This window comes from Peromyscus eremicus, chromosome 19 (genome assembly GCF_949786415.1).
Source record: "Peromyscus eremicus chromosome 19, PerEre_H2_v1, whole genome shotgun sequence".
Taxonomy (NCBI): Eukaryota; Metazoa; Chordata; class Mammalia; order Rodentia; family Cricetidae; genus Peromyscus; species Peromyscus eremicus.
This window is the reverse complement of record NC_081435.1, coordinates 45397957-45686314: the sequence shown is the minus strand read 5'-3', so window position 1 is coordinate 45686314 and position 288358 is coordinate 45397957. Positions and strand designations below refer to the sequence as shown.

General features: G+C 41.6%; 1 protein-coding gene and 2 long non-coding RNA genes across 3 annotated transcripts; 2 read left to right on the top strand and 1 right to left on the bottom strand.

Annotated features, from left to right (window-relative positions):
- Nucleotides 1-79199: 79199 nt before the first annotated feature.
- Ccdc192 (coiled-coil domain containing 192) lies at nt 79200-281945 on the bottom strand. Its single transcript, XM_059246205.1, has 7 exons — nt 281786-281945; nt 277632-277716; nt 254977-255087; nt 225409-225540; nt 223465-223521; nt 150053-150185; nt 79200-79525 (listed from the first exon to the last, which is right to left on the bottom strand). The coding sequence occupies exons 1-7, from the start codon at nt 281902-281904 to the stop codon at nt 79239-79241; spliced, it is 924 nt and encodes a 307-aa protein (XP_059102188.1). The 5' UTR covers nt 281905-281945; the 3' UTR covers nt 79200-79238.
- On the top strand, nt 245803-259896 carry LOC131895712 (uncharacterized). The gene is made up of 3 exons (XR_009375245.1): nt 245803-245876; nt 255019-255077; nt 259749-259896. It is a non-coding gene; the product is annotated as an uncharacterized LOC131895712 (long non-coding RNA).
- Nucleotides 260008-276063, top strand: LOC131895714 (uncharacterized). The gene is made up of 3 exons (XR_009375246.1): nt 260008-260077; nt 260821-260943; nt 275302-276063. It is a non-coding gene; the product is annotated as an uncharacterized LOC131895714 (long non-coding RNA).
- Nucleotides 281946-288358: the final 6413 nt, after the last annotated feature.

Sequence of the window (288358 nt, the reverse complement as noted above, 5' to 3'; positions counted from 1 at the left end):
CAGGTGTGTCGGTACCGTGAACCTTACACACTCTCCTGAAGACTGTACACCTGTGACTGTGCCCAGGTGTATTAGTACAGTGGACCTTACAGACTCTCCTGAAGACTGTACACCTGTGGCTGTGCCCAGGTGTGTCGGTACAGTGGACCTTACACACTCTCCTGAAGATTGTATACCTGTGGTTGTGCCCAGGTGTGTTGCCCAGGTGTGTTTCCAGGTATGTCAGTACAGTGAACCTTACAGACTCTCCTGAAGACTGTACACCTGTGGCTGTGCCCAGGTGTGTTGCCCAGGTGTGTGCCCAGGTGTGTCAGTACAGTGGACCTTACAGGCTCTCCTGAAGACTGTACACCTGTGGCTGTGCCCAGGTGTGTCAGTACAGTGGACCTTACAGACTCTCCTGAAGACTGTACACCTGTGGCTGTGCCCAGGTGTGTCAGTACTGTAAACCTTACAGACTCTCCTGAAGACTGTACACCTGTGGCTGTGCCCAGGTGTGTTGCCCAGGTGTGTGCCCAGGTGTGTCAGTACAGTGGACCTTACACACTCTCCTGAAGACCGTAGAACCTGTGGCTGTGCCCAGGTGTGTCAGTACCGTGAACCTTACACACTCTCCTGAAGACTGTACACCTGTGGCTGTGCCCAGGTGTGTTGCCCAGGTGTGTCAGTACAGTGAACCTTACAGACTCTCCTGAAGACTGTACACCTGTGGCTGTGCCCAGGTGTGTTTCCAGGTGTATTAGTACAGTGGACCTTACAGACTCTCCTGAAGACCGTAGAACCTGTGGCTGTGCCCAGGTGTGTTAGTATAGTAGACCTTACACACTCTCCCGAAGACTGTACACCTGTGGCTGTGCCCAGGTGTGCTGTCCAGTTGTGTCGGTACAGTGGACCTTACACACTCTCCTGAAGACCAAGCTGACTGACAATAACTTACTTATGCAAGGAAAAGACTGCAAATCAAGTGAATACATACCATTTAAGCCATACTAAACATATACTCTATTCAGTTTCTCCTTAATTGGAGCTTAAAATACCCCACTTAGGCAGTTGGGAGTGGGGAGAGATAGCAGTCTTAACTAGTGGCTGTTAAAGATCTCTCATAATGCTCTGCACATTTTTCAGAAATAATATTCTGAACACATCAATATTCCAGGGTCTTGAAGCTGCTTGGGGAATCCTAAACTTAAACCAATTTTATTAGGTTTACAGAGAGCCTAACTCTGACACAATGTCTGTTCTGTGTTTCTTTTAGTCTTTGGAAAGAATACCTTTTTGATGTCAGGGGTTCCAGCATAGGGTGAACACTGCTTGAGGCCCCACGACAAGGTGCCGATGGCAGCGTCCGGTTCCTGGTGCCCATCATCCGAACAGACCTCCCCCTTTCTCCTCTCTGTGTTTCTCTCTATTCCCAGTTTCTCAGTGCTGGGCACTGGGCATGGTCCATGGTCCTTGGTGAAGCATGGGGACGCCTTTTTCACAATACAGATCCCACTCTGCCACTGACTTTTAGAGAAGTCTTTACTGTTGGGAGGCTTAGTGATAACTAGAGTTTATACAACATGCCTAGAGAGACTTCTATGAGGATCAGAGGCAATTACATGTAAATTAGTAAATTTTTATGAGCCTTGGCTTCCTTATAAAGTGAAATTAATAACGCATCTTAAGTGGTGGTTGGCAGATTTGAGATAACATATACGTGAAGTTGTGCTGTGCTTGAGGTGTAAAAGCCAGAGCTGCTTTTGGGAAAGGCACATGAGACGCAGTCACATTTTACTATGCTCTTGCTCACTGCCAGCCTGTCTGCAGTCAAGTTAGAGTTACAAAACTAGCTCTGCCCAATGATACATGAGTAAAAAGATGTATTTCTGGGCCAAAATAGTTAAACGCCAGAGTACTCCTAAACGTCTTCTTAATCTCTGCAGCTGGCTTAGCTGCCTTGTCCAAGGATTGTGGATGCCTGAGTCACCATCAAAGGAGAACATGTCAGGAGAGTTTCGGGACCATGTTGGAATTTGTATGAACATGAATAAGATTTGTATTGTGCGACTGCGATTCTATTTATTAACTGCAGTTCACCCAGTCATCATTATTGTGGAGTTTTTTTTGGTTCTTATTATTACTATGGAATGGGTTAGATTACTCATAAACTTCAGTATTTGAAGTGATACATGGCACTACAGTGTTGGCTCCTACCTTCCCTAATGAGGAGAGAAAAATATTTCTTTTACAAATAAAATATTTAGTTTTTCCGCAAACACAGATTCGGAAAAATGTTAAACAAAAAGGCGAGTGTTACAATTTTGTGCTGGATAGTTTCATGACAACTTGACACAAGCTAGAGTCATCAGAGAGGAGGAAGCCCCACGTGAGAAAAAAATGCCTCTCTAAGATGGGGCTGTAGGCAAGCCTGGAGGGCATTTTCATTATTAGTGATTGACTGTGGAGGGCCCGGTCTGATGTGAGCAGTGCCACCCCTGGTCCTGGGTTCTATAAGAAAGTAGTCTGAGCAAGACACGGGGAGCAGCACTCCTCCACGGCCTCTGCACCAGCTTCTGCCTCCAGGTTCCTGCTCTGTTTAAGTTCCTGTCCTGACTTCCTTCGATGATGAATAGCGAATATGGAAGCATAAGCCCAATAAATGCTTTTCCTCCCAAACTTGCTTTTGGCCCTGCTGTTTTACCGCAGCAATAGCAACCCTAACTACAACAGAAATTGGTGTTAGGCTAGTGGGCTATTGCTGTGACAGACCCAACCATGATGTTTTGGGGAAGATAGTGGAAGGACTTTGGAACTTTTTTTAATGAGAAAAGCCATTGAGTGTCCAAAGCTTGGTGAGTTGTTCTGTGGGAACTTGGAAGAAAAGAGTGTTGGGGGGAAAGGCAGACAAGGGGGCCTGTTTTGTAAAATTGCAGAGAGAAGTTTGGGGGTTACTTAAAGACTATCAGCGCTGTTGTGAATTTGTTATTTTGAATTAGGATTCTGTGGTTCCAGTTAGCGGGGGGGGGGGGGGGGGGGGGCTGAAGAGTCATGATTAACAAGAGACCAGCACCATTGACGTGAAACCTTTGCTTTACTGGGACAACTGATGATGGTCAGCTGGAGCTTAGAAATTAGTGGTGACTAAGAAGAGACTAGCATCATTGAGGTGAAGTCTTCTGGAAAGCGTTTCCTCAGAGTCAACACACACAAGCTGTGTTCCAGGGGTGGCCGAGGTATTACCTTGTGCTGGCAGCTGAACTTGGTAGATGTGTAAGAGTCACCCAGGTGGTATTGGTTTTGAATGCATGAGGGGTCATGGAGAGCAACTGAGTCTTGGCTCTGTGAGAAGCCAGAAGAGGCCACTGGTGAAGGTGCAGCTGCAGTTGGAGGCCCAAGATTGAAGAGGTCATGAAGAGAAGTTGAAGCTTGGCACCATGAAGAGAGCCCAGGAGATACTATTGGTGAAAGTGCCAGTGCCGCCCAGTTGCGGCAGAGACCCTAGCATTTTGGAGATGCCAGTACCATGGGCTGACCACCAAGAACAGCAGAAGCAGTGGAGTGGAGCCTGGCCAAACTTAGAAGACAAGCTGTGTGTGCTGCATGGGGCAGAGCTGGAGAAGTGACCAAGCCCTTTGGAGGAGTCCAGAAGATTGTTAGTGAATCCCAGACATTAGACATTGAATTATTTACACACTGAATTTGGTTTTGTTTTTATCTGATTGTGATTGTGTCCTGGTTCGTCCCTCTATATATGAAGAAACTATATAACTTATTTCTCATTTGACATGAACTCACAGTTGAAAGACTTTGAACTTTTAAAAATGACTGGATAAAGAGGTTGAATTTTAAAGTGTTTGGATTTGTAAAAACAGTGGAACTTTTAAAGTTTTTAAAATGTTTTATAGTGTGAAGTTTATATTAATGTGTGATCTTAGGGATGAACAAGAAAAGAAAGATCGTGGTTTAACAATGTGTCTGTGTGTCAAATTGACAAGGGGTCAGTTGTGCTGGCTAGTTTTATGTCAACTTGACATAAACTAAAGTCATCAGAGAGAAGGGAGCCTCAATAGAGAAAATGCCTCTATCAATGCCTACAGAGCATTTTCTTAATCAGTGGCTGATGGGGGAGAGCCCAGCCCATTGTGGGTGGGGCCACCACTGGACTAGTCCTGGGTTCTAGAAGAAAGCAGACTGAGCAAGCCATGGGGAGCAAGCCAGTAAGTGGCACCCCTCCATGGCCTCTGCATCAGCTCCTGCCTCCAAGATCCTGCCCTGTCTGAGTTCCTGCCCGGAATTCCTTGGTGATGAACTATGATGTGGAAGTGTAAGCCGAATAAACCCTTTCCTTCTCAAGTTGTTTTCCTTATGGTGTTCATAGCAGCACTAGCAACCCTAACTAAGACAAGCTTGGATATGGAGTTGCAGCTCTAAATATTCAGATGCTGAAATCTGGATCCCCATCTGGTAGACTGAGTCATTGGGAAGAGATTTGATCGTGGAGGGTGAATTATGTGATAACATTATTGGGAGGTGGGTGGAGGAAGAGGGTTACATGAGAACATCTTTTTTTTTAAAAATTTATTTTATTTTTATGTGCATTTGTGTTTTTGCCATGGGTATCAGGGTCCCCTTGAAACTGGAGTTACAGACAGGTGTGAGCTGACATGTGGGTGCTGGGAATTGAACTCAGGTCCTCTGGTAGAAAAGTCAGTGCTCTTAACTTCTGAGCCATCTCTCCAGCTCATGAGAACATCTTTGAAGGCTGTGTTCTGTATTTGCCCCTATCCTCTCTGCTTCCCGGCTGCCTGGAGGCAGCTTCTGCCCCATGCTTCTACTATCGTATTCTAGGTTGCCTTAGGTCCAGAGCAATGGATCGAGGACTAAAACCTCTGGAAACATGAACCAAATAAGGTATTTCTGACCTACACAGAAAGCACAGTGGGTGCTGTTTTCCACCGGCATAACCGAGCCCTCTTTATTCAGATATTTTATTTCTTTGAGATTCTAAAAGTCAATGTATATTTTCATGATAAAACTATCTCCTCCTATCAAATTTTAGAAATTACAGGTTTTCTTCTTCAAATTTAGTTTGATAACGCTCCAAGCCTAAAAATGCAGACTCTCACTGGAGTATTGTAAACTGTATTCCCTGTTAGGGATAAATTTCATAATCATTGATTCTTCCATGACTGGCTGGTGGGTTGTATTCAGAGTTTAGGCATCCTCGAGTGCCAACATGACATGAATGTGCGCATTATTTGCTTTGTAGGAAGCATTGCTTAAACTATATGGAAAATCTCTATGAAAGTAATCGCGCAAATCAATTTGTTAAATGATTTGGGGGCATGGTATTTCTTGTTTGTTGTCTGCTTTTTTGTTTTTGAGACAGGAACTTAACTAATAGTCCAGGCTGACCTGGAATTCTCTATACAGTCCATGCTGGCTGTGAACTTACAGTAATTCTCCTATCTTAGTCTCCCAGATGCTGGGACTTCAAATGGGAGACACCAGTCCTGGTTCATGTTATACACTTTTAAATGTGGTTTCACTTGCCAGTCTTTCTTTGGGAAGAGTGGTAGAAATGCTGTTCATTGGATCTGTGTGTTGGATCCTGCACAATTGTTATCTGCAGCTGCCAGAGGGAAATATAATTCAAAAGACCCGGGCAAATTACAGCACGAGGTCATTAACAAATAAAAGAATATCAGTGTCAAGTTGGAAACTAGTGTGAGCCTTCAGAGAACGTGGCTGAGCAGGTTGGGAAGTGATAAAGGACCCAGGTGGTTTGGAAAGTAGATCCCGGATGAAGAAAGAATGCTGGACCTTGTCCCTTCTGAATGCTGGCTGTCCATGTGGGTTGGCAACAGGCGGGCAGCAGGCAGCAGGCAGCAGGCAGAAGGGCTTACGGGCATAGAATTGACGACAGAAAAGTGATAATGGTTCCACACACAGGGGAAAAATATCTTAATACTCATCAAGTCTCATGTTATTACAAAATGGACAAAGAGTTCTACTATCAGCTTTGTATTGTTCCAAAGTAGGCACGGTAGAAAGAAGAGTGAAGATTCTAGAAGGATTTCTAGGAGGGAGAGCAAACAAATCTAAGAACTGGATCATTTCATTGCAGAAGACTGGGTCCTGTTACTAGGTAGGCCTATCTTGAAATGTCATCCTGCAAGTGCAAGACAGGACTGTACATTCAGAAAGTTATCTGGACATGGATATCGGAAGTAAGCTGCAGATATGTCCCTGAGAAGACACTCGGAGGAGGAGGGTGGGCATCGGACACTCTGACATCAGTGAAGGTCAATGCTGTCACCTAAGCACAATGACATCCCAGGTTCCTCTGAAGCTGGCAACAGACAGGCACTTACCTGGAGTCAAATATGAAACCTGCTTCTCTGTGTTTCAGGGTGTTCCTATACAAGAGATCTGCCTGTGGTTTCTCCTGGGCAGTGTGGTCTGACTAACCACCCATAGAGCTGCTTACTGCTCCTTACTATTGCTTCCCTGTAGGGAGGCTTTCAAGGTTTAGCCGGCAGCAGGATCACTTGGTTGGGATTGAAGTCCCCTCCTAGAATTTCTGGTGTCTAGGTCTGTGAATTTCTAGTGTGTGAGGAACTGTTGCTGCTGGCCTGGAGAGTGCCTCTGCAGAAAGACTGATTTAGTACACACAGCAAAGGCATTTTCTACAGTCACACACTAATGGGAGCGGTCTTGTGCTGTGGTCCAGGAGGATGCTCACTCACCCCTGTGAGGGCTAGATGCCAAGTGTCTCAATTTTTCTAAAGATCTGTGAACCAGTCACAGGATGTCAAAGCTGGCCATCACCTCATGTGGCTACGTCTTCTAATGTTATTCCTTTCTGTACATCTTGATGGGGTTTTAAATGACCTTTTGTCCTCCAACTCAGTACTTTTAAAATTTTATGATATTGTCTTTCTCCACAGAAAACTATGCATCAATAGCAGACTGCTCACCTTGATTTTCTTCTTCCCAAGTAAATATGGTGGCCTGCAGAATACTTTAATACAAAATACTGCAAATGGACAGGATGCTGTTAAGATCAGTTCTACTTACAGGCATCTCCCTATCCAGAAGGATCACTACTCATTGCTGGTGACTTTCTGTTCTAGTTTTTGATAATCACTTTCTGTCACGGGGGCTGTTTCCAGTTTCTGTTTATTTTTGTGTTCTAAAATTGTGGTAGCATGTACAGAACACAGAGTCTGCCTTTGTAATCTCTCTAAATAGTACAATTAGATGGCTTTACAATGTGCTCTCCAGTTCCAAAACAAATCAATCACAAGAGAATTTCCTTACCCGTTTGTTGTGGAATAGAGTATTTGTTTAACTATGTAAAAATATGTTGCTGTTTACCTTGCCTGCCTAAGGTACCTGATTGGTCATAAAAAGCTGACTGGCCAGTAGCTAGGCAGAAGAAGGATAAGTGGGACTGGCAGGGGGAGGGATAGAGACAAAGGTAGCCAGTCAGCCCACCAGGGACCAGCCAGCCAGACATGGAGGAAGTAGGAAAGTAGGATGATAGTACATAAAATGAGGTAAACAAGCCTCAGGGCAGCATATAGATGAATAGAAATGGGCTAATTTAAGAGTAAAAAAAAAAACAGCTAGAAACAAGCTTAAGCTAAGGCCGAGCATTCATAATTAATAATAAGTCTCCATGTCATGATTTGGGGGCTGGTCGTCCAAGAAAGCCTGCTACACCCATTAAGAACAACTTCCTGCTTTTTTCTTTCATCCACTGATGACTTCTCTTCTCAACTAACATCCTGTGAATTTGTCCTTTCTAGGCACTTCACACAAGTAGGATCATAAAACAATTGTCTTTTTTTGTATCAAGACAGTTGTTTGAGAAAGTATCTCAGTATGTGGCCCCTGAGCTGGCCTTGAATTTGGGATCCTCCTGCCTCAGTCTCCTAAGTACTGACATTAGAGGCACACAACACAGGGCCTGGCTGGCTTTCTTCTACACCTGTTCAATCACACCTGTATTCTCTCAAGAGTCCTCTTCCTAAAGGAGAATCCCTTTTATTTCATTACTTCTGCCTCCTTTTTTTCCCTATCCTCTTTCTCTTCCTTTCTTTCTTCTGCTTCTACCTTCTATTCCTCTTCCTCCCCTTCTTCTGCATCTCCTCCTCTTCCTCCCTTTTCTCTTCCTCTGCTTCCTCTTCCTCCTTCCCTTTCTCCTCTTTATGCAGTCCACTATTTTTTTTTCTTTTTGTCTTTCACCAGCTTCTGAATAGACTTCCGTACTGATCCTTCTTCCTTCTGTGACTCACGCTCAGGGTGTCACCCATCTCTGCTGTCAACTTGTCCCCTAACCAGTCACAGCAAGTAGAGTTTTCCCAAACATTATAGTCGTTTCAGAAATTCCCCAAGAGCTCTCTCCAGATCCTTCTGAAAGGCATCTTTGAAAACTGAGCGATGGATTGCCAGATCGTTGCTGGGCAGTCGTGGGGAAGATTATCTTTAGAAGCTGCATCCCCTGAACCTTATCGGCTAAGCAAATTGTGTCTTTAGCACTTCCATGTACAAGGCTATTGGTTGTTTTTTTTTTCCCTCAGTAGAAGTAAATAAATGCTGCAATCTTGAGGCTATTTAAAAACCAGAAATCTTTAAAATTACCCTTAATTATACTTTGTTTCCCAAGCCAGTGCCTCATCTGATAAGGGCAACAGAGCATAAATCTCTGCCAAAGGAGAAAAAAAAAAAGCTAACAGTATCTTTTCTAGATATGGTTGGAACACAGTGAGAGCATGGCTTCTGATTATCTCTGAGCCTGTGCTGCTTATCAGTTTAGTAACATTGTGGTTAAGGTTATCTTCAAATAAAGGGAGCTGCAGGGCCAAGCACTAGAGCCAAAGAAAGCCAATGACAACAGACTCCTTCCTCAACACGAAGACACACTAACTTCCACGGTACTCAAAGGCTTGTGTTCGACTACTGCCCAGCATTCAGCAGGACAGTATCAAGGATCTGGCTAATTTTGTTCATGATAGTCTAATTGCATACACTATGTATACACAGTTTGAAAAAGTCTGGAGAGCAACTAATTCTTTTTTTTTTTTTTTAGTTGCTTATTAGTAACCAGCAATTAGTGAATAATGCTTTTAAAAAAATTAGTATTTGTAAAAAAAAGATATAGTGTTTTATATCTTGGGGATAACCAACAGCTGTCTAATTAGACTTAAAGCCCATTCAACAGGAGGGAAATCATACGTAGGACCACTATAAACCTACTATAAACCTACTATAAACCTAGCTAACTGCCCATGGCCAGTGAGGTCTTAGATGATAGAGGACAGCCTATTATTGACACCTTCCTAAACTGGAATAATTCCCAACTGCATTCTAAACACTCACCCTTGTACACCCTCATGTACCCCTCCCCCATGCCTCCCTCCCCCCACCATAGAAGTTTCTTTCTGCAGCAGACCGAGACTGGTCAAAATGCAGAGAACAACTGACCATGGGGCCCCAGCCCAGCCCAGCCCCAGCCCAGCCCCAGCTGGTATATCCAACACTACATAACCTAAGGCTCAAAGGAACATGGTGGCAGAGAGAGCAGGAAGATACAAAGGACCAGCACATTAGCTGTGAGACAGCATCTTCTATGTATGACAAAGAAGCTGCTCTCACAAAAATCTCAAAACTATGGTCACCCAAACAAGACCTGAGCAAGCAATGTGCAAATGAGAATGGGGAAAAATCTCACAGACCCATCCCTGAGATGAAAAGCTACAGGCCATTAAAGAGTGCTGAGGAAAGGAAAATCAGTCTTCTCCAGGGACAAGTCCCCAAGTGGTTATCCAGTCCCAAGCAGGCATCCCTGAAATCTTATACATAAAAGTGACACTAAATTGATTCAGTAGGTGCATTTATATACGTATTTGTTTATACAGGTAACAATAACAACTAAAGAGGCTGTGAATTTGAGAGGGATTGAGGGAAGGATATGGGAGGAGTTGGAGGTAAAAGAAAGAAGGGGGGGATGATCTAATTATATTTTAATTATTTTTTTTTTAAAGAAAACACTAGGCATATTATGAGAAATCCAGAGTCTGCTTAAAGGGTAAAGGAATTTATTAAGAAGGAAGACTCACTATAGAACAGGAGATTTATCATAGGGTCCTGGAAGGCCGAGGTACAGTCCCATGCTGTTCTTCTGCCTGAGTCTGTCCCAGCATCCAATCCCACAAGGAAAAGAGAAAAGAGAGATATAGGTGTATCTCAGGTCTTAAGGGGTAGCCCTAAGGCCATGCCCCAGGGGCAAGTACTTCAAGGTCATAGGTAGGCAGGACAGTTACCTGCTGCATCTCTAGGGGTGGTGCTTCAAGGTCATAGATAGAACAGATATCCACTACATCTCCCCCTTTTGTCTAAATAAGAAAGTTCTAACCTAATACAAAACTATATACAATAGGAATGATTATCAAGTGTTGTCCAGGAGAGGGGAGAGGTAATAACATAAACAAAAGTAGAAATACAACCAGCAAGAACAACATCAAACAAGAAACATATACTAAAATACAGAAATGTCCACATCATAGATAATGACATGTTAGAGAAATTACTCCAATAGCTGTCCTATCCTAAAGAATCTAACTTTATTATTTGAAAAGTTCTTAGCTAAGATATGAGAGCTTATAACCATAACTATCTAGTCTCCAACCCCATCAAAGACCTGAGAAGGAAAATAATATTACTTGAGAAAACAGGAAGTACAAGCAAGCAATTTCCAAAAAATTTTGAGAATAGACAGAGACAGCTGGTAGCCTGGACAGTCACCTAAAGATTCTCAGCACTGTTGAGCGATCCATTTTGGCTATAGGCCTAGAATATCTGACAAACCATTCAGAAGCAGGAATTTTGAAAGACCATCTTACCCAGTCTTGACAAGGTTCACTAGTTGCTTTTCCTTATGTCCTGCTTGTCCAGAAAGGACAGTGTTCATACTGTTAGCAGTCAAAGCAAGGACAGTTCTTTGCCCAGCAGGCCATTTGATGCCAAGAAGACAAACTTCCAAATGGAGTGTCTTAGAAGCCCAACATTGATGCTGCCAGGAGCAAATGTGTCTCATGTCAACAGAATTCTAAGTTATCAAACATTTAAATGCCATATTCTCTAGGTCTATTAAGTGTTTGAAGATTACCTTTCCATCTGACATACGTTTCTGTAAATCTGGAAAACCTAACTAATATCACTATAAATACGACAATCATAGGTGACAATTAATCTGTAAGTTTTATCTATCTAAATAATGTAAAGGCTAAGGCCTCACATATCAAGGTAAACAGTCTGTAAACAGATGTACAGTATAAAGACAATGGCCTCAAAATTGTGATAATATACAAAATATCTTAAACAGAGGTAGAAATGTATAGTGCAATATTATAACAATATCCTTAATATGTATCAATATACAAAATATCCTTAACAGAGGTAGAACATATATACAATATGATGAATAAAATTTTACATTTGTATCAATATACAAAATATTTCAAATAGGAGTAGGAACATGTATACAATATGATGATTATAGTTTTGAGTTTGTATAAATATACAAATTATCTTAAATAGGAGTAGAAAAACAGTTTACATTTGTATCAATATATAAGAATTCATATCAGTGTAAATTATCTAAGGCTGATAGTTTGCTAAATTAGTTTACTAGTAGATATAATAGTCTACCTTAATATACCATACCTATCTATTCCCTTTTTTTCTTTTCCATGAAAGAATCCTGAGTCTAAATTTTATTGTTCCACCCCTAACTCTATAGCAACTTATTCATTAACCCTGAGAAAGTGAAAACTTTTGGGAGAGGGGGCGTCATTTTCTCAATATTGCTTCCTGATATTTAGGGGACAATGGTATGTCTGTGGGATCCTGTAAGAAAGCTAAATGGTTAAGTCTCAATAGGACTAGCTGTAACGTATATAGCCAGTCTCAGAGTAATGAGTAAAGTTATCTGAGGTTCTGACTAGAAGTGTAATATGATGGACCATCTCATCTTGGAACTGTCCTGAAGAGTTTGCAGTCCAAAGCTGATTAAGTGGTGTTTTTAGGTTCAATGACATCATTATGGACCTGGAAGAGTAATTTTTGTGGGGCCTCATCTTCCTTCTGGAGACTTCAGAGATCGCTATTGGAAAGACATATTTTACTGTGGAAAACTTGAATATTATTAATATCAAAATGGAAAGTTTGGATTTAGGATGATGTGAGGAAGGATTCCCAGAAATCAAGGATAAGCACGGAAAGAAATAGAATCTTGACAACAACAGTCCCATGATTATTGGTTTTCTTCTGTCCCAGTTGGCTCTTCTGATATGAGGTTTTCTTTCAGCAACATGCTTGGGTTTAGAGAAGGAGAGAGTCACATTCCAACTCCAAAGCCAGCTTGATTTATAATTGAATCAGGACCACAACTCAGTTGGTAGAGCATGGGACTCTTAATCCCAGGGTCATGGGTTCATGCCCCACATTGGGCGCCAGATATTATGAGAAATCCATGGAGTCTGCTTAAAGGGTAAAGGAATTTATTAAGAAGGAAGACTCACTACAGAATAGGAGAGTTATCATAGGATCCTGGAAGGCTGAGGTACAGTCCCACGCCTTTCTTCTGCCTGAGTCTGTCCCAACATCCAAGCCCACAAGAAAGAGAGAAGAGAGAGGCACACATGTGTCTCAGGTCTTAAGGGTAGCCCCAAGGCCACGCCCTAAGGACAGGTACTTCAAGGCCATAAGTAGATAAGACAGTTACCTGCTACATCTCTAGGGGTGGTGCTTCAAGGTCATAGATAGAACAGACATCCACTACACTAGACATACTTAAAAATGGTATTGTTTTCTTTCCTTTTGTATGTAACATTCTAGGTACTCAGAGAACAGAGGCTAAGAGATGCTTCTACTGGATTTACAATTAAACAGGCAAACTAAGCTTGGTCTTATTTCCAGGGTTAAAATTACTTAAGCAAAATGGGAAAAAATAAACAACATTGTATATACCTGCCATAAGTAAGCAAATCAGAAAATATATTTACAGTCTTATCAACCTCACACATTGTTTATTTTTCCTTAATCCTTTATATCCTAGCCTCTACCCATCATTGTACATTCAGAAAGTTGTACAAAAAACAGCTCACACTACATGATCAAAGAATAAAGGGGTGAATGTAAGCTAGGCCTTTAGCCCTTTGGTTTTCTTGAAGTTCTGCTCCAGTTAAGAACTTGAGCTGAGCATAGTAGCTTGTGCCTGTAACCCCAGCACCATGGAGAAAAAAATGCCATTAGAAGAACCAAGTCTAGTGCCATCTGCCTATAATCTGATGCTGAGAAAAGAGAGGCAGGAGAAGCTAAAGTTTGCGGTGAACCTGGGCTCTGTAGTGGGATTTTGTCTCAAAAACAACAACAAGCTGGGGAGATAGCTCAGCTGGATAGGTGTGAGGCTTGAGTTCAGTCTCCAGAATCCACACAAATAAGCCAGATGTGCAGCTGTAGGGAGGTGGAGATAGCGGGATGCTTGCACTTGCTGGCCAGCCAGTTGACTCTCATCAGGGAGCTCCAGGCCAATGAGAGACCCTGTCTACAAAAAACAAGCTGTACAACTCCTGAAGAAGAACATCTTAGGTTGGCACCTGTCCTACCCACCCCACCCACACACATGCAAATGTATGTAAACATACACACACCAAAGTCAAACCCAAAACAAAGCAGTAACCCTTGAAGTAGTCAACCTGTATTGTCGCTAAATTTTTTTTTAAATGGAAGTTTTAACATTTGAATTACATTTTAATGATTTGTGTGCATTCATGTGGGGTTAACACATGGCACAGCACACAACGCGAGCAGAGGTTAGAAGGCAGCTGTCAGGAACTCATTTTCTCCTTCTGCCATGTGAGTCCTAAGGATTGAACTCAAGTTGTCAGGTTTTGGTAGCAAGCACCTTTACCTGCTGAGCCATCTTGCTGGCCCCCAAAAGGGAGTTTTTAGAAAATATCAAAAAGCAAGATTACATTTCTTTTTTTATCAATTAAATTTATTCATTTATTTTACCTCCTCCCCTCAACCCACCCCCTCCTCTGTTCCTGTTCAGAAAAGGACAGGCCTCCCATGGGTGTCAACAAAATATGGCATATCAAGTTGAGGTAGGACTAACAAAGATTATATTTCTAATTATTTATTATCCAATACATTGAGAACTACAGATACTCTTGACCAAACATAATTAAACAAATATTTCAAGGAAACTTAGTAAAGTCTTATGTGGTGGTTTGAGTGAGAATGGCCCCATAGGTGCATATATTAGAGTATTTGGTCCTCATTTGGTGAAACTCTTTGGGAAGGATTAGGGGATGTGGCTTTGTTGGAGGAAATGTGTCTGAAGTTTGAAAAGACTCGTGTGGCTCCCAGTGCACTTGCTCTCTCTCTCTCTCTCTCTCTCTCTCTCTCTCTCTCTCTCTCTCTCTCTCTCTCTCCAGTGTGGTTGTGGATCAAGATGTAAGCTCTCAGCTGTTGCTTGGCTCAGTCGTCATGAACTCTAACCCTCTGAAACGATACGCCAAATTGAAATGCTTTGTTTTATAAGTTGCCTCGGACATGGTGTTTTGTCACAGCCAAAGAAGAGTGACTACGCCACCTTGCTTCCTATTCAAAGCTTCGTAGAGGAATCTCTTACAAAGTGCTGAGAAGTTGGCAGGAATAGGAGGCAAGTCAAGTGACTATACAAATATCATTCAAGCAAAATGGAGAGGGTAAATGACAACGGATGGCGCATAACATCATGAAGGGGAATGATGGCAGGTATTGTGGGAGAAGTAAGAAATAGCTTTAGGCTATACCCTTTGGAATCCATCTCAGTTTTCAGTGTTTAGTGTGAATCAGACTTACATGGAAGAGCTGGCTACAGTGATGTAGGCTTATCATCCTAGCACATGAGAAGCTGAGGCAGCAGGATTGCTGCAATTTTTAAGGAAAGTATTTATTGCCTTTTTACACGAATAAGTATTTTGCCTGTATGTGTGTCTGTGCACTACACATGTGACAAGTGCCTGCAGAGACCAAAAAAGGGTGTTGGTTAATCTGGAACTAGAGCTACAGACAGTTACGAGCTGCCATTTGGGTGCTGAAGCATGGTCCTCCCTAAGAGTAGCAAATGCTCTTAACGTAGGAGCCAACTCTCAGCCCTGTGTGTCCATAATTTTAAAACCAGCCAGGGTGGTCAGCATGTTCAAGGCAAGCCTGGCCTATATAATGCAACTTTATATAGAAAGGAAGGGAGGAAGGAAGGAAGGAAGGAAGGAAGGAAGGAAGGAAGGAAGGAAGGAAGAAAAGAAGGAAGAAAATAAAATAACAAATAAAGGAAAGAAGAATGACATGAATTTGCTAGTCCTGTACTCTATTCTTTATCAGTGGGTCTAGGATAGGTCTTTAAATCTGTATTAAAACAAATTCCCAGTTGTGGTACATTCTCTCTCTCCCACACACACGTGTGTGTGTGTGTGTGTGTGTGTGTGTGTGTGTGTGTGTGTGTGTATGTGTGTTCTATATATGTGTCCCTCAGGGTATGTGCACATGTGTGCATGAAGACCAGAAGTCATTGTTGGATGTCCCCTATTACTCTCCAACTTAGTTTTTGAGACAGGATGTGTCACTGAACCTGGATCTGTCTAGACTGGCTGGCCATGGGCTCTAAGGGGGTCCGCTTGTCTCTACCCCACAGTGATGGGGTTACAGATGTGGTACCCAGATGTTTACGTTGGTTCTGGGGATCAGAACATAGGTCCTCACATTACACAACAGTTACTTTGCCCTTCGAGCTGTCTTCCTGGTCTCCCTTCTCTAGCCACAGGTCGTTTTGATACTGTCATCTCAAAAATGGCACAACACCACTGAAGAGCAATTGAAAAGGAGCCAAGCGTTCAGCCCAGGAAGGGAGAATAAACAAACACGAGGGTCAACAAAATGAAGAGCATTTTAAATAACAGTAACTCACTTTTTGAGTTGTTTCAACTTTGCTAATGAGATTAAGTCTCAAAGGGTTTAAAGAATCGGCTGAAAGTCACAGAGCTAACCTGTCAGGGGCAAGGTTGATGCCCCTGGGCTCTGGAAACTTCCATTAACTGCCGTGGTTTCCCGTAGGAAGCAGTACATCTTGTGTGGCAAAGGCATTTTGTTAGGCAGTCCTGGGAGTTAAGGCCGAAGATGCAAGCTGCAGTTATTTTTGTGGAGGCCTCAGATGCTGTGGCAAGGAGTGTGGTACTTGGTGTGTCAATAGAGATGTGCTGACATTTGTGAGCAAGGTTGTTCATTGAGTAATATATTATCAAGGTTGGAAGAAGGGATAGAATGGAAACCTATTTGGAAGCCCAAGCAAAAGGAAACAAGGGAAAATAACAAAGACATTTGAGCCAGAGTGATTTTGTGGCTGAACAAAAATGGTGCCTCCCAATCTTCCCACCAGCTGGGATTCTATGACTCAAAAGATTTGACTTACAAGTCAAAGACTTAACTAAACAAAGGTAAATGTCAGAGATTGTTCTTTTTTTCCATTGTGACACAAATGCAGGACAGAACTAACAGCGATGATCATCAAGGCTGCAAAAACTACAATATTGTTTTGGCTGTGGGAAGGGTAATCACCAACAGTGGGAGTGAGCAGTTATTTGAAATGATCTTACTGTTTTTGGTAACAGATCTTTGTCACTACGCACACATCTGTAGTCACTCATATGACAAACATGTTTCATCTATTCTGGAGCCATCAGAGTCTGGGGGATACTGGTGGTACAGCTCAGGGCTTGTCTAAAATGACAGAGACCTGGTTTCCATTCCCCAGCACCACTGGGGGTATGTGTGGGTAAAAACCAGTGGAATGTTTTGGTAACCTGAGACGATAAGTGTTGTACCATACTGATGCAAAAGAATTTCAGACAAGAGGAAAAAAAATCCATGAGGTTTTATGGGTAAATCTGTAATTTCCACTAGATATCTACAAAAAAATTAAACATATCTTTCTTTCCTGTCTCTATGGTTCTGAAAATACAAAAATTTGCCACAGAATAATGTGTATGTGGCTAGTGACGAGTCAAAGACTGTGTAGGTTGAGGAGAAGTGTTTAGGAGGAAAGTATTGACAAGAAAGTCAAAAACGATGCCACATGGAAGGGTTGGAACTGAAAGTGTAGTGGAGCAAAGCAGGCATGTTGGATCATCAGTCTTGACATGTTGGATCACCAGTCTCGACACCAATTAGCTTTTACAAAAACAAGACAGAGCGTTGGCAAGATGGCTCAGGAGGTCAAGTTGCTTGCCACCAAGCCTGAGCAACGCCATGAAAAGAGACAACTTGAGTCCCCCAAGTTGCTTTCTGACCTTCACAGTCATGCATGCTTATAGCCCCCCTCCACAAATAAATAAATTAACAAATACAAATTAAAAGTATTAAAAGCAAAAACTCCTTAAAGCTGGGCCTGGTTGTGTATTCCTCTGATCTTGGCACTCAGGAGGCTCAGGAATTCAAAGCCAGCCTGAGCTCTACAGAGAGTTTGAAGCCAGACTGGGCAACATAAGATCTTTTTTAAAAAAATAAACAACAAAATAACTAAGCAAAAAAAAAAAAAACCTAAACAATAAACAAACAAAAAACAAATGGAAACCTAAACAGAAGTAAGAGGTGTGGAAAACTCCTTTGGAGCATAGAAAAACCTCACTGAGATCTCTAGTGGGAAATACTTTTACCACACAAACATTTAGAACGTTGTTTTCAGATAGTTGTTTTTATTTTTTCTAATAGTATTCTAAATATTACAAGTATACTTTTTGTCACTGATCATACTTTTATAGAGTAGAATAACGATGAGAAAATACAGAAGATTGCTGTTGTTTGTTTTGGGCTCTTTTAGGGGGGCCTGCCACCCAGCTCCCAAATAAATCACGCACAGAGGCTTATTCTTAATTATGAATGCCTGGCCTTAGCTTGGCTTGCTTCTTGCCAGCTTTCCTTAACTTAAATTATCCCATCTACCTTTTGCCTCTGGGCTTTTCCCTTTTCTTATTTCTGTATATCTTACTTTCACTCTTACTCCGTGGCTGGCTATGTGGCAGTGTGGCTGGCCCCTAGCATCCTCCTCTCCTTGTTCTCTTGCTCTTTCTTCCTTCTTCTCAGATCTCTCCTTCTATTTATTCTCTCTGCCTGCCAACCCTGCTTATCCTTTTTCCTGCCTCACTATTGGCCGTTCAGTTCTTTATTAGACCATCGGGTGTTATTTATTAGACAGGCAAAGTAACACAGCCTCACAGAGTTAAACGAACGCATCATAAAAGAATGAAGCACATCTTTGCGTCATTAAATACATGTTTCACAGTGTAAACAAGTATAACACATCTTAAAATAATATTCTACAACAGAAGATCATGATTCCTTTTAGACCTACTGGTGATCACCCTCAGTTCTGTGGTCAGGAAAGAGTTAAGCATCAGACATTGTGACAGCAGCAAGGGGATCCAATTCTTCGCAGTGTGATAGGGTCTGATCTTGTGTTGTGCTGTTGCCCTTTTTGTCCCCCTCCCTCTACCCCCATCCCCGAAATAGGGTTTCTCCATTTAACAATCCTGGCTGTCCTGGAACTGCCTTTGTAGACAAGGCTGGTCTTGAACTCACAGAGATCTGCCTGCCTCTGCCTCCCAAGTGCTGGGATTAAAGGCATGAGTCATCACATTGGCCAAAGTCTTATTTCTTTTCCATGGTAGCGTTGAGCCTGGAAACCATTTGTTCTTACAACATCAAAAGTCAGAGTTCTAGAAAGGGAGCATCAGCAAGCGTTTGGAGAAGACATGGCAAAGAAGTCTCTCCCTGATTCCACGGTAAAGGACAGATGACACCCAGAGCCACAAACACTATTCATCACATGCATTTGGAAATTAAATTTCGAGCAGTCACCACCAAAACAACACGAAGCCTTGCTAAAGGAAGCGGCAGAGGGGACCTGTGCTATGGTAGGAAGAGGAATTACAGAAGAAGAGAGGAACATCAGCTGATAGCATGTAAACAGGATGGTGGAATAGGAGGACTTGCGGAGGACCACTGTGGCTATATTATTCTGAGTCAATGTAACTGAATGAATCACCACTTTTAATGAGGAAAAATTAGAAGGGATGCCGAAATAGAGATCTCCAAACTGCATGTCACTTAACAGCGGCTATATGAATGTATGCATATATTTGCTTAATTTAGCTAGAGACTCTAATTTATTCCTGAGTGTGGGCTAAGTCGTCAACAGTTAGACTTTTTTATTTTGTGCAGAGAACATAATCTCTGCACTGTCGTTACCCAGAGCAATTATAGCTAAGGTCTTCGTACCCTGAGTGGAGAGACTAAGGAAGATATCTCTGTGTAGAGGTGGCCTCAGGACATTTGAGGAGATGTGCTATAACCCTGCACAGTGGCCTCGGGAATGAATGAGTGAATGGGTCAAGGCTAACCAGGAGCATGCAGTTGAGCACTGTGAGCTACTCTAAGCTGTAGTGAAAGGGTTTCCCCAAGAGGTGCCTGGCACAGTCACTGAGTGGTGCATGAGATAACATGTAGCATCCTGCGCTTGCTGCACAATTATCAAAACCATCGCACGCCCTCATCACCTTAACTCATCACCAGGCAGTCAAGACAAAGTGAAAAGTAAAGGGAGATGCTTTTAACAGTAATTTGTAGCAAAGCTGTTTGGAAGAAGAGCACATTGCTTGTTACCACTGGCTTTTCTGTGTTAATCACCTAATTGCAAACTGGCTTTGCTTAATGGCTGGATACCATGGAAATAATCCTATACTTTCTCTGCACCTTATATCCTGTTATTTGAATTTGTATAGAACATGCCTGCACATCAAGTTGGTTTTTCGTTTTTTGTTTTTTTCTTTAATTTTCTGGAGGCAGTAAATCAGGCATTAAATTGCTTGTTTGGGGCCAGGGAAATCAGGCCAGGGAACCATGAAGTTGCAGCCTGTACCCTTGGCTCATAGACAGGATATAGTGGGAAAAGAAAGAGAGAGAGACAGGCGGACAATGCAAGGGAGTGGGGCATACTTACTTCAGAAGGCCGAGGGAAGAAGGTCAGGAATTGGAGGCCAGCATGCACCATATAACAAGAACTTTCCTCAGAACTGAACAAAAGTAGAAAGCAAATAAAAAAAACAAGGAAGTGTTGTGAGAAAAGCAAGAAAAGCATTCTTTCTTCACAGAAGAACCTACACCAGACTCAGCGTGATGATATTGTTGCCTTTGAATCCATTTGTCCGTTTTATGTCCCTTCTGATATTAGCTCTTTAAATAGTCAACCTTCTTTTGGGTGCTGGTGTGAGACAGTCTTATTCTGTAGCCGCTAGTCTGGAATCTGGCAATCCTCCGGCCTCTGCCTCCCAAGAGCTGAGACTGCAGGGATGCACTGCCTACTGGTCTAAGAGTCAAGCTTGTAGACACACTTTGCTCTCTGTAAAAGTGACTGCTGGACCTGGAGTGATAGCTTAGTGGTTAAGAGCACTCGCTACTCTTAGAAAGAACTGGAGTTCTGAGCACGTGGTGTTGGGTGTCTCACAACCATCTGCCACTCGAATTCTAGAGGATTTGACACCCTCTCTGCCCTCTATGGGTACACTTACTCAGACACACACTCAGACATATAAACTGAAAACAAAACATTTTTTCTGCATTCATTTATTTATTCGTTTTTGATTGAGACAAGGTAGCTCTGGTTGTGCTGGAACTCACTATGTAGACCAAACAGACCTTGAACTCACAGAAATCCACCTGCCTCTGCCACCCAAGTGCTGGGATTAATGGTGTATACCGCCACATCTGGACATTTTTTAAGAAAAGGAAAAGATGACGACCATTGTACACTGTGGTGACAGACACTTTTAATCTCAGCACAGGAGAAGCAGAGGTAGGAGGACTGCTGTGAGTTTGAGGCCAGATCATCTACAGAGCAAGTTCCAGGACAGCCAAGATTATATAGAGAGAGCCTGTCTCAAACAAACAAACAAACAAACACGAAGATACAAAGAAATTTTTAAAAAGGATAGAAAGAAAATGTCAAGCAGTCAGTAGGTATCTATGGAATCTGTTAATGCAAAAGTCTGACATGGCAGTCTACATGGTCATCCCTAGTCCCTATTTATATGGTGCTCAAGATACTCAGACATATAATAAATAGACCTGAATAAGTAGGGCCTAAGAAAACTAGTTTGAAGTAAGCTATTTGGTGAAATGTGTAAAGGGGAGGACAAATGCATGTGTAGGATTGGGTAGGTGTCCTCATCAATGTGGTGATTCTATTTGTGCTGAAATGTGGTGATATTTTATTTGTATGTTAATAAATAAAGTTTGCCTGGAGATCAGAAGACATATCCAGGACATGCTCTTAACCTGATCACACGGCAAGCAGAGTCTCTGTGTGTTCAAGGACACACTAGGGAACAGCTAAGCATGGTGACACACGCCTTTAATCCCAGTACCAACCATAGAGACCTGGAGGTCTGTACAGACAGGCAGTGACAAGGAAGTGAGGTAGCTGGGCTAAGAGCTAATGAGAAGGCAGAACAGCAAGGCAGTAAAGGCGCAGGTTAGACAGGAAGAAGCTGGTTCTCTTGGGAAGCTATGGCAGCGTGGTGAGCTAAGGCTAGCAGACGGCTCTCACTATTTCTCTGGTCTCTACGGCTCTCACCCCTGTATTTGGCTCTGTGTTCCTTATTTAATACGACTGTTGAGACATTCGTCTACACATCCTCTCCTTTCTTCTCCCCTCCTTCTCCTCTTCCTCCTTTGTCCTTCTTCTCCACCTTTCTCCCACCCTGCACCTTTTAAACTCTTCTCTAACATATGATCAATTGGTTATAGACATTCATGCAATTCTTTATGTAAGGCACAAGGAAGAAATAGCCCCTTAATCCTGAAATAAATGATGTAGAGGCTTTTAAATTCTCCTCATTCTGTTTTCAAGATTGTTATTTCTGAGGCTGCTTTGCTATCAGTGAAGGGACCTATTTTAAAAAAGAAAAAAGAAAAAAAATATTTCCAGCGTCACATCCCTCTTATCTGTCTGAACTGTCTAAAGAAGTAGAGCAAGTTAATATTTCAGTTTTTATTAGTTATTTTATTCTCTCTCGGTGTCTCTGTCTCTGTCTCTCTGTCTCTGTCTCTCTCTCTCTCTGTCTCTGTCTCTCTCTCTGTCTCTCTCTCTCTCTCTCTCTCTCTCTCTCTCTCATTTCTCTGTGTAGCCCTGGCTGTTCTGGAACTTGCTTTGTAGACCAGGCTGGCCTCGAACTCACAGACACCTGCCTGCCTCTTCCTCCCTGATGCCCGGCCCTATCACTTATTTTTTTCTGAGGGTTAATGCATTCAGTCTTTCTAAAGCCTGGTTTTCCAGCTTGCACAGCCTTTTCTTCACACCAGGATTATCTTCAGTGCAGAGCCCTCTTACGCCTCTAGCAATGTCTTAAAAACATGAAGGCGTGTGTCCACCTAGAGGACCAAGTCCGCTGCCGCCTCACAGTTCATGTAAATCACTCTAGTAGTCTGACGAGCGAAGACATGCACCTGTGTCCCAGCTTGCCGGCAGAGCTTTGGAGCTGAGCGGGTCAGGCTGTTCACCCTGTCCAGCGTTTCCGTTTTCTCCCGGGGTGTTGAAATATTGCTCTTGCAACTGCAAAGGGATAAAAAAAAAAAAAATCTATAAAATAAACAGCTCCCATGTGTCCTGTTTCAGATCCATGTTAGTATGTGCCTCTAGAGCCAGTCCAGGGTTCATCTGGAGCAGGTTCCCCTGTGTCATGGTTCAGGCAAGCTGGATATGCAGAAGTGCCTCATCTCGCACCGGGCCAATCATGCTACACCATAAGGAGTTAAAGTTTTCTCCCCCACACAGGGAAGCAGTACTCCAGCAAGCTAGGCTCCAATTGCTTCTCTAGAACTGGCTGGGGGATCAGTAGGTAGATGTGATGACCTCATAGTTTTTTTCCATGGCTATCACATGAGAGTTATTGGTAGTTCTTAGAATCTAAATTTTCCAGATCCTGGCAATTGCCATGATTTGGGTTGAATTAACCTTTTAAGTCATTTTGTTTCTTAGATCCTTTGAAGCCGCTGCACAATACCAAGCTGCTAACCTTCATCTGTTTTGCAAAGGCACATGGCTGGCGATCACTGCAAAGTCTTTTCCAGACTTCGCTAAACTCTGCTGGGGTACACGGATTAGCCAACTTGATCGCAGCATTCCAGTGAGGGAGTGGTTGTATTAAGCCTCTCCATTTGACTGGAGCCACACTATTCTTTACAACAGAGCCGATGTAGGAAAGTCTGGTTCCTATTCAGAGGGATATCAAAGTTACTTCTACCAATTTACTCTGAACGAAATTATAATTCATTTACCACATTTTTTCCAAAAACTCTTATCATAAAGAAACTTTCCAGATTGTAGTTGCAGAAGACATTTCTGTCGACATTGGATGCTAAGCAATTATTATTTACATTCCAGATGAGAAAGGAAATTCTGTCTTCATGCAGGAAGTGAAAAAGACAATGAATGAGTATTTCTGGAGGCTTGACTCTAACTTTCTGTATTTTCTTACCTCAATGGTGTGTTTCTCATCATTCTGCCCTTTGGCATGAGGTGGGATCCCTCTTCTGAGCTTAGGAGAATCAGTTTCCCAGCAAATGATTTGAAAATCATCCTACTTCAAAGAGAATTTACTTAGCTCTTGTATATAGTGCTCCAAGAACTACCCAGAATGCTAGCAAAAGGGATGCACATTCGGAAGTGTCCCTACAGAGGACCCTTTGTCCCGTGGGTACCACTCATTCCTGCCATTTTTTTAAAGATTTATTTATTTATTATGTATACAGTGTTCTGTTTGCATGTATCCCTGCAGGCTAGAAGAGGGAGCCAGATCTCATTACAGATGTTTGTAAGCCACCATGTGGGAGCTGGGAATTGAACTCAGGACATCTGAAAGAACAGCCAAGTGTTCTTAACCTCTGAGCCATCTCTCCAGCCCATTTTTTTTCACTCCTGCCATTTTGACTTAAAGAGAAACAGACAACATCACTTGGTTGTTATAAATGCCTTGACACAGGCAATTTATATCCATCTACTACAATTTAATAAGCACCTGCTGAATTCCTACTTTGAGCCAGGCTTAGCAGGTACACTGAAAAACACAGGTGTAAGATAGTTATTAGAAGCATGGATTTGGGGTGTTGACAGCACGAGTGAGGCAGACAAATTGTACAGTGTTGAGCAAGCAGCTGGACCTCTCTGTACCTTGGTTTCTTCAGCTTTCAAGTGAGGATAGTAAGCTCTCCTACAGGGATGGGATACTGATTAAATGAGTTACCTCCTTCACCACATTTAGAATAGTGCCTGGTACATGGTTATGCTATATGTTTTAGTTATTCATGGTGCTGAGAACACTTCTCAGTGATAGAGCCTTAACCTAGTGTGGGTTAGGCCCTGGATTCTAGACCCATCACTTACATCATTTCCAATAAGTAAATAAAATAAACAAGCATAGCATCGATAGACTATTTCCATTTCAAACTCTCACTGTGAAATCTGCACAGCTTTTTTCACTGTTATTTCTTATTAGGTTTTAAGTACATTCTCATGAGAGCTTGAAGAATTGTGGTGCTTTACAGTTAGAGACTAATGTATAGGTAGAAATTAGACTATATGCATAGCAGGCTTTCTTTTTTGGGACACCAACTAGCTCCCAAATCATGACACAGAGACTTACTATTAGTTTTGAATGCATGGCCCAGCTTAGGCTCACTTCTGGCTAGCTCTTTCAAATGAACCTGTTTCTCTTTATCTACCTTTTGCCTCAGGGCTCTTTACTTTTCTCCATTCTGTGTATCTTACTTTCTGCTGTCAGTGTGTCTGGCTGGCGGTGGCTGCCTGGCAGCGGCCTGACTTCTGGCCCCTGGCATGTGTCCCTCTTTCTCATTGTTCTCTTCTTCTTTTCTCTTCTCCTTTATCTCTCAAGCCTAGACTCCTCCTACTACTTATTCTCTCTGCCTGCCAGCCCCGCCTATCCTTTCTCTGCCCAGCTATTGGCCATCCAGCTCTTTATTAGACCAATCAGGTGCCTTAGGCAGGCAAGGTGAAACAAATGCAACACATCTTTGCATAATTAAGCACACATCCTTACATTGTTAAAGAAATGCAGCATAAACAAGTGTAACACACCTTTACACATTTAAAGTAGTATTCTGCAGCATAAACAAATGCCACACATCTTTGCCTAGTTAAAATAATATTTCACAACATATATGAGTGGTTTAAAATAAAACATGTGGTTGGTTGGCTATAGTGATCATTTTTTAAACCTTCTCTGTATGATATCGGTGATTACTTTTTCCCTCTGGTATCATCCAGAAGGCTTCCAGCATCATGAATGCTAGTCAGTAGGGGTGATGCTTCTAGTTGGGCACCAGCTAGATTTCTCCATGTTCCATGACATAAATGAGTGGTGTCTTCAGCAATAAGGCCTTACTGTTAGATTGTGAAGTGTAACACAAATTTCTAAAGGTCTTACCATAAAAAACCCATAGCCTGATACTGGGATGAAAGCTGAAACATCAAAGAAGGAGAGCAAACCACAGACACCACCTCTTACCTCACCAACTCCTCAGCCTGAAAGAGCTTCTACCTGAAAGGGTTGCTTTCTGCCAAAAATCCCTTAGTTCCTGTCTCATCATGCCTTATATACCTTTCTCCACCCAGCCATCACTTCCTGGGATTAAAGGCATGTGTGCTTCCCAGCACTGGTATTAAAGGTGTGTGCCACCACTGCTTGGCATGTATGTTTAATCTAGTAGCTTGTTCTGTTCTCTAACCTTTGAGCAAATTTTATTAGGGTACGCAATATATCACCACAGTGAAGGGTAGCCAATAGCCTTGACAATCACCTGTGGTGTTTGGGGATTTGGTATGGGACCCTTTTGCCAATGACTTAATAAGATGTAACTCATTCCTGGTACTGGAGGTTTTACTTGGTGGCTTTAGATGACATTGTCTCCCTCATCATATCACCAAGCTACATGTGGCCTACAACCTGGTACAATGGGAGTAACCAAACAGTTTTTGATTGGATTTAAGGCCCACTGCATGAGAGGGAACCCATACCTGACATTGCTAAGTGGCCAAGAACCTGAAACTAGGGTCATGGGCCCTAGGGGAAAACCTACCACTATTATTCTACTAAAGGAATATGGTAATAAAATGACTCTTAATGACATATTGCTACACCAATAGATCAGTGCATCACCCAGCCCTCATTAGAGAAGCTCCCTCTTGCAGTGAACGGTAATTAACAGGGAGACCCACAACTGGACAGTGTGCAGAGAATGAGAGACTTTGGGTCATTCAAACCCAGGAAGTCTTTAGCAAATCCCTTCCCTCAAGGCTCAAGCATCTATGTAAGATCTATGGAGATGTAAAGATTTTAAGAGTCAAGGGAGAGGGCATCAAGGAAACAGAATCATCTAGACACAATAGGACTTAATGCACACGTGAACTTGCTGGAACATGAGAGCATGCACAGGAACAGCACACGTTCAAGTCAGACAAAAATCTTAGCCTTGAGAAGGGAAGGGGACTCAAAGTCCACACCTTAGCCTGCCAGGAAAGGGAAAATTCACTTTCTCCAATGGAGCGACACTGGATACATACTCCAGCACAAAATGGACTCTATGTGTTTTTTTGTGTGTGCTTTGGTTTTGTTTTAGTATGCTTAACTGGTTTTATTTATCTATCTATTTATTATTTTTTGTTAGTTCATTTGTTTTGATTTTTTGGGTTTTGTATCTCTTTGAGAGAGAGAAAAAGAAAAACATACATTTAGGTAGGGAGGAAGGTGGAAAGGATCTAGGAGCAGTTGAGGGAAAGAATGTGATAAAATACATCATATGATTTTTTTTTTCGAGACAGGGTTTCTCTGTGTAGGTTTCGCACGTTTCCTGGAACTCACTCTGTAGCCCAGGCTGGCCTCGAACTCACAAAGAGCCACCTGCCTCTGTCTCCCGAGTGCTGGGATTAAAGGCGTGTGCCACCACTGCCAGGCTCATATGAATTTTTAAAACATCAACAACAACAAAACCTTTACTGTGGCTTAAGGTATGTCGTTACCTGGGTCTTTCAAACTTAGGCATGAAAATCTCAGGCTCGTTGTCCAGTTACCCTGTCCCTTGCACAAATCATCAACCATCCCCTTACCACCAAGGCCACAGGTTGTAGACCTGAATCTCCTTTAGGAGAGAGTTCTTCTCTCACTCCCAGCTCCAAGCACTCTTGCAGAAAGCATTAGGGCAGGCAGAACCTAACCCAAATGGGCGTCACACGAACAAGGCTTATTAGGACTGAAAGAGACATGTTGGCTACATTCTCCCAGATCAGCTTTCTCCACCTGATAGGGATGTTACCACAGCATTAGCATGTTCAGATGATAGGTCACAGCAGGTCTGGCTTAGACAGTGAAGGGTGAAGCATTATGATTGACCCAGGCCGAGTTACATGTTAGTCTCTGGGACTGTGGATGGAAATGGTGTTTATATTGAGTAGAAGAAGAGAATGGATGGAGAGGCCCAAACCCATTTTCTGTCTAGCTTCCCCTAGACAAGTGACTCATGTGACATACATAATGTGTAAACTCTACATCTCAAATTCATTAGCTTGTAAGTAAGATTGAATACATGCTCCAGTGAATATCCTATTTTGTGTTTTATAGCCCACATCCAAGAGTCTGAGACTTTTGCTCCTTTTTTGAGGGTTCTTTGATATTTGTGGGCCATAAAGCAAACAGGAGAGTTAGAATTTCACACCATTCCCTGCTATGGCAAGCTGTCCTCTGACACCTGTCAGTCTAAGATTTTTAAGAGCCCAACAGAAGTCTGCAACTGACCCAGGATTTGTCATTGCTTGTAATTTTATAAGAGCTTCTTCTGTTAGCACATACATGGGGGCGGTGCTTATCTGCCACCTCATAGGTGAAGAAACCAAGGGTCTAACCTGCACTGGGTTATATATTTCATCAGTAATAGAACATACATGGTTTTGGTTTGGTTTGGTTTGGTCTCTGATCTCCTTGTCAAAGATTGTTTCCACACGTTCAGCTGAACGGAGGCAGACCAGGGTATTTGTTTTTCAGTTTAGAGACAAAAGGGCATTGAACAGAGTTTGAGAGGGTCAGTGTGTGCCTCCACACATATTTGCTGGATCCCTTGTCCTTGCTCCCAGCACCAAGTGAAGGCTCATCAAGGTGGAGGACCAAAAGACTAAGCATCCAAGAGCCCTCCCACCCAGGTTGCCTTGACCGCATCCACCCCAGCTGGCACTGTTCTCAGCACTGACTGGGGAAGCTTTTCCTTGTTTTCTTTCCTGATTCAGATTGCCAGATCCTTGTGTTTGATTTTAAATTGATATGACAGCACGTCCTGTTTACTTGGATTAGCTCACAATTATTCTTTTTGTCTGCTATTCTACAACACAAGGGTTACTTTTTCATACCTGACCGGATGCTGAGCATGTCCTTTATGTGTTCGAGTTTGTTTAGTTTTCTCGCAAATACATTTCGTAACTGTATTGAACAACCCAGTCAGTTTGTAGGATTGGGGGTTAGGACATGGTGAGTAGCTCTTTTGCCTCTTAACGAAACAATTCACTCTGTGTTAAGTAGTTCTGAGGACTATGTAAGGCTCAGAGTCATTAATTAGATCAGTTATAACGTTCCCAGAGGCAGTGTTTGATTCCCCAATCATAACCCAGCACATTGAATATGGACCGGAGAAAACAATTTTGCAGAAATCCTACTTCTGTTTCAAAACTGAGAAACCATTGACCAAAGCCCTGAGAAATGAGAGCATAAACCTCATGCTCCGAAGGTATCGGTGAAACCAGTTTTTAAAATGACACCTTACTTCCAAACAGGCAGCTGTAGAAGTTATTCAGAATTGGCCAGTTCTTTTGAACTGGAATGAAAGATGAGATTCATTCTGCAGTCTTCCCTTCGAAATCCTAAGCTCTTTGTAAAGGAACGAATTTATATTTCATAAAAGTGAAAGGCTGGCTTCGTGGATAAGCAGTGGAAAATTTCCATGTGCCACTGTGGGACTGTTAAAAATCAATTAACAAAGGAGTTAATCTGCGGTTGCCTGTGTGAGTGACTCAGTAAGCCACCTCACGTGTTACACAACTCTACATGCAAACACTGGGCTGTCCAGGTGCTGGCCTCCTTCGAAAAAGAAAAAGGAAGGTTCATTCTACATTTAATCTTATTTTTAGATTCCCACTCATTGTATTCTTCCAGTGTGAACACATTCACATCTCTTGGTGGTCTGTGGTTGGGAGCACATTCCCCTTAAAATTTCATAGTCTCAAAGCATGTCGAAGTGCCATGTTTGACATAGGTCCCAGTTTTACTCTTAAAAAAAAAAAACAAAAACATGTTCTGAGTCTCCTTTGCCTTTTTTTCTCCTTTGCCTCCATCACGTCTCCAACATCACTAAGGCTTTTCAGAGATAAGGGAGAATGGGAGAGTTAAAAGCTTAGGTTTCTCATTCAAGTAAAGAAAGAAACAAGTGCCCAGGGCTTATTGCCTGTGGTAGCTGTCCCAGGATGCCACTGCTGTGTTTGTTCACTGTGTCTGTCCATCACTGTGATATGCCTAGGGTTCTAGACTAACTTATTCCCTGTCTTGGTCAAAGAGGAAACCTAGCGCTCTCAGTACTGACCTCTCCCTCCCAGTACCGAGCTCTCTTTGTCCTTTCCACTTCTCAGAGCCTTTCCCCGGCATTGCTGTGTCTACCCCAGCTACAGCCTGTCACTCACAGACTCAGGGCGTCCTGCTCTCTCCCCTTTAGGGGCCATCGAGTTCAGTGTCCTTCATACTGGGTAAGTTATTCAATTTTTAACTTCAAAGGCTACTGCCCTCAGTTGCTAAAAGGTCGTTTATCTTTCCAAACGGTTTCAGAGTGGTCCCCAAAATGACAATAGCTTTTCTTTTGTGTGTGGGAGAACATCGCTGTGCACATATCTTTCTTGGTGCAAAGATGATTTTATGGATCTCCTCTGGATGCCTATGCTGTCTGTTCAGTTTTTCTCCTGAAATAGGACACCAGTGATAATCATACCAGGACTCCAGGCATAAGCAAAGTGAAGTGTCATCCTCAGGCACTGTAAACTTCTTTCATTAGAGAGAAAAAAAAGGAAAGACAAATTTAATCTGTGGTAAGTTTCCTGCTATAATGGACAACAGTCTGCAAATTTTTAGGCCTCATGGGAAAATTAAAGTTTGTCTTCAAGCACAGGTGGGATATTACATTAATCACACCAAATGTCCTAACTGAATTTCCTTGATTTTCACAGTCAATATTGGTGAAACATGAACTACGCGCCTGAGCATACCAAGCCAAGGCGAACACACAAGCGGACAGGCACATTCCACTCTGTTCTTCTGAATACAGACATTCCATCTTCTACGTTTGCTGTTTCTACATGGCTAGTGCTCCTCATGTTAGAAGATGCTAAAGCTGAAATGTTTTGATGTTATAGAAATAGGATTTGTAAGTTCCTTTTGTTACTATTTCAATGCTCCTTTGTACAAATAACAAGCAAATTAGATGGCTTTGACTGAGGATCTGCCAATATTTTATTCCCTTTAAAACTGAAGAATGAAGTGATTAAAAAAATAGTACCATCTTAGCTTAACATCAGTCATTGTTTTCATAGCTTCAGTCAATGTGAATCTTAATTTAAATCCAGATCTAAGAGACAAAAATGCTGTGGTATATTTGATATGGGGAGCAAGAAACTTACACTGTGCCTTAGGCTAGGTCATAATATTTGTGGGCAAATAGCTGTTTCCCTGGCACAGATAGATTCAACAGAGTATTAAAATGTCTGGATTCATCACAATAACTTTTGGGAACATGACTAAATGGCAAAGGCCATTTTGTTCACATTCCACAAAGGATGATCTTTTTGTAAAGCTTGCAGTGGGGAGGAGAGTTTTGGGCCCCTTCCAAGATGACTCAGTTCTTGCCTGGCTTTTTTTGAATTGGTTACCTGGAAAATAATGTAAGTAGCTATGGCAGTGTTACCAGTCAGTAGGGGCAACTAGCATGTACAATACTGAACATGGAATAAAGCCTAGCCAACTGAGCACTTCGGGCAACCAGTGATACCATGCAGGCAGAGGTGATGGGATCACTAACATGTGTTTACATCAGCATGCCATGCTTGTTGGGCACACATCTCAGCTCTGTCAGGGACCTAGAGAGAGTAGAAAGAAAAAGTAGCTTGAGTTTGTTATGGTCCATGAAAAAAATTTCAAAATGTCCCAAACTCTGTAATATATCACCTACTATACAGTGAGTTGTATGCTGCCTTGTGTTTTTCTTGATCTCTTTCACATAGGATAGGCTTAGCTCTCTAGTCTCTTAGAATATATGGGCCTGTCTTAAAAAAGCAAACAACAACAAGATAACAAGAGTGAGGGGGGAGGAGGGGAAGGAGGGGGAGGAGGGGGAGGGAAAGGAGGGGGAGAAAGAGGAGGGGGAGGTAGAGGAGGGGGAGGGAGAGGTGGGGGAGAAGAAGTGGTCCTCTGAGGCATAGCTTCAGACAAAGCTTGCCAGTAGGAAGAGCTGGTGTTGGATGTCCTCCTGAATCCCCTCTTCTAGCATCCTCTGCTCCCTTTTCAGCTCTGAGAACTTTCTGAATCTCCTTTTCTCTAGTAGGAAGCTAAGCTCCAGGCCTATCTACCCTGTGTACCTCTTCCAAGTTGTCATATTGGCTTGGATCCCAGCTTCTTTAGTATGTAACCTATGGCAAGCTCCTGGTCACCAGTAGCCTCATCTATGTGGAAGTGAACATATGGTGTGCTTAAGAGGCTTAAACGGAGGAAGCTATTGAACAGGTTCTACAGTGGCTGCTACATGTTAGCAGTGTAATAAATGCTACTGTATTTTGTTTCTCCTTCTCCACAGCTCTCCTCACTGGGGCTTTCATTTGGCTGGCGCATATAGATTGCATCCACCAATGAGAAGTATGTCTTGTTCGAGTAGAAAGGGATTTAGAAGAGACTGTGAGTGGAATTTTTAAGGGAATGTTCTACACAGCCTCAGATTCCCCTGAGGCATCCTGAGACCCATGGCCTCCTCTGACCAAAGAAATTCTACTACTATCAAGTTTGCATAATGGAATTTTTTTTTGGTAAGATTTTATTTTGGAAATGTAAAACTGATATCCCCAGATTCCTCCTACCACCACTTTCAAAAGGTTTGAAATGATGCTGTGGCCAATTCTTCATCTTACTGATGAGGAAAATGAGACCCAGAGAGATTAGAGATTGAAGCCTTTGCCTTGTGCCTTCTACCCACTAAGTTCCTGGACTATTGCCCTGCCTCAAGCATGTCCTTCCAACCTCTTTAAGGACATTTGGCTGGACTCTGTGTGGCTTTATTCAGTAAGAATTCACTAAGTTTAAGTACCCCCTTCACAACTGTTTAGCACTGAAGCCTCCTAGGAATGTTGACTTAATTCTTACTACGGTATTGGTGTTTGCAAAAGATTCTGTTTCATCAGTCAGTGGATTCAGATCCCCAAAAGCAAACAAATTAAAGAATATAAATTTTAAGAGAATTACTCAAGTTGTACATAAACATGTGTTATTAAACATTCAAACAATACAGAGAGAACTGTGGAAAGTCAACCCCAGAAGTATTTCTCTACCTCTTTACTCATACCCTGAGTGAGGCCAACTCAGTTCCTACTTACCTGTTGAACCCATTAACTACTAAAACTTCAACACACAAACTTCCAGGTATTACTTTATGTATCTCAAAACATTCATATATTGTTTTAGTTTTCCTTATGTAGATAAAACCAAACTCCAATTATAATTTGTAATAGGATTTCTTTTCTTCTAAAATGTACACAGTATTTACTTAATGTTTCTCAATGTGAATGCCACTAAAAACAGGCAAATAGTTCCTTCCCTGTTTTTTGCTGTTGTAAATAGGTCTGCAACATTTTTTCTTGCACATATTTGTATGTAACACATTTGAAAGTGTATCACTTGCTGGCTATGGTTGTGTACAACTACAATACCAGCCACCATGCAATACTAGCTTATGTGAGACTGAGGCAGGGGGATCATGCATCCAAGGCTACCAGAAAGATGAATAAAAAATGTGTGTGTGTGTGTGTGTGTGTGTGTGTGTGTGTGTGTGTGTGTGTATGTATGTTTTGCTTCTGAGTAAATGTCGGAGGTATTATGATTTGGATCTGAAATGTTCACAAAGGCTCATGTGGCAAACGCTTGGTTGCCAGACATTTTTTTTCCATTAGGGAAATGATTGGCTCACAAGGACTGTGATCTAGCTATGAATTCATCCATTGATAAAGTTATATTTTGATGGCGTATTGGGAAGTGGTAGAAGTGAGTAGGTGTCTTTGAAGGGTCCACTTTGTCGTCCCCCCCCCGTCCCTGCTTCCTGGTCATGGTGAAGTGACCAGCTTTGCCCCCCACCCCCCAACTCCCTGCCATGATTTTCTGCCTCAGCATAGCAATGGAGTCCATGGGCAGACTGCTGGAACTGACCCAATGGTGGCGCATGCCCTTAATCCCAGAACTCGGGAGGCAGAGGCAGGTGGAGCTCTGAGTATGAGCACAGCTTGGTCTACGGAGCAAGTTCGAGGACAGCCAGGGTTACACAGAGAAATCCTGTGTTGAAAAACCAAAACCAAAACCAGAAAGAAAGAATGAAAGAAAGAAAGAAAGAAAGAAAGAAAGAAAGAAAGAAAGAAAGAAGGAAAGAAAGGCATTTTTACCCATGTTCCATGTTTATCTAAGGGATTTTGTTTCAATGATGAAATATTAATCCACCTGTAAATTCTATAGCAAATTAAAACCTGGCACATATAGACAGATTGCCTTTCAACTTTTGTATAATAGATGTTCCTGCTGGTGCTCTTGTATTTTTTTCACTTTCACCGAATTAAAATTGCTTTGATCTTTAATTTTTCCAATCAGGAACTATACAGCATGATTTATTATTGTGTATGTCTTTGTTTATTGACAATATTGACTATTTTGTAAATGTTATTTCCATATGCATGTTGTATATATGCTGTATATGTGTTCTGTACATGGTCTGTGTCTTACTTAGGATTACTATTGCTATGATAAAACACCATGATCAAAAGCAAGTTGGGGAGGAAATAGTTTATTTGGCTTACACTTCCAAATCACTGTTTATCATTGGAGGAAATCAGGGCAGGAACTCAAACAGGGTAGGAACTCAAACAGGGCAAGAACCTGGAGGCAGGAGCTGATGGATGCATAGGCCCTGGAGAAGTGTTGCTTACTGGCTTACTCCTTATGGCTTGTTCTTAGAGAACCCAGGACCACCAGCTCAGGGGTGGCACCACCCTCCCCTATCGATCACCAATTAAGAAAATGCTCCACAGGCTTGCCTACAACCCTATCTTATAGAGGCATTTTCTCAGTTGAGGCTCTGATGACTCTAGCTTGTGTCAAGTTGACATAAAACTAGTTAGCACAGTATGTTCATGTTATTACATATTTTATATTGAATTAGCTTTGCTTATTGATTTATGGATTCTCTATTATTTTATTTTTTAGTACTGGAATTGAACCCAGGACCTTGTACATGCTAAGTATGTACTCTAACACTGAGCTAGACCACAGATCCTTTATTATTTTAAATATAAATCACTTTTATATATAGTTTAAATCTACTTGCTTTGGAACACATAAAACCTTCCATCTAGTTATCACTCCATTCAACCACCTACCCAGACCCTTGTTCTGTGGACCTTATGGCTATCATTTTAAAAATGTGCTTATTGCCATTTATAGGGTTCAAGAGAGTGTAAAAATAAATATATGTGGTTAATTGTGGCTTGGTAATCTAAATTCACCTCTAAACCAAAATGTTTTTGAGTGTAAAAGAAATTATTATATTGAAAAATATAAGCAGGGAATGCATCATCATACAACTAATCAATTAACCACAGAAATTACTTTGCTTAAATTACAAAAGCTTTTTGACACTTTAACATGTGGTTTTATGTTTTATATTTCCATTTTATTGTAAGAATATTCTCTATTCTAATATGTCTATTTTTCCCTAATTAAGTTTGTATTAATGGTATTACTTTCATATATCTCTTTGTTAGGCCATGTCTTGGTATGAGTTACATTTGTTACAGAACCAATACTGTTCAGAAATATGATGTATATAGGATTGGCACATTATTGACAATACTGACATTATTAAGATATAAGAATATAAATATATATTCCATTTGAAAATATCTTTAAAATATTAAAATTTTTTCTTTATATGGGTCCTGCATAGTTTTCTGGCCTTTTGAAAAGAGCTTTATACTGTTTTATACTGATGTAAATGGAATCACTTTCTTTATTTTCTTACCCATAATTGTTGTTATGTGGGACAGTTTTTAATCTATGTGTTTATTTCATAATTAGAGCCCTGTGTCAGACTTTTTTCTTTCATGTTTTTTATAGTTAATCTCAGTTGTAAACTTGGCACAAACTTAGATGTACCTGGGAAGAGGGAATCTCTCTATTGAGGAATTGTCTCTATTAGATTGATCTACGGCCATGTCTGTGGGGTATTTTCTTTCCTTATTCTTTCTTTTATTTTGAGATTATAATATAATTACATCATTTCTCCCTTCCCTTTCTTCCCTCCAAACCCTTCCATATACCTTTTCTTGTTCTCTTTCAAATTCATGACCTCATTATTCATTAATCACTGTTACATGAATACATCTATATCTATATATCTATATATACATCTATCTATCTATCTATAGAGAGACATACACACACATATTTCCATATTACTAAATATAACCTGCTCAGTCTATATAATGTTACTTGTATGTATGTTTCTGGAGCTGACAATCTAATATTGGATAACCAATTTGTGTGCTCATCCCTGGGGAAGACAATAATTCCCACTTTCAGTGGGAAATAGTGCTTTTAGTTATTTGTGTAGGGTTTCTCTGTCTACTTTAGTAAGTCTCTTGTTATTCTTTTTCAGTTCATGTTAGGCAGCCATAATGAGACAGAAAATGGAAAGATCTCCCATGCTCTTGGATAGGTAGGATTAATATAATAAAAATAGCAATCTTACCAAAAACAATCTACAGATTCAGTGCAATCCCCATAAAAACCCCAACACAATTCTTCACAGACCTTGAAAGAACAATACTCAACTTCATATGGAGAAACAAAAAACCCAGGATAGCTTAAACAATCCTGTACAATAAAGGAACTTCTGGAGGCATCATCATCCCTGACTTCAAGCTCTACTATAGATCTATAGTAATAAAAACAGCATGGTACTGGCTGTTTTTATAGATCTATGTAATAAAAACAGACATGTGGATCAATGGAATCAAATAGAAGACCCTGACATAAATCCACACACCTATGAACACCTGATTTTTGACAAAGAAGACAAAATTGTACAATGGAAAAAAGAAAGCATCTTCAACAAATGGTGCTGGCATAACTGGATGCTGACACTTAGAATAATGCAAATAGATCCCTATCTATTGCCTTTCACAAAACTCAAGTCCACGTGGATCAAAGACCCCAACATAAAACCAATTACACTGAATCTGATAGAAGAGAAAGTGGGAAGTAGTCTTGAATGCACTGGCACAGGAGACTACTTCCTGACTATAACACCAGTAGCACAGATGCTGAGATCAACAATTAATAAATGGGACCTCCTGAAACTTGAAAAGCTTCTGTGAGGCAAAGGGCATGATAAAGAAGACAAAACAGCAGCCTACAGAATGGGAAAAGATCTTCACCAACCCCACATCTGACAGACAGCTGATCTCTAAAATATATAAATCACTCAAGAAGCTAGACATCAAAATACCAAATAGCCCAATTAAAAATGGGGTACAGATGTAAACAGAGAATTCTCAACAGGAGAATTTCAAATGGCCAAAAGACACTTAAGGAATTGTTCAACATCCTTAGTCATCAGAGAAATGCAAAAAAAATGACTCTAAGATACCATGTTACACCTGTCAGAATGACTAAGATCAAAAACACTGATGACAGCTTATGTTGGAGAAGATGTGGAGTAAGGGGAACACTTCTCCACTCTTGGTGGGAATACAAACTTGTGCAGCCACTATGGAAATCAGTGTGGCATTTTCTCAGATGATTGGCAATGAATCTACCTCAAGACCCAATGATACCACTCTTGGGTATACTCAAAAGATGCTCAATCATACCACAAGGACATTTGCTCAACTATATTTATAGCAGCATTATTCATAATAGCCAGAACCTGGAAACAACCTAGATGCCTCTCAACTGAAGAATGGATAAAGAAAATGTGGTACATTTACACAATAGAATATTACTCAGCAGTAAAAAAACAATGACATCATGAAATTTGCAGGCAAATGGATGAAAATAGGGAAAAAAATCAACCTGATTGAGGTAATCCAGACCCAGAATGACAAACACAGTATATACTCACTCATAAGTGGATAGTAGATGTAAAGCAAAGGATAACCAGGCTACAATCCACAGCCCCAGAGAAGCTAGGTAACAAGGAGGACCCTAAGAGGGATGAATGGATTGCCTTGGGAAGGAGAAATAGATGAGATCTCCTGGGTAAACTGGGGGCAAAGGGAGTAGGTAGAGAGGAGGGTCTAGGGATGTGAACATGAGTGATCTGAATAGCCAAGTTGGGGTGGGATGGAGAGGGAAAGCAATGAAAGAGATACCTTGATAGAGGGGGCCATTATGGTGTTAGGGAGAAACCTGATACCAAGGAAACTCCCAGGAATCCACAAGGATGACTCCAGTTAAGACTCTTAGCAATAGTGGAGAGGGTGCCTGAACTGGCCTTCTGTTATCAGATTGATGACTACCTTAATTATCATCATAGAAACTTCATCCAGTAACTGATGGAAGCAGATGCAGAGATCCACAACCAAGCACTGGGCAGAGCTCCGGGAGTCCAGTTGAAGAGAGAGAGAAGGGATTATATGAGCTGGGGAAGGGGGTCAAGATAGTGATGGGGAAACCCTCAGAGACAGTGGACCTGAGTTTGTGAGAGCTCATGGACTCTAGACTGACAGCTAGGGAGCCTGCATGGGACCAACCTAGGCTCTCTGCATGTGGGTGATAATTGTATAGCTTGATCTGTTTGTGAGGCTCCTAACAGTGCAGTGGGACCAGGATCTGTCCCTGGCACATGAGCTGGCTTTTTGGAACGTATTCCCTGTGGTGGAATGTCTTGCTCAGCCTTGATGCAGTGGGGAGGAGCTTAATCCTGCCTCAACTTGATATGCCATGCATTGTTGACTCCCATGGGAGGCCTTACCCTTTCTGACGAGTGAATGGAGGTGGAGAGGGTCAAAAGGAGGTAGGTGTGTGTGTGTGTGTGTGTGTGTGTGTGTGTGTGTGTGTGTGTGTGTGTGTAGGGGGGAGAAATATAAAATAGATTCTGGGAGTGTACTTTAGTTGGCAGAGTGCTTGTCTTCTATGCACAAAGCTGAGTTTGGTTCCCAGTGCTGCATAAAACCAGGTGTGGTGGGGCATGCCTGTAGTTTCAGCAGTCTCGAGATGGAAGCAAGATCTTCAGAAGTTCAAGGTTATACTCAGCTAAATAGGGAGTTCAAGACTAGCCTGGGATAGATGAGACCCTGCCTCAAACAAACAAACAAACACATAAAATGATCATTTATAAAAAAGAAAGAAAGAAAACAAGAGTTATTGACGAGAAGCAAAGGAGAAGAGTGAATCTTAAGGAAGTGTGGAGATCTGTGTAGCTCTGGGATTGTTATAAATACTTCTTCTATGACCAAACAGAAGCAACCATTACCTTTATGTCTGGAACATATGCTGTATCTCCAACCCATGGGAAGAGCTCTCTCTGTTTTTGATAAACGACTAAAATTTCTTCTAAGGACAACAAAGTCAGTGTGGCTCCTTTCAGAGCTGAGGAGACACAGACATCTCAGGTGCATTGAAGCAAAACCTGACATTGTGTCAGAGATTCTTGATGACCTTTGTTGAAGGTTTTTTTTCACTCTACCAAAAATAATGAAAACCATGTGGAGACCTCATTACTGTGGTACTTCAAGGCAAACAAAGACAACAGCTAAAAGTGGCTTAAATCTCCAACATGAGATGCCAAAGCAGTCTGTGACGGATCAAGCCCAGTTGACCTGTTTCCACGCAAACCAAGAAAATCAGCTAGGTATAGACAATGCCTGGTTTCAGAAGACAACTGAAAGACAGGAGTTTGGGCTTGGTTTCAGTGGTTCCATTCTGCTTTTCTCCCCCACCCCCCCAAAAAAAATCTAAGAAAATAAAGTGTTACTACAGATAATATAAAGACTTATACTTTCTGAATTTCATGCTTCAGTTTTATGTTTCATGAAAGTTTTATGAAAGTTTTCTCTGGACCATCCAGGCCCCTGCAGTCCTGTGTCCCACTTATAAAATAATCACTCAGAAGCTTATATTAATTATAACTGCTTGGCCATTAGCTCAGGCTTATTACTGACTAGCTCTTACACTTAAATTAACCCATAATTCTTATCTCTGTTTAGCCATGTGGCTTGGTACCGTTTCTCAGTTCTGCCTTGTCATCTTGCTTCCTCTGTGTCTGACTGGTGACTCCTGACTCAGCCTTCCTCTTCCCAGAATTCTCCTCGTCTGCTTGCCCCATCTATACTTCCTGTCTGGCTACTGGCCAATCAGTGTTTTATTTATCAACCAATCAGAGCAACACATATTCACAGTGTACAGAAAGACATCCCACAGCAAATCTCTGCTCACCCTCCTTTTTTTTTTTTGTCTGTTAATTCTGCTCCACCTCTAGCAAGCTGAGCATCCCCTTTAGCTGTCTGTCTTGTTCTTTCTCTCTCTCCCTTTTTCCTTATTGCTTCCTCCCAGTTGCTTCTCCCCTCTCCTCTTACACACACTCCACCACCCTCTATAGTTCACACTTACTTTTGGATCTCAGAAAACCTGACAGATACAACACTGGTTTTAAACCAAGAAATTTAGACATGTACTCACCAAATAAAAGAAACACACCAGTCAGTTCAAATGATCCCTCAAAGCCCCTTGTATGAGAGTCTTGTAGACTTCCTTCAGCCCTGACCCAAGCATCTTCTACCCCTTTTCAGGAGCCAGCCCACAGACTCAGGAAAATATCAGAAGCTCCTGATTCCATCTAGGATTCTTGAGGAAGTGAGGAGGCTACCATTGCCTTATTCTGTTAGGTTAAGGAAGACCCCATGAACGGAAATACCAAATAATTACTAATTCATACCTGGGATTTTTTTTATTGGTGGTTATGTTCATGTGATGGTTAATTTTGTGAACTTGACTAAGAAACACCTAAGAGAACTGGGTGTGGTGGTGCACATCTATAATCACAGTGATTTGGATGTTGAGACAGATGAGTGAAAAGTTTCAGACCAGCCTGGGCTGGTTATATAAGGCATCTGAGGTTGTCTAGAACTACATAGCCAGGCTCTCTCTCTCAAATGATATGAGAGGATGCCCCTAGGGCATTAGTAAAGCATGCCAAGGCTATGCCTGAAAGGATGCTTCCAGACATGACTAGTTCCTGAGGGCTGCAATCTAATGTGGAGTTTAATCCCTTGTTAGATTCAAAATTTGGATAAACTAATGGGGGAAAGAGGAACTACAAAAAGGAGGAGGTTGGAAGAAGGAAGTCACTGGAGATGTGTCCTTGGAGGCTATATCTCCCTTTGACCCCTTCATTACTTCTCTCTGCTTCCTGCTTCCCATGAGGTGAACGACTGATTCCATCTACATGTTCCTGCCACTGTGATGTTTATAAACCAGGAGTATGGAGCCAAATAAACACCAGTAGAACCCTCTGTAACTGTGAGCAAAACAAACTCCTCCCCTTTAAGTCGTTTCTATTAGGTATGTTGCTATAGTGACAAATAGGTAGGACAGTGTCTCCTGGAGGATTCTTTGTGCCCTTCCTCATTTCATTATTTAGGTATCATTGATTTCTAGGAAGGCATTTAAACCTACTTGACTATTGTACAAAAAACCATAGCTACAAACCAGAGATAAAGTTCAGGGCTAGAAAGCTTGCATGGTGTTTGTATGGAGGTGTGGGGGTAGAGGGTTGCTCCTCAGCACTATGAAGTAAAACAAAACCAAAACCCAGACTTGTTCACTGTCCCTGAACTGAATAGACCAATACATAAATATTTAAGTTTTGAGCTACTAAAAGGTTTTGATTTTCTGTTTTCTTTCTTTCTTTTTTCTAATTCCAATGGACAGATTTTAGGGTTTTTTTATTTTTATTTATCTTTTTTCATTTTTCTTTATTAAGAAATTTTCTACTCACTCCACATGCTATCTAAAGACCCCCCCTCCCTCCTCCTACCCGCCAGTCCTCTTTCCCAAGCCACTCCACATCCCCACATCCCCCAAATTGAGGTCTCCCATGGAGTCAGCAAAGCCCAGCACACTGAGCCTAGGCAGGTCCGAGCCCCTTCCCACTGCACCAAAGCTGTGCAAGGTGTCACACCACAGGCATTGGATTCCAGAAGCCTACCTATAGACCAGGGACAGATCCTGATCCCCCTGCCTGGGTGCCCCCCAAACAGTTCAAGCCAAACAAACATCTTCCGTATCCAGAGGGCCTAGTCCAGTCCCATGGGGGCTCCACAGTCACCAGTCCACAGTTCATGGGCTTCCACTAATGTGGCCGGTCATCTCTGCACGTCCTCCTATCATGATCTCGACATCCCTCACTTGCAGTATCTCTCCTCTCTCTCATCAGTTGTATTCCCGGAGCTCAGCCTGGTGTTTTGCCATGGATCTCTGTATCTGCCTCCATCAGTCACTGGACAAAGGCTCTATGATGACAGCTAGGTTATTTGCTAGGCTGGTCACTAGAGTAGACCGGTCCAGGCACCCTCTGGACCACTGCCAGCAGACCAAGGTGGGGTCAACCTTGTGGATTTCTGAGAGCCTCCCCAGCACCCTGCCTATTCCTATTTCCATGATGTCCTCATCTATCATAGTATCTTCCTCCCTGCCCTCCCACTCTCTCCCTGTTCCAACTTGACCCTCCCATTTCCCTATGTTCTCATCCCCCACTCCTTGCCCTTTGCGATCCCCCTCCCCCAGTCCACTCATGTAGATCTCATCCACTTCTCCTTTACAGGATTATCCATGTGTCCCTCCTAGGGTCTTTTCCTGTTAGCTAGCCTCTCTGGAGTTGTGGGTTGCAGCCAATGGACAGATTTTAAATGAAACAGGAAGTCAAAAGTGTACTTCCCAAAAATTGAATAAAACTTAGGACTTTGAAAAAGCATTATTTTATCTATTCTTTGAGATTTCATACATGTATAAACATATTTGATAATATTGACTTCCTCCCCAACTTCTCCCAGATGCCCCCCTCAATTTCACATCCTCTTTTTTTTTCTCCCGTCTTTATAACCCACTGAGTTCAGTTAGAGCTGCCCCTGTGTGCCTCAGTGTAGGGCCATCAGGGCAGCACGAGCAACCTAGAAGAAGTCACAGCCTCGAAGACAACCGACCTCTTTCCCCAAGCAGCCACCCATCACGAGTAGCCTCAGCTCCATGACCCTTCCCCTATCCATACTGAATATTGCCAGGCTTGACCTAGCGAATGTCCTGTGCAGGCAGCTACAGCCACCGTGAGCTCTGAGTGTAACTGCTCTGTCGTGTCCAGAAGACACTGTTTTCTTTCACTCTTCCTGTGGACCTCTAACTCTCACAATCTCTCTGTCTCTTCCTCTGTGATGTTCCCTCAGCCTTGGAGGGAAAGGTTGATAGAAGATGTTCGATTTGGAGGCTGAGCACCTCACAGACACTTATTATCAGCACTGTGACCGAAATGACAAGTTTTTAAACTCTGTTTGGAAGGAAGAATTTGGGATTCAGGCTGGCAGGTGCCTTACCCTTCAATGCTGGGTAGGTTTTCTGGTGTCTTGGTAGTTGTGGCTCACTTATTGCTATTCTTGTCTTCTTCCTTCACTTTGGGAAGGTGACTTTGAAATTTGGGCTAAATTCTGTGCTCTGCTGATGCTATCCATACTAACACTGATGGCTGGCGGGTCTACAAAGTCCTTGGATCATCAGGAAACCATCTGGGAGTCAAACCATCGCTCTGTGATTTCCTGTTAGTTCCTGCAGCTAACGAAGAAAGCCATTGCTGTGAAGGCTTCCAGAACTTTCTAGAAAGAAAAGCCTCAAACAATGGAAAGGCACTGAGGACAAGCTCTATCTCTTAAGCTTAGCTATTTAAAATAATTACTCTAACACAGGCACTTTCCTTTCTCCCAGGATCCTTTGTCTATAGTAGATGATAATAAGCCTCTGGACCACTTTGTGTGCTTAAATACTCAGGCAAACAAGGCTCTCAATTTAGGCTGATATTCAATTAGAGTTCGGATAAATGATAGCCAGGCAGCTCACATTAGAGTCTTCCAGTTTCAACTAAGTGCAGTATATTACTCTGGACACTTCAGGGAACAACTGGTCACAGCCCCAACCACAGATCCGTGTACCGAAGGACCTCCTGTTGCCACCTATATTGATTTCAATTTGTGGGAGAAGAAGGATTTTCAAAACTAACATTTGCTGAATGTTTGCTATGTGTCCATATTACAGTAAGCAATGTATATATTAAAGTAATTAATTTTTTTATACAAATCCTTGGGAGGAAATAGAGGAAATGGAAAATGTTTTTCATTTCCTGTGGATTTGTGAGGCCTGACCTGTTTTGTTTACTGTTGTATTCTTTGACTCTAGGAGGAGTATTTGGCACATAGTAGGCATTCAGTAAATCCCTGTGAGATGACTGATGCTCACATCAACAAACGAATTCTAAAGTGGCATAAACAAGTAGAACCCTGTGTTTAACCAAGATAGTTCAGGGACTAGGCCTGCCCATTGGTGTCATTCTGCTGAGAAGCAAAAGCCACAGTTACCTTCCCAGTATGCCAGCCTTTGTGAAACTACTGACCACAGCAAATTTAGGTTTGTATTGCTGCTCTTGTGGTTTCAATATGATGATTTAAGAGGAAGTAACATAGGCTACTGGGATCTGATAGTCTTAATTGCTCAGTTAACTCCATGATGCTCCAGTTCCATGGTTTGGGACTAGAAACAGTATGAAGAGTATAAATGTTGCATAGGAAAATGTATTACAGATAAAACATGTAGTAGGCATGATGCCACATGCCTGTAATCCCAGCACTGGGAGGCTGAGGTGAGGGTTCAAGGCCAGCCTGGCTTACATAACAAGGCCCATTGAAGACAAACAAACAACACCTACCTAGGGCTGATGTCTTCCAGGTGTTAAGCACTCACACTTTACCTTTTCCTGTCTTGTGGAATGGGAAGCTCTGCCACTCTCTTTGGAAAAGCCCAATTCTTTTCTTTCTTTTTGCGGGGAGGGGAGCAAGGCAGAGTAGGGAAGTCAGAGAGAGGACATTCACCCTGGGGAATAGAGAATGAAAATGTGCCCAAGTCCCCATGGATCCCCTGCAGGTACAATGTTCCTTTGCAGAGAGTTCAGCATGTGTGTTAATACTCTAAGATAATTCTGGCGTTGGTGGGTATGGAAAAATCAGCCAGGCTGATGGAGGGCTGTGTGTGCTGGAACAGAGCCTGATTAAATAGGTTATGAAATGTGGTCTGTAACGTGCAGCTGTTTTTGAGGTTAAGGAAAGCAGCCCTTTTGGAATTTTTATTAAGGGGAAGGATTAGAATTAAATATCACCAAGGAGTCAGTTTTTAAGGAAAACCTGGAATTTTAAAAATGCAGACATGTGGCTGAAAATATCCTTACAGAAAAAGGGAGTGGGTCCTTAAAATGCAGTCTACGCTTGACCTGTTTTCTTGAACATAACATCCATGCTTTGGTGAACAGAGAAGGGAGACTTTTTCTACTCTTGCTGATCACCCCACCTTTTCCTCCCCTCTCTCTTCCCTCTTCCTTTGAAATAGGGCCTTGATAGCCTTTTTAGCCAAAGTGGGGGGCCTGAAACTTACTACCCTGCCTGTTGGGATTGTATGCCTGCTTCACCATACCTGGTCTTGTGTTTTTTGTTATTGTTGTTGTTCGTTTTGTTTGTTTGTTTGTTTTTGCTTTTTGGTCTACATGCTATGTCTTGTTCATTTATCTCACAAATGTTGTCAGCACTATTGGGGGCATTAGAAACACAGGAACAGAGGCACCTGGCCAGGTCATCTTGGAGCTTAGCATCTGTTTCACCTTTTGTCTTGAGGCAGGGTACATCTCCCTTTGTAAGTCTTATGGCTGTCCTTAATCTCGAGACCCTTCTGCTTTGCCAGCTCAGGCTGCATAGTGAGACATCATCTCAGAAAGGGAAAATGTATTAAGCAGTGGCCTTCACAGACAAGGGTCTCGAGAGCCCTGAACCTAGGTTTACAGTGTATTGTGCTGAGCTCACAGTGTATTAAAAGTTGATGTACAAAAAAAATTAAAAAAAAAAAAAAGTTGATGTACATTAGTTGTCTTAGTGCTCCAGCTAAGACTTCAAGTACTGTATTGAGTAGATATGGAGAGAGCAGACATTGCTGATCTTCTTTCTGATTTTAGTGGAAATGTTTTGAGTTTCTTTTCATTTAAGATGATGCTGGCTGAGGGCTTGCTGTAAACTGCCTTTATTATGTTGGGGGTATGTCCCTTGTATCCTCCGTCTCTCTGGGACTTTCATAGTGAAGAAATGTTGAATTTTGTCAAAGACCTTTTTCTGCACCTAATGAGATGATCATGTGGTTTTTATCTTTTGGTCTGTTTATGTGGTGAATTATATTTACAAATTTCCACATGTTAAGCCATCCCTACCACATTGGGATGATGCCCACTTGATGACCATGGTGAGTGTTTTTTTTTTTTTTTTTATATGTTCTTGGATTCATGTTCCAAGTGTTTTATTGAGAATTTTTACATCTACGTTCATAATGGAAATTGGTCTGTAATTTTCTTTATTTATTGTGTCTTTGTGTGGTTTAGGTATAAGGGTAATTATGACATTGTAAAAAGAATTAGGCAATGTTCCTTCTGTTGCTAGTTTATGAGGTTCATATCTATATTCATATAAAGAAGCTTAATTGGAACACTCTATTTTAGCAGTATTGATTTTAGTTCTTGAAGATTTGGTAGAATTCTGTACTGAGTTGATCTGGCCCTGGGTTTTATTTGGCTGGGAGACTTTTGATTATTGCTTCTACTTTTCTAGGGGTTATATGGCTGTTTAAGTTGCTTATCTGATCCTGATTTAACTTAGATTGGTCATATATATTAAGACATTTATCCATTTCTCTTAGTTTCTCCAGAGTACAAATTTTTATAGTATGTTCTTATGATTCTCTAGATATCCTTGGTGTCTGTTGTGATGTTCCTGTTTTGTCTCTAATTTTATTAATTTGGATCTTTCTCTGTCTGTAACTGGAGCCTTTTCTCTGTCCTGCTTGGTCCTGCAGCAGCTTATAAAATAATCATTCAGGGGCTTAATATTAATTATAAACTGTTTGGCCTATGGCTCAGGCTTATTACTTGCTAGCTCTTACATCTTAAATTAACCCATTTCTATTAATCGATGTATTGCCACGTGGCGATTGGCTTACTGGTACTTTCACATCTTGCTTCTTGGGAGGCTTACTGGCATCTCTCTGACTCCGCCCTCTTCTCCCTGTATCTCTGCTTGGATTTCCCACGTGGCTATATCCTGCCTGGCTATAAGCCAAAGCAGCTTCTTTATTAACCAATGGTAATAAAACATATTCACAGCATACAGAAAGACATTCCACAGCATCTGTCTTTGAGTTAATTTGACTAAGAATTTATAAATCTTATTGATTTTCTTAAAGAATAAACTATTTTTTGCTGATTCTTTGTATTTTTGCTTGTTTCTATTTTATTGATTTCATCTCTAAGTTTGACTAGTTCTTAGTACCTTCTCCTTTTGGGTGTTAGTTTTTTATTTTTTGCTATAGATCTTTCAAGAGTGCTGTTAAATTGTTAATATACAATATCTCCATTTTTTTTTAAAAATGTGGTCACTTTGTTCCATGAACTTACCTCTTAGAGCCACATTCATATTGTTGCATAGGTTTGGGTGTGCCGTGTTTTCATTTTCACTCAATTCAAAGAAGTCTTTAATATTCATATTAACTTTAGTCTTGACCCATTTTTCATTCAGCAGAGGGAGTTTTTTAGTTTCCATGAGTCTGCAAATTTTCTGTTGTTTCTGTTGTTGTTGATACCCAGCTTTAATTCATGGTGGTCAGAGAGGAAGCATGGTGTTATTTCAATTTTCTTGTATCTGTTGAGACTTGGTTTGTAACCAAGTAGGTTGTTAATTTTGGAGAAAGTTCCATGAGCTGCTGAGAAGAAGGTATAATCTGTTTTGTTTGAGTGAAATGTTCTGTAAATATCCACTAGATACATTTGATTTATGGTATTATTTAAGTCCATCATTTCTCTGTTTAGTTTTTGTCTGGATTACCTATCTGTTGGTGAAAGTGGGGTATTGGAGTCACCACTCTCCTGGTGTGAGGGTCAATATGTGATTTTAGCTGTAGTAGTGTGTCTTTTATGAACCCGAGTATGCTTATGTTTGGTGTATAAATGTTTAGAATTGTGATGTCTTCTTGGTGAATTTTTCCTTTGATGTGTGTGTAGTAGTCTTCCCTATTTCTTCTGATAAATTGTTGTAAAACTATGTATTTATACAAAGCCGCATTTTCAGCATTAATGTAGTAAAATCAAAATATCTATCAGGTGTGAAAAATATTTAAGAAGCTCTCTAAGGTAAAGTATCAAATTCATTTCTTTATGTTGGAATAAACTCAAGTTCATTTCACTAATACGAAAATTTGCTTTGATTTTCATCAAATGATAATATATATACCAAATTATTAAATTATTATTTGAAAACTAACCTTTTCTCCCTACTTAAGCCTCCCTACCCCCGTTTCCCCTTGTTAGGGGTGGAGTGAGATAACTAACACTAAGGAGGTTTGAAAAAGCAATACAGAAACCTACTATTTTATGAGTATATATATATATATATATATATATATATATATATAGTCATATATATATATATTATATATATATATATAGTCTTATAAAAGAGCTTAATTGGAACTAGCTTATACAAGCTCCCTGCCAAATGCCATAGGTTGTGATACAAAAAGTCCAGTTCCAGGTAAAGAATATCTCTCCTTGAATTATAGGTTATGGGGGTCCTGGAGATCTCACAGACAATATAGGCTATTGCCATTGCTCTTGGCTTCTCACCATAACTTGTTAGTAAGACCCCATTGCTGGAAACACTACACACTTTTGGTGGCAGCATATGGAGAAATGAAGTTGATAGTGATCAGGAAGTCCATCCACTCCCTGATGACTATCTTTTATAGTGCTAGGAAGTGATACTAGGCTCCTTAGAGGGAAATGTCATCAATAGTCTTCCCCATCTGTGAACCTGTAAACTACAATACAAAATATGCCCATGTGTGCAATAGTGGTATGGATGTCATTGGGGGTAACTAGTCATTTTCTGGTTAGATTTAAGCCTGCTCCACAAGCATGGTGCTATGAATCTGACTAAGAGTATAAGTAGAGGTGATAGGTCCCAGAGGGTGAACCTACTATTATTATTCTGGTAAATGGACATAATGTCAAACTGACCTCTGAATTCATATCTGGATAGCCGTAGACCAGTGCAGCTTTTAGTCCTCATCAGAGAAGCTTCTTTGTACAGCGGACAGCAGTCAACATGGCAGAAACACAACTGGTAAAAAAATGTAGAGAATAAAAGCCAATGGAAACCTCAGACACAAATGGAACACCTACATCACCTGTTCCACAAGGCTCAGAGGCCATTTTGGAAGAAGAGGCAGGAAGACTGTACAATCCAGAGGTTTGAGAGGACTGGAGCAAAACAGTGTTATTTGGACATGACAGGACCTCTGTACGCATGAGCTCACAGCAGCTGGGATTGCTTGTACAAGGCCTGCATAAGATGAAACTGATAGGAATTCCAAGCATGCCCCCATGGTCACGTATGCCTGGCGGGACACTTAGTCATTTCTGCCTAGTCCTTTCTGGGTCATACATGCTACGTAACCCATGCCCCATGGCTGCATGATCATGTAATCATGCAGAGTGACCACGTGATCTATGCACATGTGTGGAGTAGCCACATGGGCCTGTGTGCACAGATGTGAGCTGGCCCTTAAAAAGGCAGGCCCCATGTTCCCCTGCCCCTTTTCTCACACATGTGTCCTTCCGCAGGCCTGGTCACATCTATCTCTTTCTCCTTGTTTTAATAAAACTCTTGTTAGTGGATTCTGTTGTGTTTCATGACTTTTCCTCACAGGATGAGAACACCACTAAAAACCATCAGAAGCTAGTCAATATTCTAACATGCAGAGGGGAGGACTTATTGAACTCCCCCCTAATTGAGGACCTACTGAGGAGGTCTTCCAGAGGAGGGAGAGTCAATTTATTTAAGCATGTGAAACAGGTAGATTAAGCACAGTCCAGTGGATGGTCCCATACCTAGGGGTATATATGGTCAGCACAAATTGGACTTTGGGAGGTGAAGCTGGAGTTTTTGTGTTTTTTTGTTTGTTTTTACTATCTACTTTTATCAACATTTTTAGAAGCAAAATGTAGCTGGAGTTTTCTCCAGTCCCACTCAGGCCTGCAGCTGCTCAGACCCAATTAAACACACAGAGACTTATATTATTTATAAATTGTATGGCCATGGCAGGCTTCTTGCTATCTAGTTTTTAATATCTTAAATTAACCCATTTCTACAAATCTATACCTTGCAACGTGGCTTGTGGCTTACCAGTATCTTTGCATTTTGCTTCTCATGGCTGCAGCGGCTGGCAGCATCTTCTGACTCAGCCTTCCACTTGCCAGAATTCTCCTCTCTCCTTATCCCGCCTATACATACTTCCTGCCTGGCTACTAGCCAATCATCATTTTATTTATCAATCAATCAGAGCAACACATTCACAGCATACAGAAAGACATCCCCAGCAGTAAAATTTTGTACATATTCACATGTACATAATCTATTTACTTAGGAGTCATTCTGCAGTGTTTTGAAAGAATTAAAATAAAGCTTAAGCACATGGAAAAAATGTGACTGGGTCAAGAAGTTGAGAAGGGGTGGGGAAATAGAACTGGAATCTGGGAGTTGCTAGGGGGAGGAGGAGTAGGTGAATATAATCAACATATATTTTATGAAATTCTCAAATAATCAAAAATAATATATTAATATACCTTTATTAGTTACTATCAATAAATGTTTGATTCACATACCTGTTTTATAAATCTATATACTTTGTATCATATAAAATTGCTTGGGCACAAATGAATTATGAATGGTCATTTAAGGACCTTTATTCTAGGCTGGAAAGGGACACATCCTAGTCTTGCTGCTTTCTTGAGTCTGGGTCACACAACAGTTAAGCACCATTGACTAATTTCTGTAAAATGTCTTGGAGATTTCAACAATGACAGATGACCTTGAGTGGAATGTTTTCTCCTTGAAATAAGAGACTGTACAGGCAGACTTAGAAATGAGAGTTAAAGATAAAGCAAACATGAAGTCCCATTTTTCTTCTTTTTGTCTCCCACAGTGCTACATTAAGAAACCAACAGAGGAGGAATGAGGTTATGTTTGTATCTCATATCCATGACAGCTTCTTTTTGCCTGTTTTCCTCTGCTGTTCTTCTTGTCTTTTTTCCTATTCCTGCTATTTTAATTCTTGTTCTGTGGAATTCTGCTCCTGTCTTCTCTCCTCTTTTCTTTTCCAAGCTTCTTTTCATTTTGGTAAGACTCTCTGAGACTAGCAGAGTTGATGGTATGTCCTCCCTGCCTTCTTCAAGCATTAAATGCAAGGCACTTTTGACAGCTAAATTGCTATTTCCATGACAACTTTTCTTAAAAACTAGAATGTTGTGGCAAAAAAATGATATATATTATTTGGGTGTAGCAAAATGAGAGTTGTGCATGTCCGAACTGGGGATCTAGACCTCAGGCAAGATAAGATAAATTTATCCTTTGCAAGAGCCAGAATACCTTTAAAGAAAAGTGTTGTATAATGTGTAGGTGATTCAATGTGTTTTCTGTGATGATAGATGAACCACATTATCAATGTTGTACCTCCATTTTCAAGCTAAATAGAAAGCCTAGGGCTTGGTGATAGATCACATTAAGACCTTGGGTTTGTTCCACAGAACCACCAAAAGCAAACAAGCAAAACAAACAAACAAACAAACAAACATTCTGTAAAGATCTCCCCAAACCAACTTCAAGTCACTCACACACTCAGTTGAACAAAAGCATTAGCACACTCCTGGGTCCTTGCTCTCCTCCTCTGTCAGCTTCAGGGAGGAGCAGTGATGGGAAATACACAATCTACTTCTAATATTAATTATTTCATTAGCTTAGTAGTTCGGGACGTTATAGTATTTTCACTTTTCCCCAATCCATGGTTTGCTGGGCATTAGAAACAGAGTGGGCAGGACCACACAGATCATTCATGAGTTTAATTCTACTCCTTCTGTTGTTCCTTCCTCCTGCTTATCCCCACCCCACCCACCTTGTCACAGTCTCCTTATGGATCCTAGGCTCGTTATCCTTCTGTCTTTGCTTCTGCCTTCTGAGTGCTGGGATCCAGCTGTGTGCAGTTGTGTACTACTATCTAGCCCTACTCATGTTTTTCTTCTTTTTTTCCTTTTTTAAGTGCTTCATTCTTATCAATCTCCTAGTGAATATAAAAGAGAAAGTCTCATTCCTCGACTTAAATATTGATGATTTCAAACATAGCAATGCTAGGCTCTTGAATATAATGAATCTTACTTGAAAAATTTGGCTTTATAAACATATTCCTTGAAATCCTTGTAAAGTGCCTACAGGGTATTAAGTCAACAGCTATAAGGTATTCTATAAGTAATGACTGGAGAGATGGCTTAGGTGCTCAGGGGCTTAGGGGTTAACCTGTTTGCTGTTCTTACAAAGGACTGGAAGTTGCTTCTTAACACCCATGCTGTGTGGCTTACAATTGTCTATAACTCCAGCCTCAGGAGGATCCACGCCTTCTTCTCGTCTCTGAGCACATCTGCACATAAACGCACACATACACACAGATACACACACACACACACACACACACACAAAACTAGAGTGACAACAGCAACAACAACTTCCCCTCACAAACCTTCCAATATTCTGCAAGTAACATCCAGATACAATCTTTGTGGAGTATTCATATGAGACACTCATTTTTGCTTTTTTTAAAAACTATTTTTGAGGTTGCCTTTAAGATTGTTTTTAAGTAAATATAATACTTTTCATGCAACAAAATGGACAGATGTTTTGCTCTGAGCATAATTGATTTCGATAAAAGAGAAAGTCTCATTCCTCAACTTAAATATTGATGATTTCAAACATAACGATACTAGGCTCTTGAATATAATGAATCTTACTTGAAACATTTGGCCTAATAAACATATTCCTTGAGATCAACCATTATCCATCTTGTAAAGATAGCTATGCCATCTGGACTCCCAAGTATATTGCTATCACACCAGAAGTTTCCTTTCTCCTCTCCAATGATGTAACTTCTTCCTTCAGTTCCAGCCCATTATACTCTCTGACCATAGTGGGGTCCCTCTCATTAGATGTCATATACATGGAATTAGATGGCATGAACTTTTTGGTGTTTGCTATTATGTATACCAATAGCTTATTTCTTTTGAATTCTCAGTAGCATCCATTGTATCACTGGCATAATATCATTGCCACAATACCATATGGCAAATGTCGTTCCCATAATGTTTTTCTTTTAATTGAAGACAGTGCTTTGCTGTATATCACAGATTGGTCTTAAACTTGTGATCCTCTGGCCTTGGCCTCCTGAGAGCTGTAACACCATGTGCAACTGTTCAGTTATTAATAAATATTTCTGTTGTTTCTATTTGTAGCCATTACAATAAAACTTCTGTAAATATCTTACTGTGGAATTCCTGCCTCTTCTAATTTCTTTTGGATAAAGACCAAGAGCGGTGTTTCTGGATTATAAATAGTGTCTTTGTTACTTTTCTGCCATTTTGATAAAACATCTGAACAGATACTACTTAAGGGAGAAAGGATTCACTTTAGCTCACAGTTCCTGGGAACTGTCTTTCATGGAGAGGAGGTCAAGGCACCAGGAGTTTTTGAGAACTAATCACATTGTCCACAGGTGGGAAGCAAAGGACGGCAAATACTTTACTTAGCTCACGTTCTCATTTTTCTACAGTCTGAGCCCAGAAAGCAGTGATATCCACAGTAGGTAGATCATCTCACCTCGCCTAACCTAATAAAGACAATCCTTCTTAGGCATGCCTGGAGGCTTGTCTTTTGGGTGATTCTAGATCACATCAAATTGATAATTGAGACTAGCCATTGAAGATAAGTTTCTGTTTAACTTTATAGGAAACTGTCAAATAATTCTCCAAAAACAGTTTTATTGTTTTATATTCCCATCAGCAACAGATGAGGTTTCTAGTAGATCCACATTCCTGCCCATATTTCAAATCCAGGTGTGGACTTTCCTGGTTCTAAGTGGCACAGCGCCCCAGTACAGTTTCAGTTTGCATTTCCTGATGACTGTTTTGAACACCTTTTATGTTATTATTGGTTATTTTTGTATTTGTGCGTATGTGTGTGTGTGTGTGTGCGCGCACACGCGTGCGCGCGTTCGTTCGTGCGTGTGCATGTGTGCGTGTGTGTGTGTGTGTGTGCGTGTGTGTGTGTGTGTGTGTGTGTGTGTGTAGTGGCTGACTGCATTTAAAACATATTTTTCCTAGCTTCCATTTTATGCACACTTTATGGCCCTTCTAAGAGCCTCTTGTGTGTGGGAAAAAAAGGAATCTATTGAAGGGAGTTCCTGGGGATAGAGGAGCAGCAAAAACTACCACACACTCCTTTGGAGTTGCCCTCTTTCTGAGAGACTCAGCACCGGAAGTCATAGAGATAAGCAACCTGTTGGTCTCAGCTAGAGAAAGCTTCCTTTTATTTTTGACTAGCCCTATTCAAACCAGGCCAGTGCCTGGTGTATTCAGGGCTTCCCAAAGCTCTGCCTCCATTCTCACTGTAGGCTGATCTCTATTCATGATCTTTGTTGTTGATGGCCACCGAATAAAAGGAATGGGATCTCCTGTTGGCTGGGCCGGGATGGGTAGGACTGTGAAGGGGAAGCCTCTCAGTTTCCAAACTGGCTGCTATTCCAGGCTGCACAGTGCCTCTTGCTTCTCTAGCCCCCAGTTTCTTCTAGCTTAAGGTCCCAAGAAAATGTTAGTATCTCTCTGTGATATCTGTGATATCTCACATAGCGAGAATGTGATTCATTTTTGTAATCTTGTGGGACTGAATCTTGGGGATTTAAAATACTCTCCTATAGAGCAATTCAATACTCCTACACCTAAGGTAGTAAACTGTATGTGTTCTTTTCTTTGTTAAAAACTAAACAAACGTATATATTAAAATAAATGAGGGCTGGAGGGATGGCTTAGTGGTTAAGAACACCCACATGGAAGCTCACAACCACCTAAAACTCCAGTTCTAGGGGATCCAACTTCCTCCTTTGGCTTCCATGGGTACTGTACTCATGTGATGCACATAGACTCAGGGGAAACATCCAGCCATATAAAATAACATAAAATAATAAAAAGTAAATAAATAAAATACTATGTTATAAAAACAAAGCTAGTATGTTATATCTAACTATCATACACACAGTCATGTTATTTTCACATATCTGTCTCTGAGATTTCTGAGCTGTCTGGATTCCACAGATAATCTAGTCTAGCTGTTTTACAAAAAAAAAAAAAAGTTAAGGTTAAGACCTAACAGCCAACATGCTGACCAAGAAACTGTCCCAGAGTAAAACTGAGGGGTTTCTAAGCCCCATACCCAGGAGTCTATGGGCAGCACAAATTAGAGTGCTTTTAAAAAGGAAGTGGCCGGGTGGTGGTGGCACACGCCTTTAATCCCAGCACTTGGGAGGTAGAGGCAGGTGGATCTCTGTGAGTTCAAGGCCACTGTGTGAGCAAAGCTACACAGAGAAACCCTGTCTCAAAAAACCAAAAAAAAAAAAAAAGGAGGTAATGGTAGATGTGAGAGGAATTAGGGGAAGGAGTGGCATAGAATATGATAAAAAATTGCATTAAATTCTCAAAAAATGAATATATATTCATTTAGTGATATGCATATATAATTAATTAAATATATAATTACTAATTATATATTTTTATATATAAATGTGTATTTATATAATTACTAAAAATAGGAAATTCCATGCCAATGAGGATAAGTTGTTCACCCCAACAAGCAGTTAGTTAATTCAGGGTTTCACAGCAATTATTGATACACTGTATGCTGAAAACCCATGTGGTCTTCTGGAACAATGCCTTTCCCATGCTGTCATAACATAGCTTTCTAGATGTTTGCTCCCACATCTTATTCAGGCCATCTTAACTCTACAAACTCAGCATCAGCAATACACATTTAATGTAATTTAAATTTAATAAAGGTAGGCTATTTCTGTCTATTGGATGGGGGTGGGAGTCAATAAAGTGTACTAAGGGTAGCGAAGTGTTTGTTCAGGAAACTAGTTCAGGGCCAAAGTGATTGGCTCTGAAATGTATAGGGCCTAGATTAAAGGTAAAGGACAATAGAGAAGAACTTATAGGAATGTAAGTGGGACTGGTGGTGTAGCACAATGGTAGCGTTTGCCTAGCATGCATCAGACCGTGGGTTCTGTTTCTGGCACCAAAACATGTTGGGACATTAATCCCAACCACTTTATTAACACTTCTCCCACTTTGATCTCCTGTGGGTGTAGCTGGAACCGTGAAGTGAATTGATATTTGCAGCTTTCCAGCCACCTTTTACTTTATATGCACAACCCAGGTTACTTGAGGTGACTGGTGGTAACAGTAACATGCTTAAAACCCAAGCTAGTAAAGCTTGCTGAACCCAGACAGGCTAACCTGGGTAGTAGACTGATGGCCAACAATCCAGAGTCATCTACGATGAGAAGCCTCAGTATAGGAACTACCTAGATCAGGATGGTCTATGGTGATGTCTAGGAGGGTGGTCTTGATGATTATTGATATAGGAGGGTCCATATGTATATATAAAAAAAAAAGGCTACAGAGACTTGTGACAGAGAGCGAGCAAGAGAGTAAACCAGCAAGCAATGTTACTCCATCGGTTTTTTTTTTTTTCAATTCAAGATGCTGCCTTGAGATCCTGCCCTGATTTCTCCCAATGGTAGATTATGACCTGGGATTATAAGACAAATAACTACACCATCCCTAAGTTGGAGTGTTTAATCACAGCATCAAAAAGAAAACTAGAACACTGGTGCCCCCTTCTTGAATAATGTTGATTTGATGGCTTCACTTAACTGCTGATTTTCTTCTTATACCACATGATGTTGGGAACAAACCTCATTTCATCACGATTTAAAGCTTTCCTGTAGCAGGGTCAGCCAGTATACTGCATGCCTGCCACTATGCTTTCACCCATGCCCTCGATGGACACCGTCGGCTTGTCTCCATCTTCTTTCCTACTAAACCTTGACTCGGCCTCACAGTACTTCAGGGTAATGCTTCTTGGTGATTGCACTGGTACCAAGACAGAAGTCTACTTTGGAACCAATAGTCATTTTGGGACCCAAATTAATCTTAATTCATGTATTCAACCTAGACTCCCTCCACAATGCCCATGTGAAGGTCCAAACTAGCTCGTGTGCTTGCAGATGACTTAATGGTGCCTCTAACATCTCTAATCACGCATCCTCATCTAGAGCTTCTGACTCTGCTCCTCCTCAGCTGCTTACTTTCACTATCCAGGTGGCCACCAAAGCCTGTGCTTTGTCATTTCTAAAGATCTCCAGAATCTTTTGCCTGCTTTGCGTCTCTGCTGTCACTGTTTTCTCTGGGCTCTTGCAAAGCCTGTTTGCTGGGATCTCCAACTACATTCCACTGTCCTTCACCCACATCACTGCAAGGATAGTTCTGTGATCCATACATATAAGCACACCATTCCTCTCCACACAGGTTCTGAACAGCCTTTCCTCTCCATAGGTTTCAATGTAGAATTTAAGCCTTGTAATCCAGCTCATCACAGTTTGTTTTTAATCTATGTCTGCCTTTCTATAAATGCTTCTTCCTCATTTCTATATTTGATAAGAGGCTCTGATTGTCCTTCAAAATGACCACATTAGTTTCTGATATTGTTCAAATCTTTCCCTGCAGTTCTGTATCTTATCATTATCTTCTTTGATTCCCAATTTCTTTGATTTCATTTTCATTTATTAAGTCTCCTAATTCAAGTACTTGGTTAACTTACTTTAAACTTTTTGTTTTTTGTTTTTCAAGACAGGGTTTCTCAGTGTAGTTTTCTTTGGCGCCTGTCCTGGATCTCACTTTGTAGCCCAGGCTGGTCTCAAACTCACAAAAATCCACCTGGCTCTGCCCCCTGAGTGTTGGGATTAAAGGCATGCACCACCACTGCCCAGCTTATTTTAAACTTTAATATTCTCTTACAAGTGTTTTTTAATTCTGGATTTCCTGGCACATATTATCCTGATCACATTCTGCAAGTCTCATTCTACTCTTTAAACACATTCAGTTTTAATTTGATTCTATTTCAAATTTGTTTTTGATTTCATATGGGATTTGCTATAGATATAATATATATAATTATTTATACTATTATTTGAGATAATTTGCCAGTGAATGGAATAGTGCTTTGCTCTTTTTGTGCCATCAATGTATTACGCATTAGAGTTAGAAAAATAAAGTTGTAATAATTTCTGCACTTTGAAATTTATTGAGAATGTATATTATAATGTATATTATATTTATAAACATGTGGCCAGTTTTTCTAACTATTCCATGGAACTTAATAATTTATACTCAGGTATACTACTCTTTCAACATGTTAAATGAAGCACATTAACTCAGGGTTTATATATTTTTAGAGAAATTTCTTAATGGTACATTTTCTGAGTAAGGTATACATTTGATATAATATACACACACTCTATCAAAGACCGGTGCATGTTCTTATATGGCAATGAGTAAGGATGCACATTTGATATAATGCGCACATTCTATCAAAGATGGATGCATGTTCTTATACGGTAGTGAGATCTTGCTTGGGCTTATAAGTCTAGGTCCCAAATGCCTGCTCCTCAGAGCTATGATGATGCTGTGTCTTTGCTATCTAGCAACAATTTTTGCAGCTAAGAAGTCGATGTTAATCTGATCATTTCCTAATGGTACACTCCTGGTCCCCCTCAAGTGTTTTTGGATAGTTCAATATTTGGGTCCTGGCAGTCATCAAGATGAAGCTAAGGGACTTTGTCTTTGTTTTGAGTGTGAGACTTTTTTCATCTGAAAATCTGATAAGAACATTTTAATCTCTTACTGTGTTTATTATTTCTTCTATAATGTCCCCTCTCTTCTGCTTTTTTTGGAACTCGTACTAAGTTAATATTTATCCTTCAGGCTCTTCCTCATACTCTTGAAGTTTTCCCTCACATCTTCCATCTGTGTTCTGGGCTTTATGGTTGGAGAAGCACCCTCTTCTCTTATTGACTCTTCAGCTCTGCATATTTTGCTGTTTTGTTCCCAGGCCATCAGTAGATCAAACTTTTCACTGCAGAGATCTTTACTGGTGCGTTCCTTACTGAGCTTCCATCATAGAACCCCTTCAAAGCAATTGAAAGAAGCCTTCCATTTCGGATTTTTTTTTATTTTAATTGCTTATATTATTCTGCATTTTTGTTTGCTCTGATTCTGTCTTTTCCCAATTCTATTTACTGAGTTGAGAACTTAATTGTGGCGATTGTTTGGTTACTTCTTTGCAGTTGGTTTTCCTCAGTGTTACAATTCTGCTTGTCTGTTTCTAGCTACAGACGTAGCTCCTAGCTCAGATGAACATCGATATTCCTGTAATATCGTAGCAGGTTCTCATTACAGAATTCCCCACAGCATGTGTGGGGAATGTGTGAGGGAACGCAGTGCCAAGAATCCTGGTCCTCCTTGGTGTCCACAAGCTTCTCTGTGGACTTTCCAGCTTCAGCTTTTCATTTTCCCATACTCCAATTGCCACTTAGAGAGCTGCCCTCATGCCTCCAATCTGGACACGGACCAGGAGTCTGTAGCCATAAGAACTAACCGCTCCCTTCATGACAACAGAGCCGTGGGCGGGCACTGATGTAAATGTTTTGATTGACATCCTCCAATTCATCACCTCACCCACTGTCTCCATCCTGCTCCTCCCCTCTGGTTCCCACTGCTTCCGCTGTTTGGCTTATTCTGGGGTCGTTGGGAAAGCAAGGTCTGTTTGACCTTCTGTTGCTCTGGTATCAATTGTGACTTCCTCAGCTCTCCTAGGTTTTACTTTCAAATTGTATCTGAGCTCCTATGTGACTTCTAGAAGCTAGACATTTGACTGGTGACATCAGTTTCAAATTGACCACTTTGGTAAGATACATCCACTTCTATAAGGTTTTCCGAAATTTCAAAGTTACCCCTTCCCCAGAACATAAATTCAACTTGCCTGGAAATCCAACCAATTGCTTAGTAATTAATAAGTTACCGGGTCTTTCTTCTTCTTCTTCTTCCTTCTTCTTCTTCTTCTTCTTCTTCTTCTTCTTCTTCTTCTTCTTCTTCTTCTTCTTCTTCTTCTTCTTCTTCTTCTTTTGGTTGAAGAATGTATAACCAATATCAAGCCACGTCTGAGATGTGCCACACAGTGCTATTTCTTGCCTCGTGATTACTCAGAGTCTAACTAATGCCCATGTTAGATATCTCCTACTGTAGGACTGAGAATTTGGGGGCCACCTTTATTTCACCTCTTAGAAAACATTTGAACAGATTTCTTAAGAGCCATACAAATTTAACTTGGGAAGCTTGGGACCTTTAGACCAGGGATCCTGCTTCTCGGATTAGGTCTTGTAACAGCACTCAAGTTTGTGTAATTTTTTTCTTCCTTTTTCCTTTACTCAGACTTACCCACTGACTTTCACTTAAGCTCCTTGGTAGTTTCCTTTGTGGCTTAAAATATAATCTTTGTTTGGCACACGAGGAACATGCTTCAGGCAGGTTATTTGCCAAATCACACAAATTAAAAACTAGAGAAGGACTAGTTCTTAAGCCCTAACATTCTCCCTATTTTTGTAGGCTAGTTTTCCCTATTTTTTGGATGGTCCCATGACCTATTCTGTTGAACAAGCTCTTGTCCCACATTAAGCTTAGTGGCTCTTGCTTCCAGCTCTACCAGACAGACAGTGGGTCAGGCTTAACTGAGCTCAGCTGGATTCACTTACCTCTGAGCTCTGTTCATGTGTCTGGTGACTGACTGGTTGGCTGCTGGCTGGGGCAATGTCTGTCGTCCCATAGGCCAACGCAGGCCTACTCATGTGGTGGCACTAGGCTTCTAACACCATCCATGGAAGCTCCTAAGGCCTCTGTAACGCTGAGGTTGGAATTGTTAGTTCCTGTGTACTTTTTTTTCAGTCAAAATAGTTCATAAAACCATTCCAGATACAAAGGACGGAGGGAGAGTTTGTAAAGTCATATCGAAAGTGACAGGTACCAAGAAGAAAGTCCTGGCTATCACCTTCACAACCATCTACCACACTTGGCGTCTGGACTTGTGCCTCAGTGGCTCTGAGTTTTGGCTTCTAACAGGTCACAGATGTCTCTGGATATGGACAATATCAAGTCTCTCCAAAATTCATATGTAGGAATTTTTTTACCTTATGCGTCTGGATACAGGGCCTTTAGGGGACAATTGGGGTTAAATGAAGTCATAAAGGTTAAGCTCTGAGTCAACAGGAGAGAGATGAGGGAGAGAGGTTTTTGTTGTTTTGTTTTGTTTTTACATTTCTTGTTCAGCTGGTAAAGACACAGTGGAAAGACATTCACCTATAAGACAGGCAACGGGCCTCCATCACCACCCTTGCTGGCCTAGAACACCATCTTCCAGAATGAGAAACTAATTTCTGTTATATAAACCACATGCTTCATGTTCTTTGTTATGGAATCCCGAGATGACTAATGTGCTTCCTATTTGGGGCGTTTAATTGCTGCAGCTAAAGGGGGACTGTCTGACCTTAGAGGGTATGACTGTAGTTTATGTGCAGGGAGGGGATACAGCCTGTGACAAACTGGTATGGATATAGGGAGATGAAAGGCTGGTCCTCTTAACTCAAAAGCCAACAGCTCCTTGCTATTATTAAAGCTCAAGTCTCCCTCTAGGTCCCCGTGAGAGAGGAAGACCTAGTAGAATTGTCTGAGACCACAACCTCTGCCCTCTTCCGGTCTTCCTCTGCTCCCCCTTTGCAGGGTCTTCCTGAAGGACACCACCTCGAAAACTCACAGCATCCTGTCTCGGAGTCATCCCTTGCTTCTAGTATCCCTACCAAGATGGCTGCTACAGGCTGACCCTTGCCGCCAGTGCATATTCATAAGCATAGGTGCGTATTTTAGCTGGCTTATAGGCGCTGTATAAACTCTAAAAATGCGGCTTTACACTCTGGTAAAAATAGCAATGATGAATGTTTTCTAAGCGCTGGATAAATCCTATGCTGAGTGTGTAGCATATCTGTGATCTAATCTAGTCCTCATCATGACCATTTGAGATGGCTACCGTTATGTGGGATTTTAACTTGAAGTGTTTTCTAAATCACTCCCTATCTGGGGTTTTGATCTACTGTCCTTTGCTCTAGCAACAAAAGACTTCTGAGCCAGCATTAAAATAGCCTTTGACACATGGCTCTCAGGAAACACCTGATAAGTGTCCCAGACAAGACAATGTAACCTTGCTTCAACTGAGAAGGTCAGGCCTCTCTGGGTTCATTGACTGGGCAATCTTGATAAGGGAATGTAATGTTCAAGAAATCAGTCCTACTTGAGACAGGCATCTCTCACTCCGTGTTACAAAGTGCTTTGCTGAGTAATATATTTGGGGCCCAGGCACACTTCTCATGTTAAAAGAAAAATCCGTTTTCTCCTGTTTTCATTCGGTAGGGCTCACTCATTTGTACAGCAGACTTTGCTGTTTTCATCACCACCTGTTAGGTACTTCTGTAAGAACTGTGTGGGCACTGCTGGAAGGTGAGCAGCGGGTCAGTAGCAACTCCCACTCCGTGCATCCCTGATTTCACTAGCTGGGGCAGGAAAGAGGAAATCTTATGAAGGGAGGGTCCAGGAGCAACCTCGGTTCTTTGTTAGTTGCTTGAAAATGCTTTGTCCTTTTCAGTTTGGGTGGAAATGACCTCTGACTCCAAGGGAAACCCCAGGAAGACCAGTTAAAGCTGTGTTTGTGTGGCAGGACGCCTGAACGCAAGGCTTGGAAAGGTAAGAGAAAGGCCGGAGGTCGCACGGCTAGGGGGTGGTGCACTCTGGATTGGAGCAGGGTGCTTCCCTGTCTGCTGAGACAGCAGGAAATGAGTGAGAACCACTGCGATGTGCGGCTTCCCAGACAGCGGCTTGTGTGCTGAAGGTTTTTCCACAGTGAAGGCAGATAAAACCCCAACAGGTGGCATTCCCTGTACCTTCCACGATCCCACCGGCACGCTGAACTCCAAAGAGTTTATATTCAGGGGATTCTGACTGGGCTTATAAAAACCAATTCATTAGGTACCCAGAATCAGGGGAGACAGGGGAAGAGAATGATGGGGCAGGGGAGGTGGTGTGAGAGACAGACAGATCAGTGAAGGAGTGTGTTTGTGAGTTTGGCTGGTTTGAGATCTATGTTCAAATTGATGAGAAACTGCTAAGAGGTTTGAATGTTGGAGCTTCTAGTATCACAGTTTTTTGTTTTTTGTTTTTTTTTTGCTTTGTTTTGTTTTGTTTGGAAAGTGAATAATTAAGACGCAATTATTTTAGTGAAAAAAACACAGCCCAATTCACCAGAAGAGTGATTACCTTGTTTATTAGTAGCTGGAAATTGAAGGCTGCCCCTGGCACTCTATGAACACCTATGGGGGTGGAAGCTCACTGGCATGGAGCCCACAATTAGCCCAACTGTTTGCACATGAAGGATTCACAGATACAGTACAAGTTCCCAAAGACTTTTTTTTTTTAATCTAAGAAACAAAACAAAAACACCAAACCAGATGTAGTGGCCTCATATCTGCAATCCTAACATCTGGGAGGCTGAGGCAGAAAGAGTATTTGTAGTTTAAAGGCAGCCTGGGCTACACAGTAGATCATGGAATAGCCTGGGAGAGAGAGAAGGAGAAAGAGAGAGGGAGAGAGAGGGGGGAGACTCCAGGGTCCCAAAATGAACTGTTTAGTCTATTTTCTGTGGATTTCCATGCAATTCTATGCCTTAAAGGCAACACATGACTTGTACTTTGGCCAGAGTTGGTTTTCTCTGTTTCAAGCAGGAGGCCAAGGCACACAGGTTGCCTCTGTCACTTACCAAGCAGGGAGGTGTATTACAGAGAGAGATGAGAGAAAGAGAAAGCTTAAAGGAAAGCAATTGGACTAGATAAAAAACGGAAGAACCAAGGCCTGGTGAGCCAACCTTGGCAGGGTGCCCAGAGCAACTTCAGGAGAGGGTCGGAGCCCAGTCAGAGCATTTCCTGCTTTGGGTTAAAAAAATAAATCCAACTACCCTCTAAGAGGTGGTCTATTCTTCCTGTGCAGCATTAGGTCATTAATTTGAAAATTGCAGGTAGTAATAAAAACAGCAGTCATTCGATTACCATGGAGCTGAACAGGCATCTCCCTGCTACACCCACTGCACACCTGGGTGATACTAATGCTGCTTGTGCGGGGCCAATTTCCAGAGAACTTCAGTCTGGGCCAAGGCTCGAAGCCTGTTGTCGGTTCTCCTGGATTTCCTATTAATTCTGTTTATTTCCGCTCAAAATCTTGGACATGACATAAAGGGCAATCAGCCTATAGGCTAGGGAGCTCTCTCTCTCTCTCTCTCTCTCTCTCTCTCTCTCTCTCTGTCTCTGTGTGTGTGTGTATACATATGTATGTGTGTGCGTGTGCGTGTGCGTGTGTGTGTGTGTGTGTGTGTGTGCACGCGTGTGTGTATTCATTATCTCTGGAATTAGAAAAGTTCTGTCAGGCTTCATGTATTCCTTGCCTTTGGGAGGTCATTGGTTCCCTTCCCCCACAGCACTTTTTAGCAGGTTTCAGTGTTCTGCAGCTCAGCCCTGTCAGTCTAGCTGGGCTTCTTCCAGGCAACAGATCAGTGTAACTTTCCGTCTTATTTTGAGAGCTCAGACAACCTGGGTCTGGGGGTGGGGGCTTTGCCTTCGATTTCCAGGCTTGTGACCACGTAAAATTTTCCTGATGCTTGCACAGCCTGTAATAGAACCGCTCTGCTTTGAACTCCAGCAGGTGTATGGTTTTACAGCGCAATATTTTCAGATAGAATTTGTCTTAATCTTCCAGTTAAGCCTCTTTATATGAACAGGGCTGCCAAGATGACAAATGTAATTCACTTGCGAGTTGTTTGTCTAGTTAACAGTAAGTACGCAAATCAGTTTCCTGTTCACACAAAGGGTTTTCTTGTGTTGAGAATCTTTGACCAAGGCTACCTTGGCTTGGATTTTTATAAGGGAATTCACAACATTAATTATCTCTAGTACCCTGTGCACCAGGATGTGAGGTGACTTACTAAGCAGCCGGCTAGAACCAAACAAGTATATGACCTGTGTTGCTGAAAAGGACCTTTGTGTTTATACTAGGGGACATTACAAAGGAGCCACAAGCAATCAGATCCCGGGCTGTGAGTGATATTAGGAAGTCGGATGACAGCACAGTCGAGGGGAAACAGAAAGATTTGTTGTGCAGATAAAACTGAGATAAAGGGTGAGAAATGGTTCATGCTCCCTCAGAGTTTCTGTTCAGAATTTACTTTCTGCTTCTTTCTTTCTTGAGTGTGCTTCCTTCTTTTTTTTTTTTTTTCCTTAAGCAACATGAAAACACTCATGAGTATTTTTTTTTTTTAAGAAAATATCTTTTATTTTTACTTTGGCAGCTTCATACACATATACAATATATTTTGACCCTATCTAGTCAGCTCCCTGACGCAACCCTCTCCCGCCTTCATGTCCTCTCATTTTTGTTGTTATTGGTAACAAGGCTGAGTCCAGTTAGTGCTGCCTGCTGGAATGTTCTCTGGTCTTGTTGACTTGATCTTGTGCAGGTAAACGTAGCTGCAGGAAGTTCCGAGTGTGATGGCCATGGCATGCTCAGCAGACAGAGTTTCACAATGTTCCCCTACATCCCTCAGCTCTTACGTTCTTCTGTTCTCTTCTATGCTGTTCTCTGAGCTTTTTTGGGGTGTGTGTGTGTGTGTGTGTGTGTGTGTGTGTGTGTGTATGCGCGTGCGTGCGCGCACATGCGTGTGTTATGATATAGATGTCTCATTTAGGACTGTGTAGCAATCTGTCCTTCTCAGCCCTTTGAACAGTCTCTGCATTAACTCGCATCTGCTGCAGAAATCGGGTTCTGTGCCTGAGATTGAGAATAGCACTAGTCTACGGGCATGAACTCAAATTCTGTAATTTGACAGTGTGTTCACTTAGTAAAACACAAAACGAAACAAAAACAAACAAGCAAAAAAAAAAAAAAAACCTCCAGGAGGCTCCCACCCCCAACTCCAAGACCTGTGACTTCCAGAACTGTGGCCTTCTGACCAGGTTCTCCATCAGAAAGGGGTCAGTTACCAGCATTCCTGTCATGCCCTTATGGCCCCAGTGGGCACCAGTGGCCATCTTCCCTGGCAAGTCAGTATCATAGCATTCAGAGTTCAGTGTTAGGATATCATTGTAAAATACAAACCTTTAAAGATACTTTTCTGTTGTGTTGGTGGCAGCTCTGAGCATCAACACAGGGACCCAACCTACAGCCCCTGAATATGGCAGGCAAGCATTCTGTCAGTGAACTATACTCTCAGCCCTTAGTATTTTTAAGTGTGCTGAATTGCTGTGGAATAATCCTTCTGTATACTATGAATATGTATTACTCTCATTGGTTAATAAAGAAGCGGATTTGCCTATAGCAAGGCAGGATGAAGTTGGTGGGACCATCAAACCAAGGATACAGGGATGAAGAAGGGTGGAGTGAAAGAGCTGCTGACAGATGCAGAGAGAGCAAGATGGGCATGCTGTACTGAGAAAAGGTATTAAGTCACTTGGCAAAGCATAGATAAGAAATATGGGTTAAATGTAAGGGTTATGTAGTAACAAGCCTGAGCTACTGACCAATCATTTATAATTTATATTAAGCCTCCAAGTCAGTTATTTGGGAAGTGGCTGCTGGTTATACTTGGGAACAGGTGGTTGGGACAGGAAACATCCACCTGTGCCTTGGGAAACAGCTTGGTGGTAGAGTTGTTGCCTGGCAAGCTCAGGTACCTGGGTTCAAGCTCCACAAAACAAATCTAGATACCATAGACAATGATATCATACCCAGAGTAGCTTGGTGATTGTAGGGCTCTGTTTTCTCCATAACTTACATTGTTCCTATTATTTGAAAGAGTTCTTTTTCATTATTGTTATTACTTATTATTATTATTATTATTATTATTATTATTATTATTATTGGTATCTGGGTGAGAGCAGGGTCTCCTGTGGAGTACCTTACTTTCTATCAGACTCACTAGTGTCACTGGCAATGGGTTACAGGTATAGGCCACCACACCAGGCTTCAAGGAGATTCTTGCATCTTAGGGACAAGCAGGTTTGTGCTAATGTGGACTTCAAGCTATAGGCAGCATGGTCAGGGGAAGCCCTGTGTGGTCAAAGCACTGTGTGTTGGGGGAGGAAGGGTGTCACTGAAGCATTTCCCTATGCATCCTTCCTAAGACACAGGAAACGGAATAGCAGGCCTACCCCATCCCTCAGGTACTAATGTCAGCAGCTTGTCTTGCTTTGCAGGCTCTTTGGATCCTCACTTGCTCATCCCAAGAGATGGCCTTCAGCAGGATAACTTAGGTGTAAGAGTTGTGCATTGCCCTGAGTGAGCAGTGGAGTCAGAATCACAAGACAGCGGAAACAGGATCTGAAGTTCAAAACTTTCAGTTCAGCCGGGAGCATCCCAGTAGAAGCCACGTGGAAAGCAGACTGAAACTCGCAAGGGAGGGTTGGAGCACAGGACGGAAGTCTTCAGGAATGGCTTCTTTCCAGAGGCATCCTGATGTAGAAGGCTGCAGATACGGAAGAGAACCAGAGGCCCGGTAGAGCAAAACAGCAGAGACCTAGAGAGAGTGTTCTCAGTTTCCCAAGAATGCCAGTTTGTGTGCAGAGTCATGCAGGTTCTGTGAGCCTCCAGGACAAGCCATTGATGTGAGCTGAGGCAAGTCTCTGAGACACTCACTTATGGACAAAGCAAGAGGGAGGGATTATATCCTAGAGAGAGTGTTAGGGCTACCTGTTAACAAGTGGATGTCAGAGTGCTATGTGAGAGCAAGGCCAAGATCTGGATTCTCTATGGGAGCCACAGGGGGAAAAAACATTGTATTTGTTCTCTCTGTTCAGTATCAGACTGGATAACACACACCTGGAGCAGTAGACTGGTGTGAACCTGACATGGGAATGGATACCTGTTGCCAATTGCTATCAGACTCATTAGCATCATCAACTGTAGGCTAAGGATAGAAAGAAACAGTTGCTTGTGGAGGTGAGAAGATGAGGAGGAGGAGGAAGAAAAGAAGGAAGAGGAACATTAGCAGAGGGAGAATGAGAAGGAAGAAGGGGAGAGGAGGGAGAGGAAGGGGGAGGAGGAAGAGGATGATGATAAAAGAAGTTGAGTTTTTTATTTATTGAACTTGGTGTTTTAGATAAGTGTAGACTCACATTTAGTTCTAAGAGATACCATAACATTTCAATATTGCAGTTATGAGAGATCCTATGTGCTCTTTACTAAGTTTTCTCCAATGATAACAGATTAGAAAAGTATAGTCTAATATCACAAGCAGGGTACCACCAGGAAGCTGAATGCTCCCATCACAAGGAACTTCATGCCATTTATAGCCACACCCTGAATCTTCTGTAGCCCTTGTACTACACAGTCACTAATCTGTCCTATTGCTATGGTTCTGCTTTTCTGGGGAAAAAAAGTATTTCTTTCTTTTTCTTGAGACAGGATTTCATGTAGCCAAGACTAACCTTGAAGTCACTATGTAGCAAAGGCTGGCCTTGAACTCTTCACCCTCCTGCCTGCGCTATCCAAGTTCTGACACTACAGGCAATAGCTACCATGCGACACTGCTCAGCTTACAAGTTGTTACTCCTCATTCACGTTTGAAAATTGGCTTTGCTGAGAGAGAATTCTAGATTGGTAGTTCCTTTTAATTCAATAATGTAGGAATTTCTCTTGCCCATTTCTTTGAATTGTTTCTGATGATAAGTACAATGTAATTTGTGTCTTTGTTCCTCTATAGATAATGGTGTTTTATCTTTTGTCTTTACTCAAGAATTTCTTTTTGTATCTATTTCTTTTCAGATTGACTATAATATGAATAACTATGTGAGAATATTTTGCATTCATTTTGGTCTTATTCTTTGCAAATCTGTAATTTGGTGCTCACCACTTACTTTGGAAATTTCTTGGCTACTTTTAATTTAAATATTTCCAAGTTACCTTGTATTCTAGTTAATATTCCTTTTCACATCAATTTAGGGTGGTGATTTAAATGTATCATAATCATTTTTTTTCTGGAATTTGATCAGAATAATGCTGAGCCTGTGCATTAGTTTGGGAGAATAATTTTTTCATGTTGAATTTTCTGACCCCTCACACACAGTATGTCCATCCCTTCATTAACTATTCCCTTTTTTATTTGCACTCTTGGATTTTCAGCATTAAGGTTCTGCACGTATTTTATTAGATTCACACCCAATAATGTTTCATTAAAACCACGATTGTAATGATCTATACCTTTTCTTCATTACAGACTCATTGCTACTCTACGTAATTCAGTTTTGTGTTGTTTTTAATCTTAGATTCCGAGAACTTGCTGAATTCACTTAGAACTCCTAGGGAGTTTTTTGGCAAACGGTCAGATAGGGAGAATTTTGTTTCTCCCTCCCTAATCTTTACGCTTCACTTCCTCTGGTTGCCTCGTTGCTCTAGCTGTGGCTTCCAGCACTTCGCTGAAGAAGACTGTTGAAACCGCACAGCCTCGCTTGGTTCCCAATCGCAGTGAGAAAACACTCAGTCTGTCCTCATGGAGTGTGTGACAAGTAAGTCCTGCTAAGTAAGTTCTTTTTTCTCCTTTTGACAGCTCCAGGGATCAAGCAGAGGTTCTGTGAATGATAGGCAAGTGCTCCACTACCAAACTACAACCCCAGCCTGAGAATAAGTTCTCAATAAGAAGTAAGTTAGATTTGACTTAATTAGTTTTTAATTGTGCCGGGGGGGGGGGGATTTAGAGTTTTGCCATATTCATTTTCTCTGAACTCCATGATAAGGCTATTTGATTTTTCATCTTTAGTTTGTTATGGTGATGTACTGCATTGATTGATTTTTTTTTCAGGGTGGGAGGGTAGGAAAAGGATCTCACTATGAAGCTCAGGTTGGCCTTGAACTTGCTATCTAGTGCAGCCTGGCCTCTGATTCCAGATCTTCTGTCATAGCCTCCAAAATGCTGAGATTACATGTCTGTACCACCATGCCCAGCTTCTTTATCTGTTTTAGATGTTGAAGCAACATTAGAGGTATAAAATGAATTGAAAGAATTCTATTTCTTGTGATAGTTTTATATTAAGCCATGTCAACATGACTAGACCATGATACCCAGATACTAGGCCAAATATTATTTTGAATGTTTCTTTGAAAGTATTTTCTACATGAGAATAAGAAATCAAGAACTGAAGATCTTAGGGTGGTCCCATAAATAATTTGAATCAACAGTGTGATTTTTTCACCCTATTTTAGTTATTCTCAAACATTTGATAAAATTTTGTTAATACAATCAACTCAGTTGGCTATGCTTTGGGAAGTTACAAAAGAAGACTGTGTTACAGCGTGAGTCCACAGAGATGGACAGGAAGGTGTGTAGCCATAGCATGGCCGGGTTCAAAGTGAGAATGGCCAGCTGAGGTCTTGACTCACCAATATGATGGGTTTGTGAAATAAAGCATGATGTCTCACTGGGTTTCCAGAAACTTCTTGTGAAGCAGAACTTAATGGAAGGATGGAGTCTACAAAAATGTTTAGATAAAGGTGTGGTGTCCGTTCAAGCTGCATTTTGAATAGAAGTGTTAACAGTACAGCTCATGTAGACTTCAGTGAGAAAAAGTCAAACCTGTGTGGATTCCTTTTGACCTTAAAAGGATCCTATTGATCCTGAGCTTAGTCCTACCATGGGGGCAGGAACTTCAATAAGTCATCCAGGGTCTTCCACTGCCTGGCCTCATACCAGGGTTCTGAATACCTTCTCTGTCACATAATGATACTCAATCCTCTGCCCTCCTAGGCATTGTGGTCCTGTAAGATCTGCTGCTGGCCACATCCAAGCCACACCAGGGTATGCAACTTCAGCAGGGGCTATGTCCAGGGCCTTAGAATCTGCCCCATATGGTATCCCATGGAGCCAGCCCCTCTCAGCTCCTTTCGTGTCCTATAGCCATGACAAGGTGCAGGAATGGCTAGAGGAAACGAACCCCTGTCTCCTCATGCTCCTCTCAGAGGTATGTTTTCAGTCTTCCTTTTTCCTAACTGACTTGGGCTTTAGAATAAGGACCTGGAGTAGAGTCTCTGGATTAGCGTCTCATTTCCCTCTGCCACAGAGTTCTGCGCATAGGAGGCCAAGGCAAACCACCTCTTAATGTAGGAATAGAATGGAACACAGACAGAGAGAAGGAAGTATCAATAATCCAGAAGGAAAGATTTTTGATACAGAATAGTAAAAGATGGCTAAGCTTATTTTTTAATATTTATTTACTTATTTTAACCAAAGTTCAGTGAGATGTGGGACTCTTGGTCATATATTTTTCTTATGATGTTTGTTGAGAATAAATATGAATAGAAAGGTTTGTATTCTGAATATAAAGTATACCCATCCTGTAATAAAAAAGTAAGCCTCAGCCCTGCTTCTGAACACACTGTCCATTTAACTGAACAATTCATCTCATTGCTCTAGGCCACGGGTCAGCAAGCTTTTTCTGTCAGATAGCAAGTAATTTAGATTTGCTTATTGTCTAATCAAATGAGAATTACTGTATTCCAATAACATGATTCATAAACAGTAAGTGTTGAATTTCATGTAACTTGGTGTCACAAACTCTGCTCTGTTTAGAATAAGATCATTTAAAACATGCAGGCCGGGCAGTGGTGGCGCACGCCTTTAATCCCAGCACTTGGGAGGCAGAGCCAGGCGGATCTCTGTGAGTTCGAGGTCAGCCTGGGCTACCAAGTGAGTTCCAGGAAAAGGCGCAAAGCTACACAGAGAAACCCTGTCTCGAAACCCCTTCCCCCAAAAACAAACAAAAAAACATGCAGAACATTCAAAACTCTCAGGCCTTGCAAAATCCAGTAGCACCCAGATTTGGCCCATGGCTGTAGTTTGTCAGTTTTCTTGTCTGTATTGGGAAATACATTAACTCACAGTCATCAGAACCAGTGGAGGCAAAATGTATTACTCCTTCGCTTTCTGATATGCTGCATGAAGACGCCGTCCCTCCTTCCATTTCCATCCAGGTTGAAGGTAAGTATCGCCCCTCGATTATGCTTGTGTAAGTGAGAATGGAGGTCTGTAGGTGAGGGAGGCTTCTTCCTGCCTTCAGAAAATACCGGGCCTGGTGATGTTCACTCACCTACTTACCTGTGTCTGTCGTGTGGGGCAAATAGCATTCACAGGTAGAATTGCACTCCGTGAGCACAAGCATTCAGGAAGACTCAGTTGCTGTCGTGTGTGGATGAGGAAGACGTAATATCCCTGGACTCTCGGTCAGGGATATTCTTCTATGTCTGTTCTTTCCCTGTCATAAGTTTGGGATGTGCATTAACCTTGAGTCTGACACATAATTTACTCATTTTGAATATATATTGAGTTTATATGTATATAACTCAATCATGAGCCAAAAGCTCAAGACACTGAAATTTATGACAGTACCAATTTACAACACACTATACAACTGGATTTCATCAGGGGTGACAGAACCATTTACTTACAGGGCCAGGCAGGTAAGACAACTGTCTTAAGCAGGCATGGCTAAGACAATAGAGGGTGGTGGGACCCTGTGTAAACTGTAGAGTGCTGCATTTACTCTTCATAGGAATATTTATTTTAGAACAAAACAAAGCCCAATGAATAAACCGAAGCCAATCCTTCTCTCCCTCCCTCCCTCCCTCCCTCCCTCCCTCCCTCCCTCCCTCCCTCCTTTCCATTCTCCTTTCTTGTGTTAGGATCCACTGAGTCTAGGGTCTTCATACATCCTAGGCAAGCACTCTACCTCTTAGCTAAACTCTGCAACCCCCAAACATTTTCGTCAGTGAACCAAACAAGTTGATTAACTAATCGTGAGCAGCTTTTTGTCTTTAAACTATTGTTGTGGATCAAGTTTGATAAAGAAGGTACCTGTGGAAACTTCTTTTCCTAAAAGTGGAATAGAGATTGACTTGAGAGAGAAGAAAGACAAGGAAGATCTCTGTGATAGAACTACGCAGGGGTGGCGTGTGGGTGGGGGTGGGATGAGTGATGAAAGGTGTAATTGCCCAGGGCTGTGTGTCTTGGTCCTGTGTGGCATTTTCTAGTAATAAGTTTAGGATTTGTTATCTCACCAAAACCGTTTTTGTAAGAATAAATGTGTAAGAACAAAACAATTCAATTTGAAAATATTGCCATTCATTGTAAAGTACTGTGAAAATATCAATTACACTTTTACAGTCAGTTCATTGTTCTCAATGCAGGTCTCTGACAAGGCCATGAGCTTCTGCTGATGTCACTTTTTATTTATTTATTGTTTTCAGCAGCAACTAGGCATGGGGCATCCTTTTTACAAAGCATACCACTAGAAGGCTGAGGTAGCATCAGCGTTTGGATGGGAGCTGCAGCTTGCTAGCCTAACCCACACAGAGCAAACAGCTGGTGGTAGGTTGTTCTTTTCCTCACTGGGCTCCCATCATTGTTGGGATAGCTCCATTCTATGAAAAAAACTGACACCGGATAACAAATCTGTAACCCAACAGTGGAGAGGCTGAGACAAGAGAATCGTAAATTGGAGTCCAGCCTGAGCTACATAGTAACTCTCTATATACATAAAAAATATGTTATCGGAACATGTTATGTGGTTTTCTATTCAAGAACAGGACTCGATATTATTGGCACTGAATGTGCTGAATGTTAAGGGTCAGTCTTTGCTAAGTAAACAAACAAACAGCAACCAAACAAAAACCATATGTACATGCTCAAAATGGAGCTAGTCAGACAACTCAGGCCCTCCCACCAAAGGCTCAGGCTATGAGATGTGTGTTGAGTATCTGGCTTTGGAGATGTGTTCCCTGGGGATCTGAAAACCAGCACAGTTTTTGTTTTGTTCTGTTTCGTTTTACCCTAAAACCATAATTTCATTAGGTGTGGGAAACTCTGTGACTCGTCCTGTTTTCTGCTGTGAACTTTGTCCTAGCACACGCATCCTTTTATTTTAGAAAGATCATTTCCTACTTGAACTCAGTTCTCCTCTATTAACGGGAATGCTCTCCTGTGTCTGGGAAATCTTAACCAAAATTTTTGTTGTAAGAATTATTTATTCTTTGTAGTTTTGACTAGTTTTCTTTCCCTCCCTCCCTCCCTCCCTCCCTCCCTCCCTCCCTCCCTCCCTCCCTCTCTCCCTTTTCCTCCCCTCCCTTCTTCCCTCTCCCCTCCCTCTCTCCATTCCTCCCTCTCTCCCTTCCTATTAGAATTTGAACTCAAGGACTCACGCATGCTAAGTCTACACTTTTATCATTGGGCTTTGCTCCAGTTCTTTTTTCAAATTCCAAGTCAGTATGATCAGACCTTTTGAATTGTAAACATTGGTTTTCTAAGTCTTCGAAAAAGCAATTTAAGGACTGGAGAGATGCATCAATGTTTAAGAATGCACTCTGCTCTTTTAGAGGACCCCAGCTCTGTTCTAGCACCCACATTAGGCAGCTTACAGCCTCCTGTAACTCTAGGTCCAGGGGACCGGATATCTTCCTTTGGAGTCTGAGATACCTTCAGGCATATACCCACACACAGACCACACACATATGCATATAATTCAAGATAAAAATAAATCTTCATTTTATTTTTTTTAAGTACTTGGTGTGGGCACTGGAGAAATAGCTCAGTGGTTAAGAGAACTGGTTGCTCTTCCAGAGGACCCGAGTTTGATTCCCAGCACCTACCTGGTGGTTCACATCCGTCTGTAACTCCAGTTCCAGGGGATCTGATGCCCTCTTCTGGCTTCTGTGGACAGTGGGCACACATGGTACACAGCCACACATGCAGACAAAATATCCACATTCATGGAATAAAAACAAAATAATAAAATTGCTAGGACCTGCATGGCGTTGAGATTGACCTTTTTCTGAGATGACAGGGAATGAAGATGTGGGGGTTGGGTGGGCCATGTGCTCTGATGGCTATGCAGCAGCAGCCAGGACCAGATCTCTCAGCACACTATTCACAGCTGAGGTAGGAGGCAGGTGAGCTCATCTCAGTAGGGGTGTCTGTGGGGGAGCAGTCTCAGGCTGCAGTCAACCTGGAGGAAGAAGCTTTTGTTGATACTTCCCATGCAGTGCTTGGACCAGGGACCAGGGTAAGGTTTTGCTCTCTTCTGAGCCTGTCTTGGGGAAGGCCTTGCCATTCCCATGGATCAGAGCCACTGGGGTCCTCGACATGGCTGTGCTTATGTCAACAATATCCATTCACTCAGCGCTTCATCTGCTCCCCACATAAATAAAAGAAAATATTTGGGGGATGGTTTCATCCTTGCCATCCTTACACTTGATTGCATTTTGCTACTGTTGTTGTTGTTTGGTTGGTTGGTTGGTTGTTCAAGACAGAGTTTCTCTGTGTAACAGCTCTGACTGTGCTGGAACTCTCTTTCTAGACCAGGCTGGTCTTGAACTCACAGAGATCTGCCTGCCTCTGCCTCCCAAGTGCTGCGATTAAAGGCTTGTGCCACCCACTGCCCAACTGTCCTTACACTTGTTAATTGCCAAGTAAATAGTATTTTGACTTAGGCTCACAGAATTTGCCAACATTTCTCTATTCATTTTGCTAAAGGAAGAATTCTTTATATTATCATAATGTAGAAGAAAATGGATTGGGGAAAAAAGCACAGTGTAGCAGATAATTATAATTTGGTTGAATTTCTTCTTTCCCAGAAATGCATTTAGACAGACTTTTAAAAATAGTGGCTTCTTTGCAGTTATCAAAATGAATCCTCATTTGTATTTTTGGGCCAATGACTTGATTTCTGCTCATTGTTAAAGTCTAGTACTTTAAAGCAATTTTGTCTTGCAATGAATGTGTTTGGGAGCATTTGACTACAATAATAAAATGAAATGATTGTTAATTCCAACGTTTACCTAAATTGACTATATATCTCCTTATTCAATTTAATTTTCTGGGGGGAGGGAGGAAGCTCCTGATTAATGAAAAGATTAATTAATACTGCATATTTCTAGAAATGTTTTTAGAGTATTAGAAAATGTCTCTAATTATTCATGAAATATTTTATTCTCTGAATTTTGTTATGTTGATGGTTACTTTGTATGTGTGTGTATATATAAAGTGTGTATGATGTGTTTGTAATCCTCTGTGTGAGTGTGGGCAGGGGTATGCCATAACATGCCTGTAGAGGTCACAGGACACCCTTGGGTATTGGTCTCAGCTTTCTACCTTTTCTTGTGGCAACATCTCTTTGTTTGTTTGTTTGTTGTTGTTGCTTATTTTTCCTACTGCTTTAAAAACCAGGATAGCTAGCCCCTGAGCTTCCAGGGATTCAGCTGGGAATGTGAATTTTTCTCTTAGAAACTGCTCAGAGGCCAGTGTCTCCCCTGCTCCATATGTCCCGGGTATTGAAAGAATTCTTGTTACCAAAATGTCACATCAGCACAGATTAGCCTATTTATGTTTAGGCCAAATGCCCTCCCACCTTCAGATTTGAAGGTGACCCAGACCTGAATCAAGATCAACTTCTTATAAAGATGGCTTTTCAGACTAACGTGACCCTTGATGCTAAACTCGAAGGGCTGGCGTGTGTGGATCTGTAGAGGTGACGGGCTCAATTAATCATTAATTGCAGGTCTGCAGTTCCTGTTACTTATCTCCATGGTGCGGCTGCTTTCATGTGGGGGCTTGTCTGACCACTAACCAGGAAGTTGATGTAGAAGTTAGCACAGGCCCATGTGGGTTGTGGTGGGATTTTCTTCCTGTCTTGTTCTCTCTTCCTTCCTTATCCCCCTCAGTGTCCCAGGGGCTCAAGGCAATCTTTCATAAAATAGAGAGGGGAGAACCTTGGTTATCGCGTTAGTATATCAAAATGAGAAGTTGATGGCTTGTCTTGGGGAACACTCCACTCTTTTCAGAAGGTAAAGATCTGGAGCTTTCTCTCATAAACACACAGTGAGGAGATGCCAACCATCAGCACCACTGTTGTGTCAGGGCCAATGGGCACAACCTTATGGCCACAGCTGGCATATTTAGCTGGTGTTAAAGATCAGGAAGCCAAACCAAGGCGATCGTGCTGCATAGGGTGATGAGAAGGTTCCAGAGAGAAGGGATGTCTGAAGCCGATTCTGTAGGGCTGATGTAGGCACCTCAGAAAAGGTAGAGAAGTTCTTTGTGTGGTGATATACTGTGTACCCTAATAAACTTGCCTGAGGATCAGAGCCAGCCACTAGATTAGACATAGAGGTCAGGCAGTGGTGGCACACACCTTTCATCCCAGCCCTTGAGATCTCATGCCTTTGCTTGGGAAGTGCACATGCCTTTAATCCGAGGAAATAATATGGTAGGGCAGAGAAAGGTATATAAGGCGTGAGGAAACAGGAACTCTCTCTCTCTCTTTAGGCTGAGGATTTCGTAGAGGTAAGAACTAGTGGCTGGCTGTTCTGCTTCTCTGATCTTTCAACTTTCACCCTGATATCCGGCTTTGTGTTTTTTATTAAAAGACCATCTAAGACTCGAACAACAGCTTTGAGCTGCTTTTTGAGATCTGTACTCATGACCAGTAAGTTTTGAGTTGGTCTCATCTCTGACATTAAACACAGGCGCAGACCACAGATACAGACACACTACAGACACACACACACACACACACACACACACACACACACACACACACTGACTTACAGACACAGGCACAAACACACACACACACACACACACACACACACACACACACACACACACGTAGCCATTATATATGAAGCTGAGGTTATGTTCAAATACAGGGGGATTATAGCTCAGCGTGAAAACCTAAATTACTGGTGGGACAGTTTTTTAAAAACTTATTTTGTATTTTTCTTTTGATGACTATCTGGAATCTCAAAGCCGTCATATGCCTGTACAAAGCTCCATGAGCTCCTTCATAGATAAAGGAAAAGAGAAAGGAAGGGAAAGAGGAAAGGGGTAAGGAAAAGGAAAAGGGAAAGGCAGGGCAGGCACTCTGGTTTAGAAATTGTCTTGTAGGTGGTCGGGACATACAATCAGATCTTGCGCTCTTTTAATAGCACTGGTCCCATCTCAGCTTGCAAGGAGCGTTTGTCCATGAATCAGGGAGTGAAAGTATAAAATCAGAGTTTGAAGCCTGCCTAATGTTGTCTACCTGGACTATACTCACCAGGAAATCTATGACTTATTAAAATGTGTCTATCAGGTCCAACACTGGAGGCCAGGCCTATGCAGTCATGCCAACCACTCATCAAATGTGAGGCCCTCTTTTCCAGCAAGCAGGCAGCCTCCCTGTCCCCGGACTCCCTCATGTCCTCTCTGCCCTTCCATCTATAAAATCACCACAGTTAAGGAGACCCTTCTGTGTCTATGAGCACCTTGCTTATCCAAGCTGATTCTTAGGTTTGCCCTGTTTCTGACGTCTAGTGCTGTGCTCAGCGGACAGGATTCTGATGCCTAGTTGTTAAACTGGATGCATTGGATTAACTTGTAGCAATACAGCCACACTCAGAAGTCCGCCAATACTGCTTATCATGAGGTTCACTAGGAGAGTTAAGTTCTGAAATCTCCTCATTAGCGCCCTTTGGGTAGGACATGGATCATTTGAGTGGGAAGGGGACATAACAGGACTCCTTGTAGTCCATTAATTACAGGGTGCCCCCCTGTGCCAATGATGCTGTTTTCTCTGCCATTATTTTACAGTGCTCACAGCAATGTGGTTGTCCTAACAGAAGTGTGTATTTTTCTTTTCTCCTGGGGGGGGGATAAAAAATCAGTGTTGTGTCTTTTCCCAGGGAGATACTGCCCAGAACCTTTTCCCAAAGGACTACAGCTCTGATTCATTTTTGAAAATTGCTTCAGCATTATTTTGTTTCTACCTTTGCTAATGCTCATAAAATTCAGGCCATAAAGAAATAAACTTGAGAGGACATGAAAGGACAGACCTCATGGCTATTTACTTGCTGGGCAATGATTTCACTCTTCCCTGCTCTAACCTTCCCCAACGTGAAGCAGGCCCTCCAACCCAGCTTCTGCTGCACCAAGGGACACCTAGCATCCTTCCTTCCAAGTGTGGCAAACTTCTCGTGAGAGGATGGTAGCAAGCTGCCTGGTTTTGTGTTCTTCCCTCACCCACTGTTAACCAGGAGTGTCTAAAGACACAGCCTTCTACTGCTGTGTAGCTCGGTGGCCACTGCTGAGTGGCAGACACTTTCCGGGTCTGCTTCTGAATGCCCCCCTTTCTACAGATTTCTCCCGGCACGAACACTGTAGGTGATACTCAAACTTGTAAACTCGAATTTGACTGGCTGTTTAGATTTTGGACTCCACCTTGATGACACTAAACTTTAATTATTATCATATAGGAAATCTACAACTCCTTCTTCGAGGCCACTGGAACACTCCTATCGACACATACAGTGGGGACTTCTTGTAAATCTTCTGTAAGGTTCGCTTCCGCTTGGAACAGTTGGCTACTGCGCGTGGCTGCCAGCTCCTCAATCTTCCGTTCCTTTTCTGCTAAAACTTCCTCGAGCTGAGTGATCTTCTCAGTTTGTAGGGAAAGCTGGGTGGATAGCTCCATAATGAGGCTAATCTTTCTGTCGCCCTCTTCCACAGGGGGGAGACCTCCATAGGGCACTTCCACGGAGTTCGACGCTAAAGCAGGCAAAGAACAAACACAAGAGGAGAGTCATTTTCCTCGGAGTTCCCAGAGCTCAGAGAGAGGGAAGATGAAAAGCGCTTCATTTCTCACGTTCGCCAGAGGCGGCCCAGATGTTACATCATCCGGTTAGACACACTGAGAACAGAATTTAGATCCCGTGAGGAGAAGGGTTCAGGGTGCTCGTGAAAGAAGAACTTGGAAGTCTCTGGAGAGGGACCAGAGTCAGTCCTTGCCAACTTCTAATTTTATTATTTTTTTTATATGCGTTTAACTTTCAATTAACTGTGGGAATGAGCCGACCTTGAAAGACAAATCCCAACAACAACCATGCCAGGCTTCATCTTTTCCTTTCCCCAAAGAATCATTCACAAGAGGAATGACTGGGATAAAGGAAAACACGCTTCAAATTTGATGTTTATGTGTCTGAAAAACAAGAACACATTTTGCCCTTGCTCCTTTTGGGGGAGATGGTAATATAATGTAGAAAGACTAACTTCCTAGTCTAAGCATCGGAGTTGCTAGGAGTAGAATTTGAGCCCAGGCAGGGAATTGCTTGCATGGGATCCATCACAGAGGTTCAGTTCTTTTAGGCATTTTAAAATCAAATTAAGCATCCTCTAGGACATCAAAATTTCTTCAGTATCATGACCCTTGGTGAATCTCTGAGCTAAGGATGAAGAACAGAAGAAGGGTAAGGAGGAACCAACAAGGAGATGGAGGATGCATCACTGGCCCCAATAGTCCTGGAAAATGAATCTCACTACCCATAAAAAATGTGGCGTCTGTAAAGTAAACATCATCTTATTAGACCTCAGAAGTACCATGTGGGAGCCCATAGAGGCTATCTAGTGGGAACTTTCTCAGGGTCAGAGAATCTGAGCTTGCTTTACCCAGCAGGCCTGCATAAGGGGATGATTTGACCACGGGCGTGGTTGCCAGGTGTTTGGAAAGGTCTACACTTGTGGTGTGTTTTGATCTAGCAAGGAGGAGGTCTTTTGCCCCGCCCCTTGGCGTTGTTATAAAAAGCCCTTTTGAATAAATGGAAAAGGCCATTGGGTAGTGATCCAGGCCCTCCTGAAGCTATCCTGTGTTTCTGTCTTTCTTCTCGTCAACTAGGTCTCTCTATCTAATATTTTCTTAGCCCTCTCTCCTCCTCATAAGAACCCCAGAAAAGGTGGGAAAGATAGGAGCTGGACTCCCACAGTGCCATCCTATTTACTTAAAATTTTCATCATCAAATTTCTCTGAGCTATGGAAAAGCCAGACATATTAGATATAAATAGTAAGAGATGTCACGGGCTTGGACATCAGTCTAGGGGTAATGGAGCCAATAGCATCCCAGTATGTGGCTTCGATGGTTGATCTAATATAACTGAAAGCCCATTGTTTTCTCCAACCCCAGTGAAGAAAAGCCCAAGGACCGCATCTGATACACTATTGCCAGCTATGGATAAACAGGCTTTCTATACATGCCTGTGTGAGGGCTCATGCCTTTATTTCTAGAACTCAGGGGGATAAGGTAGGAGCATTGCCATGAGTTCTAGACCACTTAGGGATATAGAGTGAGACTCTTAACACACACACACACACACACACACACACACACACACACACACACACCCCTACTACTGCTGTAGACCCATACCTGCTCTTCTCTCTCTCTCTTTCTCTGTGTGTGTGCATGTGTGTATGTGTGTATGTGTGTATGTGTGTATATGTGTGTAACCGTGTTCAAGTAAAGAATCACCCGAATTCATTAGTGAGTAAAATGTGGTGGCCATTAGCACTTCCCTGAAGGGTCTCCGGCAGAAGCTTGAGCACCTAAGGCACAATGTATAGCATCTTTGTGGGTCACAAAAGTGACAAGAAGATGCCAAGCCATTTTCTAATCTTAGAAATTATTATTGGCAAATTACTAAATTTTTAAAACTGTCTGGGAAACTTTGGTTCTCATTATTTGGAATCCTAATGTTAGTATTGAAGGGTGTGATGACTTGTTCATCTCTCTTAGGTTATAGAGAAACAAAAGGAGCTGGAGAGACACTCAGTGGTCCAGAGCACACACTGCTCATCTGCATCCCTGTCTGGAGGCTAAAAACCTCCTGCATCTCCAGTTCCTAGGGGATCTGATACCCTCTTCCAGCCTCCACAGGCACTGGAACACACACAAGATAGATTTACACAGACAGACACACAGAGACAAAAAAATTAATGTATGTTTTTCAAAGAATAGTTTAAAAGTATTACAGTTTAAAGAATTACTTGGTTCATTGTCTCTGTGGAGGTCATATGCCCTCCAGCCCAGTAGAAGCTGCCTATACAGCAGGGGCTTTTCCTAGCTGCTGACATTCAGGGCCCTACCTTTTATATCTGGCCAGAGCTGTTCTGGTAACTACCGTAACTACACACGACCAATAAGCAACTGGATGTGGCTATTCTGAGTTGAGATATGCTATCATTGTGACACAGTCATTTTGGAACACTTAGCTTGGAAAAATGTGAACTGTCTCAATTTTTGTTGATTATTATTGAAGTAGCAATATTTTGGCTATCTTGCAACAGAAAAAAAAAACATGCTATTGAAATTTATTGCATTCACGTGTTCTAACTTTAAAAGTGTAGCTACTAAGAAGTTTGAATTGCATGGCTTGAGTCTGTGAACCTCTTATGTTTCTGTTGAGTAGTGCTGGGCAGGCATCTCCTGCGGTGAGATCCAGGTGGCGGCCTAACTTGTAGACTGTATTTATCTACTTAGTTCTCACAGGCGTTATTTGGGAGGGAGGATTGGTCACTCTCGATGGATCATTTTTCTATGTCCTCTGGGGGTGGATGCATGGAAATGCAGATTTGGAATGGGTTCTTATGGGCTGAAGTAAGGTTCAACAGTTGTTGATAGAATGAGATGAAAATCTGCAGCAGGGTAGCAGTGGCACAGGCCTTTAATCCCAGCGCTCAGGAGGCAGAGGCAGGCAGATCTATGTGAGTTCAAGGCCAGCCTCATCTACAGAGCAAGATCCAGGACAGGTACCAAAAACTACACAGAGAAACCCTGTCTCAAAAAAAAAAAAAAAAAAAAAGAAAGAAAGAAAAAGAAAAGGAAAAGAAAATCCACAGCAAGGTGAGGGGAGTGGGTACAGGCTACCGGCAGGGTGGAGCAGCCAAGCTTGGCAGCCTGGGTGGAGAAGGTGTCTCCGGAGCTCTTACCTTGGATGTGTTTGGCTGCTACCACTTTCCACTTTGACCCCTCTATCAAATTTTTCTATCCCCACCTTGTCTTTAAACTGACATGTGAAATGAAAACCAGAGTGCAGTACCGCTCCAGAAGGCACATGGGTCTCTCTCATTCTTTTCTTTCCTCCTTCTCCCCCACCGCCTTCTTTCTGTCTAACATAAGTGAAAGGAGAGACAGTGAAAGGTTTAGACAGTCTGAAGAGAACTGGAGTATGCAGCATTATAGATGAATACCTTGGTCGCCTGCTTCTAACGACAAAGGGACAAACTACTGCAATGGGAGGCCTTCCCTAGGTGACATTAGATAGCACATCTGTATTCTTGCTCTGAAAGAGGACAGCAGAGAGAGAAGGTGGGAGAGAAAGAGAGATGGAAAGATACAGTGGACCTCAGATGCTTTAACGAATTATCACACACTGGGTGTCTCAGGCAATGGCCATTGTTTCTCATAGTTCCAGAGGTGGGATATTCTAGGTCATGATGGTTGGGCTCTAGTAAAACCTTCTTGGATTGTAGATGGCCTCCTTCTATGTCTCTATGGTGGGGTGAGAGACTGTAAGTTCAATAGAATCTCTTCTCCTTTGTCTTTGACACAGGGTCTTAGATAGCTCAGGCTGAACTAAAACACATGATCCTCCTGCCTCAGCCTCCAAAATTCTGGGATTACAGGTATGTGCATTCATACCCAAAAAACATTTTTATTTTTAAATTTTATGTATAGTGGTGTTTTACCTGCATGTGTGTCTGTGTACCATGTGCATGCAGTCCCTGCAGAGGCAAGAAGAGGGTGTCACGTCCCCTGGGACTACAGTTGCAAGTCATTGTGAGCTGCCATGTAGGTGGTGGGAATTGAACCCTGGTCTTCTGGAAAAGCCATCCATTCTCTCAACTGCTGTTCCATCTCTCCAGCTACCGGTGTCTGTTGTCAAGGGCGATAATATCTATCACAAGGGCCCTATTCTCATAACCTCATCCAAGCCCAATTCCCATCATGCTCACTTCACATAATCGTCGTGCTGGAAGGCAGGCCTTCAACATAGAGTTTGGGGAAAGGCATAATTCAATCTGTGGCCCAGGAAGTTGACACTTAGAAAAGGACTAGACAAGGACTAGAAAGATGAGAAAAGGGGAGCAGACGAAACACTTTAAGATCTGCTCTGCGTTGTTTCTCTGAATGAAACGAAGATGCTGATAAGGAGACAAGCTAATGAGTACGTATGCCAAAAGGGAAATTTCTTATACAAGTCAGTTCATTGTTAAGCAGTTTCTTTAGACACATAACACAAAAATATCTGTTCCGTTTCTTGGGGTGGGGGGATATGCATGTGCCATGGGGTACATGGGAAGGTCGGGGGACACCCTCAGCTCTTGTTGCTTGCCTTCTACTGTGTTTGAGACAGGGTCTCGGGGTGTGCCATTCTGCTGTGTAGTCCACACTAGCTATCCTGTGGGCTTGCAGAGGCTCTCATGTCTTTGCCTCCCATCTCATGGAATGAGTGCTGGCATTACAGATGTTTGCTCTCCGTGGGTTCTGGGGAGCACTCGATGCACTGAGCCACCCTCCCAGTTAAGCTGTGTCTACTTGTCCAAAATGGCAAAAGAAAGAAAGAAAGAAAGAAAGAAACAACATAAAAACCACCTTTTAAAACTCTTCATCAAAGCGAGGGAATGTATAATCAGGATGTCTTGAAAACTGACTCAGGCCACCCTAGGTTGTTTTTTGAACTCAACTATTAATCACGACTTTTCCTTTCCCTGAACAGTAATCTCTCATTTGTAACAGGAAGGGACAATGTCCTCCAGGGTCCCACCCGACAGCTTACATGTCCCAAATCTCAAACTCTTGCCATTTTCCCCAGACTTCCGCCAACAGATCGATAACCCCACCTCCAAAGCCATGGCTGCTTGGACATGGAGGGTCTGCCATCTGACCAGGTAACCAAGATTTCATTCCATACCGAGAGTTTCATTCCAGACCAAGACAGAGACAGCCACAGGCAAGGGCACATCTCCCTGCGAGAGAGGCACAGACCCGACTAGCCACAGCTGGAGTAGGAACCTGTCACACTTGCAGAGGTTTCTGTCATCATACAACAGCTTTCATTATTTTCTCTCTTTCTGTCTGCATGTACTTAACGTAGAGGCGAATGGGCTGAGACTGTAGCTCAGTGAAGAGAAAATGCTTGCCTGCATGCACAAGGCCACAGGCTCAATTCTGAGCCCCAAAGGGGCAGAAAGACATAAAGAGGACTAAAACTGAGAGCTAACGATTGCAGCAAAGAAAAGATGAGGCAGTTTATCACCCGAGTGTGAGCTATCTCCCACAGGTTCCCGTGTTGCACGCTTGACCCCCAGCGGTTGGTGTTTCTTTTCTGGAAGTTTCTGGAAACATTAGGACATAGGACATATTTGGAGGAAGTAGGTCTTTGAGGGCATACTGTACAAGGCTGTATCTGGTCCCCAGTCCCTTCTTTTTTGCTTCCCACTTCTTGACTGCTATGAAGTGTATGGCCACTTCCTCCCGAGGCTCCTACAGCCGCAGTGTTCTGTCTATGTGCATGCCCACGTGCATGGCTTAAATAATGCTCTGAAATCCCAAGTCAATACAAATCCTCTCTTCCTGAAGTTATTCTTGCCAGGCATTCTGTCTCAACAATGAAAGTAGGCAAGCCATGGGTGGTGGAAGTCGGGCATGTTCAGCAAGGTTAAGAGTGGGAAGTACAGGAGCGTTCTCGCATCTGGCCTGAGCTGCTCACTTTTCTCTGTCGGCCTGGAAGGACCAGAGGCTAGCAGAACTGTGACCTGTGCCTTTGGCATTTCCACCTTTTTATTCATAATCTCACAGTCACCATGCTCTTAGCAGTGTGACCCACAAGAATTACACAAAAGTAACCGATAATAACTAAGTAGATTATAGCAGGGGGAACCACATTTAAAGAAATGTCTTAGAGCCTGAGGGTTGGAGAGGGTAATCTGATTTTTTTTTTTGTAGCCACTATAGGAATTCTGAAAAGCCTCACAAACAGCGATCCTCTAATCTGGAGTCCCTCAGACTTTTCATATGTTAGCCACGGAACTGTAACCAACGGATAAAGTCTGCATCGTGTTGTCACTGCAGCTACGAACTTATAGAGACAGTGGACAGATACAAAGCTGTCCTGGACAGACTGGGATGGGGGCAGGGCAAACCCAGTGCTGTGCAGCGCTATATTAGATCGGAAGACCTAGAACACGGGAACATGAGTTTGTGAGTACAGGAGTTCTTATCATGTTGAATGGAGGCCCAGCGAATGGTGGGAAAGACTTTGTTGTTGCTTTTTAACATCCTCTGCTGAAGAGGAATGTCCCTTTCAAGTTCCTTTACTGCTGTCACCTCTAAGTACTTACTGAGCTGAGTACCACTGTCTGATTTGTGAATCAAATACCTCCAACCATGTGGCACTTTATTTTGATCTGGGACATGAGTATCTTCTACACTCATATTTAGCTCATTCATTTTTTTTTTTCTAGCAATTAATGATTGGGTCCCTGCACACAGAGCATGGATACTATGTGATGTTGGCTCCTGCAGCCGTGCTATGGGGCAGGGGATAGGCAGCCCCATGAAGCCCTGAAGGACAGTCAAGATTAGCATGAACAAACACCCCCAATAGGTCCTCACTATGGCAGTTTATTTTTCTCTTTGTTTTTCAAGCGGATGCTGAGCCTGCCAAGTATTTACTCAATAAGAAAGACTCTTAGCGTTGAGGTGATTAAATACCTCATCCTAGAACCACCCAGGATTACTGTTCAGCCTCCAAGACTGTGCCAGCATCCTCCTCTGAACAAATGCCCATCACTCTGAGTCACTCTGGGCTGGTTTTGAGAGCTGTATATGCTTGTCAACAACCGCCGGGGAGTCCAGGCTTACCCCTTGTCATTCTCGGGCTTCCCGATTGGCACACCCACAGGCATATGCCTCGCCCACTTAAATAAAAAAAATGAAGAAACAAAAACCTTCCTAGTTTTCTATCTTTCTTAATAATCATTTGTGTGTGAATGGAAATTCTCTGAAAGAAATGCGGTGCCCCCCCCCCCCCCCCCGTATTCTTGTATTTTACCGGCAAACACACAGATGGCTATTGTCCTGAAGTTCACTCCATCCTACGGCTTCCGTGTTTTCCTTTGCTCACAAAGACTAGTCTCGATGGTGCCAGACATATGACTTCAGAGGCTGTTCAATTTCCTTCTACCAAGCTGTGCACACTCAGAACACTCCTAGAGTTGGGCACTTGTTAACTGACTTGGCAAAAATTAGAAATACCGTGCAAACAGACGTGATTATTAAATAGGGTTGGTCACTTAAAAAATTAAAATATAGTGCAATATTCATCAGTTTTTGGTATATCATAGTGATGATCATCTATACAATAAGATTGTATTTTAGAATAAAAACATTAGACAAAATTTTAGACTAAAGAGAATAGAGAGCTTAAAAGTATCTGTCTGTTTTTCTAAGTGCCTTGGAAGACAAGGACACATTGAGACTCTGTATCCCCAAGGATGTGGCTCTTTCACCTCCTGAAGTATTAGGAGAGAGTCTGAGAGTACTGCAGGGATAGAAGGCAGGAAATCCAGGGGCCAGAGACTGAGTTGGAGGTCATTGTTTTAGTGTTCAACAGAGTCCCAGGCGGATGTGATGCCCATGTGACCCAGGCATCCACAACAAGACTGTAGGCTGGGTAATTTGAATACAAGAGAAACTCGCTTGAAATAAGTCCCAAGCATGAGAACCCTAGGATTAAGACTCCAAGCTTGTTAGTTCAGTGTCTGGGAATGGTTCTTTCCTCAGAAACAGCACCTTCTAGCTGACCTCCCAGGGTGGGTAGGACAGCACTGCAGGGGTTACGTTCAGATTCCAAGAGCAGAGTGGGATTTAGCTTTCAGCAGAAGAACTTCGGAAGGGTACAGACCTCCTGACTGCAGCATTGCAAATGTCACCAGAGGACTGTAGAGCTCTCCAGAACCAGAGCAAGAGGTCGAGTTGATACGGACACTTTCAGGACCTCGTTAATAGTTAGGGATCCTGGAGGCTGGAAAGCACTCTTGTCTGCTAGCTGCAAATATGGTATTTAGATGCTCTCTCTGTAAGATACCAGCAGCTAAAGGAACCAAGGGAACTGAAGACACCCATCTTCCTTCTCATGGACTCTCCAAGGTGTGGCATTACTACCCATCATGCTTATCATTTATGTAAATGCTGACTCACAGTGTATAAAGTTGCAGCAGTCCACCAGCTCCCCGTCTATCTATGCTGTTTCTGCTATCAGGGTCTGTTGTCAACATAGACAGCTTCCATTCAAACACAAGCATGAGCTATGCCAAGAGGCCTTGGTACTCTTACCCAATCCAATATTCTTCAATGATTTTGCATCTCAAGAAAACTAAATAACTCAAGTGCTTAGAGAGACCCCATGTGATCTGGGTCCACTTTCCCTCCCTGACACGTCTCTATTCCTCACAATCTCCTCTCTAGTGTAAATCCAATACTTAATCTCCTACATCCCCATCATTCTTATTGCTACTCCTAAGAGATAAGGCATATTCCTACCACAGGGCCTTTGCATTTGCTATTACCTCTGTCTGGACTATTATACCCTGGATATGCACATGATTCCCCACCTTAATTCCTTCAAGTCTTTATTCTACAAAATTTCCTTCATTCGTTAAGGCCTTCCCTGGATATCTTTCTTATAATTTCAACTCCCGTTACTGAGCACTCCAAACCTCGGTTTACTGCTTTGATGTAAATGACACACAGCACCTGACCACTTTGGCCATGCTGTAGTGTCTCTTGCTCCCTAGAGTGGAAGCTCCAGATGGACAGACTTTCTCCACAGTCTTCTTCCCTGCTGTGTCTCCTGTACTTGGAATATGGTAGGTCCTCACTACCAGGTAGAAAGTGCACATGCAATGCAAAATCACCACGGGAAAGGACTAGCCTGGAGATCTCAGTGGGTGCATCGTTAAGATGCTATCAGAAAGGGACTAGCTGACTATGAGTGGTTTGAAGGAGGGGATGGGAAAGATGGGGCAGAGATGGCTTTTATTAGGGAGGAAGGTCAATACAGAAAGAGAGAGAGGAGGGTAAAATAATGTAAGGATGTCTGAAATGTCACAAGGAATATTTTTATTATTTATTTACCTAAAATTATATATATATATATGAATCTATGTGCATAAATATACATATGTAGTTTGAATGAAAATTTCTTGCCTGGGCTGACAATGCTTCCCCCAAGAGCTACAGATGATCTAGCAAAAACCGTCAATGCCAGGCATAAGAAGTCCCCTTTGAGTTGTTGGTCAGGGCTATCCCAAGACTCCAACACATTATAGGCTATTGCTGCTCCATTGGTTGTCTCCTAGAGGTTGAAGATAATTCCTCATTGCTGAGGCAAACGTACTTCAGACACAAAATTTGAAGGACTTGAGCTGGATCTGACCAGAAAGCCTCCTCCCTGGGGACATTCATGGCATCAGAAAGTACCAAGCAAGCTCCAATGGAGGAAAAGCAACTAACAGCCCTGCTTGGTTACATGATGCCTATGGACTTCAACAATGGCCGTCATGGCACAACAACCCTTAGTGTGCAATCATGGCACACACTATCTTGATGGTAACCAACAGCTCTCTAGTAAGAATTAAGGCCTGCTCAATAAGAGGGAAATCAAGCCTGGTACTGGAAACCTAGCAGACTACTCAGAGCCAATGAGGTTGTGGATCTTCGTGGAGAACCTACAACCTCCAGTTTATGAAGCCAGCATAATTCCTAACAGCATCCTAAATGTGTATTCTTATACCCAACAGAAAAGTGTAATTCTTATCCCTCATCAAACAAAATTCTTTTTGAAACAGATGAAGACTGTTTAAGCAAACCACAGAAAATCAAAATTCAGAGGACAAGTAATCTACCAGCTCCCACTGATAGATTTATACCACAACTCTCCACACCTACGGCTCAGGAAACACATGGAAGAGGGGCCAGAGAGACTGTAAGACTAAGAGAAACAGGAAATCTGCTGTGAGATTGTGTCTCTTAGACTGTCAGGGAAACTACACTCATGAAATCTCAACAACATGGCTGCCCAAATGTGGCCTGAGTAAGGAAATCACCAACAGACATGCTAACATGAGAGGGAGAAATGCTATGGGGTCCCAGCACTAGACAAAAAACTTCAGGCAACTAAGGAATTTTGGGAATAGGGATGGGGAATAGTCATCCTCAGGGAAGAGTACATCGATGGTTATCCAGCACAGCATGGTTACCAAATGCCAAGTGGTCACCTCTGAAATCATATACATACAAGTAACATTGTATGGGCAGATTAGGTTTTATATATATATATATATATATATATATATATATATATTCCTAGATATACACACACACACACACACACACACACACACACACACACACACACGCACCTTAACGGTTAATGAAAAAGCCGTCATGAATTTGAGAGAGAACAGGGGTGGCATGGGAGGTTTTGGAGGGAAGAAAAGGAAGGGGGAAAACAATGCAATTGTATTTTAACTTCAAAATATAAAGTTAAAATAAAAAGTAAAAGATGGCACTTAGGTTCCTTCCTGGGCACATTTCCCCCTCTTCCAGCAAATCTTTTAACTGCTGCATTAAAATAGTACTGATGATGTGGGAGAAACTTGGAGTAGTCGTTTGATGTTATAAATGATCTACTAAACTTGCTTAGAAAAGTAAATTCCATAAAGGAGAATTCAGCAGAGGGAGCAGTCAACAAGTCTAGTAGCACAACTAGACTTGGTAGAAACTATAGAAAAAACATATGGGACATCTAACATAAACAAGATTAGTTTGCTGAGAACATGTTTCTGTTAGATTTGTCCACTAAGATGGCCACCAATGAAGCCCTATTCCCATAGCAAAAGGAGACAGCTTTGGTCACAGCTTGCCCTTAGGCCCATCCCCCACCCCACCCCTACCACACAGGGCAGCACTGGGACAGGACCACCATTAAGTCCTGGTCTGTCATTAAATTAGGAAAGATGTAATTCTGCCCTGCAGGCAGGATGACCCTGATTAACAGCTGCTGGTCAAAGCAGCCCCATCTGTCTATGGTTAGCTAAGACAAATATTTTTATGTTGTAAATCTAATTTCTCTCAGCAACCATCTCATCTTGGTATTTCTGTCTCAGTGAAATGGGTTTAATTGCTCAAGTGTAACTTGGAGCCGTGACACTGATTATGTTAATGGGGATTTCTGTTCAGGGCTGGTTCTCTTTTGTGCATTAGCCAGAAAAAGTCACGTGATATTATTCAAGAGTTTTTCCTTTGTTAATCTCTAAGCGGTGAAGTGATTTCTCACTGGGAAGTCATATTAATTCTTTTTGTTTCATTTGTTTTGTTTTTTGAAACAGGGTCTTTCTATGTAGCCATGGCTGTCCTGTAACTCTCTATGTAGACCAGAATGACCTCAAACTCAGAGATCCAGCTGCCTCTGTCTCTTGAGTGCTGGGCCAGCACATTAATTCTACAGCAATAAAAATATACTGTCATGATCCTGTAACACTGAATGTAACACATCTGAGTTTATTCTCTTTAAAAATAGGCATGTAACAGCTAGGGGATCTCATCTGCTAGTCTTCCTTGAGATCTGGAAGCTATGAAAATGATTCCCAAACCTGACACCCAGGATATCATCAAACCAGGATTTCATCTTTGAAATTCTGCTTGGGTGGATGGATCAGAGTGCCAGGGAATCTGTGTTTTCAAAAAGCCCCACAGCTGACTTGGATCAGCCAGCTTTCTGCTGACCTATGTGAAGCATGGTAGGTTGACCTTTTGACTCAGTCCTTAAAAGCTGGCCAGTAAGCATCCAGACAAGCCTCTTCTTGATAAAACTTCAGTTCTCAAAGCCAGAGAAGGGAGATCACATCTGTTTTATTCTTGGTGCCTCTCCCTGGCTATTCGACAGGACTCTGCTGGTAAACACTACCGGTTGACTAAACGTATTCATGGTCCTCATGGCCTCAGACCTCTTTTAATTAGATTATATCCCAGAAACATCTCAACAGTTTATACTTGGCTAAATCATCTCCAGGGCATCCCAGAGAGAGTCGAAAGTGTTGGCTTTGTTTTGCTTCTGTTTCTGTTTTCATGTTTGAAGGGTTCATCTATCTCTGTTCTCTGCGAGGAGTCTCTTTACCAGGAATGGATGGAAAAGAGAGACTCTGAAGGGCAGAGGAAGGGAGGATCATATCTGAGGTGGAAACGTAAGACCTCCTGGATTCTATGAGTGAGTTATCCCTAAAGCTTGCTGGAGTCAGATAATACGCCCCCAAAGAATTAAGGGCATTGTCACAGAAAGACAGAATGATACCTTGGTGTCAACTTGGGAAGGGTGGTAGTTGGGTATCACAGCTGTCTCTGCAGAGCTAACATAGGTTGGTGCAGAAACCTAACTATGGCACTCTGAAATGTCAATCTTTGACACATTTCATGATGTCTATTCAGAGAAACTACTAACAGAAACAGCTCTTCATTTTGTAAATGAAATTAATACCTAAAAGGAAATTTACATTGAGGATGTAAAAAGCCAGTCCATGTAAAATAAGCTTTCCCATCTGGTATTCATCTTTTTGCTTAGAAAGGATCCTTTCTGAGGAAGACAAGATTGGGAGGTGTGTGTGGTTTGAATAGGAATGGCCCCCATAGACTCATATGTTTGAATGCTTGGCCCATAGAGAGTGGCACTATTAGTAGGTATGGGCTTGTTGAAGTAGGTGTGGCCTTGTTGGAAGAAGTGTGTCACTGTGGGGATGGGCTTTGAGGTCTCACATGCTCCAGCTAGGCCTAGTGTGGCAGTCTCCTTCTACTGCTTGTGAATCAAGATGCAGAACTCTCAGCTTCTTCTCCAGCACCATGTCTGCCTTCATGCTGCCATGCTTCCCACCGTGATGATAATGGACTGAACCTCCGCACTGTAAGCCAGCCTCCCTTAAATGTTTTCCTTTATAAGAGTTGCTGTGGTCACAGTGTCTCTCCATAGCAATAGAAACCCTAACTAAGACAGGGGAGATCTGACACCCGGTCCAGCCAGAGATCAGCAGAGGCAGATTTCATTGGGACAGTTCTAACAATACGGTCCTTCTTCTCTGGAAATGTGCCCTCTCAGCATTTGAGAGCCTGCTCCAACTCCCATCTCTTCGAAAGCCTGAGCCTTGCTGCCTTTGCTTAGCTCTGCACCTGCCTAGCCCTCTCTAGAGTCATGTGCTTCGCGTGTGTCTCCATGTTTCTCCATGTTCACTTTTGTTTTCTAGTTAACATGCCTCTTGTCAGTTGTGTTGGAGCCCATTGAGGTTTTCTAGTAGCTTTATTCAGCAGGACTTGGTAAAGAGGATGACTGGGCCACAGGCATGGGTACCAGGTGTTTGGAAGGGTCTACGCTTGGCTGTATCTAGCAAGGGGGAGGTCTTTTGCCTCTCCCCTTGGCATTGTTATAAAAAGCCCTTTTGAATAAAGTTCTGGGCTGGTGGGTTTGGACCCAGGCCCTCCCAAGGCTATCCTATGTTTCTATCTTACCTCTCATTGTCTAGGTATCTCTTTCTATCTAAGTGTTTCTCATTTCTCCCTGCTCAAGAGTTCCCTGGTCACAGAAGTGGGAGCTGGTTCCACCACACAGTTGAGCACATAAATTAAAATTACCACAACTTCAATGGGAGAAAGTGTGTTTAAAATCTTCATAAGTTGGAAGGAAGCTGAGGAAAAAGTTTAAGTAGCTAGACATTGCCTGGTCAGCGGTGGTCAATACGTATTTCATTCTGTGAGTTACTTTTATATCATTGTGATCAAACTACCTGACAGAAACAACCGATGAAAGAAAGGAGAAGGTTCTGGCTCACAGCTTCAAAGAGTTTTAGTTCATCACAGTAGGGAAGGCAGGGCACAGTGGATCAGTTCTGGAGCATCACAAGTGTGTGGCAGACGCCCTTCCCATGGTGACAGACCAAAACCAGGGAGCTCTGGACTGGGACCAGGGCAGGTGCAGCCTTCAGAGGGGCCAGGACTTAGAGCAGGGCAGGCACACCTTCAAAGGCACAACTCTGGTGAACTACTTCTGCCAGCCGGGCTCCATTTGCTAAAGGCTCCATAGCCCACCCAAATATCTACTCACTAGGGCTGAAGTGCTCAGAACGCCAGCCTGTGGGGGACTTTTCAGCTTCAAACCACAGTGCCCATCTTCTGTTAGCTTGCCAATAGCACAGGTATTTTGCTGGGGAAAGTTAAGGGCACATGGGTGAACTTGCTCTTTCTGGAACTTTGGGCCCTCAAGTCATTACTGGATATTTACAGAAAGGATTCTTGAACACAGTTGGGAAGACGTAAATACCTTTAGCATTATGAGCTACTCCAGGAAAGAGTCAATCTATGCAGAAGAAGGGGGGGTTTTAGAAATGTCTTACTTTTTCCAGTGAGCAGGTCCAACAGCACCTTTCAGAAAGTCTGAGTAGTTGGTCTTTCAAAGAAAATAAAGACTAAAATGTAATGATCAACATTGCTTGCCAGAAAGCCAAAGGTAAAAATGAACCCTGGTGGGAGGGTCAGGAAATTTAAGGCAGGGAGAGACCCAGGGGATTATCTGAAGGGACAGAAGAAAGAAGACAATGAGTGGAGGTCTGTTTCTGTCCTTATGGGAAAAGGAATCAGCAGGGACTCAAAGTCCATTAAGATGAGTTTCCATCTTTTAGGGTCTGTGTTATTCCCTGAGCACCCCCACCCACCCACCCAGAGCAGCCAATGGTACATGAGTTCTATTTTATGGTTTCTAGTGTCTTGTAGTATTGAAAAACAATATTCTGGTAATGATAGCACTCAAATAGTTATTCTTTGATAATAACAAAAGAAGTTAGTAGAGTTTTTCCTTTTCTTTTTTCCTTCTGAGAATGATAGGATAAAGGACATCATTTTTGTTTATTAAGATTTTGTTTATTTAGCTGGGCGGTGGTGGCACACGCCTTTAATCCCAGCACTCGGGAGGCAGAGCCAGGCAGATCTCTGAGTTCGAGGCCAGCCTGGTCTACAGGGCGAGATCCAGGACAGGCACCAAAACTACACAGAAACCCTGTCTCGAAAAGACAAAAAAAAAAAAAAAAGTAGAAAAAAGATTTTGTTTATTTACATAGTAAAAGGGAAAAGTAATTTTTACTTAGCTGACTCAATACTACTTACATCCCTGGTCATGTGACACAGTCGTATTTTGTGCACAGATTTGAAGGATATGCACCATTTTACCTCACACCATGACATTCTTCTCTTCCTCACCTATTAACACTCATGTATTCCTCTCTGTCTTTGGATTAGCCCTGAGATGACAGTGTTACCATGAACTTTACCAGCTCCCTAGGTGAGGTATATGGTCTAGAATCAACCCATCTTGGCAGGAGTTCTGTTTTGTTTTTAAATTAGGCATAAGACATGATAAACTGCAGTAACTACTGTACCAGCTGGAGGGTTACAGAGAATTTATTTGGGTGGTTCAGGTTGGTTTTTTTTTGTCCGGAACACTAAATCCACTGTGACTTGTTCCAGCCAAATAACATTGTCACATAACTCTCAGAGCAAATTCTCCAGTTTGTGAGTACTCCATCACTGTGGGGTGACATTGCTGAAATTTGTTACTGAGATTTTTATTTCTATGAAACATTGAGCAGAGGCAGATCTGAAGGCTTCATCCATAATTCTTAGCATTGCAGAGTACTTTGGAAATACAGATATGGGGTTTGCAGAATAATGCCCTTCTCAGCCATGTCCACAAAGATGTCGAGAATAACTCCTAAAGGGTACTCCCATACCAGAAAGTATGCGACTTTATGTGGCAAAGCCCCTTTGCAAAAATAACTGGGGATGTTGAGATGGAAAGGTTGTCCTGCATTATACTAGACTTAATGTAATCACTAGAGGGATTTCCCCTCCCCTCCCCTCCCCCTTCCCTCCCCTCCTTCCCTCTCCCCTCCTTTCCTCTCCTCTTTCCTGACCTCCCCTCCTCTTCTCTCTCCCCTCCCTTCCCTTTCTCTCCCCTCCCCCCTTCCCTCTCCCCTCCTTTCCTCTCCTCTTCCCTGGTCTCCCTCCTCTTCTCTCTCTCCTCCCCTCTCCTCCTCCTTTGTCCTCCCCCCATGATTTGGGAAAATGTAACAAGCTTTGGTGTAGGCTCCTGTGGCCCCAGCTGGGACCCCAGCGGCCATGCCTCTTTCCCCATCCCCCAGTCATGCAACTGAGGCAAACAAAGCTGCTTTTCCTAAGTGGCGCCTTGCTGGGCATCGGGTCACAGTGCTGAGAAAATATCTGATACACTACGCTGCTGGCTCTGAAGATAAGAAAGGTACCCAGAGCCAAGACGTGTCATTGCCCTATAGAAACTAGAAAGTACCAAGAATCGTGTTACTCAGGACTGCTAGTAGGGACACAGGCCCCTCACCTGCTGGCACCTTGACTGTAGGCCAGACACAGTTGTTTTGAACTTCTGACCTCCAGAACTATAAACTAATACAACTGGGCTCTTTTAAGTTACTAAGTTTGGATCATTTGTCACGGCTGCAATAGGAAATCAATAGAGAGCAAACTCATGCACTCCTGAGTGGTAGGAATGGAGCCCAACAGCTCACCCAGGCCAACACACTACGGCTCAGGCTCTTGCATTTTACCTGAAGGGTGCTGAAGGTTTCCCTAAGTCCAGAAAGTCCTGTCTCCAGTGGCAGCTTAAGATATTGCTACCCCCTTTGCTTTTGTAGATGTTAATGGTTCCACACAGTTAGCATTTAGACTTTCTCCTGCTGATGGTCTGTGAAAGGACAGAGAACCCTTCCCTATTTAGCCACTTTGGGGTGCTTCCAGACTCCTCTCCTCCGAATTCTCTATATCAGGACTGGCTTTCCTATCATTTGTCTCGTGTTAACCCAATGCAATCTGGATTTTTATTTGGGGGTTTTATTTATTTGAAACAGACTCTTTCTGTGTGGCCATGCTGGCTTCAATCACCCCAGTGCTGAGTTACAGGCATGCATCACCACTATGCTGAAACCCTAGTGTTGTAGAGTATCAGTTAAAGATATATGTGTTTATGCTGTGGAATATTTGTTTAATGATGCAAATATGTGTTGCATTCTTTTATGTTGTGCTGTGAAATGGTCTGTATGTCAAATGTGTTGCTGATTGGTCAATAAATAAATCACTGATTGGCCAGTGGCCAGGCAGGAAGTATAGGTGGGACTAACAGAGAGGAGAATTGAGAGAACAGGAAGGCGGAAGAAAGACACTACCAGCCGCCACCAGGACAAGCAGCATGTGAAGATGCCTGTAAGCCACAAGCCACGTGGCAAGGTATAGATTTATAGAAATGGATTAATTTAAGATACAAGAACAGTTAGCAGGAAGCCTGCCACGGCCATACAGTTTGTAAGCAATATAAGTCTCTGTGTTTACTTGGTTGGGTCTGAGCGGCTGTGGGACTTGCGGGTGACAGAGATTTGTCCTGACTGTGGGCAAGGCTTTGTTCTCCCAAGAACTCAAGATGACTGCAATTTGGGGATTCCTATCTCTGGCCCTTTGTCCAGAGGAAAGGGGACAGGTAGACAGAACCAAGACAGAGACGTCAATCCCCCATTCTCTTTTAATTATCCTGTGGGTCCAACTGAGAAGTCAATGTTTTTCACAAAAAGTGCTTTTTAGAAAAAAATCTAAGTGTCTGTTTCATGTGTCTATATAATTCTCATTCAAACACTATTTTCGGGGACTGGATCTCAGTCTCTTCGGGTACTAAACTATAGTTTCTGAACTCTGTCTTTCTCTGGTTTTCACAACTTTACGGAAACATAATAGATGTCTGTATGGAACTAGGAAGATGGTGGGGTTCACCTATCAGATGACACCAATGGGATTCAGCCCTTGGACATTTATTCTTGGAACATACGGGGACCAATTCAGAAAAGACCAGGAAAAAAATTAGCAAAGAGGGAAGGAGCCATCAAAGTGTCCGAGAAGCAGCAGCAGAGTTGAAGTCAGAAGTGTTAGGACCCTTGCCCACTGGAAAGGAGAGGCTCAATAAACCAATATTGTTTCTCAATCTTCCTTCCAACGTAAACAATTCTAATGTCTTTCTTCCTTCCTTCCTTCCCTCCCTACCTCCTTCATTCTTTCTTTTTTTCTTCCTCTTTTACTTTCTTTGTGAGTTTTGAAATCATGCAGCTCAGGCTAGTCTGAAATTCCTTATGCAATCCATGCTACCTCTGATTGTCTAATTTTCCTGCCTCTGTTTCCCAAGAGCTAGGATTACAGATTTACACCACCACACCAGCTTAACTTTATTTTCATTAACACTTCGTTCTCCTTTTTTTGTGTGCAACTTTACTGATAGTTTAATATAATAGAAAAAAATAGACCCAGGGATGAGGCCAGGGCCAGAGATAGATGTCTATTACCACATTCAATTGCCAGCATAAAAACACCTTGTTCTATTATTATTATTATTATTATTATTATTAATATTTTTATTGTTGTCTTACATAGCCGAGGCTGGTCTTGAACTTATTGAGTTATTAATAACTTTGAACTTCTGATTCTCCTGACTCTACCTCTCCAGTGTTGGGTTATAGCAGACAAAGTTGAGTGGGAGACAGGGCAGGAAATACTATGGGAACTGGAGGGAAGCAGTGGTGGATGGATATGACCAATATACATTGTATAAATGTAGGAAACATTCACAGTATAAAACATTTAAAATAAAACAGAAACAAATGCCCTGCTTTCCAGGGCATTGTGTAGAACACAGTTGTTTCAATTCCCACTCCCTGTGGAATGCTACTCCAATTTTATCAGCTTGAATTTTTTTATTTTTTTTCAGCTTCAAGATGTAATTTCATCTTGAAATTACAAGAGATAATTCAAAAGTGATAGAGAACCTCCCCCAAAGGAAACTCAAACAAGCTTTTATTTCTTTGCAAAACCTCCTCATGTTCAGTATAAATGGTAATTCTCATAGACACTTTTCTCATTAGTTTTCTACTTTATCAGGGAAATTATATTTTTTGACTATATTATCACAGCTAATTATTTTCAGCTTGGGCTTAAATGTTGCAGGATATTTGATCACAGTGTGAACCCCAAGTTTCTGTTTGCATTAATTAAATAAAACCAACCTGAGGTCAGGAGGTGGGGCCAGCAACTAGTTGACAGAAAGTAATCATAGAGAGTCAGAGGGAGTCTGGAAGATAGACAGAGAGATGCACAGGAAGTAGTAGGGTGAGACTTTGAGTGTGGTAGTCTTTTTTTTGATGTGGGAGAGCATCTTTCTGAGACACTGGTGAAGAGGGAAGGTCAGCTAGTTGCTCCTCAACCTCTCTGAGCTAGCAAGTTTTCACCCCAGCCTCAGACACCTGTGTCTTCTTGATAAATAGAATGATAGAGATTTAGTTAAAAACTACATTTGGTGGCAGTGGCAGGAGGCAGATCCAGCAGGACATAAAAGTCCCACTGGGCTGCTGCCTGAAAAACGGGCCAGTGACTGCTGTGCCACAGTTGCTGGCAGAAACAGCACAAGATTCAGGTGCAGCTGCTGTGCCTGAGGAAAAACAACACTTAAATCCAAAGCACATTACAAAAGTACAAAAAATATGTAGAGGATTGATAAAATACTTAGCAAAACACTTTTGTATTGATATAGGAAATTTCATTGTATGTGTTTGAAATATATTGTGCATTAAAGTCAGGAAAATAATGCAATGCTTAAATATATCAAACAATTTACATCAGTGAATTAATCTACTTGTGTTCCTTATATATTTTATCTTATTTACTATGATTTGTTAATCTTTGTGTGTATAGTGTATGCGTGCGTGTGCATGTGCATGTGTGTGTGTGTGTGTGTGTGTGTGTGTGTGTGTGTGTGTGTACATGAGTGAGTGCATGCCATGACATGCATGTGAAGGTCAGGATTAGAGGACAACATCTTGTGACTGTCATCGACTTCTATCTTGAGACGGGTTCTCTTTGGATGCCACTATTTGTGCTAGTTGTTCTGAGAGACCCCAAAGGATTCCCCTGTCTCTGCCTCCCATAAGAAGCATGCTAACAAATTCATGTTACTACATCTAGCTTTATGTGTGTTCTGGGGCTCCAAATTCAAAGTAAGGTAATTATGTTTTGCTTCATTATTTTAATAGGATGCCTTCACAATCTGTATGAGAGCATATTTGAAATGTGTAGGCAACTTTTAAATCATATCACTACATCTTGTTACTGGAATTTCTATGGCCAAAGTCTTTGCTCTGTCATTACCCTCATCACACTAATTAAAGAGACAGCTGAAAGGAAAAAGCAAAGAAGGAGTGTTTAATATGGCCGCATTGAAAAGAGGAACAAACGAAGAGGTGTAGTGATGCCCAAGTCTGTCTTTGGGGTAGTTTCAGGAGGTCTTGGTTTAAATAGATGGCATAAAGTTTGTACAAACAAGCAGTCTTGGTCAAGCTATATTCCCTCCTCATCATTGGCTAAATATTGTCCCAAGTCCAGTTTCTCCTGCAAAGTAGTCTGAAAAGTTGCAGAAATATATGGAGTCTTTTCTTGAGAGACAAGTTTCTCCACTGTCTGGCACCCAAATTTCAGCTTTTCCCTTCCCTAGCATGAGATTCCTGGGGGGAAATTTCAATTTCTTGAGGTTCATTGTTTCAATAGTCTTATAGTCAAAGTGAGGGGGTACAGGTATTTCTATATAATTGGTTTTGCTAGGATTGTTGCAATCTTGCCTCTGCCACCAGATTTCTATATGTTTCTATATAATATAAATGCCACCAGCACCAGCATTTCTTGCTTCTCTTAGGTCACAGCATGTCCATTTGATTATGGAAGGTTTCTAATCTTTTCACATTGAATAGAATGCCCCATAAATAACACAGGCTATTGCCATTGCCCTGGGTTGCCCACAAGAACTCAGTAATAAAACCCTATTGCTGAGAACGCCATGCTCTTCAATCACATGACATGGAGAAATCAAGTAGGTGCAGGTGAGGATGTTTTCTGCATGCTGGCTAACTTTCATAGTACCAGGAGATATTTTGTAGGCAGGGGGTGGGGAGAAAAGTCATCAACCATACAACCAGTTAGTTTCCTGTCAATTTGATACAATCAAGGGTCATATGTAAAGATGGAACCTTGATTTTGAAAATGCCCCCCTCCATAAGATTAGCCTGTTGGCATTTTCTTGATTAATATTGATATGAGAGGGCCCAGGCCACTGTGGGTGATGCCACCCCTGGGTAGGTGGACCTGGGTTATTAAGAAAGCAAGCTGAACAAGCCATGGATGGCAAGTAAACAGCATTACTCCATGTCTTTGCTTCAGTTCCTGCCCTGACTTCCCTTAATGATGGACTGTGATAAGGGTATGTAAGGCAAATAAACCCTCTCTTTCCCAGGTTGCTTTTGGTCATGGTGTTTATCACAGCAATAGAAAGCAAATTGGAATAACAGTCTTACTCAGTTGTGAACTCTGTGAGCTTCAATAATGATCAGCCTGGCAAGATAGGCCCATTGGTACAACAGTGGCATGAATGGTATGGGGGTAACCAACCACTTCCTGATTGGATATAAGGCAAGCAAGGATGTAAGTACACATGTCTGGTACTATAAACCTGGCCAAGAGTACATGGCTCAGGAAGCCATAGGTTCTGGGGTGGACCCACTACTATTATTTTGCTAAATGGACACAGTATTAAATTGCCTTCTAAATATGTATCTCTCTACTCATCGATCAGTGCAGCTTGTTAGGCCTCCTTAGAAAGGTTTCTTTGTACGATGGATGGTAGTTAATGCCGTAACTCATAACTGGTCAAAGTATTGAGACTAGGTGTCTAAAGAGTGCTCAGCAACAAATGGGATTCCTATATCTCACTAACTCCTCACAAGATTCACTGTGGATCAAGAAAGAGAGTGCAGAAAGATTGTAAGAGGCAAGGTCGAGATTTGAGAGTGTTTTAGTTACTATCCTGTTGCTGTGAAGAGACATCGTGACCAAGACAACTCTTCTAGGAGAGTTTAATTAGGGGCTTGCTTACAGTTTCAGAGGCTTAGTCCATTATCATCATGGCAGAGAACATCGTAGCAGGGAGTATGACGGTGGACAGATATGGTGGTTGAGAAACAGCTAAAAGCTACATCCTGATCCATAAGCTGAAAGAGAGACTGGGCTTGGCATGGGTTTTTGAAATCTCAAAGCCCACCCCCAGTGGCATACTTTCTCCAACAAGGTCACATCTCCTAATCCTTCTCAAATAGTGCCATTCCCTGATAACTAAGCATTCAAATATATGAGCCTCTGGGGGCCATTCTTATTCAAACTGTAGCAGTGAGACAGTGTCTTCTATACTGGTACAGAACCACTGAACTCATGAACTCACTGTGGCTGTGTCTGTCTGCACAAGATCAAGCCAGTCAATATTCCAGCATGGAAGGAGGAAGGGCTTATGATTCCTGCTCCCTGCACCTCAGCTGAGGAGCAACTGACAATTGATAGATTCTAGGAGATTCTAGGATAGATTCTATGGAGAGTCACTTTGTTAAATAGTGTGGCACCTGGTAGCTCAGTAATGTTCCAATGAATGGCCCTACTCCTATGAGTATATGGAAGGCATAAACCAGACTCCACGAATTATAAAAGAAAGAGGACATGAAGTTGGGGGAGGGGTGAAGAGTGAACGTGAATCCAAGAGGAGTTAGGGACTGAAAATGATTATAATACATTCTATCCGTGTAGTCAATTCTTAATTAATGAGATGTTTTATTTTTAAAAAACAAAAAAGGAATAGCACAATAGGTCACATGTCTCATTCTTTTGTGTTTCCATCTATTACTGATTTATGATCCAGCAAATGCTAAGAATCTGAGGAATTGGCAGCAGGGTTACCATTAAGACTTGTGGGCATTTGTTCTGGCTACTTTCCAAGATGGCCCTCCCATGTCTTCTGGTTCTAACCACCTGGATAAACAAAGACTTAGAGAATACATTCAATTCAGCAGCTTAGCCTTTTATTTCTCACTTAAGATATAGAAATTGCTTAAATTTAATCTGCATCATGTAGTAATTGGCTAATACAATTATTGGAGCCAAATAAATAACATGTTTTTTTTTTTTTTTTTTGTTTTTTTTTTTTGTTTTTTTTGTTTTTTTTGGTTTTTCGAGACAGGGTTTCTCTATGTAGCTTTGTGCCTTTCCTGGAACTCACTTGGTAGCCCAGGCTGGCCCCGAACTCACAGAGATCCGCCTGGCTCTGCCTCCCGAGTGCTGGGATTAAAGGCGTGCGCCACCACCGCCCGGCAAATAACATGTTTAAATGGCAAAGTTTGCCTAGAATTAAGAAAATAAGTTTCTTTTCCAGATTCAAGTCATCTTTAATCAATTGAGTAAATTGATTTTATACTTAGGATTAGTCTCAGAGAATCAATACTGTTTGTGTCTTTATCCGATAGAGTGATTCAGCCACATATGAGATGGCTCATCTATTGACAACTTGGACAAAGGGAGATTACTATTACACATAGGTAAATCTAGGAATTCCAGGGTTAGTTCATTGTGTGGCTTCTCTTGTTTCTGAGCTGGTTGCAAGGTTACTGTGTTCTTCAAAGAGCTTTGTCTAAAAGTTAGAAGAGGAAAGAAAATCCCATCTTCTCTCCCATGTAAGGGGTAAGAAAACTTCCATGATGTTGGCATGCTTGCACAGTATCTTCCCTCTTCTCTCCCCATCCTCTCTATGTATTTATGCTTGTCGAGAGCTACTATAGATATACCTTTTAAATTCTAGCATATTCCTAAAGCCATCCTGAAAAGAAAGATTCTTCATGATTGGTATGACTAATGAACATTCATGTTCTGGGTTGTATGTGGGGAAACTCCTAAAGCATATTATTTGCCTAACTTAAAATTGGGGTTCTGTTAATGAAGAATGGCATCTTTTGTGTAGGTGACTAGTAGCGTCTGCCACTGAACAAAACTATTTTGTATTAAAATCCAATAATAGTGTATCATTCAGGGCTATTTTTCTTCAAAAAAAATCTAAAAGCCCATGCCTAACCAGTTTAAGTAATGAAGAGAATGTACTGGCTCCAGAGACAGTATTAGCTCCAGGCAAGACTTGAAATAGTGGTCTCAATAATGTAAGTGAAATTTGTCCTTTTCTGGTCTCCCTGCTCATTCTTTACAATGACAGATTCTCCTGAAAACCTGCACTATTTTGGAATCTAGATGGTTGCCACTGTTTTCTAGGGACACACCTCTTTCAGTCTAGTGTCAAAGAGAATCGATTACTGCACAGGAAATCAGGCAGCTTTTCTTTCCTATAAGCCACAGACATGATCTCATATTTTGTTGTTCCATTTAGTTTATGAGATTATCCTGCCATCTGTGAAGGAACTGTGTAATTCTTGTTTCAACTTACAGATTACTGGCATGTGTTTAAATGATGCAGTGTATACCAATAATGTCCCGACAGGAATAAAAGGAAACAGCAATATGAGTCAATGAATGAGTATGCTCCCAATGATCATAAGTTCTATATCATAGACATTTTCCTAATAAGAGTTTCAATAAATTGAATAATTGTTTCTAGAAAGTGGCTTAAAATAAAGTAAGACTTGAAAATCAAAATTGTAGGAAATGTGTAATGAAACCCAAAGCAGTATAAAATCCTTGTGGAGTAAGCAGAGATTTCAGATATAGTCAAATTATTTTGAAAAAGATTAAGAAGCTATTCATGTTAGGTGTTGATACTGGAGTAATTCAGTTAATTATTTTCAAGGGTAAAAGTTTATATAAAATCTAGTTAGCTCAAGTTCAAATGTGGCATTGATAGCTATCATTTGAAGACATTAAAACCTCAAAATAAACAAGAAATCCTTAGTTACGTATACATTTCAACAAGCAACACTATTTAATGCTAGAAATGTCTGTGGATAAGTGCCTGTGTGTGCAGGGAGGAAGTATGAGAACGTGATGCACAAGTAAACAGGATAAACGGTTCTTGGCCCAAAAGCAGTCTTTTGAGTTGTCCTTAGCTCCCCTGAGAGTTGTATTCTGTGGAAGTCAACCGTCCTGCCAGGGTAGTGCGGAACAGATAGCAGCCACAGAGAAGCAACAAGGGCAGGAAAGCTGTAGGAATGAGCATTCATCAGGTATTTAGCAGAGGCTGCCTCGGGGAGGAGGGACTCTCCCAAGTCCCAGCACTGTCCTCATGCAAAGCACCATCTTCTGAAAAAGCTCTCCTGGAAAGCCTGTGCTCTGCTGCAGAACTTTGAACAACTACAGGCAGGGAAAGGAAGAGCCTGCCTTGGGTATAGAAACTACAGCCCAAGACTGGGAGGTACCATGTTCACCTGCCACAAGCCGCAATAACATGAAGTAGGATTTCAGCTGATTAGGACAAGCTAATACCTGGAAGAAGCCAAGGACCTTCGAGAGGTCAAGCCAAGGCTCAAGGAGTCTTGGTGATATTGGCTTTTGATTATTAGTCGTTTCTTGCTATGAATTTCTTGTGTGCTATTGTAGCTTTTTCATCATTCATTGGACACAATTTCCCCTCTACTAATGGAATATTTAAATAATCTTCTGTGTAGTAACACAGCCAGGATCCCTAATCTCAGGCCTTTCCCTAATTATCATCATTAGCGGCATCCGGCCAGGACCATCCCCAGATGGAAAAAAGTATCTTATCAGAGATACCTCTGTATTCTCTAAGAACAGACTTAAGCATCTAGACTATCTGTTTGAGAAGGCCTGGAGGATGTGCTAATTAAACTTAACTTTCTCCTTTCCAAAGTCTTATCTCTAGTTTTAGATGCACCCTTAACAATTAACTCAGAACTAAAGGGTTCCTACTTACAAGCACATCTAGCTGTGACGTAAGTTGCCTAGCCAAGTTGCCTAGCCACTGAGCACACTTCCTCTGCCCTGCCAGGAATGGCAGGAGCAGAGATAGCTTGGAGAGGGCCAAAGGGATAAAAGACAGTTTTATTTTCAGAGACAGGATGGAGAAGAAAAAAGAGAATAGAAGAACTAGATGGGTAAGAACTGGAGGGGAACGAACTGAGATGGGAAGAACTAGATTGGAGGAGAACTAGATTGGAGGACTAGAAGAGAGAACTAGAAGGATGAGATGGAAGATGAGAAAGAGCCAGATGGGGAAGAACTAGATGGGTAAGAACAAGTTGAGAAAGACCAAGTTGGGGCAGAACTAAGATGAAGGAATTAAGATGGCACTTCGAGGGAACAGCAGAAAGATGTAGAGAGAATGAGACAAGAAAGGAGCTAAGTGAGAGAGCAGAAAAGAAGCTGTGTAGAGAGAGAACTGACTCAGAAGAATAAAGTGTACGGACTAAAGAGTTTTGTGTACATAGATTTATTAGAGAATCCCTCAGATTAATCTACCACCGGTAGCATCTCTTCTGGAACTCTGGGTGAAGGCTTTCAAGGGGCTAGACCCCAACAGCTTTCGTTACTCACCAGCACCAGGACTCAGGAGGAAGCTGCCAAGACTACAGAGGTATGGCAAGCATGGTATGGCAGGCATACAAAACACAAGTAAGAAGACTTTCCTCAGCCACCAACTACTTAATGAGTAAGTGTAGGAAATCGGTGCTGCAACTACACATTGAGCTGAAGGTAAATTTAAATACACTGTTTATTTTAACCTAGTGTGGCTATAAGTGCTCTCCCTCTTTCTACCGTGTCAAAGTTCTGAGTCAAGAATGTTCAACTATAGGCATAAGAACCAAAAGAAACGACCTAGTTCGGGCAAGTCAAAAATTTGGAGTGGTAAAATCAGATGAGCAGCATTATTTTCCAAGCACTGCTGGAGCAATCCAGTCTGGATGGGTAACACCTTCCTTGTGAATGGCGATACTATAGATACACGCACATTAAAGTATCTGGAGTGAGAAGAGACCAGTTCTAGTAATGATCTCAACCAAATGCAAAGCTGTGAGTTCATCCTTGCCATGAGTGCCACGCTTACACCTGAAGCAAACCAACATAAACGACATGATTTCATAGGAACTTGCTAAAGAATAGTATAAACCAAGAGAAATGTGTAAATAAACTAAATCCTGCAAGTTGGCTTTCTGGGAGGGGTTATTGATTTAAGTGGGGATGGAATGGGAGTGATTAGAGAGCTGAACCATTTGTTTATCTCATATAGTGTGAATTCATGCACAAGGTACTAAAGAGTTTTGTGTACATAGATTTATTAGAGAATCCCTCAGATTAATCCACCACTGGTAGCATCTCTTCTGGAACTCTGGGTGAAGGCTCTCAAGGGGCTGGGCCTTGTGGATAAAACAGTGATTCAAAAATAACCAGCCTTTTCCTTAAGGAAAATGTAAATAATCCATTTTCTTTCACATGATTCAAAAGCTTACAATGTATCGATAATCTGCTAACCAGAACAGTGTGAAGATAATGAATTATAAATGTGGGCAAATGCAAAAAGACACTTCTAAATGAAAACTTCAAAATATACAATGCATCCCTTAATTTCTTGATGTCAAGAAGAATAAGTCTAGACTGCTATTTTCACTTCTATAAGAATAAAATTTTAATATTAATATTGAGGGAATGAACCAACTTACATATTAAACTTGGTCCTTTCCAATTGTTTGCTGCCAGCTCAGTAGAGCTCTTTACACTTTCTGTTTACCCATTTCCTCATTGGCAATAGGTCTATTCGTACTGTAGCAGAGTATCTCATGCTTTCCTAAGAGATTTAGAAGGTGAATTCAACTCGAAAATTTTAATTATACAAAATGGACATAACAACCAACTCCCCTCAATTTCTCTTTTTAACCCATAGGTTAGTGCATCTCTCAGCTTTTTACAGTAGATGGAAATTAATACCAAAGACCCATAACTAGTCAATATACAGACAATAAGAGACAAGGGAGTATTCAGAAATCTACATCACACCTCCCAAGCTCAGATCATTGCCAGAGGTAGGGAGGGGCAGAAAGATGGTAAGAGGTAAAGGGAATAGACACGTATAGAGAAACAGTATTTGCTAGACATGATAGTGTCATTGCATACATGAACTCACATGGACTGCATGCATAAGATTAAGCCAACTAAAACTCCAGCATGAGTGGGGGAGGGACTCATGAAGTCCCACCCTTATCTGAGGAACCATTAGCAAACAATGGCCGCTGGAGAAGGGAGAGTTAGCTTTCTTTGCATGTGGTCCCTGATAGGACACTGGCAGCATTAACTGAACTTAGTGGGTTTAAAGAAAAGAGAGCACGTGAAGATTCATAGGGGAAGTAGTGGTGGGGATAGTGGAGGAATTGGAGGAGAGGGAATAGTGGTTGTATAAGAACAAAACATATTATATGTACATGTTGTAGAATATTGTTTTAAGACATGTTTCATTTGTTTATGCTGTGGAACATTTGTTTTAATGATGCAAAGATGTATTGCATTCTTTTATGTTGCATTTGTTTAACTCTGTGAAATTGTGTTATTTTGCCTGTCTAAAACACCTGATTGGTCTAATAAAGAGCTGAATAGCCAATAGCAAGGCAGGAGAAAGGATAGGCAGGGCTGGCAGGCAAAGAGAATAAATAGAAGGAGAAAAAGAGAGAAAAGAGATAAAGGAGCGAGAAAAGAAGAATCCAGTCACCCAGCTACACAGCCAGACACAGAATAAGAATGAAAGAAATGATATACAGAAATAGAGAAAGGCAAAAGCCCAGAAGCAAAAGATAGATGGGATAGTTTAAGTTAAGGAAAGATGACTAGAAATAAGCCAAGCTAAGGCCCAGCATTTATAAGTAAGAATTAAGTCTCCATGTGTATTATTTGGGAGCTGGGTGGTGGGCCCCCCAAAGAGCAAAGAACAAAAAGTAAAAGAGTAAAGAGTTAAAATAAAACCAAACAAACAACCCAACAACATGCACGTATAGATATTAAATACAATATATTCTTAAAAAGACCTGGAGCTTCTTAGGGGACAAATTGGGAAGAAATGAGCCAGAGAAGGAGAAGGATGAGAAGGGTAATAGGGAATAAAAATAAGACCACAGTACATTCTATATGTGTATGTAATTGTCAAACCTAATATATCAATTAAAAAATAAAGAACTGCCGTATGTACTGGCAAGGTTTTTTGTCACCTTGATGCAAGCTAGGGTCATCTGGGAAGAAGAAACCTCAATTGAGAAAATGTCTCCTTCAATTTGGGCAATAGGCAAGTCTGTGGGGGCCTTTTCTTGATTGATGGTTAATGTGGGAGGGCCAAGACCTGGTGGTCCTGAATTGTAGAAGAAAGCAAGCTGAGCAAAGGGGATCAAGACAGTCAACAGTGTTTCTCCTTGGCCTCTACTTCAGTTCCTGCCTCCAAGTTCCTGCTCTGAGTTCTTGTTCTGACTTCCCTTAACGAACAACTGTAAGCTGTAAGGTGAAACAAACCCTTTTCGTTTTTGACCTGTTTTTGGTCAGTGCTTTATCACAACTATAAAGAAGCAAAGTAGGACACAATATGACTCAGTTATCCCATTCCTGGGTACACATGGAAAGGACTCCATATACTACAACGAGGACACTTATATATCTGTGTTAATTGCTGCCACAGTAAGTGGAACCAGCCAAGAATCCCATCAACAGATAAATGGTGATGAAAATATAGACACCATGAAATTAAGTGAACCATAAGGAACAATAAAATTATGAGCCGGGTGATGGTGGCGCACGCCTTTAATCCCAGCAGTCGAGAGGCAGAGCCAGGCAGATCTCTGTGAGTTTGAGGCTAGCCTGGTCTACAGAGTGAGATCCAGGATAGGAATCAAAACTACCCAGAGAAAACCTGTCTTGAAAACAACAGCAACAACAAAAACTAATAAGATTATGAAAATTTCAGGAAAATAGTAGGTAGATTTGGAAAATATTTTATCAAGCAAAGTGATCCAAATTTATAAAGACAAAAATTATACATTCTTTCTCATGTTTTGGACTGTAGTTTATAATGTACATGTGTGTGAATGCAGATGGGAAATAGACACAAGTAAAGCTAACAACTAGAAAGGAGTCCATGTGGGGCCAAAAACAAGGTTGAGGAACAGGACAGAGGGTAAAAGGTCACACGTCAAATTAAAGCAGGAAGGGACTCTGGAGCAAGGAGAAGATTGCGGGACTGGGGAAGATGGAGAAACTATAATCAACCAAAACAATATTTGTTGGAAAATACCATAATAATACCTAATGCTTCATAGGTTATTTAAAAAAAATTAATTAAGGAATAAGAAAAATCTTAAACTAGTGTCTGGCACACGGTAATGCTCAAGAGATGTTAAATACTGTTACTGCCCATGTAGGCCTCTAAAGCCATTCTCTAAATTTCCCCAAGTTTCTACGGATCAGCCAACGTTCTGTTAGTACAGTTGAGCAGATGTCATTCGTACAAGTCCCCAACCCCTAGTCCTAGTTTGCAGATTCCCAGTCTCCACAGCACCTCTGCTAGCAAGGCCCAACCTGACTTGATCTCAATTCATTTGGCAGTAAGACCTGACCTGAACAGGGAGACTATTTACAGGGCTTCCACATCACATCCAGTGTAAATATTGGTGTGTTTCATGATGGAATGTTGTCCCAGGCCCTACCTGGTTGCCTTCCCAATTTGAGAAACTCTGCATCCTGAGAACACAGGGCCTCTAAGGTTCAGACAAAGCGTTGGAGACCTGTAGTAGCTGTGTAGGCAGCATAGAAGTGATTTCCGTCTGTGGCTCTGTGAGTCAAGATTTATTAAACAAGCATTCGTATCGCTCCATTTATAAACACCCTGATCGAATCAGCTTTCCGGATCTGAGAAATGTGAACCTTGTTTCCTCCATGACATTCACTATCAAGGTCAATCTCCCCTCCTACTTGTTCTCTCTGCTATAATTGCCAAGGACCACTTATTTTGGCCTTGGAACATTTTTCAAGTTGGAAAAATTCCCCTTACCCAGTATTTTAATTCCTATCTCCATCTGTACGCACGCCTGTATAAATGCGTGGATGAGTAAATGTCGAAGCACTCGGACAGTCTGGCAGAGGTATTATACCTCTGTCCCACTCAGTCCCGTGTCTGGGTGGCTTTCCCACCCAACTCCACCTGAGGTGGGTGAAGAAATCAAGAAGCTCAGTGGTGACTTCGTTCTGTTCTCCGTGTGTCCTATTGCGGGAGAATTACTGGCTGAAGACCTGGGTCATCTGGTTCTGTTTCAGGAAGGGATAGCAGATCACAATCTCTACAGCCTGTTCTTGTTAACTACCCCAGATCTCCAGAGATCTAGGAGAAAATTCTTCTCACTGCTCACCTTCTGCTGTGTCTCTAGAAAGTCTAAAGTCTTTGCACGCATTTTAAGCCGCTCAGAATAGACAATAACCACACCAGAGCTGACTAAAGGGATGACATCTGGCCTTGAAAATCTGACCTCACTTCTATTTCTCACTGAAAGAAACGAAGTTGAAGATCTCCTTTGCAGGGTACTCGGCATAGTCTCTATCTTTGATGTGGTAAGAGAGGAGGCCTCAGGATGTAGAACTGCTAGTCCCCTGAGGGGCCAACAGGGAAGAGGCAAATGTTTTTCATGTTAATATGTTAATTCAAACAAGAGGGACAGTTAGATCACAGGGAAGAGATCGCCATTTTAAAGAAAACACAGCAAAAGGCCTTGACATTCGAGTTCTCCTTAGGCCCTTTCCTCATGTGCGTTGAGAATCTTAGAGCTTCTTGGGGCTTTTAAGTTCTTTAAAATAGGCACCAGGATCCCTGCTTTTACACAATCAGTCCCAGCCACCAGCTAACAATTGCTGAGACTCAGATTCATTTTCGTTAGACTCCCAAACTACTAATTTTTGTCCTCAAATCATGCTGTCTCTGGAAATTTCACACAGGAAACATAAGAGTCCTTTTGCTGTTGAAAATGTCAGCGAGCTATTACTATGGTGAGGGAAGGCTTTTGTATTGTTTGACTTCCTTAGGAAGCCTCATTGAAAGCGCTAGAGCACCATGAGAGCTGGGCAGAAAATGGGGCAATGGACTGAAGAGATGGCTGGGTACTTGCTGCTCTTGCACAAGGCCAGAGTTTGGTTCTCAGCCCACACACTGGGTGGCTCACAGCAGCCTGTAACTTCAGCTCCAGGAGATGTCTTTTAGCTACCAAGGGCACCTGCATGTACTTGGGCATATACACAGGCACACACACACACACACACACACACACACACACACACACACACACACATACACACACACATCCTAAAAAGTAAAAATGGAAAGATTATAGCAAGAAATGTCTGCTTGCTTTAAAGAACCAATCTGAGAGTGAAGAAGCATTCCTTCCAGGGCAATCCTGGACACTGATATGAGGCTTCAGTGACTCTCCCTTGTTACCAGAAAGAATCCATCCTAGATAGAAGACAGGATACCATGGGCCTGTACACACAGCCACTCAGGAGACTGAGGCTGAAGGATGGGAGTTCAATGCCTGCCTGCTCTGCAGGGGGAGCAGGACCAACCTGGGCAATTTAGTGAGACCCCTGCCTCAAGAAAAAGCTAGGGATATAGTTTGGTAGACGAGTGCTCAGTTAGCATGTGTGAGACCCTGGGTTCAGCCTTCTGTCTGCATATAAAAACTACATATGTACCTAAGTGATAACAGATGGGATGGATGCCTTGCTGGGAAGCCTGCTCATCACAGTTGCTCACTATTCTAACATTTTTGGCTTCCTACAAGACTTTAAGATCTCACTCTCTCTGATATACTCTCTAAAACATCATACTTCTTTAGAAACTCAAAATACAATGTCTCCCCCCCCCACCCCCACCCCAAAACTTGAGAATCTGTTTAATGGGGATTGGGAGAAAACATCTATTCAACCTAAGTTGCCTTTCCTATTGTGGCAAAGTATTTGGATGAAAGCAGCCTAGAGATTTGCATTTGGTTCACAGTTGGTGGTATGGTCCATCTTGGGGCCATCATGGCAGGAGGTGTAGTAGAATATTATTTTAAGGTAATACTTTTGTTTATGTCGTATTTGTTTAACTCTGTGAAGCTGTGTTACTGTGCCTGTGTAAAACACCTGATGGTCTAATAAAGAACTGGCCAATAACAAGGCAGGAGAAAGGATAGGCGGGGCTAACAGGCAGAGAGAACACATAGAGGGAAAAATCTGGGAGAAGGAAAGAGATAGCAGCCAGAGAAGGAGGAGGACTCCAGGGCCAGCCACCCAACTACACAGCAAGCCATGGAGTAAGAGTAAGATTTACAGAAGTAAGAGAAGGGGAAAAGCCCAGAGGCAAAAGATAGACAGGTTAATTTAAGAAAAGCTGGCTAGAAACTAAGCCAAGCTAAGGGTGGGCATTCATAAGTAAGAGTAAGCCTCTGTGTGTGATTTATTTGGGAGCTGGGTGGCACCCCCCCAAAAAAAAGAGCCAAAACACAACCAACAACAAGGAGGAGTTTGAAGCAACTGGTCACATTGTGTCCACAGTCCAGAGTAGACAGCAGTGAATTCTCTCCCTCAGCTCAAAAAAGCCCTCCTTTTTATATGCCGGCCAGGATCCCAACACAGAAATGAATGGTGCCACCCATAAGTAGGCAAGTTTTCCCCACCTCAATTAATCTAATCAAGTTAATGTACCACGAGTGTGCCCCAAGGCTCATCTCCTAGGCAATTGTAGATCTCATCAAACTGACAATTGAGATAACCATCACACAACCACACAATTATATAATGTTAATGAGAACCCCTGACCAATGCTTTTAAAGACCGCTATTGGAATGACAGCCAGAAGACCTGTCTCAGGCCAGTAGCATTTCCTTACCCAATGGTAACGAACAAGTATCATTGAGGAGAGGAGGAGGTAAGGAGGATAAAGGCAAATGAACAAGTAAATGCCTCAGAAAAATTACGTGCAACATTGAAAACAAGAGAAAATAAAATTGTAGCGTTTACACTTTTCTTTTTAATTATGGATGTTGTCTTATCTGTGGACCTAAAAAAAACACTTTTCTATTTACATCTATCAGTGGATACCTACACATTACAGAGGGCACAAACTTGTAGTGCTAGGGAAAGTAAGATATGCCACTTTTTTACGTTTCTGTTGATAGGTCAGAGAAAAGGGCAGGGGATAAGTCCATTTGGATTCTGGGTAAATGGTCCCATCTCCAGATTCGTAAGGACACCCTAGAATACAAGGCAGTTACTCTTTTCCCCCTTTCTCCTTAGCCAACAGAACACACTAAGTTATTTTTTCCTTTGTGTGTCTATATGTGTTAAATGTGTGAGGATGTGGGGTGGGGGGAGTACTTGCTTGTGTATGTGGGTATGGGTGCACCCGTACCATGGTGCACATGTAAAAATCAGAGGACAACTTTGGGCGTCAGTCCTTACATTTTCACCGTGTTTTCGACAGGCTCTCTTCAGTGCTGTGCAAGCGGGGTTAGCTGCCTGGCTTCTGGACATCCCTTTGTCTCACTTTCCATCTCCTGGTTGGGGAAGCTGGAAATCATCCAGACCATCCTACTGTATTGTGGCTCCATGTGGGTTCTGGAGATCGGAACTCAGGCTATTGGACTTTCTTGTGACAAGTGCCTTTTACCCACAGAGCCATCTCCCTAGACCCGGGATTACTGTTATTTATTTATTTATTTATTTGTTTGTTTGTTTGTTTGTTTGTTTTTACCTATGTCTTAGTCCTGTGCACTGACGTATGAACTCCTTGACAATATTACCTGCTTCACATTTTTAAGGGTTAAACAGTCCCATGGCCTACACGGAGTGTTCCAATGTCTGTGCAATGGTATAGGAGGACAACGTATGCCTCTGAAGTTGGTCTTTGTTGTGGGATCTGATGATTGCGACGATTGTAATGGAACACTTGGGGAGCTATTTAAAAAGTGTTCTTTTGGGCTACGTGCTATATATAGCTTGAAGGTCACATTTTACATAGAAGTAAATATGTCAGTTGATTCAATGAGTCAGAGCAAGTTTGTTTATATCTAATGAAATTACACAATACACAAGACTACAGGAAACACATTCTGCCTATCTTCTGTTTCCAGCTAAATTAAGCTCTAAGAAGGAAATATGTTGCTCTCTCACAGCCTACCACTTTTAAACAACCTCAAAGGCCTATTTCCCATGGGCTATACTTTGGCAGGATACTGCTGTCAGTCTGTGCATGGGGTCATGTGAAACCCTGTGATCTGGACAGTTAGTGGTCCACTCTTCACTAATAGATACCACCTTTCATATGACTCCTGCATGGGAAAAGAAAGTCCTGTTCCTGCAATGGGAATGTTTGGGAGAATCACTCTCCACACAATTATTCAAACTTCAATAATCTTATCTAATTCTGAACAATGCCTACTTCAACACAGGGACTTTATTGTTCTATGGATTTCCTTATTACCCACCCTGCACAAGCTCAGCTTGAAGTTTCCTTGAATGCTGTACCATACCATTCCCTTGCTAACAAAGACAGAAAGAAGTGGGCGAAGGGTAAAGCACTGGTTTAATTGGAGCCTACATTCCTGGTAATTTACTTAGGAAACCAGTATAAAGAACTGCCAATCATCCTGAGAATGAGTGAGGGAGCCAAAAGCCCACAGAGTCTAAACAGTGACTTAGTTTAACAACAGAGAATTTTATAGTATCTCATCATAAATCTTCCAAATGACGCAGCTATACCACTCCTGGGTATTTACTCAAGGGACTTCAAGTCAACACAACACAGTGGTATTTGCACATTAATGTTATTGGAGCATTAGTCACAATAGCTAAATTATAGGACTAATCTAGATGTCCAACTACAGAGGGATGGATAAAGAAAATGTGGTTTACATACCCAATGGAATTTTTTCTCAGCTATGAAGAACGAAGTTGGGTTAGGGAGATGGCTTAGCAGGTGAAGGCACCTGCTTCCAAGGCACTTACTTCCTGAAGACCTGAATCCAATCCGTAGGACCCACACATTCAAAGGAGGAGAGACCTGACTGCCACAGCTAATCCTCTGGACCACCACATGTGTGCCATGACACATGCCACCCCCATGCCACACATGCTCATAAAATAAAAATGAAATGTTTTGAGAAGAATGAAGTTTTTCACGTGCAGGAAAATGGATGGAACTGGAGATAATGTTCTGCCAAGTAAGTCAGTCACAGAAAGACAAATATTACGGGTTTTCTCTCATTTGTGGCTGGTAGATCTTATATTGATACATAAAGTCAGTTATGTATATGCCATGAATGTAGAAATGATGCTGTCTGGGAGAACAAATGAACAGGAGTGGGAGGGTCAAGAGAGAGGAGGGCAAAGGTCAGGTGAGTGGGAGAATGCTTAGCATACAATACGTTCTCACACAAAAACTTGTAAAACTACACAAATAAGATATTTACTTAATTTCCAAAAAGTAGCCATAAAGTTATATGTTATCTTGCAGATGTGAAGACAAAACCAGATGTGTCTAGTGTCTAGCTTTAGGCCCAGGGTGCAGCCTCAACTGGTCCTAGGAACCCAGAAAGACTGGCGTTTCCTCCTCAGCAATCACCTTCTGTTGGGTCTAACTTGTTTTACATGGATCCTTATTGTGGTGGTTTGAATAAAAATGGCCCCCATAGGCCCATAGGGAGCAGCACTGTTAGGAAGTGTGGCTTTGTTGGAGTAGGTGTGGCTTTGCTGGAGGGGGTGTGGCTTTGCTGGAGGGGTGTGGCTTTGTTGGAGGAGGTGTGGCTTTGTTGGAGGAGGTGTGGCTTTGTTGGAGGACATGTGTCACTAGGGGATGAGCTTTGAGGTCTCAAACCTGGCCAGGGCGCCACTGTCACTCCTGCTGCCTGTGGATACAGATGTAGAACTCTCAGCTCTTTCTCCAGGACCACGTCTGCCTGCATGCCGCCATATTGTCTAGAAGAACATGTCACTAATTTCTGCCAGGAGGACAATGGACTAAACCTCTGACTTATAAACTAGCGCCAATGAAATGTTTTCCTTTATAAGAGCTGCCATAGTCATGGTGTGTCCTTGGGGTGATAGAAGCCCTAACAGACACTTCTCTTGGCAAACACAGGGGGAATGAGTAAAGTGCCCATTTAAAATGAAAACGTTTTCAAAGTCCTGAAATTGATATTTGTATTGGTTATTTTTTAATAAAAGAGGCAATAAAAAACTTTAGAAATGAATGGCATTTCTGGTTTTCCTTTAACAATAATAAAATATATAAACTATTTTGTCAAATCTTAAACTTTTCTGTTTTTCTATCTCGATCAGAAAATTAGAAAAAAAAAAAAAAGAAAAAAAAGAACCGATGCTCAGTCTGGGAAACTTTAGTAAACCACTGTCTTAGTGATACTTATGTAAAGTGTCATCCAAACTAATTCTAGTCACTAGGAATGCCCAGGACCTGATGTCAGAGAATGTAAGTGTTCCGGTTGTTATCGGTATGATGGTGGACAAACTGCTGAGCTTCACTGCTTTTACAGCTGTTGAGCTTGGGGCCATCATTATCGCTCCTCCCCCCCCCCCCAGGACTGCAAACCACACGGTCAATTTAAGAAATTGCAAGCATGTTGAAAACAGAAGTCTGTTTTCTTCCTACAAACATCACCTCCACTTTGAAGTACCTGATTATGGGTATTCAGTAAGTGGTTTCTAAAAATTTATAATTGGTTTATTCTTCTAATTGATCTCGATGGGAGCTGAGGAAGGAGGCAGATGGATACTTGCCCATTCAGGATAACTGTTCTGACAAGACCCTCAATTCAGGGCTTCCTGCATCTACTTTCCCTACCCTTTCCCACAATGAAGTCTTTAATCCCCTTGCTTTGGTGTGACACAAGGATGTCCACTCCTGGCACGGCCCCTGCGCTGGCATGCCTTGCTTTGTACCCTCCGGTGTCCTGTGCTGCTTGGCTCTGGCTTGCCTTGGCTGACTCCACCTGCTCGTCCAGTGTTCTGCGGGAGCTGGACATTGAAGGCCCTAATTTCTGATCCAGTCCATTGTATCCTGGTTTCAGAGTTGTCTCCTTGTCCCAACCTTGGGCCTCTTGGAATTCCAGCAATTTTGTTACTTACTCACTACCCTGTTGGGGATCAAGAGAATTTCTTTCTCTTCTGGACAGTGTGTGTGAGACCAGAGGAACTAGAAAAACACCTCCTTTTGGCCGTCAGTGTGGCGTCTTGTGGCATGTCCTCTGCTCAAGCTGTGTGGTAAAATGGTTACTCCAAAGCTAAATGACTACTTAGCTACTTGCCCTCTGTCTTTGAGGGACCTGACACTGGACACACCTTCACAAGGCTTTTGTCGCTCTGCCCTTGTGAGTGTGCTTAGCAACACGAGCATAAGAACTTTTTGACTTGACATCTCATGATCTTACTTATCTAGGGGGAGGATACAAACCCCATTTACCAATCTTGGAGCTTTTGATGCACATTAACAGGACAAACAATAGGATATTCCATTTTCATAGGTCAACATGGTCAAATGTTAGAATTTTGAAGTGATCTAATCTGCAAAAATAGGATTTCAAAGTCCAAAAATTTATTTTTCTCCTCAAAAGCAACACCTCCTCTTCCAAACCATGGAACTTAAGCCATCTCAATTTGGATGCCAAACTGAGCAGCTATTCTTTGTGCTGAACAGTTTCTGCTCTCCTCTATCCTGAGAGTTTCTCAGTCTCAAGGTCTAACTTAATGGTAACAAAACAGATCTGGGGAAAGTCCACCCATAATATCACATACACCTTATTACAGTTTAAAATCCTGGGAAATCCTAAGCACCTGTGAAGACATGGAAGAACTGGTCTGCAAGCATTGCTAAAATGGCACTTTCAGTGGAAAACACTGTAGAGTCCTCTCAAACAAGGAAACACAGATAGGTCCACAACTCAGCAAGTACATTTCTATGTATATACCCAAAGGAATCGAAAGGAGGGATTCAAATAGATATTTGTACACCAATATTCATGGCAGAATTAATGACAATGGCTGAAAGGTAGAAATGTTCTGAATGCCCACTAACAGATAAATGCCAAAAAGCTACCACCGTCGTCAACGAGAAACTGTTTTGAGTCCCTGGGAATGTTGCCCAGCATGCATACAACTCTGGGTTCAATTCCTAGCACTATGTAAACTAGATGTGGTGACTTTTGTGATGATACAGCTAATGGACTACTTAGCCTTAATATACATACTATGCACAATGCACTATTAGGTCAGCATTTAAAAGTAGTGCAGCTGCATGGGGCTAGAGAGATGGTTCAGTGGTCAGGAGCATTGGCTGTTCTTGCAGAGGAGCCTGATTTGGTTCCCAGCACCCACAGGGCAGCTCACAACTGTCTGTAACTCCAGTTCCAGAGTATCCAGCACCCTCTCTGGCCTCTGTAGGCACTACATTCATGGGATGCACGAACATACTTGCAAGCAAAATGCTCATACACGTAAAATTATACGTCTTTCATCAAAAGTGTAGTTGAAGTCCGTATCCATGGCTACGTAAGTGGAGATAAATGTTGTGTGATTCTATTCAAAGCAGGTACAGAGACAAATAGCAGAACAATGGTCTGTAGTTGGAAAGAGAGGACTTATTTTTATAGCAGTAGAGAAGTTTAGTTTGAAATGACGGAAGGTGGTGGTGGTGGTAACAGCAATGTAAATACTTGATGCTTCTAAATCAGATACTTGAAACTAATTACAATGCTAAATTATAGGTTATGAGTATCTTACTGCAAAAACTTTTTTTAAAAATTTCTTATTTTTTAAAAAAATTGTTTGACACAGGGTCTTGCTAGATGTGGCCAGGCTGACTTGATATCTCTCTCTGCCTCAGTGTTTTGAGCACTGGTATTACATGTCTCCCCTGTGATTTCTTGGGTAAACCTGAGATGCCTCCATAGAATATCTGTTTTCTGTCCAAACTTGATTTGCCCTTAGGCATTATCACTCTATTAGCTACATGCCTACTTGATTCCTCTAGTTCTGAGTTTCTCTTCCATTAAATAAGTAAAATGAATTGAGTTATTCTTAACACCCCAGACTATTAAAAAGAAAATACTAAATTGCTATTGTGAAAGCAGACTATATTTCTATTCTCTTTTCTTTTGTATTACAATTCTCAGGATAGGGATATATAGGGTGGATTTACTTTTCATTGTTAGTTGTACATTTTTGCCATCGTAGAAAGAATCTTTTGGTAAATTTCTCTGTGGATGGTGAGATAGAACAGAGTGTAGGATCCAGAGGATGCAGAAAACGACAGCCCGGCAGTGACTCCCGGACATGACAGGGCAACTGCACATAATGAACTCACGTTGGTTGTGACAGAATGCATAAGCTCTATGCAAGCTTAAGTCAGACAAAAATCCTAGCATGGAGAAGGAGGGTGGAGTCAAGTCCCAGGAAAGGGACAGTAGGTTTTCTTTAATGGTGTGGCCACAGGTAGGACAACCATGGTCCAGTGGGTGGGCACACCTAAGAGCATGTTGACTGCACAGATTATACTAGATGGGAAAAAAAAGAAGACCCAAAGTTGAGTGAGGATGGAAGAGGTGGTAGATCTGGGAGGAGCTGGGGGACGGAAGTGAATATGATCAAAATATATTGTATGAAATTCTCTGAAAACTAAAGAAAAAAAGGAGCAAGGCCTTAGCAAATATTTTAAATAGAAAATATTTTGAGATAATAAAAGCAATTTTCTTAACAAGTACTATGAACTTACACAGCTTTACACATCTGCAACAATGTTATCCATGACAGGGAAACAAAGTTATTAATAAAATGTTAATCTTTGAGGATTTCATATATGTATACAATTTATTTTAAGCATATCTATCCCTTACTATATCATTCCTCTCCTCCTGGACTTCTCCACTGATAATATTCCTCTCCTCTTGTTCTCTTCTTTAAAAAGAAATTCCAAAGTCCGGTTAGTAATGCTCATATGTGCACAACTGTGACATCATCCACTTGAACAGGGGCAACCTACCTACCGGTGGTCACACCCTTGAAGAAAACCAGCTCGTTGCCCTCTCAGAAGCTGTCAATACCTTCCCTCAGCTAGGCATGGGGTCTTGGGAGCCCCTCCTCCACCCATGCTGGAAGTTTGCCTAGTTTGACTCTGTGCAGGTCTTGTGTAGCCAAGAACAGCTGTTGTGAGTTTGTATGTGTCCTGTCCAGAACATTGCATGTTTACAGAAGTCCCCCTGGTCTTCTGGCTATTACAGACTCTCTGTTCCCCACTTCCAGGGATGTTCCCTGAGACTTGGTGAGAGAGAGTGTGATACAGATATCATTACATAGTCACTTATTTGCAATATGACCAGTTATGGGTTGAAACATGTCATAAAAATTAGGACTATATAGAAGAAGACATTCCACAGGTTAATAAGAGTGACAAAGTTAGCCTGGTGTGGTGGCACACATCTTTAATCCCAGTACTTGGGAAGCAGAGGCAGATGGATCTCTGTGAGTTCCAGGCCTGCCTGGTCTACATAGTAAATTCCAGTACAGCCAGAGCTACATCCTGAAACACTGTCTCAAGTGACAAAGTTATTTTGTTTATTTTCTTTTTGGTGTTGGCTATTGAGCCTAATGTCTTAGACATGCTAAGCATGTGCTTCACCACATCCCTGTAATGAGAAGCGATAAAATTAGAAATAAGTTTTTATGTCATACTTGATAGATTGTATCCTTTTTCTCCTAGGATGCCCATATCTTGAGTATAGTTACTAATAAGTAGTGAGTAAGTTGGTTTTCATAAACAAATACACCTAGAAACTTCTGTCACACAAAACATCAAAATGTATCTTTCCTTCAAACAAATCCAGTGGTTCTCCAGGAAGCCCCACCCCTTCCACCAGTCAGGAAGCAGGGATGTGAAATCCTTTGCTACTAGCTGTCTCACTAAGAGCCTTCCAGTTTGCCTGTACAGGGAACACAGAGAACCAGAAGACTGCATGGAATCCTTGCTCTTAGCCTGCAGCATAACCCATGCTGCTTAAGCTCATAGCCCATTGGCCAGAGAAGATCACATGACCCTTTATCACTGTACAGAGAATGAGAAGGTGAGTGGTACATAGATTCAGTGAGGATTTTTGTTGTTGTTGTTGTTTTTGTTTTTTGTTTGTTTTGTTTTGTTTTGTTTTGTTTTTCAAGACAGGGTTTCTCTGTGTATAGCCTTGGCTGTCCTGGAACTTGCTCTGAAGACCAGGCTATCCTTGAACTCACAAAGACCCACCTGCCTCTGCCTTCCAAGTTCTGGGATTAAAAACTCGTGCCACAATTGCCCAGTTTTATGAGAATTTGCAGTCACTGGAAAAATGAAATTCTTCAGTGTAAGCATTCTATATGGCCTGAAATGACCATAGTCTAAAAATTCAGGTCATATTAGGACATAAGCAGTCTTCAAAATAGCTTCTTCTTCTTCTTCTTCTCTTTTTTTTTTTTTTTTTTTTTTTTTGTGTGTGTGTGTGTAGCAACGTATTACAAACCATTAAAGAACACACATTCCTTATCTTATCACATAGTCCAGAAGTCTACCATGAGTCTCAGGAGGCTCCAATCCCAGTGATGCCAGGTGTCTGGGTTAATTTTTGTCAACCTCATATTGCTAGAATTGTCTGGGAAGAGGAATCCCAATTGAGAAAATGCCTCTCTCAGGTAGGCCTGCAGGCAAGTCTGTAGGGAATTTTCTTGATTAATGATTGATGTGGGAAGTCCCAGCTCTCTGTGGGTGTTGCCACTCCTCAGCAGGTGGTTCTGAGTGGTTTAAGAAGGTAAGATGAGCCAGTCTTGGAGAGGAAGCCAGTAAGCAGAGTTCCTCTGGCTTCCTTGTCTGCTTGAGTTCCTTCCTTTCATGGCGTACTGTAAGCAGAAATGAAATAAATCCTTTCTTCCCCAAGTTGCTTGTAGCCATAGTGATTATCACAGCAACAGAAACCAAAGGAAGACACCAGGGCTATATACTAGGAAGAGTTAGGATGGGCTCTTCTGCTTGCCTTTTCCATTTTCCAGGGACTGTCCACCTTCCTCGGCATCCAGCTCCCCTTCCCTATCTCCCAAGTCTGTAAGATTCCATCCCTCAGACCTGTTCACTTCCCCCTGACCACAGACTGGCAATGTTCCCTGCTTTTAAGAACTCGTGTGTACACGCCTATCTAATAAAAATCCATTGCCGCTTGAACCTTATCTCCAGAATCTCTTTTACATGTAAGACTCACAGACTGCAGGGTTTAGGATGCGAATGATGTGTCTATCCGTCTGCCTGCCTGCCTGTCTGTCTGTCTCTGTGTGTGCATGTGTATGTATATGTGTGATTCTTCTGCCTGTAATAGCCACTTTTGTTATGATATTTACTCACATTTAACTTTAATATTAATACCTGGCTGGGGCTTTAGAGACACAGAAGACAGCAAGCCAGCAGGCATTTTACTTCATTCACACTTCAAAGTCATGGGCTTGCTGAATGCTTGGCTGGAGGAGTTTAACATGAGACATCACGGCCGTCTAAGATGGATGCATCTTAAGTGCATATAGATAGGAGTCATGTGAAAACCGGGGTGATGGTCAATTAAGGAATGGTTTTGAAAGCAAATTGAAGAGTACTTGGTCAACTCTTTGAAGGTAGGCAGGAAGTTTCCTTCTTTCCTTCCCTCCTTCCTTCCTTCCCTCTTTCCTTCCTTTTTGTTTTGTTTCCTTCTAAACAAGCATGTTGTGAATGTCAGAGCCTAGATCCAAGAATGGAAAGCATCATTTTGTAGCTTCTGGCTGTTACGTTTTCCCCAGATCACTTGGTTATTATTGTTAAAAGCAAGATTGACATTCCTCAACAATTATTCCCTTACACATACAGTTTACTCATCCTATTTGGGATCCTCATGAATGGAAATTCATTGAGATGTAAAAGATCTTACAAAATAGACAAACATAAAGCATGGTGTTTTGATTATGAACACGTACATGTGTAAATGTGTTTCTATGGAGCACTAATATACAAAAACTCAACCTATTACTAGGACAAAGTCATGGACAATTTTGATCTTATTTAGAATTACAGTGAATGCTACAATCGATGAAATTCTTGCTCGATGCTCCATGTTGACAGTAATTTTGTTTTGTTTTGAGACAGGGTCTCAGGCTGGCGTGAAGCTTATTATTCTCATTCCCTGAGTCTTCTCATTGCTGGGACAGTAATCATGGGCCACCACACTTGGCTTTTGGAAATGATGCCCAAACTATGTTCTGATTATACACTAAGGCACTCACTTACCTCTCTGAGTGTGCACTTATACATTCACTCACTTGTCTGAGTGTGCACTTAGGTGTTCACTCACCTTCTGACCTTTGCTTCCTAAGTTGGAACCAACATGGTCCTGAGAGACATCTGTCTAGTTTCCCTTCTTAAACTCCCTCATGGTGCAGAGGTGGTAACATAAAGGTATTAGTATTGATTTCCTTGCTCCAGCCATGTGTAAAGGCATGGAGACCCACTCTTGCCCTTTGCTAGGCTGACAGCTCTGTAGTGTAATTAGATGGACCATGGCTTTCCCCAGCTTCCACGAGCTTCCAGCCATCTCTCATATTAGAGTCCCTACATTTTCTATCTTACATTTTATTCTAAACTGAGGTAGTTAAGCTGAAGAATTTTCTAGAAACAAGCCTGATTTTTTTCAGAGTATTCTTTATTATCCATAAGGCTCTTAACTAGGGAATAAAAATGCACAATTCTGCATGATCCAGTCAGGTAGGTACTAAGGAAGATTGTAATCAACTCTTCCACTTAGGCCCTGTCTCAAGGAGGCTACTACACAGCTCTAGCCATACTCCTTGGTCCTTCCTGACCAATAGCATGGAGATAGCCCTGTGTGACTAGCTTTTGGTTTTCAAAGAAACCCACATGCCACAAGGGATTTTGTGAAGAGAAGAGACCCCTAGGAACCCATAGAGATCTCACCCTGCCCCTCCGATATTCTTGCTTGTACCTCACTACACCTGACGTATTTCAATCTCAATAAGACAAGGCTATCATCTTCTATCTGTGTGGACCAGTAAGTACATGGGATACTTCTGGAACTTGGGGTTTGTTTGACAAAGTTTTAACCTGTGGCACTATAAACAAACAAACACAAAGGAAAATAATAATAAAAAGATCATTAGGAAATGATACAAAATAGGCCATAAGTGTAGTTCTAAATAGGAAGGCCAGACAATCGAGTCTAGAGTTGGTCAGGAAGGACCAAGGCAGACAGGACTGGTTTCAATAGCTTCAGGACGCTGGGGTTTGAGATGAACCATCAAAAATGTGAGGAATGAGAGCAGATGAATGGCTAGGAGCAGGCTGATGCGGAGCGTGAAGGGCCTTCATGGCAGAAGCCACACACTTCCTGTGGGCTTTCTCTGACGCTGCTGCAAAAAGGATGTTCTTCATTTATTTCAGTCCTTTGGGAAAGAATTATTCTCATTTTTATTTTAAATTGTGTTCGCTCCTTACAGCTGCACGACTGACTCTGACTCTCCTTGGACTTTCTTTGTATATATGTTTAGAATTCTCAATCAATCAAATCCCATAAGGACTTGAATGAAGTTTTACAAGGTCCATATCATTGCACATATTTTCCCAAGAACAAAATCCTTATTAATCAGTAATAGAAATGCAAATGAAAGACGAGAGATAGACTTATCAATAGTCCTCAAAGCATTCCTTCCTTGGCCAATATCTACTCAAAATAAATTTAAGTGTTTGGTGATTCATTAGGGATGGTTTTCCATGACATTGATGTCATTCCATGACATCCTGCACTAACAATGCCACCACTTAATAAAATAGCTCACCATTTTCAAGAACATTTTAGTAAAACAACATGGAATAAGTTTTATTGCTCAAGTGCTGTGCAAACAGGGAATCTACTTTATTTGGTTACTATATGTGGATACTCAATTTGTTATGTGGAATTTATGAAATACTATACTGTTTGATCGAATTTATATTTATGTCTAAAACTTGAGGGCTGGAGAGATAGCTCAGCATTTAAGACCACTTGTTGTTCTTAAAGAGGATGTAGGTTCGGTTCCCAGCACCCACATGGTGGCTCACGACCATCCATAGGCATGTATGTGGTGCACACATACACACGTAGCCAAAACATTCACACACAGAAAAAAATTTTAAAAATTTAAAAAACAAAAATTAAAAAAAATAACAGACAGATTTAAACATTTTAAACACAATTATATGTGCTTCAGGAAACACAGCTTTCTTTTGAACCCAGCTGCTTTTTTCTATCATCTGCCTCTTTGCAAAAGAGGGGGTGTTTAGTAAGCTGTAAAGCATAGAGGTGTATCACTTTGACACAATGTCTCTCTAATAAAAACATTTTCAAAGAAATTCCAATAAAAGAGAAAAGTTGCTATATCTCCTCTCTTTATTAGAAAGTTGCCCATTTCCATCCATGAGTAAATGACAATTTCCATTAATTGCAGGTGCATTTGTAAATGTCACATTTAATATGCTTTCCTATATTGACGTTTCCTTCTAATCTACTCTAAGAATCTGTTGGCCCGAGAAGAAATGGAATTTATGACAAAGGAAACACCAACAGGCTATACTCAGCTCCTGACCTTCAAAACTGGGTTATAAAGCAAACCACATGTGGTGGATGGTATTTTCCAAAGATGGCCACAGCAGCGTGTCCCACCCCACATGTTCTTCTGCAATGGGCTTGACACACCCTAGGAGGAGACAGAATCTGTTCCTCTCCCCTAAAATCTGCACTGATCTCAATGACATTCATGTAACTAATAGAATAAACACATTTCCATGTCACATGTGCATCTGACTTTAGGGTGAATGGAAACTTGTGACCTCCATCCCTAGGAGGAACGGACACCTCCAGGAAAAGGGACACTTGTGATAGAAAGAGTTTCTATATTTTTTTCAATAAAATTGTATTAATTCTCTTCCAATTTTAGAGCAATAAGGAAATTAAGGCATAAATATTAGGATCAATAGAGCTACGTTTCAGATGTTAGTTTTTCTTTTTCTTCCCATTCTTTCCCCTGAGAACCAAATCCAGTAAGTGTTAAAATCTCTTCAGCAAACAATGATTCAATCCGCACACAATGCTTAACCTATGCATGCAGGCAGTTTTTGAAACTGACTAGTCACTTTGCTCTGCTTAAGTGTCAATGGAAATATCAACTTGGGGGCATCCTCAGAGGGACCTGATTTCCCTTTCAGAATTTAGAGCCCCGGCCTCCTTGATAATGCCAGTTGCCGTACCAAAGAACGAGCTACACACCCAGGGCACATGGACAAATATCTGAAGATGAATGTGCACGTTGCAATGAGAACGCAACGCGGTTTTGTGAGCACTGAAACTGTGGGTTTGCTCTGACAAGGTCAAGATCAGGACTGGATCCTTACTCCAAGCCTCAGGAACCCAGCGAGAGAGCCGATTGTAAGATGCGTGAGCTTCAGCGCACAATTTGTTCTTGTTCACTCTTTTCCTCATTCTTATGTGATACTCGTGATAATTTTTTTTTTTTTTTTTCATTTGGGGCTGGAGGCCGAAAGGCAATGTTTACCTTCCGTTCAGGGGTAAGCTGCCTGGCTTATTGACATTGGAGTCTTATGACTCCGCCGGTCCCTTTGCTAGCCCAGAAACTCTCCTAGCGTTTCCTCTCCTTTAATACTCTTGGCCTGCACTGCTGGTAGTCTCAGTCAGAACCCTCACGGCCAGAGCCCTGCTTCCCTTTGGAAGTTAGGAATCCTTCCCGTTTATCCTGAACATTCTCTGCTGTTTAGAGGAGTGGTCTGTGGGTCGCGACCCCTTGACGTGCTATCACATATCAGATATCCTGCATATCAGACGTTTACATTATGATTCATAACAGTAGCAGAATTACAGTTGCGAAGTAGCAACAAAATAATTGTATGGTTGGGGGATCACCATACATGAGGAACTGTATTGAAGGACCGCAGCGTTAGGAAGGTTGAGAACCGTTGGTGACTGCTGTTTGATCCTCTTTTTCCCCCCTCTGGATTCAACCTCTGCTTATTGGTTGAGCGGGTGGTTTTGTTGTTTTATTGGAAGTCAATTCACTGGCTCCCTCTCCCTCACCCAATAAAAAGCAAAATGAAGACCTCATTCCCAAGTTTTACTCCACAGTTTAAAATTAGCTTCCTATAAAACTTAAAACTAAATTTCAAAGTGAGTCTGTATTTCATTTATTCTTCCCAAACGGCTGGCTGATTCTAAGAAACCCCACATTCTAGCTACTACCACTGCCCTGGAATTCAGAACAGGCTCCATAGAGAAAGCAAAGTCGGCGGGATCAGGAACCCTTGATCACAGTGACATCATTAGATATGGCCTGTGTGCCTCAGATCCGCAAGGGTTACTGCGGATACCCTCAAGTCCACTCTAAATTCAACGTCGCTGCAGATTTCTCCTAGGACCATTCTGTCTGGAGTGACCCCTGTTTTTCCCGACCTCCTTAGCGAGGTTGCTCTGGGACAACCTAGGCTCTAGAGAGCAACGCAGAGCATGGGAGGGCTCCTCCCTTCGGGTCTGCCCCATCCGTTTCTGGGCATTGTATACTTCTTGGTGTGCTATGCTCCCGCCAGCCCCTCCCTCCTTCTACCTGCGAAACTGCCCGATCATTACTGCTCAGCCAGGCATGCTTTCAGGCTCATTTTTCTCTTTTCTTTGTTACTGTAGCTGCAAACAAGATTTCTATTATTTGAGAACTAAATCAAGTAACTAAATCAGCCCTTCTCCTCTGGTAACTAATATTTGGACGATGTTAGGGTCTCCTCCAGACCATTAACATCTACTCTAGTGTGTTTTAAAGCTATTTGGTTCCTAAGTTCTCATGTTAATCATGAAGTTGAATATAGTTCTTTCAAGCCATCACTGCTGGACTATCCACGATGTCTAGTTTCTCATCTGATACTGGGGGCAGGCTTACTAGATGAAATCTTGCACAGTAATTGCTCCTGCAGCACATTTATTTACATTCTAGTATTACTAAAGCTATTTTTGAAATAAAATACATCAGAAGTTGAAAACATCTTAGATACTTTTTACTCTTACCAATGATTTTTTTCTTCAAAAGCAATTCTTACAGTAGAACATCCATTCTAATGCAAAAGTTAGATAAAACTTTTAATGGAAATATAATATAGCTATTTTAATAAAATTATATAATGCCATTAGTACCTACATTTCTTTTTCATTAAATGATATAAAAAGAATCTTGCAGGGCATTTCTTCTTATGAGATGCCTGGCTAGTTAAATGCATCCACATCCAGAAATCCTAAGAGCTTAAAACCCAAGAGTTTTAACTCGTACATAGAAAACTGTCTTATAGGAAATCCAACTCAGTATCTTACTGAAGTGTCTGTTATTTTATATTTATTTATTTTCCTAATGTGTTATCTTTGCAGTTTCAATGTGGATTAATTATGGATAGATGTTACATCCCTTTTTGGTAAATTCTTTCCTGTAAGAAATAAATATTTTGTTGTATTTTCACTTTTGAACTGAATATAGATTTTTTTTGTCCTTCAAAATGGCTTTAAGTAAAATAATCCAGAATGCATTTGGATATACTAAAGCAATAAAGCACATGCAACCTCATTTTTTTGGTGATAGGTGAGGAATTTCTAGACACATACATTTTGCCTTTTGGTTAGAATAAAAGTCAGCTTCAAAGGAATAGAAAAGGAAAGATATAAAACTTTTCTGAAGACAAGTTTTAGGGAAGAAACACAACAAATTTAACTGAAGATTCAAGCTACAGTTGGGTAGATTAGATTCATAAAGGAATCCTTTTCAAGGCAGAGAAAATATCCAAGATACCAAGTCTGGAGTGGGTATCCTCATTCAAACATTTTACCATGGCTCAGACATTGATATTTGGTGGTTACATTTAGGTTTCTATCCTTTGGATTACATCAGTCATATATTTCATTGTATATCATATACAATTTATTTATTTAATGAAGTAGAAGCACAGAGCACAGAAATGCAAGGGAAGCATTGGGGAGCCCGGGAATGTTGCATACTCTGATTAAAGGTGAACAGGGTGGCAGGGTTTGGATCTAGGACTTACCACCACCAAGGAGTCAAGAACAGTTGTTTCTCTGGTAGGTAAATGGGATGAAATAATCCTCATTCAAAATTCAAATTCCCAAACAGGGGCTATAGCTGGAGGTAGAGCCCTGGCCTAGCTTACCCCACTAAATAGTTTTATACTGAAAAATAACTAATAAGGAAATACATAAACCCATGAAAATTAAACAGTTAACAGACAAGTGGTTTTCATGTAAGTTAATCTCTGATAGCTGAATAAAACCAATTTAAATATAAAAAAAATCATACATGAGAATGTAGTAGTACTGACTTCTAATACCAGCACTCAGGAAGACTGACAATTTAAGGTCAACCTTGATTATATAATGAGTTCAAGGGCAGCCTTAGCTGCCTCTGTAGTAAGACTGTCTCAAAAAACAAAACAATGGAAAAGTATCTAAAAGTGTGGGCTGTGTGTAGGTCCAGAACAGAGTCCCGTCTAGCATTCATGAGGCCTCAAGTTTGATCCCCAACATGGGGGAAAATACCATTTAAAATCCATTTTCTGATAGTCTTCCTTCAAGAGCATTTCTAGTGCTGGTGTCATGGTGCATAGCTCTGATCCCAGCACTTGGATGATGAAGGGAAGAGAGAACCACATATTCTGGGGCCTGGAAGGCAGACCCTGCTTCAAAGTAAAGAAGAGGAGGAGGAGGAGGAGGAGGAGGAGGAGGAGGAGGAGGAGGAGGAGGAGGAGGGAAGAAAATGGATATGTCTCTAACCTAAGATCAAACCAGGCAACTACTACTGATGGGTAATATTTTAATCTGAGGTGGCACTACTTTTTACCTAATTATTCATTTCTTTTACCTCTTACTTTAGGTTGTATTTACCCTGCTTACTCATTTCAGAACATAACTAAGTAACAGTAAGCATTAAAGGCTTTCTGAAATGGAAGAAAAAGGCATAGCTAGTTTCTGGAGCTACCTTCAGTCTTTTGATTTGGCTGGGTTTAGGGTTTCCTTTTTTTGTAAAATGCAGATTATATCAGACAGGCACTGTGCAGGTGAGGACATGGGTAGCCCTGGCCTCCTGTCCATCCCATGGAGAGATGGGAAAAGTGCAACCAAACAGAACTTTTGCAGTGGGTGGCCAGTGTTCTGATCTAAACAAAGGTTGTCAGGCAAGAATCCAAGTCCAGGGCTGCTGCGTCATCTGGCTTTCCAAGGAAAGCTGGAAATGCTACTTGTAATGTAAAATCTTTTAATTGTTAAGTCTTTGAAACCACTGAAAAATACCTAAAATACAGCACAGCCCCATGGCTAGTACTGTTGAAGAATACTATAAAATACTGTGGCTGGCTTCATTTAAACCATGAACTAAGTTTGCCCTATTGAAGACTCTTGTTCATCCTAAAACTGTGTCTAATTTTCACCTTTCTCAACCATCTGGAAACAACCCAAGTTATAGCCAGAAGACACTAATTATAGGGCATCCTGGACTGTCTTAAGAAAGCGTGCAGTGGAATGCTTGAATGGGCACCTGACTGTGAAACCATAAACTGCTTATCCATCCTCAGTAAATCTTGACCAATGATTATTATGTCTATATACCTGAACTATAATTAAATGTAGCTAAAATATAATGTTGAAGAATATAGTTTAAGATGTGTTAAATTTGTTTATGCTGTGGAATATTTGTTTAATGATGCAAAGATGTATTGCATTCTTTTTTGTTACATTTGTTTAACTCTGTGAAGCTGTGCTACTTTGCCTGCCTAAAACACCTAATTGGCCTAATAAAGAGCTGAATGGCCAATAGCTAGGCAGGAGAGGGATAGGCAGGGCTGCCAGGCAGAGAGAATAAATAGGAGGAAAAAAATCTAGGCTTGAGAGAAGACGAGAGAAGAGTGAAAAAAAGGAGGAGAGGAAGACTCCAGAGACCAGCCACCCAGCCATACAACTAGCCATGGAGTAAGAAGCAAAGAAGAAAGGTAAAAAGTTCAGAGGCAGAATGTAGTTGAAGAGAAATGGGTTCATTTAAGTTAGAAAACCTGGCTAGAAATAAGCCAAGCTAAGGCTGGGCATTCATAAATAAGAATAGTCTCTGTGTATTTATTTAGGAGCTGGGTGGCAGGCCCCCAAAGAGAAAAAAAAACTACAGTATAAGAATAATAAGATTGCTTGTTATTCATTAAAATCTATCCCAGTGCTGGAGATAAACCTAGGGCTTCCAACATGCTAGGCAGTATGTATTACTAAGCTTACTAAGTACATTTTGTAAGTGATATGGTATGTATTTTCATGTCGTGGGCCAATACAATAGAGGTTGCTGACTAGGATAAATAAATATATATTTTTTCTCATCCTTCCACATATTATAAAGACATAAGTAATCTTTCTTTACCTCTCTGCCGAAACTCATTTGATTTTTGAATGCTTGGATTCTTAGCCTGTCCATTTGGGTAGATAAATCTAACAGAATCTTGCTGAATTAATTTAAAAAGGTCATTATAATTTATAAAATCTAATTTGGCATACATTGTATATAAAATTTGTATCCACACATGTTTAAGCATAAAAGATTCTCTTCAGAAAGACTCTTCAGCTCTGTTCATTAGTGTATTTCTTAGTTATTAGACTTCTGGCCCTTTGGTTGAGTTATCTTCTGCTATGTTGCTATTCTGGAAAAATTAGAAAGTTCCACTTGGCATTTTATACAATACTGACTCACTTGATATTTCTAGATTATTAAAGGCCTAAGTATTTATAGACTAGTACAATGATCCCCCGCTCCCCTTCATCCCCTTTCTGGGAAGAGGCCCACAGACAGAGAATTTCTTAAGATACAGGAGGGCACCTTTGGACTGAAGCGGGTGTCTTTGTACTGCTGCTAATCCCAGGACTTTGGGCAAGCAGGCCCAGCATTTGTTGATTCTCTGTGTGCCAGGTGGTTATGCACATTGCTCTTAATCCACAAACCATCCCCATAAAGTAGCTATTTTGAGCCTCATTGTACAGGTAAGGAAACAGGCTCGGAGATTTTGTCGGCGATTGAACTTAACTCATTGTGTGCTCCCTATTTTCTGCATTGCTTCCTGGTACACCCCAGGCAGTAGAGCAGAGCGATGGTCCGTTGGTCCTCCACTGTCTCATCTGCAAATCTCAGGAGTGGGATGAGGTGATCAAGAAGGTCTGCTTGACTTCTCATGGCTCTGGGTGACTGTTTATGGCTTTCTCATAGGTAGTATATGACTCATTCTTGGGCGAAACCCTCTTTAGATGTTTTTAGATACTTCTGATCCTCCTGGCTGGGATTTTGAAACAGGATGTTGACAGATATACTTAATATTAATCTTGTCTCCTGAGGTATTCGGATTCTTGCCAATTCTTTGTCACTTGAAACAATGGGCAGCATTATTTTCTTCATCCTTCTATTTGCACATGAATCTACTCTGCACTATTTCTCCTCCTAACCCTGAGCTATGGTTTTATATTGAATCAAATTCTTGTATATACTTTAAAATAATCATTACATGTACATCTCACCAACAACAGTATAGATTTCTGAATGTTGAAATCCATGATTACTTAGACTCTCCTTAAAACACTATGTAAAACATTGACACATTAAAGGAGGAAACACTGGACCCACAACAAAGTGGAACCCAGCAGATCACGCTGTCCATCACCAAATGAATTATAAAGCTATTTTGAGTACCAATTTCCATTCTAATAACATCTTTAGTGATCATGTAAAATAATGATTTTTTCCCCCTTTGAAACAGGTTGGTTGAAACAGGCTGTCCTCATGCTCAGTATGTAGCTGAGAATGACCTTGAACTTTTGGAACTGACCCTTCTGCTTCTGTCTTCTCAGTGTAAGGGTTATAGACATGCACCTCCATGGCTTGTTTTTTTCAGTGCTGGGGATTGGTCCCAGGGCTTCATGCATGCCAAACAGGCATTCTGTCAATGGAGCTACATCCCAGCACCCAATAAGTGGTTTATTTATAATGTTTTTCTCTATAAATATTGCTCGTAATTGTCCCATCACCCTTCTCTTCCCAAATAAAATTTAAAATTCTCTGTATCACCCCTTTCTTATACATATTTCTTAACGTAGTTTATTCTACCTCAACATTTAAGAATAATTCAGGGATATAGTCTTCAAGAATTTTCTTCCATTTAATGTGTAATGACATCAGTCAAGTTTGATTATGACTGAGAGATATCTTTCTTTAGTCTTACCCCATGTCATTAAGTCAATCTGTGGTCACTTAAAAAAAAAACTAGAGGGTATAAAATGTAAACTCTAGTGTTCAAAAATAAAATCTTTGACAAACTGATGATAATTTTATTTACAATCTGTTTATTTATTGATTTATAATGATTATTCAGCTCAGGGTCTTGCACATGATAAGCCCAGTGTTTTCTTTTTTCTGTCACTGTGATAAGCACCATGACTTACAGCAACTTGGGAAGGAAAGGATTTATTTCATCTTACAACTCCCAGTTGAGAGACCATCAGAGTGAAGTCAGGGCAGGAACTGAAGGCAGGAATCGGAGGCAGTAGCTGAAGCAGAGGCCATGGAAAAATGCTGCTCTTGGTTTTCCTCATGGCTTGCTCAGCCTGCTTTCTTTATAACCCAGGGCCACCTGCACAGGGGTGGTACCACCCACAGTGGTCTGGACCCTCCCACATCAATCATTAATCAAGAAAATGCCCCCACAGGCTTGCTTATAAGCCAATCTGATGGAGGCATTTTCTCAATTGAGTTTCCCTCTTCCCAGATGACCCAGTTTGTGTCAAGTTGATGAAACCCAACCAGCACATCCATGCTATATCACTGAGCTGTACTTCACTCGAAAATCTGCTATCCTTTTGATGAAACATGTTTTCAGCCATAGGTATCCTTAAGATTTATTTATGACACTGATTTAAGAGTCATGTTAATGAAACATGGAACTCGAAGGCATGAATATTGGTGTGCCCTGCTTTCCAAATCATATTTGGATTTTTACTAATGTATAGGCCTTATGTACAGTGCTAGGCTTCATAAAGACAACTTACTTCAAGTACATTATGCACTTTGACTACATTCACCCGCTCCTACTCCTTCTTCTTACCCTTCCCCGACTAGTCATTTTCTTCCCCACATCTCTCTTTATATACCTATAAAAAATTCCATGGCCCATAAATAAGAGAAAGTGTGGTTTTTTTAAATGACTGGCTTATTTTTTTAGTATGATCATCCTTGGTTCCATCCATTTTCCAGCAAATGGCCTGATTTCATTCTTCTTCATGGCTGAATAAAATTCCATTGTATAATATAATATAATATAATATAATATAATATAATATAATATAATATAATATAATATAAAATATATAATATAATATATAATATAATATAGTATAATACATATATAGTATCTCCTATTTTTGCTATCCATTCTTCTAATGAGGGAAACCTAGGTTGATTCTGTAACTTAGTCATTCTCAGTAGTATTGTAATAAACGTGGTATGTAAGTGCCACAGGTATGCTGAATTACAGTCAGATGTTCTGTATCAATACACACACACACACACACACACACACACACACACACACACACACACACAAACACTCTGGACCAATTTCCATAATGTTTGTTCCAAATCACATTCTCCCAACAATGCCTAATGGTCCCTCTTTCTCCACATCCTTCTTAGCATTTGCAGTTTCTGTTTTCTTAATGATATCTCTTCTGACTTGGGTGAGATAAAATCTCAATGTGGTTTTAATTTGCATTGGCCTTATGCTTAAGGATATTGAGCCTTTTTCACATTTATTGGTTATTTGTATTTCATTTATTCAGTACTGGCTATTTATTTCATTAACCTCTTTGAGCCTTTTTCACATTTATTGGTTATTTGTATTTCATCTATTCAGTACTGGCTATTTATTTCATTAACCTCTTTATTGATGGGCTTTTTTTGTAGTTTAGTTATTTGAATTGTGTATTTTGGATATAATCTTGTCAGAATGTATAGCTAGCAGAGACTTTCTTCCATTCTGTAGCCTGCCTCTTACTAGTTTTCCTTGCTTTGTAAGTCTTTTAATTTCATGTAATCCCATTTGTCTGTTCTTAGTATTATTTCTCGAGCTACTGGGGTCCTGTTCAGAAATTCTCTGCGTCAGCCTGGATCTTGAAGTACTTTGATTATATTGCCCCCTGAAAGTTTTGCTTCGGGTATTATATGAAGGTCTTTTATCCATTTTGAGTGGATTTTTCTCTTACAGCTCAGAGATATCGCTCTAGCTTCATTCCTTTCTATGTAGATACACAGTGTTCTGGCCATTTAATGAAAGGGGCCGACTTTTGTCCAACATAGATGTTTTTGAAATCTCTGTGGAAAGTCGGGCACTTGTACTTGTGAGTTTACTTCTGGCTCCGTCTTCTCCTGTTTCATTGATCTGCACATCTGCTTTTGTTCCAGTCCCACATAGTTTTTGTTCCTATGGCTCAGTTCACCTGATTTCAGGAGTGATGATACCCCAGCGACGTTCTTTTGCTTCAGGGTTGTTCTGGCTGTTTGGGATCTTTTGTGCCTCCATGTCGATTTTAGGATTTCTTTTCCTGTTTTATTTGTTACTTTTTAAGAAGAATTTTGGAACATTGATTGGGATTGGGTTGGATCTGCAGATCACTTCTGGTAATGCAGCCAACGTCTGCCACTCCACGAGAAGAGGTGGCCTGCCCATCTTACGCCATCTTCAACTTTCTTCAGTGTCTTACAGCCTTCACTGTAGGGCTTTCACTTCTCTGATTACTTTTATTCCTAAATATTTCATATTTGAAACTATTGTGGGTTAATTATTTTATTGATTTCTTTCTCAGTGTACGAAAAAGCTGTTGATTTTTGTATGCAGATTTTGTGGCCCTGATACTTTACTGAATATGTTTTTTTTTTTTTGTTTTTTGTTTTTTGTTTTTTGTTTTTTTTTTTTTTGGTTTTTCGAGACAGGGTTTCTCTGTGTAGCTTTGCGCCTTTTCCTGGAACTCACTTGGTAGCCCAGGCTGGCCTCGAACTCACAGAGATCCGCCTGGCTCTGCCTCCCGAGTGCTGGGATTAAAGGCGTGCGCCACCACCGCCCGGCTCTGAATATGTTTTTAAGTTTAAAAATGTTCTGGTGAGGTCTTTAGAATCTGTCTGGCATAAGACCATATATTTGCAAGCAGGGATAATTTGTCTTTTTCTATGAATATTATATCCTTTTTATTTCTTTCTTTTGTCTTACTGCTTTAACTAAAACGTAAAGGAGCATATTGAGGAAGAGTGGAGAAAGCACTTATCCCTGATCATAGTGAGGATGCTTTAACTTCTTCCAAGTTAGTGCTGCCTTGGCTACAAGCTTGTCATAGGACGCCTCTATTGGTCAAAGTAAGTTCCTTCAATTCCTAGGTTCTTCAGGGCATTTCTCATGAAAGGTTGTCAGACTTTACCAAAAATCTTTTCAGCGTCTATTGAGATGATTATGTTATTTCTATTCAGTAGACTATTGATGTGATATATTACATTTTTGATTTGCCTATGTTAAGCCAGCCTTGTAAACCTGAAATAAGGTTACAAAAGCTCACTTACCTGATGAATGACCTTTTTGATATATCAGTATATTTTGTTTGCAAATATTTTATTGAGAATTTTTACACCCATGCTCATCAAGAAGATTGACCTATAATTATATTTTTTTCATGCTCTTGTCTGGCTTTGATATTAGTGTAAAACTTGCTTTTTAAAATTGACATTGGGAAGATTTCTTCCCTTTCCATTTTATAGAAGAGCATTTGTTGTTACTTCTTTAGTTTCTGATGGAATTCAGCTGCAAATTTGTCTGGGCACAGACATTTTTTAGTAATTATTGCTTTAATCGTGTTGCTTATTACAGATATATTTAAGTTGTTTATATCTTCTTGATTTAATTTGGTAAGTTATATGTGTGCAGAATTTTAACCATTTCTTTTAGATTTTACAAGTTTTTAAAACGTAAATTTTCAAAGCAGTTTCTAATAACCCTTTCATTTGATTGGTAGTTATCAGAATATCTCCCCTTTCATGTCTAATTTTACTAATTTGGGTCTTCTTTATCTTTCTTTTGGTTAGTTTGGCTAAGGGTTTGTTAATTTTGCTTATCTTTTCAAAGAGTCAACTTTATTTCATTAATTTTTTGTTGCTCTTTTTATTTCCATTTCATAAATTTCTGATATTTGTTATATGTTTTCCATTTCCCTGATTTGGGGTTTGACTTGTTCTTGTGTTCATAAGATGTAGGGTGTTTTTGTTACTGTTCTATTGCTGTGATAAAACACAGGACCAAGGTGACTTATAAAAGGAAGCACTTAATTGGGGGGTTGCTTATAGTTTCTGAGGGCCAATCCAAGCCCATCATGGCAGGTCATATAGCAGCAGGAAGGCATGGTGCCAGAGTAGGAGCTGAAAGTTGACATCTGATCCAGAAGCAGGAGGCAGAGAGAGTGAGACTGGGCTTGGTGTGGGCTTTTGAAACCTCAAAAACCCACCCCCAGTGACACACCTCCTCCACCAAGGCCACACCTCCTAACTGTTCCAAAATAGTTAAACAACTAGGGTTCAAACATTCAAATATATGAGCCTATAGGGGCCATTCTCATTCAAACCCCCATGGGGCAGGGGTGACCAGTGTGTTATTTATTTAAGATTTCTCTCATTTTTAAAAATATAGATATTTATAGCTAACCTTCCTTCTTAGGACTACTTTCATTGTATCCCACACATCCGGGTACATTGTGGCCATCAAAGAAATATGGAAATACATTTAAAAATTCCTCGAGTAAAGTAAAACCTTAAACAGTGTGCCTTTACCTGGAAATCACTTTACTCCTTATACATCCAGGATCTGTAATTCTGTCCTTTAAAAGGATCTCACGTTCACCTATATTCTGCTTGTCCTTTCCTGTCAATTTATCTTTGTCATATTTTGAATGTTCTAATTTATAAACCTTGTCTTCCAGCCCTGGTATTCTACTTTCCATTAACATATTTTCTTTAGGTGGGTTTTTCCATGAAGCTTACTTTTGTTTTGAAAAATTGAGTTTCATCCATCCATCCATATATATATGTATATATATATATACATATACATATATATATACATACATACATACAATCTAGGTCTTCTTCCATCCTCCCTCCAAATACTCCTTCATGTCCCTCACCAGGTTTCCCATTCAGCTCCACGTGCCCTGCTCTTTTAAAACTACTGAGTCCACTTAGTGCTACCTATACACATGTGCGTGTTGAACCATTCACTGGAACGTGGGTACCCTCCCACGTTCTACATCCCTGAAGAAAACTCTCGCTCCCTCTGCAGTCATCAATGCCAATATCTTCTCAGCTACAGGTAGGACTTTATTCCCAACTCTACGCTGGGATTTGTCTGGCTTGATTGTGGGCGGGTCTTATGTGAGCCATCACAACGTCTTCGAGTTCCTGTGTGCAACTACCCAGTGGCTTCTGGGAAACACTGTCTCATTGCAGCCAACTAGTACTGATTCGGCTCTGCCAGGCTTTCCACTTCCTCCTCTAAGGTGATGCTTGGAAGGAAGGACATGATATGGACGTCCCATTTAGGGCTGGTCACTCTGCAGTCCCTTACTCGCAGCACGTCGACCAGTTGCGGGGCTCTGCTGCGAGAAGAAGCTTCTCTGATTAAGGCTGAAAGATTTTAATCTATGGCTGTAGTGATGTGTCATTAGGAGTCAGGTTAATACGGTAATCATTCTGAGTGAGGTAACAGAACCAGGAAGATAAACATCACATGTTCTTTCTCACATGTGAAATCCACTGACGTTTTTTGTTTGATTTATTGGATCAAATAGAAATTCCAGTGTTTCTATTTTTTTTAGCACTTTTATCTCTGTTTCTTCATTGAATCCCCTATATTGACTTCCTTATTTCATTTTGCCTGTGCATGCTCTTCTTGAATCCATGCAAGGATGTACTCATTTCCTCTTTGATGACATTAATATTACACTCTTTTTAAAATGCTTAAAAGTTATTTACTTTATTACATGTAGACAAAATACATACATAAAAAAGTATGTGTGTGCACCACATGTGTGCCTGGTGCCTGCAGAGGTAAGAAGTTGTTGGATCCCTGGGACTGGAGTTACCATGGTTGTGAGATGCCATGTAGGTACTGGGAGTAAAACCCAGGTTCCTAGCAAGAGCAGAAAGTTTCTCTTCTCCCCTTTGAGGCAAAAGCTGTGTTTTTGCCTCAGCACCAGTCGATATATTCCAATATGGAAGGGGAAGGGCTCATGAGACCCCAGCTCTACTTGAGGAACTGTTGACAGTTGATAGATACTGGGGGAGGAAGAGTCAGGATGTTTTTAAGGGAATGGTCTGGACCCTGGGCGGCTGACCAGGCTTCAGTGAATGACCCCACGCCCGTGAGTATTTGCGCAGCATAGATTGGATATGGTGGGCTGTCAAAACCCAAAAAGGAGAAGATGAAGTGGAGAGAAGATGTGGGGAAAGGGGAGCTGAGTATGATAAAAATACACTGTATGTGTCTATGAAATTCTCAAACAACTCATTTAAATTATGCATACATACGTATACACACACATATACACACATGTAATATAAAGCATTTGTTTTGTCTCTGAGGACTCAGGTATTCAAGCTTTCTTCCATATATGCACATACAAGGCACATAAACACATTTTTTTTTCAATATCTTTCGCATCCTCTCCTTGGCTTCAGAAATTTCCTTTTTTGAGCTTTAGCTGACAGTTTGTAGAAATCCAAGTTCAGATTGTGGTAAGGGACCCTTCCTTCTTTTAGCAGGTGGACTCCATTTAAAATCCTCTAGACTGTAGACAGGGCTCCTTCCTTGTCCACTAGGAATAGGTATGGAAAACGTGGCCCCCAGAGCACATCTGGGCTATGCTTGGTGGAGCAGACTCGACCACTGGGCCCCAGTGGAGATGGAGTCCATGTGGCGGGATGTCCAGAGGGGCCTAGAAGGTTGCCTTGGTCTGTTGGCCGGTGGCTCTGAGATGACGAAAAGCATTTGCAGAGGAGTGTGAAGGGCTTGTGTTCTAGGTCTGATTTACCCTGTAGCAGAGGCTAACAGGCTTCCCCGGGCTCAGCTGCACTTTAAGCAACTCTTTACAACTCCCCTTCCCTGTCTTCTTACCCTTTTTCTTCTTATCCCCCTCTTTCCTTCCTGCCCCCTCTCCTCTCTTCCCCTCCCTTCTCCTCAGCCCCTCTCTTTCTTAAATTATCCCTGTCCTGGGTGTGTAGTCCAGAACCTCACTCATACTAAGCGGGAACTCTACTCCTGACTATAGCCCCGTCCTATGTATTGTCTTGATTTCTTGGTATGTGCTCTGTGTGACTGTATTTGATTGGGAAAGCTGAAGGCATAGCATGGTCATATGATACAGACAATGCATCTTTAAAAACCAACACTTCTTTCTAGACCAACACAAGGCTATCTATATATTTAATAAATAGAGCATGGCATGTGTCTAACTCCATCCCAGAAGTAAATACAGAGCTCTTCCACTTGTCACACTGAATCAGGTTTTTTTTTTTTTTTTTTTTTTTTTTTTTATCTTTTGGAAATTTGATTTCATGAGTCCATGTCCCCCTAAGACATCTGCTCTTTAAGCCAAATTTACCCATATAACCAATGTAATTAATCTCTACCTTCAGTGTCTTATCAAGAAACATCAAGTCCCTCAATAAAATCCAGAGACATTCCTGGGGAGCCAGAGGAGAGGACATCACTAATGTCCTCCCCTTGTCAACAAGAGCTTTAGAGGGGGAACAGCCGCATGGGTTTTGACAGTTGTTTGCAGCCTCAGAGTGTCTGAAATCCGTCTGCTGTTATTTAACGAAGGAGTGCCGGACACTGCTGAGTAAATTTCCTGGAAGAAGGCACCTTCCTCCTCTGCCCTCAGCTTCAGTATTTAACAGCATTCCCCAACACTGCACACAGCAGGGACCACAGTGAAGTAGGAAGCCTCTGCAAGGGATCATGGTCCCATTCCCACGTGCCTTGTCTGACATTTAGCTCATGCTTGACCTTTCATCCAACCTCTCTGAATATAGATCCCAAGAGACTTGGGGAAAAAAAGGAAGAAAAAGGAAATAAAACATTCCTAAGGGATAGACAGAAGGAAGGGAGCACCATTTCCTGATGATGGTGTACTTCCAAAATTAGTCCCACAAACAAAGGATGGAGGGGACATTGACATCACTGAATTCCCACAGCTGGTGTAGCTACAAATCCTGGCCTCCGACCCAAAGCTCCAGAGTGGATCTTCTTACCTTTCGTTTATTAGAAAAGAAACAGATTTCCAGAATGTTTATAAAGGAAGTGCCTAATTAAACAGTGATGAAACTGATAAGAAGAAAGAGAAGACGAGGTGTTCTTTCCTGACAGGATAGTAAATGGCTCTCCTCCCTGCTTTTATGAGATTTAACTAAGGCAGAGCAGAGGGGACCATGACAGGTGTACTCCTCAGTCCCGAAGGCGTCCCCCTCTCCCTTTATCTGTCTATGTTCCCTTGTTGCCCTCTGGCACAAGGCTCAATGTGGACTACAATAACAGCCTGGGCCTCAGCCACAGCGACTGATCCAAGGCTCATCAATGCCATTTAAGTGTGGCCAATTTTTCTCCTGAGATTTCTCTACAGACTCAAAAAGAAACGGGCCCCCCTAGAACTGGATATAGAGTAAGGCTTTTTGGTTGCAAACACTACAATCCAATGCTCACTACCTTTAGAGAAATTTAGAGTATTAATTTAGATCGGCATATAAGATAGCCAAAACTGAAGGAAATCCTTGATAAAGGCAAAGAGCATGGAGCCGCAGTTGAGACACAGGTACCAAAAACCATTAGACAATTTCCTCAGAGGCCAGGGGCCAACTTCCAGAGTAGCTCTGGCGTTTTGCTGTCTTCCCACGTCAACTGAGCTCAAGATTCAAGGTCCTAGGAAAATCCAGTATGACTGGCTAACCTACATGCGACCTCTACACAAGGGAAGAAAGACACCTCACCTGCCAGCTCCACAAAACTACAGAGAATAAGGCGGGGGGCAGGGGGGGACCCCAAAGGAAAATCATACTCCGTTACAGGATGGAGGGGAAGGCTGTTCTGCACAGGCCGAAACAGCAGATGGCTGAGAACAGACTATGAGCCAGGACCTCCTGGGAACCCGTTCCTAGCCTATGCCTGCCATAGAAGGAGCCAACACCCACAGAGGAACCAGCTGAGTAGTTCCCAGGCCCATGGCTCAGCCTCCAAGCCAGCCTCGGCAGCTAAAAATTTGCTTCCCGCTCATATTGGTTTTATTTCTGTTTCTGTCACTTACAGCCAATAAAATCCCGATCTCTGCCTAGTTTATATGTCGGTGCTTTTAAGGCCTGGAGGTCTCTGAAGTGTCATTTTGAAAAGGAACACTATCCTTAATTTGTGCGTACTGAATTAGGCTCCAGCCTCCACCCAGATGGAGCAACGTTTGTTTCTTGGGATCTTGTGCAACGGTTTGCTCAGCTTCATGGGGACTCTTACGGCCAGTGCCAACTCTCCTAGAGACTTTCAAAGTCAGTGAGAAGGTTTTGGTTTTGGGGTTCAGTGGGTCTGTTTAGGGATGAGTTTAGTGGATAGAGGAGGCAACCTACCAGACAGTGTCTAAATGACCCTATTTCTGTAAGGCACAGATGAAACCCTTGAAAAGCCTATATTGGGAAGCGCTTCCCTGACCCGATCACAGCTATGCTTTCTCCAAGTCTCTGCTGTCCAGGGCTGGCTCTTTTCTTTTTTCTTTTTTTAGTTTTTTTCGAGACAGGGTTTCTCTGTGTAGCTTTGTGCCTTTCCTGAAACTCACTCTGTAGCCCAGGCTGGCCTCGAACTCACAGAGATTCACCTGCCTCTGCCTCCCAAGTGCTGGGATTAAAGGCGTGCGCCACCACCGCCCGGCTCAGGGCTGGCTCTTATTGCTCTAAATAGAAATGACCCCACTTCAGAGGAGCCTCTGTTTGAGAAAATTCGGTGGCATTGCTTGCATTTTTACAAGCATTTTGGACAGACACCTGCTGGGAGAGAAATCATCATCTTTTGTTTTCCCCGAAGTCTTATCTTTTTTTTTTTTTTTTGTCAAGATAAAGACACCCTGTGTGGTAACTAGGATTGCCGGCTGCCTATCTGTCCCCAGTAGCCACTAGAGTGAACCCCTTGCTGTCCAATGACACAGGTGTCCAGTAGTGCTTTTATAAAAGATTCACAAATGGTTTACACTGTGAGGTCCCCGGGGTTGGCCTGGTCACTTTCTGCACAGCTCAAGGTTGCCTGGTAAACTAGAGCCCTGTGTTCAGAAAGAAGGTTGTCTGTAGGACTTCTAGTCAAGCCACTGTTTGCTGGTCTGGGGGATAAGAGTGTTTGAAAAAGCTGTGGGTGAGGATAGAGTGGGATTGCTCAAAATCTCTACACACTGGACAGTTATGCAAGATGGAACTCAGTCCAGTACTTTCAAAATGACCTCTCTCTAGATGCTCTTAATTCTACCACGTTAAGATTTAATTTATCTCCACTGTTCTTTCTTTGGGATATACTTGGAGACTCGGCAGGGTTGGTAGTTATTATACAGCAGTGGTGATTTTCAAATTGCTATTTGTTTGATTATAACTGAAGTTAAGCCAACAGAATATAATTCAGTATAATAATCATTTTAGAGGGGTTTAATGTATAAACTGTATTGGGGAAATGCCATAGCTAGCCTTGGGACACTTTCTTCATCTTCTAATCTCTAGTTCCTTAACTCGTAATTGCAACAGGAGTTTTGATCTTGAAGATGTTTAAAAAGGGCAGAGGAACATTGGAGAGGTAGTCTGGAGTACTTAGGGTAAAAGATTCCCCTTAGAGTATTTTCACTTAGCACTGGGATGATGGCAAAGTGACTTCCTCCATTTTCTGAAGAAGACAGAAAGAAAAGCAACAGTTTGATTTTCAAAAGTCATGAGGGAATTTGCCCAGTGTTTGAAACTGAAATGTTACTTCTATTACAAATTCTCACCCCCACATGTGGCTGGCTCTATGCAGATATTGAATTCTGGAAAGGTCTGCACTGGTATATACCAGCATCACCTAGAGAATGTCCTTTGCTTGTTTGTTTGGTTTGTTTTTTGGTTTGTTTGTTTTACGAGACAGGGTTTCTTTGTGTAACAGCCCTGGCTATCCTGGAACTCACTCTGTAGACCAGGCTGGACTCAAACTCATAGAGATCTACCTGCCTCTGCCTCCTGAGTTCTGGGATTAAAGGAATGGGACATCACCACTGGGCAAGAATGTCCTTTAAATGGAAATAAAGTTAAAAAATGGCTTAAGAGTTGATACAACTCTCTCTTGAGGAGTGGACCCAGGCGAGTTGGTAGTTGTGCATCATAAGAAAAATTAATGAAAAAATTAAAAGACAATAAAAATCTAAAGGAGTAGATCCCTTTAAGGAAGCAAGCTTGAAAAACATAGTCTGGTTAAAGAGAGGAACCTTGTATGCTATCAAGTAATGTACTCAATCAACAACAGGTCTGGGGGCTGAGAAGGTAATTTGTAAAGTAATGGGTGAAAATTGGTAAGGCACACACCTACAGGCATTTCAAGGGAGGGTTAGATATGAGGGTGCTGACTGAATCAGTGGCTTAGCCCCTGGACACAGTCCAGTTGGAGCAGACGGTTGGAGGTGGGTGGAGACTGTAGAAGGAGGGGCCTGCTTTGAAAAACTAGGTCACTGGGAGTGACTTCTAGGGCAGACTTGGCCTGGCCATTCCCTTCTTTACTTTGCTTCCCGCCCTCCACCCATCGAACAGCCTCAAACAAGATGCTACCACCACGATATTCTCACCACAGGCCCAGAAAGCAAGGAGCCAAATGGGCTTGGACTTCCGAAACCAAGAGCTGAGACCCAGCTTTCCCCACTTGAGTTGTCCCGGCAGGTCTTTCTGTCACATTAACCCCTCTTCCCCCATGGGGTAACTCTGTCTTCCTAAAGCAAAGAGGGCGAAGACTGTTCGATTCCTACACACTGTGATCTAAAGAGTAGACGGCCTCGGGCTTTGAAAACCCCAGCACACTAGGCGTCCAGGGCTACTGGCAGTCAACAAAGCTGTGAGCACTTCCGGGGAGGGCTCTGGAAACGACAGACAGGAGGAAGTCGCTTTGGGTTGTGGCTATGTGCACAAAGTCAAACCCACCAGGACTAGGGCTGTGAGATGCCTACTGTGCTCTTTTTTTTTTTTTTTTTTAAATAAACAAAGGTGTTTTTATTCTCAGCTGAACTCGTGTGTAAGAAGAAAAACCGTTTGGCATCTCACTGTTCTCTCAATTCGAGCATAAATATGCTTCAAGATATTCCTAACATTCTGGAACATTCTCTGATCAGAAGGCCCGAAAGGGGACCTGATGGCTTGGGAAACAAAGCAAACGGGAAAAACACAGCATGTTTGGGTAGCAGAGATGTCTGTTTTATTTGGAAACATTCCATTAATCCGTTAGGCTTGTAAGCATTGGTTTGTCTCTAACAGAGAAGTGGTGTCACGGTAATCCAGGGACGCGAGCTGCTACTTAGAATCCACGCTTTCCTTTCCTCAGTGGGAATTGTTATACTAAGCAGGCCACTGCTGGGGGTGGCCACCCCATCACTGACAGGGGCTGGAAGGGGACGCCTTCCCTCAAACGGTGCACTGTATCTCTTATGGGGTCTAAAATCCATTCCGGATAGTTATTTCTTGGACCATTAAGGCTTTCAGTTCATTGATTTAAAAAAAAAAAATCTACCTTTAAAGTGTAAACGTCTCTGGGATCGATGGCTCATTAAGTATTTCATTATATTTTAACTTGACCATGAGCTGACAGTGTATTGATATTGGTCTGTCTTTCTCCATTCCAGTAATGGGATAGCCCTTCCTTTAAGTTCAGCTCTATGCTCCCAGCGGCAGCTGCCAGGCAGAGGCCTCTTTATTTCCCCACTTTATTTTCCCTCTACCCTGCCACCCAGTGGTGGGTGCAGGACCTAAGCTTATGCATCCATCATCCCCCAGCCCAGGCCACATAAGGATATCCAGGGATGGGTACCCAGCTCAAGTCAGACAGCCTTCTCTCGGACGTTTTCCTCACTAGAACTGCTAGGGAAGTGTTTGCTTTCTTCTTATCAGAGGTGATAAGTGCAGATAGCCACTGCTTATAGTCCGGCTTCTATCCTCTCCTGACATCTAACTGAAGATAGAGAAGGCTCCGTGCAGGAAGAAGCAGAGGTGGATGATAAAGAGTACCCTGAGGATACCTGAGACTCCACTTCATTAGATAATACTGTGCTCTTTCTTGATTTGTTTCCAAGAATCACAAATGATCCTTTCTCCTTAACTTTCTCCTTAAGCTCTTATGCCTGGACCATCTGCCATTTGGTCTGAGAACCCCAAACAAACATTTTACAAAAATGACCCAAGAAAACTAGTAGTGTAAATCTAAAAGTGTGTGTGTGTGTGTGTGTGTGTGTGTGTGTGTGTGTGTGTGTGTATGAGAGAGAGAGAATTGGTCTCTTACACATAAGCCACCATGTATTAAAAGTCCCTGGATATCTTCTCATACAATTTTGAAAAGATGAAAAGGCATGGCAGGGTGACCAGGTGTCTGAGAATGCCAAGTAATATTAGTCTGGGACCACAATGGGCTGTTGAGTTCAGGGTAAGGCTTCACAGTAGGGACTGACTGGTGAGTTAGAATTTGCAAATATTGACTTAAGAAGGGGTGGAGAGGCGGCTCAGAGGTTAAGAGCACTTACTGGTCTTGCAGCAGACCTGGGTTTGATCAGGTTCGGTTCCCAGCACCCACATGGCAGCTCACAACAGCCTAGAACTCCAGTTCCAGGGGTCAGGCATCTGCTGGCTCCTGCAGACGTGTGGTGCATACGTTCATACAGGCTCACACACATACACATAGACACAATAAATAAATCTAAAACAAGAGTTGGTGACAGTCCAGTGGTTCAGTGTCCTCACCAAATAAGACAAGCAACTTTAAGACCACAACAGGCTGACAATGGCTGCTAAAATTTTTATTTATATCTTTTTAATCAGTGTATCAGATAAAAGGGGAAGCTACTTTTTTCTTCCCTTCACCTCAATATTATTTAAATTTTGACCTACCTGAACATCCAAGAGGTCCTCACTTCAGAAGCATGTAGACTAAGACTGGACACATAGAGGGAAGACTGGACACATAGAGGGAAGAGTAGCATGGCTCGTGCCCAAGGATGATTGATATGCAAATTCATGAAACATTCTACACCCTTAAAAATGCACTTTGTTTGAAAATGTCATCATGATGTCTAACGCAACTTACATGCTAATTAAAAACAAATAATCAAAAATAAACAATCCAAGAACCCAATTTATTACTAAAGGGCCATTTTGGCCAAAATGGAAAGAATTAAAATTAGACAGCTTGCATTAACACTTCTGCAATAGGTTTACCAAGCAGCTGAAAAGTGGGAAGTTTTTGTCAAGTGAGCTGGAGTCGGTCCTCCAGTGTTCTAGGATGACTGTTGGCTTCTTCTACGTGACCCTTGGAACTCTGGGATGATGCCTCGAGTAAAGACCGTTAAACTGACAACATTCTCTAATGGTTTGTTCCCAAGTTGCTCCTCTTTCCCCGGCATTACTTATGCGTGAGAAAGGAAGCTGGAGTAAGAACAATGGCATGCTCCTGACTTTGCAGGGAGAGCACACAGCAAGCAATGACCTTGGCCCCTGGGGACCAGAGTTTAACCTGAGATCCTGGGTCAGAAATGAGCTGCTGGAGACCAGACAGAAAATGTCCTTGGTCTATCGGGTTGAGAGGTGCACCTGCTTTAGTAGACGATGCTACCTGCCCAAGATGGCTTGCTCCTTTCTAACCAGGGCTGAGCTAATAACCACCATCCTGAGCTTCATTTGCTCTAATGGAGTCTGTCTGTACACTTGGCAGTTATTCTGAGAACAAGCGTGCATGGAATTCTCGGTAAACCGTCTAGCACATGCTATCAAATATTAACTTGAATTATTGCTAATGAAGACAACTTGAAGGCTTTATTTTCTTTCCCCCCTCTGGTGTGTTCATAGCTTCTTGGTAGCCGAAGTTTTTCTATTCTTTCTAAATCAGTGTAAAGCCAAGAAGGGTGGCCTACGCCTACAACCACAGTCTCTGAAGGCTGACGGGAGACGATCAAAAGTTCAAAGCCAACTTAGGCTATGTGATGAGACTCTCCCTGTCTCAAATGTCACCACTGCAAAAACCCTTTAAAAACTAATATGGAAGGGCCTGACTGTGAACTCTTAGCACCCTCATAAAAAGCTGGACCAAGTGGTACATGTTTGTAGACCCCCCACCAAGCTTGCTGGCCAGCCAGCCTAGCTGAATCTGTGACTCCAGGTTCAGTGAGTGACCCTGTCTCAAAAAGCAAGGAAGGAAGCAATGGAGAAAAGCTCTTGATATGAACTTTTGGCCATCACATGCACCTGTCCATACACACATGCCTACACATCTATATAGCTATTAAGATTGTTCTGAATTACCCAGATTTCATTCCCAAGTACCACGTCCTGTTGCTTCCTGCTTCATTCATCCCCTGGCAAGAAAGAATTTCTTCTTTCCTCGTGCCTGGCTTGGCCTACTGCCGCTCCCGGCTCCACTCTAGAGTCCTAGACCTTGAAGTGCCCTGTTCTTCTTTTCATGCTTTGCCCTGCCCTCTCTGCCACCCAGCTTAGCCAGTGACATGTCTAGATGCATTTCGGTCCAGCTCTCCTCGGACAGAGACATCCCCCCTGCAAATGCTGGTTCGTTATCTCCTTGTCAAAAAGTCGAAGCAAATTCAGCCTGGAGTTCAGAGATCCTGGGCTGCCTCAACTCGCACATTGTCTAACAGAGCCAGGCCAGGCCAGTGTCTAGGCCAGAACGCTGCCAGGCACAGGACCTGGCATTTTGTTTCGCTGTCAATCAATCTCTATGCATCACCCAGGACGAGGGACCAATGTGCACCTGTCACGTGGTAATACTGACCTCTAGGGAAAGGTCTTCCTTCACAGAGTGTCTTTATCTTCTCATTGAGTTCCAGGACAGTAATGGCAGCTTCTTGCTTAGCTATTGCCAAATCAGTTTGTAGCTTTTTCACTGTCTTTTTGTACTTTAGTTTCTTAAAAAAAAATAAGAATTTCCTGTCACTGGAGACAGCAGATGCATCAAAGGGATAAAAGGAATTAATCGTGTCTGGGCAAGCATGGCTTAAACACTCCATTCATCTAAGCCCACTCTCTCCATCATCAACTCTTATAACTTTCTTGAAGGGGGGAGGGGGCTCATCTGGATCTAAACCTTGTGGTTTGGATACTTCGAATAGAGGCAATTAGAGAAAATCTATTTGTCATTTAGCACTTACTACCAGGGTGCTAATGCTTCCAAGTATCAGGTTTCTACCCCAACCTGTAAGCAGATTCAGGAGAGACAACCAGAGCCTTGATTAGGAGTCCTGTCTCCCCTGACATCTGAATTTTATCTGCATTCAAATAAACTCTGGAATGCATGTTGCTACCAGGAAGTGCAGAAATGTGGACATTTGCAGACACTTGTTGCTGCGGCTGTAAAGGGAACATGGTCAGGTCTAAACCTTCCTGGGAACTCTATTGGGAAGTATTTACATAACGGAAGGATTCACACTGAGCCTTTATGGATTTCAAAGTGGATTTGATTTGTCAGAACTGGACTCATCTGCAGAGTTGGAGCCAGTTTGTTAGGATAAGCGCTGCTTTCGCACGTTGGTGTTGCTTTTTGGGTAGCTGCCTTTCCACTGGAGAGCTCACCTTGCCAAGTCTTTGTGGCTGATAATTAAGAAGCCCAGAGAATGAACAAAAAACACTGCTTGTCGGACACAAATCTTGAGATAGGGAAAGGAATGCTCACTAGGAAAGAACCCACTCTTCTCTGGCCTCTGAAGGGCGTGCACACAGGCTCCAGGGCGTCAGCCTCTTGGTGTAAAAGCCAGGGAAATCAGCTAGCTAGTCAAACACAGTGTTAGAGAGACACCGCTTTCAGGTTCTAATGTTGGGCGATGAGACCAAGGGATGCAGCTAAGCGGGGAAGCATATAGATGAAAGCAAAGCAAGGGTTTCCTCACTAGCATGGGAAAGCAAAATCTAAAGCAGATTGTCGAGCCTGGCACAGCTGCCCATGCCTGTAACCCCAGCAACCCCTGGGAAGCAGAGAGAGGAGTAGCAACAGGTCAAGCTTACTCTAGGCCACATATCAGAGATGAAAGCTAGAGTGAGCTGCCACGGGAGACTATCACCTGAGCAAGAAAAACAGAGATGGACTGTCTTTTAGATTTAACCCAGGATGATAAGAACATCATACATCTTCATTAATGACATAAAGATGGCTAAAAGCAAAAGAACAACTCAAAGGAATGGTAGGTAGCAAAGGAGCCTTTATCCAGGGAGCAGGAGAGCTAGAATATGGCAGGGTTTACCCTTGGCGGTCCACAGCCCAGGTACCCTGACTTCTCAGCAGCCTTCCTCATTTCATTGTGACACATCCCCTGATTATCAGGAATTGTACTGGGTTGGCTGGCTGCTAAAATCAAGACCAGTAAAACCTTATAGTTTCTTCCCTCTTTCTGGGTGTCTAATCACTAAAACCATTCATGATTCACCTTGGAAATAGATAGGTTCCGGAAGAGACTGAGCTGAAGAGGGCGTGTGTCAGGAAGTTCGTTGTTAAACTGTCAGGCACATCTGCATCTCCTCCTCTCAGGAGCTAGCTTGAGCCAGTCTGTGCCTAAAGACCTTCTCCACCTAAGTAAGGCAGGCAGCAATGGCATCTGGGAGGCGCCAGGCTGCTGCACACTTTTCCTGCTGCTATCTCAGGAGTATTCCACACCTGGATTTTCACCATGCCTTTTACAACTCAGAACTTTGGAGACAGAAGACTACGGACGTGAACACTGAAGAAGTGGAGATGATGAAGAGATGTACAACCAGAGAGGAAGAGAAGGGAAATGCTGGACCAAGAGTAGAAAAAAGAGCTAACAATGACACGCAAGGCAAAGAACTGCGGACTAGATGTACTGATGGGGCCAGTTACACTGACATGCCCAGAACAGTAGAGTGAGTGATGACCTGCTAGAGAAACAGACATGAGACGCACTGAGGGGCAGAGGGAGAACTCGAGTGTGGTGATATAATGTGTCCCCCAATATACTGTGCATCCTAATAAACTTATCTGGGGTCAGAGGACAGAACAGCCACTAGATAGACATAGAGGCCAGAAAATGGTGGCACTCACACATTTAATCCTATCACTTGGGAAGCAGAGATCCATGCTGATCTCTGTGAGTTCAAAGCCACACTGGAAACATCTAGGCATGGTGACTCACGCCTTTAATCTCATAAGTGATGGCAGGAGGCAGAATGGTATATAAGGCGTGAGGACCAGGAACTAGAGTCAGTTAAGCTTTTAGGCTTTTGAGCAACAGTTCAGCTGAGATCCATTATGGATGAGGACTCAGAGGCTTTCAGTCTGAGGAAACAGGATCAGCTGAGGAATTGGCGAGGTGAAGTAGCTGTGGCTTGTTCTGTCTCTCTGATCTTCCAGTGTTCACCTCAATACCTGGCCCCGGATTTGTTTTTATGAATAAGACTTAATATTTCGTGTTACACCCGAGAGCTTTGTTACATATTTGTTCACTATGACAAGCCTCCAGTATCTCTGTCTGCTTGGGGTTTAAATCAAAGCATCGAGGATGAATTAAAAATTGAGAATTTACTTTCCTCATGATTCTTTTTTTTTAAGCTGATAGAATTTTGTTTTTTAATTTATTTTACATACCAACCACAGTTTCCCCTTCCTCCTCTCCTCCAATGGGAATCAACAAAGCGTGTGTATCAAGTTGAGGCAGGACCAAGGCCCCCGGGCCCCCCCCCCCCCCCCCCCCCCCCCCCGCATCAAGGGTGAACAAGGCATCCCACCATAGGGAATAGGTTCCAAAGAGCCAGCTCATGCACCTCCCACTGCTAAGGGCCCCACAAACAGACCAAACTACACATCTGTTACATGATTCTTTTTTTAAAAAAAAACTTTTCCTTTTTTGAGACAGGGTTTTGCTATGTATCCCAGGATGGCTCCAAACTCAAGATCTTACTTCCTTATAGATGTATGAACACTGATAATTCTTAATAGCCTATATTCACTTTCTTAAAGCATGTTAAAATTCTTCGAAGATAAGTATTTTTCTAGAAACTTTTTTTTAAAGTAGGCATTGATCATAGATAAAAAAAATAATAACTAAAAGCCACCTGGTGAGAGGTGGTGAACTATAACTGTGAGTTGACATGATATTCCTAAATTAGAAAAAGTCACATGGCTGCATTTTGACAAGGCCGCAGAATACAGAAACCCAAGGTGCAGTCATAGTGCATCTCAATATCAACTAAGACTTTCAACTTTCTCCTTTTCAGTTTTGTTTTTAGTTCTTGGTATTTGAATTCAGATCCTTGCATACACTAAGAACATATCCACCTCTAAGCTATGCCCTCAACCCCTCAACTATTCATTTAAGGTATTTTACTCTAAAAATACATAACTTCAAGACTATATTGTTCTTCTCTTACAGTAGTTATGTGTCAACCTTTTCTTATTATTATAACATTTGTCTGCTTGCCTTATGACCTCATAGGGATATTGAGGCTGTTTTGTTTGGAAAAAAACAGTATCCAAGGGCAGTCATGACAGTTGACTCCAGCTATCTAAGGGACTATTCAAGGGGAGAGGAAGTTGAGTCAAACTGTGTTGTTCTAGAGATACCATGAAGAACAATGGGGAGAAAACATGAGGAGGCAGGTTTTGGCAGGACATGAGAAAACACTCCCCAACAATCAGAGCTGCATCCATAATAAGATAGGATGGGTCCTGGCGAGGACCTGCCACTCTGGGAATGATCAAGTAGAGACAGGAGGAACATAACCAGGCAGGCCCTGCTAACTCTGGAAGCTGGGTCAAGTGGTAATTCTGAGTTTGGCTCACCCCCCAGTTCTTTCTATCTCTGGTCCCTCCCACTCACAGAAAGGGCACAGTGCAGGTACTAAGAGCCCAGCCTCTGAAGCCTGGAGGGCTGTTAGAGTCACCAGGGACATTTTAAAGATGATTCTGGTTATTTGTGAGAAATTGGATAAGAAGGCCCGTGCTTCTTTTAGAGTTCAAGGATGACGTGACTCAAAACATTAATTTTTGTTATTTAGCTGCAGAAAAAAGGTTAGGTGAAGTTAAATTTACAATACAAATTGAACAAACAAACAAACAAAAATTCCCTAGACTAGTTGCCTAAGGTTTCTATGGGAAAGTTTTGGTTATTTAAATACTCTTTCAAATAGTTTAACATCCTTGCCTTTTCTCTCCATCTCCAGACAGGATTGCCGTGTGTTAATTCATAGTTTTAATGGAGCCCTTTGGGCAGTTCAAAAAATTCAGTTTGCCAATGTGTTTTTATTAGTCAGGGACATCAAATGATTTCAACAATGATAAAATTTTCCTTTGCTTTTCTTGGCATTCACTAGCCAGGCAACCCAAGTTTTGTACTTGAATCTAATGGAGTCTGTTATGGTCTCCCTAGTAACCAGGGACTCTCTTTAGTCATTACTGAAAGGATAGGAAGGCTTCTATTGCTTGGAGCGAAATTCCTATTACTTTGCTGTTTTCCTATTTCGCCCAAAGGGTGGAAAGAGGGAGGAAATCATGTATTTGTGCAATGTTTTGAAAAGGAAATATTTATCTGTATCATATTGCTGAATGGCTTGCATTATAACAAGTCAAGAAATAGCCGGGGAACTATTTATAGAGGAGTTTCAACACAGAGCTGTTAGTGATATTTTAAATTTCTCGGTATTTCCACATACTTTGAATCATGGCCTTGTATTGTGCAGCTGGGCCTTGTCACTTAATGGTCATGAGAAACTAGGCCAGCCACATGTCATTGACAAGCTCCGTCCCTACTGTGGTGATCAAATGATATAATGTTGAGACGTGCATCCTACTCTGTGTGTGTAGTAATGTCTATTTTTTTTTAATCACTATTCCTTGAAGCACATAGGACACATTTTAACCCTTCACTAACATATGAATACATTTTTGTAAAAGATGTCAATCCACTCTTTATAAAGTGAATCTGTACTTATTTGAAAGTAAGACTTCTCTCTTTATCATTTTCTGCATGGTTGATTTCTTTCTTACTTTGTATGGATAGAGAAAATTTAACTTAAACGCCCTGAAAATAGACCTGTGTATGGCTTGATCCTCTGTTCAGCCAGTGCTGGCCTGATGCGTGGGTGAAGTCAGGGGATGAGTGGAAGAGTTTTCTCAGGCTCTAGTTCATATTCCCAGGGCAACATTCTTGTCTCTACAACAGCAACTATTTCCCCCATGTCTAAAATCTACCTGGCTCATCCCACCTTCATTTCTTATATCACAAAGATGAAAATGTTGTCTACAAATGACCACTAATAACACGCTCACTACCAAGGATGTAGGACAGAATTGGATTTGAATGCAGAATGCAGAGTTAAATTTCTCCTTTTAATCCTTTTCCAGTTAATAAAGCAGTGAAAATATAGTAGTGGGTGGCTTAAAAGTCAATTCATTGCACATCTTTTCTTATGTCTTTTTCATCACAGCCCCAGGAGACCAGTTTAAAGTCTAGGGATAGCAACTATGTGCCCTGTGTGTGTTCTTCGTGGGGCCATGCAGGCCATGTTTAGTGATTATTTCATTCTGCATTGCAAACATGCCCTCCAGCCCTTCACCCACATTCCCACTCCTCACTAGTGAAACTGATCGTCATTCAACTTGTGTCTCTCTAGGTAGATGAGAGAGCTGGGCTATTGGAGTAGTAAAATGGACTTGAAGCAAGGCCTTTTCTGATTTGCTTCAACAGCAATGGGAGGCACTGTTAGACAAGAGCACCATTAATATTTTTATAAGTTAATTAAATGTAGCTTAAGAGACTTGGGATATAAAACGTTGGCTTTGAAGTAATATGGGGAAGCATTTGTAAGGTGGTTGCTGTGGTAACTCCAGGAGAACCTAGATATTAAATGAAATGTTTGATAAACCCAGCCAATAACAATGTAGGCAAGGTGTTATTAATTTCCTCAGTTGTTCTTATCAGAGGATCATCATCATATCTATCTCTATCTATCTATCTATCTATCTATCTATCTATCTATCTATCTCTATTTATCTATCTATCTATCTATCTATCATCTATCTATCTATCATCTATCTATCTATCTATCAATCATCTATCTATCTATCTATCTCTATCTATCTATCTATCTATCATCTATCTATCTATCATCTATCTATCTATCAATCCTATCTATCTATCTATCTATCTATCTATCTATCTATCTATCTATCATCTATCTATCTGTGAGCTGGCAATCACCGTCACATTTCTGGGCAGGCAATCACCATCATATTTCTGAGTCATATGACATGACAGAGAAGGTTAATCAAATGAAACTTTTCCAAAAGCATTTTGAAGGGAAGACACAAATGAAAACTGAAGGTTAGTCTTGTTCCATTTGGCCAGGCATCAGGGAAGAGTTGATACACAAAGGCTTAGGGCTCAGCATGGCTGTCACCACGCACCTATGCTTATATGACCTTGAGAGATGCCAAGAGAGCCAGATTCAAAAAGCAGAACCAACATTTGTTTTCTAGTTCCTTACGGTACCCCTCCCTCCCATTTCCTTATTTTTATTCATCCCATTTGACGGGAGGAAATCTATACAATTCATTTTAATTACTCCCCAAATTTAATAAGTTCAAGGTTTCCAGTGACAAAGCAATCTTACTGATTAAGCAAACAACTGAGCTTTGTAGAGGGAAAGGACCGCCCTAAAGTAAGAACCAAGTCTCAATTCTTTTTCTTTGTGAGAAAAACAACTATTAGAGATATAAGAAAGGATTTCCAGTTGATATCTTAGCTTCCAGAACACCAATTTAAGTGTCCATTTAATAGAAATTATAGATGGATACAAACCAAAGCGGTATTATACACTTTGGAGAGAATTTCCACGGCAAGGGAGTATTTTCTAACAAAAGAATTGTATTAAATTTTTGCATTAAAGACAATAAGCTGCCATTCCCTTCCTGTGGCATACAGCCCATTCCCGGGAATTTTCTAGAGAGAAATGAACACTTATTGACCCTCTGCAGTACACCAGACATAGCTCTTGGAGTTTCATATTCATTGGCTCATTTCCTATTTATAGCCATTCAGTGAAATTAGACTATTGTTTTTCTCATTTTAGACACAAGTACTGAGTTATGGAGAGCCTGAAGTAAATTGCTCAAAGTGTGAAGATCCAAATGCTTGTGGACTATTTACACCCTACCATCTATCACTAGGGCAAACTGGATACAGGCCTCTGAGTTGTGCCTAGCATGGAAAATTTTATAGTCTATACCTTTCTAACAGATATGGAAGTGGTGTGTAGCTCCTGACTCTGGAATTCTGACACTATGAACTTGACCTGAGAGCAAGAAGTCATATAGGGCCATCAAATCCTAGAATAACATAGACTTGGACTTTGCAGAGCCAGGGGTCCTGACTCTTTATTTCTGTTCCTCCTCCTATGCCAATATTATGTTGCTTTCTGGCCAGAGAGCTTAAGAAAAATTGGATAGGTATATGATTGGATCTCAGAGCTATACCTAAGATCCCTCGAGTCTAAGGCTTCAGTATCAGAAGTAGTTGGACTTCCGGCAGTCAGCCTTCTCTTAAAGCCTTCTTTATATAGTTAGCCAGCACACACACACACACACACACACACACACACACACACACACACACACACGCATGTGCTGCATACACTCACACAAACACAGGCATACACGTACAAAGACTTTACTCATGATAGAAAGAAGAGTCTAGGCAGCCAACTTCTTGGTAAATTGAAAGACATGAACTCTGGGATGGGGATGTAGTTTAGTGATAGACTGCCTATTATGCTGAAGCCCTGGGTTCAGAGCCCAGCACTGCACACTCTCCACCACAAGAAACAAACAGAGTCAATCTCTGCCAGCAAACTTGCTCTTACAGTTGCAGCACGAATCTTAAAAGGTCTTATCAATAAAAACAAACCTGGAGCCAGGTATTGGGGTGAACGCTGAAAGATCAGAGAAACAGAATAGCTAACCTCACCTCGCCGATTCCTCAGCTGATCTTGTTTCCTCAGACTGAAAGCCTCTGAGTCCTCATCTGAATGGATCTCAGCTGAACAGCTTCTAGAAGCCTAAAAGTTTAACAGGTTCTAGTTCCTGGTCCTCACGTCTTATATACCTTTTTGCTTCTTGCCATCCCTTCCTGGGATTAAAGGTATGTGTCACCATGCCTGGCTGTTTCTAATGTGACTTTGAACTCACAGAGATCTCTGCCTTCAGAATACTAGGATTAAAGGTGTGAGTGCCACCATTTTCTGGCCTCTATGTCTATCTAGTAGCTGTTCTGTTCTCTGACCCCAGATAAGTTTATTAAGGTGCACAATATATTGGGCGACACAATATCTCCACATATAGTGCTAGGGTATATGCTATATTATATTGTTAAAGATGTTCTGATATTAAGGGGGCAAGTTTCCCTGATTTTGGCTGAGTCCAGGAAGAAAAAAGCATAGTGTTTAAAGGAATCTTGAAAAAAGAAAAATGTGGACAGTACTGCAAATGCCAAGTCTACTTGGTCTCAGCGTTTAAAACCACACCCTATGAGCAGAGAGAAGTGCATTGTCACACCTAACAGAGCCTGGTAGGAAACTGTTTCCCAGTCCAATTCTCCCCGGAGACAGAGCCCAAAGAGCCCAAGCTGTACATGAAGCAATTTCATTTTCTCAGCCCCACCTTTACAGGTGCTGGGATCATTAGCAAACAGCCGCAAGTGATGTGGGTGGAAAAGAACAGAAATCAGAAAGGAGAGATTATTCACATGGAGAAAACGAATTCCCTTATCTGCCTTGTGAGAGAGATGCTAAGTTCCTCTAACATGATTACAAAACAACGAAGCACTTTGCTATGCAATTACCTTATAATTGGGCAGATTTTGTTTTCTCTTTTTTTTTTCTGGACTCAGCACTACATTTGAACTTGAAGAAAGGCATCTTTCTAGAAAGGAATCAGTGCTATTGGCCACCTGTGATCCCTCTTGACTCCTAAGGCAGAGGGGTACAGTCAAGGGCTGGAACATCAAGATCCCAAGCATCAAGCTGATTTGATGACTTTTAAGGTTTCTTCTTGTAATACAGACAGCCTAATTAAATTAATATTCCTGTCAACAGCTCTTTTTTTTTGCCAAGCCCCACTTAGCCCCCAGAGTGGGCACCTGTACACTGAGTACAAGTGCTGACCATAAAATACTTCTACAGTGATCAGGAAATTCAAGTAGAAAATGGGAAGCAATCTTAGGATGGGGACAGAGCCTTTGCAGCACTAAATACCTGCAGATAAGTGGGGCATTTTTTGTGCTATGTATTGTTTCTGCATGCAATGCAATGTTTCAAAACAATCACCATTTTATAACAGAAATCCTTAGGCTTGAAATGAAACCCATATGCTCTCATGTGAAAAAGATTTTATGTTAAAAGTATGTAGGGATGAGTAGTTTAAAAATTACTGAGAAGTGTATGGATCAAGAGTATAACTGACTGTATTATTACTTTGAATTTTGATTCTTTGTAAGTAGAATTTCTGAGATACTAATCAGTTATTGGCAATGAACCATCCTGGCACATGATTTCAGAGTAAAAGCTGCAAATCGACTACTTAATAGCTACAATTAAAGGAGCAATTTGTCAATTCTTTAATATTTCAATTGCTTTAATTGGATGTATCTGGAACAAAAATAGTTTTATAGAGGACAAGAGTCTCAATTAAGATTTCTCCTAATGAACTAAAAACTTATCAGATTCATTGCAAGCACTCTTTGAAAGTGGAGTAGCCTAAACCTAGACATGATCATGGGTGGTGTAATACACATCTGGAGTACCTAGAGATGATTGAAATGTGGGCCGTGTAATGCACATCTGGAGTACCTAGAGATGATTGAAACATGGACAGTGTAATGCACATCTGGAGTACCTAGAGATGATTGAAACATGGGCAGTGTAATGCATATCTGCAGTACCTAGAAATGATTGAAACATGAACAGTGTAATGTACATCTGCAGTACCTAGAGATGATTGAAAAATGGGCAGTGTAATACACATCTGGAGCACCTAGAGATGATTGAAACACGGGCAGTATAATGCACATCTGGAGTTCTATCTTCTCAGGAGACTCAGAAGGAGAATGAAATGAGTCCAGAGTGCAGAGCTAACCTGGGCAATGCAGAAAGATCTTAGCTCTTAAAAAGGAAAGGTTATAAAAAAAATAGAAAAGTAGAGATGATGGAAGAAATCACCCTGGCTTGTCATTCATCACAACTATCGAAAATTGTTATTTCTTTTCTGTGGAAATAGTTGAGCACTTTGGGAAGAGGTCTCAACATCCAGCAAACCTAAATAGTTTTATTCCTTTATTCCTTATCCTCAACATCCCGGCTATGACTCTAGCTGCATATTAAAAAAAAATATTTCCATACTGTTTAGAGAAACTCTATGGTTCACATCATGAAACCACATTTCTTGGCATTGAGATTAAAATATTAGGATTTATGCATAGCTGTTTTAAAATAGTGCTTGAAACAAGTTGCTTTCAGAATCTGCTCTGTATGTGAATTGGTTTGCACACCATGACCTGATAAAAATCTGTGGATTGAGTGTGAGGAGTGGAGGTGGAGGGAAGGTGTGGTGCTGATGTAAACCTTTGCTTTGGAGGTATTAGCAAGTTTCAGATTGCATATTTTAACAAGTCTGAACAAATACCCTCACTAGAAAACGACTCATCAGAGAGAAGCTATTCCTTGGCTCTGTGAGTCTCAAGGGTCTGCCTCACTTGTTACTCCACTTTCTACAAAGTGCCTTCACTAATTCCATTACAAACCTAACAGGGTGATGATTGTACATGGATCTGACCTCCCTGGTGAAGATGCGTAACTAACTATAGGAACTGCGACTAGTAGGTCTCTATGCTTGTTCTCATCAACACGCCCTCCTCTCAGATGGGCCAGGATAACAGTAGGGAGGGGACTGTGTGGACTTGGCTGAGTACCACTTGCCACATCTCTTGTTAGGTCACAGTTTCCCAGAGCCTGAGATAGTAAGATTGAGGGATAACTGTGCCAGTTGCTTGTCAATAAAAGGTTGACGATTTCACAAGAGATGCATGATAAATTGCCTCTTTTCTTCTTGATCCAGAAAAAACCCATGTGTGGTGGTCAATTTTGGTTAACTTGGTGCAACTGTAGTCCCTAGGAAGAGGGAACCTCAGTTGAAGAACTTGCTTCCAACAGATTGGCCTGTGGGCAGGTCTATGAGCATTTTCATGATTAATGATTGATGTGGGAGGGCTCTTCCCACTGTGGGCAGTGTTCCCCCTAGGTAGGTGACCCTGGGTTCTACGAGAAAGCTGGTTGAGCAAGGCATGAGGAGCAAACCAGTAAACAGTGTTCCTTCACAGCCTCTGATTCAGTTTCTGTTCTAGGTTTCTTTCTGCCTCTGCTTTCCTGGAAGATAATGGAATGTAGGCTGCAAATTGAAATGCATCCTCTCTTCTCTGGGTTGCTTTTTGGTCATGGTGTTTATAACAGCAACAGAAAGCAAACTAGAATACCACGGGAAACATGTTCACTGACTTTTGATTTGAACTTGAACTTGCAAATCATCTTTGAAATAGTGAAAACAACACTAGCCTGGTGGGAAATGGTAATGTCTGGTGCCCAGGAATACATCCCTGGGGTACCCAAGACTGAATTTGAAACTCCAAGGTGAGGGTAAGGCTGACAACAGGGCCAGCCACTCAAGCATCTGTGAAGCCAAAGTTCAGAGTATGCCCAAGAAATACTTTTTATTGTGTAAAGAGTGAATAGATGAACTAGATGCCTCTTTATTTTGTTCATAGGTCACATGTCAAAGGTGACATTGACTTCTGTTTGCTCTAACTCAGTTCCATGGTGTCTTATGTAAGCTGACGTCAACTTTCGGAGTCACCAGTGTCCTTCACTTTCCGATGGAGAGCACCACATGCTCATAATCTTAATCACTTTGAAGTATATAGGGTAGTAGTGTCAAAAACAGAGATGTCGCTGCCGGCCTACCAATTTGCAGATCTCTTTCAGCTTGCAAAAAACTACAACTCCCTATTTCCTCTTCCCTTCTCCTCTGGGTAGCCATAATTTCTCTTTCAGTTTCTATGAATTTGACTGTTTTGGGAACCTTATGTAAATAAGATTATCATTTAGCACATTATCTTCAAGGCTTGTCCATACTGAAACATGGGTTAGAATTCCCTTCACTTTTAAAGAAGAATAAAATCCTGTGGCATGAACAGGTCATATATTTTCTTTTAATATTTTTTACCATGTGTATATCTTGTGTGTGTGTGTGTGTGTGTGTGTGTGTGTGTGTGTGTGTGTGTGTGTGTGTTGCTGGGAGGTGTGCATGCCACATGCATGGGGTAAGAAGACAATTTTGTGTAGTTGGTTCTCTCCTTCCACTTTCATGTGGGTCCTGGGGATCAAACTCAGGTCATCAGGATTTCATCAGAACCTTTGTATGTGGAGCCATCTGGCCCTAGGACACATTTTGTTTAGCCACTGATTCATCTCAGCACATGGATTGATCTCACTTCCTGCATCGTATAGAGTATATTTCTTTATATATATGTCTTTCAAAAAATTTTGAGGTTATTATGTAATCACAATATTTCTTCCTTCCCTTTTATCCCCCCACACTGTCCCATATACTCTGCTTTCTTTTAAATTAATGGTCTATTTTTTCATTAATTGTTATTATATGCTATATGCATATGTATATGTATGTATATATGCATGTGTATATTCATATATATGACTTCTATTTACATAAGACACCATGGAACTGAGTTAGAGCAAACAGAAGTCATATATATGGTATTGGATTGTGTGTGCTCTTCCCTGGAGAAGACTATTTTCTTCATCTGATGAATATGATCTTCTTGGTTTCTGTTGCTGGACTATTCACTGGGCTGACTATTTTCTTTGCTGTGAAGACATTACTTAGTTTGACTTAATCCTATTTTCACTAATTGTTTTAACTATAGCTTGATGACTAAGGCTAGGTGCTTTATAAAGAGAAGAGGTGGACTTAGCTCACAGTTTTGAAAGGTTGAGGCTATGGCACTGACATCAACCAGCTCAGTTCTGGAAAGAATTTCATGGTGGATGGTGTCCTGAAGGTGGGAATTTGTGTAAGAAGCAGCAGTTGTATCACTAGACAGGAAGCCAAAGAGGAGTGTCCAGGCTGGTTCCTCCATGACAACCTTCTCACAAGGATCAATTTACTGTCCTTAGAGAACTACACCAAGCCCTTTGAGGAGTATGCTGCCACTAATTTAAGGGCCCCTCAAAAGATCCCCCATCTCCCAACATTGTCACTTGAAGGACCATGTCTCAACTGCTCAAACTCTCTGATCTGGAACACATCACACCCAAACTGTAGCAAATGCTCTTTGTCTGGTTTTGCTTTCGGGGTCTCATCTTAATTATATCTTTTATCAGTGGCTTGAATTGTTTCTCTTATGTTTTATCTAGCAGTTTTATGGTGATTGTTTTAAATCACAGATTTACAAATTAACTTTCCCTTGCAAGTCTGACCTAGAGCCTTCTCCAGTCTTAAGAAGGAACAGCTGTAGGCTGCCATTGACCAAGAGTAGGCTACCATTGTGCTTGATACTTGTTTTACTTGGAAACATAAAACCTAATGACAGGAGAAAGCTGGGGTCATGACGCAGCCATAATTCAATGTACTAGGCTAGAAAACTGGTGAAAGGTTCTAACCATCCAAGGATGTTAGAGAGACGTAGGAGACGGCTATAAAGCAAACTATTCAGTGGTAATCTTCCTCTCATCTACTGTTTCAATATAGAAATGCCAAGATTTTCCCTCTTCTACCTTCAACCCAGGCACCATGGAGGTCTTAAAAAAAACATAGGCTCAAGTTTCTCTCCAAGCCAGCTTCAACCAAAGTTGGATGGGATGGTAATCTGCAGTGTAGGCTTCCTGGTTAGTCTTGTGGTAGCAGACTAGAGGAGAATCTGTGGGGAAGAGTCAGATGCTGGCCACAAAAGCTGCATGAGTTCCTCCATGAATGGCCATGTGCTTGCACACCTCAGGGCACTTAAGCAACCAGGAGTGTGCCTCAGAAAGTAGGGCAACCCACTAATTTGCATATGGGCTCATTCCCGTGGGAACTGGGTCCAGGTAATGTGGGTGGCCGATTTCAGCTTTAGACAGAAAAAGATGAAAGCAAAGGGATCTCTAGTTTTAGAAGTCATAAATTTGGGAGTTAAACTTCTGAGTGTAAAGACATAGTCATGAATGCCAACCTGCACCAAGTCACTTGGAACTCCGGTGCCTCTTCCCTCTCTTTGAGCAATGCATCACTGTCTTCAGCTTCTCTGTTCCCACCCGTGACTCCTACACAGGTCACACTAGCTAAAGAAAATCCCTATGTCTGTTTTCACACTTGCGTCCTTGTTTAGAGTCATGTTAGTGACTTCCATAACGTTCAAAGAAACCTGCCGGGAGAATTTTAAGGCCTTTCCTTAACTCCAGCAGCAACAAAGAGATCCGAGACAAGTGTCTCTCAGTTTTCAATATCAAATGGAAATTTTGAGACCACCTTGGGGCTTACAAATGGATGAGTGCACTCATGTGGATTAAACGCTTTGTGCCTCCAACTCAAAGTGAGATTGAAAGCAGTTGCTTAAAGAATCCTTTAAGAAACTCTCCCTTTAAAAGCTTTAAGATGATGATTGATTTTTTTCTTACTTAAAAAGTAATTCAAGAGCTGGGTGAGAAGTCCCAGGGTTATAATCCTAGCATTTGGGAGGCAGAGACAGGAGGATGAGGAGTGTAAGGTCATCTCTGCTACATAGGAAATTTAAGGTTCAGACTGTGCTATGTAAGGATTCTGTCTCAAAATTATAATACAGAGAGAGAGAGAGACCAAAGGAAAACATAATTCCTGCCAAGAAATTATTAGGTTATTAGTAATAAAAGAGTCTGAAAGTATTTTGCATGTTCAAATATTTGTATGTATGTTTGTATATATAGATGCATAATGTAAGTGTGTGTGTGTGTGTGTGTGTGTGTGTGTGTGTGTGTGTGTGTTTGTGTGTGTGGTGTAATGCATACATGCATTCAAGTACTTGTGCATGTACACTATGAATTGAACCTAAAGCCACATGCCTGGTAGGTGAGTTTTGTACCAATGAGCTACAATTATAGCTCCCATGTCAATTCATTTCAAATATGTAAACAGGGGCATAGACCAGGCGTAGAGTGCTTGCCTGGCATTTATGAGGCCCTGGCATCAATCCTTAGGACTGGAGGGAAAAGAGGCATTTGGCAAAAATGTAGAACAGGTCTGAAATAGAATCAAGTAAAAAAAATTGAGAGTGAATGAAACCATATCACACACACACACACACACACACACACACACACACATATACACACACACACACACACACGCAAAACTCTCAGCTTGATACAATAAACTTAATAAGCTGGCATGTGATCAGGGAGTGTGTGTGCAGGGGATCATGCAAAGCTAAGAGACATGAGGGAAAATATGTAGGATATGTAAGAACACTCTAAAATTGGAGTAAGACAGGAATTTCTAAATGCAGTTGCAAATCTTGGATTTGACTCTTTTTCCTTTCCTTCTAGCTAGAGGAGGATCGTTGTGAATGCAGAGTGAGCCTATCGTGTGTCTCTGCAGTCTTTGCAGGTGGAAGCTAAGAGTGGGCACATGCTTTGTGCACAGATAGAGGAAGCATACATTCGTTTGTCAAAGACAGCCTTGGCAAATGGAATACTGGGGGGATGGGACAGTCACAGTTCTTTGATAGTGTTTAGAACCTAGTTATGAAAAGACTCAAAACAATACATACACATTATGCTAACAACTGTAACAATTGTCATGAAGGAGTGACACGTATTCAAATAGATTTTCATAAAAGAAATGACTTCACTAAGGATATTGGAAAAGTCATTCATTGTTTAAGGAGATAGGAAAAACGATGCTAATAGGTCTAAATTGTACAAAAGTTCATCAAATTGGATTAAACAGAGTGTGTAAAGTCTTGGGATGGAGAAAACAAAGGATGAGCAGAAGGGTCTGAAAGAAACCCAGGGGCCCTTCAGTCAAAAGAGTGAGAGGCTGTGGAAGAAAAAGGAGCTCCATGGATGATGATGAAAGTAGTAAGAGGGAACTGAAGTAATTTATACAGTCAATCAATAGGATAGTATTTATAATTTAGTAATTACAGCAACTAACATTGATTCAACATATACTGTATTCTAGGCATCATCCTGGGTGTTTGTCATGTGTTATCTCATTCACACACTGAGCAACCCATGGGGGATACACCATTGATATTCTCATACACACAAGCAAATAGACTTGGAGCTGTTGTGTGGAGGGTTAACTGGCTGTGCAAACTTTCCTGGACTATAGTGTCCAATTGTTTGGTCAAGCACTAGATTGGATGGTGACATAAACCTACCTGTGGATATGATTAACATTTACAATCAGTTGACTTTTAGAAGATTATAATGTGGACAGCCCCAAGCAATCATGTGAGGTCCTCAAGAGAGACGATTCAAGTTTCCTGAAGTAAAAGCACCCCTGCCTCAAGACACCACCATAGAAATCCTGTCTGAGTTCCAGCTCACTACTTCAAACTGAAGATTTAGAACTCAAAAACGACAACATCAACTCTTCAAATTTCCTGTCTGCCAGCCAGCGCGACAGATCCGCGCATTTCAAATATAACAGGCCCAGCATTGTGTGAGCCATCAATTCCTCAATATAATTATCTTTCCCTTTCTCTCTCTCTCTCCTTTCCTCCCTCCCTCTCCCTCTTATACTGATGTTCATACAAACCCTACAAGTCTCAGTAAATAGATTCAAGCAAGCCAAGTCAGGATGGAGTCAGGTGAATAACAAAAAGGAAATGAATTCAGTAACTAAGGCATATTATGATGGAACCAGAGAAGTTGAAAGAAGAGAATGGATTGTAGAAACAGCTAGAAGTCAATCTCTGTCAGATTTTGTTAATGGTTTAAATGAGGGAGGCAGAGGGGTAGGAGGTATGAAAGATGAGTCCTAGTTCTCAGCTTATGTAAGTTGGAGAATTACAGTGTTGCTCAGCCAGTTGAGAAGCCTGTAAGATAATGATGTCCATATGTGTGGTAGGATGGCATTAGTATCATGGAGCTATAACTGTGAGATGAAGAATGTTGACTTAAGATTTGAGATTTTCATATGAATATAATAATAGGAATCTAACTTAATGAATATGATATTCAGTTAAGGGCTGGACAATATCATTTAAGAAGTCATCTACAAAGAGCGGTATTAAACTTTTTATTGGTGAGCTTGCCAATGGTGATGTAGAGTAAAAAGAGAAAAAAGGCAGAGGACTGAGCATTGAAGAACTCAGATGTTGGTGAAGGAAGAGGAGGATGAATCTGCTAAGAATAAATGGATAAAAGGATAAAGAAAGTGGGAGGGTATCTAGAGGGTGTTAGGATGAACCCAAAGGAAAATATTGCTTCTAGAAGGAGAATACAGTAGTGCCTGACATTGAGTGCTCGAAGACAATGCAGTCTAAAGCATTTGTAGAGTTCAGTGGGCGAGATGTCCTGGATCATTGGGGAGCTGGGTGGGATGATAGAAAAGGTTTATTGAAAAGTGAGTGGGACACAGATATGTAAGCACACACCTTCTAGAAAGGTTGTCTCTGAGTACTGACTGTGAAGCTGAGGGAAAGGGTTTGGAGGGGGAAATTCTCATTCACTGTACTTTTGACATTTTGTTTACTGTACATTTGGGGATATATTGCCAATTAAAATTCTTAAATTTCTAAAAAGTGGTTTAGTGATTGGAAACCACTGTCTGCACAACCTGTTGAGGCTTGGATGAGAAAAGAGCTTGAAAAACAGAGACTATGAATATGTTTCATGTTGCGGTCATGAAGATAACAATTGTTAAGGGCCAGAGAGAGTTGCATTTCAGAGGGTAGTTAGGGATTAGATAGCGCAAGGAATTAGGTGGCAATGGAGTTGAAGAGCAGGTTGCAAAATGGGAGACTATTCTAGTGGAAGGTAAACACCAGGACTGGGGCAAAGACTAAGATGTTTGTAAAGTATGCACACACACACACACACACACACACACACACACACACACACACACACACACACATTGTGATTAAGCCATGGAAGGAGCACAGAAAACTGATGATGGTTAAGAAATAGGTGTGAGAGGCCCAGCCATCTTTAGCAGGTTACACAGTGTCTTTCTCCCTTGCAGTGGTAGACCACCATGAAGAAGAGTAAAGCTTAACACGGAGCTCTAATGACTGAAGGCTTAGATGGGGTTTGCTAGGGTTGCTCACGCAGGGTAATAAACAAAGGAATGGCATGTGCTCAGATGCCACTAAAAAGTGTGGCTCTTAAGACTTCTATGTCTCCTGGGAGCATGCGTGGGCAACTAGGTTTTCCTTATTACACCCTATCTCTTCCTTTTGTGAGAAGATCCTCTAGAAATCTCTCTTCCATGAGGTTGAACAGGTCTCAGGAATTAACTCTACATTCTTGTCAGCCTATCAGGACTAAAAGTAAACGAACAGTTATACATACTCTTTGTGCTCAAAAAAAATTCCCAAGATTAGAGTAACTAAACCAAGTGTAAAAGCAAGTGCTAGCTGCAAAAGTACGATAGATTTTGGGTAAACCAGACTGTCACTAATACGTGAAGGGGAAAGTCAAGGGAATGCTTGTAGTCTGGGGTCGGTTGCTGTACAAAACATGTTGCGCACAAAATGATGATCCCCAACTTCAAAACTTAGAGAAGGAAACACAAAACTGGTGTTCAAATGTAATTTCAACTGTTAAGTTTTGAGTGGTCATAAAACTGGTTTAATTTTTTATAACCATAAATATTTACAACCCTCGACATATCACAGCCCATCTAGAACCGATTCCTGGAACACAAAGTTCTCTGGCACATCAGTTGGTAAACCTTGACATAGAGAAATAGCTACATGGATATGTGGGCTCCAGGCAAACCATTTCACTTAACCTGAGCATTGCAATCTTGCTCAAATATTGACAGGAAGGATCAAGTTGAAAGGATAATAATGTAATTTAAATATATAAGAAAGAAATGAATAGTTGGTAATCTAAGATCCCTGAGACAGTGAGAGGGGTCTGGATTCAAAGCTAGGTGAACATTGTCTCAGAAGACTTAGGCACACACCTGGCTGTGTGGTGACAGGAACAAATAGTCCCATCTAATATCATTTCTCAGGAACATTTCCTACTCTCTGATAAGTGTTCACAATTGCAAATATGAAACCAACACAATAGAAATAATTTACTGCTGAAAAACCCAGAGAACGATATTGTAGCACAGGACCAAATGAAAGGAGATGGGCAGCAGCTAGACAACCACCAGACCCTCCATCAGTCTCAGACACCCCAGCGTGTGAAGCAGTCACCAAGGCAACGGGTGATAGGTTGCTTCCTATGGCTCCTGTGGCCTCTGCTGCTTTGCAAGGTGCAATTTGCTGCTTCTCTAAAGAACTTCTCTGTGCTGTTCTCTGCATCTCCAATTTCCAACTCACAGCCTCAGGAATGTACACCAGTAGGGTCATATTCCTCCCACTTGGCTGTAAGGGAAGCTGTAAAGTAATAAGTTTGTTGGCTTACAGAATGGGCTCTGCTTCCACTAATGGGTGGCATAATGGAGACTTTCCTTTCACAGGTAAGCAGTTTAGACTCTTGGATGGTAAAAATGACTTCTTTGGTTCCCCACAGAGCACCTGTGTGAGAATTAGTCAAGGTGATCCATCAAGGCAGGTGCACCTTTGAGCATTAGTCATAGGAGTGTGTTTGAGAGAATCATTGTTCTTATATTGTGGTGCTGAGGATTGAGTATTGCTAGGCAAATGTGCCAATGGCTGAAATGCATCTCCAGTGAGGTTTCCCCATCATCAAGTATTCTTTCTCTAGGGAAATCTTTTCCTCAGCCAAAGTGCTCAGTTAAACTAGTGTTTGAATGTAGCCACATTTTAATCCTCCCTTCCTCCCCCGCCAGGAGCCCTTGTCCCTGATGACATCACCTGCAAGATAAGGGGATTAGATGCGATCATAAAACCACTTGCGAAGAAATGACAGATCCAGGCGGCTGTACTGATCCCAAACTCTATAATCTGTGAGGTTTTTATTGTATAGCTAATCCTAAAGCCATAAACATCAGCAGATGTTATCAGCTGAACCGTTTTAAAATTCTTTTGCTGTTATTCTTTAGTTAGGGATCCAAGTAGGTAGCAGGCAGCATTAGTGAGATGAACAAAGTCTAGAGGTCTAGTATTCACTCAAGATATAGAGGTCTTATTTGGGCCTTCTCAGTCTCAGGCCACGAGAGATTCTCCTTCAAAGAAATGTTCTCTAGCTAGAAAACCCTGGCTTGAGTCACTCTAGGAATCAGAAGGGGCCTTGGGAAAAGGCTTTTAATGAGAAGCTGAGCATTTGCATCCTCTCTAGTCACATGCTACATCTCACCATCTCTTCATATATCTAACCCCCCAGACATGTGTAAATCAACCATATGGCAATACTTTGGCTTTTACAAGTTGTAGAAGTATAAGGATCAGTTAACGAATCTCACAATAGTATATACATCCCTACAGGAGCGATGTCAACTCTGGAATTTCAGAGGCCATCTTCCAGAAGTTCTTAAGCAGAAATCAGCCGTGTTCCCCAGTTCTCCTGAGGCATCCCTAGACCAGAATGGCCAAAAGCAGTCAGCAGTCAGCCACTGGAAGTTGTAGGTAGTAACTGGGGTGGTAGGACTGTAGACATAAAACCTTAAGTAGGATTCTAGAAGTAGAATAAGGCAACCTACATATGCTAATTTGGGCTAAACTCAAGATAGAATTTCTTAATGCTTACATAGACATTTGTATTGTGTTTGGGCTTTTAATTGTTTGGCCTTTGTTTTTGTATGTTTTAGTATGTGAGTACAGCCTCAGGTGTTATTCCTCAGACACTGGCCACTATTTTTTTTTTTTGAGACAGGGTTCTCACTAGCTTAGAGCACCCCTAGACACCTAGGCTGGCTGGCTAGTAGTCTACCTATCTCTTAGTGCTGAGAATTATAAGCATGCATCACCTCACCCAGCATTTTTTTTTTGTGGTTTCTGGGGCTCAAACTCAAGTCCTTGTGCTTTCAAAGCAAGCACTTTATCAACTGGACCAATACCACAGCCCCAAGACTTCATTTTTATTACCTCTTCTAACAGAGCTAGAGTTACTCAAATTTATATAACCAATGATTCCCTTTCTTTCCAGAATGAATTACATGTCTCTGGAGAGTGAACAACAGCTAATGCTAATGAACTAAGTCATTTTCATACACGTTTAATACACATTAACTCCTGAGGTCTTCATAACAAATAAACGTGATAGAGACTCTTTTTAGCATCCTTATTTTGTAGCTGAGGAAATCAGGCCTGGAAGACCGGCTATGAGACTTTCAGAGGCCACACCCAACCAGTGGCAGAAAGCTAGCTCCAGGGTTTTCAGGCCAAAAAGCTAGCTCTGGGCTGAGCTCTGAGGTGCTGTGCCAGCTTGGCGTCATGAAGAAAGCAACCCAGACTTTCCAGGAAGAAAGGACAAAGGCTAGAAGAAATGAGGTCAGGAACTGGATAACCAAGGATGGGAAGTAAATGCGGCTCAAAACATGGAAAATACAGACATGGAAAAAGACCCAGGAAATTGCAGACTTTATTCTCAAGTTCAGCAATGGCTAAACTCTTCAGTGTTACTTTCCTTGTGCAATAGTTAATAAGCCTCAGAAAAAAAGGATGAGAATATGTGACAAAAATGTTTCCTAGACTCTAACCAAGATAAAAGAAGTCATATTGGATCTTAACCATTGACACATGACCTGTAGAAGAGTAGCTAACATTGTTCTTTGATAGTGAAATTATTAAAAGAAAAACAATTTTAGAAGATACATATAACTTCTAAGAAGCAGAGGTTAAAGATCAAATAATCAAATGTATTGGGCTACCCTGTCTCTTCTTGTTATTGTCTATGATTTGACCATAGGATGATACTTGTATTGACATCAAACTCAGGTCTTAATGAGCCTCAGCAAAGGGGTTACAGAATTTCTAGGGAAGAGACTTCTGTAGAACAATTGTCTGGATAGAGGAATGCACAAGGCACTGGATCTGTTTTCAGAGGAAGTACACTGTTTGAATTAAGTGCAATCATGTTATCATTGGAGACAGTTTGGAGGAGGAGGAGCTTTTACTTCCCAAGCTACCCTTGCTGCTAGCCTGATTAGCACAGAGCAGAAGGGTATCTTTAGTTTCCTGACCACTACTCCACTACTTCCAAATTGTTTCAAAGATGGATAGCACAGTCTAAAGACAACATACATCAGCCACATTTCTAGAGCAGCCATCTCAAATTTTTTGGTGGTGTATTGTTTGCTCATGTCAACCCTTAAATGGGCCACATAGATGACATTGTGCAGAAGTAAAAAAAAAAAATCTATGGCTCATAACCAAAGTGGACAAGATTTACTCACTGAAGCACCTATCAATGCCTGTTAGAACCTGATTCCTGTCTGAATCTAAGTTTCTAATGAGAGATGAGGGATGGAGAAATGGCACATTGGTTAAGAGCACTGACTGTTTTTCCAAAGGACCTGGGTTCAATTCCCAGTATCCATGGTCAGAACTCCAGTTCCAGGGGATTCAGTGCCTTCAAAGCGCTGTATTCATGCAGTGCATAGACACATGCAGGAAAAATATCTACACACTTAAAATAATTTTAAAAAACTTTTAAAGATGGAATAGCTGAGAAGTTAGAAACAATAGACTCATGAAAGTTAAAATTTCATAACCACTAACTTGCAGCTGAATCTAAAAGTCTGGTGGATATTTGTTAAAATTTCCTTCATAATCAGGATAGTAGATTGCATTCTCCTGACCAGTTATTTAAGAGTGCCTATACCATAGCCTATCCTATTTTATAATAGAACTTCTACATATCAGAAAGTTGCATAATTATATATTATGGTATCTTATTTAGAGTTTCTATTGCTGTTAAGAGATACCAAGAACACAGCAACTTTTATAAAGGAAAACACTTAATTGGAATGGCTTACAGTTTTAGAGGTTTAGTCCATTATCATCATGGGGACATGGTGACATGCAGGCAGACATGGTGCTGGAGAAGGAGCTGAGAATTCTGTGTCTAGATCCACAGGCAACAGGAAGGAGTAGTCTGTGTCTACATTGAGAGTTGCTTGAGCATAGGAGACCTCAAGCTCACCTCCACAGTGACACACTTCATCCAACAAAGCCATACTCCTAATAGTGCCACTCCCTATGAGCTTATGGGGGCCAATTACATTCACACTACCACATTCCATTCCCTGGTCTCCATAAACTTATAACAATATCATAATGCAAAATGCATTTAGTCCAACTTCAAAAGTTCTCATAGTCTATCATAGTCTCAACAATGTTTAAAAGTTCAAAGTATCTTCTGACATTCATGCAATCTCTTAACTGTACCCCTATGAAATAATAATAATAATAATAATAATAATAATAATAATAATAATAATAAAAAGACCTCATACTTCCAACATATAATGACACAGGATACATGCTACCATTCTAAAACATAGGGAAGGGAGCATAGTGAGGAAATACTGGATCACAGCAAAATAAAAAACCAGCAGGGTAAACTCCAAATTCTGAATCTCCATGTTTGATGACAAAATGCTCTTCAGATCACCAACTCCTTTCAGCTTTGTTGACTACTTTTTTGTCTTGGATTGGTTTCACTTCCTATTAGTAACTCTCCTTGGCAGGTACCTCATGGCTCTGGCATCTCAAACATCTTAGGGTCTCTAAAGCAATTCAGGTTTCACCTTCACAGCTTCATGCAATGGCTGCTCCGGGCCTTCATTCAGGGACACCACTGACATGACTGGCCTCAAAGGCTTTCCTTAGTCATGGAGGAAGATTCCATAACCTCTTTCTTCTATCCTTGACTCTAAGCAGAACCATGTGAATAAAGCTACCAAGTTCTGCTGCTTGCTGGGGTGGAACATGACATGGCCATTGTTCTATTACATCTTCACCAGCTTTCTGTTTTTGATGGTATCCTTCACTGCCTAAGCTTGGCCGTCCTGAAACTGAATCAGGTCCTGAAACTAGACCAGGCTGGCCTCAAACTCAGAGATCTGCCTACTTCTGCCTCTGGAGTGCTGAGATTACAGGCATGCACCACCACACCAGGCTCTGAGATTTTCTTTAATTCTTTTCACAAGTTGGGAACTTAGCTGGGTGGGATCTTGCCCTGAGGTCACCACTCCCTTTATTCCATTTCTTAATCTATCTCCTTGAACACAGGCCTTAGCTCCATTCCAGTTCCTGGTGCTCCTTTTCTCCTCAGATTTTACATTTTGTATTTTTCCTTGTTCAACTTGTTCCTTTTCATTATAAATCTTCTTTAGAGTTAACACTAGAAACCACACAAGAGAGTCTATACTAGGATGTTTTGAGATTTCCTTTGCCAATGCAATTAATCCAAAACTTTTCACTTTAGCCTTAGGCAGACTTTTCAGACAAGAGCAAAAAGCAGCCACATTCTTTGCCAAAATATCACAAGAAAAATCTTTAGGCTACATATTTATTCTCCTCTCAAAATTCTTGAGCCAGGCCCCCACAGTATATCAAGTCACACTCAGTATGTCTGTCTTCCATGCTCCTACTAGTATGGCCCATTAAGTAGCACTTAAAGTATTCAACTGTTTTTCTTTTCATTTTTTTTTCTTTTTTTTTTCAGTTTTTCGAGACAGGGTCTCTCGGTGTAGTTTTGGTACCTATCTGGATTCCGCTCTGTAGACCAGGCTGGACTTGAACTCATAGAGATCTGCCTGGCCCTGCCCCCTGAGTGCTGGGATTGAAGGTGTGTGCCACCACCACTGGCCAGCTCAACTGCTTTTCTAATTCATAATCTCAAGGTCCATATTCCAAACATGGTCAGGCCTATCACAGCAATACTCCAGTCCCTGGTACCAACTTCTGTCTTAGTTAGGGTTTCTGTGAAAAGACACTATGACCAAAACAACTCTTAAAAAAAGAAAACATTTTAATTAGGGTGGCTTACAGTTTCAGGGATTTAGTCCATTATCATGATGGAGACATGGCAGCATGTAGGCAGACATGGGGCTGGAGAAGGAAATGAAGATTCTACATTGATCCACGGGCAGCAGGAAGGAGTCTGTGTCTACAATGAGAGTAGCTTGAGCATAGGAGACCTCAAGCCCACCCCTACAGTGACACTATTCTTCCAGCAAGGTCATACCTACTCCAACAAAGCCACACCTCCTAATAGTGCCACTTTCTATGAGTTTATGGAGCCAATTACATTCAAACTACCAATATAGTTATTTTGACTTAATTTCATTATGAGAGAGAAGAATATATTGCATGTCTCTAGTTTATGCACATTGTTACAGTGGATTTACTATTAACATTAATAGGCTGTTTTCTTAACCACACATCATAAATTGTTCTGCATCTTTTGGAGAAAAGATTTTTAAAAAGTAAATAGCATTAGCAGGAAAGATATAACTTAGTGTTTAGTGTATAAAATTTCAAAAGAAGAAGTTATTTGGAAGGGAAAATGTAAAGAGTAATTATGATTTCATGAGACAGGCTAGAAGGCAAGTGTGTTATGCATGGAAGAAGAGGCATGACAAGGGTCGTGGAAGTCAGAAGGAAAAAGTACAGGGTAGGGTGGAGGGCAGAGATGGGAAAAGATGAAACCCAAGGCACAGCAAAGGATTCACTGAACCCTTTGCACAAAAACACAGGTCATAGGACAAACATTTGCAAACAGTGACAGGCCAATGTGAAAAACAGAAGTCAAGGGAGTGAAACATAGTCCCAGCACTATAATCAAGTTGAGAAATTCTGATGGTCTTCAGAGTGGGAATAATGGGTGAGCATTATTGTTCTAACCCTTCCTAAAATGGGATTGACAGCATCTGGAAGCCAAGTTGTCTGAGGAATAATTACAAAGAAGTCATTGACATTTCCTTGGTTTTTGTTGTTTGTTTTTTGAGACAGAGTTTCTCTACATAGCCCTGGCTGTCCCGGAACTCATTCTTTAGACCAGACTGGTATCGAATTCAGAGAGATCCACCTGCCTCTTCCTCCCAAGTGCTGGGATTAAAGGTGTGCACCACCATACCCAGCTGACATTGCCCTGTTTTTTTATTGTATTCACTAAACTACTGGAAACATCTTCAAGTTAGATAATAAGATTATTTTTAGGTGTGTGGATATAAAATAAGTCCATTTTTAACTTTCAGCTTCTTGTTAGAGATCATAGCAAGATCCTGCTTATCTCCAGGCATTCACCCACTTAACGAAGGCTGTATTAATCAAATGCTCACCTACCTAGGAACTGTTCTAGGCTTTGAGATTACTGTAGAAGGAAAAATCAAAACTATGATCTTTATAGAGGTTACTTTACACTAGAAAAACAAAAATATTAATTTCACGATAAATTTGTGATGTACATAGATGATAGCTCCCTCCCAGATACAGTGAGATACATGGAAACATTTCATACAGTTGATATATTTATCACATGTCTATCTCTCTTGACTCCTCATAATTCATACACTGAGTAAAATAGTTAGGTTTATTTCCTTTTATTTTACACTAGTATTTTGTCTATGTTCTAAAGTCTTGCTCAGCCATGAAATAGTTTATTATTATTATTATTATTATTATTATTATTATTATTATTATTAAGTTTACAGGAGAACCTAGCAAGTGTGATAAAATGGTTTTACTTGAAGACATACTCATCAGAAACCTCAATTGTTAAATGTGAATTCTCTGAACTTTGATTTCCTTATTACAGGTGGAAGACACACAACTGCACTCAAAACCTGCCTCCCTCAAGTCTATTCAGTGTAGTCCACCTGTCCTGTCCTCTCAATTGCCTCACATCACCCCCTACCCTAACCTACTTTCCTTGACTCTTGACCATTGCCCTGCTTTCACAGGCCTACCTCAGGGCTGCTGAGCTCTGCAGAAGGATGATCTCATGATGTCACATTTTAATGACCTTGGACAGTCTAGTTATCTAATCTCAGCTGAGTTGCCCAGGTGGCTCAGGGATCCTTCTGAGCTTCTTTTGCAGCATGCTTTCATTCCCCACAGTGTCTACTCATGAAACCTTTGTTGTTTACAAATCTCCCTGCCTCCTCACACATGACCTGGCAAGCCCCTTCTCTGAGAGACACACTCAACTGAACAACTCAGACAGGGGCTCTCTCAAAGCTACACCACACGTTCTGTGGAGCAGCTTCCTTCAGTGTCTCTCTCCCTCTCTTTCAGCAGCTGCTCCCAATGGACAAGGTCCATAAAGTTCCATTATCCTCCTCTGCTTCCAGTCCCATCTCCTCCCACACATGCCCAGGGTCTTTCTCCTACTTCTCCTCACCCATGTCTTTCTAGATTCATCTTAATAGAAATGAAAATGCCCAAGATTTTCCTTCTTTAAAAACAAACTATTAAACTTTCATATCCTCAACTTCCTGGGCCATCATCCTCTGTTCCTGTAGATGCTTCTCTCTAGTTCCACTCTCCATCTCCCACTCACTGCTCAACTCTCTCCAGGGCAGTTCTTGTCTCCATAGCTGACCAGAAAATATTGTGTAGATGGAAATATTTTTGAATGATAAAAATGAAATTAAATATACAAGGCCAATTTCAGAATTTTTATTATTTGTAATATTCCAAATGAATAAGAGTTTTCCATATGACATGTGACAATGGTGTGACTTCTGGAGGACAACCTGTAATGGATAATTTTGGATAATGTAGAAAAATGGAGAATAGACATTTTTAACAGATAAGGTTTTGGCTGAAAAATGACTCCATTCCACAGCCCCAGTGATTAGAAGCCATTTGGAGATGAGTTGAATAACGATTGGGAGGAGCAGCTGAAACCATGCTTTTCCCAGTAGAGGGCATTGACTACTCAGATACATCTGCAGGATTCTCTCTCTCTTTCTCTCTCTTTCTTCCTTCTGTTCCCCTCTCAGTAAAATAAGGCTGAAATTTTTGGGTAAATAGGAAGGTTTTGCTGCACCCATAAATGATAGCTCAGCTCTACATATTGTGACTGGGTGCAGAAAGTGTCTTTCCTGTGGTCCCTGTGTTTGTGAGCATCATGTGTCCTGCAGAAGAACATACTGGGTTCGTTAAGGAGTCCCACACACTTTCCATTTCGTTCTCAAAAGAAAACTTCACCTTTCTTGCTTTGCTTGGACGGTGGTATTGACTTGCTTTATGCCAAACGCGGCCTTTTTAAGTCAGGCCAAATCCTTCTTACTATCTCAGGTTATTTGTTCCTTCACACACGATCCTTCTTAAGCTCAGAGGGTAGCCGTGCACTGTTGCTGTCTTCAAAGGACCACAAAGAGAAGGGTGGCCCCCTTTGGTGTTTTTTAAAAAAATAATAATAATAAACACTCAACAACTAACAAAAGCCAATGTCTTGTGAAACGGTGGCACAAGGCCCTAGGTGGCCACAAACATAACTTCCTCCTCCTGTCTTACCAGAGTCACTTGGCATTTTAGGGGCACCTGCTGACGGTGTCAGCTGCCAGAATACTGCTGGCACCACATGGCACAAAACAACAAAAGAGCAAGCACAGGGCACTGTTGGCAGGGCCACCAGGCAGGCTGCCACCATGAATGCACAAAGAGCAGCTACACCATCTACAGACTGCTGTGTCCCCAAAGGAGCGTGCTCATCCATCACACAGCACTTCATCCTCAAGCCATGTCTCTGCTAGAGGGAAATCCAGTCTAGCACCAGAAATGATCTGCTGGGTGGCACAGCATGCCATGGAGAGTACAGACACCCTCAGAAGGTGGGCATGAGCAATTCCAACGAAAGATGGTTGAAATTAAACTAGACCCCTAGCCCAGTAGCTGGGACTCTTTTCTAGTCAAGGTGCCAGTGGATTACTTGCTTGTTTTTGAGATTTTCCTTTGTAGTCCCTGTCATATTTATCCTCAAGAATGTCTGTCTTCATTATTACAATATAATCTCAAAATGATACAGGCAAAATAAAAAGTTCATCCTATTTTGAAAATGAGACTTTGAGATACACAGAGTTCAAATGATTAAACTGGTGATTTTGAGTACTTTCACTGTTAAGAATATACCCATTGCCTTGTTCTGAAGCTGTCAAAGCACAAACACAGGCTACCAATGGCTTATCAGAATTCTCCTTACTCAGGATGCCATGGAACAGGGTAAACAGAAGGATGCAGAGATACAGGAATGAAGACAAATGTTTACCATCCACCAGCCCTTGAGAGGCTTTAAGATCTCAAATTCCAGGCCAGTCTTATCTCAAAAAACAAAATATCATATTTCTGGAGAGATATGTTTATTACATATTTTTCAGAAGTAGAACTAATGCCAATAAAATTTAAATCATATATACCAAGAGTCCTTATTATGTCCATTAACCCATTAACATATTTTCTTTCTGTTTTTTATTCTTCTCTCATACAATACATCCTGACTGCAGTTTTCTCTCACTCTACTCCTCCAAGTACCCATCCTTACCTCCTCTGTCTCCCAGATCCACTCCTCCCCGGTTTCCATTCAGAAAAGAGCAGGCCTTCTGGGGATGTCAACTGAACAAGGCATAATAAGTTATAAGAAGACTAGGCACAAACCCTCATATCAGGGTTGGGTGAGGCAACCCAGTAGGAGGGAAAGGGTCCCAAGAGCAGGTGAGAGAGTCAGAGACAGCCCCACTGTTAGGAGTACTGCAAGAACACCAAACTAACAAAGATAACATATTTGCAGAAGACTTAGTGCAGACCCATGCAGGGTCCATGATTGCGGCTTCAGTCTCTGTGAGCCTCATTGAACTCTGCTTAGTTGATTTTGTGGGCCATGTTCTCCTGGTGTCCTTGACCCCTCTGGCTCCTACAATTCTTCCTCCTCCTCTTCCAGGGAATTCCCTGAGCTCTAGAGGGAGGTACCCAAAGAGATCTCCAATTTGGGCTCTCTCTCCACCTAATGTATAAACATGTCTGTAATGTGCTAAAAATGCATGCATTATGATTATGTATTTTTATATGCTATATTTTTAACCTCTTAGAACACACTGAGTGTTTGCAAAGCTGGCGGCATTTAAAAAAGGGAAAAATGGGAAGAGAAGGGCTGGAGAAGTGACTAGCAAAGAGTGTTTACTGCTTTCCCAGCAGACCCACATTCAGTTCCCACACTCATTGAATGGCTCACCACAGCTCCCGCTCTAGGGGGATCCAGTGCCCCCTTCTGGCTCCCACAGGGACTGTGCACACATGTGGCAGACACATGTGAATAAAAACCAAAATTTAAAAACTTGAAAAGGAGGGGGGAAGGAGAGCCCTTGAGTAGGGCCAGGTGACATGCTTCCTGCAGCAGGCTCAGCCGTAGCATCACACTAACCCTGGCTAAGTAGAAATGATAGCAAGGCCAACAGTGGTTTAAAGTCCCTGGGGAGAAAAAAAAACATGTCAGCGAAAGATGAAAGACAGTTTCTTGGCTAAAACACAGACCAAGCAATTAAAGTAATGAAGCAGAAAACGCACACTGTCACAGATGCCGCGCGCGACTCAAATCCTCATATTTGCGGGTGGGAATAGCATGTCCAGGAAGAAGTGAAGCCAACAGTCCCCAAACACAAAGAGTCATAAATGGCTGCCTCGGTTTCTCACCTGGAGAATAAGGAGCTCGCCAGGTTGCTCTATCTCAAGTCTTAAGACTTGTCTAGATGTCAAGTTCAAATCTGTTGGCACATTCCTTGATCGGCTGACTTGTCGTTGTCTACCGTTCACTCCATTTCAACTTTTAAATGATTGCCAATATCTAAAAATATTTCAAAGAAAGGCTATAAATTGCTGCCTTTAAAAATAGGATGAGTTGCACCATGCATTTTGTGAAGGGAGAGACCTGGTACAAAAATAAAAATTTTAGCCACTTCATCTTAAAAAAAAATGATTGGGAATTTCAAGTTGGTGCATTGACTTTTACACCTAATGTGGGACCTTCTGAGTGTGAGCCTTGCGCCTCTACATAGGTCATGTGGCCAAGAAACAAACCTCTTTGGAAAAGGAGGAAGTGGCAGTGTGACCCACACACTCAGACAAAATTCAGTGGAAGCTGAGTGGGTAGCTGCCATGTCACAGCAACCTCCTTTACTCTCCTCACTGAGGCCAAGTGTCAATCAACATTTGTCACTGTATTTGCTCAGTTGACTTTTTTTCCCCTACCACAGCTTCACTGAGCTTCTCTCCACAAGCTTCCTGTCCCTGTAGAAATCAGAGCTGTGCTCTCTGGGGCAAAGGTTAATACAGCCTAGACTAAGGCATGCTTTCTCATCATCCACGGGGACATGGACCAGGCTCCTGGACTTTGTTACTAATTCCTTATTCCAAGATGGTGCAGCTAAGGGTGGACACAGGTTAAACAGGCAGCTTAGATAAATCTCGGGGTCTTCTTCATCTTTCCTCTGATGGGAACGTAAGGAATGATGTAAGACTGGGACCTGGTAGAAACCCTTCTTCACTCTAGAATTCAAGTCTGTTGTGTGAAAGCCTGATATATCCTGTTCTAAAGTCCAAACCCAACCACGCCACTCAGAACCAAGCACCAAACCAAACTAAAATAAAACAGAAACAACAACAACATCAAAACTCAGATAACCAGGAAGGAACCCTTGGTGAGGTATTGACTAACAGTCATTCCCTTTGATCCTTTCTGATGTACTTTGGTGAAGTACTTTGCTCATGCTTTGGGGAAAGTTTGGTGAATAAACCCAAAGAATCCAGATAGCTGCTCCTGAATATGACATATTCCAAAATGATGTCTTCTTTAGTGCTTGATTTGTGGAGTTTCATTTGTAGAGACAGATTCACCTTGTTTCCTTGGCTAGCCTGGAACTCATCACGTGGCTCGTATTAAATTCAGGCCTTCTAGATAAGCAGGTCTCAAGCAAATGAGCAAGTCGGGAAACACATCCAGGCCCCTACCCCTTGGGCTTCAAGGCAGTTTGACTAAGCCCTCCTTTCCTATCCAGCGTCTCTGTGACCCCAGTCAGGGAGCCTAAATCCTACTGCCTGCTTCTGCCATGTAACATAGAGCAACATCAAGTTTGCTTTTTTGTTGTGTAGGTTAATGCTCTTCCTGGAGACCTTTAAGAATACCTTACTTTGTCTGGTAGAAATGATGCTTTGAACCCCTGCCATGTGGCTTGCAGTAGCACTAACAACTGGGTGATCAGACTCAAAGTCTCTATCTATAACCTCCTTTCTTCTCTCCCTTTCCAAGGCCTGACACTAGCCAACATTGGCCTTGAACTCACAGCGATATCCCTGCCTCAGCTTCCTGAATATTGAAATTCCAGGGATGCACCACCACACCTGATATTGCTTCGTGTTGTTAGGCGTCAAAACTCATGATAAGCTTGACATTTATTTCCACCCCTGCTGTGACGAATGCTCTATACTACAAAGCCAATCTTCGTGCTATGAGTGCACACAAATGGAAGGCTTAGTTTTTGCCAACAGTTCCCTTTCCCCTTTGTTTGACCTGATGTGGTTCCTGGCACCAGAGACGATTTCATTTTCCTGGGCAGTTTCCAGGCCAGGTCTTGTTTCTATACAAACCCTGAGAAGGTTCAATAATCAGCGTTCTGGTTGACTCATTCTGCCAAATTTCTCCCACTTGGTCAACATTCTTTTTTTTTTTTTTTTTTTTTTTTTTAAGTCAACCTTCTTTACTCAGTTCTTAGCTATAGCTGTAGCTGTCACCAGGGCTTTCAACGTACAAACACACATGGTAAATATTTGGTAGGTTCTATACACCTCAGTAAATAAAAATATAATGCACTTAGCCCTTCAAGTGAATAATATAATGAGGCACACTGCTTTTTAGTGCCTTGAAGTCTTTGCCATTAATCTTTTACTACTGGTGAGTTGCCACTCAGTCACCAAAGATCAAAGGCAAAGTGATTAAGTACAGGCATCAACTCCTTGAAGCCTCATGAGAGTTCAGGAAAAGTATGGTTCAACAAAAAGAATCTTAACGTGTCTGTTTCTGCACGAACATTTGCTCTGTTCTAAGGTTATCTATGTAGAGCCCTTGGGCATGTATATTTACTTGTTTGGTCATTTGGAACAAGCATACAGAGTCTGTAGACCTGTTTCGTCTTTGTGTGTCTGTCTCCATTCTAGCCTTTGGGCTGCAGAGCTTGTATTTACTCAGTTGGCATTCGGGACAAATGAGCCAATAGGGTGACTGCAGTACTTGGGCCACTGCACTCCACACTCTCCTCCTCTTCTACGTGTTCTCTCGCAACCCTACACACTTGACTCATTAAGCAAGCTGGGAGAATGGTACATGTAAGGGCCCTGTGGAACCCTGGACTTTTCTCCTAATGGTTTTCATATCCAGCTGGCAGGCTTGGTGCTGAGTCTTCATGTAGAAAGTCACTCTCCCCTAGTGTTCAAACGCTTTCCCTGTATTCCTCTCAAATCAAGCCCCTGCTTCACCCCCAGGTCTTCTCATGGCCTTAAGTCTGTAGGAATGGCTCAGAATTGTCAGCTGTTTGTTGTGGTATATACTTCTGAGGATTTTATGCATATTTGAAAGTTTAATTCTCAGAAACTCCTATGAACTAGGTATAACTATCACTATACTTCATTCATTTCCTGACACTTTTTTTTTTAAATCTCTGAAATATGAATGAAGCTTCAGAATAGAGCATGGGAAGCATTAAAAAACAACAACAACAACAACACTGTATCTGTATAGTTGCTGAAATAATGGCAAACATGTCTTACAGCCAAACCACTGGATTTGATGAGATATGGGGACCTCATCCAACTGACAAGGACAAAAAGTAAGAGATGTTAGCCCAAGGTGTGGAAGCCATGCCATCAGATTCCACAGCCCACCTCCTGACCACTGTCTATAATGTGGTACAATGGTCCTCGACAGTTCTTTCTTCCATAATTTCCTTCTCACCTTCAAGTATATGAGCATAAAACAAATGATCGTTTTCTTTTGTGACTTAAAAGTTTGTGCATATTTACTGTAAAGATCTGGAAGACAGATTTGAGGAGGAACAAACATCTAAATCGCCTTAAATCTTACTGAGCTATCCTTATTGCAAAGGCCTTGCTATGTTTTCTCCCCAACTTTTTCCCTTATTAAATCTCAATACTTAAATCTCTCAGGTTAAAATACATTTTCCCTTTCTTGTCTCCTTTCTCAACATTACACACTGAACTTCTTACCCAAGTATTTGTGGACTCAATGTATAAGAACCCAGAGGAACATTCCCTTTATGGAGTCTCTTGCACATTCCAATATGTCAGTAACATTGGGAGCACATGGAAATGGGATTTAATTCCTTTCATCATTTACTGTGTGTGCTGCTGATTCCTTCTCTGTGATATTACAGCTTCAGAGAGAACACAATTTCAAGGCCCATCTAACTTCCTGTTGTATAAGCCATACTGTAGTTTAACACCCAGACTATTTCCAAGTTGTTATGTGATGGGATCTCATGAATGACTGACCTTCATCTTAAGCTGTCAGGCTCAGCACATCAGTAGAATTAAGAGTGTCCCCCATACTGAAGGACCACTGACAACAGATGGGGAACATTCATCTAACAGAACTGCAGCTTCCTATGGCACTGCTTCCTGGGCATTGTTCAGCTTCTAAGTCTACCAGCAAAAGCCCAGGCTATCATATGCTTAAAGTTGAGTCCCTTTTGCACTGTAGGGTGCTGGTCACACCTTTGAGGTTTTCTTACTAATGACTTGCAGAGTGGGGACACAGATCCATAGTAATGGAAGGCCAAGATTTTTAAGGTAAACGTTTTTCCAGCTCTTGAGCCCCATTTCTCACCTCGTTTTCCTTTTCCTTCTCTGCATTAACCATCATAGCAGAGCTCAATCATCAAAATAGGGCACCGTGGACTGAAGGAAAGCAAGTTTTGAAGAGCCTGTGAGAAGGCTGTTCACATTCCTGACAGCTCATCTACTAATCCCCAGAAAGATATGTGTACATAGTTCACCTTCCCAAAATAACCACTCTTGATTGTGGCTTTTACTTCCTGGGTACATTCATGTTTACTGTTGTGATTAAAATGTCTTGAAAATTAATGACTTGAAGACGAGAGGATATTTTCTCAGAGTCACCAATTAAAAGTTTTCAGTAGCATCTTTCAGTTTCAACTGAAATAAATCTGGAACTCTCCAGCCACAATTTAGCTTTCTCTAAGTCAAACAGTAGCACTCCATTGGGTCTGTTCTGTCCTTGTCTCAGCCTACTTACAGCAGGCTAAGTGTATGTGTGATAGACACTCTCCTAGGTGCCTTATGTGAGACAATGCCTTGGCTTTCCCAGAGGCTACTGAGGGAGAGTGAGGGTATAGTCATTAAAAAGAGTGAATAAAGCTGCTTACTTCTACGGTATTGGAGGGTGAGCCCTGAGTGGGTAGCATAGAGTTGTAGGACTAACACTAAAGATGCCACATTTCAGAAACTTTGGTATAGACTATGGCCCGATTCTTTTCTTCTCTATGAAACCTTGAATACCTTCTATTTGAGTAGTAGATACTTTTCCAGGGAGACTGTCATGCTTCTTTGAGGTATAGCTCTTGTACACAGCATTTGTATTCCAAAAAGAGTAGGAGATCCCTCCACCATCACATTAACCTAAAGCCTCCTGATGAGACCACAAGACATCCAGCATTCAAAGGAAGGAAACAGGCTAGATTTCGAGGGCATGTTTCACTGCAAATGTGGGTTAGGAATTTACCTCTAGAAAACGGCTGAAAGGAAGGTGCTGGGAGGATACTCAAGGAAGGAAATAGTAGAGAATCTGGGCAACTTGGAAGATTCTGGGTTGACTGCAGGACCATCTGGAATATCTCCTAATAAGGAAGCCAGATCATTTTCCTACTTAACATTTCAATTTCATTAAATCCATCATCTACTTGAGAATCCCTCTGCATTTCTTGCGGAGTAAGACATGAATACATACCATAGGACCAAAGAGAAAAATAGTCAACTTTTTTTTTTGTCATGTTTCAATAGGATTCTAGGGCACGGTTGTTATTTTATTTCTTCTCTCAAGTTATACATGCTTTCTAAGATAGTAAACTCTGGCTGAAGAGACAGTAAAATACTTTAAATATATAATGTTAGCTTTCTCAAATCAAGGTTCATAAATAATTTAAAAATCTGCTTTTTTTCTGTTTTAAAAATGTCCCTTTAAGTTCCTGCTTGCTTAGCAACACACTCGCCACATTTTGCTGCCGTGCAGTCTCCTCTTGCCTCCTCAGGTGACAGTGTTCTCACAGGATCAGGAGCACACAACTGTTTAGTCTGTACTGGAGAACAAGCAATTAGCCGCTGACCCTCAGGAATAGTGTCTGAGTCTGCCCAGGAGGACACTTGTTTACGTACAACACTTACTCGTCTAAAAAATTCTCCTGGCGGGGACTTTGCATTGTTTTGATTTCAAATGCTTGCCTGAAAAAATACTACGGTTGACTTGTGATGGTGTAGAAATCGAATGCTTTCTCAAGTTTGTTTGGGCACCACAATAACCGAGGTTGAAGTTTTGCTTCTTATCACGGGGAAGGGAAACTTTTCATTTTCCTCCACTTAAGAGCTGACTGACCCAGCTGGGATCTCCCACTCACAACAACAGAGAGAGGGAGAACAAGGAATAGGAGACCATGGTAAATGAAGACCACATGAGAATAGGAAGAAACAAAGTGCTAGAGAGGCCCACAGAAATCTACAAAGATACCCCCACAACAGACTGCTGGCAATGGTCGAGAGACAGTCCGAATTGACCTACTCTGGTGATGGGATGGCCAAACACCCTAATTGTCGTGCTAGAAACCTCATCCAACTACTGAGGGATCTGGATGCAGAGATCCATGACTAGGCCCCAGGTGGATCTCTGGGAGTCCAATTAGCGAGAATGAGGAGGGTTTATATGAGAGAGAATTGTTGAGACCAAGGTCGGATAAAGCACAGAGACAAATAGCCAAACAAACGGAAACACATGAAATATGAACCAATGGCTGAGGGGTCACCAACTGGATCAGGCCCTCTGAGTGGGTGAGACAGTTGATTGGCCTGATCTGTTTGGGAGGCATCCAGGCAGTGGGACCGGGTCCTGTGCTCATTGCATGAGTCGGCTGTTTGAAACCTGGGGCCTATGCAGGGTTGCTTGGCTCGGCCTGGGAGGAGGGGACTGAACCTGCCTGGACTGAGTCCACCAGGTTGATCTCAGTCTGTGGGGAAGGCTTTGCCCTGGAGGAGATTGGAATGGGGGGCGGGCTGGGGGGAAGGTGAGGGGGGCGGGAGCGGGGAGAACAAGGGAATCTGTGCCTGTATGTAGAACTTAATTGTATTGCAAAATAAAATAAAATAAAATAAAATAAAATAAAATAAAATAAAATAAAATAAAATAAAATAAAATAAAATAAAATAAAATAAAATAAAAAAGAGCTGACTGACATCTGCCTCATACATGCGCATGGGAGTCCTCAGGCACCAGGGCCCCTCAGGGATGGCTACAACCTGAGCTTCTATTGTTTCTTAGCTAAAGAACAAAAGAGAAGGGTGTTTTCTAGAGAAGTTACAAGATGAGGGGAAATGAACTTGAGTTCCTGGGGCATCGAACTGTGGAAAGGTAGGCACAGTCATCTCATCAATTCTCCGGGCTCTGCCCGGGTGGATGCAGCCAACCTTGAAGCAAAACTATCTGGAAAAATCCTGTACCTTTGCTAAACATATATGGACATTTGCTCTCTTTGCCCCATCCCCCAAACAGTACGAGACAGTAACCATACAGCCTTCACCTTGTGTTCAGTATAGCACAGTGAAGGTATGAAGCATGTGTGCAGGTTATACGTAAAACACTACTCTGTTTCATATAAGGGACTTCAGTCAGCCCCTGGATTTTGTTATCTTCCAAAGGTCTGAGAGCCTGCTCTCCAAACCCCAGCTGTACGGGGGCACTAATGGAAGATGAAGTCCAGCTGGCGAAGTTAGCTACGTTGATTCATCTCACGCTGGCTCTGGCTTGACTCACATGACTACTTAACCTGTTTTTCTCCATAGAGGGAGGAAGGGCACCTTTGCATATTTATGCCCTGCTTTTAGGAAAATAGGGAGAGAATGGGATGGATGCTTTTTCTTTTTTTGTCTATTTCTAAATTCTCTTCAACCAAATAATCCTGATGTTAAAGGACATGGTGGAATAGTGTTTTTGTTATGATGGTTTCCACTTTTCCTTAAATATAAAGATTTATTTTTATTTCTAATTTAGAGGATGCATGTGTGTTCATGTGTGGGTATGAGCACATGAGTGTAGTGTCCATACAGGGCAGAAGGAGGCATGGAATTCCCTGGAGTTACAGGTGGTTGTGAGCTCCCCACATGGGTGCTGGGAACTCTGCTCATGTCATTTGTAAGAGCAGTAAGAGGTCCTGACTGCTGAGTCATCTCTCCAGTCCTCCACGATTTCCATCCTCTTAAACTGGCTTCTGGTTAACTGTCTCTTAACTGTGGATGCATTGTAAATACTGAATAATTGTTGACATAAGACAGAATAGAATTTTTCAAATTTCTTCTCCCTGCTGGAAACTGAGACACTTCCTGAGAGACAGACTTCCAGTTCAATATTTTCTCTTGCTGTGTGTTTGTCCTCTTGTTTGGAAACAAGATCTCACCACGTAGCCCAGGCTGGCTCAGAGTTTGTGATCCTCTTGCTTCAGCCTCCAGAATTCTGGAAATACAAGAATTTGTCCATACCTGGCTCAAACATCATTATTTGTATATAGCTTCCTTTACACTGCTGTTGTTCACTTCCATGGTCTGGTCTTGTATAACTAAGAAATTAGTTTTTGACTCCAGAGGCACAAACAATAAATCATCCATCAAAACATGGATTTGCAGCACTGGAACTCTCTGAAGGACCAGAGATGTCATGTTTTACTTTAGTAAAGAGAAAAAATAATTAAACCCTTCTATGTAAAGAATCAAACAGTTTGAAATAGTTGGTATGTGTATGGTCGTGTGATCTGTACAAGTGGGGTGCAGAGTAAGGCCTCTGCCCCCAATAAGTTGATCATAGTGTGAAGAGAAGCAGGAACAAATATCTGGAACAAGTTCAAGGCAGTGTGCGTTTACTTAGCTCTTAATGTGTGTGCCTTAGACAGTGAACTAAAAGCCAAATTAATCTGGGAAGTGAACACATAAAAGAATTCTAATAAGATAATATTTATTTTAATATGACAATTTAAATACTAGGATAGAGGTGTGCGTTACCTACTGGGGCAGAATTAGTCAGCTGATAGCGTACTATTAGATCACTGGTGATCCACAACAAGACAGACGGCTGTGGGAGGGAAAGGGGGGCCATGGCAGTGTTCACACATGAGAGCTGAACAGGGCAAGGGAGAAGAATGAGATCATCTCTGCAGAGGGCCAAGCATTTTAAAATGCTTGCAGTCAATATTCTCTCAGAAATTCCATGAGCCTGCAGGAAAACTCTATTCTTGGGCTTACTTGAGAATAGGTGGTAAGCTTACTCTAGGTACAGTTTCGACAATTAGGAAATTTGAACTCTAACAACCCACAGCACTTAGCTAATGCCTGATGAAAACCTAAACAATTCAAAGATGCCCAGGCTCCCTCCAGTGGATTTTATTTTGTCCTAGTTGGGTTTTGCTGGGTATGAACAGGATATAAACATATAATTTGGGGTTTGATGGTTTAATACAAAGGCCATATAGATTACAGTCATATACATATGTGGGGTGTGTATACATACTCACACATGTATATAATACATAAGCATGCATGTGTAGCATATACATTCAGTAATAAATTTGAAATCTACTTTGTTCAAATCTTAGCATCCATTGTTCTTTTCCAGTTGTACTAATTGCACAAAGTGGCAGTTTTCATTGTGACATATTTATACATGCATATAATCTACTTTGAATTCACTTGCCTTAATAGTCTTCAAATTTCCTTTTTACTCAGAGGCAAGTACCATTTTGAATTCTTTTGTAATCTTTTCAGTTTTTTTTTTTTAGATGCAAAAAAAGAGTCTGTCATTCTACATTTTTCTCAATGGTTCTTCTACATGTCTCTTTACTACATGACTTTCCTACTTCATATGGTTGTATAAAATTTTGCATCAGTGCCCTGAGTACTGACTCTATGCAGGCACAGTTCTCCTGGTGAAGAAGTTTCCAGGGTAGCCCCCCTCCCCACCTCACCCCCTGTCCCTTACCTGCAGCTCTGTTTTTCTCTGTTTTATTTACCCACAGTTACCAGAGCACAACTGTTGTCCAAAGGGGCCAAGTAAAAAATTTCAGAAATGAAGGTTCTTTAGTTTCAAATTATATGACATTTTTGGGTAGCAGGATGAACCCACACTCTGTCCTGTTCCATCCTGTGTGGGGGAACCACCCCCCTATGTAATGTGTCCATACTGAGTAGGGCACACAACCACAATTACTTAGCAGCTGTCACAGTGGTCAGAGTTGCTGTCACAGTGCCAGACATGTTCAAGTGTCCTTTATTTTACTGAGTAATGGCCCCAAAGCTTAAGTTTGCGATGCTGGTAAATCTATTGGAGTATATTGTGATATTTGTCTATTTCATTATTAGTTACTGATACAGAAGTGCCAGTCTTCTTTGTTCCTCTCTCTCTCTCTCTCTCTCTCTCTCTCTCTCTCTCTCTCTCTCTCTCTCTATCTATCTATCTATCTATCTCTCTCTCTATCTCTCTCTCTCTGCCATTGCTTGGTCCCATGAATTTCCATGCGAATTTTATAATAACCTGAACAATTTCTTCTAAGAAGCCAGCTGAGACTTTGCTAGCAGTTGTACTGAATAAGTTGTTGAATTTGGATTATACTGGTGTCTTAACAGAATCAATATGTTTGATGCATGAGGGTAGGATAGCTTTTGATTTGTTTAGGTCCTAGACCCTTTACACTATAGATTTTGATTTAAGTTGGGGCCAATATTCTTAATTTGTCTCAGATATACCAAGCCATACTCAGAGCAACAATATTCTGAAAGGTTGAAGCTGCATTCCTTACCAGGGTTTGGAGGCTGGAAGAACAGGAGGTCAGAGCCAGTCTGGGCAACTTAGGAAAAGCCTACTTCAAAAACAGTTGCTACAAATTTTTCAAAGGAGAATTCAAAGAGCTATACATCTATAGGCAATCAGGAGAGCTGAATGTTCAAATGAATTAAGAACTAATTGCGTTGCACCAGACAGCTCATTTGCATTTCTGTGGACCTTTATTTACATTACCATTCATTTTCTACAATGCACAATTAATTATAAAGCAGCTCAAAGTCAATGAGATAGCCCACAAGGCTACATTCTAAAGGACACCCAGGAAACTTTTTTTTTTAAATCTTTCACAAGTTTTTGTGAAACATAAAAGATTCCTTCGCTATTCCCATGGGAAACCAAACCAGCATGAATAGCAAAAACACTCTGTGAGGTGGAAATGGGCATTGCTACTTGGGGAGATCAATATATGTTCTCTCTCTCTCTCTCTCTCTCTCTCTCTCTCTCTCTCTCTCTCTGAATTCTATTTTTCCTCTTATTACTTGGGAAGTTATACACTTATTTCCTGTGTTTCTGTTAGCTTTTACATTTTTAACAGCTTCATCTGAACAAAGTCTAGAACAAATCAGTATCTTTACATCCTAAATCACGTGTTTCTGGAACATTACCATTCTTGGCTCAAATCTGTCTCTGTTTTTCATTCATGTTCAGACTATCTAAAAGGCTAAATTAATTAGGGTTTAGTCTGTAACTGACTTTTACCTCAATAAACTTTAAGCCCACAGGGAAGCTAAAGGAATGTCTTGAGGAACACCCTGGGACCCTTTCCTTCCATCCCTCAACTGCTGACAGCTGGTCACCTGTGCATTCCTTCTCCCAAGTGCACACCAGACCTCATGACACACGAGTCTTAAGCATGTTGGCATTCACCTATGAAAATAACGACCTTCTTTATAAAGACACAATGCCATTATCACATTCAAGAAATTATGATTAGCACAAGAACTAAACTGGTCTCCAGGCCCTAATCTCTTCAATGGCTCTTATGACTTTCTTTCTAAATGGATCAGCTTCTCAAGGACCACACACTGGATTTCAACCTCACATTTCTTCAGTTTTCTTTTGGGTGTGCTCTGTGGTGTGTGTGTGTGTGTGTGTGTGTGTGTGTGTGTGTGTGTGTGTGTGTGTGTTCCATGTGTAGGTATGTGCGTACTCATGTATGTGACCTGCTTGTAGAAACTAGAAAACCAACTGGGATATTATCCACCACCCAGCGCCTTTTTTAGACCAAGCCTCCCACTGGCCTGGAACTCACCACTCACCAAATAGGCTATGCTGCTGAAGAGCCCTAGGAATCCACCTGTCTGCACCTCCCCAGCAGAGATCAGAAGAGCTTATCATCACACCCAGTCCTGGGAAACAAACTTAGGTCCCTGGGCTTGCTAGGCAAGTGCTACCTCCCAGCTCTAGCTTTTTTTTTTCATTTGGACCAGCCTTTTCTTTTTTTTTCATAACATTCCCCCTTCTTTCCTGCGGTTCATTACCATAGCCCTGGACTTTGGTGAATCTTATTAATTTCTTAGCTTGGGTATATATTATACATTATACATCACATAGATTCAGACTTTCCATCCCTAAGCAGAGCATGCCTAGGATTTCAATTTCTTGTAGTTGATTACAACTCAATACACCAGTCTGGGTTGATAAATATGTCCTTCTAGTCATCACAGGTCTTTTTACCTTCTGTCCTATTATGAGACAGTCTCTCAGCCCCAGCATTTCCAATAAGCTCCATTCCAAGTTCTCTGTCCTCAGATCCTATAGCCTAGTTGATTTTCCATGTACTCCAGGCTTCCAGCTACTGATCAGTAATGTGCTCTGCATTTCCCATGAGCCTTTTGTCACCAGCTCTAGCTCAGCATTCTCCTCTTGAGTTAGTCTTCTTGCCTGTGATAGGAGAATTCCCTTTTCCTGGTTTTCATCTGTACTATGTATTTAAGTTTGTTTTATTTTTCTGGGAAAAGGGAGTAATATAACACCTAATATCTCAATGTCGATGCAGCAGCTCAAGAGAGTCCCTGTGTGCCAGATGTCTTCTAAAAGTTCTGGAAGTTTCGAGTCATTGTTGTTGAATGCTGCTTCTTGGCTTTGCAATAGGCAGAGATGGATAGAATCCATGTCTATGTAAGTGACAGTGACCATTTTGACCAGATGTGAAGAGAAATCTTCAGAAAAGCAGGGAAGTTGCAATGTGACAAATACTAATCACCGAGGAAGAATGTCAAAGACAGTTTCAACCAGTGTTCTGTGATCCTGAAAGTTTACCCTTAAGAATGACTTTCAAATGTTTATTTTTCAGTTTTTAAAGATTCTTAAAAGAAAAAGATATCATAATCAACAGCTAGCATCTCAGTAGGTTCTCACTGGCACAATGCAATTATTTTCTAATGAGTAGTTGCTAGGAAAAAAGTACAATACAAACATCAAATATTGAGAGGAAGAAAGTAATGTGAGAAGGCTCAAAATATAAAAATGTTTAATATGCAGGACAGTTTACTAACTCAGTGACTACAGAAGCAGTATTTTTAATATTCCAAAGCATGGTTTATTCTCACCGCAATTATAATTCGAGTTTAAGATTCATTTACTATTACATTATTCATGGTGCTGGGAGATACTCTGCATGCTACCAGAGGAGGAAACTAATCGTCAATCCATCCCAGCTACAAACCTTACACCTAGAACAATGACCTGCCTGCAAGAAACACACTGTGCAGTAGTGGTACAAGTGTTATGAGAATAAACAACCACTTTTTAAAAGAAGAAATTTAAGGCCCGCTCTGTGAGACAGAATCCATACTTGATACTGCTAAAGTGACCAAGAACCTGAGATGAAATAAGTCATGGGCCTTGGAGGAAACCTACTACTAAAGGACCATAGTAATAAAATGACCCATAATGGCATCTTGCTATGTTCATAGAGCAGAGAATTACTCACTCCTCACCAGAGAAACTTTTCCTTGTGGTAGGTGAATTACCACAGAGACTGACAACTAGACAGTGTCCAGAGAGTAAGGGACTTGGAGCAAGCGGTCCTAAAGGGAACGTCTTCAGCAAATTTCCCCTTCACGGTTCTGGAATCTATAGGGAAGACTGGGGCAGAAAGGTTGCAAAAGCCAGAGATGGTGGGTGACTCTAAGAAAAGGTTATCTTCCAAAAAAAAAGAAAAAGAAAGATTATCTTCCAGACACAACAGGACTGATGTGCGTGTGAGCTCATAGAGACTGTGAGCATTCACAAGACCTGCACAGTTCAAGCTAGACAAACATCCCAGCACTGAGAAGGGAAAGTGGACACCATTCCATTCCTCACCAAGAAGTTGTTTGCAATACATATCTGCTGGGAAAAGGACCATCCATTTTCTTTGGTGGAGTATCACTGCGTGGCTAACCACATTGCTGGGCAGGCCCCGTGCTTGGGAGCAGTTGGCCAACACAAAATGGACTCTGTATTTTGTTTTGGGGTTTTGTGGACTATTGCTTTGTTTTTTGAGAGAAAGGGGGGAGAGAGGGGGAGCATGAAGCTGGGTGAGTAGGGAATGGAGAGAAGGAGAGAATCTTGGAAGAGTTGGGGTAGAGGATGAGGTGATATTTTATTGTGCTGAAATGTGATGATATTTTATTTGTGCTTTAATTCATCTACAAGAGGAAACATGGTCAAAATACATAGTATGAAAAACTTATAAATTTAAAGAAGAAAATGTTGAGTTCTTGATTACTCTCTAGGACCCAAGAGGCATCTGAACATCCTTTGAGTATGTGCCTTACTTTGGTCCCCTTAGACAGTAGGTATTGTTTCCAGGCAATAGAGACTGTTTTAAATCATAGAAATAAAATTGGATTGAAAAGTAGATAAGAAATATAGGCTCATATTTTATTTTTCATTGCATTTCATGATATAGAAATTTTTGAGAACAGACATTACCAAAGAAGGAATTATTTTAATTTTCATCATAAATCTGGTTAAGCCACCAGCCTGTTCTTCTCCCATGACTCTTGTCTGATGTCTGTGTTGTTATCCCTGAACAGGCATGGGGCTAGAGCTGGAGGAAGGACACTACCCTTACCACTGATTCCACAAAAATCAACTAAGAAACAAAAGCCCCAAATCCTGGAAATTCATACGCTAGGAAGACCCATAACCGTTGAAACCTGAAAAACCGGATCCTAGCAAAATACGGAAGCTGTTATGGCAAATGCCATGTGAAAAAGACATGTTTGACAGTCCTACACAAAACCACATCTTGTGGTGCGGCTGATCTTCACCCAGCTCCTGCCCTAGCACCTTCTTTGCTCTGCTCAGCTTTTTCTTGGTTACCAGCAATGGCGGTAAAAATAGATGAATGAACTCATTGGAAATTACAGTGCTGTCAGACCTTGGAAAGACAAAGGTGGCCGAGAGCGCTTTCTGTTTCGTAGTTCCTGAAAGATGTTGAGAATGTGAACTACCAGAAAACAATGCTGGGGGGAACAAACTCCCAAAGAGTATCGAAACTCTCTCTTTGAGCACTTTGAACTTTCAAATGTCTTCTCCCTTTTTCGGCTTCAAATCTGCATGTTCAACTTACTCCCAACCTCATTTATTGTAAATACACACTGGTCAAATCGAGGCAGTGTACGTGAAAGCATATTCGTCTTGCTCCCAACCCACTGGCTGCTCTGAGTGGCACCACCTTCCATTCCTGTCCCAAGATCCCTGCAGCATCCTAGGTTCTCTCACCCTCCCTCCCTTTGCGGATTTCCTACCCTCCCACTTCAGAAGTGATACTCCCCCCATCCCCAAGGCCAATGTAGAGAAAGCCATTTTTACCCCACTCGGGGTTGCTCCGGTGGACATCCTTAGTTCATCTTCCCTAAGCCACTCTCCATGGTCCCCAGTCCAAAATTTCTAAAATACAAATCTGGTAAATCTTATGCAAAATCATTTGCAGCATCAGCTGCTGTGACCATGGCTTCCTGTCTAGATCTTATGTGTGCAGACTTTCTGTCTTGGCTCCTTCCTGAGGAGCTCAATCTGGCTTCCCAGTGGTTGGTGTTCTCTCTAACCTGTACTCCTAAACACACTTCCTGTTTTATCTGATTGCTTCTAGGAGGCCTCCTCACTCCCTCTTTCCCTCAATTAGGTGATACTCCCAGGTGTTATCACAAATATGTGAGCTAACACTGTCTTGGTTCTTTGCGGTCAGCATTGTCAGTGAATACTAATTTGACTGGGCTCTCTGCTGGCCTGAGATTGCAAAGTAGAGATAACATTCACACTGCTTTCCATGGTTAAGTTGACAGAGCCCATCACAGTAGATGATTCTAGGTATTAGTAAATAAATGGGTCAGAAATAGAAGACAAAGATTATACTATTTCTGATGGATTTCTTCCTTTGCCTTTTCATTTGGATGGTTTGCCTGCATCACAGATGTCTTAAATATAATCGAAAAATATAGAAATTCCCTTAGGCAAACTTATTTTATTCTTCATACAGTCCTCGAGGGCAGTTCACTGGCAGCGAAGAAAAATAAAGTGGTACTGATTCCAAATGGATCAAGATGTTGACTCATGTTACCTTTCCTGTCACCTACTGAAAGATTTAATTAGTGATGTGATTCAATGCCCTTCTTGAGTGTAAAACACCTTTTCCCAGCACCTTCTAATCAGTCCAGAGAAATCAAGCTTTTCCTTAGATTAAATATATAGGGAATGGATGATACTTTAACTTTCTTGAAAAATAAAATGTAGATAGATATAGAATCAATGAGCCAAGACTGAAAATCCTTAGTAAATCGATGTGAAATAGCCATCCTGGGTCAAGGACTTTTCACAGGAGTTTCCAGGTTACACTTCTCTTTCCTGATCAGGAACTGTTGGGACTGCTCCAAGGAGTGGGGAGTGACCACCTGACAGAAAGGTCAGACTCTAGACAGTGTCCCTTTATTGTTTTGACATTCATATGTTAGTTTATTGTTTCAAGACAACCATTGCACAGCTGTGTCCAGTGAGACAGTTTAATGACAAGCCACAGCACACACAGTTCTTCTGTAGACCACACCTAATTCTTTTATACTGGTTAAATATTTAAGAATGCCAAGGTTCCGTATTTAAAGACACCATACACCTTAAGCCATGCCAATCTAAACCAAAAGGCCTTTAAAATGTCAGGCATCTCTAAGGCTTTAGACTAATCATTCACCTCTAGAACGACACAATACACTTAACTTCCAAACTGAAGCAGTCATTTCTCTTTCAAAGCTGTATTTCTAAAGAGCTCACTGGATGGTCCTGTAGTGTCCGAGAAGAACAAGTGTTGAGAGAAAGCCCTGGAAGCTCCCCTTCGAAGTTTCACAGATCAAATCGGTATTTGGTGTTGACAGAGCAACCTGTATTTTTTTTTCTCTCTTCCTGCAAGGAAGGAAGGACAGGTGGGCTTCTTGGGGAGCGGTTCTGTGCTTTGGGATTTTCATTGCTTTGTGGAATTTTCTACTTTGGAAAGCCTGCCCTGCCCTACACAAATCTCCCTTCTACCACTGGCCTCCACTCTGTAATGAAGATGGTAGAGAGACACAAGACTCAGACATTCACATCTCTAAGTTTAACTCGCGTGATCCTTCCATATTTTCTGTCTCTGTCTTTACCCCCCTTTCTCTTGTGGCCCACTTCTGTGATACAAAACAGAGAAAAGGAAGTTTCTCATCCATCTGTCTGCTCCGTTTCTTCATTTCAACTGGAAAATAACTTAGACACACACACACACACACACACACACACACACACACACACTACTAAAACCTGTGGCTTGAGCTTCCACACATGCTATGCTATTCATCAATGTTATTAATTAATTAATCAGTTAAGCAACACGAATCTTCATGGTTTCACTGCTATCCTATCTCCATAGACTCAGTTAGTACCCCTCCCCACTGAGGTTTCCTGCTCCTGGCCATTTGATGGAAGTCAGTGAGGTAACTGTGTGGTGTTTTGTATGTCTTCTTAGCAATAGTGACAATAATTCCAATGTAAACCTTAATGTGTGCATGTTCAGTAAGTAACTATTTGAAAGATATAACTAAAGATACAGCAGGGCTAATACTCATCCACAAAACAGCCAAGTAACCTTTTGTGTTCTGTGACACACTGTAGCTCAGTCTGGCCTTGAACTTGTCTTCCCCATGCCTGAGAACACTGAGTGTTAAGATTATAGAAATACCACCGTTGTTGTCAAAGAAATCTTTAATAACCCCCAAGTAACCAAATAATACTCAAAAATAAAATTGAAAATGCTAGCATGAGCCCAGCGTTTACTCATGATTATGACTTTTATTTAGAAAAAACATGGCAACAGTTGTAAACCATACTCAACTCCTGAGGCCGAGGAGCTCTGAGCAAAAGCTAACTGCTGGGTCTCCTCATGGGAGGGTTCCAGTGCTGGCGAGCCTGCATTAGACTGGTCCCGTGAAGAATATCCACCCTCCTTAAGTTCTAGCAAGCTGCTGAGTCATTTGCAAACTGTACAACCAACCGTTCACAGTAGCACATTTTCAACTTAACTGGTAAGAAGTCTCTAGTCCTCCTTAAAAGTGAGTGGCTACGGAAACACCCATCACTGGTTAGAAGTGGAAGTTACACTGCGTCCTGTTGGAGCAGCTAGAGTCCAGCAGAAAGCTCTTACAGAAGCCTGGGTTTTGAAATGTCCCCTAGGAAAGTCAAGTGTAATGGTTGGAAGTTAGCTATAGCCCCTTTAGGAATAACAGACATTTCTGATGAAATGGAGCTGGCTGTTTTTCAAGTTCCAGGGTGTTGATATGTTTCCCATCTTTGACATAAAGGTCCCTTAGGCTCCTGATGACCCTGGAAGTCCCCATTTATATTGGAAGGGAGATTACAGTAGATATTTCTGCCCAGAGTTTCAGCTATGTATTTTATTTCGGGGGCTGTACTCTTGATTTTTCTGGGGAAAGTGTGGGCAGTGTGAATTATTAGCTTCTAGACTATTTTTGAACTATTACTCTCATGCTGTTAACTACAAATTAGGAATGGGTTTCAATAGATACACATATAAGTAGCTGTTATTATCAATGCCTTTCCAGGTCACTATTTTCAATCAATCTTCCACTAGCATCTTCAAATAACTCGGTGAGGGAAGCTGGCCAAAGAGCTTGACGGCCCTGTTGTATTTCCATCGCGATGTCCAGATGAGCTGAAAGGCCAGGTCATGAGTCTGAACAACTCTTGGGCTTGTCCTCTGCTATATTAAAAACTTTTAATAAGAACTACCATTGTTTCTCTGGAAACAAAGATTTGACAGCAACATCACCTCATTAATCTGACCCAGGTGGTGAAAACTGGGTACTCTCAGGAGCCCCGTGACTTCCTCCTGAACATTCCCTTTCCCAGCTGTGACCCTGACATAAGGACAGCATTCTCACGTGGGTCAGGAGAGTGGGTGGAGGTGCAGAACGGAGCCATTGCATTCTAGAGAACCCACAGGGCTCCCAACTGCCCCCAACTGCAATGGATTGCTCACACAGGCTGATTTCGTCTGGAGGCAATGTTTACATTACACGCTATATCCAGAATCTGCATAGCTCTCGTTCTGTACTTAGGTCTGTGAAATCCCATGGTGGGGGTTCTCAGAAATAGCTCCATTCAGCAAAAGAATTGGGGCATTTTGGAAATAATCAAACCTGTTTAATTTACATGAAACATCAGTGAGGCGAGTTTTAAGAATGGGAGGTTGAAATCAAAATTTTCCACATTATTTCAGAGTTTCTGCTTCCTTGCTGCACGTTGCTGGTTGCTTTTATAAATAATGTTTCCTCCAGCTGGCACACTTCAACAGGATCCATTCAAACAGATTACATGGAACATTAAGCAATTCCGGTACCTTTCTCAATCAAAACCAAAGGTTATGTTATTCCCTCTCTCATTTCCCTGTGCTTCTATTGGCCAGGGAAGAAGCTGGTGCTTTGGAGACGGTTTCAAAGAAAAGCACAAGTGCTAGGCCTTCTTAGATGACAGGCAGCTGTCAACCTTGGGCACGTCCATGAAGACAGGTTCTTTTAGGTAGAACGACCATTTCCCAAAGGATGAGGAGAGAGAGAGGGAACACCTCTGGTGGGCTTTACCTACTTATACTTCTTTTGTGGATGTGCTTTAGTGAAGGAACCTTGCTGCAACCTGGTTAGCCTGTGATACAGGCTGCTCTGGCGTTTTGGAGATAGCCATGATTTCTATCAGCAGAAAAAAATTGGCCAATTGACAACTAAAGGTCAAGCCAACAATGACTCTTTTGTGTCTGGACACAGTTGGGACAGTAAACCTTTCACCGGTTTTAACAGAACCTCTGAAACATGATTATGTAGAGGCATTGGGGAAAATCCCGTGACCTCTTTTAGAACACATAAGGACTCTCAAGGTGACTACAGAGGTTACAAAAGCCATGGAGGCTTGGGAACCACTCTTTCTAATGTCAATAGTCCTATAGTTTCTTGGTGGCTGTTTGAGAAATGAGGCAGAGACCACAACAAGGCTTGAAAATAGAAATACATTGGCTAGCGTGGGGGAGTATTGGCCTCCCATAGTTGACAATAACCATGGAGTTAAGGAAGAGTAGTTCATGGATGAAACCATCTTTGGGAATTGAGTTGGTATAATCAGTGGGGTGAGGAGAGGAACATGCAAGAACATATTAAAATGTGATTACTAGGCATAAGCCTTGCAGGAGATCTCTGGATCATTCTAAGGGCAAACGGATTAATATAAAATTTAGCAATCAAAAGCAAAGGGAATTATTCTCTCTAAAGACAGGGTAGATGGCAGAGAAGAGAGGCATGGTTACAAAGCCATGGGCACTGTCAACATCAGCTGTATCCACAGATGTGAGGACATAGACTTTACCCATACAGAATGTGGGGACAAACCTGTATAATGAGATAGATTAATGTCACCACAGTGTTGTCAGTAAATACTCTGACCTGGAAAATCAACTATCTCCTATGAGGCACAGCTTTAGGGAGAGGCCAGGTTGGCCTGTGCTGTTCTCTAATGATACAAAGTCTGGATACTATTATCTTCTCTGGAGATGAATCTGGAACTTAGCTAGATTAGGGTTACCTCTGGAGGATCCTGGAGGGATGGTTGGTTCCTGCTTCCCCTGGAAATCTTGCCTCCAAACGTGGCACTATGGGAAGGTATCCAACCTGGAGTGTAGATGTGGTATGCTCCTGAAGACAGGTGTTATTCACTGTGCCTCAGAGGCCGGATATGTTGGGCACAGCTTCAGGTGCCACAGGAACACGGTATGCCCGAGGGACACCTGTGCTTCAGGACACTTAAGCTGCCAAACTGTCATCGGAAACCAGATATGTGCATTTCATCCTCCCTGGAGCTGCTAGTGGATTGTCCTTTCAGAGACATGCCAGAGTTCCCTGCATTTCTAGACTCAAGCCAGCTCCCCGTCACTCTCTGTAAGAGAGCCTACAGTCCGATCCCAGAATCCCAACCCCTTTCCCAGTTTGCTCTTTGCAGCCTTTCCACTGCAATATTTTATATATTTCTTTACTGTCTTTACTGTCTTTCCACCCACACAGTAAGCTCCACAAGGGCAAAGATTTGTGTCTGTTTTGTTGGCCATTCTATCCCAGCATAAGTTTTCCATAAACATCAGATGGACTGGCTGCCTGAGAAACAGATGAATAAGGCAGCAAACACACTCTGTCTCTGTGGTTGTGGATCAAGATGTGAGCTCTCAGCTGTTTCTTTGCTCTCCCACCCTGGACTCCAATGCTCTGAAATCATAAGGCAATTTCTTTCTTCTATAAGTTGCTGTGGTCATGGTGTTTTGTCACAGCCAAGAAAAGTAACTAAGATGAAAAGTCATGCAAGGTGACTCAGCGGGTAGTGGTGTTTGCTGTACAAGGGTGACAGTCTGAATTCAGTCCCCAGAACCCGCATAAAGGTTGAAGTAGAAAACGGACTCCGCAAAGATGCTCTCTGGTCCCCACACATATACCTTGTTATAAGGACTCACAGCACACACTATGCACATGCACGCATATGATAATAAGTGTGAAGGATAAACACAAGAATAAATACTATTTCGTGTTCTACAGATCGTCCATTGACTTTGATAATCTCTCAGGTAAGGGGAGCTCTGGAAGGTCTCCGCTAAATAAAGCTTCCCCAGACAAAGCAAGCTGGGTATGTGGCACACATCTGTTCTGTGCTTGGAAGCTAGAATCAGGGGGCTTCCCACAGGTGGAAGGCCATCCCCCAACCTCTAGTGAGACATCATATCTCAAAATGACAATGACCATTATGGTTTCTGCTTTAGTCTGTACTTGAGTTTCTGCCCTGACTTCCCTATAATAGACTGTGATCTGGAAGTATAAGACAAATAAAACTTTTCCTCCCAGGTTGAGTTTGCTCAGAGTGTTTTATCACGGCAACGGAAATGGAACTGGAACACCATGTTTTTTTCTACGCAGACATGATAAAGTTTAACTGATAAATTACATATGGTAAGTGTGGGAGCCCACAGAGGTTTCCTAGTGAGATCCGAGCTTGCTTTACCAGCAGGGCTGCATAAGAGGATGATTGGACCATGGGTCTGGGTACCAGATGTTTGGAAGGGTCTGCACTTGGCTGTATCTAGCAAGGGGAAGGTCTTTTGCCTCACCCCTTGGCATTGTTATAAAAAGCCCCTTTGAATAAAGTTTTGGGCAGGTGAATAAGGATCCAGGCCCTCCCAAGGCTATCCTGTGTTTCTATCTGTCTCTCTCCCCTCCACATTTCTGTCTAAATCTCTTATCCCTCATTTTTCAAGAGTACTCAAGTAAAGGTGGGGGCTGGTCTCCCACAGGCAAGATTAACAACGGTGCCAGAAAAAAAACTGGTTATGACAATGCATGGTAATAAAAAAATATGTGAATGGTGTCCCTTTCCTTCTCAAAAATTTATTTTGCTATTTTCACCTTTTTTGTGATGATGTGATAGGATATAGAACCTATCTGATCAGAGGAAATAAAGTGGGGTCTGTGACATACCATGGGGCTTCTATATAGATTTACCAGACACCAGCAGTATGGTACTGTCACAATGTGATAATGGAGACGGAAACTAAAGTGACTAATCAGGAAAGTGGCATATAGAGTCTGGATATCCAGGGCGAGAGTGAGTTTATCACACTGTTCAGACAGTGTGGGCTTTAAAGCTTATGAATGCTTATTTCTGGAATTTTCCATTTAATAATTTCAGGCTATGATTGATAGTGGGTATCTGAAACCTTGAAAGGGAACTGTAAATAAAGGGTGAATCAATACATTTAACACATTTCTAACAGTGTAGACATTGAAAAAGAAACCATCAGAAGGCTTGGTTCCCAAGCTAACTTTTATTAGGATATTAAATGTGTGCCAATATATAAGCTTCTTTAATTTCAGATCTTTTAACTCATGTGGTTGTAGCGCCCACCTAGACTCAGCATAATGAACATGTATTATCGCATGCCTGACTCTACCATGTCAGATAAAGGCAATCTCTCCACAACTCAAACAGTGCTGTAGAAATGACTCAGACTGTGCTCTGCATGGGAATCACCAGCATGCATCACATGGCGATCTGATCAAAGAGATAGGAAGAGCACAGGCCAGGAGCCTGAAGCAGGACCTGCTGACAAGGAGGTGGCAGCTTCCCAGCTGCCCAAATTCTTCCAGGGCTAAGAGAGAGCTAGACGTCTGCTTCGCCCTGCGGACCATCAGTGTTCACTCACTTCCTAGCGCTTGTCCAGCTTGCGTTGACCCTGCTCTCAGCCGCTACAGAGTTCAGGACAATAAAGGAATCTTACCTGGGATTGGCCACCTCTAGAAAAGTGGGTCAGAACTTGATATGAGAGGACACATTTAAAATACATTATAAAGTAGTGACTCCAGGGCTCATCTCAACATCTAACATCCACACAGCAGAAGCCAGCATGGCTAGACATTCTTCTACTGTGAACCAACCCATCATGCAGGAGATGGGGTTATTTCCTCAACTGAAAACGAAACAACAACAACAAAAATAAAACGCACAAACAAACAAAAAACCAAGATGTCACGGCCAGAAGCTCCAACGCTGTCACTTCACGTGGCTTCCGAGGAAACTTCAATTACAGCCAGTTATGAAACACATGACCGGGTTGTTGGGTTTTACTTCACAGCCCCTCAGCCCCTTCTCTGGCTAAGGTCCAAATGTTTTCACCTCTCCTTGTCTCACAGGCCACCTTCCCTACCCGGACCGCCCCCATTCACACCCCATTCTTCCCCTAACTTAATGCTATGCTCATGTCCGCATGTGTAGGGTGTCTGGTGTCCACCTCCAGCTGGAGTCCCTCATCTGCTTCCTGCCATGGTTCTTGGCAAAAGGTGCTACATCACTCAAGTGGGCCTCATCTGTAGTGGGTAGCCATTCCAACTTTGATCTGGAAGTTCCAACCCCGATTGAGACTTCAGTAACTGTCACGCCTACAAGGCAGGGCCAAGCGAGGACCCTGAAGACCCAGATCTGGATGCACAGGCTCTCTGGATTCCTGGACCCTGGACATGGGAGCTAGACCGAGCAGAGTTCTCCAGAGAACACAGCCAGACTGCGCCACACCTTCACCAGTCCCTGTAAACTATCCCTTCACTTGTAAGTTACCCCACAAAATAAACCTCCCTTTTAACTACATGGAGTGGCCTTAATAATTTCACAAATACTCATCTGTTAGTAACTCATAGCCATAGTTCCAAACTTTGCTAACATAGTGAAATAATCTAAGGAAGATTATAAAGTCAGCATAACCTACCTGCACCCCAGACCAGCAAAACTGGGGTCTCTGGGGACAGAACCCAAGAGTCAGGATTTGCAGAAAGTTCTCAATTGTTTTCAACATGTATCTAATGTCAGAGACAGTTAGGCTAGTTTTAGTCTGTCTGGTGCTAAGTTTTTCTAAATTAAAGAATTTCTGCTGTTAAAATGGAAGGGATTTAGAATTGTTTTGCATGGTATCGAATTATGGAACTTTATGTTTACTGGGTGGTGGTGGTGGTGGTGGTGGTGGTGATGGAAGTGGTTTGAGTAGAACACAGACAAACACCAACATGATCAAAACCACTAATTCACTGGTTCTTATAGCAATTCTTTCAGTTATCATATTCTGAAGACTCTTCCAACAGCCTTGTGCTGTCCCTTGGGTATTTCCCATAATAAGAAGATGAACTTAGAGTTTGGAAGCACAGTGCAACACTAGAGCTCAGGTGACATAGGGATGTGAGGACCAGACGCAGTGATTCTCAGAGTGTCATGGGTCAGCTGCAGGAAAGCAAAACCCTTATTCCCAGATTCCTCGGGCAAAGTTCAGGAGCCACTTGTGTTCTCCCTCTTTTATAGGGGGGTACAGCATCTACCTCTACACTAGACCTACAATCCAACAATCTCTAATATCTTCACAAAGTCACACAACTGTTACTATTACATAGTTCCCAAACATTTCTAGCCAGACTCACTGGCAGTTACATCTCCTCTCCCAACACAGACCAGTGGGAATGGGAATGGACTTTGTGTCTCCCCACATTTACTTACATTCTGGACTTTTATGTCAATGCAGTCATAAATATATAAATGTTGGTTTCTGGCTTATTTTGCTTAAGGTAGTCATAGTAGTAGTAGTAGTAGTAGTAGTAGTAGTAGTAGTAGTGTGTGTGTGTGTATACACACATGTATGCTTGCATATGTGTGAATTCGGGCGTGCACTCTCGTGTGTGTGTGTGTGTGTGTGTGTGTATACACAGGTATGCTTGCATATGTGTGAATTCGGGCGTGCACTCTCATGTGTGTGTGTGTGTGTGTGTGTGTGTGTGTGTGTGTATATACACACATGTATGCTTGCATATGTGTGAATTCGGGTGTGCACTCTCATGTGTGTGTGTAGGTGTCTGCACTCATGCCAGCATACACAGGTGGAGGCCAGAGGTTGATATCGGATACCTTATCTGATATTAACTTATCTCTTATTTCTCTTCACCTTAGTTTTTTTGAGGCAGGGTCTCTCGCTGAACTTGGAACTCTGTCCCCATGCTCCACAACACACACTATCAACACTAGAGTTGCTGGTTTGCGCCACCATGCTTTTTCGTGAATGCTGGGATCTGAAGTCTGGTCCTGATGCTTACACAGCAGGTATTTTACCCACCAAGCCAACTCCTGGGCCTGCAAGGCGGTGTTTTTTAATGTTCACCTGTGTCATCTACGTGATGGCAAGAACAGGTTTATTTTCCTTAAGAGATGTCTTCGCCATGTTGCTCAGGCTAGTCCCAACCAAACTCTTGGGCACAAGTGATCCTGCTGATGAGCCAGTTTGGTGTCATGGAGGTATTTGCCAGTCAATTAGCCTTAGACACTTTCCCTAAGCTTAGGAGTTCCCCACCTCATGAGACTGCACCTTCTAAAGAAGGGCCTGCACCCCTTGTCCCTCAGAGCAAGTCTGCAGTCCCAGTCAGTGGCCCCCATGCCAGGACTGAGATCACACAGCTGCTGTGAGCATTGCACTCACAGGAGAAAGCCCTGATTTGGAAGCCTAGGAGCTAGGGAAGGCTTCCAGCCCCTGAAGCAGAGATGCCAGTTGGAACTGGGCAGCAGTGGGAGGCTCTGGTGGGAAACCTCTGTTGTGATTTGACTCTGCTTCCCAGCTTGTTTCTAGCACTGGTCTAATGCTTCCTGGAGGGTCTGGGAGTTGTCGGCGACCTCCACTAACACCGATTCTGCTTACATAGACCATATATTTCTGTAAATGGGACCATGACCAACCTCCAAAGCCCATCGATGCTCATTGTTAAATATGAGTGTTTCAAATCTGCATGTCAGCTTCAGTGGCCTGTCCAATCGCTGTCTGTTTTGTAGTACAATCCCACTTCCCGTAAGTGCCTTTTCTCTACAATTTTGGTCATAAAAAGTAAAACCTTTCACTAATTCAACTTGGACTCTTTGTGATATTTAACACTAGTGATAAAATATTTCCCCATATTGTGATGCATTTCTTTCTTTCTTAGAATGTATTGCTTTTATTTATGTGTATGTGTGTGCGCCTGTGTGAGTTCATACACAACATGTGTGTGCAGATGTCTTAGAGATAGAAATGTGTCTGCCATCTTTATACTTTATATAGAGAGGTAATTTTTGGTGTGTGTGTGTGTGTGTGTGTGTGTACTTGTTGTAGGTGTGTCGTCTGCATGTGAAGATGCGGGTAAGCGTGCCCACCTGTGCACATACACAGGCCAGAGTAAGACCCTCGGTGCCTTCTCTCACTCTCTGCCTCATTTCCTTAAGGCAGGATCTCTCACTAACAAAAATCTCAGCTTTTCATGTAGGTAGGCTGGTCCGTGAGGGCTTGAGGTCTGTCTGTCTGTCTCTGTGCCTTTCACCCCACCCACCATGCTGGGGTTACAGGCACGTGCAGTCATGCTCAGCTTTTTATGTGAGTCCTGGGGATTTGAACTCGGGTCCTCATACTTTCAGAGCAAGCAGTCTTACTCACTGAGCTGCTTCCCCAACCCCGACACACTGTACATTGAAAAGAACAGCTGAGATAGCATACATTCAAACGGTGATTTAGACAAATTATCTTTTTCATACTTCCCTGTTTAAAGAATATCCTTAGATTCACATGATCAATCTGGATATTCCTATATGGAGACAGGCTCTGGGATATCAGGGGTAAATTCCATGCAGGAAATCCCCATGAGTTTACAGATATTGTATTAAACCTCATCATCTTCTACCTACCCACTCTATCATTAAGTAGCCACTCTATAGACCAGCCTCAAGATACCAGGCTGTCAATCTCTACAATCACTTTACTGTAAACACAGTCTGGCAGGAGAGAGGCAGGGGTTCACCTGATGCTCTGCCGTTTCACCTCTTCTGGCTTCAATTTAATTTGCTCCCATACATGCTGGGCCACAGAAAACAGCGTCGGTGTTATTTTATTCTTTCTATTATATACTAAAAGCCAACTTGCACAGAAGTTCCAGTATACACAGTAGGTATGCATACCACACACATGGCTGGGCCTATGAGAAATGGAGCCTGGAGTCCCATTGCTGAGCAGTCTGGAAGGCTAAACCTGGTTACTGCTTACAGGGAGAGCTCCCACTGTTACACTGATCCCCAAGGGATGCAGAGAATCACATTTTAAGGTCAGAAATTTCCCACAACACCCAGTCTTGAAAAGGAAACTAAGAAATCTTAAGAAGAAAATAATTGCTGTTCTGAAAGAAACTTCTGAAAGCGATTATTAGCCATCAACAATGTCTGAGATGACACAGGTGCATGGGAGCTGAGGGGCAGCTGAGGAGGTCACGGTTTCAATGACACAAATTCCCAAAGGTGTCAGATTGAGGCTGGCGGGTAAGGGACCGATTTGTGGGGAGGCTATTCTGGAGTCTAAATTTGTGCCCTAAAGTCTATGTCTGAAGGGCAAACTTCACTCCCCAGGCTACACAGTTCTGTCGAAACATTAGGACTCTCCTCCAAAATATTACTGAGTCTCCATCCAACTAACTTTGAGCAATAGCAGGACCTAACGATTACTTGTTCACAAGCATTTATCCTGCCGGTTCAGGCTGAAATCCTCCTCAATCTGACAATTCCAATTGACCAATGTAAGGTGAATTCACAACACGGAACACCGCAGACCTGCAAGGGTTACTGCGGCAGAGCTCCTAATTACTCGGGCTACCTCCTGAGCCCCGTCTCTGGGGATAGGTGTGGAACACACCTGGAAGGGTGTTGAGGGGGAAACATCCCCCTGGGCTTCAACTGGACATAACTTGTTTTCAATGCCTCCTGTAAACATCTAGCTGTGTTCTCATTAGCAAACTCGCAGAGCTGAAAAACACTGCTATTCTCTGTTCCCGAGGCTGAACTTCTGGCCTGACTGTTTGCTTTGTTCCTGCTCCCACACCCATCTTCATGTGCTCTGCATTCTCCCCTATGCCTGCAGCCTGCTCAGCCGCTTTTGATCAGTCTGGCCTCCTCCCTGCTCCCCCTCCTAATCCTTCCTCTTAAACGGTTCTTCAAGAGGACAGACAATAACAGTTCCCAGTCAAAGCTCCCAGCACCCACTAAGCCTGAAGCCGGAGGAGAAGCTGTCTTGTTAGGATCAGCAGAAATGGCTGAAGCATGAACCATTAATAACCATTTCTTTGGGGTTCACATTCCTTTTGCCTTTTCCTGGAATGCTGTGATTTGCATGTGTCTTTTCCAGGAGAAGTTCAAGTTCCCCTTAGTTCTTTCCACACTGTTGCCAGACTTAGTGAAGAGTGGAAAAGACATGGAGATGCTGTGGGAGTTTTCCTTTAATCTGAACACAACTCATGTCTATTACTTCACCTGGTTATCCTCATTTGAGAAATCACATCGGCTCAGACCAGTCAGTTTAGCATCATTGACTTATATGATTGCAAATTTTTGTTATAGATTCCAAGCTTACAGTAAATCCTTTCTTTAGAAAGGGTCAAGAGAACTCTCCCAGCCCCCTTCCCCTTCCCTCCAGTCCTGCAGTGAGCTTTACATCAGGCTTTATGGCACATAAAACCCAGGGAAGAGATTGGACAACAGATAGACCTATTTATATTAGAAACACTAAAAATAATAAACATCTGCACTTAAGCAGTGGCTTAAATTAGTATTTAAAATTAGAAGCGTGTTCCTGTTGCACCAGGCAAAATGAGGGATTGACATTCTCTATGGTGTTTAGGTATTAAAATTTACTTTTAAAAAGGAATGAATTCCCAACCATTCTGAGGTCTCTTGGCTGTAGATGGTGGTCACTTACACTCTGGAATTGCTGCCTGAGAATTTGAGCGTGGAGACTAAAAAGTGTCGGTTTGAGTCCTTTAGGAACTGAAATTACTGGTGACGCTTTTATCACACTCAGATGTCTCCAGACAGGAATGCCTCACCGTGGAGGTTAGAGAAAATTTGGCAAAGTTAGCTGCAGTCATTTAGCACTGGGCTCAAGGAATATACGTCATCAACATTCCCAGTTGGGACAGCTGTTTATTGGGGTCAAGGAAGAATTGGAGAGAAACAGGTTGGATGACATTCTCCAGGGGGCTGAGAAAGCAGTGGCTGGGAAGGCAGAGTAGGAAGGAATGGAGTGTTCCGAACCGCCCCTCCCTGAGGATCAAAGATGATCTTTCCCAGTTGGGAACCACCTCAGCAGTAGTTTTCCATTCCCCGTGGCGGCGCTGGCAACTGCCGAACACAATCAGTGAGTGTATTCTCACTCAAGTGAAGGTGAGCAGAAGTGCCCAGCTAATTCCTGCTCTGTGCCCGCTCTGGCAGGCAGGGAGCTGCCTCCTACACGATCCCCTCATGCGCACAGAGAATGAGTAATTGCTTGAGCTCAACACAGGGACATGATTTATTTTGAAAACAGTGAAGTAATTAAGAGCCAAACTCCATGTAATAGAATCTGATACTGAAAAATAAATGTTTATAAAGTGCTTGGTCATGTCAAAGCACATATTGTGAGTGGTGAAGAGTCACATCACAGCAGAGGCAGTGCCAGTAATGACAAGTGTTGGCTGTGTCCCAAGCAGGTGCTAGGGTAATCCCTTCACTCCTCTCTTCTCATTTAATCCCACTAAAGTGGGTTCCAGTATGCAGATGTTCACAATGCAGATGTTCACAAAGACTTCGTTAAAGCATACCACTGAACAAGTTAGGGAATATTTACTGGTTGTTTTCATGGTTGTCGTCGTCGTCGGTGGGTTAGTGTGGTGGTTGTTTCTGTTGTTATTTTTGTTCTTTGTTTTCAGTATATCTTCGTGTAAGATTTATACCTCTTTTGCATACACTGATCTGGGCTTCTGTCAAGTAACTTATTTAACCATCAGGCCACATCTATAAGTGATATATATTCAATAAATAGCCCCACTTTGCGGTGAGAAAATTAAGCCCCCAGAGTAGGTGCCTACTCAAAGACTCCCAGTTGGTGAACAGAAGAGCTGGGCTTTAGACTCTAACAGTTTGCTTTGAATGCTCAGAGGGGGAAACTGTTATATAAAGTGGAATTGATGGTGTAACATTTAAAAAACAACGTGTGGGGAGACAGCTCATCAGGAAAGCACTTGCTGTGCCGGCTTGAGGGTCTGAGTTTGAGCCCCAGAACCCACATAAAGGTAGAAGAAAGACCAATGTCAAAATGCTGCTCTCTGGCCTCTGCACGCACAGTATGGGTTGTAGCACATGCACACTCACACAAACAGCATGCACATGCACACAGGGTGATAATAAATAATTTCAGAAAGTACTTAGTTAACTGGGGTGGACTAAGACCGTACGAAGTATGTGAGCAGCATGAGGGAAAGCATTATACTCTCCTCTCTTGTTTCCAGACACTGCCAATGACTATTAGGCATCACAGCTATTGGTGTTAAGCACTAATTGGTAATATGCACTTATTGATAATAAACACTTCTCTTGTAGAAGCTGCCTCTCCTAGGCCAAGGGATGATAGACCTATCATGGAGATGGCTAAATTGACTAAGGATTTGTCGATTTCAGTTCTGCTAGCTAAAACTAACAGTTCGGATTTTATTATAATTGGTAATTTCATATGTCCTCACATTTAGCAACAAGATAAGCTAGAGATGTTGTGTCTACTCAACTACCTAAGCTTGTTAGAGTTACTACCAAGTATATGACATTTGGAGAAACCTCTGAAGCTTCAAGAAAGGGCAACCTGAAAACACCAACTTGCAGGTGAAGAATCAAGGAAAGGAACTTCAGTGTGCTGATGGACTTTTGACTGTCTGCAAGCCTTTGGTTGAGATGTCAGAGTCTCATGTCTACAAAACCCCAAAAGTACCCTATGTGCAGAAGGGAGAGAAGCTGTGAAGAAAAAGTACACAGACAACTTAAAGGGTTCAAACACAACAGAGAATTAGGTACTAGCAGCTCTTAAAATGCACAGGTTCCCTGTACATAGGAGCTTTGAGTACAAGACCTAATTGGAACATATGTCTAGAAAGATTGGACATAGTGCTGTGTACAGACCAGAGGCACTCCTGAACCTGATAAAATTTACCACTGAACAACAACGAAAGTCACAAGTCTTTGGATAGGTTTATAGGAAGAAGCATGGAGCACAGGCCGTGGCAGACACAACTGACTCAAAGTCAGTGGCTTCAACTCTGGGATGGTAAAACCCTTTGGAAGAGAGAGGAGCATTCTTCTAACTAAGTGACTGAGACCAAACTTTCAGCTAATAGAGGGGCTGAGCTGAATTTTATCTCATCCTGAACATGAAAAAGAAGGACTGGAGAGGTAGTTCAGTTGGTAAAGTGTCTGCCACACAAGCATGGCAGCCAGAATTCAGTCCGCAGCTCCCGTGCAAAAGAGCTGAGTGCAGGGGTGCACACCCGTCATCCCAGCACTAGGGAGGCAGAGGCAGGAGGATTCCCGGAGCGCACTGGTCAGCCAGAGAGTCTGGCTGTTATCAGTGAGCCTCAGGTTCAGATGGAGACCCTGTCTCAAAAAACAGGCTAGAGAATAATCTGACACCAACCTCTTGGCTTTCACACTCATGTGTGCTCCTGCACACACTTGCATACACACACACACACACACACACACACACACACACACACACACACACAAATGCAAAAATGGCATTCGACATTCCTTTCCCTTGGTTATCAATATGTAAGATATTTGGAGATATTGTATATAGTCTCACACATAGCTCTTGATTGTACGGTATTTATTGCATAAATTTCAATCTTAATTCTTACTTGGTTTAATAATAGTAATACAATTTTAATGCACTTTATCCTGGAGCCAAAGATGTGAAGAACTGTAAATTGTGCTTCAGAGAACGACTTAAATGCTAACGGGACAGGTGCTCATTGACATGTCTCACATCACCTTCTTCCTGGTCCGCTGCCAGATCATCTTTCCCAGAATTCCTTAGTCACTGTGCCTTAGGACTGAGTTCTAACCATTGGGCTATAAGCAGAGGTGAGCAGTGCCACTTCCAGGAGTGTCTAAGCAGATGTTAGACCTGACTGTCTGGAACAGAGAAGACCCCAAAGTGACCTTGGATCCTGCAAGTGGAAGGAGGATCCTTCAGTCTACCACTGAGTAGTGACATCTGACCATGGACACGGACATGTATGACAATGGACAAGAAAAGCAAACTCCTATCGTGTCCAGGTGCTGAAATTCTAGGATCAGTTGGTTATGACAGCTACCATTATCCAAACCAACAAATTAGTGCCCGAAAAGACCGTGATAAAATACACTGACTCCCCTCAGCTACAAGCACCACATACTCTTGCTCTTCAGAAGATAACCTTTCAAGCAATAGAGCAGATGTACTAAAGTCCCTGCCTAGATTTAAAATCTGAGATACAGCTGCCATCTAGTTCACCTGTATGTAGGCTTTGCTTACCACACACACAGTTCTACTTTGAAATAGTTGCTAACACATAGAAATGAGGAGACTTCGCGCAGAGAGCTGGATTTTCATCTTCTGAAAAATTGGATAACCTGTCTGCCTGGCTTTATTCCCTTTTTTGTATAAGTCAGGCACCTTCTCGATGAATATAACTTTTTCTGGCTGTCTTCCATCTTGTACATTATTTGCTTGGGATTTGACTGCAGGAAAACTTGCCTGGTGGATTATCACAAATGGTTATGGATTAAAATCATACACAAAGCAGCTACACTATAATTACAGTAGAGAAAGAACTTTATCCACATGTTGTGAGCTTGCTTTCTGTTGATGGAAATTGCAGGAGCAGCCATTCAAAATCCATTACTATTAATATATCTGCTGATCTGTTACTGTTCATGGGTTCTTTTTGTTTTTCTAATGAGCCTTTCACTATTGTCTGTAGGATAGTTCCCACAAACTCATTTCAGAACTATCTTACTAGAAAATAAATGATAATATCTTCTCCTACCCAACACAGTAAGAATTGCTTGTGGAACCATTTTCTTTGTCTTGACTTTGGCTACGTGAAATATCCGATCCATATTTTTTGTTACAAATATACTATGTGATAAACTATGACTTACCCACACATATTCTACTTTTCTATGATGTGGCCATTTAATATATGGTTCCAATTATTATTATTTATGGACTTTTAAAGAACAGCTGTTTCACAAATGCTCTTATGAGTCATCTCAAATCTTTTGGGAAAATTAGAGAATAAATGAGTAAATATAGTTAAACATTGTAGTTCATATTTAATAACTATAAAATTATATCAAGAGAGCAGTTGAAACTGAATACTCATAAAGTATCAGGCTATGTCAGATTAAATACAAATATTTGTTTCTTTCCTTTTGAAAATGGGATAGAATAATACATATTTTTATTCTTTCCTGGATAATTTACTATAAAACAGAAAGCCTTGTTTATTGATCATTGTTGTTTTGAAGTTCACACTAAATCTAACTTGTGACTATAGCCATGCTCTAGAATCCAGAGAACTCAGCTAGTGGCCAGAAGGAAAGACTCGAAAGAGGAGTCAGCTTTTTCCTGAAGAGTTAGGAAGGGTAGAAAAGGGACAAGAAGGGAGTAGAGGAAAGGCTCATTCTGAACCCAGGGGTAATCCTTAGTGAATTCCAACTCCTCCAACCACTGGCTGTCAGCTGACATGGGGAGAGTGTCAGGAGATGATGGTGTGTAGGGCAACAGTTCACACTCCCTTCCTTTCCAAGCCCCCTGAAGTCTTTGGCTACAGCATGCACCAGCTGGAAAACCTCTACTAGTACCCAATTTTCAAATTCTCCAAATCAAGTGTAATGAAGACAAGCCATGGACGAACATACAATGGTTAAAATGGGTGGCTAAATTATGATGCAGTATAGACAATCGAGCCAAGGAAAGCCAAGTGAGGAATAATTATAATACAACCAACACATGCTGCACTATTTCCTAGATTTATCCTAGGTGCAAACTGGCAGTATTATGTGGTTCTGCCCATAAATAGCTGCTGAGGAATTTTCCATTAGGTTAAATATATATAGCTCTTTAAAAATGGCCTAAAAATGCTCTGTTGGAAAGGAATTTTATCATCCCTCATTGTCTCCAGTTAAGACACTCCAAGAGACATCTGCCCAATTCTCTCAGACTGGTTAATTCCACCACAGGATCTAAAGAATACATAAAGTGTGTAGACATCATAAGCAGTAATTTATTGTCATAGGCAGGATGCATGCTTTGGTCTAAATGCAGCAAAAGTTCTGAACTGGAATGAGACCAATCTTAGAAATAGGTACCCTAGACTCAGAACAGCTACAGTGGAGTCTTTGTGAGCAGGGAGCCTTAGCATCTTTGGTTCTCGCTTTCCTTATCTGATGGAGGAGAAATACCTCCCAGGATTGTTGTGAAAAAGACATGACATAATGTGGGTAGAAGCACTAGGAAACCGTACTGTTAGTGACTCCAAAGTATTCATTACTGTCACATGACGGCAGAATTAGTCATGACAAGCTTCAGGAATGTAGCGATGATTCAAGAGGCAGCAGAAGTGTGGGGTGCAGAGGAGGGGCAGGAAGATCATGCCTTTTTTAGTTCATCACCTGAACGAATGTGTATCTTGTGCTGAGCTGCACTGCAATCCTGGTGCCGTGTTAGGAGTCAGGCCTGGGGAAGATTCCCAGTGGTGGGAGCGTCAGTGCTGTGTAGCTCAAGGACAATGCTGGTGAGAATGGAAAAATCTGGCTGACCCTGGCTGACCATAGCAGTGGCTCCTTGGATCAAGGTTATCAGCATCAGAACTACCTGGGGTACTTTCAAAACCTTACACCGCCGGATTCCACTTCTGAATCAGGATATGGAATAGGGAACCTCAAAATATGTTTCTTGAACAACTCCCAGTGTGACACTAATCCGTCTAACTCAAGGGCCACACTTTGAAAATCACTGAGTTAATGTAAGCAATATGATTCTCTGTCTCAGCTGATTTATTCTGACTCTGACAAAATCAAACAAAATGAGATCGTGCTTGAGGGAGTTGGGAGACTTCCTGGGGGCTCTTAAAAGCAACAGGAACCTGGTTCAGGAGAAAGGTCTAAGAACAGTTTAAGTCCAGGTAGTATCCACTACTTTGACATAGGGCCCTGTACCACCGTCAGAACACACCCACTGGTATCTTCTCCTGTTTCACCTGAATCAACATGAAGATTCCTGGCAGCTTAGCAGGTCAGTTCATCTCAAGTTAGAAGCTAATGGAATACCTTGAATGACAGGTTTCCCAAGACTGCACACAGTGAGAAAGACTCAACTGTAAAGGGAATCTAGAGCCGGGCTGTGGTGGTGCACGCCTTTAATCCCAGCACTCGGGAGGCAGAGGAAGGCAGATCTCTGTGAGTTGGAGGTCAGCCTGGTCTACAGAGTGAGATCCAGGAAAGGCACCAAAACTACACAAAGAAACCCTGTCTCGAAAAACAAAACAAAACAAAATAACAACAACAACAATAATAAAGGGAGTCTAGGTATTACTAGGGAAGTGTGTTCATGGATGTTTAAGAGCAAAGAAAAACAACCCCAAGAAAGTGAACCACATGGGGAAAGAGCAATCAGCAGATGGGCTAGAGCTTCAGGGCAGGAAGAAACTACTCATGAACTGAACTGGAGCATTCGTGGAGCTTTAATTTAGAATGTTTAAAACGCCAAAAACCTTTCTTTAGAGAAAGAAGTTAAACTAAACTCCCAGGAAAAACTTTCAGGAGTTCCGAGGGTGATCCTGCCCACGTGCTGGGTCCCCTAGCCTCAGCTGCTGACTCTGTGAGCATCCTATGAACCTGGCTTATGAGATTCTGGTTTCAGCACACAATCACCTATCTTACAGATTGAAGAAGGCTACATGGTTCGTTTGAAGGATTTCTTCATTGCAACAGTTTTCACAGGCTTATGCTGAAGTATTTTAGACATACACGATGCTATAAAAGCAGGAACACTTGAATGCCTACTGTCCAATTATTCAGATTTCCACTTTGAAAGAACTCCATTGAAGATTAACAGAATTTTGAGTCCTGAGTAGGTTTTATAGATAACTAGATGCCAAGAGACAAGAAGGCCACTGGGATGAGGGTATAGTGGGGTTGAAGACTCATGAGCTATTGTACACATTAAGGTCATTAATGCTGAATTAGGCAGACAGACAAAGTACTATACCTTCAAATACTAAAGCTCAACAAGAAATGGATCCAGCCACTTGGATGGCATTCATTTTTAAAGGTTTTTTTTTTCTCTTAAGATATCTAGTCTTAATTCAAGCCATTATAACTTAAATTGTCTTCAAGTGACTATAAACATTCACTTCAAGTATTTGTTTTAGCTTGTGTAGGTCTCTAAGCAGTTAAGTAACCATGGAATAGAAAGTGAAAAAATTTAGCTAAGGCAGCTTAGTTCTGTGGGTGGCCCAGTCTGGGTTCTCACATGTGCGCTGGGGAAAAAATTTAATCTTTAAAAACATTTTAAAATATAAGCTGTCTCTAGGAACAGTAAAGTTAGTGGCATAAGATTTTAATCTTCAAAATATTAGCAAGTGGTAACACAGAAATGTTAGGGCTTGTATCATTTTCTACTTCGTAGGTGTCAATTTAATTATACAAAAATTTAATTCACCTTTTGGGATCTTTATGACTGTTGTTAATAAGTCCAGACAATAAGTTATTGTTCATATTGAGATCACTCATTAGAAATATTTCTTTACCTGTAGTAGGAATTTATCGTAACTATTTTTGTTTGTTTGTTTTTGTTTTTAATTCGCACTTCCACAACAGGATATTATTTCCTTTTCTCCTTTGCATTTTGTGGTGGTTTGAATGATAAATGTCCCCCATAGTCCTAGGCATTTAAATACTTGGTCTCCAGATGGTGGCATTGTTTGGGTAGGTTAAGGAGACACGGCCTTGCTGGACGAAATATGTCACTGGGGGCGAGTTTTGAGAGTTTTAATGATCCTGCCATTTTTAGTTTGTTTCCCTGATTTGTGCTTGCTGCTGAAGATGTTAATCTTAGCTTCTGATACTGCCACCATGCCTGCCCTAGTCGCCACGCCTCCCCTCTGCCGTCATGGACTCTTAGCCCTCTGGAACCATAAGCTCAAATAAACTTTTTAAGTTTCCTTGCTTGTGGTGTTTTAGCTCACCAATGGAAAAGTGACCAATACACGTTATATCCTGACTGTGCTGGCCTCAGGCTGAACTTACATAACTGGTACCTTTAAGGAATATAATTTTCTCCACAAATTGTTTGCCTGGAAGCATAAAATGTGTGTCTGTAAATAAAGTAAATTTCACTTTTGTTTGATGGTATCATTTCTTGATTTACTGGTTTTTAAATGAGAATATAAAATAATGGATTTTATAGTGACATTTTCACACTAATGTCATTGTGCATGCTCAGTCCCCCTCTAGTGCTCTTCCTTCCCTCTTGCTGGTGTTCTTCCTCCCCCTTGAGGTAGTCCCCCTTCTGTCTTCACTTCTCATGTAAGTATACACATGCAGCCAAATCTACACTCTAATGCATGAGAGAACATATATGATAGTTTGTCTTTCTTCCCACCATCCCTCCTCTTGTCTTCCTCTCTTCCCCTTAAGCCATTTCATTAAAATTTGCACAAGGCACTGAGGAGACACTGAGGGAGACGTGATGATAGGCCTGGGCTCTGCTTGCCAAGAATCCAGGTTTGGAGAAAAGGCTGGCCACATGAGGCTATTCCATCATGGGGTTACAGTGCCATGAAGGAGTGAGTGAAAAGAAGAACACAGAAATATGAAAACATACCAACAAAAGATAGATGACTTCTGGGTAAGAGAAAACTTCCTAAAAATAGCTATCTTGATCAAGAGTGAGAAAAATATGGCAAACTAAATAGTGCAGATGGGTATGCCATGTGCAAAGGAATAATAAGCAAAGTTCCTAGAGACAAAACAGTATGGCACACTTACGGGGAGGGTCACAGGTACGTAATGGAGATGCAGTAGGAAAGGGGTTCACATAAGGCTATGCATGGTCTGAGTGATGCCTTCCCTGTGCTATAGATTGTGAAATGCCAATGACTGACAGCTTGTTGCCCAAGTCCCCATTGCCGACACTCTCCAACATCATTTGGTACTGTAAATATAAGCAAAAATGGAAGTTTCGTTTTATTAGTAGGGTCAGTCAGAAACTGAAATGAGTAAAGGAGAAGAGATGAGAGAGGGTTAGGAGCTGTGTTTGCAAGCATCATCCAGGATGATCTTCGGGAAACTGGAAAACCATTAGGTGGTTGTCTTAGAGTTACTATTTCTATAATGAAACACCATGACAACAAGCAACTTGGGGAAGAAAAGGTTATTTGGCTCCACATTGCTGTTGACCATCTAAAGAAGTCAGGATAGGAACTCAAACAGGGCAGAAACCTGGAGGCAGGAGTTAATGCGGAGGCCATGGAGGAGTGCTGCCTACTGGCTTGCTCCTCATGGCTTGCTCAGTCTGCTTTCTTACACAACTTAGGACCACCAGCCAAGGAATGGTTCACCCACAGTAGGCTGGGTCCTCCCCCAACAACCACTGATTAAGAAAATGCCCTACAGGCTTGCCAATAGCCAGATTTTATGAAGGCATTTTCTCAATTAAGGTTCCCTCCTCTTGGATGACTTTAGCTTGTGTTAAGTTGACATAAAAGTGCCCAGCACAATGGTTAATGAGTGTGTATTTAAGGAAGTTATAGTACAATAGGAAATCTAGTTTTTGATAGGACTATCAAATAACTAAAGAATCTGAAGTCAACAACACAGAAAAACTCTTCCTTATCTCTCCCTATTATTTATTTCCTAATCTTCAGAGTCCTCAGAAATCTGAAGATATTTCAGTTTTTCTCCCAGAGAAGCCTTCACTCTGTCTACAAAGTTCTGTTATTATAATCTTAGTTTCTTAAGCCCCTTATCTCTTCTCATTGCCAGAGTCTCTTCCATCTAGTTTTGTTTTCTACACCCAGTTTAAATCATTCACCCTTCCTTTCCCTTCCCCGTTCTTCCTTTTTTCCTTTCTTTTCCTTTCCTCTGTCTCTCTACCCCCTTTTACACTGTGGCTTAAACCTCATGCTTCAGGCACTCTGAGCTATGCACGCAGCCCTCACTTAAAATATTTATACATAGATTTTATCCTTTCTCTTCTCAGCCAACCAAACCTGGTGCAGCTAAAACAAATCGGCTGCTTTGTGACCAGAGAGGGACAGTAGAAGGCTCTAAATTTTCATATGCTAATTATTTGGGACCATTTGCAATAACTAAACTCTACAATGGTCAGAAAAAGGTAGAGAGGTGGTGGGATAATGAGGCCAGAGGTGTGGAAGTCAGGTAACATAGATGTAGACCCAGAACCCCACAGCTAACTAAATGAGGGTGGAGGTGGAGAAGGTTAGGGTTTTAAGACTGCTGTTTAGGTGGTCTCTAGAATAATCTAATAGTGTATACTAGCCACCATGACTGGGGAGTGTAACAGAGGGATGTATTCAAGATACAGACGAAGAAGATGGCAAATCTGATCCTGAGATAGCAGCATGATGCGAGGTCACAGTTAGGAAAACACTGCTCCAGTCTGATGCTAGCTGTCAGCAGTCTCCAGATCTGTGTACTTTAAAATAGTACTGATGGATGAACACTTCAGGAGACCGGCTATACAAGGATAATTTCCAAAGGAAATACATTCTCTTTGCTTTGTTTCCAGCCCTCTGTGCTCCCTGCCCCGCCCACCCAACACGCACATTTTTTTTCCTTTCTCTTCTGAGTAGGCAGCAGCATCTCACTGAAGGTTTTTCTCCAGGGATAATGTTTTAAGAAACGCACATTAAAAACACTTAGGGGTTATAGTCACAGGATGACTAAGACAGAAAGAGCTCAAAGGAGTTGGAAATGGTTGTTTATCTGCATAGAAGTGGGAGTTGAAGAGCGGCAAAGGGATGATTCACTTCCAGGGCATGGAAGAGATAGTGATGTTGGTAGCAGCGCTCTCGATGACCTTTGACACCTCAGAGAGCATGCAGAGAAAGGAATTTGGAACGACACTCAGTTGTGATGGCAAAATCATGAATTTCCAAGTATGAAAAGCAATCGAACCTCTTTAAGATTCAGTCTTTTAACCTGAGAAATAATGCCCAGCTTGTTAGGTTATATCAGAATTTAAAACTGATATGATAGGAAGACACATGTCCAACTCAATAAATACTATTATTAACAGTTTTCATTTAAACTTTCCTAATGAATTAAAAGAAAATCCTTGATGAATATGAACTGGTATGTTGAATTCTAGCTATTGGACAATTACTTTAGAAAAATCTAGAAACCCTATACAAAAAAAACCCACCAGTTCAGATGAGCCTGAGACAACAGCAGCATGGTGGAGGCAGACACTCTACAGTCAGGAGACACAAGTAGGTACCACAGGGATTTCCCCCAAGGCACCAGTGACATGGAGCTTTAAAATCAGCCTGTCCTGAGGAGATGCTGGAAGATAGCATCAGAATCTTGGGAAATACACCTGCCTTCCTCCATGCACAGAGATGGAGGTAACAGAGTAAGTATGGAGCTTTCCTCCCACCACAGTCATTAGCTGGCACCCTAGGGCAGGCCAGTGGCGAAACATTGGCAACAGGATGCTGAGCTAGTGTGACAGACTTCTGCTAGAACAGGTCACGAAGCTGCACGTGTAGACATGAGCCATTTTCAGTACTGGTCAAATGAGTAGCTGAGGTAAGGAAAAGACTGGGTTTAGGGATTAAAAGATCTGTCCTGATACATAAGGTTGGGTTTTGTTTGTTTGTTTGTTTGTTTGTTTGTTTGTTTGTTTGTTTTCCTTCAGCACAAAAAGATGGGACAATTAAAAAGATTTTCCAAGGTCAGCTCACCTCACATAGTCGGTGGGCGGTCACGAGGATGCATTATTTTACAGTCTTTTCTGCTTGCATTCTGAGCGGCTCTGAGGAACTAGTGCTATTGAGGGTGGCCGTTTGACATGACTGGCCAGCATCCTTTATCAAGATTAGCCCACGCAGCCCAGATGGAGATGACCAGAAGGATGACAACCAGCTTTGGGGACATGCTTACGGTGTCAGGGTCATTCATAGTCTCAGGAGTAGCTAGGTGACAGGTTTACAGACACTAATACACAAGGCTATCCTGCCTATTGGTGCTCATAGACAGGCTAATGTGCAAATGAACATGCCCCAGACATTCATGAGGTCTTCATCAAAGATGCTACAGGGACAAATGGACATCCATGATGCACTGTGATTTAGGGTTATTTTCCCAAATATCACAAGACTGGGGTAAATGAGTGCACATAAAGTGTGCTACTCAGACTGACTTAAGGGTTGGGAATGGCTTCTACAATCCCCCGGGGCCTAAGCACCCAGCCAACAGATCTCTGGGCAGCTTGCCTTTTGAAACTTTGCAGGGGCTTTTTTTTTTTTTTTTTTTTTTTTTTTTTGCATGAACTAAAGTTTCAGGATCTCTGCCTCAGATCGAAGTTCTATGTGTCAGTAACCACTAAACGCCACTTCAGTCTCTTCCCTGACTTTCCTGGCATCCTTCTCTACATTTAGTGCTTTGCAGATGCGCCGTCAACATAGACTGGTTGTACCATCTGACCATATATAAGAGCACATTTTTTTTTCATTTTTAGCATCTTCAAGAACATGAGCTTTACTTATGGAGAAGTTGTAAAAATACTGTTTTTTTTTAACTTTATGGTTTGTTGTACAGTGGATAAACCTCATTTATGACTTCTGACAAATTCCTGTTCATTTTCAGGATTACAGTTGGTATGAATCATGGGATAGAAAAAAACAGAAGAAGAAGAAGAAAAACACTTACATGGGCTGTAAGCTTCTCTTGGGAGGCTTTTACTTCAACTTGCAGCTTCTCGATGCACTGGAAAGGAGAAGGTTTAGAGAGCAAGTGTCTGATTCTTTATAGTCCAAGTATCCCACAAGTAAATATGTGCCTGTTCTCCATCTGCCGACTGGCAGCATTATGATCCTAGCTAGGTGTTGAGGAAATCAGTACCAGAGAGAGAATTTCTCTGTCTATGAGAAAGCCTGAGGGCAAAGTACAAAATACGTTAAATATTAGGAAATGGTCGAAGTGGGAGGGGGCAGATGATAGCTTGAGGTGATGAGGTTAATGCTAATGTGTTTGTGTGTGTGTGTGTGTGTGTGTGTGTGTGTGTGTGTGTGTGTGCACCTGTGTATGTGCACACGGACATTTACAAAAAAATCCATAAATATACACAAACTCTATGAATTGAACAAAAGTCAAATTTACATAATGATACACACTTAATTTTTCAGAGATCTATCACTTAAATTAAAAATATGTGTGCTGGAGAGTTTTGTGTCAACTTGACATGAGCTAGAGTCATTTGAAAGGAGGGACCCACAAATGAGAAATGTTTCCACAAGATCTGACTGTCAACCATTTTCTTAACTCATGATTGATGAAGTAGGACCCAGCCCCATTGTGGATAGTGCCATCCCCAGGCTGGTGGTTATGGGTTCTATACACAGCTTGAGAAAGTCATGGGAGCAAGCCAGTAAGCAATACTCCTCCACGGCCTCTGTGTTGACTCCTGCCTTTAGGATCCCACTGTTTGAGTTCCTGTCCTGACTTCCTTCAATAATGAACAGCCGTGCTGAAGTTTAAGCCAAATAAATTCTTTCCTCCCCAACTTGCTTTTGGCCATGGTGTTTCGTCATCCTTACTAAGATAATATGTCAAATTTTAAGAACCATTGTTTTACTATATAGAAATGAGTCTTTCATCAGGTCCAATCCTGAAAACCAAGAAATATGTGTATGGCTGACACCATGTACAAAATACATAGACTATGAGGCTAATATTTCCCAAAAGGGTACATCATCAAAAGAAAAAAAAGCTTAAAAATGTAATGAAAAAATTAATCTTTGAATGTTCATTAGAAAAATAAAGTGTTGTATTCACCTCCATTAACTCAAATATTAACTTATTTTTTGTTTTGGAATGCTAAGGATTGAACCCAGGCCCTTGTACATTCTAAGCAAATCTCTACTATTACCAGTGATTTTAGGTTAAAGAGTTGGGCTCTGGCACTCCCAACAAACTAGGCCTGGGCCTCTATCCCAATAAACCAATTTAGAGAAATACTGGGAAAGGCAAAAGAAAGGAGATATTTGTGTAGTATGACCACATTAGGAAGAGGAATAAATATAGGGGTCCAGTGACCCCAAGCCCAATTTCTGGAGCACTGATGTGAAACTAGAAGGCAAGAATTCTGCACAGTAAAGCGCTGCGTGTCAAGATGTGATCCAAACAGCACGGGCCCATCATTTTCGGCTGTATCTGTCCTGCACAGCAGTCCTCTACTACATCAAGCTGTTAACTTTAGAATGCAGCCTTACCATTGTGGACAATCGCCCTCATCTTGTGGGGGTGGGGGTGGGTGAGGGATAGAGGGGGTGGAGGTGCCTTTTCCTCCCAGGGTTTGGTCTTCTAGAATCCTAGGTGACCGTAGGTTTAGACAACGACTTATCTCTGTGCCCTCGGCCAGAAACAGACACAGAGTGAAGAAGACAGGTGTCCAATTTCCCTTATGCTTTTTCTTACCTGTGGGCCATAAGGATGAGTCAACACTTTTAGTAAAAACAGCTCCTAAATGCCTGTTTCATTACTGCTGAGTGACAGGCCCAGCCCATTAAATGGGGACTTTCAACCCGGCAATGGCTTACAGACTTGTCACATGCGGTTAAGTAACTCTTAAAACATGACCTTTCCTCCACGAACCTTGTCTTTCTCAAGAACCATGTTTTCGTAGGACACTCTGCTAGCATTCCTCTGGTTCGCAGCCTCCAGCCTTTCCTCCAGCTTGGCAACTCTGTCAAGCAGTTGGGATTTTGCTTCTTCGGAGGCTGCAAGCTAAAGACACATTTTCTGTGAGGACACGGAATTCAGAGGTGCTTCAAAGGCTTCTTCTAAAATGTCAATTTAAGAATGCATTATCTTCTACTAATGTCTGTTAAGCCTTTTGGTAAAGAGCTTCTGCAACATTCTCTACACATGACAAATGATGAGGGAGAGAAGGAAATATTGTTGAGATATAATTTCATTATTTCTGAGATGGATAAGAGAGGTAAGAACGCAGTCCCAATAAGGAGAGACATTTCTGTTTGTCAAGGTCTCAGCACTCACCTCCTCCTCTGTGTTCTGGGGTTCCATGGTTGGCACAGCTGCCTCTGAACCCCATCTTGTGGTCACACATAGTTCTTGAAACTTAATGCTTGGGAGTTTACAGCTCTCCACAGAGTGTGTGGGTTCTCACTCCCTTCACTATTTACCAAAAGAACAACAGTGTTGGAGGCAGAGGGGAACATTGGAAGTTAAATGTCTCAGTTTAAACTTGGATTAAAGCCAGATCTGTGGAAGTCACAATCAAAATATCCCTTTGTGATGGTTCTGCTATTCGGATCCCTTTTGAAGGAGGGTGGTGCGGTGGCCCTAGTCCCTTGGAGAGCCCCTGACTAGCTCTTCCTTTCTCTCAGATGGCTCATTGCACTCTCTCTCTGAAACTCAGCAGCACTCGAGGGTCACAGGAAAGTTTGGGGAATTGCATGTTCACTGTAACTCCCTGGTGATCTCAGAACCATAGATCACCTCTGAGTATGTCTTTCACGTTATCCTGGATGTTACTGCAAAAGATACTCTTTTTGTGTCTTGAAAACAAGTGTTTTTAAATAGTTCACCATATGAAGAAGGCAATCTGAAAGCAAATGCTAGCATACCTTACACCACATACTGACTCTCCTAGTCTATCTATACAATCATTCATGTAACAAGTCCGTTAGTTGGCACTCAATACAGCCACTGTGTTATGTGCTGTGAGTCCACCAGGGGTATGTATACTCAGGACCAAAGGAAATGCACATTGCAAGAACTATTGGTGGTACCTTTCCTTTCGAAGTGCTTGGGGAGGCCCAATGTGCTTTTATGGCCACTAGCACAGTCAAGTCTTGGGCACAAGGTGGCTTGGGAATGTTGTCTGGCTTCCCCGAACCTACTTCTATCTTACTAGAGAAGAATAGCTCATCATGTGGACTCTGAGGCAAAACCTCAGCTTTACTAAGTGATTGGGGCAACGTGCTCAGCCTCTCTGGGCTTCATTTCCTTTTACACTGAGCAGAGGAAGAAAAGAATGTTACTTAATACACAGGGTTTGAAAATGATGTGCGTTTATAAAAGAGCAACACTCAGAAGGATAGCTGTAACATATCAAGTACTGACTATTATTATTCTCATTATTCTTCTGCCCCCTCTAACCACAGTGAGTACTCATTGGAGTTGTAAGAGTATTTTTTTTTTTATTCTTTGGGAATCTCTAACACTGGATTTTAATCTTATTCATTCCCTCCCCATCTCCTCCTAGATCCACCCCCAATTCTATACCAGAACCAATTTTGTGTCCTCATTCATTATCTTATAAGATACCCATCAAGTCCAATTAGTATTGCCTTTATACTTTTGGGGATGTGGCCTTCCAATGGAGCTTGCTGGACATACTATGTATGGGCCACACCCTTAAGAACAACTAATTTTCCCTCTCCCAGAAGCTAGGTCCTTAGTTAGGGGTGGGATTTCTTGCCCCATCTCCACCATGCTGGGATTTCATCTGGCTTGAGCTTGGGCATGTTTTGTTCATGTTATTGGAACTGTTGTGAGTTCATTTGTGCGACTTCCTTATTGTATCTAGAAGACATGGCTTCCTTGTAGTCTCACTGCCACTGGCCCTTATATTCTTTCTGTCCATTTTTCCATAATGATCTCTGAGATCTCTCTCTCTCTCTCTCTCTCTCTCTCTCTCTCTCTCTCTCTCTCTCTCTCTCACCAAATTATATTTGGTTTGTTAATTTCTTGACATTATTAGAGAAAACTTTTATTTATGGAATTATTTTCTCTCAGTTGGGTACATTTTGTTTTCATATCCTGTCTGATCTATAAAATATCTTGTCATTACTTGATTGCTTTTCTTGTTAATCTGTCTTCTGTTGTTTAGAGAGTCTTTATTCCTTCTCAACAACTATTTATTTATTCATTTGTTGCAGAAATAAGTTTGTTTTTTGTTTATATGTAAGAAATAGAAGATTGAAAAATGAAAATATTATTCTTACCTTCAAAAAAACATTCACATTTTAACTAGAAAGGTAGACAGTTTAAAAGTAACTATGACACAAGACGGAACTGTACAGATGAATAAATAATGAATAACTATACCAATAATTTTTCACATTTATTACAGGATTGCTATACAGCACAGCAGACATTCTGCAAAAACCTTTTATTTTTAACTTATTCCAGCATTTCAATTTAATTCCTCAAGAAGTTTGTGTCATTGTTATTCCCATTTTACAGGCAGTAGATTGAGTTTCAAATAGGTTGAACTTTGATTTGGAATGTTCTCTTATCTACCAGATATAACCACATTGTAGCCATCCTACAAACAACAGGCAGGCCAGGCACATGAGAAGTCAAATATAAACTATACCCAGTGTACCATTTTGATAGTCAAAAAAAGGTATTGATACATTTTAAAGTCATATTGAAGTAATAGGCTCCAGGAATTAATCTTGATACAAATAACACCTGAGTTGGCAAAAATCATCAGAATAAATCACTGAAGTATTTTAGAGTTCAGAAGAAAACTTTCTGGTTCTAGAAAAGTCTTTGATGAAGAAAAATATCAATATCCAAATAAATCTCTATCATCACTGGCTAACTACACAAATAATAAAAAGGACTCCAGTGACTACATATGACAAGAAATCTAGTCTTTGCAAAATTGGTACAAAAAAAAAATCACTAACTAAATGGACAACTATCTTCAAGGAGTGATATCACCAAATAGGATCTGACATTTAGAATTTCTATATCTCAGTAGTTAGCATGTCTAGTTCTCAATAAAACTACCATCCTTCAAAATACAATATGACTTTTTTTTTTAGGGAAAACAAAGAAGTCATTTCTTAACAAGAATCATTCATGGAAACCTAGAGAATGAATTCTAGACTTTCTCATCAACAACAACAAAAACTTATTATCTTAAATGTGTTCAGAAGTAAGAACACAACCAAACAAACAACCAAACAAAACCATGGACAAAACATCAGTAAAGAAAATTAAGAGAATAACGTGTAAGCAAATAAGAAATAGCAAAAAGATTATAAAAGAGAGCCAAGCAATTCAAGAGTTGCTTTAGTGAAAATCCACTAGGAAGACACAGTATAAGCTAGAAGATGGAAGAATCAGAAAGCCAGAAGAGAGCTCTCTTTATCAACTCAGATGGGCATAGCAACATCTACCACAGTCTACTCAGATGGGCATAACAACTCAGATGGGCTTAACAACATCTACCACAGTCTACATGTTTCAAACAAAGAATACTATAAATGAGACTATGTAAGTGGCTCACTCTAGTCTCTTCTATTTCCTATAAGAAAATCATGTCACTCTAGATACTTTAGCTTCAAGATTATTTCTAGACCTAATTATTTTCCAAAGGATTAAGACCTCATCATATGCAGTCAGGACATGTTCAGTCTTTAGCATTTCACATCTAGCCCTCCTCAAATTCATGTTGTGCTTATATACAAATGCATCTGTTCTCAACAGCCCCCAAAGTCTTAGCTTGCACAACCTTCAACTTTAAAGTGAAAGTTTCATCAAAATATTCTCTAAATCACATATTAGCAAAACAGTTCATCTAGAGGTAACATTATTTTCCAGCTGGGAAACCACACAATTCATATGCTTCCAAAATATAGTGATCAAATAGGCGTAAGATATACATTCCCATTCCACAAAGGAGACATAAGGAAGGAAAAATGAATTCTTTGAGCCTGTAAGGCTTGAGAATCATCCTCTGATGTGTTGTGGTTCTGTTGGGCAACATTTGATCCTTTGTGGCCCGGCACAGTGTGGATCATCCCACCAAGGACTCTGCTGAGTGGAAGTTTCATCTCTAGGGCTCTGCTACATAGGAGCCAGACTTCCAGAATTCTGCCACATGAGTCTTTTCCTAGGATTCTGCCATGCTGGCTTGCACCTCCATAGTTTCAGATGACCCCACCACCATGGCTTGTTCAGCTCATTGAGACTAAGGATAACATATTTACATGTGCATAGCTGAATTATCTTCTGTAGAATCTAGGAAACCAGAGACCCTCCCTTCATCTCATTGACATCTCTTATAGCTGAAATTCTTAGTGTTCCTATTGAAGGTGCTGAGTAGTAGGTCTGCGGCTCACACTCACAACTATCTCCTTAAAAGACAGCTCCATGGTAAATACCCTTGGCATCCTCTGCAACGTAAATAAGCCAAGAAATTTCTGTTATTTGCTTGACAATTATTTTTTTCAATTTGCTTATCTTGTTATCTGCTCCTTCAATACTTAGAATTCTTTTCAGCCAAATATCCAGTTTCATCACCAACATGTTTTGCATTTCTCACAACAGGCTGTGGACACAGTTCAGCCAGGATCATCTTTCCTTCACTGTAAATACCATGTTCATCTTTTTCTTCTGTGACCTTGTTAGAATCCCTGTTAATATTCACATGATTTGTGTTCTCTGAGAAGATGGAAGCTTTCTCTCTAGTTCTCTGCTTTTCTCTCCCAGTTCTCACCAGATTACCTTTAGTAGTCATTTCACAGTAATAACTACATCCCCCAAGTTCTAGGGATCTAACTGAGTCTAGTGTACACCAGGCAAGCTCTCAGTCCCTGATCTATGCCCTCCCAATATCTACTCATTAAGCATTTCCCTAAAGATTTCCAAGCCTCTACCCATCACCAAGCTCCAAATCATTTCTACATTTTAGGTACCTGTTACAACAGTATCACATTTTTTAAAAACATTATTAGGAGCTAGAGAGATGGCTCAAGGATTAAAAGCACTGGCTGCTCATCTAGATGACCCAGGTTCAATTCTAAACACTCATATGGCAACTCACACCTGTCCATAACTCCAGGGGATCTCACACATTCTTTTGCACTCCATGGGCACTACATCTATGAGGTGCACAGATATGCATACAGGCAAAACACCCATATACATAAAGTAAAAATAAATAAATAACATTTTAAAATTTCCTTTTGTTTATGTCTGGATGTGAGTGTTTTGGTTAGGGTTTCTGTTGATAGGAGGAGACACTATGACCACAGCAACTCTTACAAACATTTAATGGGGTGGCTTGCTTACAGTTCAGAGGTTTAAGGTCCGTTATCATGCTGTGGGATGGTCTGTATGTTAAATTGCTCTGATTGGTCAATAAATAAAACACTGATTGGCCAGTGGCCAGGCAGGAAGTATAGGCGGGACTAACAGAGAGGAGAATTGGAACAGAAAGGCAAGGAGAGACACTGCCAGCCACCACCATGACAAGCAGCATGTGAAGATGCTGGTAAGCCATGAGCCACGTGGCAAGGTATAGATTTATGGAAATGGATTAATTTAAGCTATAAGAACAGTTAGCAAGAAGCCTGCCACGGCCATACAGTTTGTAAGCAATATAAGTCTCTGTATGTTTACTTGGTTGGGTCTGAGTGGCTGTGGGACTGGCTGGTGACAGAAATTTGTCCTGACTGTAGGCAAGGCAGGAAAACTCTAGCTACATTATCATCATAGTGGGACATGGCAGCATGTAAGCAGAAATGGTACTGGAGAAGGAGCTGAGAGTCCTACATCTTGTAGGCCACAGGAAGGGGTCTGAGACACGGGCATTGCTTGAGCATATGTGAGACCTCAAAGCCTGCCTCTACAGTGACACACTTCCTCCTACAAGGCCACACCTACTCCAACAAATCCAGAGTTCCTAATAGTACCACTCCCTGTGGGGGCCATTTTTTTTTTTTTCCAAACCACCACAGCATGCATGTGGAGCTTAGAAGGTGACCAGTAGAGTTCGCCTCTCTTCCTCCACCATGGGAGTTCTAGGGAATGAACGTAGAATCATCGGGCTTGGTGACACTTTCACCCACTGAGCCGTTGGCCTGGCCCACTCTCTTATTTCATGATATCAGTTTCTGTCAGTCATTCTTTAGATTATGGTAGCACATACTGCGGCTTGAGTGACTTAGGCATTTCTATTTCACTGTTGTGAAGTCTAAGATCAAAGTCCCAGTTTATTCAGTGGTGAAGGCTTTCTTCCTTCTGACGTCTCTTTGCTATAGCCCCACATGGTAAGACGGAGAGAGTTCTTGTCTCTTCCTCCTCTTATAGGAGTAGTCATGCCACCATCGGGACATCACTCTGATGGCCTTTCATCTAAACCTAATTGTATCACAAAGGCTGTACCTCCAAATACCACAAAATTAGAGATTGAGGATTTTACATGGGAATTCTGTGGGTGGAGAACCTGCATTCCATGGTAGTTGTATGTAATAGGGCACTGGGGTCATCTGGCAGGAGGGACAGAAAGAAGGACAGAAAATCCTAGAGGCCTATGGGATGCTATCAAGTGGACTAACACACATATTTTGGGGGAATATATATATATATATATATATATATATATATATATATAACATATATACATGTATAAGAGAATAACAGACTATAAGAGAGAATCAAATGGTTCACTAGAAAATATGAAACATAGACATAAAGCACAAAAAGTCATAAAATACATAAGAAACAAAGTAACTGCAATGCATATTTCATTACTCATAATACTTTAAGTATAAGTGGATTCAACCTTCTAATTAAAAGAAAAAGACTAAAAAGAAACATGAAATGCAATCAAACAATATGCTGCCTTCAATGGACTGACTTGATACTCCAACAGGTTAAAGGTGAAAGAAAAGGTACTGTCTGCAAACAATAGCCAAGAGAGTTTGGGTGGTCACATGATTATTAGATAAAATAGAGGGTAAGGCAGAACTTCCTGTTATGAGCCTGTGAGCTATTTCACCAGTTAAAAGTACTTGTTGCCAAGCCTTACAACATGAGTTCTAAACTCAGAATCAACACGTTGGAAGGAGAGAACTGACTTCTATTAAGTTTTCCTCTGACCTCATGCAAACTGTCACACACACACACACACACACACACACACACACACACACTAAATATAATAAAATGTTTTAAATAGTATTCTTTTAAAGTATTTTTATTAAAAAATAATGTCATTGTATGTTAGTTAACAAAAGTATCATTTCATCAAGAAGATTAGAAAATTATAAATGAATCAACCAGGGGTACAAAAACATGTGAAGCAACCATAACAGTATTTAAGAGAGAAATTGTGCTTTGGCAAGGTTAGTTAGGGAGCAAAACATACAATTGAAACAATGAACAGTGAGCAACCAAAATAAGGAAATAAAAAAATTAATCTATAACAGCATATTGAAAAATACTACCTAGTGATAAATTTAACTAAAGTAGTGAAAGACTGGTACATTGAAACTACAAAATGTTACTGAAAGAAATTAAAGAAGACCTAAATACATGGGAAGGCACCCAATGTTCACAGATTAAAAGGTTTAACACTGTTAAGGTGCCAACTCCCCCCATAGATTAAATATGACCACTATTAAAATGACAAAGTTTATTCCAGAATGAACAAGTCAATTGTTTAATTCTTATGGAGTATGAAGGAACTCAGATGTTCAAAATTATCTTATAGAAGAAGAACATTGTAGGATTCACATTTCCCAATTGCAGAGCTTACACAAATCTGCAAAAGGCAACAAAGTGTCAGACTGGGACAAGGACAGAAATGTGAATGGATAGAATAGAGTTAAGCCCAAAGATCTGAGAGACTTTTGTCCAGTATGTCAAAAAGATTAGCAGGAAGATTCCCTTAAACAAGTAGTTAGCACAACTAGGTAATCCCATGCAAAAAGCTGGTGTTGGACTCCTATCAGAATCTATACAGAAATCAACTCAAAATGAATCAACTACTAAATTAACAAAGCTATAGAATTATTTGAAGATAACATATCAATAAGTGTTCAAGATTTCAGACTTGGCCATGGACTCTGACACAAAATGCATTGGTTAAGGTTTCTGTTACTATGGTAACACTCTATGACCAAAAGCAACTCAGAGAAGAAATGGTTTGTTTGGCTTTCATGTCTCAATCAAGGCAGGAAGTCAAGGCAGGAACCTTGAGGCAGGAGCTGATGCAGAGGCTATGGAGGAAAGCAGTATACTGGCTTGCTCCTCATGGCTTGCTCAGCCATCTTTCTTATAGAACCCAGGACCACCAACCCAGGGGAGACACTGCCCACAGTGAACTAGGTCCTCCCACATCAATCGCTCATCAAAAAAAGCCTCACAGGCTTACCTATAGACTAGTCTGATTAAGACAGTTAGCTCTTAATTGAGGTTTCCTCTTCCTACAAGACTCTTACCTATGTAAAGTTGACTAAAAATAACCTGTGAATTAACCCTTTCTCAGAATAACATCAGATCGTTCCTCAACAACTCTAAAAAGCATGCAAGCATGAAATGATATAAATATATAAAATTTCAAGCCCTGGGTGTGAGTTTGTGTGTGTGTGTGTGTGTGTGTGTGTGTGTGTGTTTGAGTGTGTATAAATAAATATATATATATATATTTATACATACACAATAATATATATATATATATATCGCCATGAATATAAGTGACAGTCAACCATGATTGCTTTATCAAACAAAGCTACCTTTTAAAATTGATGGAAAAACAAAATCATGTCAAGATAGGCACAAACTAAGACAGTTCATGCCCACCAAGCCAACATAGCCCAAACCAGAAGCTTCTTAAAAGCATACTATGCAGGGGAAGAGACAGTGTCAGTCACAAGAGTGCAGGAAGGGATAAATGTCCTGAGAGGAATAGGTGGACAAAGGACAGCAGGGAGCAGCTACTCTGCCTCTCCATAAATGTTCCTCAGTCACCCTTCAAAACATAGAAAGGACAGGTAGGACTCTGTCAAGTCCAACAACCCCCCTTAATAGGAAAGAAATAGGAACAAGCAGTAATCTAACAAGGAAACAAGCAAAACATTACAGTAATCATGAAACATCTCTCAATAATAAATGTAAGTGTCCTGAAGTCACCAGGAAAGAGAAGCAGATTGGATTAAAAAAACAAAACAAAGAACTAAATCCAACTATCTTTTGTCTCCAAGAAATGGATTCCACTGATAAGGAAACTCATTGGCTGAGAGCTGAAGAATAGAAAGCAATCTTCAGGTGAATAGTAGCTGAAAAAACAGTTTGCATAACTATTCTGACATCGGATAAAACAAATTTCAAACCAAAAGGAGACACAAGAGATTAAGAAGACCACTCCATGCTCAGGTGGTGAACAGTTCACCAAGAAGTTATAAGAATTGTAAATGCATATGCACCAAATTTCGCATGCCCACTTTCATAAACAAACACTAATGGACATAAAATGCCAGAGTGGTCGTGGTATCCAATGATGGATGATTTCAATATGCTGCTCTCATTTCCAAATCAGTCATCAAAACTAAAGGCCAACAAAGAAACCTAGAGTTACGTTGTACCAGGAGAAATAAAGACAGTATTTCACCCGGCACGGATGGAACAGACACTCTTCTCTGCATGCTCTGGAATTTTCTCTATAGTAGACCATATTCTATGCTATAAACCACACCTTACCAAAAACAAAGAACCAAAATAATCCTTTGCTGCTAATAGCCTTCTCCATATTTATCCTTTGAACCAAATCTCAACTATCATCAGGCGGAACACATGTGTAAAGGAGCTTGGCTTTGCCCAGCCCCAGCACATGAATTATGTATGAAATAAGCTGCCGTGTTTGCCTGACTCTCAAGTAAAAGAGACTGTTTTAGGAATGGCCTATAGTACAGCAGAGACACGTGAAGCTCGACGAGAACAACTTAACAGAGGTTTGGAGACTCTGTTCCGGAATGTTCTTACCTGCATGTGATGCTTGGCAATGTCACAGGTGTCCTACAAGGTGGTACAGCTGGTGTACAGAAGGGGGCAAGGCAGAGGTGAATGGCACTTACACTCTGGGTGGATACTCTTGACTAACTGAGTTCATTACCTCCAGAGCTTCCTCCCTCTGGCCTTGCTGTTAAGTGAGATGATAGCCAGGCATGTTACAGTGTTAACTGGGTTTCTGCGTTGTGAAAAGCATCCATAACAAATTGGTAGGAAAGGTCTTCTTACCTCCAAAGGCCATTCCTTCACTTGGCTTTGATTCTGCCATCTCTTCCTATCTCAGAACTTTTGCTCCTGTTGTTTTTTCTCTGAAACCACCGGGTCCACTCTACATCATCTACATTACCCTCTCTAGAAGGTTCTGTTCAGCATATATAGTTATCATAATACTTATCACAATTCAACAATCTCATTGAACTCTCCCTTCAATTATCATCCCATCTCCTTGCTTCCTGCCCACTCACACTTCTTAAAACAAGTATCTATTCATATTGTTCTTACAATCACATTCCCTTTTTCAAGAGATGCAAAGTTGAATTATACCACTGGAGAGTCCGAGGTAGACTACAAACTCAACAGGAGCCAACACATCTATCCTCTTTCTTCCCACTTCTACATCTCGGTGCTGGGCTTGTGCTGGCCTCATCATTTCCCAGTGGAAACAAGCTGTCCTTGCGCAGCAGGGATGCTACCCATAGACTCAATAGCGAGACAACTCATCTTCCAGGAGAAAGTGAAAAGGACTCTCCTTGGCATCTTAAGCCATAAAATCTCTCCTGGATGAATCTTTATGATCAAGAAGATGTGCTGTCATCAGTAACTGCTCTAAGGTTGTTTTTTCTATCCATGAACACGACGATTCACAGTCATGGGTTATTATGAGACTGGAGTTACAAAACAGAAACAGGCCAGTTACCATGTGGATACTTAGCACAATTAGACCTTTATGCCCACATGCATACATATATACATACTGTCTCACTTTTCTACTGCTGTGATGAGACACCATGACCAAGGCAACTTATAGAAGAGAGTTTATTGGGGTTTACAGTTCTAGAGGGTGAGTCCATGAGCATCATGTCAGGGATCAGGGCAGTGGGCAGGCGTGGCACTGAAACTATAACTGAGAGCTTACAGCCTGCCTGGTCCACAAGCAGGAGGCAGGACAGAGAGGGACACTGGGGATGGTGTGGACTTTTGAAACCTCAGAGTGACATACCTCCTCCTACAAGGCCACACCTCCTAATCTTTTCCAAACAGTTCCATTAACTGGGGACCAAGTATTTAATAAGCACATGGGCCCATGGAAGCCATTCTTATTCAAATCACCACACACACACACACACACACACACACACACACACATTCATACACATATGAATGCATATATGTGCATATGTGCATATGTACATATGCATTCACACAGATATGCATTGCCTAAGATGTTCTCACATAATATGATGCATATATTCTGTGTTAATTACAAAGTGCACCCACCCCTTCCCTGAAGGAGGCATGACAAAATCTTATCAACTTACTTCATCACGCTTCACATTCAAATCTCCAAGCTCCTTTCAATCCCTATGGAATCATAGTCACATGAGAATCCTCATGATACAGCATTTCAAAACCAAAATGCACAATGTATCATTCCTCATGTGCCCAATGTACAGAAGAAAATAGGGCAACGTGGACGAGGGAAAAGAATCTAGAGTTGTCCCCAGCCATTGCAGCTGGCACATTCTAACTCTCTCGTATTGGAAAGGCTGTGCTAACCTGGCGGTGCAGTGAGTGGAGGTGGAAAAACTACTGGGCTCTGCCCTCACTGACCACTGGAAACCCTCCTCCTCTTCCTCCTGGGTATATCCAAGAAAAGAACTAGGGGATTCCTTCAGCAAAGTGCTATACTAAGTTCCAGCCTCAGCAATTCCACTGAACCTCCCTAGACCACTTCGGGTGTGTATTAGAGACTTAAAGCAAATGGGCTTTAATATTAGCTGGCTCATTTCACTGGGAAGTAGAGGCACTCCTGGACCCCGAGTCGTACATTCGATTTTCAGAGATTTCTCACTCTACTGTCATTGGCTCCTTTCACTCTCCTTCCCTTCCCCTCCCTTTCTTTCACCCTCCTTTCTTCCTTCCTTACACACACACACACACACACACACACACACACACACACACACACACACCCTACTATGGAATGATTTCCCAGTCCTTGGAAAGAGAGCAGCCAACAGCCTCATTTATGCGTCTCTTTCAGCCTGGCTTCTGCCCTCCTCTGCTCTCCTGGTCCTTACTGTGCCAAGGTTCTGCCATTCTCTCCTTAGCAAACACAATACACCCTTTCTGGTCATTGTATCCAACCTCACACTCAAACATTACACATTTGAGGACCCCATGCCTTTTTCAACACTCTCCTCTTTCTGACTCAGGACACTGGATTTCTCCTGTATCTCTGGCTGGATTTTTCCTGCACATCCAATCTTCTGATTGTAGAAATCTATGGGTTTGGCATTGGGACCTGTTCTCTGCTTTGTGCACAGGCATATGGTGACTTCTAAGTGATCCTGTTGACAGTTGGGATTTAAATACTAGTCACATATTAAAGACTCAATATTTTTATATGCAGCCACTCATTTTCAGTCATACCTATACACACACATTATGAAATTTGCCTAATATGTTAGTTGCTCCTATACCTGACATGTTAGAATTATCGAGCTCAAAGTGAATCTACCTGTCATCAGTGCCTTTCCCTCTCTCAGTAAACAGAGTTGAAGCCATGGAGCAATTTAAGAATGGGCATTCATCCAGCCATCAAGTGCAATTGTTAAAACCACCCTATTAAGTAATGTAGAATTACAGGTTCATCTGTCTCTTCTTATCTGCATTCCTAGATTTTCTGCTCCACGACCTACATAAAGGTTCACAGCAAGTAATTGTATAAGCTAGATTATCACAAAATTGCTCAAAACTGAACTCTAACCAAGCCTTGCAGAGCTCAGTATAGAGGAAAACATTCTGAAAACAAAGTCTTCACAAGTGCTAAGTGCTTTACAGGCTGGTGCGGACAGATTATGCGTCTCTGATGTAATAAATAAGAGATGCAGGTGTCTTAATAAATCTTATCCCACCTGTGGATGGGGGGACCTGATGCCTGAAGATCCGTTTTGACTAACAAAACTGATTTGATCTCATTTAAAACTTACATTTAAAGAAACAACAAATTCCCCATCCTATCCCTAGTCTTAGACCATAGCAAACAACGCGGATGTTTAGATCTATTTATGGTTTTGCTTTTAAAAGGCTATTTCCAGGCACTTCTGTGTTCTCATGCATTTGAAGTAGTATTTCAGGGCACAGCTGCGAGTTAGAATTACTTCTGTGCTAGCCTGTCCGAACTGCTGCAAAGAGGGCCACCTGCTGAGGGGTGTGAACCCCAGGGGTCTATTGTCTCCTGTTTGGGTAGGCTGAGGGTTGTATCTAGGTATGAGCTGGGTTGATTCCTGCTTCGGGCTATGAGGAAGAATTGATTCTGTACCTCTTCCCTCCCTGGTGGTGGTTTGTTGACAATTTCTGTTGCTCTTTAGCTGAGAGAATCATCTTTGGCCTCTGCCTTCATCTTTGCATAGCTTTCTCTCAGCATGAATGTCTACAGCAACCATCTCCACTTTGAACTAGGATCCCATCATCTTGGAAGAAGAGCTTGCCCACCCCACTAAAGGGCAACCTCGCCTCAGCTGATCTTATCAACAATGAGACCATTTCCAATCACAGTCATGTTCTCAGCTGCACAGAGTTATAATGCCAGCAAACGAATTTGGGGGGGGGGGACACAATTCAACCCATAGCACACCCAAATTATTTCAGAGGGAAAAACCTTACACAACACAGGAAAAGTTAAGCTCTGAGTGAAAATGTAGAGAAATCTTCACCTAAAGGCTAATTAATAATTGAAATATAGAGGTCTAGGAACAGAGGTTTAAATTTTCATTTAATGTGTGTGTGTATGTGTATGTGTGTGTGTGTATATGTATGTGTGCATGCTTGTATGCACATGCATATAAATAATACTAGAGAGACAGGAAGAGACATGGGAAAAGGTAAGATGATTAATCATCGACTTGGCTATGAAGGTCAGTGTTTGGGTGGAAAAGGTAAAAAGCAGTAACATCAAGTTGTGAGACCCTGGAGCCAGCATGATATTAGACACAGCACAATTAAACAACAACAACAACTACTACTACTACTACTACTACTACTACTACTACTACAACACAGAGCTACTCTTGCCAGGGAGAAAGTACCCAATATACAAATTTGAACGTACTAGAAATAATATTTTTCCCCTGTAAATCTTATTTACTTATTTTAACTCACTGATCCTCACCCTCGGGCAAATAATAATTCTTAAGATCCTCTGTTGAGAACTGGGCGTGCCTTACCTTGTAACTTTACCCTGTTAAACAGTGATTTTTTTTTTGTAGACTATGCCTTGCCCTCAGAGACTCCATTTTTAGAGACAGCATTTAACTCCATTTGGAGAATAGAGGATGGCTCTGTACCTTGGTGGACATACAAAGAGCACTATGTGTCTGGCATCACCCATGAGGTACAGAGTAATGCATAACTTAGTCTGAAAAGTAGGAGGCCCCATCCTATAAATTTATCAAAGAAAATTGGGACTATAGGAGCATATGGGCATATTAAAAAATCCTATCAGGAAAATCAGGCCAGCTAAATTGTCAGACACACCAGATTAAGGAAAGAGTATGACACCCTCACTTGAACCCCAGAAAGAAGAGGAACCTATTACTAACATGGTGACATCTCCACGGACCAGTCTGTGACGGACCCACCCCATGACAACTGCTCAGCTCAATTCACTGTGCCACTGACCCGCCTTGTCCAAATTGCCATCCGTCCCTCTACTTACCCATTTATCTGTCTGGACCTGTCATTTACTTGTCTGCCTAATCGATCATCTGGACCTGGACCTGTCCTTTGTCCCTACAGTTTCCTCCACACCACACATCTGCAGCTCAGCTCTGACTCTGTGGTCCAACTCTTATGCAGCACAGCACACCCCCAGACTGGGCTTGTTAATCTTGTCCCTGAAGAGACTGCCTTTGCATCTCTACAAGCTTCTGCCCCTTGGACTTCTTTGAAATGCCTTGAACTCTGCTGTAGCCTCTTTAACCTCTTTGTAACTGTCTTATAGCATAGTTAGATAGATGATAGATAGATTAGAGAGGTGATAGATGATAGATTAGATAGGTGATATATAGGTAGGTGGATAGATGATAAATAGATAGATGATGATAGATAGATAGATGATAGATAATATCGAGAAATAGAAAGATAGATAAAATTAGTATGTACTATGTAATGTGTGATCTGAGAGTTAATACTAGCAATTATAATTGGAATAAATAGCCTGTGTTTGTTGTGGCCAGGGATATTGGGAAAGGTTGGAGTACTTGACATATTAATGTCGATGAAATCTCCATACCTTGTGAACTTCTTATTCAATAGGTCCTGACATTGTGGAAAGACACAAACATATATGTGTGTGTGTGTGTGTGTGTGTGTGTGTGTGTGTGATATATGTGTGTGTGTGTGTGTATGTATGTGTATATGTGTATATGTATATGTATGAATGTATGTATGCATGCGTGTTGCTCCCTCAGGATATCCACCATCTCCAGGGCTACTCATCCATCTGTCAGCCTTACAAAACTTCAAGGCATTGGAGAAGGCATTCTGGCCCCACCCTGGTCATAACTCAGAAACCTCTTGTCCCCAGGCCTAGACACTGCAAATGAACTGATTGCAGATTCACTGCAGGGACCAAGAGCCCATTGCTTGGACACAGAGAGTCTCCCTAAGCTGGCCACATTCTCAAAGCAATTTCATGGAGCATCAAGCAGCAGGCATTCTCTGCTGACAGGGCTCATGGACTGGGCTCCCTGCTCTCCAGATTGGGAGAAATGTATTTTGCTATCTTTGATGTTCCTCCCCACCCGGCCCCAGGATTAGTCCCTGCTCTAAAGTCCCTGTTAGTCAACTTGAGGGATTTAAATAAAAGTTACATAATTTCAGAGAAATCCCCCAAGGGAAAGAAATGCAGAATGACCCTCTTTGAATGAAGAAGGCAACTGTCCTGGTCCTGGATGAGCTTTAAAGCAGGGAGCGGCTGTTTCCACTGGGACAGACTCAAAATTCAACTTACTGCTTCCTCAGAGTCTGTAAGAACCCTAAAGAAAAGAGATCAATCAGGATTGACTAATAAAAGATGGAGAATGAGGTGGGAAAGACTCGGCACACACAGTCGTAAGATGACACAGCCCTTTTTGTTACCAAGAGAAGCCAGGTGTGGTACATGCTTAAGAAGGGACCCAGTAGTGAAAGGACAGTCTGTGGAGGTGGGGGGTTGGGGGAAAGAAGGTTGGTTTCCTCATTATTGGACACCAGACATAAACACAGACATGAATAGCAAAGGCCCTGAAGCAATGGGAAGACATCCTAAATGGGATGGCATGGGAGACAGACAGTATGTTGCAGACAGGAGTCCTAGGACCTGAAATGAAAGTCCAGACCTGATGAGTATTTCTGCCTTGGCATGACCAGGCAAGGGTTTTCTGTTGTGTATTCATCTCGTATGTTCTGTGTGTTCTCTGAGGAGTTTTCATCATTGGCACCTGTGCACGACATTCTGAAGTCAGTCCTCAACAAGCGCCCTGACTCTTCAGGTGTGCACCAAATTAAGGAACACTCCATGGAGATGATTGTCCCTGAACAGCCTCCCCCACCACCACTGAAACCAAGACTCTGGCAGCCATTTTAAGCCAAATCAGCACGGCCCTGACTTCCTCTTCTCTCACACAATTCTGAAAGGGGCACAATTCATCTCTGAATTAAAAATGCTTCCCTCAGTTTCAACAGTGCAGTATCAACTCAGGGCGTATCTGAGTGGGCCAGGGTTGTGAAAATATGCCTAAGAAGCTGAGGACAGGCAGTGGGAGAAGAGAATTCTCTGAAGGGGAAGGACAAAACAGCCTCTGGGAGACATCGATGCATAAACACTGGTGGGAAGGAGAGTAGCTTGGGAAAGCATAGTCTCCAGGTGTGGGCGGTTCTTTTAGGATGTGTGGTCTATGCACAATGAATAGGAATGTTTTCATCTCATCGAGTCTCTTCCGAATTGAGGGGATGTTTCTTGTCCTATGATACGGTGATCAGGAGCCCATGTTCAACAGCAATGGAGGGGATTCAATCCCTTCTTTAAGGTCCTGATTAGAATTATATGGTATATCAATAAAATCTGTTTGAATTTGCTTTGCATTTTATTTAAAGTCACCGGTCATGTTCTCAAACAAGACATGTCCTTAAATCATATGCTATAGAGTCACGGAACTAGCAGCTTTTAAATGTTTTATCCTGAGGATCTTTTTTGTTTTGTTTTGTAAACCAAGACAACTCCCTGGAGCTAGTGAGGTCACACATGGATCTTAGAAAAGAACCTGTTATTGTCCCTCTACTAGACCAGCATATTCCTAATTACATTCCAAACTTATCCTTATGCCCACAGCTAAATGTAGTTCTCACCTCTCATTAAAGAAGCTTCTCTTTGCAACAGACAGAAACATCACAGAAAACCATAACTGGTCAAAATGCAGAGACAACCGAGCATAGGTTGTCCAGTCCCGGTGGCTATGTCTTCAACACAACTTTTGCACTTAAAACTCAGAGAACATCACGGAAGATGACAAGAAAGATTATAAAAGCCAGAAGACAAGGAAGTCTGCTATGGGACTGATTCTCTTAGAAGTGACTGAGGGGCTACAGCCACGATACCTAAATGATATGACAGCCTAAACGAGACCTGAACAGTGGCACCATCAATAGGTACTAAACCTGAAAGGGGGAAATCTCACAGGGCCTCACCTCTAGAGAAAGTACTACAGGCAAGTAAGGACAAATGAAAAAGAGTTAGTCTTCTCCAAGGATGAGCCCCTTAACTGGTTACCTAATACCAAGAGGTCAGCCCTGAAATCATATACCTAAAACAAGTAACAAAAATGAGCTCACCAAGTTGTGTTTATATATTTGTGTGTGTGTGTGTGTGTGTGTGTGTGTGTGTGTGTAGCAATAACAGTCAAAAAAAGAGGTCATAAATATAGAGGGAGGGAGGAGTGCACATGGGAGAGATTGAGGGAATAGTCATGGAAAGGGCTGTAGGAGCAAAAGAGAAGTGTGGGAAATAGTGTAATCGTAGTTCAACTTAAAATAAATTTAAATTTCTTTTTAAAAATCTGGGAACTTTTAATATTCTAAGTAAATATTGAGGACCATAAGGAACTTTTGTTATATTGGTTCTATCTATTGGTGTTTACTATATTAAGTGTAAAAATATTTTTAAAGACATTTCCATCAGTTTATTTAAAAATAATAAACTCCACGTATGCTAACATAATAACATATTTTAATTTTTTTAAAAAAGCTTTCACAGCTGGGCATGGTGGCTTATGCCTCTAATCTCATTTCTCAGAGGCAGGAAGCTCACCACAAGTTCAAGACCAACCTGGTCTACATAATTGAGTTCCCAGCCAGCCAGGGCTAGGTGGTGAGGTTCTCACTCAAAAATGAACAAACAAAACAAAACAAAAAATCAGCATCACTGCCAACAAAAAACAATGTTAAACAAATGGCATTGTTTTCTATTTTCCAAATCATAATATCTTTCTTTGTAGAAGTCAGCCAGGTTTTCAGATGCACTTCAAAATGTTGTGTAGGCACAGAACACTTGTGTCTACTCATAAGAAGATGGCAGTAGGCCGGGCGGTGGTGGCGCACGCCTTTGATCTCAGCACTCGGGAGGCAGAGCCAGGCGGATCTCTGTGAGTTCGAGGCCAGCCTGGGCTACCAAGTGAGTCCCAGGAAAGGCACAAAGCTACACAGAGAAACCCTGTCTCAAAAAAAAAAAAAAAAAAAAGATGGCAGTATTATGTCAATGACTAATTGATAATGCTAGACAAATAGCTCTACATTTGAAGACAGCCACATCTAGAGTCCTTGGAAGCTCATTTGGAAAAGCCTAACCCGGACAACTGTTCATCACTGTGCATCCACTTAACATCAAATGATTGGCATTTGTATAATCCCAGATGTAAACATTGTACTGTCCCATGGTTAGTAAATGGGATCTTTACACAGAAAACACATAGTCATCCACAATTTTCTCCCTGAAACTCTGGGGACTGAACATGAGTATAAGAAAACACTATTTCTAAGAATGGGTTTAGGGGCTACCATGTAACTTCAAAGGCTGAAATTTCTAACATCTAAGTAAGCCAGGCAACAAGCACTGATGGACAGATAGCTCATAGCATGAATGGTAATAAGCCTCCGTGAGGCTCCCGGGGAAACACAAAATCTTCAGAGTGTAAAAATTCACATATAAGACAGATAACTTCGAATCGCAGTCATCTGCCATCAGACCAGTCTTGAATCTTAGTTCATCTATCTCTAATCACAACTGGTATTTCTTATCTCCAATTTCTTCTCTTTATCGCCATCTTAGACCCTTACCCATTTTAAAACTAGACTTTCACAAGTATCCACACATTATCCTGTCCTTCTCAGGAACCTTTATTTTCAGCTCTTGAATATAAATACAAATACACCTTCCCATCCGTCCCCATTGCCTGCATATCAACACCAACTCTTGTGATGGAAAGAAAAAGTCAGGGTTGCCCAATGCAATCTCCTGTTCTTACTTGAGAGGAAATGGTATCAGAAAGATCTGGAAAGGAAGGGTTTCTTGAGGCTTTTTGGATCAGGAGAAAGTATGAGAAAAGATCATATGAGCAGAGCAGAGATTTTCCAAACAGGGCCAAAGGGAAAGAGAGTGTGGTGATATTTTATTTGTGATGAAAAGTGGTATTTTATTTGTATGTTAATAGGTAAAGTTTGCCTGGAGATCAGAGGTCATAGCCAGCCATAAACAGAAGTCAGGTGGTGGTAGCACATGCCCTTTATCCCGATCACATGGCAGGCAGAGTCTCCGTGTGTTCAAGGACACAGCCAAGCATGGTGACACACGCCTTTAATCCCAGTAACAACCATAGAGACCTGGAGGTCTGTATAGACAGGCAGTAATGAGGAAGTCATGTGGCTGGGCTTAGAGCCAATGAGAAGGCAGAACAGGAAGGCAATAAAGGTTCAGGTTAGACAGGAAGAGGCTCTCTTGGGAAGCTACGGTGGCATGGTGAGCTAAGGTTAGTTTGGTGGCTATCACTCTCATTCTGATCTCTATGGCTTGCACCCCTATATTTGGCTCTGTGTTTCTTATTTAATGAGACTGTTTAGAAATTTGTCTATAAGAGAGTATTAAAATTTGATTCTGAGGAACATGCTCTTTTTTCCCTCAGATAAAGAGAACAGTTTGTACATTGAAGAAACTGTAAATGGTGTAATTCCACAGCTCTGAGCACTTGCTGCTTAGGCAGAGGACCCAGGTTTGGTTACCAGCAACCACATAGTAGTTCAGAAACATCTATAACTTTAGTTCTAGGAGATCTGATATTCTCTTCTGATTTCTGTGGGCACCAGGCACATATGCTACACTTACATCCATGCAGGCAAGACAGTCATGCACATGAAAAACTAAGACCAGAGGAAAAGAAGAGAAAATGCCAATAATAGCTTGCGGGGCGGGGGGGGGGGGGTGTAAGGCAAACTTGGAGAAATAAACGTGAGGTATGTTAAGGAATAGAGTTGACTTGGACAGCAGAGAGATGCTATGTTGGGATTTTAAGCTGAGGAGAAATGCGGGGTAAGAGTTGAAAGGTTTTATTCCAGCTGTCATACTGGTAAGCCACTAAACACAGAGCATAATGGTAAGTCAGGAGTTCCTGCCACACAGGGTGGCCTGAAAAGAGAAATGGTGGTGGAAACAGAAGAAAGATAGATCCAAAGACTATATAGAAGGCATGACTTATAAGAATGTGAACCAGCTGACTCCACCCCCCACCCCCCACTTAATATGGCCAACTGCCCCTTTCAACTGTCAGTGGCTATGATTACCCACAGGAGACCTGAACAAGGTTGGGAGCATTAACCTTCTTTCATGCTGGAAGAGGGGCTCCATTCCTTCTAAAAGATTGATGGACAGTTAACGGTCATTTGTTGGGGGGAGGGGCTTACAAAGCCTCCTTTAATTATAAAACCTGACAACCTTCCTTCTACCAGATATTAATCTTCATTCTGGTACTGGGTTGTTGGGTATAAACTGGACATTGTAAGGGCAGAAATTCAAGTCCCTGAAGAGATGGGAGTTTGTTTTGTTCTGTTTGTTTTCATCAGTGGCACAGCCACTGTAAGTTGCCCATGCTTCTGTAAGTACCCCTCATTCATTGACTCACCAAGGTACACTTCGAGTTTTCTGTTGGTGCCCTGTTTGAGATGAGAAGGTGTTTGCTCATGTCTCCCGGGAAAGGGTCATTCATAACCCTTGACAGGATAGGATTAACCCTGTCTCACAAAAGTACTTGGATCCTACAGGAGTGGAGAATTCCTGCCAGAATGTGGTTATAAGCAACCAAGGTATTTGCTCTGAATCCGTCTTACGTAAACATCACTCACTACTCTCTCAAGAGTTCTCCCCATTGTGATGGGATCCACCATGAGTCTCTGGCCAGGGTTAAAACATATGATACCATGTGTCTGATCATCTGAAAGTAGAGACCGAATAAACACCATTCATTATATAAAGCATCCACCCCCAGGGATCTTGTTATAGCAGAATAAGACATTAACTTCCTATTTTACTTGCAAACACTAAGAAAAGAGAGTTTGTCTTCACAGAGGAAACATTAGAAAGAAAATATAGGTAAAGCCCATACCAAATGATACCTGATCTTATCAACAAAGCCATGACTCTGTGGGGATAAGGCCTTCTGCTTTCCCTTGTATAGAAAAATCGCATTAATTAGCACCCAGTCAGCTATTTAAAACTGACCTCAGTTTGATCTTGACATTTACAAGCAAAAGGAAGTCTTCAGTTATGTAACAGGCTCGCAGTCCACTCAGCCAGCCTGTGACAACAGAAGCCAGTCTGTCATTGTGCCTGATTCCATTCAAAACAAAAAATCTCTGCAGGGACTTGAATTTTTGCCCGTACATTGTCCAATTTATACCCAACAGCCCAGTCACAGAGTGAAGTTTAGCATCTACCTAGAGAGGAAGGGGCTAGATTCTATAATTAAAGAGGGAACTCTGACTCTAAAATCAATCAGGACTTTGATTAGCCCAGACTAACCCAACGAGGCTCCATATAACAAGACTTCCTAGAGGCAAAGAAACTCATTCCAAACCAAACTGGCTGCATGTGCTTTTGTGACATTAAAAGTATCTGGACTTCAAACCAGATCAGAAAACAGACAGTCATTCATAAAACCTCCTGCTTTCATACTGGCATGTGGAGCATGACTTCTGAGCATTTCCAGAATGAATACTCCTACCATGCTGGCATTGCTTATTTCAAATAAGCTTGCATCAGGGGATCTGCTGTTGCATCTGAACAATAAAGATGGACTTGGACTATTTTATTTGGAAGCAATCCAGCACACATCAAAATATTTTTAGCCATTCAATACACATCTCACTGTCTAAAATTTTGCTAGAGATTAGCCTCCCTTCTATCCCTGAAAGAAAATATAAATCTGACACTAAGGTATGAGACAAGGAAAATAATGGAAGATACTTAGAGCCATTGATGTGAAATGCTTAATTCCTTCTTGGTTATTCAAGTCAAACATGACATGCCAATCCTTTGTGTTTCTGTTTCTTTCTCGTCGAATCTCAATAACTACACACATACACATGCCTGGAGAATCGAGGCTAACTACCAGCCAAGTTGATCAACTCCCAAGAGAAAGCAAACTGCAGAACCCTCCCTATTCTGCTACTGTGATCTATCTCCTCCACCCAGCAGCTGACACCTGAGCTCTCTTTCCCTGTTTATTGCACACTTCGGCCAAAGGAGTCCTGAAAGAGATGTCCCATCTGCCTTGCTTTGGAAACCTCACGTTGAAGACAAAACCTGAGGCCCCAGAAATAACCTAAGATGGTGACTTGGCCTCAGCTCCCATTGTTTACATTCTAACACAAGAATAACATACACACACACACACACACAGAGAGAGAGAGAGAGAGAGAGAGAGAGAGAGAGAGAGAGAGAGAGAGAGAGAGAGAGAGAGAGAGAGAGAGAGAGAGACATCACAGACAGACAGGTGACAGACAGACAGACAGACACACACATAGACAGACACACACACACAGAGACAGACACACAGAGAGAGTGAAAGACAGAGTATGAAGCGACTGCAGTCTCCATTTTCTCAAGGGCAAGAGCCCACTGGTTAATCTCAGTATGTAGGCTTCCCAGGCAGAATTAAGACCCAGCTCTGCCCCCTCAGACTTTCTTTAGTGTGGCCCAGCAAACTACCAAAACCACTGGAAGCTGTGTTTTCAGCCCCTGTGTGACAGCGCCTGTGTGTCATTGCCCGTGTGACAGTCCTGTGTCCTCCCTCATGGATGTCTTCTTCGAGTGAGGGAAATTGGCCAGTCTGTTCAATTCTGTGTCTCCACTTCTCAGCACAGTGCTCAGTAAATATTTGAAGTGGAGCGCTCTGCAGAACAACAGACAGAAAGCTGAAAGCGAGTGAACATGCAGGGGTAGCTACCTCAATTTGTCATGATCCAACTTTAACAACTTTCAAAGCCATCAGAGTCCACATTGGGATCTTGCAGAAAAAGTCTGGGTGAGTTCACAGGAGAAGGAATATAAAGGCAGCAGAGGAGACATCGGATTCTTTTTCCTTTACCATTTTGCCTCTTTTTAGACGACTTTCATCTTTCTTATTCACTCTAAGGAAACACACACTATATTTTCTTTCTTTGCAATAAAGATTGCAGAGACTCTGTGCCTACCTCTTCGTATCCCTTGAATTCCAGAGTCCAGTTCATGTCACTCTCTGCTAGCTTGAGACACAGCTCTCTGTTTTGCTAACATTTCCTCTGAACACTGGCATACAGAGTTCCCAGGACAATATTTTTTCTGGTTATATTCCCTGCGTCTTTTCTATGCTGAAAAGGTACCCAGTGGCTAGCATATCTTTATAGTAGAGTTATTATGTCAGGTATGTGCACCGAAACAGCAAACAGAAAACTTCGCTTGTCTTAGTCTGAGCTATCAGAGCACATCCCCAGTGCGTCTGTTCTGTGAGCTGTTGTAGCATTATCCCAAGTATGTCTCTTCTGTACGAAGCGCCCCAAGAGCATGAATATCTTCCCAGAACAATTTGATACCTAGGACTTCCAGAGAGCAGTGCCTGCTGAATGTCACACAGGGAGGACCCAAGAGACAGCATTTTGAGTTCAGGGATGACCGACACATCTAGGACAACTAGTCTTTCTGTTAAAGATGTTAAGATGAGCCCGTGGTAAAACAGTTCACTCGTCAATAGGAGGTACCGGGAACACTGCGTCTCCATCCAGAAGAACGTGGAGTTGACCTGGACAAAGCTCTGTGAGAGCCAGTGTGGTCAATGGGTTGGATATGGAGGCAGAGATTGCTGATCTTACTAGATATCCATTTTCCCTTTCTTAGTGAAAGAATCCAAATGCTCGTGACGGTGACAATGCATCCAGCTAATTACTTGTTTTTCTCACCTCTAATGCAAATATAATACACGAGGATTAACGGAAGTCTCCAGAAAACCCATCCCTGCCTTGTGTTTGCCTCTTCTCCCATTGATGCCTGACATGTGGGTAGACAGCACAGCTGCAGGGCCTCTTGGTCCCTAAGGACAGACACCTTATTTGTGAATGCAAAAGAGACAAAGCTCAGGCCTCCAGGTGCCTACCACCACACTTAACTGCATGTGAGGAAAAGCCAACATCTACCTTTCCTCAGTTGTCTCTTTAGTGCGCTCAAACCAAATCCTAAGTGACGCTGTCACTCCACACAACTGTGGAGCGCAGGGTAACAGTGGAAAAAATCCTTTTGAGTTCTGGATTAGCAACGGTGTTGAAACTAGATGGGGTCTTGACAAAAATGTAAATTACTGAGTCCTACACCATATCTAGTAGATCATTTCTGAGGAGGAAGGGCCTGCCGACTGGGCTAATAAGCCCTCAAGGTTAGAAACCCCAGCTAAGGAATCGAGAGAAATTCTTCTTATCCAATGTTGCAGGGCAGAGAAAACTCTTCTTGGTGGCATTGGCTTGTGTCTACACACACTTAAGAACTGTTGGGGTTATTTTCAGCGACAGGGCCTCATCATCAAGTTGTTGAGGGCAGCCTACAGTAGCCTTAGCAATAGTCTGTGATGGCATTTTTGGTGGGGAGGGCTTACGGTACCCTTTTGGCCAACAATTCAACAGAACTGGTGCACATAAGAATGCACAGAGACCATGGCAGCAAACGTAAGACCTGCACAGGTTCAAGCCTGGTGGGGCCCCAGCACTGAGGAGGGAAATGGACACAGGATCCCACCACTAACCAAGAAGCTATTTGCAATTGATACCGTCTGGGAAAGGGAAAGACAGTTTTCTCTGATGGGAAAATCAGTTTTCTTCAATGGAACATCACTGGGTATATCAACCACACTCCAGGGCGGGCCCCATGCCCAGGAGTAGTTGGCCAACAGAACACTAACTCTGTGGTGTTTTGTGTTGGGGTGGGGGTTATAGAAGGTAAAGGTTGCTTTGTTTTGATATTTTCTTTGTCTTACTGATTTTTGTTTTGATTTCAGTTTTTTACTTTTGTTGTTTTTGAGAGAGAATGAGAAAGAAAGAGAACATAAAGTTGGGTGGACAGGGTGGTGAAGAGAATCTGGGAGGAGTTGGGGGAGTTGGGCATGGTCCAATATATTGTATGAAAAAACATAATCAAAACATTTTTTAAAAAAGAACTGTGAGGGTCAGTTAAACATATTTGAGTTCCAACGCCAGGTTCACTGTTTTCTGACTACATGGCAATGGGGAAGCAAGGATATTTGTGAGTTTTGTTGCCCTCACTAATAAGTGGAGATTATATTAACAGTGCCCATTACTGGACAACTGTGTCCAGTGTCCATCAAGTAAAATGGCTATAAATCTAAGCTCTGCACTTGGAATACGGGAGGGACTTTAAGAAAGAAATGAACCCCTCAGCCAGAAGGATGGCTCAGGAAGTGAATGTGCTTACAGCCAAGCTGGCCACCCGACTTCCATCCTTGGGACCCACACAGTGGAAGCAGAGAAACAACATCTGCAAGGTGTCCTCTGACCAACACACACACATACACACACACACACACACACACACACACACACACACACACACTCACACACACACATACACACACACACACTCACACTCACACACACTCACATAAATATATACACATACATACACACAGTGAATGAATAAGCAAGTGAATAAAATAAATGCAATTATAAAAAAAGAAACAAAAGGTGCCGCTTTCACTGTCTAACATTTACAGTGTGGTGCAGACAGCTGGTTATGTTCTTGGATGTACATGTGAGCTTAGATCACCTCCCATTCCCTTCCTGCCTCATCCTCATTATTGCCTCTTTCATTCTCTAGGATAAGAGATTTCCAGGCAGGGAGACTCAGAGAGAAAAAGGAAAGTACTTTTCTTTGTACGTAACATAACTGTCAGATAAACTACAGGATGGCAGTTGGGAATATCCTGTTGCTAGTTCATGAACCTGTCCATGTTGTCAGTTAGAGGAAAAATGATGACCGCCTGGAACAGGAACTATGGAGCTCATAGTGCTTTCTCCCAAAAGAAAAGGTGAAAGCACCATGCTCTTTCCCCCCAGTATTGGTCGTTCTGCATTTCTTCTACCCAAAAGCCTTGCTTGATGAAAGCCATGGTAGGCCCCTTGCTGCGTCTTGTCTGTGCCTCCTCTCTACTGTGCAGCAACAATAGCTGGAAAAACCTGAGCTCTCAGCTTGGCCAACCCTCGCGTGGGATCATGACACTTCTTCCACAGTCAATGCGTACGGCACTTGCAACTTCTGTACCACTCCCGTGTTGCAAGTTACAGTACCTAAAAGTCATCCCAAACTAAATTCTGACTTCAACTAGTTATTACTAGATTCAGCTAACTATAGCTCTTTATCTTTTCAAAGATAAAGTTAGAGCAGAAAGCCAAAAATTTCAGGGTTAAACCCTTTGAGAGCCATGTTGATATTTGATTGATTTGTTTCAACAGCAGTGGTAGAGGCAGCCAAATGTAATAAACTGCTCAACTTAATTAAAAATGTAATATTGCATATCCCTGTAATGTGTTTTACACATCATTCTTTCCTTTCCTCACACTGTTGCCAGCTTCTAGCTAAATTCACTTTGTCATACAAGTCCAAAATGTCAAGAACTCTGTTCAGACAGTAAAACTTAATGTTATCATGCATTACACCTGGAGTCATAAGAAGACCCATTTCCCTTCTCTGCCTGTCCAGTGATTCTACTTTCTGTGAGCTATTTGGGAACCAGGCTTGTACACCTTTCTTCCCCAAGTAGCTCACTAGCCTCTTACTACGCAGAAACAAAGAATTTAGATGGAATCACGTCCATTTTAGGTACTTAATTTCCTAAATGCCAAAAAATTACAGCTCAGTTTTTGGTGTTATACCAAGGGAGTCTTCCATTTAAGAACTCAAATATTAGGAGTAATTTGTATCAGATAAAAATATTTTATGAATAAATCAAATCTTGCTTATTTTATTAAAATAGTCAAAGCTGAGTGTGTTGAGACACACTTTTAATCCCAGGATTCAGGAGACTGAGACAGGAGGATTGCCATAAACTAGTGGTCAGCCTTGGATCTATAATGAATTTGAGGCCACTTGAGCATTATAGCAACAACTTGTCTCAGAGAGTAGAGGGAGAGAATTGATCATAAAAAGCATTTGATTGTAAAATAAACATACATCTGCATAATAACATAAATGCAGGGAATTCTCCTTTAGTTACTCATTCAAAACTTCTCTGAAATTCTGGTCTTCCTTGGGGAACAGTTAGAAATAGTCTTTCATGTCCATCATCATTTTCTGTATAATTTATGATCTTGCTATTGTTTGAGGTTTATTTTAGGGAAACAACAGTTGACAAGCATGGATCTGTGATGGATACTTTCCCAAAAGGGCACCACAGTTTCACTGATTGACTAAAGTCCTATAAAAACTACAGCATCGATCACATTTAGTCACTACCCAAGAGCAGCCCCCAGATAACATGTTTGTTTTGTAGGCTGAAAAGAAAACGAAGGCCGCCGTTTGGTTCCATTGCATGCCAATTATAGTTCTTCTCATAACACACACGTCCCTCTTTTTACTGGCCTCTAAAAACATTCCTGTAAGATTCAGATGTATAAGTACCTGTGTTAACCTAAAGGTCTCATGAAATAACGTCTCCCCAAGTCTATCCAACTTGATCAACCCATGAGAAATTAACACAGATTTCTGACATTCCAGGTCTCCTGTCCTTTTCTCTGCCCTCACTGTCATTAAAGGTGTGTATTGGTGGCCTTGTACATTCACTGTCATTAAAGGTGTGTGTTGGTGGCCTTGTACACTCACTGTCATTAAAGGTGTGTATTGGTGGCCTTGTGCCATGTGGGGAGACCCAGCTCTGGGAAGATTTGCATTGTAAGTCCACAACAACAAACATTGCACTGTATTTTTTTTTTTCCAAAATGTGGTATTATTAGCAAATGATACTGACCCTGGACTGAGAATTTCTGATAGCTACATCCATATCAAGGCCTAGCTGTGTACAGGGAACACCTGCTATAAAATGTTCAATTACCATAGGCCAAGCACCACGGATGACCTGCTTTGCTTAATTCTGGAAAACACGAGAGAGAAGCCATTATCTGAAGTCATCTTTTTCAGAGTAAACTTCCTTGGAATGATTCAAGAAAAATCTGTATTGTTCTGCTAGGTTTTCATTTACCTCTGAGTTTATCTATTTGTAATGCAAATACACATTGCTTATTCAGGGAAAAACCACTTAAGGAAGGCCCGCCCAAGTCCCAGAGGGGTTTGTAGTGAATGAAAACCAAATAAAATACAAATCTGAAAAAAAGGGGCGGGGGAGTTAGAGGCTGAAAAGGCTCTCTGTAGATTAAAGGAAGTGTTGTTAGGCTGAAAACAAAGGGAGAGTGTGTGTGTGTACATGTGTATGTGTTTGTGTGTGTTCATGTATATGCACTTGTGTTGGGTCAATGGGACAGAGGCCTTTACCCTTGCTCTCCCATGGCCCAAGCGCACATCTTTCCAGTCCCCGTGACAGGTATTACCTGTTCCAATAGAACTTTAGCCTTTTCTTCTGCTTCCTTCAGGCAGATCTCCAAGTGCTCCAGTTGTTCCAAAGTAAACGCCGCCATCTGTCCATTGACTGGTAAGTCTTCCTTCAAAATAAGAACCAAGGTTTTGGGTTTGGGTTTTTGGTAGGAATTATTTCCTGAGAACTTTTTGAACAATTTTCTGAACTAAAAACAAGTTTCATTCATAGACTCCTACCAATCTTCTTTTCTTACTACTAACAAAACAGGAGATTGTTATTTAAAAAAAAAAAAAAACTCAGTCCCAAGGGAAGGCAGAAAACAAGGAAGAAGGAACAACCTCAGAATGTGAGAATAAAACTGCCCATGCTCGAATTTGGTTAATTTGCAACTTTTGTTCTTCAAGAGGGTAGGATCAAAGTTTCACATTCTGATAGGAAATGTCACCTACATGCTATGTGTTGAACACTCATCTTTCAGGAAGGTCATCTGAACTCAATACAGTGCCTTTTGATTTTCTCCTGTCTGTTCAGAGACAGAGCCAAGACAACCATGGTTTAGAATGAGCTTACTCTTCCCACACACAGCCTAGCTAAAAAGACCCAAACCGCCAGACACAAACCTCTCAAAATTCCTCTACAGTTACTTTCTATGATCTATGAGATGAGTAGAGAGTCGGTATAGAATTAGTTATGGACTGGACTCTAAACCTTGAGAATGTCCTAAGCATTCTTTGGCTAATGTAGCAATCACTATTTCAGGTTAATTTGAAAACGTAGAGCAGAAAGGCCCAGACGGGAGCAAGCATTCTGAGTTCCCTGGATATGTGTCATTTTCTTGCGGATGCTCCAGCTGGACGACTGTTTCTGATCAACCTTACAAAGAGTAAACTGTGGTCCTACATACTCAAAAGATAGCGGCTTTGTTTTTTCCCTCCCATTTATGACTCTATCAGTTTAATGTGTGCATGTGCATTTCCTGGTAATACTATAGTGCCATCTGGTGGTAAATGGAACCAGCCATTTAAAATAAAACCTTCATTCTGTTTGTCTGGATGAATCTGGGGCTGTGCCACTGGCCTAGTGAAATGAATGGACCACCGCAGGATAAAAGACAACAAAATGTTTCCAGGATATGACAAATCTTGCTTCTAGACCCACATCTGTCATACACAGCTGCATAGCTCCCTCCAACATTTGCCTACAGGGGGTGAACATCTTAGGCTAGAACAGTGATGGTACAGGCCATGTGAGCCAATCGTCCATCTTAGACCAGGGTGATTTAGTCATTTCAAGAACGGTTCATGACTTGTCAAAATACAGAGACTAACTAACTGTGTGGTGCCCAGTCCCAATGAATACATTCTACAAGAAAATCCCCACACCTACATCTCAGGAAACATCATGGAAGAGACAGACAGAAAGATTGAAAGAACCAGAAAACTGAGTAAATGACAGGAAAGCTGTACCAAAATTGCCACAATGTGGTCGCCTAAACAAAACCTTAAAAAATGACACCACCTATTGGCATGCCAGAGTTGATGAGGGATTCTCAAAGAATTTCATTCACAGAAGAGCTAAAGGCAGTAGATGGTTGCTGTGAGAGGGACAATCGGTCTTCTTCAGGGACAAGACCCCCCCCCCCCGAAAGGTCCACCAGTCTCAAGAGATCAGCCCTAAACACATACGAGCAACACTAGGTGATCTCCAGTCAGATGTATTAATAAATGTACGTACATATATATGTAACAATGATGTTTTTAATGGGTTCAAATGTTCCCCAAAAAGCAACCTCAAGACCAAGTTCTTAGATATTTATACTTAGAGATAAACACACGCCGTCCAGCATTTTAGGCAGAAAGGGAGATCAGAAAGAGGTCTGATGAATCCACCAAACTGTGTGAAGTCTGTTCCAGATTGCTATCACCAGGGAGAACCTTCCTGACTGAAATTCGATCCCAGGGGAAAAGTTTTAAAAATCTGTGTCAAGATCAGCTAATCCATTCTTAGTCCTTTTTCTCCAAGCACCCCAAACTTCTCCAACCAAGAAATTTAACTACATGAGTAAGACGGAAGCTCCACAAAGTCAAAACCAAGCAGAACCGACTGCTATTGAAGACTCAACTACCAAGGGCTTTTGGACAGACAATTTTAGGAACTTGTCATGTGTTCCAGGATGCAGCAGAACCTCAGCAAACTCTAAAACATAGTTTGTATCCTGCACCTGCACCCAGGCACGGGCTACCCTTCCACACTTTCTTAAGCATCCCAAGTGCTCTCCTCACTGTCTTACAAGAAAGAGCTTATACAAAGGCAAATGTTTCTCAATAAGAAGCAAATCCATTAACCAAATGAAAAAATAAAACTTAAAAATAAAGTTAAGAATGAGCAAAACATGAAGTTATGAGCTTTGCCTGGAGGGGCACCCTGAGTTTCAGAAGCCCTGAAAAGGTAAAATGCAGTCAGTCGTTGTCCATTTTGTAGGATAGGAAGGCAAAAAGTCAGAGACGGGACTTAAGTCATGAGTTTAAGCCCTCGTACACACAATAAATCTGTACTACTTATAAAATTGAACACTCTCAATGGCTAAAGAATTGATAAGTGGATTATGATAATCATCAATTTGTTTCATGAAAACAAAAAACTTTGATAAGAATGCAATAAAAGGGAATACTTACACATTGCTGGTAAGAAAATGAATTAGCCCAGACACTGTGAAAGTCAGCATAGAAGGTCCTCAAGAAAATAAGACTAGAACTATCACATTATCTACCTATACCACTCTTGTGTATATACCCAAAGAGTCCAAGTTAGCATACCATGGAGATATCTGCACATCCATGTTTATTGCAACAACGTTCACAACAACCAAGCTATGGAATCGACTTAGATACTCATCAATGAATGAACGAATAAAAAAAATGTGGCATATGTACACAGTGGAGTTTTATTTAGCCATGCAGAAGAATGAAACTATGCCATCAATAGGAAAATGGATGGAGCAGAAGATCATTATGTTGGGTCACATTGTTGATCTCAAGTGTGGCACATTTCTCTCATGTGTGGAGGAAGGAGGGGAGAGTCGAGGGACATTGAGGTGTGACAGGAGAAAGGGGGCTAGAGGGAGAATAAGAAAGGGTAACAGAGGGGATGAATGTGATCAATGTGCATTCTAAACAAGCATGGAAAGGACAATGAAAAAAGAGACGGCCGCATGACCCCACAATGCAAAAGTACAAGTGATAATAAATAGGACTGTGATTTCTCAATGGATAAATTCCAATAACTCAATAACTCCTATTTCTAATATTTAATTTTAGGTTTTAAATATTTCTACATAAATGTCAAATCAATCTAAAGACATGTAGTTAAAATGATCAAACTAAAATACAAGTAAATAATTTTAATCGTCAGACATATTCTTTGATTACAGTAAAGTGCCAAACTATTATACACGTGAGCATGCATTTGGATTGATAGTTTATTAATGGAACAAACATACAAAACATAAGCATAGGCTTGTTTTTGGTTGTACAAGTTTCTCATCTGAGTTTAGAGGAAAATTTACATTTCTCTCTCTCTCCTCTCTCTCTCTCTCTCTCTCTCTCTCTCTCTCTCTCTCTCTCTCTCTCTCTCTCTCTCTCAATCGATCCCAGTACTTTCTCTGTATCCTCACTGGTTCTTACTAGCTTTATTTCTGTGTCCTCAGATGACTTATCTGTGTTGGCCATTAAACTTCTTCAAACCTTGAGAGCTGGTTCAAGGTCACTAATGGATACAATTGATGTTCTACTCCTCGTCTGGCTGGTGTGTGCAGAGGTCACCCAGGACTTTGCCGAGGCTTTAACTGAAGCCAAATAAATAACTGTTGATTGATCAGAGGCCCAGCAGCTCACAGAGGATGGTTGTACCAGAGCAAACTGTCCTTCATGCTGAGTGTTGACAATGGCTTCTTTTAGCAATACTTCCCATGTATCCTGCCTGTGACACCAAGGGAGTTCACAGCCGCAGGAAGTTCTGCTTGCCAGGGCTCGGGATGAGATGGGGTAGCAGAGGGCAAGGCTATGGTTGTTTGCTTGGGTTAGGTGATGGTAGGGCGGTTATAAAGACAAAGCTTTAATCAAATAAAGTAGGTAAACACTTCAACGGATGACACATTCAATAAATAGTAATAATTTCATTAAACCAACTTAAGGAGAACAGTTTGGTACTAAAGCCTTCTGGCTGATTAAAAAACATTAAAAGAGAATTCTCACAAGTACAGCTCTGTGCTCAAATGACAGTGGTAAAAAATTCTGTTATGGAATTAAGCTAGCTAATGCAACCAATACATGCATGGACATTCATTTAAAAGGAAAATTGCTAAAAAGAAAGTGGCCATAGAATCTACCTTTATAGAAGAGCATTTTGACACAGGTTGGTTTTAGAGACAGTCTCTAAAATCTGAGACTTCTAACATGCCAAGTGCCCAGCAGGGCTGCCTCCTGCTCGGAGGTACAGTCACTTCCTTCCATATTAGAAATTCTTTCAGCAAAGTTTGCAGTGGTTGAGCTTTCTGTCTGGCATCTCATCTCCTCATTGATGCTGTCTGTTCTTTTTCTCTCTGCTTGGTAGACACCAATGGGCTTTTATGTCTTCTCCTACCTGCTGCCTGCTCAGATTCCCTGCAGGTTCAGGTCTGTCTCTGCTGCCATCTCCTTCATAACTTGCCCTCATTCCTGAGCTCTGAATTACAGACACTTAATCATTCTTTCTCTCTCATTATTTATGATGGGAATTCACTCACAGTGGAAATTTCATCACCGTCTCCAGTGAAACAGCATTCATCTATGTTGGGGCTGCCTTCTAACCACCCAATAAGATATTAAAGTTCAAACCTGGAGGCTCCATGGAACATCTATCAACATGACTGAGCAGGAGGTGCTGGGGGAAGCAGGTAGGAGGGCACTGTCTAGAGAGCGCTCTTCTCATCTGGGAGGTTGTGTTCTCTCTCTGACTTGATTGTGTCACTTGACTTGTCTGTCTGAATTTCTGTCTTTCAGTTAAGAAATATGTCCTGGCAATTGGCTGTTCCAAAGGAGTGACTGGGGAAAAGGAATTGAAGGATCTGTTTAAAAGTGTGGGCATTGCTGAAGTCCTCCACAGACAGTGGGAGGCGAGTTCCAGATATGTGGGCAGCCCCAGCCTTCTCTTGACCTGTAAAGGGTGGTTGGAGAAGGAGGTGGGGAACATAACAAATAAATCTAGACAGAAAGCTACAGCCTCTGCCGCTGTGTCAAGACAGGGACACACATAGCCTGACTGTCTCCCCACCTAGTAAGGAGCCAAAGGCCTAGAGAGCCTGAAGGACAGGTGCAGAGAAAATGGCTTTCCTGGAAAAGAGTAAGGGTAAGGAGCCCAGGGAAGAGGACAGACATGGAAAGAGCCAGATAAAAGGGGAAGTCTCGCCGGGCAGTGGTGGCGCATGCCTTTAATCCCAGCACTCGGGAGGCAGAGGCAGGCGGATCTCAGTGAGTTAGAGGCCAGCCTGGTCTACAAAGAGAGTTCCAGGAAAGGCGCAAAGCTACACAGAGAAACCCTGTCTCAAAAAACCAAAAAAAAAAAAAAAAAACAACAACAACAAAAAACAAAAAGGGGGGGTACGGGGGGGGGAGTCTCAGCTCAGAAGGATTGAATTCCACTCCCGTTTCAATGAAGCCAGCCTGGGGGCTGAACTTGTGATAACAGCATCAGCTGTCAGCAACAAAAGGACAGGAGCAAAGTAATGACTTGTCCAGGAAGCCTGAGCTCTTCCCTGTGGCAGAGAGGCTTTTAGTCAGTGATTATAATCTTTCTCTTCTCTCCTCTCTTCTGTGAACAGCATCTTTCATCTTTAACAAAATTAAGGTATGATGTATGGGAACTGCTGCATGTTGATACGCTTTCTTGGGGAGAAAAAATGAACATTTGCAAGCCTGTGAGAACTCACCTTAATTATTTTGAGGTAAATACTCTCACTGCTTTATGAAACATATATGTGGCACCCTCTCCCTATTTCTCTGATGGGTGTAGATTATGAAATGAATGCTTTGGTAAGTAGTTTTTCCAGAATTATGGATCCTCAGTCTCCTGGACCAGTTTCAAGTGGATCTGTACCATCCACCAAGCTGTCTGTCTGATAGAGAGTGTGGGATTCTTGGTTTCTCACAAACCAAGCCAAACCCATTTCTAGGGGTTAGCCTTTCATTTCATTCTGTGCCAGATTTGACTGTTTCCGGTCTACAGCATCAGCAATAGTGGAGAGCGATGCAACAAGGGAACTATGAGCTCACGCTTTAAAAGAAGATTGTTGTCATGGAACTTGATGCCATTTGGGAGTTTCATAAGTAACTTTTAAATAATGACTGTCTCAGAGTTTCTATTGTTGTGGAAACACCATGACCAACAAGCAAGTTGGGGAGGAAAGGGTTAATTTGGCTTATACTTCAGCATTGCTGTTCATCACTGAAGGAAGTCAGGACAGGAATTCAAACAGGGCAGGATCCCAGAGGCAGGAGATGATGCAGAGGCCATGGAAGGGAACTATTTATTGGCTTGCTTCTTATGGTTGCTCAGCTTGCCTTCTTAGAGAACCCAGGACCACCAGTTCAAGGGTGGCACAACCCAGCATAGGCTAGAGCCTCCCCAATCAATCCTTAATTGAGAAAATGCCTTAGAGCTGGATCCCATAGAGGTGTTTCCTCAGCTGAGGCTTTTTCCTCTCTGATGACTCTAGTTTATGTCAAGCTAACACACAAAACAAGCCAGAACAATGGTCTATACCGAATTCTTTTTTTTTTTTTTCAATACAATTCAGTTCTACATATCAGCCACGGATTCCCTTGTTCTCCCCCCTCCTGCCCCCCTCACCTTCCCCCCAGCCCACCCCCCATTCCCACCTCCTCCAGGGCAAAGCCTCCCCAGAGGACTGAGATCAACCTGGTAGACTCAGTCCAGGCAGGTCCAGTCCCCTCCTCCCAGGCTGAGCCAAGCAACCCTGCATAGGCCTCAGGTTACAAACAGCCGACTCATGCAATGAGCACAGGACCTGGTCCCACTGCCTGGATGCCTCCCAAACAGATCAACCTTGGTCTCAACAATTCTCGCTCATATAAACCCTCCTCTTTCTCGCTAATTGGACTCCCAGAGCTCCACTGGGGGCCTATACCGAATTCTTACCATGTTCACTCTTATCTCAATTCTGTTCAAAAACCAATTCAGTTTAAAGATCCTTATTGAGCAGTTGGGAGATTAACAAGTCAGGCATGGATGATGCTCACACCAGAGTTGTTACTTTACAAGTTATGTCGACATAAAAATTCTGAGCTTTGGTTGTACTTACTTTAGTTAGTAGTACTTTAACACTTTTATAGTGATTCATAATCTATCATTCTGTACTTTGGGGCATTTTTTTTTCTCTTTGATAAGGAGTTGGCTTTCCCAGGGAAGAGCACACCAATTAGTTATCCAATATCAAACCACCCACCTTGAAAACATACATACGAATAACATTATATGGACTGAGCAGGGGTTATATTTAGAAATATATATGTATATACAGACACATATATACATGTAATAACAACCAATGAAAGAAGAGACCATGAATTTGTTGATGATCAGAGAGGGTAATATGGGAAGTTTTGGAGGGAAGAAAGAGAAAGGAGAAATGTGATTATAATCTCAAAAATTTTTTTAAAGAAAACTTTTTAAAAGTTATAAAAAATTTAAATCAGTAAGAGACCATCACAGCCTGCCCTAGGATGCTCCTGTTTGATCTCAAATAACATGACCTAGACCCAAAGCAGGAGAGATCATGGAAAGTACATGCCTTCCATGCTTTACATACTACAAACAGGGTCTGGCTTCAAGGACACCTGGATTCACATTGTGTTATATTAGGTCTATTTCAAGGTCTCTTCTGTGGTCTAACACAGGGCTCTGCCAGTTTGATTTGTGAACCTCCCAAACTTCTCTAAGTACTCCACAAATCTCAAGGTCCACACACTTGAATCCCATGTATGTACAGTTCTGTAAATAACTTTAGGATGAGGTCCATCCACAATGTCAAAACTGATTATAAATCCTTTGTTTAGAAGGAGTATTATATAAAATACACTCTGAATTTTTGTATAAAATAAAACACAATTCTGGGCAAACATATCAATATGATTTTGCTTCCTCCATTATAAATTATGCAGGTGAGTAAACAAATAATCATTTCTTCTGCAGGAAATGGCCCAAACTTAAAAGAAGAAAATAATTTTCTCTGTCTGTTCAGTAAACAGCACCCCTTCTAAACCAAGCTTAGTTTTTAAAACTAAAACTTCTCAATCATCCATGTCAACCTTGCTGCCTACAGACTAAAGATTTTTCTAGTGAGGATATGTTTTCTTCACAATGAGAAAGGGGAATAACAAAGCAAGGCATTCTTGTTACTGAAAACTATTTTTATTTCCTTAAAATACAAAGGACACTGAGACAAACAGGGGGCTGTTAAATGAGTGTAGAGTTTCAGCTTTTGACACAGGGTTTCTCTGTGTAGCCCTGGCTGTCCTGGAACTCACTCTGTAGACCAGGCTGGCCTCAGATTCACAGAGATCTGCCTGCCTCTGCTTCCCAAGTGCTGGGATTAAAGGCATGCGCCACCACTGCCTGGCTCTGGAGTTTCAACTTTAAATGATGAGAAATTTCAAAAAACTTGCAACAAGAGAGGTATGATTAACACTGATGAGCTAGTCAATTCTAAGCTAATCTCAATGGTAAAATCTGTATGGACTTTAACATAATTCAAGAAGAAAATGAAAATAGTCCTATAGCACCAGCCCATAAAACACACATCATGAGAAATCTGTTTTAAAATAAATCCAACTCTTCTATACCTATTTCAAAAGACTGTTATGTTAATCGAGTAGAAAAAAGATACAGCACAATATAAACTATAAAAGATTCATAAAAGCCCATAATAGTCTTCTTTCGGGGGGGGGGAAGAGGATTTGATTTCTCTAATTAAAATTATCCAAAACAATATCATTTGCTTTGCTTTGAATGGTTAAGATATTTGAGGGACAGAATCTTTTTTTTTCACACAGCACACAAAATTTTAGATTTTAAGTACTTGGGCATATTAAATAGCAATTAATTTCCCTACTAAATATCACTATTTGAGGAGATAGACATGCCTATATGAAGGACAACCATCAGGTCACTATGTAGGTGAGGTGATACAACTGTGTTCCCAAGATGACTGTAATTTCCCAGTTAGTTTTGTTATATAAATCATCTCTATATTCTGTATACTAACAGTGTTCAGAGTGGTGACAAATGTTTTTCTGCCAGTGATGTTCAGATTATAAATATATAAACATTTAAAAAATGTTCAAAAAAGTGAACTGTATTGATAAGAACATCCATATTCCAACGATGCTGTTCCTCAAACCTAGCAAGAAAATCCTTAGTTGAACTTGGTGTATAATGAGAAAGTTTTTCCCCAAGCCTGGCATCTGCACAGACTTTCTTTCTCTCTCTCTCTTTTTTTAACCAAGATCAGAAGGAGAAATGGGTTATGCACCCTTTTGTATCAGATAAAAGCTCGGCAACAATTTCCATAGTACATTCCAGACTGATAAGCCAGGCAGAGGACGGGCTCAAAAGCTCATTTTTTTTTTTCTGTAAATTTCCACTTCTTTAAAGTCTCCCAGTCAACTACTCCTAAGAGGCAGGCAGAATACTAACAGGAAGTACAGCTCACACAACCGTTTCTTCTCAGGGAGGCTCAGTCTCCTCACTCGAGAAATGAGGCTACCGTGACCATTCACCTTGAACTCAGTGCGGCCGTCTGCCCTGCTGCTCTGCTGTCTTCTGTCTCTCCATGTTATTGGAGAGTTTCTCATCTGGCTAATTCTAGGTCTCTAAAGCTACGACCTCTCAACTTGCCTTTGCAGCAAGGTGTTGTGGGGTGACTTGGCCTCCACCTCGTCGGACACATCATCTTGAGACTCCAGTGTCGATGGGAAAGGTGAGAAAAGGTATCAAGCAGGACTAGAATGCGGCCAAATAGGCAGGGCCACGCTGCTTCCAGAGACTGCAGTGGCATCAGCATTGGGGGTATATTCTATACTCGGGCAAAGTGACAGGCAATGCTAGGTCCCTGTCTAGTGGCAGCAGTCACGGGCTTGTCATTAGACTGCAGAGTAATGGCCACAATCTCCAGGCTGGATTCCCTGACTCTCCTAAAGAACCATTGGAACGCCCGACAATCTTCAATAACCCATTCCTCATCATTATAACAAGAAGGAGCCTGTTGATATCACCGATAAATGTGACCAATGTGAGGTATTTAAAATGAGTGTCACTAATTTGTATGACTTGAAGTGAGTGAGTAATTGATTGTTTTGAACTCCCATTGGCTCATCTATGGAAACAGAGGAAATAACTCCAGGCCCGGACGTCCGTGATAACCCACAGTGGTGAGCAAGATGGTTACCGTTTGTAATGAAAGCTCTGAAGTTTGTGTTTCTATGGTGTAGCTTCTGGGAGCTCACAACTCCAGAAGAGGCTGGGAAATCATTATAAGGACCAGAAGACTCAAAGAAAGTGGTGATCTTGGCACCACGGACCTGTGTGATCTAACTCTCCCTGGATGGCAAGAAAGCACAATGTGAAAGCAAGTATTTAGAACTGCAGCCGGAGAAGACAAAGCCTGTCTCCTCCATCTCCTGGTAGAGTCTCTGCCCATCTTCTTCATTTTTTTTTGTTTGACATGTTCTTTGGGTCTTCCAAGGTGAGGAAGGGATGGTAGAAAAGAATCAGTGAACAGTGGGCCAGGGCCAAAGGAACAAGTTTTCTCAGGAAATTGTGCAAAGACAACTTGGGGAAAGCCATCGTGTGAGAGAGAAATGTATGCACAAGGAGAGGAAGAAATATGATTTGCCAAAGAAGCTTTGACACCCTGCCCCCATTGCTGGTTAATTAATGAGATCCTAGCTTTGATGTGTCAAAGAGTTCAATGGACCCAATTAGAACTTTGTTTCTTTTTTAACAGTTACATTTGTAATAAGTGATACTTCATGACTTGGCAGTATCACAAAGAAGAAAGTTTCAATACATTTGTTTAGAAAAGTAAGACAAAGTTAATTCTGTCTTGAAGGGTTTTTGTTGTTGGTTTTTTTTTGTTTGTTTTGTTTTGTTTTTTTTTTTTTGCATCAGGCTCTTTGGTACCTTTTAAAACGTTAAGGCAATGATGGAATCTTAGTGAAATTACTTTTCCTGTGTTGGAAACGTTTTTGTTTGGTGATTCTGGCAATTATTTTATATCACTGCTAATTATCTCCAGTCGTATCTTAAAAAGAAAAAAAAATGCCAAGAGGAATTTCCACCCAGTGCTCTGGAACCCACTGGGGTAGGCAGATGCAGGACAGACCTGAATAAGGAGGGCTATGTCATAAGGGGGCCCATGGCTGTGATGGCTGTGGTGGCTGAGGTCCCCGAGGAACCAGCTAGAACCTGCTGAAGCTACAGTGGAATCAGAGTCAATTTTTAGAATCACATAAAGGAGAGAAAGGAAGAAATCTAGGGTGACTGTGAGGGTCCTGATGTCATGTCTGTCAGATTGTTGTCTTCTGTGGTCATGTATTTACTATATATGTAAAAAAAAAGATAGCACACATTAACATCAGGGATGATAAAAAGCCATGTTGAGCAGGCCAGGTCAGTTTGCTGAGAACAAAACCAAGGTCAAGTTAGATCCCTTCACATGTGCCAGCATAAGTGTGTGTGTATTTTCCCGCCACTCTGAAGAACTCCACCAGATTCCTGCTATCCCAATTGTAGCCGAAATTGCACTCGAACTGTTGATGACTCCAAATTGCCTAGATTGTCATATAAAATAAATTGTAACCAGCTATTCCTTTTCCAACGTTTCATACTTGTAGCTCAGTTAGTCATTTTTCATGTACAGCGTGTTGCCTGGATGAAGTAGAACTATGATGTGCTTTGCAGAGCAGATTATCTTCTAGGCAACATCAACAAATGAAGGGCATTTCACAAGTGGAAAATAAACAATTATGCCAAATTGTCTGGAGTTTGCTATATCCTTTGGATGTGACTTTTAAAATTGTGATACAGCAAATACTGAAATGTAAGCATAAATGAACATAGTCTACAGGGAAAGAGAAGGGTCAATATTTTTATGTTTTTAAAGAATTTGTTTGGGGCTGGGGAAATGCTTGCTGTTCTTGCAGAGAACTGGTATTCAGTCCCTAGCACCCACATGGTAGCTTACAACCATCTGTAATTCTAGTTCAGGGAATCTGACACCCTCTTCTGACCTCTGCAGGCACCAGACACACAAATGATGCACATACATACATGCACAGAAACCACTCATAGACATAAAATAAATAAATCTAGATTTTTTAAAAGAATCAGTTCTGATCTTACAGCCACTAAATTGCATTACTAGTGTTACATAAATAATTACATGAAAAACATGTTTATAATGTAGCAAAAACATGGGTTTTTATAAGGCAAGGAATAAGAGTTGAAATTTCTTATGTGTTTTTGATGAACTGTGGCATTATTTAAGTGTTTAAGTACATTTTCTGTATTGTTTATTGCTACGATTTAAGAATTTCATTTAAAAGCAATTTTGGAAGACTACCAGGTACAATTTTGGGGAAAGTAACTGTTTGAACTGTAGCCAGAGGCTCAAACAAGTAAACGATATGACTTTAAAAATATACCAAGAAGAAAGCCAAAATGTAAATGATAGAGGAGTCTAGACAGGCAATTCATAGAAATGAATTTAAAACCGTCTTCAGTCCTGTCTGCTGCCAACAGTGTGTGGCATGTCCAGGAAGGCTTTAAAGAGGGGGCACCATTCTCTTAGTCTGTTTCAGATTTTGTTGAACACAGTTCAGTGACAAAATCCAGAACTTCCCCATAAATTGTGCACAGAAGAAGAAAACTGACCCAGAGGAAACATCTCCAAAGTTTTAGACAAGCCAGGAGATGCCTGTGGAAGGGAGATGTGACCTAACACTAACCACGGCTTCTCAATAGATGCCCCTAACCACACTCAACTCTTCAGTTCTTGAAACTGCTCAGTTTGACCTGAGAGGGGTTGTTAATATAAAATACACTCCAGGTTCTGGTAACTTAGCCCGTTGCATAAGAATATAATGTATCTTGTTAATATTCTTTATACTGATTATGTGTTAAAATGGCGGGACTGACTTTGGCTACATTAGATTAAATAAAATGAATCAGGTATTTAAACTAAACTTTTAAGATTTGAAGTTGATTATTAGGAAATTTAAACTGGAAAAGTTTGAACTCACGAATAGCTTACAGTTCGTTTCTGCTGGCTGGCGGTGTGCTTAGAAACTAATGTAGAAATTGGAATTAGTCATATATGTGAAATAGACATCTAGTCTCCAGATCACAGTTTTCTATGGATGTCCTAAACTCATGAATACAAACAAAAGCAATGAAGAAGGATATTCTCACAGAGAACAAATGATGTCACATGCTGTTTGGGGACAAGAATATAGACGTTTCTCTTTTGCCAAGAGGGTGTGTAACAGAATTCACCATCTTTGATAATGTGTGTATGCCAAAATTTCCACTCAACACAGAGATGTTCTAAGCTTAAATTTTATTTTACTTAAATATTAATTTGTTAAAGTAAATTCTCCTGGGAATGACTGAAGAATGATTTGAAGAAAAAGAAGAAAGTTTGTTGCGATTCGGCTAGAGAGCAGCGATGACGTCACAGCACTCGGGATAAGAACTCAAGTGGTTTGAAAGTCACTAGCGTGCTCCACACGGTTTGCTCCTCTCGTTTGCTTTGAATCACAAGCCAGTTCTGCCACTTGGACCTTGTAAGTCTCGAAGGACATGTTGCACTTTAACAAGGAAAATTACTGTGGATAACTTTCTCCAGATTTTCTCCAGCCCCTTTGACTGGAGAGGACGGTCAGAACTCACATGGAAACCAACCTGCTCTCCACAGAAGAGGAGACCCAGTGAGATCCAGGTCATGGTCTCCAGGGACCGAGTGCAAGACTATCATGAGTAGGTCTGGCTCCTACAGGAAGAAGATTACTACAGAGTCACAGCATTTACGGCAAGTAAAACCAACCGAGCAACAAACAGCAAACAGGACTTAACTCCTTCAGTGTTTTAATCCCAAGAATGTTTTCAGATTATCTTACAGTTTAACTTCCCTTTGTATGAAGTTATGACTCAATCAAGTTTGTTCGTTTGTTTGTTTTTGTTTTTTGTTTTTTTCTAACTGAAGAGTACAAGGAATCCAGGTATTCAGTAACATTCACAGGTGAATAATTTAGGTATTTATCAAGCATATTTAGTTTGCAAGGCCTAGAACAAAATCCCAGAGGATAAAAATTAACTAATGGAATTTCCCATAGTATGGTGAAGGCTGAGAATGGGAGTCTAGACATTAGACAGTGAACTTCAGCACCATGAGAATGGGGGTGGGAAAAGAGTTCACTCTTGTTATCACTTCTCCTTGGATGCTCTGGAACTGGAGGTGCAGGGAGCCACCTGACGTGGGTGCTGGGAACCCAACCAGATCCTCTGTAAGAGCAGCAATTGTACTTAACCATTAAGCCATCTCTCTAGCTCCTTATAATACAACTTCATATTTAAGTATATTATATTGCAATAAGTAGCACAAATAGTTTTTCTATCACTCATTTTGAGTATTTCTAAGTGCTCCTTAGATGGATTGAAAGAGTGGGAGGTGATGAGGTGCTTCTTTAATGAGAGACGGAGTTTTCAGAATCTGACTTCTCTCGTCATCATTGTGTGTTCATTCATGCACAGCTTTGAGGAGAAGTCAGCTCTTTGAAACCACCAACTAGACAGCCTTGGAGAACCCTTTCATTTCCTTAGCCCCCACCAAGGACCGAGAACACAGGACATTATCAATATTATTAATATTAATCAGAATTATTAAACATACTTTAAAAAACCAATTTGCTCTGCTAGCTGATGGAACATAAACATCTCAGCTATCATCAAGAGGTCCTGGCTGTTACCACCAGCGGCTAGTTTCAATTTAACTAAGTTATTGAGATAAATTATGCTGATGTGCTCCCATCTGCCTGCGGAGGCTGAGGGCAACCCTATGTCTATGCCTTCCCTTGAAATCTATTATCCTTACACTGTCTACCTCAGAGCTCCCCAACTCTCTCACAACCTCTCATCAAGCACTCAGAGATCCTCGCCAAAGGCCGGCCACTCATCCCTTTTGGCAGAGCAGGGTTGGATAAAATTCTAATGCTTTGGGAGGATAACCTCTCTTGAGAAAATCTTTACCACCTTTCAATTTTCTTCAGCAACTGAAGTGTGTTCTCAAAGTCAGGTTGACTGATTCTGTGGTCCCCCAAAGACACTTGCCCCTTAGTCAGCCTGCTTCAGAAGATGAGCAAGTTGCACACAGAATGTCAGCATAGAGGAACCCTGAGTTGCTAAGAAGCCAACATTTAACTTCTCTCCTACTTCTGTCATCTATCTGTCTCAACATTGCCACCCTCAAAGAAAACAACATGTCAGTAATTCACAACACTACTGTCCTTTCCTCCAAATAATACCAGAAATTTGGAACTTTTTGTCATTTGAAGGAACCAAATGATGAAAAAAATGGCCTGGGCACCTGATGGAACAATTTCTCAGACAATCCACTACTTCCGTTTATAAAGGTCCTTTGCTCTACTGAACCATCCTAGGGGAATTCTCAAAAACATTCAATGTGTAAACAATCTGTTCCAGAGACACATGTTTTCTAAATTTCTTTGCCTGTTGACATTTAAAAAAAAAAAATGAAAGAACATATTTTTGTGAAGACGGGAAGTTCTGTTTCTTATACATTTACTCTATCATAGAAATTAAAAATGAAATAGGTCATCTCCAAAGGCCTAGGAAGAATCATTTCCTTTCTAGTTCTTTGTCCAACTTCATTTTAAACTGACTCTTTTTCACAGCCTTGATTCCCAAGTTAAACAGAACTTATTAAAATGAGATGCTAAATGAGAAAGCCAATGCTTCTCTTTTTTCTTTTCTCTTTCCTTCCTTCCTTCCTTTGTCTCTCTACAGTATTTCTTTCCTTAGGTTTAATTCCGTTCCTAAAATCTAACTTTGTTTGGAGTTGAAATAGCTGTCTATCAAAGCATAGCTGAAATGTCTCCCAGGCTCCTCACATGGTCTCCTTTCTTCAGCCTATGAAATAGTCTTGGACCAGGTGATTTCATTCGCCGGTCCAGTGCTCTGGAGAAGTGATACTGCCTGGTGGATGAAGAAACACTTCTTGTGTACGATTCATTTCTCCCCTCTTCTCTGTGGCCACTGGAAGTGTGTGCTCAGCTGAAGCATCCACCCTGAGGGCCCTTTAGAGCTATTCTGGACCCCTCTTCCAGGATTTTGGGTGGGTTTTGTAGTGAGGAAATACATTATTTAGATAAACAAATTATTAAATACATCAATAATTTGGAACTGACAACTTTCAGAACTTTAATGCTAATCAAATTAAAGAAAATTGGCATTTCAATCTTGCTTCACATTAACTCAAAGATGAAGCTACTAATTAGAAAGATACCATCATGCTTCGTTTTCCATGCACTACTTAATTGAAAGTTGCTGTAGAAGTAGATTCTGTATGGAATTCAGACCACAGGATTTAGACCCAACGAAGTGAGATGAGTGTGGGGCAGAGCTGGAGCTGCAGACAGGAGGATATGCTATGAACCAGCCACTTTCAGATTACAAGAACTCAGTGTACAGATAACTCTGCAGAAGACTGAGCAGTGGCTAGAAACTCCAAATGACATCTCACTTCCTAGATCTGGGGAGGAAATAACACTTGTCTACTCCAGTTTTCTCTAGCAGTGGAGGTTTGGTTTTATGCATTGCTTGTGGACTTTAAAGAATTCTTTGGAAGTTTTTATTGTATCTATATATTGTACACAGTTGTATATTATATAAAGGTACTACTGGTCTACATGGATATAACATACATGTTGAGCACTCCTCACCATGCTTCTTAACCCTCTGTTGCTGTGATAAAACACTGACCAGAAGCAACTTGGGGAGGAGAAGGTACATCTGCCTTACATGTCCCAATCACAGTTTCTCAGTGAAGGATGCCAGGGAATTAACACATACAAGCAAGAACCTAGAAGCAGGAACTCAAGCACAGACCATGGAGGAACACTGTTTACTGGCTTGCTCAGCTACTTTTCTTAAAATAACACAGGACCACCTCCTGCTCAGGATGACTCTGCTGACAGTGAGCTGGGCCTCTCATCAATTATTATTCAAGAAAACACCCACAGCCACGACTTCAGGCCAATCTGATGGTGGCAACTCCACAGCTGAGGGTCCCTCTTTCCAGGTAACTCTAGTTTGTGAGAGTTGATAGAAACTAACCAGGACACTTCTCCTTTTTCACGCCCCTGATATTTGTGTTCTTTTTGTGGGAAAATGCTTTAGATCAAATATAGGAACATCACTATGCCTTACTTAATGAAATACCTTACTTGCTTCAAGTTTGCAAAGCTGTTCACTAAAACATTAAGAAAGACTTCTCTAAAGGGCTGTTGAGAGTTAGTTTCTCTTCCTGATTTCCCTCTTGCCCATAATGCCAGCATATTAGCTCTTCTTGTGAATTATCTCTCACTAAATCTTCATTAGCTGACCAATAACTTTGATTTTGTGACTTTATTACGTTAGGGCCACAACAAACTGAACTGGAAAGAGAGATCTGGCCCCAGAGGTCTGATAGGAGAGGGCACTGATAGAAGGAAGGCAGTCGGGTCCCAACTCATCTCAAAGGGCAGCTCGGCAAGTCGGCCATCTCTACTGAATGGTCCAAGCCACGGCTCAGAGGCCCTACATCAAGTCATCATTGGAAACCTCTCTGTGATCTTGTGGCAACTGTTTCCAACTGACGGGAATTCCTGAAAAGAATAGCTAGCCGTCAAATGAAATTAAAATGGATCTTAGACCTAATTATAAAACCCCAAACTATGAAACTCTTAGACAAAATCTTGGGAACAAATATCTGTGTCCTTGGGCAAAGATTTCTTAGATGAGATACCAAAAGCATGAGCCATGAAAGTAGTCGTTATTAGATTTCACCAAATTGAAAACTTCTGCTCTTCTGAAGACACTGTTGACTGAACAAAGGGAACAATACCAAGACTGGAGAAAATACTGTCAGAATGAAAAAATACAAAGAAATTACATATACCCCAAATATATTTTCAAAAGAACTCTCAATACCCTGTAATAAGAAACAAGCAGTGTACCACACAAATGAACAAAATATTTAAGTACCAGATAGCAAGATGACATGTAAAATGATTGACACCACTTGTTACTTAAGGAAATACAAATTAAAACCACAATGAGGTATAATTACAATATCAGAAAAGCAAAAATTCAAGGGCTAACTTTACCAGGTTTGGATATAATGTACAGGAACAGAAATTCCTCCTGCCTCTGGTAAAGGGGCAAAAGTACCAACAACCACTTCAGAAAATGTTTTAGCAGTTAAACAAAATAAGTTAGAGCTACATCATATGACTCAACCATTCCACTCCTAGGTATTTACCCAAGATGGGGGCAGGGAATCATTTCCATTCAAAGACTGGAACACTCACCATATGATTCAACCATTCCAGTCCTAGGAGTTTACCCCAAAGAAATGAAACCATATGTGCATACAAAGACCCAATCATGAACATCCTAGCTTCATTTGTAGAAACCCAAACCTAGAAATAACTCGAAAATAACCCAGTCAACAGGCAAAAAGATAAACACAGATGTACATCCCCCACAAAGGAATCTGAGTCCACAGTAAGAGTGAACTGCTGACATACTGAAACATGAGTGGACCACAAAATAACTTTTTTTTCCCTAAGTCAAATAGTTCAATGGAAAGGGTACCTACTGTGTGACTCCTGTATATGAAGCTCAGGGAAATGCTGGAGGGTTGTTTGTGGGGGTGGTTTCCGAGAGACACAGAGTTTTAGGGTTGATAGATAGCTCTATTATCCTAATTGAGAGGAGGACCTCACTGTGCACCAAAACATGTATACTTTAACTTTGTCTATTATGACTCTGGAAAGAAACTGAAAGGGAGGAAGGAGGCAGGCAGAGCAAATGTTCTGAGTTATTACTTTTTCCTTATTAAAGTGGTAAGCTTTGAAATCTAACCTATTTTCTAGAATCCTGACAAGCCTTTCTATTTAAATATACATAGAAACACAGGTCTGTGTTGCTCTCATTTGAAGAATGAAAGGGCATTGAAGTCCCTTGAAATGTTCCTTTAAAGTGCAGTGTCCTGTTGACACCTTGATTTGTTAATGATTTGAACTTCTGCTCATCAAAGTGGAGGATCTTCTAAAAGCCCATTGTAGAATGTTAGAATTTGGAGGAAGTGGAAATCTGGCTGCTGCCACTCTCAGGCCAGAGGAGGACAAGCAGAGCCAATGACTTGACATGACTTAGCATCTCTTTCACCTAACGTGGGTTCCTTTAGCTAACTTCAGGTCATCTTGTAAACCCAACCACAGAAATTAAAAACCCCAAAGAACTTTTGTATCTTTGGCACTAAAATAATGATTCTTTAATGAAGCTGTCACTAAATTGCAGCTGGGAAATGAACAGCTTTGTGATAATCTTAGTATGCCTAAACCCATAGTCATATTCTGGATTTGGATGTGCCTCTCCTTGAAACCAGGGACATTAGTATTCCCTCTTGCCAGGATTCTCAAGACTAACTTGGGGAGAACAATTCTGACAATTCTAAGGCCAAGTGTCTGTACAATAGAATTTTTATTTCCCAAACAGCTTCAAGTGAGATCATTTATATATACTGGTATTTTCTGTCAGATGATAAAATGGAGGAAAGACATTTTGTTTCTCCATAACATCTTGATTCTCCAGTTGGCTCAAAGGAATAGTTTGAGATAAATGGGGGCCTTGTGGGTATCCTAGAAGTGAATCTAATTCTCATCAGATTGTCCTAGAATGTCCCTATCAAATGTGAACACATTCTTCTCCTTCATCCCTCACATCTGAAATCTCCTTAAGCCTCCATAAATCACCATTTCTTAACAGTTAATAGCATAAAGAAGAAACTCATCAACATAGTAGTGATGCTTTTGGACCCCATTCATGTGCTGTTGGAATGGTATGAGTGGACATGCCCCACTCTATGCCTGTAGCTGCCCATAATTTTTATTTCAAATGATACTTACAGAGAGCCATTTAGATGTCTGAAATTTGGTTACAGATTCATGGAGACTAAGAAATAAAGTCCATCTCTTTAAGAATTCCCAGCTTATCGAGGATGTGGAACTTAAAATATTTAAGAGGGCAGTTTACTAAAGACAAAGAAGAGACACATCTCCATGCCAGTGTGACTGACAGGTAGAGTATGGCCAATATGCCTGCATGGCCAAGAGGACCTCACATGACTGAAAAGGACTTCATCCTTCATATCACCACCTTCTCTGCTGAAACTAAAGCTAATGATTTAGAAGATGCATCTGATTGCCACCCACGTTTTTGTGCCTCATACTACGTAAGTGTTCTGAGGTATTGTGTCCTAAAATTTCCATGACTTGACAGGACTGGATGGTAGAGGGGACAGCAGTAACTATGGATATGCCATGGCCTCTGTGGTCACTAAGTCTGATTTCTTCCAGCTAAATGTGCAATCGTCTAGAGACTTAAAAGGAAAGAAAGCCGAGCTGGCTCCTCCAAGCCCTAGACATCCCAATCATGTCAACCATAAATTGGAAAGGGATGGATTCTGAACTCTGGGAAGCTAATTGGGAGCCCCAGGCAAAATTCTAATGCGGTCATTGTCCTCATCAGTGTGGATGCCACTAAGGAGATACTGCTGGATATACACATTTAGAGGACAGACACTGGGGCCATGAAGTAGCCCATTTCTCAGACTCAAAGGTTGCCATCAAAAAGAAAGGTAATAGGGGAGAGATTTTTAAGCCACATATTCATAAATAGCTTCATTAAATAAAGTCAAAATTCATTATTCAGTTTCTCCCACCTAACTGAAAAAAAGCAATGTATGTAGGCTAGATTTTTAATTAAAATCATTTAATGAGTTGAACTGAGTTTCCACTTAACATTTTTTTCTAACAACATCCTTCCTTCTGAAAATGGTTTATGGATTTGAGAGCTATGCTCAGTTTGTCTAGAACTAGAAATACACTGGAGAATAGAGGTGTGTAAGTTCTGTTTTCAAAGATATATTTACTTTTATTTCATGTGTAAGAGTGCATAGTCCATATGTGTGTACATTCCTGGTGTCCATGGAGGCCAGAAGAGGGCACTAGATCCTTTGAAACTAGAGTTACAGATGGTTGTCAGCCACCCTGTGGGTGCTGGGAACTGAACCAGGGTCCTCTATAAGAGCAGCAAGTGCTCTTAACCACTGAGCCATCTCGCCAGGCCCAGAGCTTAGCATTTGATGAACCGAATCACTTGCACAAAGATGATGATGTCCTGGATATGTATCTCTCAAGGGAGTTGCCTGTTGTAACCCATGATGTTGGGAGGATAGCAGACCACAGGGCAAACCCCGAGAAAGCACAGGATGGGAAGCAGCCTCCTGATGGGCACCGCAGCATTGAGTGCTGTCAGACCAGTAGCTTCTCTAGGTTTTCTAGGTTCTTTCCAAGATGTTTTCAGACCCTGAACATCTCACCTGAAGCTGACTACTCAAGACGCGTTGTCATCAATGTCATAGGTTAAAAGTAAGGCTCCCAGAGATGAAAGGAATTGGCTACAACCACACAGCTTAGAGGTGAGAACCGAACCTGGATCTGCGTTTTGAATCCTAGTTTTATGAACTTGTACACTATACCACCCTCTATAACTCAGAGCTTAGGTAGTTTGAGAAATGCCTTTGAGTAGGGTCTAGAAAGTCATAAGACTGAACCGAGAGAAGCTGAGGGAAACTTAAGGAAAACTCTTACACTTGCATAAAAACACACCCTCCAAGTTCGATCCTCACCTGGCTTCCACTTCTGGATGACCACTTAGATTTATTCAAAGGTCAGAGAGTGACACAATGGGGTTGGGGAAGAAAGGGCCAGTGTTCCCAGTGTATGACAGAACTACAGCAGACCTCTGAGGCCAGAACCAGTTACTTCAACAGCCTTGAAAGAGACCCAAGCTGGATATACCTGGAATAGACTGTGTTTTTTTAAACCCAAGCTTAACTAAACCAAATAATACACTCTGCTGGATTTATGTCATGTTTCAACTCAGGACTTCCTCATATATAAACAAATGCTTGAAATAGCCCAGGACATCTAAGCTATCTTAGGACCACAAAGACAATGGGACATCATGATGTGTTAAAAGGAGAAAGACCATACCACATCACTTTCATCTACCATCTCTTCTCCCATCTTCTTCCCCCAAAACATCCTCATTCCCTTTCCTTCAGTATCCTGCTTGGGGAAGAACATTCCACGATTTGTTTAAAAACATTTACTAATTGGATGTGAAAACTAAACTTTATCAAGAAAACCTCAATATTAAATTACATATTTTTAACAGAAAATCAACCAGGCAAAGTTTATTTCTTACCGATATTCTGTTTTGTGGCTGTATATCTGACTGATAACTTCCAAACATCGACCTACACGATCTACACAGCGACCTGGACGACATGCTGGAAGTGAGTAAAAGTTTTATTTTATTTTAGGCAGCTACACACACACACACACACACACAGAGAGAGAGAGAGAGAGAGAGAGAGAGAGAGAGAGAGAGAGAGAGAGAGAGAGAGAGAGAGAATCACATTGAATAGGTCTTTACACTGTAACATGTAAAATAAAAAAATTGAGAGTATTTCCCCCAAATGTAATGTTCTGGACATTTCAGAAGGAAGTCAAAGTAACCGAATGTAAACTTGACTTGGAAGATAAAGCAGCCTTTCAAGTCTCCCTTGAGAATAAGCAGACTGAGCGGTGGTGCGGTCTGTTCTGAGAACCTGCGAAATCTCCTATTTCAACTGAAAAAAGAAAAGGGAGGAAGACACATCCTCTCTGTGAAAAAGCAGGAGGGTGATCGCCCCTCCCTCCCTCCCTCTCCTCTCCTCCCTTCTCTCATCTCCTCTCTCTTCCCCATCTGACCCCAGGCTCCAACATGTCATTGACTTCAGCTTGAGCCTTCCTGACTTTAGTGTCTGCTTGACTCCGCTAACCCCCTTCATGGCAAAAACTATTTTTCTGTTGGCCCCCAGTCCTTTCCTCTTCTTCTTTTGCTAAAGCCACACCTATCAGGCTTTCCCTAGCACCAATCCATGGTAACATGCATGTTACCAGGACGTTGCTATCTACACTGGTCCTGAGGCAATTCACCTTAACAGCTTTTCACATGACTCATCACCTCTTCTTAGAAATAGTTTCTTCATCACGTGGCTCCCAAGGCATCCCTCACCCTTAGGAATATACATGGATCCATGTGGCTACTTGTTCTTTCCTTCCTGTCTCTACCCAAATACCATCTCCTCCATGGACCTACCACGTACATCTGACTTACAATCAAAACCTCATCTCACCGCACTTGATTTTTCCCTGCTGGTGCAACTCCTTTCTGACATTCTCCATGGTTTACTTATTTATTATACATGTGTTACCTAACAGCTGGCCCAGAACATTCCTTCAATGTACAGGATACCTTTTCCTCTTATCTTTGTTACTCTGTCCTTGGCAACTTCTCCACATGCTCAAGTGTTGGGGTCTTGCACATGCTAATCAAGGGATGAGTTCCTAAGTTGCCTTCCAGCCCCAATACTTAGCATCTTGAAGACTGAAAGGCTGGTTAACATCAGTGGAAAGAATCAATGGCTAGCCGGGCGCTTCAGTAAGCGTCACCAGCTTAGCACATTCAATCACATAGTTGCCGACTGATGAGCCTTCCTTTAAAACCCCAACCCACTCAATCTCTACCGTTTAAAAAGGTTCACACAGCAACCAGTGACCAATGGGTAAAATTAACCCAATTTTCACTTAATAGAAGAAGACATGAGTTCTAAGAAATTTAATTGCTTTTCTTGAATCACATGTGCACTAGTAAAACATGATATTTTGGTGCTTCCTAAAGGACAGTTTCTCTTCATCACAGAGTAAAAAGTAGCCTCTTCTTTCCACTTGTGGGGAAGATCAACACACAGCACTGAATGAACTTAATGATCTAGGCATCCTCATTTTTCTTCTCTCCTTCTCTTCCATAGGTGTGCCTCACACAGCAAGGTGCTATGAACTGTATTATATAATGATTCCAGAGTATGTGTTCAGTATTTCTTCGTAATAAAATATTTGAGTTCCCCTGTCTTGCTGAAAGTTTGACAGTTCTTTACACCACACTCAACACTACCTCTTCCAGAAGCCTCTGGGACCCTTTGTATTTCACAAGCAGTTTTTAGGTATCTCTCTTATAGCCCTCATTATGTTTAAAGGTGTATATAATTAATTGTGTACCTGTTTTTTTTAAATCTCTCAGGGACACCTTTACAGGGAGAGAACAAGTACTATACTCTATTTACCCAATGGCATGTTCAGCTTTTGTGACCAGAGCATACTCATTGAGTTTACTCGGATAAGCCATGGATGCACAACAAAACCCACCCCATTTTATAAAGCATGAAACAAAACCACTGACTTCAAACCAAGAGAGCCTTGGCCACCTGACAATAACATTTAAATGTCATGAGTCACGGCCTCAGAGTAACCATAGTAACTCAGCATACACGCCGGGGACATGTATAATAATTTTTAAAAAAGCTCCAGAAGGTCTATTAGCCTTGAGATAAAGCAACATGGAATTAACAAATATATTTTTGAGCCTGTTTTTTTCTCAGTGTTTTCTTGCTTCAGGATTCATGGGAAAACTGAAAAGCTTCATTAAACATCTGTGGCATGGAGTGTAGTGATATCATGCGAGGCTGGAAGTAGTTTATTTTCTCTCCGTGCCTTACCAAAGTGTAAACATTTCTTCCCCTTTAAAAAATGTGTCTGACTGCTAGGCTTTCCTCTATGCTTTTTATTTTGAAGTTGTACTAGTGGCTGTGGGAATACAGGATTTCAGCACAGCTGCTTTGGCAGTACAGCAGGTGAGCACCCTGTTCTCACAGAGGAGGAGGTCCTCACAAGATGCTTTTCTGGTCCATGGATTTGTAGCATCTGGGGTCTCACCCTCCTTTGTTTAGGGAAGTTAGAATCAATTCCCATTTGGTTTGTAAAAATGCTGGAGGGGGTTTGTCTCAAGGGGATGGGAAGGGGGCAAAGGAGAATGGTGGGCAAAATCAGGAGACCCGTTCATACCAGCTCAGAAGAGAAACTATTAAGCTGCACCCACCCGAGGACCAAGAATGGCAGTAGACTACTTCCCTGTCTTTACCCCAGAAGCCCTGATCACTACCTGCACCCCACCGTTGGCTCTGCCTATCAGAACAAGAGCCCACAGGACCCTTGACAATGAGAACAGTGTCCTGCTTTGCCCTGGGCATCACTGTTGCTTCACACTGGGTTATTCATGTCACAGTTGATAATCACAGGACATTTGGCCTCCATTTGGAACACTTTATTCACCTTTCTAAATGTCTGCATATCGAAATATCAGTCCATTGGGGGATTCCTTAAGGGAAATTAAGAGAAAATGAACAGTTGCTCAGTTTCATTGTTTCAAAGTTGGACATAAAACGAGGTTGTGCGTCTTTTGAGGTTCGTAGATTACACATTGAAACAAGATTTTTTTTTTTTTTACATTAAAAAATGTAAGAGCTTAATGAGTTCTCCGTATTAGTCATGAACCTCGGGTCCAATGTGAGAAAGCAAAGCTCACGTAGTCACTAAAATGAAGACACAGTTTAAAGCCAAATGAAGTAGAATCCAGGGCTATAGGTGCACACCCCTGCAGGAAACTGCTCTTCAGGAGACAGCTTCTTCTACAAAAAGAGCACATCATTTCACTCAAGATTTGAAAGAAAATTCTGAACAGAAGCGATCTGCATATTTGAAGGGGAAATGTGTATTGAGGCCACGTGCAAATTTTCCAGTGATTGACTGCAGATTGATTAAAGAAGCCATCTCTAGCCGGGCGGTGGTGGCGCACGCCTTTAATCCCAGCACTCGGGAGGCAGAGGCAGGTGGATTTCTGTGAGTTTGAGGCCAGCCTGGTCTACAGAGTGAGATCCAGGAAAGGCGCGAAGCTACACAGAGAAATCCTGCCTCGAAAAACAAAAAAAAAAAAAAAAAAAAAAAAAAAGCCATCTCTACGTCCATGCCTATGGTCAGGGTTGGTTGGTAATTTCTCCTTAGAAAACAGGTTGAGTAGGAACGCCCCCACCTATCTGTGAGCATCCTGGCTGGAGAGTGGGGATAGTGTTGCTGCTTTTCTGTGGCTCTGAAGAGGGCTGGCTGCTTCAGTACCCTGCTTCTCACACTATTCAGCCGCTTGGGGTGGGCGAGTGTATAAGTCTGAGAAATGTACATGAAGACCGTTGTTACTCTTTTGACAAGAGCACTTCTTGAAACCTACCGTACGTCAGGCCTTGCCCTGTGGTCGGAAGACAGAATCTTCCATAGAAAAAGGTCATTCATCAGGAAAGGAAAAAAGTCTCTTTGATGTTTCCCCCAAGACTTTAAAGAAAGGTTATCTTTGAAGTCTGGAGTGAAGGTTACTTTATCCAGAAATTTCCATGGATTATTTTTGGACAGAAAGAACTGGGGACTCACCTGCATTTTGCTGGAGTTTCAAAGTCTGGGATTACAACTTTCTTGCTGTGACATCCTCCCATATCAAGACCAGGCCCATTGGGATCCTCTGTCCATGGACAGACACCAACTAACCTCATTCCTTAGAGTTTTGGAATCCCTGGCACTGCTCTGCTGTCCATTGTTGCTAAGCAACTATAATGACTGTGGTAAAGACCGTTAACTGCCCAAAACTAAAAATGAGTCAGTTAAGAGCCACAGGCTTCCCTCAAAACATCTCACAAACCAGATCCAGGCATGAGGACAGATGGAGGACAGTCCCAGAGCCATCACTTCTGGAAACATGTCAAAGCATAAGAGGAGCACTGGGTTAATGTTCAAAGCAGAGGATGCTTAAAATCCAGTTCTAATGCCAAGGACACCGTTGTCACGCTGCTGCCTGGCAGAGGCACACACTCAAAAACGGATGGGTTTAAGCCATGCTGGTCTGCTGTCCCTGTACCCTCACACCGGGAGTCCCATGTGGCTGAGGAACACATTCAAGTTCCTTTCCTAACACAGGCTGGGGCAGGTAATACATTTTTGTATGTCCGGTCACTGTCACAACAGGTCTACAGTCCCTGATGCTTGTCAGAAGTTACCAGTCACTTTTTCCCAGACAGTTGCTGCACCTTTTCACGGAGGTGTCTGCAGCCCCCACCTCCTGCTTTGACAGGATTACACATAAGGGCCCTGAGTTCTTGATCCATGTGTTCTGCATGCAAACTACTCACACAGCTCATACCAAACAAAACTAGGTTAATATGAAAACAATTTTCTAACCCTAGGAATAAAGTTAAAATGAACTGAGCACTTGGTGGGCCTGGTTAAGAAGTTTGCATTGGCTGGATGTGTGTCGAGGACATACAACTGGTTCACAGCCTATGGGGGATTAGCAATACACCACCCTCCTCCACACGTTGACATCCTTACTGCGGGATGTCTTCCAGATCTAACATCCTGCTGTTCCCTTATCCCATCTCATTGAAGCCCAGAGTGGGTTGTACTTTTACACACTTTAGAGACATGGGCAGATGCTTACAAGTAGATAGTTCATAACATTTTTATGAAAGGAAGGTCCACTTAGAAATGGCTAGTGAGAGGCACTGTGAGCACTAACTATTTATAATGCTTATTAATCTCATGATATATCTTACTGATCAAAAAGAAAGGCAGAAAGTTATGGCTGGTACAAACAGATTTTTAAACATCCTTGACAAGCAACCAGAGTTTTACATTCTCACCACTCAAAAGAAGGGAAGGCCTTGGCAAGAAAGCTAGGAAGTGTTCATGAAGACATTTATTCACAGAATTCTAGACTAACCAGATTAATAAAATCAATCATAGACCCTGTCATAATTAAGTTAAAATCATGCAAATAATTTTGTTTTTAGAGTCTGAACTACATTTTAAGGAGAACCACATTTTCTCTAAGTCTAAAGGAAAAACATTTCATAACCAACATCTATTGCCATCATTAACACTGTTTGAAGCTAAAAACAATGTAAGCTCAGGACAGCTGTTACAGACTGCTCTCTATAATTAAATTCTTACCTTGTAGCCTGTCAAATATGTATCCTTCTTCTTGTTTTTAAAAATATTTATGTTGGGGGAGAAGAATGCACATATGCCCATGATGGGGAGGTCAGAGGACAACTTGAAAGACTCAGTTCTCTCTTTCTAATCATCATGGGCCCAGGGGATCAAACTTAGGTTGTCCGAGTTGGCAGCAAGCACCTTTACCAGCTGAACCATTTTGCTGGCCCTCAAATTCGTATCTTTTCTGACAATCAGAACTCACATATGTACACATATGTGCTTGTGGGATACATGTACTTCATGGACTCTGCTGCAAATTAGAATTCAATGAGTAGCTATTAACAGGACCAGAAGAGACAGAAAGGAACATGTCAGTGAGAAAATCGCAAGGCAGAACAAGAATCAATTATAGCGAGGTGACGTTGGCACTCTATTTTATAATAGGAATATTATAGTAGCAGTCTTTGGGGTCTGCTGCATTCATGTGTCCATTTGTCTTTCATTTGTTTACTTGTTGTTTACCAAATATTTACTGAAAGCACCTTGTATTGTACAGGGTGGTAGTGTGAACAAACTCAATCCTGCCCCAGCTCTCAGAGAGCTGATGACTCAGTTAACCAGCAGCAATCGGCTTATTATAAAAAGAATATGCCTTTAATCCCAGCACTCGGGAGGCAGAGGCAGGCAGATCTCTGTGAGTTCAAGGCCAGCCTGGACTACAGAGTGAGTTCCAGGAAAGGCGCAAAGCTACACAGAGAAACCCTGTCTCAAAAAACCAAAATAAATAAATAAATAAATAAATAAATAAATAAATAATAAAAAAAATAAAAATTATAAGAATACATAAAGTGGGTTTGGGATTCCAAAAATGTTCTTCTAACTCAGCAGAGGTATGAGTAAGTAGGAGAGCAAACGTAAGTCATTCAAGGGGTCCCTCCCAGGAAGATACAATCCTGCAGAGTGGTCCCATTTCTAGAGACGTTCTCTGTGTTCTCAGTGTGATGTGCACGGCATGGCTAGACTGGAGGTTGCATCCAGATCAGCGTATTTATGTGTGGGGAGGCTGAGGGGAGAGGAGAAAGATGATAGGGAAGCCAGAGGGACAGCCTATAAAACAGGCCCAGATCAGTGCCAGCACAATGGAGACATCACCCACTGACTAAAAGGCTCACTGTCTGTGCCTGTGAGAGCTGGCTCCCATGTCATCAGTTTGGCAGTCTTCCCCCACGAAGCTGATTGCCGGACACAGTGGGTCTAATTACCTCCAGGCTCCCATCTGTTTTAATAGAGAGCGATGTTTATCTGTGTGAGCCGAGACTTTCCTCTACTCATTTTGGTCCTAAACTCTTTGCCCTGGGGAAAACAGGCGATAAACATGAAAGCTTTTATTATGGAGCAAAGATGTAAACTTGCCCTTTATGGTTTGTTTGTGGCGGAAAAAAGCATGTTCATTCTCCCCTCATTGAAGCGAGCATTGGTTGTTAGGGCCCCTAACACTAATGTTTTCCTCGTGCTCTTTGATTTAGCTGTACAGGAACAATAAGTTCGGGTACCTGGCCCCCATCACGTAAGCTAAGGGAAAACAGGTGCATTCTACCACACACTCTCATCCCAGCCTTGCTGTTCATCACAGACTCCAAGGACAGAATCTGAAGCCTCAAAACACTTCAAGTTCCAGGTTTACAGCGGTTTGTTCTCTTTTGCCTTGAAAGTACAGAGGCCCTGGGTGGGACTGGGACAGACTGACAGATCGGTGCTAGTGTTTTAGTGGTTTAGGCAAGACAACGTTGCTGCCCTCCTGAAGTCCTTCCTTTACTTGGTAGAGGCAAGTGTCTACAGAGAGTCACTCTAGAGAGGGAAAAGTACTAGAAAGAACATAAAAGAAGGTGATGAGAACAGGGCCAGGGGGTGACATGACCTGAAGCATGAAGGATGGGAGGTGAACAGGCATGGGACACCCTCCATGCAAGAACCTTCCAGCCAGTCCCAGCATCAGGGAGCAGGCATGCAACATCCTCTTGACCTACATCTTCTTGCGCTCCTTTAACAAAAAAAAAAAAAAAAAAGAAAAGAAATTAAAAAAGCTCTATAGAAGAAGAGTTTACCTTGAACGTTTCTCTTGTTCCACAGAGTCCACTAACATGCCCTTTGCCAGGTCTCACCAGCCCTCATCTTGCTCGCTCCTGAAACAGCATTCTGACCTAGGAGGCTGGACTGGTCTTGGTTCTGTGTACTCCGAACCTTCATTAGCCTTCTGTTGGGTTTAGGCTTGAGAGACGCAGGAGGCATTGAGTACCTTGCCCCCACACTGACACCTGCTTGTCTGGGGCTTTTGGCTACTCTGTTTTTTAATCAAACCAAAAGTTTATCTCAGAATGGAAGACTAGAAGCAGTGTGTTATGTGACTAAGTCGAAAAGGGGTGGGGTGAAAAAAAAAAGGCAATATACAGGAAAGATTGTACCTCCCTGGAGAACTAACCAATGACAAAGAGGGGGTAAGGGCTTATGATTCTGATGCCATTTTGAGCCTAATGGGCCACTATGTCTGGACTGGTGCCCAACCTTGCAAGACTGTAAAATAAAATACCTTATTTTTGACATTCTGAGTCTTTAGAACTCATTATTAGGAAGTAGGGGTCCTTATTCTCCCATAACTTTAGCCTCTGGTATACACACACATACACAAACACACACAGAGAGAGGGGGGAGAGAGAGAGAGAGAGACAGAGAGAGAGACAGAGACAGAGACAGAGACAGAGACAGAGAGAGACAGAGACAGAGAAATCCCCCCAAACAAAAGCTTCGTGGGTTTGAAAGGTACTTGGAGACCCTCTATGAGGACTTCTCTGCAGGTTGCTCCTGCTGCTACACTGTTTCAATCTCCATGTCCTTCCAATGCTTTGCTACTTCTGTCTTTGTAGAAACCTAACTCCCTAGTTAGGTCTTTAATAAGTGTCTCAGAGATTCATTACCTGGAAAACTCAATGTAATTTCTCCAAATATTGCATTTTTGTGTCTTTGATAATTTTCATAGACTTTCCGTGGAGGATCTAGTGTCCAGTAAGTAAAAACAAACTAGATAACAGTAGGAAACCTCAAGAATCCTTGGAAAAGTCATTTTTACTTCTCGCGTTTTCTCATGACTCACAGCCAGATGGACAAAGATGCTGTAATGGACTTTGTACCATGAAAGACACTGTAATGCACCCGTAGCAGAAAAGACAACTCATGATAATTAACTCACAAGAGAATTTGCTTACTCACATAGCTAGAAGGCTCAGGAGTTAAAAATGGTGATGTTATTATCAAGCAGCATTGTTCCATGTTGCTGATCAGAGAAGAACAATGTCTTATTCTACAGGCTTTTGTTCCTCAGGGGCTAGCAGCTAGCTGCTAGCAGTAGCTAGGTCTGTAAGTGGTTTTGTTCACAGCCCAAGATGGAGAGAGGATTCTCTCCCATAACCTTAGCAGTGAAGTCCTATGTTGTGTTCTAATTTGGTAATCTGAAATAGCTAGAGCCCCATCAGGGACAATGTTCATTCTCTTTAACCTGAAATATATGCTCACCCCAAACTAATCATTATACAGATGGGGAAAGATCCCCAGAACCCAACTTTAGAATTACCAGTCAGATCATTTTCACTCAAGTTCTGGGGCTGACATGCAGAGGGGAAGGCTGAAATACATTGAAGAAGATCTACCCATCATTCAGCATAAGGATAATATTTTCACAGAATCTGTATATAACTTATGTAGTTTCCCAGTTGCTTATATAATCATGGAAGTAATCATTATTATATAATATAATAGAGTATTGCCATATATATTCTTTATGTTACACCAATACTTTTAAAAATAAATGTCCAACAAAATGCATTCAAATGCTTCCTAAGTGAGATTGGGTGTGTTCAGAGTGGTATGGACGGAGACTCAAATACTTTCCAATGTTATCAGTTTCAAAGCCTTTCTGTTTGGGTTAATGATAAACACAATAAAGATAGATAGGCTAGTTTATCATAACTGACACTTAATTTTTTTTTTTTTTTTTGGTTTTTCCAGACAGGGTTTCTCTGTGTAGCTTTGGCACCTTTCCTGGAACTCACTATGTAGCCCAGGCTGGCCTCAAATTCACAGAGATCTGCCTGCCTTTACCTCCCAAGTACTGGGATTAAAGGCATGCACCACTACCGCCCAGCTGACAATTTTTTAGTCCACAGCATGTTATTAAATGATATGGAACATTTAATATAACCATTTCTACAGAACTAGACAATACGTTTCTAAAGACAGATTTTACCGCCCCTATCTTATATACCCACTCCAACAGTCAGTGACTTTCTTTAAGAGCTCAGTAATAAAGGCACTTTACTCTCAGAACCTGCAGTTATTGTTTGTTATGAGCATTGATATAAGATTCTAACACCCCCTCAATGAAGCTCAGGGCGGGTTGTGATTGCCTGGGTAGCAACAGTGAACAGATTTAAACCATCTCTGCCACCTAGCGGGGTCTAAATGAAGCAAGTGTCTTTGGTTATAAACTAGGATACGCTGGTCAGCTGTAAGAACTGTATTCACAGCAATGGATAGCAGCAGCTGACGAAGCGATGATGCTCAGAAATGACATGATTTTGTGCCTGGTATCATAAACAAAACAGCACACTGGGTTAATAAAGAGCAAAATTGTCAGAAGAGGTCAATTTGGGAGGAAAAGCATGGCTGTACACTTTGTTACCAAAGGTGACAATAGTCTTTGTTGTGGCATGGAGATATTCCATAATACTACAGGAGGACAAATATCTATGAATGGAGCTGACCTTATTTAATTCCTGGTTCTCATGTAGCCCAGACTGGCCCTGAACTCTTCATGTTCAAAAGATTGATTTTAAACCTCTAATTCTCCTGCCTCCCCCCACACACACACACACACATTCTTAGTACCAGGAATACAATTGCGTGCCACCCTGTCCATTTAGGCACTGCTCGGAGTTGAACCCAGGCCCTGGTACATGCTAGACA

Excerpts from the sequence above, each read along its gene's own strand:
- Ccdc192 (XM_059246205.1), bottom strand. The coding sequence starts at position 281,904 with ATGAGGTTAGTTGGTGTCTGTCCATGGACAGAGGATCCCAATGGGCCT. Across the intron at positions 225,541-254,976 it reads CTAAAGTTCTATTGGAACAG|CTTGCAGCCTCCGAAGAAGC; the intron begins GTAATACCTGTC and ends ATGTGTCTTTAG. Across the intron at positions 150,186-223,464 it reads AAGAGAAGCTTACAGCCCAT|AAACTAAAGTACAAAAAGAC; the intron begins GTAAGTGTTTTT and ends TTTTTTTTTAAG.